This window comes from Carya illinoinensis, chromosome 10 (assembly GCF_018687715.1).
Source record: "Carya illinoinensis cultivar Pawnee chromosome 10, C.illinoinensisPawnee_v1, whole genome shotgun sequence".
NCBI lineage: Eukaryota > Viridiplantae > Streptophyta > Magnoliopsida > Fagales > Juglandaceae > Carya > Carya illinoinensis.
The window spans coordinates 39,112,676-39,398,168 of record NC_056761.1 but is presented as its reverse complement, the minus strand read 5'-3'; the positions used below and the strand labels follow the sequence as shown (position 1 = coordinate 39,398,168).

General features: G+C 36.1%; 19 protein-coding genes and 1 long non-coding RNA gene across 47 annotated transcripts; 13 read left to right on the top strand and 7 right to left on the bottom strand.

Moving 5' to 3' along the window:
* The first annotated feature begins 55,010 nt into the window (after positions 1 to 55,010).
* LOC122279821 (probable inactive receptor kinase At5g58300) lies at positions 55,011 to 59,690 on the top strand. The gene is made up of 3 exons (XM_043090672.1): positions 55,011 to 55,490; positions 56,938 to 58,276; positions 58,807 to 59,690. The coding sequence occupies exons 2-3, from the start codon at positions 56,995 to 56,997 to the stop codon at positions 59,436 to 59,438; spliced, it is 1,914 nt and encodes a 637-aa protein (XP_042946606.1). The 5' UTR covers positions 55,011 to 55,490; positions 56,938 to 56,994; the 3' UTR covers positions 59,439 to 59,690.
* Positions 59,691 to 59,832: 142 nt separating this feature from the next.
* On the bottom strand, positions 59,833 to 71,529 carry LOC122279822 (hyaluronan mediated motility receptor). 22 transcript variants are annotated; one of them, XM_043090678.1, is made up of 16 exons: positions 71,382 to 71,529; positions 70,585 to 70,978; positions 68,325 to 68,375; positions 68,069 to 68,131; positions 67,900 to 67,962; positions 67,589 to 67,651; positions 67,417 to 67,479; positions 63,132 to 63,194; positions 62,960 to 63,022; positions 62,702 to 62,764; positions 62,537 to 62,599; positions 61,852 to 61,914; positions 61,430 to 61,489; positions 60,975 to 61,115; positions 60,746 to 60,841; positions 59,833 to 60,487 (listed from the first exon to the last, which is right to left on the bottom strand). In XM_043090678.1, the coding sequence occupies exons 2-16, from the start codon at positions 70,810 to 70,812 to the stop codon at positions 60,035 to 60,037; spliced, it is 1,596 nt and encodes a 531-aa protein (XP_042946612.1). In that variant the 5' UTR covers positions 70,813 to 70,978; positions 71,382 to 71,529; the 3' UTR covers positions 59,833 to 60,034. The 22 variants fall into 22 exon arrangements, with proteins under 22 accessions (XP_042946612.1, XP_042946607.1, XP_042946611.1 ...); XM_043090673.1 differs by having other exon boundaries at positions 71,323 to 71,481; XM_043090677.1 differs by having other exon boundaries at positions 71,319 to 71,467.
* A 964-nt stretch (positions 71,530 to 72,493) lies between these two features.
* On the top strand, positions 72,494 to 76,746 carry LOC122279993 (thioredoxin H-type-like). Its single transcript, XM_043090929.1, has 6 exons — positions 72,494 to 72,634; positions 73,097 to 73,174; positions 73,265 to 73,340; positions 74,731 to 74,850; positions 75,871 to 75,993; positions 76,318 to 76,746. Exons 3-6 carry the CDS (start codon positions 73,320 to 73,322, stop codon positions 76,468 to 76,470), a joined length of 417 nt encoding a protein of 138 aa, XP_042946863.1. The 5' UTR covers positions 72,494 to 72,634; positions 73,097 to 73,174; positions 73,265 to 73,319; the 3' UTR covers positions 76,471 to 76,746.
* Positions 76,747 to 78,327: 1,581 nt separating this feature from the next.
* On the bottom strand, positions 78,328 to 79,131 carry LOC122278728 (D-2-hydroxyglutarate dehydrogenase, mitochondrial-like). Its single transcript, XM_043088910.1, has 2 exons — positions 78,778 to 79,131; positions 78,328 to 78,630 (listed from the first exon to the last, which is right to left on the bottom strand). Exons 1-2 carry the CDS (start codon positions 79,129 to 79,131, stop codon positions 78,328 to 78,330), a joined length of 657 nt encoding a protein of 218 aa, XP_042944844.1.
* Positions 79,132 to 87,607: 8,476 nt separating this feature from the next.
* Positions 87,608 to 91,125, top strand: LOC122279568 (mannan endo-1,4-beta-mannosidase 6-like). Of its 3 annotated transcripts, none has more exons than XM_043090264.1 (6): positions 87,608 to 87,728; positions 88,564 to 88,843; positions 89,170 to 89,364; positions 89,578 to 89,700; positions 89,800 to 90,011; positions 90,289 to 91,125. In XM_043090264.1, exons 2-6 carry the CDS (start codon positions 88,583 to 88,585, stop codon positions 90,686 to 90,688), a joined length of 1,191 nt encoding a protein of 396 aa, XP_042946198.1. In that variant the 5' UTR covers positions 87,608 to 87,728; positions 88,564 to 88,582; the 3' UTR covers positions 90,689 to 91,125. The 3 variants fall into 3 exon arrangements, with proteins under 3 accessions (XP_042946198.1, XP_042946200.1, XP_042946197.1); XM_043090266.1 differs by lacking the exon at positions 87,608 to 87,728 and adding an exon at positions 87,778 to 88,073; XM_043090263.1 differs by lacking the exon at positions 87,608 to 87,728 and adding an exon at positions 88,136 to 88,402.
* A 1,084-nt stretch (positions 91,126 to 92,209) lies between these two features.
* LOC122279830 lies at positions 92,210 to 97,295 on the top strand. 2 transcript variants are annotated; one of them, XM_043090702.1, is made up of 7 exons: positions 92,210 to 92,839; positions 92,937 to 93,089; positions 93,660 to 93,734; positions 94,537 to 94,581; positions 94,692 to 94,781; positions 96,224 to 96,325; positions 96,858 to 97,295. In XM_043090702.1, exons 1-7 carry the CDS (start codon positions 92,354 to 92,356, stop codon positions 97,035 to 97,037), a joined length of 1,131 nt encoding a protein of 376 aa, XP_042946636.1. In that variant the 5' UTR covers positions 92,210 to 92,353; the 3' UTR covers positions 97,038 to 97,295. The 2 variants fall into 2 exon arrangements, with proteins under 2 accessions (XP_042946636.1, XP_042946637.1); XM_043090703.1 differs by having other exon boundaries at positions 92,213 to 92,839; positions 92,937 to 93,017.
* Positions 97,296 to 100,096: 2,801 nt separating this feature from the next.
* On the top strand, positions 100,097 to 101,156 carry LOC122278824 (high mobility group B protein 6). The gene is made up of 3 exons (XM_043089030.1): positions 100,097 to 100,650; positions 100,738 to 100,806; positions 100,911 to 101,156. Exons 1-3 carry the CDS (start codon positions 100,225 to 100,227, stop codon positions 101,013 to 101,015), a joined length of 600 nt encoding a protein of 199 aa, XP_042944964.1. The 5' UTR covers positions 100,097 to 100,224; the 3' UTR covers positions 101,016 to 101,156.
* Positions 101,157 to 115,322: 14,166 nt separating this feature from the next.
* Positions 115,323 to 123,684, top strand: LOC122278245 (phospholipid-transporting ATPase 1-like). 2 transcript variants are annotated; one of them, XM_043088401.1, is made up of 9 exons: positions 115,323 to 115,772; positions 116,022 to 118,023; positions 119,317 to 119,650; positions 119,768 to 120,560; positions 120,750 to 120,873; positions 121,046 to 121,265; positions 121,968 to 122,426; positions 122,519 to 123,075; positions 123,275 to 123,684. In XM_043088401.1, exons 2-8 carry the CDS (start codon positions 116,322 to 116,324, stop codon positions 122,715 to 122,717), a joined length of 3,831 nt encoding a protein of 1,276 aa, XP_042944335.1. In that variant the 5' UTR covers positions 115,323 to 115,772; positions 116,022 to 116,321; the 3' UTR covers positions 122,718 to 123,075; positions 123,275 to 123,684. The 2 variants fall into 2 exon arrangements, with proteins under 2 accessions (XP_042944335.1, XP_042944336.1); XM_043088402.1 differs by having other exon boundaries at positions 116,005 to 118,023.
* A 2,250-nt stretch (positions 123,685 to 125,934) lies between these two features.
* On the top strand, positions 125,935 to 127,556 carry LOC122278070 (WRKY DNA-binding transcription factor 70-like). Its single transcript, XM_043088153.1, has 3 exons — positions 125,935 to 126,371; positions 126,500 to 126,604; positions 126,788 to 127,556. Exons 1-3 carry the CDS (start codon positions 126,034 to 126,036, stop codon positions 127,236 to 127,238), a joined length of 894 nt encoding a protein of 297 aa, XP_042944087.1. The 5' UTR covers positions 125,935 to 126,033; the 3' UTR covers positions 127,239 to 127,556.
* Positions 127,557 to 135,427: 7,871 nt separating this feature from the next.
* On the top strand, positions 135,428 to 138,201 carry LOC122278727 (protein FAR1-RELATED SEQUENCE 5-like). The gene is made up of 5 exons (XM_043088909.1): positions 135,428 to 136,792; positions 136,892 to 137,731; positions 137,811 to 137,870; positions 137,964 to 138,041; positions 138,127 to 138,201. The coding sequence occupies exons 1-5, from the start codon at positions 135,428 to 135,430 to the stop codon at positions 138,199 to 138,201; spliced, it is 2,418 nt and encodes an 805-aa protein (XP_042944843.1).
* Positions 138,202 to 139,420: 1,219 nt separating this feature from the next.
* LOC122278726 lies at positions 139,421 to 139,959 on the bottom strand. The gene is made up of 2 exons (XM_043088908.1): positions 139,804 to 139,959; positions 139,421 to 139,720 (listed from the first exon to the last, which is right to left on the bottom strand). The coding sequence occupies exons 1-2, from the start codon at positions 139,957 to 139,959 to the stop codon at positions 139,421 to 139,423; spliced, it is 456 nt and encodes a 151-aa protein (XP_042944842.1).
* Positions 139,960 to 144,723: 4,764 nt separating this feature from the next.
* LOC122279230 (vacuolar-sorting receptor 1-like) lies at positions 144,724 to 151,813 on the top strand. The gene is made up of 12 exons (XM_043089684.1): positions 144,724 to 145,423; positions 146,119 to 146,811; positions 147,526 to 147,614; positions 147,738 to 147,807; positions 147,947 to 148,030; positions 148,575 to 148,651; positions 148,781 to 148,862; positions 149,687 to 149,769; positions 149,865 to 149,928; positions 150,513 to 150,641; positions 151,052 to 151,155; positions 151,350 to 151,813. The coding sequence occupies exons 1-12, from the start codon at positions 145,129 to 145,131 to the stop codon at positions 151,437 to 151,439; spliced, it is 1,860 nt and encodes a 619-aa protein (XP_042945618.1). The 5' UTR covers positions 144,724 to 145,128; the 3' UTR covers positions 151,440 to 151,813.
* A 2,405-nt stretch (positions 151,814 to 154,218) lies between these two features.
* On the top strand, positions 154,219 to 158,500 carry LOC122279408 (leucine-rich repeat receptor-like protein kinase PXC2). The gene is made up of 2 exons (XM_043090055.1): positions 154,219 to 156,132; positions 156,868 to 158,500. The coding sequence occupies exons 1-2, from the start codon at positions 154,679 to 154,681 to the stop codon at positions 158,306 to 158,308; spliced, it is 2,895 nt and encodes a 964-aa protein (XP_042945989.1). The 5' UTR covers positions 154,219 to 154,678; the 3' UTR covers positions 158,309 to 158,500.
* A 1,498-nt stretch (positions 158,501 to 159,998) lies between these two features.
* Positions 159,999 to 165,626, bottom strand: LOC122278751. Its single transcript, XR_006229337.1, has 3 exons — positions 165,233 to 165,626; positions 164,821 to 165,141; positions 159,999 to 160,622 (listed from the first exon to the last, which is right to left on the bottom strand). It is a non-coding gene; the product is annotated as an uncharacterized LOC122278751 (long non-coding RNA).
* Positions 165,627 to 185,969: 20,343 nt separating this feature from the next.
* LOC122279293 (pentatricopeptide repeat-containing protein At1g09900-like) lies at positions 185,970 to 187,846 on the top strand. Its single transcript, XM_043089836.1, has one exon. The coding sequence runs from the start codon at positions 186,144 to 186,146 to the stop codon at positions 187,737 to 187,739; it is 1,596 nt and encodes a 531-aa protein (XP_042945770.1). The 5' UTR covers positions 185,970 to 186,143; the 3' UTR covers positions 187,740 to 187,846.
* A 777-nt stretch (positions 187,847 to 188,623) lies between these two features.
* On the bottom strand, positions 188,624 to 193,140 carry LOC122279292 (probable serine/threonine-protein kinase PBL1). Of its 3 annotated transcripts, none has more exons than XM_043089832.1 (5): positions 192,916 to 193,140; positions 191,236 to 191,910; positions 190,385 to 190,642; positions 189,682 to 189,801; positions 188,624 to 189,474 (listed from the first exon to the last, which is right to left on the bottom strand). In XM_043089832.1, exons 1-5 carry the CDS (start codon positions 192,937 to 192,939, stop codon positions 188,836 to 188,838), a joined length of 1,716 nt encoding a protein of 571 aa, XP_042945766.1. In that variant the 5' UTR covers positions 192,940 to 193,140; the 3' UTR covers positions 188,624 to 188,835. The 3 variants fall into 3 exon arrangements, with proteins under 3 accessions (XP_042945766.1, XP_042945767.1, XP_042945769.1); XM_043089833.1 differs by lacking the exon at positions 192,916 to 193,140 and adding an exon at positions 192,703 to 192,867; XM_043089835.1 differs by lacking the exon at positions 189,682 to 189,801.
* A 26,843-nt stretch (positions 193,141 to 219,983) lies between these two features.
* LOC122278724 (protein DETOXIFICATION 53) lies at positions 219,984 to 221,654 on the bottom strand (the record flags this gene model as incomplete). The annotated part of the gene is made up of 1 exon (XM_043088907.1): positions 219,984 to 221,654. A coding segment is annotated over one exon (1,419 nt), but the record flags the coding sequence as incomplete, so codon positions are not given.
* A 25,420-nt stretch (positions 221,655 to 247,074) lies between these two features.
* Positions 247,075 to 248,211, top strand: LOC122278723. Its single transcript, XM_043088906.1, has 3 exons — positions 247,075 to 247,425; positions 247,541 to 247,607; positions 247,679 to 248,211. The coding sequence occupies exons 1-3, from the start codon at positions 247,075 to 247,077 to the stop codon at positions 248,209 to 248,211; spliced, it is 951 nt and encodes a 316-aa protein (XP_042944840.1).
* Positions 248,212 to 251,112: 2,901 nt separating this feature from the next.
* Positions 251,113 to 259,112, top strand: LOC122279249. The gene is made up of 9 exons (XM_043089719.1): positions 251,113 to 251,746; positions 253,080 to 253,265; positions 254,857 to 254,949; positions 255,450 to 255,632; positions 255,708 to 255,810; positions 255,889 to 256,074; positions 256,560 to 257,758; positions 258,121 to 258,533; positions 258,626 to 259,112. The coding sequence occupies exons 1-9, from the start codon at positions 251,492 to 251,494 to the stop codon at positions 258,684 to 258,686; spliced, it is 2,679 nt and encodes an 892-aa protein (XP_042945653.1). The 5' UTR covers positions 251,113 to 251,491; the 3' UTR covers positions 258,687 to 259,112.
* A 16,875-nt stretch (positions 259,113 to 275,987) lies between these two features.
* Positions 275,988 to 277,673, bottom strand: LOC122278272 (transcription repressor OFP1-like). The gene has a single exon (XM_043088437.1). It carries the CDS (start codon positions 277,236 to 277,238, stop codon positions 276,060 to 276,062), a length of 1,179 nt encoding a protein of 392 aa, XP_042944371.1. The 5' UTR covers positions 277,239 to 277,673; the 3' UTR covers positions 275,988 to 276,059.
* Between the last annotated feature and the right edge of the window lie 7,820 nt (positions 277,674 to 285,493).

Sequence of the window (285,493 nt, the reverse complement as noted above, 5' to 3'; positions counted from 1 at the left end):
AGTATCTAAAAAATATTTGTATTTCAATATCTTGACTTCTTTTTTTTTATATGGTTATTGAGCAGGATTGGCCCAAGCATGATATGAGATGATCGTGAGCAAATATTAATTTAATATATATGTCATTGGACTATAAATTAAGAGGCCGAAAGTCAACATGACATGACATACATACATGGATGTTGAAGTAGTGGATGACACGTACGTTATAATAATTAAGGAAATTCTTCCTTATATATAGGATAGAACGTCGAATATATATATATATATATATAGTCTAAATTAAAGTTGAAATATTCCAAATAGTGTAAATATGAGTACCGGAAGATTAGAGAATATAATAATATATTAATATATACTCTCTCTCTAAATCGAAACTTCACGTGCGCGCGGCTCCTTTGGTTGATCGTGAACATAATATAATATAATATATATTATATAGAATATTGAAGCAAGCAAATTCCACAAATGAAGCTAGCAGCCCTACCAGGAAAATGATGACACGTATGATGCCCATTTTCTTTCTTTCATACCCAATTCTTGACCACTAAAGCTGAGCACCATCTCCTGATCACTTTCCCTATTTTATACGAAAATCTCATTATTTAATTACTGCCATGGGAGACAACAATTGACTAATCTCAAAAGTAATTGCAAATGGACTAAAACAATTTCTCCTGACCAATATCATCTCTGAATCTCAGTGTGTTTTTATATTTGGGAGACTAATAATAGATAATGTTCAGAATATTGTCTATGAGCTTATTCATTACCTTAGACAGTAGAAAATGGGAAAGAAAGGATATACTCTTTCCAACTAGATATGAGCAAAGCTTATGATAGGGTAGAGTTAGATTTTTGGAGAAGATTATGCATACACTAGGCTTTGATAAAAAAACTGATCCATTTGATCATGAACTATATATACAGTACTTCCTTTTTAATACTGATTAATGGAGAGCCAAAAGACTATAATTTCAAGCATAGGATTGAGATAAGAGGACCCACTATACCTTTATTTATTCTTACTTTGCACTTAGGGCCTCATAAGCTTTTTTAAAAAAAAAAACAGCTGATAGTGATCATTCTATGATTGGAGTTAAGATCAATAAAATGACCCCTAAAATAAATCATTTGTTGTTTGCAGATGATAGTGTTATTTTTTGTAAGGTAAATGTTGTTACAAAGAGGAAAATACAAATGCTATATTGAATAAATATAAATATGCCTCGGGACAAATTAATAAAGATAAAACTTCCATGATGTTTATTAGAAATGTGACAGATGAGGTAAAAGATGAACTAATTTCTTTATGGGATGGCAACAATGTTTAGCAATATGAGAAGTATCTTGGCCTTTCTCCTGTGGTTGGTAAATCAATATCATAAGTTTTCTCTAAGATCAAACATAGAGTGTGGATATAATTATAGACATAGAAAGAAAAGTTGTTGTCCCAAAGGGGGAGGGAAGCTCTGATAAAAGCTATGGCACTCTCTATTCTCACTTAGGCCATGAGTTATTTTAAATTACCTGGCAGTCTTTGCATTGACTTAATTAGAAAGTATGATGGCACATTTTTAGTGGGTTAAGAAACCAACTAAGAGAGTGATACATTGAATCAGCTGGGAATAAAAATGTGTGAATCTAGTTCAAAGGTGGGTTTGGATTCAAAGACTAGATTTTTAATATGGTCCTCTTAGCTAAACAAGGGTGGAGAATTCTTCAAGAAGAAGGTACTCTATTGCATAGAATCTACAAATCAAAGTATTTTTCAAAAATAAAAAATAAAGATTCTTTGATTCAACTTTGGGTATTAATCTCTTTTATACTTGGAGAGGGATATTGGAAGCTTAAAAACTTATATTCCAAAGATGTCAATGGAGAATAAGAGATGGAAAAACAATGAATATTTGGAAAGATTCATGGATTACAAGACATCAAGTACTCTAGCAGGAATTGAATTTGGTGGAGGATAAAGGGTAGAATACCCTCATTGATAATAATACTCAATGCTGGAATACTAGAAAAATAAGAGCTTTATTCAATCCAAATATAGCTGCTAATATCTTAAAGATCATTATCTGCCCAAGAGTAAAGGAAGACAAGTGGATATGGACCCAAGAGAAGAATGGAAGTGTAAAGAGTGCATATAGCTTATTTAAAGAGAAGTGCAAGAAGAATAAAGGGGAGGAATTCTAGTACAAACAAACATAATTAATCTGAAAAAGTGTCGTGGAAGATGAAAATTTCTAAGAAAGTCAAGACTTTTGCATGGAGAGCTTGTAAAGATTGCCTTCCAACCCAATACAATTTGAGAAGAAAACATGTTGAAGTTGAATATAAGTGCTAGTTCTTGCATAATAAGCTGGAGGATCTCCCACATGCTGTATTCTACTGCCCTACCATTCGAGAACTATGGCTCAGACATCTTCCTATATTGATAAAAATTGAAGAACACAAGAGTATACTAGATCTAGCACTGATGTTGAAGGAGAAGGGAACAATCAATGAGTTGAAAACTTTTTTCTTAATAGCTTGGGGATTTTGGTTTAGAAGAAATAAGATGGTGCATGAAGAAATCTATATTGAACCTAGATATGTGATTGCATACGCTTTGTCTTTGCAGAAATTCCAAAAGAATTTGAAATCTACCCCAAACATAAATTCCAAGGCATTATTTCCTGGAAGCCACCGCCACAAGGCTACCTCAAACTAAATATAGATAGAGCTATGTTCTTCGATCAACATAAAGTGGGTGTTAATCTTAGATATGATAAAGGTGATATTGTCATGGTTGCTAGCAAAGTGGAGAATGAGGTTGTTGACTCTAAAACTATTGAGCTTTTAGCTATATTTCAAGTTTTGCAATTATGTGTACACTAGAGCGTTTCAAATATCAATATGGGAAGTGATTTTTTTATGACGATTGAAGAGCTAAAAATAGATGATAATTCTTTATCACTTCTTGGGAATTTGTTGAAGGAAACACAGAGTTCAATGAAAATTTTCAAAGAATGCAAAATACAACATGTTCATAGGTTGGATCATGAGGCAACTCATAGGCTTCCCATTATGCTTGGAATGTTGTAGATATTGAAATGTGGTGGAGTAATGTCCCAATATCTATATCCCAAGTTGTATGACTTGGTAAGAACTTTGTGTAATCTCTATCAGTTAATGAGATGTGGTTATCCTATCAAAAAAAAAAAAAAAATTATTGCCATGGTAATGGCGTGACCCACTCTCTAAAGCATTCCTTTTAAACCATCCAATTATTTGCACTTGGTTTATCTATAAAATTTATCCAGTTTACTATACCTTAGTTACTACATATATTAATTAATTTATTGGTTACATGACTTCAAACTACTAAAATTTACGGATCAAATGGATAACCAGATTTTATAAAACTAAGTTAAACTTCAAACTATTAAAATTTATAAAAGAAAAATATTTGGATCACAAAAAAAATTTATAAAATTAAACTCACAAACTGATATAGGTTCATGTGGTATGTTAAATTGTAAAACCTATTTTATTGTAAAATAGATTCAACATATCACATTAGAGGCTATTAGATCCACAAAATAATATTACAAAAGTAAACTCACAAACCGATATAGGTTCATGTGGTATGTTAAATTGTAAAACTTTTTTCATTGTAAAATAGATTCAACATATCACATTAGAGTGTATTAGATCCATAAAAAGATATCACAGAAGTAAACTATATTATATAACTTTATGTGCCATGTCAAATTGTAAAGTTTTTTTATGTTTAAATCAATATGCTTCATTAATCACACAATGAATATGCTATACAAGGTCACCTATATATAAGAGGCCAAAGGTTATACAAGAGACTCACTAAAGCAATGTGGGATTCCAAGACTTAACTATTCTAACAACCCCTCAAAGTCAAGGTGGAGCACGCGAGACCAACTTGAGTTTGTTAACAAGATCAATAAACCCCCCCAAAGGATGTGACTTGGTAAAGATATCTTTGAACTGATTACAGGAAGTAATTGAAAGAAGTTACAGTGAGCCCTGAAAGAGATGATGACAGTCAAAATGACAATCAATCTCAATATGTTTTGTCCATTCATGGAAAACGTATTTACGAGCTATTTGAGTAGCGCTCCTATTGTCATAGTATATATGAGTGGCAACGAAGATAATTAAGTATGCTCATATCTTGTAGTAGTCACTACAACCAAAAGACCTCAGATGTGGTGTCAACAAGAGGATATTCTACCTCAATGATAGAACGTGTAAATACAGTTTGTTTCTTACTATGCTAAGAAATAAGAGATGTGTCCAGCAAGGAACAATAACCAGCAGTAGAACGTTGATCTATTAGGTTACCTGCCTAATCAATACTTGTATATAGGCAATCAAGGCAAAGTGATAGTAAGATAAACAAGACTACAAACCAAATTTCAAAACAATGTGGGATCACAAGAAGGTTCGCCATCATTAGGATTGAGACGAGCATTGAGTTTTGTCAATGTGTCAGTAACCTTATAAGCGGTCAGATTAAAATGTGAAAGCAAATCAGATGTGTATTTGGCTTGAGTCGAATAGTAGCCTATAGAAGAAGATGAAATCTCTAGACCAAGAAAATAACTAAGAGGGACAAGATCCTTCATCTCAAAATGTTGGTGAAGATATTGTTTGAGCTTCTGAATGCCGATAAGATCATCTTCAGTAATGATCATGTCATCAACATACAATAGAAGAAAAATGGTGCCTCAATTTGTGCAATGAATAAACAAGGCTGAGTCACATAGGAGTTGATGGAGCAGCCAAGACTAAATACATGGTGATTTTGAATTTGGCAAACCAAGCCTTGAGAGCTTACTTGAGTCCATACATAGCTCGACAAAAACGAAGAAACATGTACGAAGGGTGATAAAATCAGTGAGGTGGCCACATATAATCTTCTTTGTTCAAGTCACCATTAAGGAAGACATTTTTTACATCTATATGAAATAGAGACCAATGACGAGATGTAGGGAAAGCTAGAAGAGTACGAACAATAGAAAGATTGGCAACATAACCAAAAGTCTCTTCATAAAAATATCATATTCTTGAGTGATCTCCTGGCTACAAGTCTAGCCTTGTATCTATCAACAATACCATCTGAGTGAGACCCCATTTGGATGTTGAGTTAAGTTGAGATGAGTTGAATTCTTTATGAATAGTAGTGAGTTGAGATAATAGAATGAGTTTTATGAGACCCACTTAAAATGAGTTGAGATGTATTTAGATATTAATATGAGTTTATATATATTTATAGAAAGTTGAAAAAGTTTACAGGTCTTATGTGTAAAGAAGTGTTGAGTTAAAAACAGTTGTGGATCCTGCATGTAAAGAAATTTTGAGTTGAGTGATATTTAATGATTTGAGAGTTGTGTGTTTGTATGTTGAAATATGTCTAAAACAAAACCCAACTGAGATGAGTTGAGCTCATTTAAGGATCCAAATGAAGCCTGAATCTTAGTTTTGAAGACCCACTTAGACTTAACAAAAAACTTCCTTGGAGGTAAATTAACCAAATTTCAAGTATGATTCTTAGATAATACATCAAATTCATATTTTATTGCAGCTTGTCAAATGGTGTTAGTGGAAGCCTCAAGATAGGAGTGAAGTTTATGCAAGACAACTAAGACTTGAAAACAATGAAAATAAGAAGATGTGACGGTAGAAATCTTACCCTGGTGTAACAACAAAGATCTGAATGTGGATAGTCGATGGGATTCACGTACTAGGTAGAACTTGGGGACTCGACTAGAGCAACGTTAGTACCATCAAATGTGTATGGTTCAAGTGAGCCTAATTCTAGAAAGAGAACATCAGGGGGTTGGAGCAAATGTGTGTGTCTCAATAGGGATGTCAACAAAAAAAAAAAAGTGGTAACGATGGCATTGGGAATTTCTCAACCTCGTGGAACAATCGATTTTTCCAAAAAATCACATGACAAAAGATTCAAGGACAACGTGACATAGGATCATAACACCTATAGCCTTTGTGTTCGATGTCATATCTAAGAAAAAAACACAATTGAGAACCAGTTTCGAGTTTGGTGCTCTCGCGTGGTTGAAGTTAAACAAAGTAAGCTAAACCAAAACTTTGTAGGTGATGGATGATATGCAAGAGCTGGGCCAAATAGCCTCTCATAAGTAGTATCATTATTAGTAATAGGAGAAGGCAACTGATATGAGACATGTTTCACCCTAAAATGGGGTAGGCACGGATTAGGATAGGAGGAGAGAATGAGTGGTGTCTAGAATGTGTCTAAGTTTACGTTCGGCCCTCCCATTTTGTTTCAAGATACTTGGACATGAAAGGTGAAGAATAGTACCATAATACTTGAGGATATCCCTAAAGGCACGTTGTGTATACTCTAAAACATTATTAGAATGAAAGAACTTTAATGCATTTTGATAAATGAATTTCAATCATTTTGGTAAAGTGACGATAAATATCTATTAATTTAGAATGTAATTTCATTAAGAAAATCTAAATATAATAAGAGAGATCATCCACAAAGATTATAAAATATCTTAAGACACTCATACTAGAGAAGGGAAAATGTCTCCAAACATCAGAATAAATTAGATCAAGACAAGGAGATGCCAGACTCACTAGTATGAGAAGGCAATACTGCTTGTTTCCCAAGTTAATAAGAAATGCAATCAAAAGAATTAGAACTAGTAGACATCAAACTTAGTAAAGTTTTAGAAGCCAACAATTGTACTCGGGATACAGATGCATGACCAAGACGGAAACTCCAAAATGAAAGTGAGTATGAAGAAGAGGAGGAAGCGAATATAGCACTGTAAGAGTTAGGAAGGTGGAGAGATGAGAGCTGGAATATTTGCCCACATCTACACCTAGTTTAAAGCATCTGATTGGTCTGAGGATCCTGTATAACAACACCTGAGAAGTCAATCACAATTTTATAACCAAGTTCTCACAATTGGCCCATAGAAAGAAGATGAAATGAAAATTTAGGGACATGAAAAACATTGAGAACAAAAAGATTAGATGTATGGATATTGCCTATATTTTGAACAGTCATAGTGGAGCCTTTAGTTGTGTGTATTGAAAATAAATGTGATGATGGTGCAGACATGGCAAATGTAAATTAGTTGGGTTTCATGTGATTGCAACATACAAAGTCAAAGAGCCAATGAGAAGCTTGGAAAAACTGAGGATAGAGGAAACATAACGAGAACGGTGAGAGTTTGGTTGATTTAGGTTTTTGAAATTAGCTCTTGAGAGGGTGAAAGTAGGCTCAGAAGACTCATTAAAAGGGCCAATGAGAGATGTGGGACTCTCAATATGAGCATTACCTACAGTGGGTTTGGGAGCATTCGGATGACGCCTACAATTCTCAATAGTGTGTCGTGGATGATTGCAATAGCAACAATATGCTTGATTCTTGAAAGGAGGTGATGTAGGCCCGCCTTGTTAAGGTGCTCTAGTTGAGAAGATGATGAACCAAAATATGTGGTTGCCAAGACTAAACTACCATGATAGAAACACAGTGTTTGTAAGCGAGTCTCTTCTTGAAGAAGCTCAAAAATAGCCATGTCCAATGATGAAAGAGGAGTTTGATGCAAAAGTTGTCCACAAATGGACTCAAATTCATCACAGATTCATATAGTACCATAAACATCTGATAAAAATCATCAACTGATGAGTAGCAAGTGGCAAGGATATATCAAGCAAACTGTGAATTATCAAAAGGGCCAAACAAAATACTAGTTTATGGAGTTGTAGGCTTCATCAAACTCAATAAAGCCCTTGGTGGGCTTCGAGATATCTCCAATCATATAGAGTTGAAGTTTATGATCCTTAAGAAAACTAAACATAAATTGAGCCCAAATGGTTTAGATTTTGCTGTCCAAAATAATAAGAATTGGACATGAAATATCATTTTGAGCCACTGCAAGAGGTATTATGAAAAAAATAGACTGTAAATATGAAATTATGGTGAAAAATTAACAAGAAAACACTTGGTCAACCATTGAGTCAACAATAAAGAATCAACGATCAGGCACATGAAGACGTGGCATAAACTTCTTGTGGCATGTGAGAGCACGTGAAGACCCTGGCTGGAGATCTAGAGGCAACTCTTAAGCAGATATTTGTTGAAGTATTCCAATAATATGTTAAAACCTTTGAAAAGATACTAAAAATAGGCCTAAAAGATCATCGGAATGACAAGCAGGATCAAAAGGATTATGAAACAAGGATATTTCTTTTTTACTGGGTGATTTAGAAGTAATTCTTTGATACCATGTTGAAATCAATATGCTTCATTAATCAATAAATGAATATGCCATATAAGGTGACTTATATATAGGAGGCCAAAAGATATACAAGAGAAACTCTCATGCAATGTGGGATTCTAACACTTAACTATTCAACATTTTCACTAAGTCACATTAATTTGCAAACGTACTTTTGTAAAATATTTTTGTGAGCTTAATTGAATATCATGCCTTACTTGTAGTTGAATAACATATAGACAATCTTCTTGAAGTAGTGGAGACTCATCATATTTAGATTAAGGTAACCGCTTGTAGACAACATCTTACCATTCCACCGACAATCTTTTTCTTGACTTTAACTATTAGAGTGTCATAGATAGAACCTGGTATTCTTCCATAAGTAGGCTCCAAGATAAGTGAAAGGAAAAATACACTTCTACAAAACCATTGATGTTGTTGGTATTTTTTAATAAATAGGATTTTTTTTGTAATGCTTTTTATTAATTTCTAATCATAGTGGAATTTAAAATTCATTAGTCATTAAGATTGGGAGTTACGTTGGATTAATTGTTAGACATTGAGTGCTCATCAAGTTGTTTCAATTTTTTTTTTTTAATAAGGACTATGTTTGACGCTCCAAGTCCAAGTGTCATTAACTCTGCCTACTCTTAAGCTACTTAAGTCTATTGCCGTTGTTTTTTCATTCTTGTAAATAAATGTTTTATGTCCGATATTAAAAGCTTATAAATAGAATAGAAAATAGCCACAGCGGGTGTTAAAAATATACAAAATTATTTCAAACATTAGCTTCTTTTTCTTTTTTAAAGAAAAATGCTTATTTTCTCCTTTGAGGTGCTTGAGCCTTTTTGTATTTTTCAATTATATTGTCTTTACAAAAAGATGGGTAATTTGCCTATTTTTACATAGAAGAGATAAGTTTTTTTTAAAAAAAAAAAAACAAAAACAAAAACCAAGTATGTAGATACTCTTGAGAATTTTCTATACAAGAATGAAGTATTTTTTTCTAGTTGAGCTAACCACTTGTGTAGAGTTGGCTCGACTTATATGGCAATTAGTTAGGTTTGAAGTTTGATGCATCGGTTCGTTTGAAATTTGTTTACTGCATAGGGCTTAAATCTCCTTAAAAAGAGTGAGATTTACTTGTCTCAACCAAAATTTGTTTCATTTCAGTTATAATTTTATTATAATTTAAATTTTATTACTATGTATTTCACCACAATCTTAATGAGATTCATATGGAGCCTACAACATTGAAATTCATGAAAAATTTTAGAGATCTCAATAAGACATTTTGTTTAAATGGTGCCCATTTCAAGAGATGGAAGTACAAGGTGTTCTTCTATTTAGCCTTTTAAACGTCTCTTATGTTCTCACTACAAAAAATCCTAACAAAATCACTATCGAGAACATGTCTGAAGCACAAGTGAACGCACAAAAAGAGAATGCTGAAAATACATGAAATACAAGTATAATTGTCGATGTTATCTTTTGAATTATCTTTCAGATCATTTTTATGATTCTACAATACTACTTACTCATCTTCAAAGAAAATTTCGAAATTTTCATAAAGTAAATATGATACGGAAGAAGGCAGTGCAAAGAAATATCCGGCAAGTCACTTCTTTCAATATCAAATGGTACATGGAAAGTCCATTGCGGAGGAAACACAAGATTTTTAAATGATTGTAGCAGAAGTTAGATTTGAAGGCATCAAAATTGGATACAATCTAATTGTTTGTGGTATCATTGACAAGCTTACCACCTTCGTGGAGGGAATTTTAAAAGTTGATGCCCTACAAACAAAAGAAGACATACTTGAAAACATTAATCATACGTATTCGCATAGATGAGGAAACTAGAGGCGAAGAGAGTTTGATGATTCAAAATGGTAAGGAGAATTCCAGGTAAAAAGTAAATTTAATTTTAAAATATAGTAGCTTGCCCAAATATCAGAATTCAAGAAATAGTCATTTGAAGCCACAAAAAGAAAAACTCCAAAAAATTTAGTAGACATTACAAAAAGGGCTTTTCAAGCGACAAGAATAAGAACCAAACACTCCTTTTACAAAATCAAGCTTCTTTTATTTGTAGCATAAGTGGGCACAAACAAAATAATACTCAAGTTAACGTAATTGAAAAGTCACTTGTAGCAAAGACTATAGACATTAACACGGTTCATTTTGTTGAATGGTGGTGGGCAAATTCTAGTGCTAATAGGCGTGTAATCTATGATAAAAATTGGTTAAAAGATTATACTTTCTTTGAAGAAGAGAAAACTATTATAAGTGGTCATTTTAGCAAAACTAAAGTCCTTCAGAGTAGTGAGGTTGAACTGAAATTTGCCTCTGGACATATATTGACGCTCAAAGATGTGTTGTATACACCCTCTATGTGGAAGAATTTGATGTCAAGTTTTTAACTTAACATAGTTGGCTTCAAACAAACTAAGGAATCTAATCAATAAATAATTACAAAAAAGGGAATTTTTGTGGGCAATGGCTATGCTTATAAGGGAATGTTTAAGTTGAATGTTGAGTATAAAGCAATGAATATTTTTGTTTATATTCTTTATTCTTGTTTACGTTTACGTCATATTGATGGTAGAAATGTTGCAATCATGAGTAATTTAGGATTAATTCTCAAAGTGACAAATGATTTTAAAATTGGAAACTTTGTAGTCAAGCAAAAAGTACAAAATGGCCTCATAAAAGTGTTGAAAAAAAAAATCAAATTGCTAGATTTAATTCACAACAGTCTTTGTGAATTTGAAAAAATTTTAATTCGTAGAGGAATAGATATTTTATCACTTTTATTGATGATTATTTAAAATATACTTATTTTATTCATTAAAATATAAAAGTGATGCTTTTGAAAAATTCAAGAAATTCCTTCATGAAGTTGAAAAAATTTTGTAGAAAGATTAAAATATTTAAAAGTGATAAAAGTTGGGAATCGTATTCAAATGAGTTTAATTTATTTGTTCAGTCACTGAAAATTATCCATGAAACTACTATACCATACTCACCTACCTCTAACGGTGTGGCTGAGAGAAAAAATAAAAAATTGATTGAGTTGATGAATGTTATACTTATTGATTCAGGAGCTCCATCAAGTTTTTAGGGTGACACAATTTTGACTTGTTGTCAAGTTTTAAATAAGATGCCTTAAAATTCAAAATCTACACATTTTAAACTGTAGAGAGGGTATAAACCAAATTTGAGATATTTTAAAATTTGGAATTGTTTGGCATTTTTAAGGCTAATGAATCCTAAAAGATCCAAATTGGGTGTTAGAATCACCACTTAGCTTCTTTGTTGGATATGTAAAAAATAACACAACCTTTATTTATTTATTTATTTATTTTTTTAGAATAAAGTGATTTTTGAATCAAGCAATGCAATTTTTATGAAAAACAAAATTTATTTTAAATCCAAAAATAATGAGGGGTTAAGAATCTAGACAAAATATTTTTTCTGAAGCTATTTCTTCTACTTCTGAACAAAATCAAGAAGATTTTGAATTAAGAATGAGTAAGAGAACCAAAATTTAAAAATATTTTAAGCGTGACTATTATTTTTATAATATTGAAGAAAACTCAAATACTTTATACGAAGGTTTAGTTTATTCTTGTTGTTGAACCCAAGGTTTCAAGTTTCATGTGATTATAAATCTACACATGGATTTTGATGATAACAAATGAATTCAAAGAGTAAAGAAGTCTCAAGCTCAAGTTGTCTACACAATGGAGTCAAGCACATTAAGGAAACAAGCATGAGCAAGAAGGGAACAAGTTCACATTAAAATTATAGAGTAATGTTGTAAATCTCTTCAAAATTCGAAATTAGGATTAATGCTCAAAATTAATATTTTATCATAAAGCATTAAAATACATTTTCCACATGTGCATGAATATTTTGAAAATTAAATTTGAAAATTTTGAAAGATGATTGATTGTCATCTTTCACATATGCATACTTTGATTAAAGGGTTGAACTTTGAAAATATTAAAGATGATTGATTGTCATCTTTCACATGTGCATGTTTTATTTGAATATTTTAAAAGTGATTGATGCTTTTTTAGACTTATACAAAAGGTAGATGATTTTGTTTGAAAAATTTGAAAAGTAAAGTGTGCTCATTTTGTCATATACAAAAAGTAAAAGATTAGGTTTGAATTTTTTGAAAAGGAAAGTGTGCTCCTTTTGTCATATGCAAAAAGTAAAAGATTAGGTTTGAATTTTTTGAAAAGGAAAGTGTGTTCATTTTGTCATATGCCAAAAGTAAAATATTAGGTTTAATTTTTTTGAAAAAGGGAATGATATTGTCTTTGACAATTGAAAAAGAAGAACCTTTTATTTGAATTTTTTGAAAAAGTGAATGATGTTGTCTTTGACATGTGAATCTTTTTAAATTTGAATATGAAGTCTCATATGCCTATAAATAGATCATTTGAGAGCTTCACATTCATAACACCAAGAGCATACAACATTCATTCAAAACTTTCATTCTCTCTTCTCTAAGCATTGAGCCTTAATCCTTGTTCATTTTGAGAGATATAGTTTGTGCTGTATTATTCTTATTTCACTCATTGAGGAGTGTTTTCTGATAACCTACCCACTATCAGCTTTTGTATCAGAAAAAGGGTGTGTATAACCCTTATGCGTGTAGAAAGTATTCTACACGGGGAATAGTTGAATCACCACGTGTAAGGTGATTGCAAGTATAGAGAGTGTTCTACACGGATCCTTTGTAGCGGTGTTGTTCAAAGGTGTAATAGGTTTCTATCTCCACCTGAAGGAGATTGAATAGTGGATTTGGGAATCCTCAAGGGGTAGCTTGAGGCGAGGACGTAGGCAGTGGGGCCGAACCTCGTTAACATACTGAGTTTGCTTCTTTCTTACCCTTACTCTTTATATTTATTGTTATTTTATATTTTGTTTATATTTTATATTATATATTTGATTTATAATTGTTATTTTTTTTTAATACAACTCAATTCACCCCCCTCTTGTGTTAATCATCTGAGCAACACTTGTTTTAGAAAGAGGTTGTGAATTATGAGATGTATTCACTAATTTCTAATAAAATTTGAAAATTACTTGAATTACCACCAGATTACAAGACCATAGGTTGTAAATGGGTCCTTAGACATGTCGAAAAAAATTTTAAACAAAAAGCTGACCTTAATTTTTTGTACTCTTTTTCTCCAGTAATAATAATAACATCAATTAGATTATTGATTGCTGTTGTAGCAACCTATAATTCAAAAATTCATCAAATGAATGTAAAAAAAAAAATACTCTTTTAAATGGGAACCTAGATGAATAAATTTATATGAATCTACCCGAAGGCTTTGTATAGCCTGACTAAAAAAGCAAAGGGTGTAAGTTGACAAAATTTCTATATGGTTTAAAATTAGGCACATAAGAAATTTGACTCTTGCATGATTGAGAATGGGCTATAAGCCAAATAAGAGTGATAACTATATTTATTATAAATGTTGGGATAATTCTTATATTATTATTAGCCTATATCTAGATGATTTATTGATATTTAGTTTTAATTTACATGTTATAATTAAAATAAAAAGCATGCTTAGTAACCATTTTGATATGAAATATCTTGGTAGGCTAACTTAATCCTGGGTATGAGAATCACAAAATCTTGTCTTGGTATTTTTCTTGATTAGTCGCACTATATTGATAAAATATTAAAGAAATATAATTATGATGGATGCAAGCATGTAGTTATTCCTTTTGATTTTAGTATTCATTTGTTATTTATTGAAAATGACAATGATGTAATTAATCAAAAGGAATATGTTGCCCAGATGACTAACATAAGAGGAGGGGTGAATTGAGTTAAATTTAAAAAAATAACAATTATAAATCAAATATATAATATAAAATATAAACAAAATATGAAACAACAATAAATATAAAGAGTAAAGGTAAGAAAGAATCAAACTCAGTATATTAACGAGGTTCGGCCCCACTGCCTACTTCCTGACCTCAAGCTACTCATTGAAGATCTCCAAATTCACTATTCAACCTACTTCAGGTAGAGATAGAAACCTATTACACCTTTAAACAATACCGCTATAAAGGATCCGTATAGAACACCCTTTATACTTGCAATTACCTTACACGTGGTGATTTAACTATTCCCTGTGTATAACACTTTCTACATGCACAAGGGTTATACACACCCTTTCACTGATACAAGAGCTTAAAGTGGGTAAGTTATCAAAAAATACTCCTAAATGAGTGAAATAAGAACAATAAAATGCAAATTATATCTCTCAGAATGAACAATGGTTAAGGCTCAATACTTAGAGAAGAGAGAATGAAAGTTTTAAATGAATGTTGTATACTCTTGGTGTTGTAAATGTGAAGCTCTCAAATGATATATTTATAGGCATATTGTGACGCCCCCAAATCCCCACGCACGGACACGGGGAAATCGAGACGTCCGGATGGTGACAACCCGGGTCACCACCCTAACGATGGGTGCCAAGTGTGTGCAAAGGCAACATATTTGCACGAAGAAACACGCAGCGGATAACGAATGTCATATAACTAAATACCAGAATTTTTCTTAACGTAATACAAGCTGTTTAAAACATACATAAATAAAATATTACAAAACACTAATATAGTTTTAAACCAAATATAAAGTATAACATCAGCAACCCGGCGGAGCCGCATCATCGGGCTCAACCTCCTCCTCCTCATCCTCAAAACCTGCACCAAAAGCTACGGAACCAAAAATGGTACCGCAGGTAAGTAAAACCCAAACACCACCAGATAAAAACACATAGAACTCAAACAAAATGCATGAAGCATGCCCAATGCACAAAACCCATAAAACATATTTTTCCACACACGCCAAAAATTCCATTTGGCCCAAAAACACATCTTTTCCAAAAACCACGCCAAAAGTCACATTTGGCCTCTATAACCGTCTCAAACCAAAATCCATTTTTATCCGTATGCGCCATGACCTCCCCTAGGGGTCATCCACACACCCTTGCTCCAGTGCCATACCGCAGAGTACCACCACGCATGTGACACTTAACGAGCGATGCCCAGTTCCATGCCCCGCGTGTTCGTAGCCAAGCATCCTCTAGCCCTCGCCAGCGAAGGGCCACGGAGTCGGTGCGTAGAGCGATGCCTGGTTCCTTGCCCAGCGCGTTCGTAGCCAAGCAACCCCTAGCCCCCGCTCCCGTCATCGCCTAGCGACAACCCATGGGACATCACTCAGTTTATTCCGCTCCCGAGTGACCAGAGGAGCTCCACCGAGATAATACCCCATCCCAGCTTGGGGTCGTGATACACACGCACCCGTAAGTCCACTTACGCCAATAAACAGGCTTTTCTCAATTAAACAAAACACGCGTGCATGCACCATGTAATGCCATATCAATGCACAAAAATAACCAACCAACATATATCAATAAAACAAGCAACTCCGTCCTCCATCCATCCGACCCCCGAACTCCTCGGACTCAGTCCGGAATCAACCAACCAGCAGATAAAAAATAATTGAAAGAGCAATATATATTTAAATCTGAAAATAGGGTTTGGAAAATACTTACGGCGCTATATGGTATTTTTAGAAAGCTTGCGGCGTTGCAAACGGCGGAGAAAAAGCAACGTAACAGTGAAAATTCACTGTGGCCGTGGGTTGTAAAATACCCACTTTTGAACGGGGATAAACCAGGGCTTGGGATTGATAGGGAATGGTCTAGAGATGATTATGAAGCTATTGGAAGTGGTGGTTGGCCGTGGGTGGTGGCAGAAACGGCGGAGAGAGGCCGGATTTCCCAAAAAGGAAAGCTAGCTCGTGGGAGCTGTTCCGGTGACTATTGGAGGCCGAAAATGGGTGGGTTAGGACGACAAGGGACCGGTGATGAAGTGGTGAAGAAATGGTGGCCAGAGGTGGAGCGACGGCGGCGGCGGATCGAGGCAAAAACCGTGGGGGCTTTAAGGGTGTTTTCCGACCAAACGGCTGGCCGGATGGGGCTGAGATTTGGTGGGGGGTTGCGCCGGAGGGAGAGACTTCGACCGGTGGGGGCGGTGTGCCGCACGGTGGCTTGACGGCGGTGAGTCGGGGGTTTGGGTGGTTTACGGCGTGGGTGAGGAGAGAGAGGGAGAGAGCCGATCGGGAGGAGAAGGAGGAAGAAAAAGAAAAGAAAGAAAAAAGAGAAAAAGAAAGAAGAAAAAGAAAAGAGAAAAAGGAAAAAGGAAGAAAGGGAAAAAGATATGTAAGAAAGAAATGAGGTCCAATCCTCACTCCGGGAAAACAAAACAAATCCGCCGAAACGAGATTAAAAACCGAAAACGACTAAAAGAAATAAAACACAACACCAAATAAATAAAAACCAATTTTAAAACGTAATAAATTAAAATAAATAAACTAATATATTAATTAAAATAAAAACAACCCTTCAGCAAAAATACACTCAAAAGCGGGTCATCACATCCTCCCCTCCTTAAAAACAAATTTCGTCCTCGAAATTTACAAAATCAACCACCAACTTAAAACAAGCCACATAAAAACACATAAACCACCTGTGACCAAGATTAAGATACGTACCTTCATTACTCAAACAAGTATGGGTACAGCTCCTTCATGTCCGCTACTCGCTCCCAAGAGAAGTCTTGTGCTGACGGATCTCCCCAAGCCACCTTAACCAAAGGTATCGTCTTGGACCTCAACTGTTGCTCCTTCCAATCCATGATCTGCGACGGAACAACTTCATAAGTGAGATCTGGTTGCAACTGAATACCCGCTGGGTCGACGAAGCGTGGCTCTTGCTATCCAAGGCTCTTCTTCAGGGATGATACATGGAAGACATCATGAATATCCCTAAAATATCCTGGCAAAGCAACTCTATAGGCGACGGACCCTACCTTCTCCAGAATCTGAAAAGGGCTAACATACCTCGGATCCAACTTCCTCTTCTTACCAAAACGCTTAACACCTCTCATGGGAGAGACTTTAAGGTAAACCTAATCACCGACTTCAAAAGATAACTCTCTCCTCCTGGTATCAGCGTAACTTTTCTAACGACTCTGAGCTGTCGCCATTTTATCTCTGATGATCCGGACTTGGCTTTACATCTCTTGAATTATTTTGGGTCCAATTATCCTACTCTCTCCAACTTCATCCCAACACAAGGGCGACCTGCACTTTCTCCCATAAAGAGCTTCATAGGGAGCCATCTGAATGGTCGCATGGAAGCTGTTATTATATGCAAACTCGATGAGCGGCAAATGGTTTTCCCAACTCCCTTGAAATTCCATGACACATGCTCGCAACATGTCTTCAAGGGTCTGAATCGTGCGCTTTGATTGGCCATCTGTCTGCGGGTGGTATGCAGTATTGAACTTCAACTTAGTACCCAAAGCTGCCTGCAAACTCTTCCAGAACTGCGACGTGAACCTCGGGTCTCAATCCGACACTATACTCTTTGGTATGCCGTGCAGCCGCACTATCTCCTTGACATACAAGCGGGTCAACTTACCCAAGGAGTCGGCGTTATTAACAGGCAGGAAATGAGCACTTTTCGTTAACCGGTCAACAATCACCCAAACAAAATTTTTCCCACTAGGCGTTTTAGGCAAACCCACTACAAAGTCCATCGTGATGTCATCCTATTTCCACTCAGGAATAGGGAGGGGTTGGAGCATACCTGCAGGTCTTTGATGCTTCGGCCTTCACTTGACGGCATGTGTGGCATTTCTCAACATAGAAGGCAATATCCTTCTTCATTCCATCCCACCAGTAATTTTTCTTCAAGTCCCGATACATGTTTGTACTACCGGGATGAACTGAATAAGGGGCCGTATGAGCTTCCGCCATGATCCGTTCTTTGAATTCTGAGTCCTTTGGGACCACTCTGCGATCTCGAAACCGAAGTATCCCATCGTTATCCATGCTATAATGCAATGACCCTCGAGATTTTCTGACTCTTTTTCTGATATTCAGCAGCTTCGGATCCTTCGTTTGAAGAGTTTTCAATTCTTCAAAATCAGTTACCCGAATATCAAGAACTGAAGATAAAATCTCTTCTTGCTGCGAACTCTCAATAAGGAGCCTTCTCATCCCACAAAGCAACGAATCCAATTCTGACGGCTCGGCTTCATCTTCCAAGTGTGACTTCCGGCTCAAAGCATCAGCAACTATATTAACCTTCCCCGGATGGTACTTGATCTCACACTGATAGTCACTGATTAGCTCTAGCCATCGCCTCTGCCTCATGTTCAGATTTTTCTGGGAAAACAAATTGTTCAAGCTCTTGTGATCAGTAAATACCTTGCAAGCTTCCCCATACAAGAAGTGCCGCCAGATCTTGAGAGCAAAAACAATCGCAGCCAATTCTAGATCGTGCGTCGGATAATTCTTCTCATGGTCCTTTAGCTGACGAGATGCATAGGCTACAACCTGTCCTTCCTGCATAAGGACACAACCCAAACCAAACTTAGACGCATCACTGAAGACTACGAATGGCTTATGCAGTTCTGGGAGCGCTAACACTGGTGCCGTCGTCAACCTGTTCTTTAATTCTTGGAAGCTGCTCTCACATTTATCTGACCAAACAAATTCTGTATTCTTCTGAGTCAAAGCTGTGAGAGGTCCGGATAGGCGAGCAAAACCCTCTACAAATCTTCGGTAGTATCCGACGAGTCCCAAGAAACTCCGAATCTCGCGCACTGTAGTCGGGCATTGCTATGACAAAATGGTTTCTACCTTACTAGGATCAATGATGAAGCGCTAAAATTGCATTATTAAGTTACTTAAGCGAACAAATTGTTTAATAAAAAATGATTTAAGTACTTAATTATGCAATAGATCACATTACTTGAGTCAATTGATAAATTCTAGTATTTTGGTGCTTAAAAAGATTTATAATGCAATTGTTTCACATGAAAATAAATATTTCAGTTTTATTCCTCTCATAACAGGGATAGTTTGGCCAATACACAACATCATTCAAGTGTGAATGCACACATGCAGACCAAACATTCGGATAGCCAACAGCAGACCATGCAGAAAAACACATGCAGAAAAACACATGCAGAAAAAAAAAAAGATGCAGAAAACGTGGACCTACAAACCAGCACATGCACATGCAGTGCAGGAAGCATTCGGACCACATGACAGCACATGCAGAACAGAAAAATCACATGATCAGCAGAAGAGTATTTGGACTCACACACGATGCAACACAGCACATGCAGAAAAACTCACACATGCAATGAACACGCTGAAGGAAAAGCACATGTACAGCAGCAGAAAAATCCTTCAAAGCAGCAGACAATCACGCTGGAAAAAAATCACATGTACAGCAGCCTTCGGTCAAACATGCAACACACATGGACAGCACTCATACAACATCACACAATGCAGAAAAGCTGGACAGCAAGAAATCACATGGGCTGCCTTTACTTTTCAACTGGGAGTTTTCGGTTTGGAAGAAAAGCAAGGGGGCAAGCAGCTGTTTTTCTTGACTTTTATCTTTCATTTTTTCTGCTTGCTTTCGGTTTGGCAGCAAGAGCTGGAGAGTTTGAGTTTTTCTTCTTTCTTTTTGATTCGGCTAGCAGCAGATTTTCAGGGTTTTCTTTTGGTTTTACATTCGGGCAGCAGAGTAATGTAGAGGTTGGTGTGTAAAGAAAGAGAGGTGCCGTGATTAAAGGGGAGTGAAGAGTGGAAAATCGGTGGTGATTGGAGGAGGGGGTTTGGACTTTGGACGATTAGAAGCAGCTTTATATTTATATATATATATTTTGCTGGACGTAGGTGAGGGGGGGAGAATGGGAGAGAAGAAGGTGTAGAGTGAAAGGGATAGGTGGGGAGTTGAGAGAATTGAAGAGAGGGAGTCGGCTGTAATTATTTCTTTCTTGGAGGAAGTTGAGGTCGGTTGAAGAGAGGGAAAGAGAGACGTGTAGAGAATTTCCAGATTGACTTTGGGGATTAATGTGAAAAGAAGTTTAGGGCTGTACATCGGCCGGCCGGTTTCGGTTTTAGGCCTAAACCGAAACCGACCGGCTCTTAAAAAACCAATACAGCAACCGGCCGAAACCTACCGTGCTGGGGGAAGGAAACCGGCCAGTTCCTTTGCCGGCCGGTTCCGGTCAGTTCCCCCTGTTTGGGCCGTGGGTTTTGGGCCCGATTTGAGGCCCTGTTTTGGCCCTTTTATCCAATATGTTTGGGTTTTTTTTTTTGTTATATATATATATATTTTTCCTGAATTCATCATCCAACATCTTTTTAATTTTTTGTTGTTAACTAATAATTCATCATTTATCATAATTCATATTATAAATAAATAAAAATAATAAATAACCAAAGCATTCATCATATTAACTAACTAATTACTATATTACTTACTACATAATTAAAAATAAATAAAAACAACTTCACTAGATATTTAGTATTACATATTACAAATTTGAAAAACAAACCAAATTGTCTTAAGCATAGCAAAAATACAAGCACAACAAATAACATAAATAAATGAAAAATATTGCTTCAAGTCTTCAATCTTCAATCGTCAATACTTGTCACGTTCGATTGTGTGGTCAACTCTATAAGAATAAATAAGAATAAAATATCAAATGTTAGTGAATTCATATTATGAAAAATATGCAAAATTAAATTACAATGAAAATTTGAAAACATTACCCGATTCTACTACAAAGCTCTCGACATTATCCATCGCCTCTCGGATATCAATGTGTGTTGCGGGATGCCTTAACCAATTTTGAGTGCAAATAAGTGCCTCAACAGTTCTCGGAGCCAACGAACTCCGAAAAGGATCAAGCACACGACCTCCCGTGCTAAATGCTGACTCGGATGCAACTGTGGAAACAGGCATGGCTAATAAGTCTCGTGCAATCCTCGCAAGTATAGGATAGTTAGCCTCATTTATTTTCCACCAAGTCAACAAGTCAAATGATTCGCTGAGTGCCTCACAAGCATTTGATAAATATCGATCCACTTCAGTTTTGGTAATATTAGATCCCATGGTGGAAGATGCCCTATACCACTCCTTGAACCATTTGGTCTCATGTTTGCCATCACTAACATTCATGGATCTAGATATTGGAGGGGGTTGAGAAACTGGAGTACTTGTGGTGGAACCGAATGTAGCATTATACTCTTCATACAAATCTGCTAATACCTGTCTCACATTCGAAACCAACTCCTCAGCACGAAACTCATCATGAATTTTCTTCAAATGAAAAGAAAGAAGTCCTAACTTACTTCGTGGATCAAGCACAACAGCAATTAACATGAACAAGTTCATCCTATCTAATGACCCCCAATACTTATCATATTTGGTTCTCATGTTTATGGCCATACTCTTCAAACAAGTATTAGTACTCTCACTCAGCATAATCAATTCTATTTGGAGATCACAAATCTCTAAAAAATTGGTGTTAGCTGTCACATATAAAGATCTAGAAAATCTCATAGTGGCTTCATAAAACATCTCTAAAAACTTGACAAACACCCGCACTGTCTCCCATTCTGTAGCTTTAGGAGGTCCCATGTGCCCATCATCAAAGTAAGAGAGGAAATTATAATCCTCACTCTCCATCCGCCTGAAAGCCTTCTCAAACTTCTCAGCTGTCTCCAACATCAAATAGGTTGAGTTCCATCGTGTCTGTACATCAAGACACAACATTTTCTTACAATCAATTTTTTCTTTTTCTGCACATCTCTTAAACTTCTCTAATCTTGCTGAGGATGAACGCATATATCTCACTGCATTTCTAACCATTGTAATTGCATCATTGCACTCCTTCAAACCCTCACTCACAATAAGATTCAATATGTGAGCACAACATCTCATGTGCATATACTTACCCCCCAACAAATTTCCTGTCAAAAACTGTTTCAAATAGGAAATTGCAGTATCATTCAAACTTGCATTATCAACAGTTACAGTAAATATTCTATCAATACCCCAATCAAGCAAGCACGACTCAACATATCTTCCAATGGTCTCCCCTTGATGATTAGGGATTAAACAAAAGTTAATTATTTTTTTCTGTAATTTCCAATTCTTATCAATGAAATGTGCAGTCAGACACATATAATTCAAATTCTGTACTGATGTCCATGTATCTGTCGTCAAGGAAATCCTCATGCCACCATCTCTAAACACTTTTTTAAGCTTCCCCTTTTCTACTTCATACAACTTCATACAATCTCTTGCAACTGTGACACGACATGGAACTTTAAACCGGGGTTCAAGAGACCAAGCAAATTTTCTAAATCCCTGTCCTTCAACAACCCTAAATGGCATTTCATCACAAATTACCATTTCTGCAATAGCCAACCTCGCAATCTCTTCACTAAATTTGTGAGTTACAAGAGTCTTTAATGTACTACCATCACTCTCTCCATTCCCCTCCTCAAGTGATGTCTCACCTGTCAATATTTTTTTATACCTATCCAAAGGTCCACGTTTATGGGGATTTTTACGACATGAAGGCAAATGATTTTGCATCGTTGAAGTTCCGTTCCTCTTTGAGTGGCAAGCATACATCTTGCCACAATAATTACATTTAGCTTTTGGATCATCTACAGGACAACCATCCACCTTCGTAAAATGATCCCATACAATCGACTTGTCCGTCCCTTTCCGTTTCTTAGGTAATGGACAAGTACTACTAGTAGGGGCAGTAAGGGGTTTTGAAACATTGGTCTCTCTCACATCTTCCAAATTAATGGTTGGTTGAGTTTCATTTGTATCAACATCAATAGGAGACGAAGAAGAATCCATCTAAATTATAAAACAAAATATAAATGTTATACAACATCACAAATTTGAAAATTGGCAAACATAACACAAAATATCCTAGCAGCTAGTTTGCAGCATGGCAAACATCACAAGTCTAAGACTCTAATCTAAGTTGTTCACTCATCTTCTCTCAATTTATATAAATAATTAATCTCTTATATATAACATTATATATATAACATTATATATATAACAGATTATATACATTATATATATAATCATATATAATCATATTATTATATATAACAGATATATATAATATAACATTATAATTATATATATAAAATACGATTAATATATATACATTATATATATAATATATAACAGATTATAATCATATATAATCATATTATTATATATAACAGATATATATAACATTATAATTATATATATAAAATACGATTAATATATATATACATTATATATATACATTACATATATAATTATATAACTGATTAATATATACGATTTATATAAGTAGATGTGCAAACAGATTTATATATACGATTTATAATATAACAAACAAGAAATTATATCTATATAACAAACAGATTTCGAATAATATATATAACAGAACAAAAAAATTGAAAAATCACAAGAAAACTTACAGAGGCCGGCTTGCGAGGGAGGAAGAGATGGGCTACGGCGGTTCACCGGTTCAGCCTGCGGCGGCGTCCAACTGAGACCGTCACGGAGTGAGAGAATCAGAGAGAGAGAGAGAGAGAGAGAATCGGGGGGGGGGGGGGCGGCAGAACAGAATAGGGAGAGGGAAGAGGGGAAGGGGGGAACGGGAAGGGTAATAACCCTAACCCGTTCCCAACCAAACGACGCCATTTGGTTGAGACCAAACGGCATCGTCCAACTTATGTGGTCTTAAATAAAACGACGCCGTTTCATATGAAACGGCGTCGTTTTTATATAAGATATATATTTAAAAACACATATATATATATATATACGGTCGGTCGGTTTACCGGTTTCCTGTGTGGTCGAACTGGAACCGAACCGACCGACCTCGATTCCTGATTATTTCTACCGCCGGCCGACCGGTTCTTTGCCGGTTCATGCCGGTTCCGGCCGGTTCCGGTCGGTGGAGGTCGGTTGGCCGGTTTCTTGTACACCCCTAAAGAAGTTGATGTGGGGGATGGATGTGTAGGCTGGCTGGAGTAATCTAATTGGATGGGATTTATTTTGGTGGAGAAAGGGACATGATGAGATAGATGCTTGAGTTTAACGTGGAGTTGAAGTGGTTGGAGTTTTATTTTTTTTGCTTCTTCATGTTTTTCGTTTGGCATCTGGTGGGGCTGTAGCTTCTTCTTGATGAATATCTTTTAATTTCAATTTCTGTTTTATTGTGAGCTTTATTCCTCTGTATCAATTGGATTTCAGATTTTGTTGTTTTTAAGTTATTGCTTAGTATTTCTTGTGTTAGTTATTTAATGGAGAATACTTATGTGATTACTATAGTATTTGCAATGAATATGTTTGGCTAAATTTTCATACTAAGGTTAGAGGTGAAGTTTAATGATTTACATATTGTTTCCGAATCCATGTAAAATCTATTTTGCGAGCTTGATTGATTGAAAGATTTTATTTGGATAATTTGATTATCTATATACTCGTCTTGATTCATTGTGATTTTCGAATACAGTGAATGCTTGAGGAATCCCTGTGGTATTCAAATAGATTTGTAAATGTTTTAATCATCAATCATTCACGCTCAATCATAAGCGTCTGTTTTTCTCGATCTTAAATGCTAAATCTACCAATTAAACGGAATCATTATTCTAGTTTAATTGAGGTAAATTGATCGGAAACAATATCATAAATTATTAGACGGATCCTCGAAACCTTAGTCTTTTTCCATTCATTTTATCATTTTAGTTTGATTCATTTTATCAATCTTCATTTGATTGCACGTTTCTTTTAGTAATTTCGTTTCATTGTCTGAATTTATTTTCTTTATCACAAAAGTCAATCCCTGTGGATTCGATCATGTAAGATACTACAACACCTGTATACTTGCAGGTAAAACTGCACGAGATTCTTGATTCATTAATTTGAGTCAAAGTTTAGTCGCAACAATCAACAGCCACTCCGTCTCGGGAAATCACATGCCCAATAAATTTAACTTCTTCCAACCAGAATTCACACTTGCTGAGCTTGGCGTACATCTGGTGTTCTCCCAATTTCCCAAGTACCAGACGGAGATGATACACATGCTCTTCAACATCTCGGGAATAAATCAGAATATCATCAATGAATACTACCACAAAGGAATCCAGATAAGGTCGAAATACTCAATTCATTAAATCCATGAAAGCAGCAGGGGCATTAGCTAACCCAAACGGCATCACCTTAAATTCATAATGCCCATACCTTGACCTGAAAGCAGTTTTAGGCACATCCTTGTCTCTGATCCTCAGCTGGTAGTATCCCGACCTCAGATCAATTTTAGAGAACACGGCTGCTCCTTGAAGCTGATCAAATAAATCATCTATCCGCGGGAGAGGATATTTATTTTTGATGGTTACCTTATTCAATTCCCGATAATCTATGCACATACGGAGGGTTCCATCTTTCTTTTTAACAAACAAAACCGGTGCACTCCATGGTGAAGTACTAGGTTGAATAAATCCCTTCTCTACCAACTCTTGTAACTGAATCTTCAACTCTTTTAATTCAGCCGGTGCCATGCGATAAGGAGCTTTATGCACAGGAGCCGCTCCAGGTTCCAAGTCTATAACAAATTCCATTTCCCGCACAGGGGGTAGTCCGGGCAAGTCATCCACAAACATATCGGGGAATTCTTCCACAACTGGAATGTCTACCAAAGACTTCTTCTCAGACGGCGTAGACACCATCTGAACCAAGAATGCATCCGCTCCCCATGCAATCTCTCTTCTTGCTTGAATCGCCGATATAATTATCGGCTTTTCTTTTAATTTACTCCCCACAAATTCCAGACAATCACCATCTGGAAGCTAAAAGCTAATTATCCGACTTCTGCAATTAATACTAGCAGAATATCGGTATAGCCAATCCATCCCGAGGATGATATCAAAACCAAACAGCTTGAACACCACCAAATCAGCATCCAAGAACCTTCCCTCAAAATTTAACGGGCATCCCAAAGCAACCTTGGAACACCACACCATTTCACCATCAGGTAGAGCCACTACCATAGACTTCAGCAACGGTTCCGTGACCAAATTACACACCCGCGCAAACGTGGAAGATACAAATGACTGCGACGCACCGGAATCAAACAAAGTACAAGCATAAAACTCATACAAACGAACTCTTCCTGAACCCAACACATCAACCCATGAAATCCAAAAAAGCAAAGAAGAAACCAAATACACCAAAAATTAAATCCAACTTAAAATTAAATTAATCCATACCTGTAATTACTCCAGCATCATGGGTCGCTGGCGCCTCATCATCCACCTCTCCGGGTGTGACAGCATAAACCCGGGCTTGCACTGCTTGTCTCTGGTTGGTTCTTCCACCGTGTCTACCTCCACGGCTTCCTTGAACTCTGACGGGGCAATCCCGAGCAATATGTCCCACTTGGCCGCACCGGTAACACTGGGGTCGACTACTCAGCCGACACTCGCCCTCATGAGCTCTATTACAAGCTCCACAAATTGGCACCCGTCCTCCCATACGAACACCTGAGGACGTTTGAGGTCGAGTTCCGGTCCGCTGAACAAATTTCTAGGGCGAACCCGAGCTGCTTCTTTCACCAGAAAAACTCCGCCTCTTATGTCCTGGAGGGGAGCCCATACTCAGATTATTTTCTCGCTCCATTAGGGTGGCCACATCCACTAATTTCTAAAAAGTGGATATCCGATGGCTGACCACCATACGGCGTATGTCATGGCGTAGTCCCTCCTGAAAACGATCAGCTCGCATCTCCTCTGTGGCGATAAGGTGAGGAGCAAATCGCCCAAGTTCTATGAATCTCCGAGCGTACTGTTCCACTGTCGCGCCCCCTTGGACCAAATTTGAGAACTCTCTTGCCTTTTGCTTCCTTACCGATGCGGGAAAGAAGCGGTCATTAAACTCCTTCTTGAAGCGCTGCCAGGTGACCGCAACGAAAGATCCCAATTCTGATTCCAGCATCACTCTCTTGGTATCCCACCAATCAGACGCGGTGCCTTGCAACAGATAGCTGGCGTAGAGTACCTGTTGCGCCTCGGTGCAACCACACACCTCAAATGTTCTTTCCAGATCTTTGATCCATTTTCCAGCTTGAAGTTGATCCTCTTCTCCAGTGAAGTGTGGAGTCCTATGCGCCAGGAAGCGCTCATAGGTGCATCCGGCTTGCACCATGCTACTGGACCCTCCTAGGTACATCCAAGGCCCTCCCTGATGTGGCCAAGGACCTCCTGGTTGTGGCCAAAACCCTCCTTGCTGTGGACAAGGCCCTCCTTGTTGTGGCCAGGGACCCCCTTGTTGTGGCCAAAGTCCTTGTTGTGGCCAAGGCCCTGTCTGTTGTGGCCTAACATTCTGCTGCATAAACTCCATTATCTGCCGTATTGCTTCGGCTATGGAGTCATCCCTTGAGATATTGTCCCGTGGCTCCACCGAGATAATACTCCATCCCGGCTTGGGGTCGTGATACACACGCACCCGTAAGTCCACTTACGCCAATAAACAGGCTTTTCTCAATTAAACAAAAACACGCGTGCATGCACCATGTAATGCCATATCAATGCACAAAAATAACCAACCAACATATATCAATAAAACAAGCAACTCCGTCATCCATCCATCCGACCTCCGAACTCCTCGAACTCAGTCCGGAATCAACCAACCAGCAGATAAAAAATAATTGAAAGAGCAATATATATTTAAATCTGAAAATAGGGTTTGGAAAATACTTACGGCGCTATATGGTATTTTTAGAAAGCTTGCGGCGTTGCAAACGGCGGAGAAAAAGCAACGTAACAGTGAAAATTCACTGTGGCCGTGGGTTGTAAAATACCCACTTTTGAACGGGGACAAACTAGGGCTTGGGATTGATAGGGAATGGTTTAGGGATGATTATGAAGCTATTGGAAGTGGTGGTTGGCCGTGAGTGGTGGCAGAAACGGCGGAGAGAGGCCGGATTTCCCAAAAAGGAAAGCTAGCTCGTGGGAGCTATTCCGGTGACTATTGGAGGCCGAAAATGGGTGGGTTAGGACGGCAAGGGACCGGTGATGAAGTGGTGAAGAAATGGTGGCCGGAGGTGGAGCAACGGCGGAGGATCGAGGCAAAAACCGTGGGTGCTTTAAGGGTGTTTTCCGGCCAAACGGCTAGCCGGATGGGGCTGAGATTTGGTGGGGGGTTGCGCCAGAGAGAGAGGCTTCGACCGGTGGGGGCGGAGTGCCACACGGTGGCCGGACAGCGGTGGGTCGGGGGTTTGGGTGGTTTACGGCGTGGGTGAGGAGAGAGAGGGAGAGAGCCGATCGGGAGGAGAAGGAGGAAGAAAAAGAAAAGAAAGAAAAAAGAGAAAAAGAAAAAGAAAGAAGAAAAAGAAAAGAGAAAAAGAAAAAAGGAAGAAAGGGAAAAAGAGATGTAAGAAAGAAATGAGGTCCAATCCTCACTCCGGAAAAACAAAACAAATCCGCCGAAACGAGATTAAAAACCGAAAACGAGTAAAAGAAATAAAACACAACATCAAATAAATAAAAACCAATTTTAAAACGCAATAAATTAAAATAAATAAACTAATATTTTAATTAAAATAAAAACAACCCTTCAGCGAAAATACACTCAAAAGCGGGTCATCACACATATGAGATTTCGTATTTAAATTTAAAAAGATTCACATGTCAAAGACAACATCATTCACTTTTCAAAAATTTCAAACCTAATCTTTTTACTTTTTGCATATGACAAAAGGAGCACACTTTACTTTTCAAATTTTTCAAACAAAATCATCTACCTTTTGAATAAGTAAAAAAAAAATATCAATTACTTTTAAAAATATTCAAATAAAGTATGTACATGAGAAAGATGACAATCAATCATCTTTAATATTTTCAAAATTCAAATATTTCATCATGTCATGCACATTTGAAAGATGATTGATAAAGATGACAATTAATCATCTTTCAAAATTTTCAAATTTAATTTTCAAAATATTCATGCACATGTGGAAAATGTATTTTAATGTTTTATGATCAAATATTAATTTTGAGCCTTAATCCTAATTTCAAATTTTTAAGAGATTTACAACATTACTCTATGACTTTAATGTGAACTTGTTCCCTTCTTGTCCATACTTGGTTTCTTGATGTGCTTGACTCCATTGTGTAAATAATTTGAATTTGAGATTCCTTTCTTCTTTGAATTCATTTGTTATAATCAAAATCTATGTGTAGATATAAAATTACACAAAACTTGAAATTTTGGGTTCAACAATCTCCCCCTTTTTTATGATGACAAATACTTGATAGAACCTAAAACCTGTATTAATACTTAAGCTCCCCTGAGAATGTGTGTTAGTTTTTCAAGCAAAAGTATAAATATAATTCCAAGTATATATAACAAGTTTAGCAATTCAAACAATGTTAATGTTCTAGTCTAAAAATTCTCCCTCTTTTGGCATCATTAAAAAATGATCCGCAGTAAGTAAATGGACTGAAGAAAACAGTGTGTTAGTAGACAATGTATATAGTTGAAAAAATGGAGCCGTCCGTGACTCGACAAGTGTGGCTGGAGATTTGAACAATCGCATGATATTGTTGACAAATAAGATTGAGGGTTCTGAGTTTCTATAAAAAAAATGATCAGTTTCACCCAACCGATACCCTATAAAATCTGTCTTAAAGTTCATTCAATTCATATCAAATCTTATTTTCATCTTTATAACTCATCTGCATTCCTTCAACATTATTGCTTTAAGCTTTCAATTCTTTTCTCAATGGCTCATTCTTCTAACATTCATCTGGATTCTTCCGTGAGGTATTCTACACCTCAATCTCATGTCCTTTTTGCAGCTACCATTGGTGCCATGTTGTAGCAAGAGAATAATAATTTGGCTAATAAGTTAGATTCCGATGCTATCTACAACTTGGTGAGTCTGGTGACTTGCTAATCCTCCTCTATAGTTGCTTTTTCTCAGCGGCAACAAGTCAGAAACCATGAGGTTGAAAAGCTTAAAGAACAAATTGTTGTACTTCAGCACTTGTTCAAGAGTCTCACACAAGGAAATGAATCATTCAGCAGAAGAATAAACAGTTGAAATCTCTATTAGATTTTTCATTCCGCTTGCCAGTCCCCATGGATAGGGATGGCATGATATTGTATGAAGAGAATGAGCTCCTCAAACATGAGGCTAAGAACTTCAAGTTTATGTAAAAATATTTAAAAAATCTTTCTCTATTTTTATTGACTCTGGTCTATCTTTTAAGAGATATTCATAGCATGCATCATACATATTTCTCTTCTAATCATACATAATCTATCTTCTGGTAAAGGTTTTGTGAAAATATCTACTAATTGATCGTATGTGTTTGTGAACTCTAGTACTATATCGCCTTTCTGTACATGATCTCGAAGAAAATGATATCTTATTTCAATATGTTTAGTTCTAGAATATTGTATTGAGTTTTTTGGAAGATTTATAACATTTGTATTATTACATTTGATTGGAATGTGATTATATATGAGTTTAAAATCATCAAGTTGTTGTTTCATGTAAAGAATTTGAGCACAACAACTACCTGCAACAACATATTCTGCCTCTGCAATAGATAGTGCAACAGAATTTTATTTTTTACTAAACCAGAAAATTAGTGCATGTCCTAAGAAATGACATGCTCCACTAGTACTTTTTTGATCTATTTTACAACTAGTATAATCTGAATCTATGTAGCTGATTAGATTGAAAGATGTGTGTTTAGGGTACCATAACCCTAGGTTAATTGTACCACTAAGATATCTAAGCCCTTAACTGCAATTAAATGTGATTTTTTTGGGAGATGATTGAAAGCGTACACATAAACACAAACTAAACATAATATCTGGTCTACTGGCTGTTAAATATAATTAGTTACCAATCATATTTCGATATACCTTCGAGTCAACTGGCTTACTGGTTTCATCTTTATCAATTTTAGTGTATGGGCTCATTGGTGTTCCAATTTCCTTAGCACCTTTCATCCCAAACTTTTTCAGTAATTCCTTAATATATTTTGATTGATTGATTGATGAATGTCCCACTTTTTGCTTGCTTAATTTGCAATCTGAGAAAGAATGTAAGTTTTCCTATCATGCTCATTTCAAATTCTTCCTGCGTAGTCTTAACAAAAACTTGACACATATTTTCATTAGTAGCACCGAATATTATATCATCAACATAAATCTAAATTAAAAGAATATCATCATTTTCATGTTTAATGAAAAGAGTTGTATTGATTTTTCCTCTTGAAAAACCTTTTTCAATCAAGAAACCACTGAGTCTTTCGTACCAAGCTCTAAGAGCTTGTTTGAGTCCATATAGTGCTTTTGTGAGTTGGAAAATATAATTTGGAGAAATATAATTTTCAAAATCTAGAGGTTGCTCAACATATACCTCTTCATTTATAAAACCATTTAAGAAAGCACTTTTTAACATCCATTTGAAAAAATTTGAAATCTTTATAACAAGCATATGCAAGTAGCATTCGAATAGTTTCTAATCTTGCGACTGGTGCATATGTCTCATCATAATCGATTCCTTCTTCTTTATTAAAACTTTGGGCTACAAGTTGAGCCTTATTGATAGTAATGACTCTAGACTCATCTTTCTTATTTCTAAAAACTCATTTTGTTCTAATAATAGAATAATGTTTGGGTTTAGGAACAAGTGTCCAAACATCATTTCTTTCAAATTGATTCAACTATTCTTGCATAACTAGAATCCAAGATTTATCAAGAAGTGCTTCATCAATATTTTTGAATTCAACCTGAGATAGAAAAGCAGTATAATTGTAAATATTTCTAAGAGATGATCGAGTGCTTACACCTCGTGAAGGTTCTCCCAGAATTTGTTCCACTAGATCATTTTTCACAAATTTCTACTGTTTAGTTGCATCTTGTATTAAATTTTGATGATCTTTCCTTATATTTTCATGTTTAACTTCCTCTATTGTGTTCTCTTTGCTGAGATTAAGACTTTCCGTATTATTTATACCTCATGTTTCTTCATCAATGGATTTCTTGGAGAGTAGAGAATTAGATTTATCAAATACTACATGCATAGATTCTTTTATAGTCAAAGTCTTTTTATTGAATACTCTATAAACTTTACTATTAGTAGAATACCCGAGAAAGATATACTCATAAGATTTTGCATCAAACTTGCCCAAATTATCTCTGTCATTCAAAATAAAACATTTGCATCCAAATACGTGAAAGTAACAAATATTGGACTTTTCTCATTCCAAAGCTCATAGGAGGTTTTATCTAATTTAGACTTTAACATAACTTTATTTATAACATAACATTAGGCCTGTTCATCCGGGTTCCAACCCGAAAATCCGGGTAGACCCAAACCGGAACCCGGATTTCAAATCCGGGCCGGAACCCGGACCGGATTAACCCGGGTCATAAACGGGCCGGAACCCGGATGAATCCGGGTTTTTCAAAATCCGGATTCCGGGTTCCGGATTAAACCCAGTTTTTTTTTAACCCATATAAAAGTCTAAATGTATATACAATATTTTCACATGTAACTCTGATTTTTTTATAAAAATCAAAAGAATAAATTTAATTGTGCACTTTAGAGGTTGAAAAACAAAAGAATAAACATGTAGCTATGCATGTTTCATTTGTTTGATGCAAAACATAGTCAAAGATGACCAAATACAGAGAAAAAAAATACGCATAGAAACATAGTCAAAGCATAATATTTGTGTTCTAAAAATACTAGATGCATCTAAAAAAAAAAAACCCCCAATATTCATCTATGCATGCATCATAATGCAATCCACTACATATTCCATTATTTGCTATATATACATTATAAAATACAAAATTACAATATATAAATTACAAAATCAGATGCATTTGCATCAATTATTTAATCTCCACACCAAATAGCAACTTCAAGTGATTGGACCGAAAGAGATCCTGCAAAAAACAAAAACTTGAGTAAATCCATGGGTAGACTAAGATATGGTTGGCTGAACAAGTATAATTTACGAGTGAAATGAAAAAAAGTTGGCTATTAAAGACTAATATCTATGCTCAGACTTAATTAAACACATTTCTAAGTCATGTAAAACACTATTAAAGACTAATAGAACATCAATTGAAGGTCACAAAGACAAGTTCCCTCTGTACAACCAACATTAAAATTCAAATTGACATCATGAAACAAACCGAGCTACACATCATTCAAAACACTATTTGCATCCAACCTAAACATCATCTATCATGCTAAGAAATCAAGATTTCAAAAAACCCCTTAGAAAAACACATTTTAACTTACTCCAAATCACACTCCAAGATTTCAGAATTCAAGCAAGGTTCTGTTATCTTGCAAACCCACATTTACACATATATGCACACATAAATCCAACCTAAAACCATCATCAACCCAAGTCTTTCGACGATGACATGACTTTCACAAGTGTACCTCAAATAATTTAAGTGAACATCCTTTAAGCCTGATGATGGCCGCTAAAATTTATTTGCGCAAGAGAGTAATAACCTTAAACATATCATTAGTTATTAATATTGTAGTGAAAAATCTTAATTTAATTAAAGATGCTATGTGGGTCAATTGTGAATTAAGCAGATTAATATGAAATTGATTAATTAATTAATCGCTTATACTCAAGTTATTTAGTCTAGCATCATATTCTTATCGAATTTGCAAATTTATTTATTTTTGATAATATCATAGATTTCATTCACAATGACAATGTATACATCCAGGCACATAACACATTACATTCCCTCAAAAAATAAAGAAAATAAAAATAAAAAAACAACTCGAGCCAAGAGAAAATCTAGACATTGATGCCATTGTATAGTATCATCAATAAGTCATGCATGTTAAGCCAATAAATGAGTTGCATCATTCCATTGTCGTCCAACATGAGTCACTTCATAAGCCATAAACCTACGAAGGAAAAGCTAAATCTACCTCGTCAAAGAATTCTGACTTGATAAAGTAGCATCAATTCCTCGAACTGAATCAATAACAACCAAGCAATCTCCTTATAATATCAAATCAGAAAAACTTACACACAAAACCATCTACAAGCCATGAAATGGAGCCATGGCTTCTATTTCATCAACATCAAGCACACAAATTTCCTTACGGCACATAACAAATAAAACCTCTCCTTTATCATTAGGGATAACCACCCCAAGTCCAACATGACCAAAAGATTAAAACGACACACCTTCAAAGTTAAGTTTAACCTTACCTTATATTTGTGGAATCCATAAAAGTATACTTCCTATTTAGTAGCTAATGATGAGATTTACACATATATGCACACATATTGTTCCATCCAAGAACAATGTTTTGTTTCACTAAGGCTATGTCTTTCTTGATCAAGGTACTCCTTTAGATTCAACATCAAAGCATCAATAAATAAAATCAAGCACTAAACACCGGACAAGATTACTCGTTAAAAAAACCAAGTAGTACCAGAGAAACACACAAAATAGCGACCTGAAATATTTTTGATCATTTTTGTTATATTAATATCTCTGTAAAATAAAAATATATTTACAATTAAAAAAGAATCACCATTTTTATATTTTTTCTTCCAGTCCTTTTTCCATATGAGTTATGTCCTTGACTAGGAAAACGAAAGCAGCAGTTCTATAGCATAATAGCAATAAAAGCTACAATTTCTTCAGCTCTTCCACCAAAGATGCCTTTTTTTTTTCTTAATTATAATTAAGCTTGTACAAAAATAGGGTCTTCTAAGCAAAATTCATATGACAATCAACATGAACCGAAACCAATGAATGAAAAAGTTGAAAATGCCCCAATATTTATAAAAGGACTGTCAGATACAATTTCATAACATCTTGGCAGAGATAACGCATCAATGTCACAATCAAAAAAAGGATTTTAACTCACACACAAAAATACAGAGAAGGAGAGTGGGCATACTGCGGAAACAAAAGATGAGGAGAATAATTTTACCTTCCTTGCAATCTTTCTTACAGAGAGAAGAGACGGATCTAAAAGCAACGCTGAAAGAAACCTCTCCGCCAGAGAGAGAGAGGGTCAGAGCCACCGACTGCGTTCAGTATAGTGAATGGTAGAGTATATACTCACAATTTCCCATTGCTGACTCTACTCTAATACCCAATGCACAGAAAGAAAAAAAAAATCAAAATCAACAAACATATTTCTTCCTATATAAGATATACTGACTAAAGGAGTTCTTCCTAGATCTGCGTAGAGTAGTGGAAAACGACCCAAGTTAAAGGAATTAAAAAAAAAAAAAAAAAAAAACAGATTTCAAAAACTTAGACTTACCGAAATGCTCAAAGATGGAGAGAGAGAGAGAGAGAGAGGCTTACTGAGAGGAGAAACGGCGGAACAGACAGAGGGGAGGTTGAGACCATCACAGCGGCGGCAGCTAAGGTTTCGTAGCTAGGGTTGAGAGAGAGAGAGAGAGAGAGAGAGAGAGAGAGAGAGAGAGAGCAGATGAGGGGAGGGGAAGGAGGCGTAGAATCGGGGGGGGGGGGGGGAACTTAGGGTTTTTTTTATTTTGGTCCTTTATATAGAAACCCAGTTAACCGGGTTATGGATATGGAACCCGGATTTTCTATCCGGGTCTGGACCGCATAGGTCCGGGTTTTGCAATCAGGGTTTCGGCCCGGATTTACCGGAATCCGGACCGGGCCGGAATCCTACATAACATGTAGTACTTACCATTTTGGCCCAAAAATAACTAGGCAAATTATTCTCATTGAGCATTGTTCTTGCCATCTCTTGAAGAGATTTACTTTTCCTCTCTACTATATTTTGTTGAGGAGTTCGAGAAGCAGAAAAATTATGCACAAAACTATTTTCATCACAAAATGTTTCAATATTTTTATTAACAAACTCTTTTCCCCTATCACTTCGGATACTTGAAATAGTATAGCCATTTTCATTTTGAATTCTCTTGCATAACTTGGTAAAAGCATTATGTGCCTCATCTTTATGAGTAAGAAAGATGAACCAAGTATATCTAGAGAAATCATCAACAATAACAAATGCATAATATTTTCCTCCTCAACTTGTAACTCTATTTAGTCCAAAAAGATCCATATGTATCAGTTGCAGTGGTCTAGTAGTAGAAATATGTTTTTTGGTTTTAAAAAAAGTTTTTGTTTGTTTACCAAATTGACATGCATCATAAATTTTATTTTTAAGAAAATTTATCTTTGGTAAACCTCTTACAAGATCATTTTTTGAAAGTTTGGAAATAAGTTTCATGTTGGCATGATCTAATCTTCTATGCCATAGCCAACTAGTTTCATTTTGAACTGAAAAACAAATAGCATCTTTTGAGGTAATTTTTTTAAAATCGATTGTATAAACATTATTACTTCTAAAAGCAATAAAACAAATATTACAATCATGATCATTCAAAATAATGCATATATCCATTTTGAAAATAACTGTAAATCTTTTATCACATAATTGACTTATGCTCAAAAGATTATATTTTAGACCTTCAACAAGTAGAACATCTTCAATTATGAGAGAAGATTCATTACCAATTTTACCTATTCTCCCGATCTTCCTTTTCGAGTTGTCTCCAAATGTCACGAGTCCTTCTTCTTTAGATCTAAGATCAAAGAACTTAGTCTTATCTCCTATCATGTATCTTGAATATCCACTATCTAAAACCCATCTGTTTTTGCTTGTGGAGGGCTTCATGCATACATTTAGAAACAATTAAAATGATTTTTCTTAGTACCCATATTCTTTGGGTTATTTATTTATTAGTATTAGAAAAAATAAGATTTTTAAGTACTCATATGACCCTAATAGTCATTATATGCTTTCTTCTAATATGACAAGCATGATAATTATGATCATTTCTATTATAAAAATTGTAAATAACATGTGACATATATGAAGAATTTGAGTGATTATAATAGTATCTTTTTTTTGACAAAATTATTTTTATGAAAAGAATTTTGAATATTGGACTTTGATGTAGAAGGATTATCAAATAAGTTTTTATAAGATTTGTATTTTTGTTTTGACATATATCTCAAGCCTGCCTTGTCAAAAACACATCTTTAACTACCAAGAAGTTTTTCAAAATTTCTTTTTCCATTCGTAAAATTTTCAACAATATTTTCTAAATAAGTTTTTTTATTCTTCAACTCAAGATTTTCATCTTTCAAAACGATACTTTCTTTTCTTAAAATATCAATTTCATTTATTAAAGAAGAATTTTTCTTTTTCAAAGTAATATACTTGATACCCAATTTTTCAAATTCCTCATATACCTCTTCTAAAATATTTTGCAATTCTTCATATGAAAGATTTTTAATATTATCAAAATTTGTTACCTCAATGTCATCTTTAACCTTAAGACAAAGATTTACTGATTCTCCATTGCTTGCTTCACTATCTGAACTACTTGAATCATCATCCCATGTAGTTTTCATTGTTTTCTAGCCTTTATTTCGAACTTTCCTTAGCAGAGGACAATCTGGCTTGATATGACCAGACTTATTACATTTATAACAAATTAAAGTGTCATTTTTACCTGAATCTTTCTTGGAAAACTTTTTGAAGTATTTCCTCGGATGAGTTTTATTTTTCTTTAAGAACCTCTGAATTCTTCTTATTATTATCGTAACTTCTTCATTTTTCTTGTCATTTTCTTCATCTTTATCACTTTCACTTTCATGAGGAACAACTTTAAGCGCCAAACTCATATTTGGCTTTCCTTCTTCTTCTCCTCTTTTCAATGTGTACTCATGGGTGATAAGTTACCCAATGAATTCATTCACTTCGAGCTTCTTGAGGTCTCTAACTTCAAAAATCACTGTCACTTTTGATTCCCAACGTTTTGGTAGAGAGTTGAGAATTTTTCTTACTATCTCTACTTTGGAATAAACTTTACCAAGAGCAGTCAAGCTATTTATAATGTTAGTAAAACGAGTGTGCATACTAGAAATAGATTCATCATCATTCATCTTAAAAATTTTATATTCATGAGTATGAATATAAATTTTTGATTCCTTGACTTGCGAAGTTCTTTCATAAGTTTCTAAGTTATCCCACATTTCTTTTGCGTAGCGCAAGTCATTATTCTATTAAATTCATTTCCATTGAGAGTATTATATGATAAATTCATAGTAGTTAAATTCAAAGTATAAAGTCTATTGTCTTCATGATCAAACTCTTCTTTTTCCTTTTTGACTTTTACAATGTATTCCCAAATTTCTCGACCTTGAGCCTGAAAGAATATTCTCATTCTAACTTTTCAGAATGAGTAATTGTCTCCACAAAAGAGTGGAAGCTGACTGCTAGATTGACTTTCACCAAATGAAACTGCAATGTTAGCCATAAGATCTTAACTCAAAATATAGTTAATCTTATAACAAAACTCTTGCTCTGATATCAATTGTTACTCAGATGACTAACACAATAGGGGGTGAATTGAGTTAGATTTAAAAAACTAATAATTATAAATCAAATATACAATATAAAATATAAATAAAATACAAAACTTTAATAAATATAAAGAGTAAGGGTAAGAGAGAAGAAAACTCAGTATGTTATCGAGGTTCGGCCTCACTACCTACGTCCTCGCCTCAAGCTACCCTTTGAGGATCTCCAAATTCACTATTCAACCTCCTTCAGGTGGGGATAGAAACCAATTACACCTTTGAACAATACCGCTACAGAGGATCCGTGTAGAACAACATCTACACTTGCAATCACCTTACATGTAGTGATTTAACTATTTCCTGTGTAGAACACTTTCTACACGCACAAGGGTTATACACACCTTTTTACTGATAAAAAGAGCTGATTGTGGGTAGGTTATCATAAAATATTCATCAATGGGTAAAATAAGAACAATACAGCGTAAACTATATCTCTCAAAATGAACAAGGATTAAGACTCAATGCTTAGAAAAGAAAGAATGAAAACTTTGAATGAATGTTGTATGTTCTTGGTGTTGTAAATGTAAAACTCTCAAATGATCTATTTATAGGCATATCAGATTTCATATTTAAATTTAAAAAGATTCACATGTCAAACACAACATCATTCACTTTTCAAAAATTTCAAACATAATCTTTTTACTTTTTACATATGACAAAATGAGTATACTTTACTTTTCAAATTTTTCAAACAAAATCATCTACCTTTTGCATAAGTCAAAAAAAACATCAATCACTTTTGAAAATATTCAAATAAAGTATGCACATGAGAAAGATGACAATCAATCATCTTTAATATTTTCAAAGTTCAAACATTTCATCATGTCATGCACATGTGAAAGATGACAATCAATCATCTTTCAAAATTTTCAAATTTAATTTTCAAAATATTCATGCACATGTGGAAAATGTATTTTAATATTTTATGATAAAATATTAATTTTGAGCCTTAATCCTAATTTCAAATTTTTAAGGGATTTACAACATGACTCTATGATTTTAATGTGAAATTGTTTCCTTCTTACTCATGCTTGGTTCCTTGATGTGCGTGACTCCATTGTGTAAACAATTTGAGTTTAAGATTCCTTTATTCTTTGAATTCATTTGTTATCATCAAAATCTATGTGTAGATATATAATTACGCAAAACTTGAAATCTTGGATTCAACAGAATATGCTAGCATGATTGGTAATTTACATTATGCAATTGATTGTAATAGACCTAACATTGCATAAGTATGAGTACTCAATAGATTTACTACCAAGCCTGGAAGCGACCATTGGTATGCAATAGATTGGATATTGAAATATTTATCCAGCTCAAAATATTATGTATTTTTTATAGATGGTATCATGTTGTACTCAAAGGCTTCAGTAATGTTTATTGGAATACATTGCCAGGTGATTATCTTTCTACTAATAGTTATATTTTTGCTCTAGGTGGTAGTGATATATGTTGGAAGTCTTAAAAATAAACAACTATTATTAATTCAACTATGGAAACTAAGCTTATAGCTTTGGCTTTAGCAAGTAGGGATGCAAACTCATTGAGAGATTTATTACATGAAATTCCTTCAGTTCCGCCTATATTAATTCATTATGATAGCACTGCTATTATTGGTAAAGCACGAAATAGCTATTACAATAGTAAATCCATTTAATAAGAATAAAACACAGTATTGTAAGATCTTATTTGAGTAATGGTGTCATTAACATGGATTATGTGAAATTATATAATAATGTAGTAGATTCACTGAGCAAGACTTTAACAAGAGAAAGAGTATTGAATACATCAAGGAGAATGGGATTCAAGTACGTACATACAATCATGAAACACATGAACGTACTTGGTCTAGAATTTAGAGGTCTTGAGAACTGGGTTCAATGCGAATAAAGAATCATTTGGTTGTAGTAAGAAATGCATTATTTAATTTATGTGGTAGTTTTTCCATTCCTATGGTGTAAGTGTATTCATCCTGATCCTGCCATAATTGAGAAGATGATTTATTTAAAAAAAAAGAAAAAAAAACTCTTAAGTGAGGTTTGGATAATAAGTTGAGATAAAAATTGAATAAAATATTTTTTGAATATTAGTTTTTAATATAATTATTATTTTGAGATTTAAAAAATTTGAATTATTTATTATATTTTGTATGAAAATTTGAGAAAGTTATAATGATTAGATGAGTTGAGTTGAGTTCAACTCTCAATCCAAACCAGTTTTTAATGAAAATCTATAGCTTTTATTTGTAGGATGCTAGAATTACAGAGCACCCTTGACAGATTTTGCCGATGTGAGTGTAGGAGTGGGCCCGCTTCCTATAAGAAATGGATTTGTTCTCAAATACATTCATGAAACTAGGATCAATACAATGTCATAATCTGCTGGTTAATAAAGCTCATGCCAACACCTGGAATGTTATGTATTAGTAGCAATTTTTATTTTCCTTTAGAAGTTTTAGTTCAAGTCTGAGACTACTACTAGCTCAGGAGTAAAAATTATTATTTCACTAAGTGAAGGTTCAATGCAGAACATACATTCATGATGCATGATAATCATTTTTTGTCTCAAAGTGTCTATATTATTTATATTATTTAATTATTCAACAATAGTGGGGAATGTTGTTATTTTTTAATAAATAGAATTTTTTGTAACATTTTCTTGTTAAAGTCTAATAATGGTAGAATTTGAAATTCACGTAGTCATTAAGATTGGGAGTTACATTGGGTTAATTGTTGGTCTATTAGTGCTAATTAAGTTGGTTCAATTTTATTTTTTTTTCAAAAAGGACTACTACAAAGGGTAAAAATACCTATAAGGCTTCTAGGCAAACCCAAGGGGGTCCCATCAGGAAGGAAGGGAGAGAGAGAGGGGGGACAAAAGTCAAGGGAAAAGAAAGGAGGTCAAGGGGAATGGGTGACGTGACATAAAGGATGGGGGAAAGGACATAAAGCAAGGGGCAGGGGAAAAGAGACGAATGTATTTTTCTCAGACTTTTCCCACACGGCTCCTAGGCAATCGAGAGAGGAAGAGCTTCTTTAACCTCCAGACGGAAGTAGCGCGGTTGAGCTTCATCTCCAACCGCAGAAGCGTAATCGATTTCACACTCTCGTCCGAGCAGCACAGACTACCTCTATCTCCCACACCCAACGCGGTTGAGTTTTGACTCATGCCAGAGCAGTGCAGTCAAGTTCTATTTCTCGTATCTAGCGTGGTTAAGTCCAGACTCTCGCTGGAGCAACACAATCAAGCTCTGTCTCCCGCTGCTGTAGTGCAATTGAGTTTAGACTCCCATTGAGCGCAGTCAAGCTCTGCCTCTCGCACCTAGTGCGGTTGATTCCATATCCCACCTTGTCCCCAGTAGCATGGTCGAGCTCCATATTGCACTGTAGCGCCGTAATCGAGTTCAAACTCCTATGGGACCAGGGTGGTTGAGCTCCGACTACCACCGCAACAACATGGTATAGTTTAGACTCCCGCCAAAGCAGCACAGTTGAGCCTTGACCCCCGCCGGAGCCACGTGGTCGAGCTCCACCTCCTGTCGAAGTAGCATGGTCGAGCCCCACTATTGAGAGCTGGTCGGAGACAGAGATGATTCTAAATAAAGGAGAGATGAAATTTAACGTAGTTCAACAATTACCTACGTCCACAGCTGCTGTAACTTCACTATGAAATAATTTTTACAAAATTCTCTCTGTAAACTCTCTCTACTCATCCACTCTCACTTACTTCTTTGCACAGCACTACACGCAGCACACACTACCTATTTTCTCTCTACACTTGTCTACACACGCCTCAACTGAGCTCTCTCCTATTTATAGGAGAGAGCAGCCTACAATTTTTTTCGGTGCAATGATTTACGGGAGAAACTGAGGCGTCACTTGCTGCAGACACTGTGCATGTCTATAAGTGGCGCCTAATATGCCAAGAAAAGAAACGGTGCATGACTCACTGTTCACCGTTTTGTCTCTACTCATAACAATCTCCTACTTGGAGACAAATGAGTCTACATATCTTCATAGCAACCATCATAGCAACTTCAAGTCATGCCTTTAAGTACGGAGGCCAACTGAAGCTACACACAGTTTCAGTTTGTTAGCAGTAACTACTTTTGTGAACATGTCTGCTGGGTTCTCTGCTCCTCGAATCTTCTCAAGTATCAGTTGTCCACTATCGAGAAGAGATCGGATAAAATGGTATCGCAACTATCTGTGTTTCGTTCTGAAATGAAAGGCTGGGTTCTTTGCAAGAAAAATAGCACTCTGACTATCACTGTGCAGAATACCTTTTTCATTCTTCTTTCCCAATTCTTCCAAAAATGACTGCAACCAAACCATTTCCTTCCCCGCTTCAGTTATAGCAACGTATTCCACTTCTGTAGTTGAGAGAGCAACAATCTTCTGTAACTTAGAAGCCCATGATACAGCTGTACCACCCAGCGTATACACAAATCCAGTAGTACTTTTTCTGCTGTCAACGTCACCTGCTAAATCAGCATCTACATATCCCTGTAGTTTTAAACCTGCTTTTGTAAAGTATAGTGACGTATTTAAAGAGCCTTGTAGATATCTTAAAATCCACTTGACTGCTTCCCAATGCTGCTTTCCTGGATTACTCATGTACCTGCTCACAGCTCCCACTGCTTGTGCAATATCTGGCCTTGTACAGACCATGGCGTACATAAGACTACCAATAGCAGATGCATAGGGTATTCTGTTCATACATTCTTGCTCTTCCTCCGTCTTTGGCGACTGATCCTTAGCTAGTCTAAAGTGATTAGTTAAGGGTGTGCTCACTGGTTTCGCCTTGTCCATATTAAACCTTCTGAGCACCTTCTTCACATACTACTCTTGCGAGAGTTTAAGAATATCATTAGCCCTGTCTCTAATGATTCTCATACCAAGGATTTGTTTTACAGCACCCAAATCCTTCATCTCAAACCGCTTTGACAACTGCTTCTTCAGCTTATTGATCTCCTCAATGCTTGACCCTGCAACGAGCATATCATCCACATACAACAGTAGGATAATATAAGAGTTGTCAAAATTCTTCATATAGCAACAATGGTCAGCCTGTAGTCTTGTAAATCCATTACTACACATGAAGTTGTCAAACTTTCGGTACCATTGTCGTGGAGCTTGTTTTAGGCCATACAAGCTCTTCTTCAGTTTGCAAACTAGATTCTCTTTTCCCTTCACTGAGAATCCTTGTGGCTGGTGCATATAGATGTCTTCCTCCAAATCACCATGAAGGAATGCAGTCTTCACATCTAACTGCTCAAGATGTAGATTCTCTGCAGCTACAATTGCCAACACTAGCCTGATTGTGGTCAATTTTACAACTGGGGAGAAAATGTCTGTGTAGTTGACACCTTCCTTTTGTTGAAACCCCTTCACGACCATTCTGGATTTGTAGCGCTTGCTACCATTGTGCTCTTCCTTAATTCCGTACACCCATTTATTGTGCAAAGCCTTCTTGCCTTTTGGAAGTTTAGTTAGCTCCCATGTCTGATTTGACATCAGTGACTCCATCTCATCTTGCATGGCTTTCTCTCACTTGATCAAATCTTTAATTCGTAGAGCTTCATCATAACTTTCTGGTTCACCACTATCTGTTAGCAACATGTGGTGTAGAGATGGCGAGAACCGTTGTGGTGGCCTGATTGTCCTTGAAGATCTTCGAATAACAGTGAGTGGTGTACTTTGTTCGATTTGTGTATCAACATTCTCTTGATCCTCGTTCTGATCAGTGTTGACTCGAGTAACATCAAAGTCAACAATCTCAAGTTTCTTTGGCTACTCCTCAAGTTTAGCTTGTGACCTAGCTTTGTACAGAATCTGCTCATTGAATATCACATTTCTACTTCTGATGATTTTGTGATTTTTATCATCCCAAAATCGATAGCCAAATTCTTCATCACCATAACCGATGAAAAAATACTTTCTAGATGTGGCTTCTAACTTGTTACGATCAGTAGAATCTATGTGAATATATGATACACAGCCAAAAACTTTCAAATGGGAAAGATTTACCTTCTTTCCACTCCAGACTTCCTCTGGTAGATCGAATTTTAAGGGAACTGAAGGTCTCTGGTTAATCAAATAGGTTGCAGTGTTAACTGCATCAGCCCAAAAACATTCAGGCAATCCTGAATTCAGCCTCATGCTTTTGGCACATTTGTTGAGAGTTCTGTTCATGAGTTCAGCTACGCCATTCTGCTGTGATGTCCCGGGAATAGTCTTCTGAAATCTAATCCCATTTGCAGCACAGAATTCTTTGAACCCTCCGTCGATGTACTCCCCGCCATTGTCTGACCTCAGACATTTCAACTTCAAGCATGTTTCATTTTCAACCATGGCTCTCCACTTCTTGAAGGTGTCAAATGTGTCAGATTTATTTTTCAAAAAATAAACCCATACTTTCCTGCTTGAGTCATCAATAAAGGAAACATAGTACCGTGATCCTCCAAGAGAAGCGACTGGGGATGGCCCCCACAAATCTGTGTGCACCAACTCCAACTTTGTAGACTTTGGAGTTCAGCCATTTTTCAAGAAACTAACTTTTTTCTGCTTCCCAAAAATGCAACCTTCACACATGTCGAAATCAGTTGATTCCAACTTTGGTAACTTCCCCTTGGATAATAGTACTTTCATTCCTTTCTCACTCATGTGACCAAGCCTTTGATGCCATAGGTTGGCATTTGCGTCAGCAATTGCAACAGTATCTCTAATACTTGAAGTCATGTATAGAGTACCTGTTTTTGTGCCTCGAGCTACTACCATAGCTCCTTTTGTTATCTTCCACGTGCTACCGGTAAATAGTACCAAATGCCCATCAGCATCAAGTTGTCCTACAGAAATTAGGTTCCTCATGAGCTTGGGAACATGTCGTACCTTTTGTAGCAACCATGCACTTCCATTGGGTAGATTGATTCATACATCTCCCATGCCTTCGATTTCCAATGCTTCACCATCTGCTAAGTACACTGTAACAGCCCGCTAGAAATTCAATTAAGGAATTTTTATTGACTTTAGGAACCTCGTGAAAACTCTGTAAGTTTACACGAATCGACTAATCGCATAAATTTTAGCCTGTCAACATAGTTAGTGTTATCACTCACTATGGTGCTAGAAATGCGATTTTAATTATTTGAGATAGTTAAAAGTGTCAGAATACATTATAGTCTACACCAATAGGCTTAATTAAATATTTAGAATTTTTCAGTACTAAGTTTATTACGTTTATTTTTTGAGTGAATAGTAATCTCAGTAAATGTACTGAGCGCAGTGTTTTCAAAATCATAGTGTGAAATGTCCAAATTAGGATAGCAATATTTTATTTGGACACTTGGCAAGATCTTAACCACACATAATGAATAGTATTAGATACTTGGCACAAAGAGAAACCATTAGATGGAATTGTGAAGGAAATCAAGGTGTGAGATCATGAAACCTAAGCAAAATACACATTTGGAAAATATCTTAAGAATAGAGATTTAAAATACACATAGAAAGATTTTAGCCACCTTACTCTTCCAAGTCTACTCCACATTTGGAAAATATATTGAGCTGATTTTTATAGATATTATTGGATAGAATATTTTGAGATAATATTTTATAGATATTTTGGGTAGGAGAAAACCACACTCAACTCTCAACTCCAGCCTTATCATCTCCCTTATCTCTTCCATAAGCATCTCCAGCCATCACCCACGAACTTATCTTCATTTACACGTTTCTTTAAAAGAATATCAAACATTCTCTCTCGGACAGCTTTTAGGAGTTCTTTTGCATGCCCATTTCGAAGCTGTTGTAAGTGTTTTATCATAAAGTCTCCTTCATATAAGTTGTTCCTTTTTTAGTCTAGTTTACATGGATATCTTATTTGCCCCATTTGAAAATCATTTGGTCAGTCAAATATTGTGTAAAATATAGAAAGGTCATTCTGGGAGATAAACTGGAGAATATGTTATAGTTTGGAGTTTTTGACCAAGCTAATGGATAGATATTGGTCCGAAATTTTTATGGAGTATTGTTAACATGTATATATGACTATTGGTTGAGGATTTTTGCATGATTGAAGGTTTTGATGAAATATTTGCTTAGATTTAGAAACTTAGAAACTGAAAGAAGAAAAACAGTTTCTATTTTGAGAAAGTTTAACTCTTTGGTGGTCTAAACCTATTCTAATGACTTTGATAATTTTATTGGAGGATCCTAAGCATCTTATATACATGTTATATTATTATTTTGAAGATATTTGATGTTAGTTTCAAAGATATGAAATTTTATACAAAGAGATATTTAGATAAGCCAAAGTGTGGATGTTCTTGGCTAAATTTATGTTTTGGTTAATTTTTAACCATGTGATCTTGAATTAGAAGCTTATATATGTTTTAGGACATCTTTTTAAACCATGTGATGGTTTGGTTTGAAGATCACATATTTATAAGTCATAGATCAAAAGGTTGATCAAAACAAGTTAGAAACAAAAATCAATAGAAATAGCATATGAGAATTTCGGCCCTATGGAGTTTTAATAGTTGTGATTAGTTTTAAATTTTTCTAAATTGATATTTGAGTTGAGGATAAAATTTACATGAGGCATGTAAATTTTGGTGACTTTTGGAGTTAGTATGCAAAATCCTTAAGTTATGGGTAAAACGGTCATTTTCCTACATGTAGGAAATAAAATGGAAATTTTACTCTTTAAGTTAGTATTTTTCCATATTTCAAATTATTAGTGATTTAGTACTAACTTTTAGAATCACTAATTACAGTTCCTCATGATCGCGCTTGAAGTTTTATAAGAAACGCGGAGATCGAGGTAAGTTAGCTTTTAACTTACTAGCAGTCTACTGTGTATGTGTGCTAAGTAAAAGAATTACAGTGTATGTATGTATGTTATCATATATGTCATGCCATGCCAAGATATCATGTAATTGTCTATTATACAGAATTTATTCTGTCATCAATTTTTATCTGTTACACAATATATTCTGTTATGTATTACTGTACATTACAAGTACGTCATGCTAAGTATGTCATCTATTACATGTAAGTCAAGTCATGTAATATTCACTGTTGCAAGTATGTCATGCTAAATATGTTGTCTGTTATATGTTATGCCATGTTACGAAATGTTTCTATCTCAAGTTGGTCATGTATTCTAAGTTATGTTCAAGTCACGTTATGTTACGTCAGGACTTCAGTCCTTTCGTATTCCAGTCACATTTCATCTTGAGTACATTATGATGTGTAGAATACATGGGGCCACAACAACTGTGGAGTATGTATTTAACTACAAATATGATGCGTAAAATACATGGGGCCACAACAACTGTGGAGTATGTATTTTTCATGTTAAGTCAAGTTTGTGTAGAATACATGGGGCCACAACAATTGTGGAGTATGTATTTTTAAATGTTAAGTCAAGTTGTGTAGAATACATGGGGCCACAACAACTGTGAAGTATGTATTTAACTACAAATATGATGCGTAAAATACATGGGGCCACAACAACTGTGGAGTATGTATTTTTCATGTTGAGTCAAGTTTGTGTAGAATACATGGGGCCACAACAATTGTGGAGTATGTATTTTTAAATGTTAAGTCAAGTTGTGTAGAATACATGGGGCCACAACAACTGTGAAGTATGTATTTAACTACAAATATGATGCGTAAAATACATGGGGCCACAACAACTGTGGAGTATGTATTTTTCATGTTAAGTCAAGTTTGTGTAGAATACATGGGGCCACAACAACTGTGGAGTATGTATTTTTAATGTTAAGTCAAGTTTGTGAAGAATACATGGGGCCACAACAACTGTGGAGTATGTATTTACACGTAGAATACATGGGGCCACAACAACTGTGGAGTATGTATTTTTCATGTTAATTCAAGTTTCAGAGCAAGTTCATGCTAAGTCAAGTTCAGTTCATGATTCAATTTAAGCTATGTCAATTATGCTATGTTGTACGCTAAGTTATGCTTTAATTACTTATGAATTTGATTATGCATTTATGCTTTTACTGTCATACATGTATCATTAGTCTGTATGGAAGTTTTTTGTTAACTTGCTGAGATTTGTAATCAAATCTCACTGTGTAGTCCCAACTACCATTCCCCCCGAATGGTAGATCTTGTTACAGGACCTGAAGGAAGATCAGGAGCTGACCAACTAGACACAGTCGACTGAAGGACGGTGCGTCGTTAATGTTAATATAGTAGTTAAATTACTACTTGAACGATGGAGTTGCATCTCCAGTACTTTGGGATATTTTCAGTTTGGTGCATAGTATTGCTAAAGAAAAAAAAAATTATCCGCTGCGAATATTACATAATGTTAGATGCATGTTAGGATTATTGCATCTTATATGTCATGAACGGGGGCAGGTAACCTTGTTTTGCATGTCTCGACGCTTCAAATGTCCGTCCAATCCCAAACGGAATTTGGAGACGTCACATACACCTTCCCTAAATCACCAGTGACATAATTCTGCATGATTTCTCGGTGTGCTGTAGTGTGGAATGAAGCTCCTGAATCTAACACCCAAGATTCAATTTGGTTGTCGATTGAAAGGAGTAAGGCATCTTGGAGATCTTTTGTTGTGGCATTAGCAGAGTCATGCTCATTCTTCTTCTTTACTTCTTTACAATTATTTCTGAAGTGGCCAATCTTGCCACAATTCCAACACTGTACTTGTTTTCGGGACCTAGATTTACTACTACCTCTTCGGGACTTTGACCTTCCCCGATTTGAACTTCTACTAGCTCCTCTACCTCTCGTCTCGAGGTTTAAGGCAGAACTGGAAGTTGATGCTTCTCCTGTATCTCTTCTGCGAACTTCCTCGCTAAGAATATAGTCCCGAATATCTTGATACTTCATCTTTGTTTTGCCATAAGAATTGCTAATAGCTGTCCTCATGGCCTCCCAGCTTTTTGGAAATTGAGCTAGAGCAATCAATGCACGTACTTCATCATCAAATTCAATCCCCACTGAAGCTAATTAATTGATGATGGTGTTGAACTCATTCAGATGCTGAATAACTGGAGTTCCTTCTTCCATTCTCAAGTAGAATAGCTTGTACATCAAATGCATTTTGTTATTGGCTGATGGCTGCTCGTACATGTCTGATAGAGCTTTCATCAAATCCGTTGTGGTCTTTTCCTTTCCCACATTGTGTGCAACTGATCTTGACAGTGTTAGTCGAATGACTCCCAACACTTGTCTATCAAGAAAACTCCAATCTTCATTACTCATGTCATCTGGCTTTCTTCCTAGGAGTGGAAGATGTAGTTTCTTCCTATAGAGATAATCCTCTATCTAGATTCTCCAGTAGGCAAAATCTGTACCGTCAAATTTCTCAATACCAACACCTTTAGCTTCTTCTCCAGTCATAACTTTACAAATGAGTTCAAATAAATAAACAAAGATCACCGTTGCGTCCGAAACACTCGAATTAGCTTGAAACGAGTCTGGAATCGTCAAAATTGGATCAAAATTGAGTTTAAACAGGCCAAAACAGTTTTGGCCAACCAGAGTGCGACAAGTGGCAGGATGACGTCGGCTCGACTCAGGAACACGGCTCGGCTCGGCTCGGCGAGTGCAGTACACACGCAGGTTCCTCTAGGGCACGTGGGAGCATGGATTTCACGCATCTTCCTCCTCTAGGGCGCGTGGGAGCGTGAGGTTCAATCATCTTCAACCTCGGGTTCGCGTGGGGCGCGTGAGTTGCAGTAAATGCACACGCTGATTTTCTCGGGGCGCGTGTGGGCTCCTCTGACCTCCATTTCTGATTCCGTTTGCGGCAACGGATTCGTCTCGACGCGAGGAACACCTTGGAGTTGTCAAAAATTGATTTCGACCAACTTGAATTTTCAAGCAGCTCGAACCAGAGCTCTGATACCAGTTGTTGAGAGCTGGTCGGAGACAGAGATGATTCTAAATAAATGATAGATGAAATTTAACATGGTTCGGCAATTGCCTACGTCCACAACTGCTGTAACTTCACTATGAAATAATTTTTACAAAATTCTCTCTGTAAACTCTCTCTGCTCATCCAGTCTCACTTACTTCTTTGCACAGCACTACATGTAGCACACACTACCTATTTTCTCTCTACACTTGTCTGCACACACCTCAACTGAGTTCTCTCCTATTTATAGAAGAGAGCAGCTTACAATTTTTTTCGGTGCAGTGATTTACAGAAGAAACTGAGGCGTCACTTGCTGCAGACACTGTGCATGTCTATGAGTGGCGCCTAATATGCCAAGGAAAGAAACGATGCATGACTCACTGTTCACCGTTTTGTCTCCACTCATAACACCCACCTCTCGCCAGAGCAGCATGGTAGAGCTTCGTCTTTCGCCGCCGCAACATGGTTGAGTTCAAACTCTGACTAAAGCAATGTGGTTGAGTTTAAACTCCTACTGGAGCAGCATGGTCGAGCTCTGTTTCCTACCAGGGCAGTGCGGTCAAGTTTAGACTTCCATTAGAGTAGCATAGTCGAGCTCCAGCTCCCATGCCTAGCGCGGTCGATTCCAGATCCCGCCTGGGGTCCAACAACATGGACAAGCTTAGTCTCCCGTAGACCCCAACGACCAATAGGGGAACACCTCTCCCACGTGTCTCAATCCCCACGTGGGCTTTAGTAGGGTGATTGAGTTCTGTCTCTCACCAAACCCGATGACTAATGGGGAATAGTTCTCCCAAGTGCCTCGCTCCCCTCACCTGAACACAATCCAGTCCATCTCCTACTAGAGTCAAAGCCACACTCACACTCAACGACTAGCGAGGGAACACCTCTCCCAAGTGTCACAGTCTCCCATCGCCCTAAACCGATAAGCCACTCCTAAGATCTATGATCAAATGAGTGAACACCTCTCCCCAAGTATCCCAATCCCTCCTCGCCATCCGATGCGGTCAGTTTCAGATCCCGCCTAGTTCTTTAGGTTGATGTTTCACCCTAGAATCTCGATAATCAAAGGAGGGAACACATCTCCCAAGTGTCCCAATCTCTCCTCACCAACCAGCACGATTGATTTCAAATCTCGTAAAGTTCTTGATGCTAATGCTCTACACTCTCGTCTCGGTGTCTAAACAACACTCAACACAGTCAGTTTCATATCCCGCCTGGTTCTTTAGGGCGATGCTCCGCACTCATGCCTCGGTAGCAGCATCTCCTTCAGCAAACATAGAGTGCTTGCACTCATGCCACATTTGTCGCCAATAGGTTACCTCCAGGAATGAGCCTCTAGGCTCCACAACTGCCTCTTGCATATTTCCTTCGGGAACGAGTCAACTAGCTCAGTAACCAACTAAGATGGATCCAAGGGGTTGACAGGCTCGCTGACTCAAAACGTGGGTTACTACCAATACACCAATTGCCAACATTTTGCAAGTAGCTTGATTTGGAGATTCTCAAAGTTCTCTTATGGAGCAAGACAACTTTAAGAATCATGAGATAATTGGAAAAGGTAAAAATACCCATAAGGTATCTAAGCCCAACCCATAGGGGGTCCCATCAGGAAGGAAGGGAGAGAGAGAATGAGGGGGGACAAAAGTCAAGGTCAAAGAAATGAGGTCAGGGGGAAAGGGGTGAAGTGACATAAAGGATGGAGAAATGACATAAAGCAAGGGGCAGAGGAAAAGAAATGGGGGGATTTTTCTCATACTTCTCCCTAACGGTTCCTAGTGATTTTTGAGATAGGAAGAACTTCTTCAACCTCTAGACAAGAATCTCAACCTTATTATTTGTATAGTGAGCTAAGAGAGGCCATGAGAGACTGTAAAATACTCTTATTTATGGTGTTGAACCATATAAATATGTGTGTCTTATTCTCCATTTATGCTTATTGTGCTTATTTCTTATTCATTGCGACTGGCGTACGTATAAGTATCATATTGTCACTCCGAATAGCCATCGAGTGCCTAAACCCAGGTCGATTAAGGCCCAAATCATCACTGTGGGCTAGGAATGACTTCTCCTCCCTCTTCAGCCTATCCCTACAAAACAGGCCTTAACAACTATGTTTGATGCTCCAAGAGTCATTAGCTCTAACTATTCTCAAGTTACTTAAGTCTAATGTCGTTGTCTTTTCAGTCTAGTAAATGAATGTTTTACGTCCGGTATTAAATCCTCATAATTGGAATAGAAAATGGTCATGGTAGGTGTTAAAAGTATAATAATTATTCCATACATTAGTGTCTTTTAAAAACAAAAACAGAAAACTCTTCTTTTCTCCTAGAGGTGTTTGAGCCTCTTTTCATTGTAATTTTTATTTTATTATTATGTTTTTCACCAGCGAATGTTGCCACCACTTATCTTCGAGATCTGAAATTAGATTTATGAACAAGTAATACACTAATCTTCTAACCCAAGGCACTTTCATAAAGAGTAATAAAACCATCAATGCAAATAAGCCCTTCTTAGATTCATTGGTAAAAATTAACAAATCATCCACGTATAAGATATGAAAAATGGCAATACCATCTCTAGGGATTAATTATAGATGAGCCTACCCAATTTGCATCTGTGCCACTAAGATCATCTTGCCTCAAACCTATACTAAAAGAAAAGAATCTAGAATCTATGCCATTAAGAATAACTAAAATTTTGGCCCTATGAAACAAGTTTGTAAAAGAGCTGTGGAAGTTTGATTAAAGCCAAAAGCTGAAAACAATGCTATAAGTAGGACCAATTGAGTATCAAAAGCCTTTGCCATGTTTACCTCCAAAATAAAATTCTTCTAGATTTCTTAGCCAAACCATGAGATCATTCATGGGCTGATACAATACTCTTGAAAATGAGCCTGCTTTATACAAATGCACCTTCTTGTGGAAATATTAATTTCAAAAATGCTATTCGCAACCGGGGTAGGGAACCACGGGGGAACCCTTCCCACTTGACAAAAATGAAACAATGTCGTTTCATTTAGCTTCTCAAAATGATGTGTTTCAAACGTATTGTTTCATTTGTCTTCTCTGACCACGAAGCCCCCATCCCCCACGAAGCCCTCATCCCATGAACACAGAAGTCTTCGTCTTCTCTATGAAGCCACAGACAACCACTCTCCCTTAGTCTTCTCCACGAAGCCGTAAGTGTCTTGTGCATTTCTTTGTCATGTTACCATATTTGCTAAAAAGGAAGTGAAGAGAATACAACCCTCAGGATATGTGTAAAATACTTTTGTTTTGGAAGGTTTTTCTTTGCTTTGGAAACTTTATTTCCTTTCCAAGTCCATTCTTAAGCAAAGTGTAAAGATGTGAGCAAAAAGTATTCCAAAGTTCCTGTATTTTGGCAAAGCAAAGGAATTCTCACTTTCATGGTGATGTGGGCCCGTATTTGGGGAACCTCTGCCCCATCATGCTTGATGGACCTCTAGAGTTCTTAATCCTACTGTAGAATGATAATGGCGGTCACCCGAACACAAAATGTTTAGTCAACCTTTTTTAACAAAGAGGATGATATCGTTTGATTAGACACATGAGATACAGTGATAAAAAATTATATAAATAATGATTAAATAATTTATAAATAGTAATAAAATAATTTAAATTAATATATTTTATAGAGTTTTAAAAATTAAGAAAAAAAATTAAATAAAAATATTATTGTAATATAATTCTTTAATATAATTTTTATTTTAAAATTCATAAAAAGTTCAATTATTTTTGTGTTTTGTTTAAAAGTTTGGATGAATTTTAATAATTAAGTAATAAATAGATAAAAAAGTTAAAAATTAAAAAATATTTATCTTTAAATAATATTAAGATAGGATAAATTGAGAACGCGACTATTCTAAATGGGAGAGGCCAAACCCATTTACTGGACTCTAGCATGCAGCAAGTAATAAGCATGAATGATGCTAAATCCACCGAGAAGTGACCATCCAATATGTATTATTTTTCTTCATACACCTGTCCACATTCTTTGTTTTATGTTCAACCGTCTGGCAGGTTCGCTATCATTAATTGGCACGCACTCCTTTATTCTTAGTCAAACACATATGCCATTCCAAAAATAAATAAATAAATGAATTCACATAAATATGTAGCCAAATAATTGTTCAATTATGCACTTCAACTCAATAAATCCCTACCTAATTGTAATCAATTATGCTTTTTCATGGCTGTCAGTAGTTACCAGATCTAATTAATTGAAATTTTTATTCATAAGTAGAAAATATATGAATTTTGGTTAATAAGAAATTTAAGATCTGGGCATGTGGGGAGTAGGGGTAGAGGAGAGACAGGGGGAGGGGAGCTGTTGGCTGGGGTTCGTAAATGACGCAGCTTTTGAGTTTGGACGCAGCAGTAGTAGTAGTAGTTCTAGTGGTGGTTGGAAAGAATAAGGAAGAGGGGTCGATTATTTATGGAATCCCAAGCTAAAGAAATTACATCGAGATGCTCACTGCGTTTGCTTCACGACGAAGCTTCCATATTTAAGGACTCAGCACAGCCCTAACCGTTGAATCTCTGCTACCCAATCTTGGTGCAACCACCACTACTGCTAGTGCCCGTACTACTTTTATTCCAGCGTCTTCCTCACGATTTTCCGTTAAAGCCTGCAGCCTCCCCTACTAAACCATTCTCTCTCTCTCTCTCTCGGTCGGTTCCACGAGGTCGTTGAGCTCTGCATTTTCGCTTTATGTGAACCTCGAATTCAGATCAACCTACCCACCGCTCATGGACGCTTCGCTCTCGAATGCATAGCATAATAATTCAAGGTTTTCTTCTCGTCTCTCTATTTCTCTTTCTGAAATTTGTGGTTTTTTCCTGGAAACTAGTAATTTGCAAGCTTTCCAATACTTGAGGTTCGACTTTAGATGGTTGAAAATCTAGAATGAAGAAAGCTTCAGGTTTCGGATTAAGTCCTGGTGACTGTAAAGAAAAGCCGATTGCTCACTTATGAGAAATGGGGTCTCTGAATGGGTGCTCATATCTTTTTAACCATATGCTTTAACCCGATTTAAATTCTTACATTTATTTTATCAGTAAACACAAATTGTTGCATTTTTAACTTGTCTTATTTTTAGTATTTAGTTTTTTTTTTTTTTTTTTTTTTTTTTTATAATTTGATCGTGTACATGATTTTCTTTGATTAGTTGTCTTTTGTGTTTTGAATGGTCATATAAACAAAAATTAAATGCTATATTAAAAAATTCTTGTAAAAAATTAATTAACAACTCTGATCTCGCCAACTTAGGTTTTTTTTTTTTTTTTCCTCATATTTCCACCATATATATCACTAAATAGACGAACAAAAGAATCCAATGACTTACTACCTCCCTGTTAACTCTAGAAACTGGAATGTATTTGCTGTTTCTACCATAAACTATTGTCTTGACTTGTCCGGTTCTTGCCTGCTTGACAATTGCAAACTGTCTCATATCACAATGTTGTTTTCAACTTTGGCAAGGTCAAAAGTTGAGCTCATTATCTTTGCTTTTTTTTTTGTTTTTCCCTCATATTTCCACCATATACATCACTAAATAGTCGAACAAAAGAATCCAATGACTTACTACCTCCCTGTCAACTCTAGAACTGGAATGAATTTGCTGTTTCTACCATAAACTATTGTCTTGACTTGTCCGGTTCTTGCCTGCTTGACAATTGCAAACTGTCTCATATCACAATGTTGTTTTCAACTTTGGCAAGGTCAAAAGTTGAGCTCATTATCTTTGCTTTGTTTTTGTCTTTTTTTTTCTTGTTCTTTTTTTTTTTTTTGGGTAGCATGCATAAATTAACAGACTACTTATGCCTTGAAGGAATAAACTGAAAAAGGCAGAAGAAATAAGAGCCTGCATTGTGTTCTTTAATGCTTCTTGCTTTCTCTTTATCGTAAAAGGATTGTGCTTTTGCTTTTTCTTTTGGGTGACTTTTCCATTAGGTTTCATTGCTTTGGTGTTTAACAATTTTCCTTGCTTTGACTTATAATCCAAGAATATATTGAGGCATGGTACCCGAGGCAGCAATAGTGCTTTTGGAAAGTCATGTATCAACTACTCGCTCTTTGGCTTTCTGGATATTTCTTGTTTTACAGCCCTGGTTGCATAGATGGGGTTCTTAAAGATATTGTGTTTTTTTGCTAAATGCTTAACAATTACTGTTCCCTGGTTATAACCAGGGAAAATGTTCATGATCAATGTTCTGAAGGCTTTCTTATTATGCCAGGGAAAGAAGAATTGCTAGTCATAGTCACCTCTTTAAACCTCCCATCAAATACCACCTATGAAACTGCAACCCATTTTTGCAACATTACCGTTCCTCCTGCTTCTTTCTTTTCTCCCTTTAAATTTAGCCAACCTAAATTCAGACAAACAAGCCCTACTTGACTTTGCTTCGATTGTTCCTCATGGCCGCAAAGTCAACTGGAGTCCTGCTACCTCAGTCTGTACTTCTTGGGTTGGCATAATTTGCACCCTGAATGGCTCCCGGGTGGTTGCTGTTCGGCTCCCCGGTGTTGGACTTTCTGGTCCAATTCCAACCAACACCCTTGGAAGGTTGGATGCCCTCGCTATCCTCAGTCTTCGATCAAACCGCCTCAGTGGGAATATTCCAACTGACGTACTTTCCCTCCATTCCCTCCACTACATATACCTTCAAGACAATAACTTCTCGGGTAATATTCCTTCTTCTTTCTCTTCTCAGCTCATCTTTCTTGATCTCTCCTTCAACTCCTTGACAGGAAACATCCCACCAAGTATTAACAACTTAACAAATCTCACTGGCCTGAACCTCCAGAACAACTCCCTGACGGGATCAATTCCTTATCTCAACCTCCCAGGGCTTAAGCATTTCAATTTGAGCTACAACAACCTAAATGGTTCGATTCCTTCAGCCCTACAGAAGTTCCCAGCATCCTCCTTTGCAGGGAATTTGATGTTATGTGGGCCACCACTTAACCAGTGTTCTTCAATTCCCCCTGCACCTTCCCCTTCTCCCACTCATTTACCACCCCCGCCAAAAGTCCCCCCAAAACCAAGTGGTGGTTCCAGAAAGCAGCTGAGTACAGGAACTCTCATTGCCATTTCCATTGGGGGTTCTGCAGTGCTGTTTCTTTTAGTTCTAATGATAGTGATGTGCTGTTTAAAGAAAAAAGACCGTGAGAACAGCAGTGCAGTGAAAGGGAAGGTTGGAAGGAGCGAGAAGCCTAGGGACTTTGGAAGTGGAGTGCAAGACGCTGAGAAGAACAAGTTGGTTTTCTTTGAAGGTTGTTCTTATAATTTTGATCTGGAGGACCTATTGAGAGCTTCGGCTGAAGTTCTTGGGAAGGGGACTTATGGGACAACTTATAAGGCTATTTTGGACGAGGGAGGGACAACAGTGGTTGTGAAGAGGTTGAAAGAAGTGGTAGCGGGGAAAAGAGAGTTTGAACAACAAATGGAAATTGTGCAGAGGGTCGGTCAGCACCCAAATATTGTCCCTCTTCGTGCTTACTACTATTCCAAGGATGAAAAACTCCTGGTTTATGACTACATAACAACTGGCAGCTTTTCCGCATTGTTGCATGGTATGTAATGTCTGTCCTTATCATCTTTCTCTAACTTCTTTGTAATTTCATGAATGATGCATATTCCAATTAGCTACTAAGGCAATTAATTACTCGTAAAAATACACTCTGCAAATCCACAAATCTGACCAACTCATGGTGATACTTTGGCGTCTGAGCATCATTCCAACACATTGTTAAGGTTGTATTTTTTGCTACAATAGCATTGTTTGTTCGCACTTATTTTTTGCTAGAATAAGAAGCATATATAAGCTTGCAGTTAGTTAAATAAAAATAATTTTGACTTGTATGAGTTAAGTTGAGATAAAAGTTGAAAACTGAATAAAATATTGTTAGAATATATTTTTTTAATATTATTATTGTTTTGTGATTTGAAAAAATTGAATTGTTTATTTTATTTTGTGTGGGAATTTAAAAAGGAATTTAGAAAAATTGTAATGATTAGATGAGATTAGATATGTTGCAAAAACAATCAGGCCTCTCCCAGAATCCCTCTTGAGTTTTCAAATTCATTTCTACTTTGATTGCAGGAAACAGGGAAAGCAGACCAACTCCACTAGACTGGGAATCCAGAGTAAAGATTTGTCTTGCAACTGCAAGAGGGATTGCCCATATCCATGCTGCAGCTGGGGGAAAATTTATCCACGGCAACATCAAGTCCTCCAATGTCTTCCTCACACAAGACCTCCATGGCTCCATCTCGGACTTTGGTTTGACAACTTTGATGGTTTTGCCTGCTGTCCCACCTAGAAGTGCAGGTTATCGAGCTCCCGAGACAATTGAATCTCGAAAATGTACTCAAAGATCTGATGTATACAGTTTTGGTGTACTCCTCCTCGAGATGCTGACAGGTAAAGCACCAATCCAATCGCCGGGGCAGGATGAGGTGGTTGATCTTCCAAGGTGGGTCCAGTCCGTTGTGAGAGAGGAATGGACTGCTGAGGTGTTTGATGTTGAGCTAATGAGGGACAAAGACACTGAAGAGGAGCTGGTGCAAATGCTTCAAATAGCAATGGCCTGTGTGGCGAAGGTGCCAGACATGAGACCAACAATGGGTGAAGTTATCAGGATGATTGAGGAAATCAGGCCACCTGATTCTGAGAATAGACCATCACCGTCACCCTCGGCGGGCAAGTCGGGCTCAAATAAAGAAACCCCATAATTCCTCCGCTAGCCCATACCCCATATTCTCAAGTTTCTGCCCTTGAGCTTGAGCTGCAGAAACTATCCATTTGGAGAACTTTTCTAACAGTGGAACATTTCCATTTGCGTCATTCTTTTTAGGGTGTTTAATGTATCAAATTTAAATTGTCTAGCACTTTCTCCCTCTCCTGATTGCTGTGGCAAAAATGTTTCCAGACGATTGTGACCTCTTGACTGTTCTGTACATGTGCTGGTCCTTGCCATTCACACACGTGCGTATGTATTATCTACTTATTTGCATCATAAACATAAAGCTTCCAAATCAGACCCACAGAATCATACCCAAGGAATATTTGAAACACTGCTCTAAGACTGGTTTTAAACCAGTAAGTAAGATAATGGCTTAGAATAAATAAATAAAAAGAGATCTAATTTTATTCGCTTCAGATTAATGGATTCAATCTATTCAAATGAAGATTAAAAAAAAAATGATATCCATACTTGGTCATTATTCTTTACTTATAAAAAAGAATGCTTTGATCATTAAATGACACATTTCTTCCGAGTATGAAAGAATGATAAAGCCAGTCTTACGCTCAGGTTAAGATAAGAAAGCTAATGGCTAGAGTTTTTGTTGACCAAGTCTGCGCCACTAACATATCTAGTAACAAAAGATATTAACCGGAAAGGAGCACCAACCAGGGGAGAGTCCGAAAGTGGCACAGCAGTTTTTTCATCATTATTGGCAGCCTGCAACTCTGTATCCTGGATTTCGTTTTCATCCATTGAAATTTGCACAATTTCTCCAGTTTCTTCAGATGCTAAAGAGGTGGGGATCACAGCAGCATGCTCAAAATCCACATTATCAATCCCAATATTTTCAATCTTCATTGGAACAATCTTGTTTGACTCCAACTCCTTTCCTGCTAGAGACAAATTTTCATTGGATTCCAATATGGGGTCAATGCTGGCAGTTTCAGTGGTCTCAAACATCTGAATAGACCCAGTCGCTGAAGGAAGCCCATCTGTTGTAATTCGTCGATCAAGCTCAACATACAACTTGTTTACCTGAGAGGAAGAAGAAAAGGCCAAACCCCAGTGACTACAAGTCAATTACTTTATACAACAACAACAATTGGTGTCACAATAATGAACCTTTAACCCAAGTCTAAAAGTCCGCGTACAACATGAAATAATTTGGTAGCTACATAACACTATCTAGATCAACATCAACACCCAATTAACGTCAAGCTTTTAGCCAAAAAGATTAATAAAAAATCCTGAGAATTAGCACACTTGTGGCAACCACAGACGTGCCATTTATACCTTCTCAACGAGCTCTGCATTTTCTGTCATCAATTTTTCAACCAGTGCAAGCGCTCCTTCCATCTGGGAGTTCAAGTCCTCGTGCTCAGAACCATGCTAAAACAACAAAGAAAGTAGTCCTATTATTCCTCGCTTTCTACCTTCTTTTTGTTATTTTATATATTTTTTAAGAGCATTTCGTCAGAAATTTCAAGGGATAAGAAATCTTGAAAAGCTAAAAAAAGCAAACCATTTTGAGGTCAACTGATAAGCTGGTAGATGAGGTACTCCTCTCAAGGTTCTGGATTTGTGACTGCAAACCAGATATGATGTCCATCAGTCGTTGGTTTTCTTGGAGGAGATTGCTCCTGAATTCTTCCAACTCCACCACCTGCCAAACTTTTTTTTAATTTCCCCATCAGAAAAAATGTAGAGCTCTGCTATGAAATCATACCTCAGGTAGAATGCACATGCAATAATGAAGTTCCTTTGTTTTTAAGTTTCTTTTTTTCACAATGAGTCAACTAGTTAGAATACACAAGCCATAGCTCAGTCCCTTTCTTGACCAGCAGACAATCAAATTATTAAAATTCTCCAACAGACTCAAGACAAGAAGGTGACCATGTTCACACACAGCCTTGGATTCAATAAGCCAATTAAAATGAGACTTCCACGTGGATAAATTAGGTCAATTATGCCACGTACCTGTGCCTGTAGTTTAGCAGCATCACCATGCAGGTTTGCAAGTGTTTCTTTGGTTGAATTCTGTACGGGAAACATATGTCACTGCCTTTAGTATGTTGCAAACATACTGAGTTGCAGAAAGGCAGGCATGGGATAACATTTTCAATATGGGCGCTCAAATCAATCCAATACCCAAGGCATAAAATGAGATAAATTACTAATTTTCTTAGAAACTAAACCATAAATATAAATATAAATAAATCATGTTTTCCGCTAATTTTTTTTTTTTTTTTTTTTTTTTTAATGAAAACCAACAACTTTACCCTACTTCAGCTTATTGATAAGCCAAACTATTTATTTCCTACAATGTCACTTACAAGATGCTGGAAAAAACCATATCCACATACACTCCAAAAATCAAAAATAAAAATTAAAGTTGTTACCTCCTTTATAATCCAAAAACCTTTCTCCCTCTCTAAGTGTTTGACTTTTTCCTCTAAACTTTCCTGTGGAACATTGGACGAGTAAATTCATCACTGAATTCCAATGTTATTGGAAAGATCTTACAATGATCAACTATATGCATACATTTGAAAAAAGAAAAACAAAAAGCCAAAAGGAATGACATAAAGACAACAAACAAGGTGAAATAATATTATTAGCACTAAAAAGAAGAAGTGAAGAAATACAAAAGTACCCCTTTCAAACCTAAATTTGCCTTTTCCTCTAGTAACTGACTGATTTTGCCCTCCAACACAGCCTATGTGTTGCAAAGGATTAAATTACTTTCTTCTAAATTGCATGTTGACCAGAAATAAATTATTATAAATATTAATAAAAGCAAGCACAATCATGGCACTGCCGATGGGGACAAATTGCAGATAGGCATAAATGATCTTTAGTTGGAATTTTAAGTATTAGAGCTATATATATCACTCAACTCGCCTCTTGTAGTTGTACAATTATCATCTCTAGACCAGCCTGAAATTATAACATTAGATAAACTAGCCCATAAAAAAAAATAAAAAATATAGTTGCGATATGGACAGTGAAGATAAGGAAAATCCATTTAAAAATTCACTAAATCATAGTCAGTCCAGTCTCTCAGTTAAACTTAAATTATTCAACCTCCTTCTGTATGTATGAATGGCATTCGTGTTGTAATTGATTGATTGTCTCTTCTAAGGTAGCCTGTACAAGAAGATAAAATTTAAATACAAAATAAGTTTAGAAGCTCAAAACCCTATAAATTTACCAAAATACCATTCAATGATTAAATTTACATTGTATTACCTTTCTTTTTATATGTGACTGATTTTCGTTTTGTAATAATTTGACAGTCTCTTCCAAGGAAGCCTAAATTTTAACAACAAAATGAAGCATACAATCAAAAGGCTGAAGAATGATGCAATCTGCGCCTGCCATTTCTCGATTAAATTTAAATCAATGTACCTCTCCTACATCCACTTCACAATATGCATAAAACCAAAAGCAGGAAATATTGTAATATAATTGAAAAACAAGAAAACAGGCATGCAGATTAACATCTACCTCTTTCTGTATGAACGAATGATTTTTTTGTTGTAATTTTTTGACTTTCTCTTCTAAGGTAGCCTGTACAAGAAGATCAATTTGAATACAAAAGAAGTTTAGAAGCAAATCCCTACAGACTTTCCAAAATACTCGATAATCTATTCTCTGGATTAAATTTACACTGCATTACCTCTTTTTTTATATAACACTCATTTTCATTCTGTAACACTTTGACTCTCTCTTCCAAGGAAGCCTATATTTAAAAAAAAATAACAAATGAAATGCACAATCAAAAGGCCGAAGAATGAAACAATCTTCGCCTGCCTTTTCTCTACTAAATTTTTTTTTTTTTTTTATAAGTAAGAGAAAAATATTATTAATCAGAAAATAGGCAAAGCCCGTATATACAGGAAGTATACATAATACCTAGGGGCGTTCTCTGTGTGATGAAAAAATTGAAGCGTTTCTCTACTAAATTTTTTTTTGATAAGTGTTAGAATATATTGTCTATAATGTGTTTGTATAAGGGTATATGGGTCTCTTGTATTTAGGGTATATATATACACTTGTACGTACACTGTGAATAATAAGAAAACAGAGTATTTTTTCCTCAAATATCGTCTACATGGTATCACGTCCCCCACGTGCACCCCCACGTGCACCTCTACCACTCCGACCTCCACGCTCAGCAGAAGCAACATAGGAAGCAGTTAAAGCAGATCTCTCATTACTCTGATCAGAAGACAATGTAGCTCGCTGAAGTCGGGAGAATATATCAGGAAATGAGGGAAGCTGTGGACTTGCCAAAATTTGAGAACGCACTGACTCATACTTCGGTTTTAAGCCAACAAGAAAACGAACGATATTAAAATCTTCTCATTGTTTTAGCATACTTGGAACAAGTGATGGGTTGATACATTTGACACTGCTCAAGAGGTGTGGGGGTTTTTGGGTCACACAAGGAACATCGAGGTTTGTTGAGCGGTTTTTGGGTCACACAGGGGTTTCATCTTCCACAGCTACTCTTACCCACTCAGGTATAGCATCCGCATATCTTGTCTCATCCACTCAAGGTCCATGGATCATTGATTCAGGAGCTAATGAACATTTGACCGGTTTGTCTTTTGCCCTGTCTAAGTTAAATACTGTACCATCTGTAAAAAGTGTCACTCTTGCTAATGGTTCTTTTGCTAAAGTTACAGGCATTGGATCCACTAAACTCACTGACTCTATATCCTTGTCATTTGTCCTACATGCTCCGAGTTTTCCTTTTAGTTTGTTGTCTATTAGTAAGATTACTCAAAATCTACAATGTTCAGTGACTTTTTATCCCTCTTCATGTGTTTTTCAGGATCTCAAGATGGAGAACAAGATTGGTACGGGGCATGAAGCTGGTGGTCTGTATTACCTTGATGTTCAACAGTCACCCACTCGAGCTCTTACAACCCCCTCATCATCTGCTTTTGAATGGCACTGTCGCCTAGGTCACCCCTCACTTTCTCTTTTGAAGTGTCAAATTAGGAACTTGGGAAGTGTCTCCATTTTCTTGTGAAGCGTGTCAACTTAGTAAACACCATCATGTGTCTTTTGTTCCTCGTATTGATAAACGAGCGTCGAGTCCTTTTGAATTGGTTCACTCTAATATATGGGGACCAATCAACATTGAATCAAACAAGTTTCAATATTTTGTTACATTTGTTGATGACTACTCTCGTGTGACATGGTTGTTTTTTATGAAGGCCAGATCTGAACTTCTTTCCATATTTTAAATGTTCTGGAAACAAATTAAAACTCAATTTAACAAAAAGGTTCAGATTTTGCGTTCTGATAATGCTAGAGAATATCTATCTAGTGCCTTTGCTGCTTACCTAAGTGACAAATGAATTGTTCATCAAACATCATGTTCATCTACACCCCAACAAAATGGGGTGGCTGAATGCAAAAACCGGCATTTGTTAGATGTAACCCGAGCACTATTGCTACATATGCATGTTCCTAAACGGTTTTGGAGTGATGGTGTTCTTACTGCTTGTCATCTTATTAATCGTATGCCTTCATCAGTTCTTAATGGTTCATCTCCCTTCTCAGTCTTGTTTCCATCATCTTCACCTTTTTCTCTTCCGCCAAAAATCTTTAGATGTGTTTGCTTTGTTCATAACCTTGGTCCAGGCTTTGATAAACTTGACCCCCGTTCTACCAAGTGTCTCTTTGTTGGTTATTCCCGGACTCAAAAAGGATATCGCTGCTATAGTCCTGCTCTTAGACGCTATTTCACGAGTGCTGATGTTACTTTCTTTGAGTCCATACCCTATTTTTCAAATACATCTTCGAGTGTTGAGTGTGATCCTCTACCATTACCTACTCTTACATTATCTCCCTCACACTCACCCAACCTTCCCCAACCTTCCCCAGTTCCTTTACAGGTTTACTCACGTCGCTTGCGGCCGCCGGCTCCCATGCCCCAACCAGTCGTGCCTCCATCTTCAGATCCTGAGTTGCCCAATACTTCGGACTCTCTACCTATTGTTCTTCGCAAAGGTAAACGTTCTTGTGTTACTCAACATCCTATTAGTTAATTTGTTTCATATCATGCCTTATCCCCTTCATTCTCATGTTTTACATCTCAAGTTTCAAAACTCTCTATTCCTAAGACACTTCAGGATGCATTATCTGATCCGGGATGGAGGACAGCTATGGAAAATGAAATGGATGCTCTTCATCATAACGGCACATGGGATCTTGTTCCACTACCACCTAGTAAACAACTTGTTGGTTGTAAATGGGTGGGTATACACTATCAAATTTCATCCTAATGGTTCTGTAGAACGACTGAAAGCCCGCTTGGTTGCAAAGGGCTACACTCAAACCTATGGCATTGACTACGAAGAAACGTTCTCTCTAGTTGCCAAAATCTCTTCTGTTCGAGTGCTAATCTCTCTTGCTGCTAATTTAGACTGGCCCTTATTTCAGCTGGATGTAAAAAATGCATTCCTTCATGGCGACTTGCATGAGGAAGTTTATATGGAGCAACCACCTGGGTTTGTTGCTCAGGGGGAGTATCGAGGTACTGTATGCAGGTTGAAAAAGGCATTATACGGTTTGAAACAATCTCCTCGAGCATGGTTTAGAAGGTTCTCTGATGCTATATTGACATTTGGTCTTCACAAATGCCAAACAGATCACTCGGTATTTCACTTGCATAGTGATGCAGGTCACATTTTGTTGGTTGTATACGTGGATGATATTGTAATTACTGGGAGTGACTCTACTGGAATTATTAGACTAAAGCAATTTTTACATGATCAGTTTCAGACGAAAGACTTGGGCAAGCTTAAATATTTCCTTGGAATTGAAGTCAGTAGATCTAAAGAGGGCATCAACCTATCTCAGAGGAAATATGTACTTGATCTTTTGGAAGAAACCGGCATGTTGGGTGCACGACCTATTGACACTCCTATGGATCCCAATCGTAAATTCTTGAAAGAAGAAGGGGAGTTGTTTAGAGATCTAGGTATGTATCAAAGACTTGTTGGGAAATTGAACTATCTTACCATCACTAGACCAGACATCTCTTATGCAGTGAGTGTACTGAGTCAATTTTTAAAAACACCTAGGATCTCACATTGGGATGCTGTAATTCATATTCTTCGTTATCTCAAGCGAGCACCTGGCCTTGGAATACTATATCGACCAAATGGACATCTTAGAGTTGAAGCATTTTCAGATGCTGATTGGGCAGAATCTCCTTCATATAGAAGATCTACTACGGGATATTGTACTTTTGTATGAGGTAACTTGGTTACATGGAAGAGTAAGAAACAAACAGTAGTAGCTCGTTCTAGTGCAAAAGCTGAATACAGGGCAATGGCACATACTACTAGTGAGCTGACATGGTTACAACACTTTCTTCAAGAGATTGGGTTTCCAGCTCCTATCCCTCTCCAGCTATTTTGTGATAACCAAGTTGCACTGCATATTGCCTCTAACCCTCTAACCCTGTGTTTCATGAGAGGACTAAACATATAGAGATTGATTGTCACTTCATTAGAGATAAGATACTAAGTGGTGACATTGATACACCTTTTGTGAAGTCCGCAGATCAACTCGCAGATGTGTTTACTAAATCCTTGTGTTGGAGTCGATTAAAACCTATTTGTTTCAAGCTAGGTTTATATGATGTATATACCCCAGCTTGAGGGGGAGTGTTAGAATATATTGTCTATAATATGTTTGTATAAGGGTATATGGGTCTCTTGTATTTAGGGTATATATATACACTTGTATGTACACTCTCAATAATAAGAAAACAGAGTATTTTTTCCTCAAATATCGTCTACAATAAGTAATTTCTCTACTAAATTTAAATCAATGTACCTCTCTTAACATCCACTTCACAGTATGCATAAACTCAAAAGCAGGAAATTATGTAATATAATTGAAAAACAAGAAAAGCAGGCATGCAGATTATCATCTACCTCTTTCTGTACGTAAGAATGATTTTTTTGTTGTAATTGTTTGATTGTCTCTTCTAAGGTAGCCTGTACAAGAAGATCAATTTGAATACAAAAGAAGTTTAGAAGCAAATCCCTATAGACTTTCCAAAATACTTGATAGTCTATTCTCTGGATTAAATTTATACTGCATTACCTCTTTTTTTATATGCCACTCATTTTCATTCTGAAACATTTTGACTGTCTCTTCCAAGGAAGCCTATATTTTAAAAAAATAACAAATGAAATGCGCAATCAAGAGGCCAAAGAATGAAACAATCTTCACCTGCCTTTTCTCGACTAAATTTAAATCAATGTACCTCTCTTAACATCCACTTCACAATATGCATAAACTCAAAAGCAGGAAATTATGTAAAATAATTAAAAAACAAGAAAAGCAGGCATGCAGATTATCATCTACCTCTTCCTTTTCTTTTCTTTTCTTTTTTTATAAGTATTATCATCTACCTCTTTCTGTATGTACAAATGATTTTTTTGTTGCAATTGTTTGACTGTCTCTTCTAAGGTAGCCTGTACAAGATCAATTTGAATACAAAAGAAGTTTAGAAGCAAATCCCTATAGACTTTCCAAAATACTCGATAGTCTATTCTCTGGATTAAATTTATACTGCATTACCTCTTTTTTTATATGCCACTCATTTTCATTCTGCAACACTTTGACCGTCTCTTCCAAGGAAGCCTATATATAAAATAAAATAAAATAAATGAAATATGCAATCAAACGGCCCAAGAATGAAACAATCTTCGCCTGCCTTTTCTCAATTAAATTTAAATTGAAGTACCTCTCTTAACATCCACTTCACAATGGAAATCAAACCAAAGCAGGAGATTATGAATTACAAGAAAACAAGTATGCAGATTAACATATCTACCTTTACCGCTCTTTGGAGCCACTGTTGCTTCTCAGCTTCTACTAAAATGAACTACATGCAGACATTTACAAAAGGATTCCTAAGCAGTTAGACACAAAAAGAATCTAGAAGTAAACTAAGAAATGTTGAACGATTTTGAAATCCTTGACAATTGTAAAATGTGTCACTCAATTGTCTCCGCTTTCTTCACATTAAATCAATGCATATTGAAGAAGACATAAATTCTAAACCATAATTATATGAGGCTTACTTACGTGGACTTCACCAGGAAACTCCAACTTCTATCATGTCTAAGTTGTCCTAGGTACAATACATGCACCATCTCAAGAGAGTGGTGCAGTTGCTCTGGTACCTCCAAGTATATATTTATAATACAAATTTTATTCGGTCCATATATAATTTTTCTTTTTAATAAGTAAAAGATAGAAAACACTAAGTTAAGAATGATAAGTCCATACATAATTTACTACACAACAAATTATTTTTAAACAGAGGAGGTCCTAGCAGACAATCCAAAAGTATATACTCATTACAAATTCTTTTTTGTTTTTTTTTATAGGTATATACTCTTTACAAATTTGAGCCTTAGATCTAACCCAATCACATTTAGATCCTTTGACAACTGGCAAGGCCTGAAGACTTAATTCACTAATTTACTCGATACTAAAATTTTGTACCACAAATTAATTGTAATGCCCTAATGGAAAACCCAAACTACATGGTCTATACTCCAAAAGGACTAATCAATGATACAATTGGAGCCCCATTGGAACCTTATAAAGAGGAAAAACTGCTCATTCCCAAGCAATGTGGGATCCCATACACCACCTACCCTTATCCTTATCATATGGGGTATCACATTAATAATTGGTTCTCTGCAACATGTTATACTCACCAGTAAATCAGGACGATATAAATGACTTAAAAAATCTATATTAATGATTGTCTGTCATTTTCATTACCAGTACTAACCATAGAATGTCAATCGTGCTTTATACTAGGATGCCAATCTGGCTTTACAAACCTCATTGCTGGATTCCATTTCACTCACTTCCTACTTTTTCCTAGACTAACGCAATTACACTATCAAAATGGGATTTCCCATTAAAGAGTTGACAAAACATCTAGTTTCATAGTGATTTCACTATCTGTACATAGGTGATAAAATCGTATACTTTTTTTTTCTTTTTTTTATATCCGTGGGTGTCCGGACCAGCTTACGGGCACCTCGACTAATCCCACGGGGCCCTGAACTTAACGGTCAAGTAAATCTCCAGTGGCCTTGAGGGGACTCGAACTGGTGACTATTAGAGAGCAAACTCAAGACCTGACCAACTAAGCTACCCCTCAAGGTTAGTGATAAAATCGTATGCTAATTTAGAAATGCATAAAAAAAAAATTGTTTACATAAGTAGTCTTACGTTTTTCTTATAATGAACTAAAAAGAAGTGTCACAGTTGAGAAATCTACCTAATTACAAAAATCATCCAAGAATAATAGTTAGATTGATAAATTAATGTGTATGCTGAGAAGTGTTGCAGTCGACAAATCGGCATAAATACTTAAATTAGCAAAGAAAAATAGTTAGACCAGATTAAAGTCAGATGGATTGTGCCTGGAAGAGGTGTACATTTTAAGGTGTTGGAAAGGCCTTATGGGCACTGTTCACATTGCTGCTGTGTCAAAAATAATTTCTCATTATATTATGCAGTGCCTGTGGATGGAAAGAAATGGTAGGTGCTTTGAAGACCAGGAGGGCTTCTTGGACGAGTGGAAGAGATTTTTTTTCAACACTCAATATTATTGCTATCATTGTTTGTAATGGGGATAGTCTTCATAATTTGCCTGTATCTATCATTATTGCTTGGTGGTTGCTGAGTATATTCTAATTTCTATGTATACATCCTTTCTACCCTTTTTTTTTTTCATTTCTGTACTTGGGCTATACTTTTTCTATCAATAAAGTTTTACTCTTACTTATCAAAAGTTTAAAAAAATAGTTAGACCGATAAAGTTTCGTTCAACCAACAAACAGTGCAACTGTGCAAAGCATAAACATAAATCTTCCTGGTTTAAGTTTTTTTTTTTTTTTGATAAGTAAGAGACATAAAAGCATAAACTGAGGTCTTCCATGGAGCAAGAAAACGCAGCCATTGGCATTCCTAAGTTCCTACACTAGCATCACGATGCGCGTTAAATGCTAGAAAATTAAACTTCAGATCGAAAAAACAAGTCAGATTGATCAAAATCCAAAACTTACCCCTTCTGTGCCGTTGGGGAGATGACCTTTGGGATCCACATTTATATTTTGCACATGATTATGAGCATCTGCAGTCTCAGAAACTTGACCATTATCATCCTGTCCATTACTCTCATGATTCTGGTCCAAAGAAGCTGTTTCTCCAGCATCAACCGCGATATCTTCCGTGGCTTTGCTCTGCTTCCGTTTCTTTTTCTTGTTTCTCTTCTTCTTCATCTCCTCTTCCATTTTCACAGCCCAAATTTCTGTTTTCCCCCCCTCAAAGTTCAATTCTCAAAGTCACTTTATTGCATAAGCAAAGAGCTATCAGATCCCTACAATATTAAAAACCGAAAAACAAAAAGGAACGGCCTTTGCACTTTCAAAACAACATATTGTATTCCAACTTCTTTACCTGGCATCACACAAAACAACTTTCTAATCAAACAAATTTGTACCAACGACAAAATAAATAAATAAATATATATATATATATATATATATATATATATATTTATAACAGTTTCAATATAGACAAGGCAGTAAAATCCGCCCAAACAATCTGACTTTTACTTAGGGTCACGTTTGCGGAATGCACGGACAGTTCAGTCTGATCTAAGCATTTAGGACATTGCGAATCTCAGGGGTTCAAATGCATAACTTCACGAAACCCTAAGGCTCGAGATACAGCTACAGCTATCGGAATTTAGGGAAAAAAAAAAACACAGATTGGAGGAAATGATTCAGAAACGTACGTACAGGTCTAAACCAAAGCGATGAAAGACAAAAGTTTCGAAAAATTGTTAATTGGAAACGACCTCTTCACTGAAATTGTTAGGGTTTACAGCGCGTTTATTGCTCCGAGAACAAATGCAAATATGCAATAACGATTAGGCGTCCCTGATAGAAGAAATTTATGCAAACGCCATGGTTGTGATTTGCGACTGTTATTTTACTGTACTACACCATCATGCACTGGATCATTTCCTTTCATTTATTTATTCGGGGACACGTTTCGTGCGTTCTATTAATTTTATTATATTTAAATAAAGTCGAGTAATAATTTATATATTAATATTAATTTTTTTATATTTAAAATTTAAATTAATATTATTTTTAATAAAATTTATTTTTTAATTAATTATATTAAATTGATACACAAAATAATATATAATTATATTTATAATTAAATTTTTTTATTCAATATTCACTCTCACAACTCAGCTCTTCTCAAAGTATTATATATTCTTTTATTTTTTAAATAAAATTTAAAAGTTGATGAGTAATGCCCTTAATGAAGTTTTCATTTTATTTTAGATAATTTATTTCAAATACACCCCATATTGGATTAATTTTAGGTTTGTAAAAATTCTATTCTTTACACATAACACAATTAGTATTGTACTTAAATTTGATTTGAAAGATAAAGAATAAAATTTGAAAATTATAAATTAAATCCTACTATTTAAATTATATAGATAGTATTAAAGATAATTAAAATATAAAAAATTATATACATCACTACTATCTCATTTTTATCATGTAAGATATGATACATTTATTATAATTGTATGTTTCTTTATCACTTAACGGTAATGAATATGTCACGTCCTACTTAATAATATAAAAATAAAATAAAAGTGTGGTGTAAAGTATTACTCGAGATATAGTTACGTGATATCAATGTATTTTCATAATATTTATGAAAATGAGTTAAAATGTAAATAACTTTTTATATAGCATTTGATGTATGAAGAAATAAACTTATAAATAATTTATTCAAAAAATAATAATTATAATTTAATTGTTTCATGTCAGTTGCAGCGACCGTTAGTTAACGATAACCAATTAGTCACAGATGTATGTAGTAAGTCCGCATGTGGCGGCCGGGCGTAGGGGTAAAAGGCTTTGCATTTCAGGAGTCAGTTGAGAGATCTGGGTCTCTCTCTCTCTCTCTCTCTCTCTCTCTCTCTCTCTGGTTTCTATTTTATACACAAAGAAATAACGTACAGATAGAACCAGTTTCTCGATCAATTACTTTAGAAATTCAACTCAAATCGCCTAGATTAAGGTAACATGCAGCCATGCAGGCAGGCTTCTCTTTTGTATATATTTCTCTTTTGCTTTTCCGTAATTTAGATTAATTATATATTTAGGTTTTATTTTTATTTTTTCCATGGAATTCTTTTCCATGCCCGCTTTGCTTTGCTTGTATAATGCTGACTTATGTTTTATTTCTAGGATTATTACAAATTACAACACTTGTTTATTTATTTAAATTTTCGTGTAATGCTTGTTGTTACAGCACCTCTTGTCACGATACAAATACATGATGCCAGTTGTGTCAATATGCAAACTCTCTTTTGAAATTGGATCATAATCACAAGTAGACTACCAACCCCATGCATTTCAACTTTTTTTAAATTTTTACAGGGACTGAGCAATTTTTAATTTTTATGCTGCCCTCTTCGACCCTTTGATTTCTCCTTTTCTCTTCTGTTATTTATTTATATATTTATTTTTGCGTGTGCAGTTGAAGTTGGTGGGTGTTAGTCGCCTGCAATTGAATTTGAGTTAATTTATCGGTTAGGGACTTGAAATTTTTTGTAAGGTGATGGACTAGTCTTCTTCAATTGCGATGAACTTTTCGGCTTCTTGTTTGTATATTGTCTTATAAATTAACTGACTGTTCGACTTTCAGGGCACTGCTGGACTTATACCGTTTAAGTTTAGCAGTTTGGACTGTAAACGTTAATATGGGACTTTGCTTGGGTAAGGTAAGTGTTGTGGAAAGCTTCTCTGAAATGAAAAAGAAAGATCTTCTCCTACATTTTGTCTGCTTATGGTATAGTATCACAAGAACTGCATGTTTGCTTTAATGTGCAAATTCAATCTGTGTAATAGTAATCTATCCAAAAAGGCATAATACCTCTTGTAGAATCGAAGTCTCAGCTTGAAACTGATGCATCCAGTTGGTCAAACTTCCTAAAAAAACCAGTCCATAAAATCTGTGGTTTAGGAATTAGTCCATGTTCTGAGAACTTGAAATGTAATTAGTGGGTTAAACTAGTCTCACCAGAATCTCAATTTTATATCTAGGAACTTGTGAAATTAACAAATATCAGCCTAGAATATCCAAGAGCATTATGCATAAGTTACGCATCTTTTCTCTATAGAAGTTTGAGTGAAAATCCAAGAAGAGACTTCTTTGACAGTAAAATTATTTCATGTATGTGATTCTTCCCTTATCATCTACTAAGGGTAGGTTTGGGGCCTCAGATGAGACAAAATTTTCATTTGATCTCATTTCATCTCATAACATCTTATTCCCAAACATAATTCAAACACAAAAATTTCAAACTAATCATTACAATTTTTTCAAACTTTTAAATGAAAAAATGAAAGTCACAAAGGAATTCTAAAGTAATTTCACAAACTGATGTGGCTTGATATGGTTCGTCAGATTGTAAAGTTAATTTTATTGTAAAGTTGATCTAATAGATCAGATGATAACGTCAGTCTGTAGAATTGTTTTATGTAATTCTTTTATGGATGTAGTAGTACTTTATTTTAACTTTATAATATTTTTTATTCAACTTTTTCCCTTTCATTTTCCAAAATCTAAAAAATATTCAATTCAAACTATCTCACTACTAATCACAAACTATCTTTTTACTATTTATAAAATTCTGATCTAATCTCACTCCCCAAACTTGTCCGGCTCTATTTGCAGTTTCACAGCAACATCTAATTATTGCATTTTTCTTCTAGCTGCATCAGAAAACTTGTATGTACTATGTGAGGCCTAGACCAAACAAAACACAACTTATCAAGAACACCGCAATGGGAAAGATTTCAGAAGAAAAATGTAACTCTTGGACCAATTTGTATGATTACCATTGATAGATTAATTCTCTCCCGCATGACTTGGAATTCGACACAGCATTAAAAGAAGACGGTTTATGGCCACTTAAATATTTCTGTGAGATAGCAGGCCATTTTGTTTATCTACTGCCTGGAAGAAAACATTGTTCATAACCATGCCAATAATTATCACACCTCATAGCCTCAAAGTGATGATTGTGTATGGCATATTATTTTCTATGTTCTTCATTGTTCACCTCAAGTTGTTCTGCGAGAAAGTTATGATGTTCATGATGCACGCAGCAAACTGAAGGAGGTGATTCTGAAGAGAATGTCAAGTTTTCTGGTGGGAATGTGCATCTTATCACCTCCAAGGAATCTTGGGATCAAAAATTGGTAGAAGCGAGTGGGGATGGCAAGATTGTAAGTATTCCATCACTTTGCTTTTTGCCAGGAATGGTGAACCATGTGGAATGAATGGAGCTTCATTGTCTTTTTAAGTCATTGTCTCTCCCACTGAATTGATTTTAATATTTCCCCACGAGTTATGTGTTACCTTATTTGTGAATTTGGTAACAATTACTTGATTGTATTCTTAGGTTCTATTGCTTTTGATCCTGATGGCAAAGGGGCAATGGATATCATCTAATAAGTGTTGCACATTCCAAGAAACATATCATGATTCTCAAGGGGGTGCCTACTAATCCTCACATTAGACATAAAATTTGCATAGAATACTTGTTCACCAAACAAATTGAACTCTTCTAGCTCTTGATTATCAAGAAGTCTCCATATTCATTTTTGTTCAGGATACCCTGCCAGTGATTTTTAACACATGATCTTACTAAAATCTTTTTGGGTATTTTTCTCAACCTCTTATCTGGACAGTATGATTAACATCAAAATGGCCTAGCAAATATACGGAACAATACCTCCTCTGTTTGTATCATTATGGAAGAGCTTTTGAAGCCTACCTTCTTAGATAAAATTTTGTGTTCCTAATACAACGTCTTTTGATGGTCTGGATCATCTTGCATAAACTCTGACCAATTTAATCTAAAGTAACATTATGATCTTATTTCTAGAAGTCATTTTGTGGATGCATGAGCTCAAACATGCCCGTGTTCTCCCTACATCTTCTTGCAACTCGAACATTAAAGTAGTGTCCTTGTCAAATCTCTCTCTCTCTCTCTCTCTCTCTCTCTCTCTCTCTCTCTCTCTCTCTCTCTCTCTCTCTCTCTCTCTCTCTCTCTCTGCGTGTGTATGAGTGTGTGTGTGTGTGAGAGAGAGAGAGAGAGAGAATTCCTATATGTGCTTGTACCTTATATTTAGTTCACTTCCTCGCTGCTTTGCCACAAAAGTTTCTATTGATTTGTTTCATTAGCGGTTTTTTTTCAGTTATTTTTTTCAATTTAATTTTAATTGAGGCTTTGTGTTCTACAGGTAATTGCAAACTTCAGTGCAACTTGGTGTGGTCCTTGTAAGACAATGGCACCATTTTACCGCGAATTATCTGAGAAATACCCATCGGTCGTGTTCTTACTGATTGATGTTGAAGAACTAACGGTAATTAACGAACATTTGTTGTACACTTTAGAAAAGATATTTAGTGCTACTTAAGTAGATCTTCCTCCTGGTACAATCACCTTAGTTCTTGTCCCTGGACATAAAAGGTTACCATCCGGCCTACGGCCAAACTATATCAGCTGACAAACATGCCCAACAAAAGTGTTATTAGAAAGGCAGAAAACAAGCATCCAATTAAGAAATAGCGTAAGATGATTTTTTTTTTTTTCATCTGTCTGGTAGATGCTTTTAGTTGGGTATTTTTAGCCTTAGCTTATGCTAAATCTATTGATGGTATAAGTGCCATGCTTGTGGGTGTCACAGGAGCTCAGCACTTCATGGGAGGTCAAAGCCACTCCTACATTCTTCATTCTTAGAGATGGACAGCAAGTTGACAAGCATGTAGGAGCCAACAAGTCAGAGTTGGAGAAGAGGATAACCGCAATTATAGATTCTACTACCCAACGTCAGAATTGACTGCTATGCATGTTTCTATCTAGTGAAAGGCTGCTCAATGTTTTGTATGCATGTCGCTGCGAATATGGATGCTTGGCTGTTGCCTTTATTTTTTGGGCTATTTTTCCTGTCTACTTGGCATGTAAATACCACTGTTAGGTGAATATCGTTCTTTCTTATTTTGGCTTGAAATTCTTGGGCTTTAAAGCTCAGAATTATTTTGAATCTGCTTTTCCCAAAGACCGACTGATCTAAGAAATATAATAATTTTATTCTGCACTACTATTTGGCTGGGTAGCTTTGGTCAACCCCACTTTGTAAATTGGTTTTCTGGAGCTAGAACCAAAATATCGGGTCCTCACGACCCTGCTTTTACTTCTAGAGTCTATGGCGTTGTATGAATACTTATACAAGAAGCTGAATGGGCTTGCATGCCGGCTCTTGCACAGGCCTTTGTTTTATTTTCCTAGGAAAATAAATACGACAAAGGAAGGAGACAAACATCTGGCAAAATAAAGAAAATGACGGAGATTTCAATTTAAGATTTTAATAATTGGAAAATACTAGAGCAATGTGCATATATATAAATGGTTTTTATTTTCTTTAATTTTTTAATCATTTTTTAAATATCCTTAATAAAAAATATATCTAAGTTCACTTATAATCACCTTCTTAACCATAAAAATAAAATAAAAATATATATGAGTAAACACATTTAATGGATATATTTGATGATCATACTTTTATTTTTCTTAACAAATGACACTCTAGGCCGGATGAGTATGAAAATCACACTGGCCAATCAACAAGTGCCACATAGACATTCTAAAAAAAATTGAAATGGACCCTCATACACCCTCCCACATCCCCTAGCTGCTCTCCCCCACCCTCCGTCACTCTCTCTCTCTCTAGAAATTTATTTCAACACAAAATCATGATTTGCAACCACAGGTTCTTCCTACGTTTTCTCTCCATCCCTCCGATTGTTGCTATGTAACTCCCATCTCCCAAAATCGTGATCCAATCTCCCAAAAAGTTTCCAAATATCTCTTCACAATTCATACATAATGGAGCTTTTCCTTAAGATGGGCATAGCAAATTTATTCCTTGAGTAAAGTCAGATGAGAACGAATGTGATCTTTGAGCGTCAAGAGATGTAGCCTAGCTCACATGGGTAGGAAATGAGAATGCATAGAGCAAGAACACAGGAAATGAGAAGAAGAGCAAGAACATGGAAAGGATCCCAAATGGCAAATAGTTCTTGCCTTGTGCTTTCCACCAAGAACCTCGAAGTTTGTCCTCCTCTTCATCCTAGACATCAGCAAACAAGTTTTCAAGATTAAACTAAAATTAAAGCACATCTTGTTGTACCAAATTGGAAGGTTAATTTCAAAATAATACTTCTCACTTGTAATAATGCTTCTGTAATAATGAACCTGATTGGGAATGGGTTGTTTTGTGGATTATGGATGCAGGAATGTAAATAGGAACTCAATGAAATGTAAGAAAATGATTCAGATATAAAGAAGAACAATGTAGTGGAAGTGTTTAATAGAATGATTCATAGACTCATATTCATACGTAATTGATAAGGGAAAACTTCGAGGGTTTTCCAACCTCCATACAGAAATTCAAACTATTCTCAAATTCCAGAATGATCCTACAAATTACCACCTCCCATCTATATACTGGGAGATAGCCCCTCCCATAGTCGTCAATCAGCAAAATAAGGCCATGGGCCAATTTTCTACAAACAATACTAACTAAGGCCATGGGCCAACAAGTTAGCAATTCAAATAAAACACGAGGGAAACAACTCAGCTAGGGGCCCATCAAGCCCGACCCAACTTAATTGGGTTCATTACATTGTCCACCCCTTTAAAGAACATTGTCCTCAAGGTTGAGAGCAAAAGGGGGTAGCACAGGCCATCCATCCAATAATCTAGTTCTTTTTCCTCTATCAAAAGGCCAATGAATTGATACTAGAAGGAGTTGAGTTTTTAGATTCTTACTCTTGAAATTCTCAACAAGCAGGTAAGTATTTGTTTTGAAGTCATCACCACCAATAACAACAAGCCCATCCCAATCAAGCTTTAATGTTATTTCTTCAACTTGTTCAAGCATTTCATCAAACAACTGAGGTGCCCTACCTTCCAAATGATCTAGAACCAGATCCAATGACTGATCATCCAAAAATTCAAATACATATAAAACCTCACCAAATCTCCTCTTCACTTCTAGTAGAAGTTTCTAGCAACTGAAATAGTCTTTACATGCAAAAAAAGCAAGATTCACTGAAGATAGTTTTGGAGGAATAAGAATGGAAACCTTGGTTATAATTCCTAAGGATCCTTCACTTCCTATAAATAAATTCTTTAAATCATACCGTGTATTATTTTTCCTTAGAGTCCCAAGCATGTCAAGCATATCATGATTTGCTAAAACAACCTCAATACCAAGTACATTCCCATGAAGAGATCCGTAAAGAACAAGATGCAAACCACTAGCATTAATTGAAACATTTCCACCAATCTGACAGCTTCCTTTTGCACCTAAGTCCAGTGGCATAATAAATTCCTGGTTGTCTATAAAAGAAATCAGGTTTTCCAAAATGCACCTTGCTTCACAAACCAATATACCACTGACCTCGTCAAAAAATATGACGTTATTCATTGAACCCATTTTCATAATCACTTCCGCCTACAACCTTGGGGTACAACAACCAAGTATTTCCACCTTGGGATACAACAACCAAGTTTTTGGAATTACAGTATTTAAGAACCCGAGAGACCTCCTCAGGGTACCTCGATTGTAGTAGAAGCTTACTAGAGCCGTTGTACTTCTGCATCCAGTCTGTGTTTGCAGAAAAAAGCCAAAAACACCCCACAGGAGTTCATTCCCTTCCTCTATCAAAGGGCCTAAAAACACCGTGCCCAGTGGGCCTAAATAACCATAATTGGTTATTTGGTAGGTTGTGATTGATATGGTTATTTGGTCTAATATCTATCAGGTGAATTATACCAAGGTTATAAAATAGGTGAATATCTACGCTATGTTCAACATCCAGGAACCAATTATGGTTTGTCATATCGTGATGTATTTTGGCATATTGTGAACCTCAAAATTGTGTCCTTATTTATAGGTGTAAAGATTCATATATGATTAACTTATTTGTAATATCATGTTGCGATATTATTTGATTATTTGGCAGGTTGGGATATTATTTGGTTATTTGGTCTAATATCAGGTGAATTATAGAAGGTGAATATTTACGCCATGTTCAACAAATTAGGTGAATATGTACGTCTTGTTCAACATCCAGGAACCATCTATTTTACATATCAAAAGTTTACAACTAACTTCTTCAAAATACAATCGGGCCATGTTCAACATCTAGCAACCCATCCAGTTTACATACCAAAAGTTTACAATCTACTAACACTTGAGATCTCCCTTCACAACAAAAAGAAAAAGACGCTAATATATTTTAATCCGAACTATCCATTTCCGTCTAACTTCGACCAAAATACATTTACGGTCCAAGCCAACCAAAAATTATTACAATCGATAACACCCAATACATACACAAAGATATGCGAATACATCTATTCTGTACGACCTGCTTCACAATTTTCTCCTCTTGCTTGTAAAGAATATCCTCTCTCTCAAGTAGTTTATCTTCCTTTTTCTGAACTTTATACTCACACAGCAATACATCCTCCTCCATTTTTCAAACTGCATTCTCTCTTGTGTAAATTTTGTCCTCTACCAGTTGAAATATATTTGTCCATAAGAAGAATTGGCACTTTGCTTCTTCCTATAGTGCAAAAGGTATATTTGAACCAGGTATGAATATGACACGTTAAAAAACAATACAAAAATATGACAAAAAAAACTATGTTTGACCATGTTGGACTTCAGGCATGCCTAAAATTTTCTTTCAGGATTTTTATTAGTTTTGAAGGTTTTTAATGGGACTTTCAAGCCATACCAACAGGTTGGTGATTCGAAAAAATCATCAACCATACATGATGCTGCGCTCAATGCCATAGGTTATCTATCTCAAACAGTGCACAAAAATGTTAAACTATTTCATGAAAGTAAGTAGAATGACCATAATGTGATTTTCAACAAGCTGTTAAAATGTGATGTTAAATACAACTCCAATCAAACAAATTAATAACTGCCAAATTTATAAGTGATGTTAAAATGTGATGTCAGCCACAACAATATATATATTTTGTAGTTGAGACATGGTTTTCACAAATTTTCTAGACTGGAAAACTCTGTTTTTTGAAAGCTAAAGGATAACTGCTTATAATCATCATCCATCTCATCCTTCCTAATTCATTAGAGAATTACACGTTGAAATTCTTCGATCACATGTTTGACGATTATATATGCTCTCTCTCTCTCTCTCTCTCTCTCTCTCTCTCTCTCTCTCTCTCTCTCTCTCTCTCTCTCTCTCTCTCTCTCTCTCTCTCTCTCTCTCTCTCTCTAACCTACAATATAAAGCTAAATATGGCATGCAATACAAATACTAAATATAGAAGGTTCAAACCTGCTTTTAGTGATCCGTTACAAAATGAGATTAGATTTTGGGGTGCACAGACTTTATCGATTTAAACAACTTTGATCAATGGGATTAGTACGTAGCTGTTAGAGATGGATTTTATAACATGATTTGGTTTTTTATAATGACTGGATTATTTATCTTATGGAAAATGATATAACTAACCAGGGATCCCATCCGTCTTTTGTCTGTGGACAAAGCAGTGCCCTTCCCTAGCTTATTTAGGGAAAACCAATCACGACAAGTGATTTCTATTAGCTCATCATACAACTATACTGCAATCAGACTACCCCAACCATCCTTGGACCCAAATTCAGGCTATTGACTACATTGTTGCTTAAAACCCTTAAAAATGTTGAGTCCCTTAGCATTTGTTTCAGTTGCTATATGTATATTTTTTTTTTCTAGGTATGTGGTGGGAAAGGTGTGACGCTCCCAAATTCCGTTTGGGATTGGACGGACATTTGAAGCGTCGAGACATGCAACACCAGGTTACCTGCCCCCATTCATGACATATAAGATGCAATGTTCCTAACATGCATTTAACATTATGCAATATTCGCAGCGGATAATTTTTTTCTTTAGCAATACTATGCACCAAATTGAAAATATCTCAAATGCTTAAAACATACTTCATACATAAAGATCCATTGAATAACTAAGATCACAGCACTAGTCCAAAATAGTTATAATCCAAAAGTACTGGAGATGCAACTCCATTGTACAAGTAGTAATTTACGTTAACTACTATATTAACATTGACGTCGCACCGTCGCTTAGTCAACTGTGTCTAGTTGATCAGCTCATGATTCTCCTTCAGGTCCTGTAACAAGATCTACCATTCGGGGGGAATGGTAGTTGGGGCTACCAATGTGAGATTTGATTACAAATCTCAGTAAGTTAACAAAAAAAACTTCCACACAAGCTAATGATGCATGCATGACAGTAAAAACATAAATTCATAATCAAATTCATAAGTAATTAAAGCATAACTTGGCGTACAACATAGCATAATTGACATAACTTAAATTGAAACATGAACTGAACTTGACTTGACATGAACTTGATCTGAAACTTGACTTACCATGAAAAATACATACTCCACAGTTGTTGTGACCCCATGTATTCTACGTGTAAATACATACTCCACAGTTGTTGTGGCCCCATGTATTCTACACAAACTTGACTTAACATGAAAAATACATACTCCACAGTTGTTGTGGCCCCATGTATTCTACGTGTAAATACATATTCCACAGTTGTTGTGGCCCCATGTATTTTACGGAAACTTATTCTTTAACTGCTTAAATACATACTCCACAGTTGTTGTGGCCCCATGTATTCTACGTGTCACAATTGTTGTGTCTCACGTAGTGTATGCGTCACAATTGCTGTGACCCCATACATAAGTAATCAAGATGAAATGTGACTGGAATACGAAATGACTGAAGCCCTGACGTAACATAACGTGACTTGAATATAACTTGAAATACATGACCAACTTGTGATAGAAATATTTCGTAACATTGCATAACATATAATAGACAACATATTTAACATGACATACTTGCAACAGTGAATATTACATGACTTGACATACATGTAATAGATGACATACTTAGCATGACGTACTTGTAAGGTACAGTAATATATGACAGAATATATTATGTAACAGATAAAAATTGACGACAGAATAAATTCTGTATAATAGACAATTACGTAATAACTTGGCATGGCATGACATATATGATAACATACATACATACACTGTAATTCCTTTACTTAGCACACATACACAATAGACTGCTAGTAAGTTAAAAGCTAACTTACCTCGATCTTCGCGTTTCTTACAAAACCTTAAGCGCGATCACAAGGAACTGTAATTAGTGATTCTAAAAGTTAGCACTAAATCACTAATAAATTGAAATATGGAAAATACTAACTTAAATAGTAAAATTTCCATTTTACTTTCTACATATGGGAAAATGACCGTTTTACCCATAACTTAAAGATTTTGCATACTAACTCCAAAAGTCACCAAAATTTACATGCCTCATGTAAATTTTATCCTCAATTCAAATATCAATTTAGAAAAATTTAAAACTAATCACAACTATTAAAACTCCATAGGGCCGAAATTCTCATATGCTATTTCTATTGATTTTTTGTTTCCAACTTGTTTTGATCAACCTTTTGATCTATGACTTATAAATATGTGATCTTCAAACCAAACCATCACATGGTTTAAAAAGATGTCCTAAAACATATATAAGCTTCTAATTCAAGATCACATGGTTAAAAATTAACCAAAACATAAATTTAGCCAAGAATATCCACACTTTGGCTTATCTGAATATCTCTTTACATAAAATTTCATATCTTTGAAACTAATATCAAGTATCTTCAAAATAATAATATAACATGTATATAAAATGCTTAGGATCCTCAAATAAAATTATCAAAGTCATTAGAATAAGTTTAGACCACCAAAGAGTTAAACTTTCTCAAAACAGAAACTGTTTTTCCTCTTCCAGTTTCTAAGTTTCTAAATCTAAAAAAATCTTTCATCAAAACCTTTAATCATGCAAAAATCCTCAACCAATAGTCATATATACATGTTAACAATACTTCATAAAAATTTCGGACCAATATCTATCCATTAGCTTGGTCAAAAACTCCAAACTATAACATATTCTCCAGTTTATCTCCCAGAATGACCTTTCTATAGTTTACACAATATTTGACTGACCGAATGATCTTCAAATGGGGCAAATAAGATATCCATGTAAACTAGACTAAAAAAGAAACAACTTATATGAAGGAGACTTTATGATAAAACACTTACAAAAGCTTCGAAATGGGCGTGCAAAAGAACTCCTAAAAGCTGTCCGAGAGAGAGTGTTTGATAATCTTTTATTGGAAGGTGTAATTGAAGATAAGTTCGTGGGTGCTGGCTGGAGACACTTATGGACGAGATAAGGGAGATGATAAGGCTGGAGTTGAGAGTTGAGTGTGGTTTTCTCCTACCCAAAATATCTATAAAAGATTATCTCAAAATATTCTATCCAATAATATCTATAAAAATCAGCTCAATATATTTTCCAAATGTGGAGTAGACTTGGGAGAGTAAGGTTACTAAAATCTTTCCATGTGTCCAAATAAAATTTCGCTAACCTAATTTGGATATTAAACACTGTGATTTTGAAAACACTGTGCTTAGTACGTTTACAGAGGTTACTATTCACTCCAAAAATAAACGTAATGAACTTAGTACTGAAAAATCATAAATATTCAATTAAGCATATTGGTGTAGACTATAATGTATTCTGACATTTCTAACTATCTCAAATAATTAAAATCGCACTTCGGATACCATAGTAAATAATAACACTAACTATGTAGTTAGACTAAAACCTATACGATTAATGGATTCGTGAAAACTTATGGGGTCTTCACGAGGTTCCTAAAGTCAAAAGAAATTCCACAATTGAATTTCTAGCGGGGCTGTTACAAAAGGTGAACAAGAACATTGACAAATTCAATTTGCCAGTAGCACTCAACAGGTATGTCCATCTTTCTTGGTTATTCTGTCATCATTTGTTAATACCACCAAAATGATGACAGAAACCATTTTTCTCTTGTTAATACTACAAGAGACAAATGAAGGATAACTTCAAGAGCAAAAACACAATCTCTGAAACCACAACACGACAAACTCAATGAAAAAATATATGTTTTATTTAATATCAAAACTCTATAAACATTTTTCCCACAACAAATGCAAAATGAGGGGGGTAAAATCCAACTTTCAAGAGTAAAATCACAACCTTAGAAACCATATCTCCAAGCATTAATAAACTAAAAAAAATTAAAACAAAAAAAACCAATCAAAGTGAGAAAGGGATTATCTTACCATTGTGGAGTGGAAGACACGCACCAACGGGGACAAAGGTTTTTTTCAATTCGGGAACTAAGAGAAGCAAAATGGGAAGGGGATTTTTGTGATTCAGAAGTGACTCGGAGCAGAATGGGAAGGGGATTTGTGTGGTTCGGAAGTGACTCAGAGTAGAATGGGAAGGGGATTTTTGTGATTCAGAAGTGACTCGGAGCAGAATGGGAAGGGGATTTGTGTGGTTCGGAAGTGACTCAGAGCAGAATGGGAAGGGGATTTTTGTAATTCAGAAGTGACTCAGAGTAGAATAGATCTTCTCTCTGGGTTTGCGACTGCGATTTATTTTAGGCTTACGAAGGAGATGAAGAGACTATGTGATTCATAAGTGAGCGGAGGAAGGTCTGTATGATCTAGGTTTTCTGTGATTTGAAATTTCCACTAAGATTAGATCCGTTCACCATCGATTCTGTAAGTGGAGAGGAAGCTGAGAGGAATCGTGTTTTTGAGAGGAGCAGAGTGGGTTTGAGGGAGACGAATCGAAGTTGGAGAGAAATCGTGTTGCTCGGTTTCGGGGAGGGGGGGAGGATAGATGGCTTTCAGGCTTCCAACTTCCAAACAGTGTAAGTGGAAACCGTGACATTGCGGTCAGACCGGGTTTGCCATGTCACGGTGTGGGGTGTATGCGCGTGGACTGGCCTTAGACTAGATTTTTCCTTTCTACAAACAATACTAACTAAGGCCATGGGCCAACAAGTTAGCAATTCAAATAAAACACGAGGGAAACAACTCAGCTAGGGGCCCATCAAGCCCAACTTAATTGGGTTCATTACAACTTCCTTCTATAAATATTTTAGAAACCCAAAAGTAATATTTTTTTCGCATGAACAAATATTTCCAAAAATTAAAAAATGGAAGTGTTGAAACTTTAAAACTCACGCAACCTTGTTGCACTGCCAACAGTTTCATCTTGGTCCTAATCACTTTGTATACATAAATGTTTATAATTTCTTGAGGACATTCTTGCACCCAACATTAAGAAACCTCTTCAACTTCCAGAATGGATCGACACAGTACCAATAGATCAAAGCATTTGGATCATCAAAAGCCTTCATGAATGCAATTCCCTCCTTGCTCACCTTTCGAGTGGATTGGGTGCAAATAGGGGAGGGAGAGAAAGAAGGAGAGGGAGAGGTTTCGGGTGTATGAGAGTTCATTTTAAATTTTTTTAGAATGTGGGGCACTTCTTGATTGGCTGGTGTGAAAATAACACCCATCCGATCTGAAGGTTTTTCCTTCCTAAGTGAATTTGTTTCTTTTTTTTTTTTTTACTGAGGTTGTAAAACAAGTCTGAAAAGACTCTATACATACGCATGATCACCAACTCGTCCTTTTTGGGGCTCTTTCATTTGGGATTCGACATTCATAGCAATCTGGAAATGTCTAGCTCTCAGATTAGATATATCAAATATGGTGGTGAGGCTGAAAATATCGATAGTAATTGTTCATCTACAGATCTTATATTCAAAGAAAAAAACTAAACTCAATCGCCTCGCGCAAACACAGGGGAAACGCGACTGATGTGGTAAACTGAAAACGCGCCATTTAGGAGAAAAAATGGAAACGCACCGTTTGACTCCAAACATTTCTCCCAGTCCCTGTTGCATCCATCCAATTTACGCTTGTATCATTGGCAAGGTTGTTTTCGAATGATCCACAATGATTCTTCCATTTCTTTGATTCATGCATTCAAATTAAAAAAGAGCTAGCTTGTGAACGAACTTGGTCGAACAAAGGAGATTTTGGGCGAGACGATGAAGAGATAGGTTTTGAGACAAGGGATTCATCTTGATCATTTACAGCTTGAGTCTTCTTCTTTTGTGTAATTGGAACCAACGAGATAATCGGGTCGTAATCCAATAACCCATCGAAGTATGCAATGTCGCTCATAATCAGATCGTAATCCAATAACCCATCAAAGTATGCAATGTCGCTCAACAAATATCTTGACAAAGTAGGATGATATTTTCTTTTTACCCCAAATTGTTCGTATAATATTAGTTGCCTATAGATCTTCTTCTTTTGATCACTTGTCTTGGATGAGATTTTCATGCATTGATCTCTTGGCTTTGAAGAACAGATTTTCTTGGTCTTTTGGTTATGGAGCTGGTGGTAAGGTTTGAGATTGATGGGTGGAAGCTGAGAAGTGCATGGAATGGAGAGAGCTCTAACGCTTCTTGAATCCTTTATGATGGGGTTATGGTGGTCGAGGGATCTACCGTCGAGTTTAATGGTGGAGGAAGAGGAGCAGGAGGATACTTGCTCCATGCTCAGGCATACATCTAGTTGTTTAGGCTTGGGATGTGCAGAAGATAACTCCTTTTCATCTTCTGGATAATGATACTTGTGGTTTTATTTTTTTAATATCAACTGACGTGGCATTATAGGAATCAACCAACTTCTCACCGCTTGCACCCTTCGAGTGTACATAGAAGAATTGATAATGTAAATATTAAAATTATTAGGTCTAGTTTGATTTTAAAAATTAGATGAGATGAATGATAATTAAAGTTGAAAGTTAAATAAAATATTTTTAAAATATATTATAAATTTAAAAAAATTATTTTTATTTTATGTTACATAAAAAAATTATAATAATTAAATAAAATGAAAAAAAAAATTATAAAATTGAAAGCTTCTTAATTAGCTGCGCAGAGAATGCACCGACTTTTCTTCTCGTTTGAGCAAAGCTCTGAGGTGCCTCTCCTCCTCCATCTCTCCAGATCATTCAGAGTAGCTTCTTGCTAGCTGAAGCAGGTACTACACAAATCTCTCTCTCTCTCTCTCTCTCTCTCTCTCTCTCTCTCTCAGCACAGATCCGGTCGGGATTCCTGTATGAAGTTCCTTCCTGTTCTTATCTTGGTGGGTAGTGCAGTTGTTTACCCCCAAAGTTTGAAACTTTTTCAAAATCCAATGGGTTCAATTGCCTCCAATTCACACTATGTTACTCAATGCCCCCGACTCCAACGTACCTTAGGAGTAATGCATTTACAACTTTACTCCTACTCTTCAATTGTCGGTGTCTCTAGGCCATAGCTGAAAACGAATTTGAAGACAATACATATAGCGAAGGAAACGAAATTGTCTTGGCTTCAAAGCTAGGTACTCGATCTATTCTTCAGCACGTCCCTTCCGTACCGGCGTGCCACTTTTTTAAAGTAGAAACCTTTACAGCTTAGACATCAATACATATAAATGTATCGTCCATGAAATAGGAAAAATGTGGCTTTGTGACCCAACGCCATGGATACCCACATGAAAAATTTTTGGTTGCGCATTATGATCTCTCGGATGATCATTTTTATGATTGTCATTCAAAGTTCAAGTTCCGCTATATTTGGTGCCACTGCCACTGGAGAGGAGCCACTGGATACCATGGTGGAGGGTGCTGAAAATTATTTAGCATTTCATACCAGAAGTAGATCACATGGGTAACCGTTAATTAGACAGCTTTCCTAGCTATTTCGTACAGATGCACTGGCACGCACACACATTAAACATATATTTACGCTTATAGAACCTTTAATTTGATGAACATATGTGCGTGTTTGAGTATGAAATTTATGTGTACGGTTTTAATTCATATGTTTAGGATTGATGAGTGGGGGGCCATGGAAGACAATGCATGGCAAATGGTGGAGAAGAAAGGGAACCAATTTGTGGTTAACGACCGACCTTTCTATGTTAATGGATTCAACACTTACTGGTTGATGGTATTTGCTGCGGATCAATCCACCAGAGGAAAGGTCACCGATGCGTTTAAGCAAGCATCTTCAGTGGGACTAACAGTTTGTAGGACTTGGGCATTTAACGATGGACAATGGCGAGCTCTTCAGAAATCTCCTTCGGTCTACGACGAGCAAGTTTTCAAGGTACTCTCATGCTTTTGAACTTCACTTCCTTTTGCACCGTAACATCAACTGCAAATTTAGCGGGCAGTTTTCACCTTCCACTTAAAGCAGCAGAGCCTGATTGTTGCCTTGAGAGATTGAGCAAAGATTCTCTTTTCCTGGGAGATTGAGCAAAGATTTTATTTCCTTAAAAGTTGTTGCTGATCAGCCTGAATTCATATAGGCCTTTTTGCTTCATTGGTTATAGAATGAATCAATGTCAGATCAACGATATGAATTGTGACTAAAAATTAATAGCAATTGATAGATGTTCATAACTGATATGGATTTCCTGTTTTGAGTTGTAGGCCCTGGATTTTGTGGTGAGTGAAGCAAAGAAATACAAGATCAGGCTCATATTGTCATTAAGTAACAACTGGGATGCATATGGTGGCAAAGCACAGTATGTGAAATGGGGAAAAGCTGCTGGCCTGAATTTAACATCAGACGATGACTTCTTCTCCAATCCTACCCTCCGGGGGTACTACATGGCGCATGTTAAGGCTAGTTCCTCACTACTATAATAATCATATTTGTTCTGTTGAAATTGGATATTAACCAAACTTGAAAAATTAGCAAGTGATAGATGTGCGTTGCATATATCTTCCTCCACAAAATTTGGCCTTGATCCTTATATAGGAAATACATATACATCTTTTGCACATTTCAAACTCATTTTAATTGTGTTGATCTATTTTGATGATTTGATATTATAGACGGTGCTTAATAGAATAAATACACTCACAAATATAACTTACAAGAACGACCCCACTATCTTTGCGTGGGAACTAATGAACGAGCCACGTTGCACCTCGGATCCCTCTGGAGATAAACTACAGGTTTGTTTTACAACTTTGTTTTGTATTCTAGGAAGCCTTTGAGTTAAGATTCTCTTCATTGCCTCATTCTTGAAGTGATTTAATCCCGCTGTTTTCTAGTCATGGATACAAGAAATGGCAGTTTATGTGAAGAGCATTGATCCAAAACACTTGGTGGAGATTGGTTTGGAAGGGTTTTATGGCCCCTCAACACCTAACAAAGTTCAGTTCAACCCAAATAAATATGCTCAGCACGTGGGAACTGACTTCATTAGGAACCATCAGGTTCTTGGTGTTGATTTCGCTTCTGTTCACATTTATGCAGACTCTTGGTGAGTACTCACTACATCAGGATCTCTCTGTTCACATATGAAAGCTCAAGACTATGGCAGTTAAACATCTAACTGTTCCATAGCATACCCGTATACAGTTGCACGGGTACACATATATGCATGTTTGGACGTGATTTGTTATGAAGATGGTTGATTTTTGTCCCAACTATTATGATAAGCTTTCCAGCTTATTTACATTCATTGCTCCACCTTTTTCTTCTTATTACGGAGATAGTTCTGACTACTTCTGATTGAGTATTATACTCAATTGACATAGGATTTCAAAATCAATTTCTGATGCCCATCTGAAATTCACAAAGTCATGGATGGAAGCTCACATTGAAGACGCAGAAAAATATCTTGGGATGCCAGTTGTGTTTGGTGAATTTGGTGTATCTGCAGAGGACCCTGGCTATAATCCGTCATTCCGGGACAACCTTCTCGGCACAGTGTACAAGACCCTATTGAACTCTACGAAGAAGGGAGGGAGTGGAGGCGGGAGTCTCTTGTGGCAGCTATTTCCTGAAGGGACAGACTACATGGATGATGGATATGCAATTGTTTTATCAAAATCTCCTAAAACGTCAAACATCATATCCCTTCATTCCTCAAGACTTGCGGTCGTTAACTCCTTATGTACTTGGAAATGCCGTTGGGGCTGCAGGAAGAAGCAATGAACATGGTTTGGAGACATCCCTCTGGAATGAGGATGTGAAAAAATTAAACATGAGAAAGAAAATGTCCGAATCATCATGTGGTGGGAAAACAAAAGGGTAGTATGATATTTCCAGCATGCTTTGGCGGAATCATAAGCGCGCGCACCAGCATTGCTTTAATCGAAACCTGTCTTTGCCATCTCAGAGCAATGGCATTGGCCTGGCCTGGCTTGAGCTTTGAGCTTAGGCCAGTCACTGTTTATTGACCAAATATTATTTTATTAATTAAACTTATCCCAACAGTTTATTGGAGGGAGCGTTTACGTTGGTCTCTGTTTCATGACTCGGCTGTGTTTCTTTTTCCTTTTTAATCTTTTTGGATTGTTTGTGAATCCATGGCTGTAAATCACACTGGAATGGAAATATTCTTTACTGTCGTATTATGATTGTGTATGAAATTGGACCTTCGTATTGGTTTGGGATGTCTATTCTCCATTGTAGGGTGGTGGTTGTGTGGTTTATTATTTTGCATTTTTGTTTTGATTTTAGTGGCTGCCAGCAAAAATTTTATATGTGATTGTTATGTACGAGAAAGACTAGTAAAATGTGTTTGTTAGATAATTAGACTGAGAAAAAAATAGTTAAAAAGTAATATTTTTTCTCATTAATTAAATTATTAATTAATCTATTAAATGTATTTGTAAAATTTTTTTTAAAATTTTTTTAAATTATTATTAAAATATATAATATTATATTATTATTTTTACTTAAGAATGATTAATTCAATGTATAAAAAAACTCAAGTTTTAGTTAAAATTTAAACTTGACAATATCTAGGTCATTGCGAATGCTCCTAGACCGCAACCAATTAACCATAATTCGAGTTTATTATCCAAGAACTATATTTTATACTTACCAACAGTTCAATTTATTTACAAGCTACTTTTTATTTTGTAAAAATAAATTATTTCTATTATATATTTTTAGCTTTATCTATAAATTTTAACAAATAAATTTTTAGTCTTTTTTATAATATACATTGTATCAATGTCTATATACTTGGTATAAGAAAAAGTCTAGTTGCAAGCACACTTATATATTAATATGTGTACTAATTTATTCTGATTAGTCAAAAATTAGATTTTATTAAAAACAGTGCTAATTTAAATTTTAAGTATGAAAGAATCAGTATTGGTACGCAGATTAGTAAAGTGACTTTGTTTGTATATAGTAAAATTCTTGATATAATATTACTTACATTTATAAATATTGAAGACAGTTTTCCAATAATATAATAAATAGTATTAAATAAATCCAAATCTATCTCGTATTTTTATTTTTAGAGAAATGATATTTAAAATCGTGATTATATAAATGCCGTATAATTTTTTTAAAAAAATGAATTAATACGATACCTACATAAAAAAATTTAATTTTTTAATCATAAATTATATATTTTTTTTAAATAATTATAAGAGGTTTATATACTTTATACTGTATCTATACTGTAGATAGCGTTACTCTTATTTTTAACGGTGCGGAATGTAAGCATCAACTTTTTTTTTTTTGGTAATGCTTTTCGTGGATGAAGCAATCCTTGAACCGCTCGCTCGATCACGTTCGTTGTTTCCAAATTGCCAGTGAAACTCTGTGGAACTCAAAAGCTCCTACGCTTCCACCATCACCATGTGTGACTGTCTTCCCTCGAGCCCACTACCCTTTTCTCTCGCCAAATATCGTAAATCCGGGCTCACTACATCCGCCTGGAGACCACAGCACGAACCGATTAGGTACATCCATGCCTGGAAGTCCCCCAGGCTAGCCATATCCCGTTGTGGAAATCCTAGCAAGGTGTTTGAATCCGAGGATTACGAGTCGTATGACAAATTGGGGTTTAAGGAGAAAGGAGAAAATAACTCCGTTAGCGGTGAAGCTGCTTCGTCGGCTTTCGATTTCCTTGAATTGAAGGGTGCGAAGGGGAATACGAGGAGTGAGGAAAGTGTGGAAGAAAGGGACTTGCTTGAAGTTGGTGAGCAGATCAATGGAAGGGTGGCACCGAGGAAAGGTAGACAAATGGTGCGGAGGTCGAATATGGTGGCAAAGCAAGTGATCAGCATTCGAAGTGCTCTTAGCTTGGGCTTCGTCTCGGAGCTTTGGGTGGACATCACATCTGTAAGCGATGATAGAGTGCATAATAGCAATTTAAGGCTTAAGCTGTATATTTGTGCCAGTACTTTGCTAATCGTTGCTGAGATATTTTTATTTTCAGTGGGTGGTTTTATTTGTACAAGTGAGGCCAAATTTGCTTTCTGGGGAATCAGAAACTTTTCTATTTGAGGATATCAGCCAGGTATATAATCAGTTTTGGGCTCATTCACTTGCTTTCTCTTTATTGCTCGACACAGATAAGTCTTGGCCACAGGTACGCTTGTCTTTTATCATTCTAGATTGTATTTTGTAGGTTTAAATCTAATAGTTTCTCGTGTTATGCCTGTTAGTTACATATTTTCTTCATTTTGATTTCATGGACTCTCTTCTGACTTTGTGGAATAAAATGGTGACTTGGTAAGGACGATGATGAATATAACGAAAAAAAAAATAAATAAAATTGGGACGATGATAAATATATGCCGGTTACTTTTGGATCCTACATGGTTTAAGATCATGGCCTCTTCTTGGTCATTTTCTCAGGCCCTTTCACTTTCTGTCTTCTGCATATCTGGTTTGATATATCAAAAGGTGTGGCATGATGGTATGGTTGCTATTAGGTCTAGTGCCATGTTCCTTTACAGGCATGTGAAGCGTTGTCTTTCACCGTACTGAATAAAGTTCTCTAGTTCTCAGAAAATGGATAAATGTATAGGTCTCCTGTTTGAAGGAACTTGGTACCCTTTAGATCTGCAAACCATCATTTCCTGTTATCTGTCTTTATTGTAGTTATATGGAGATTGTTGGTCATTATGTAGGTTATGTAATCTGTTAGTCTTTTCAGGTTGGTGATGTAATACTTGTCAAGGATGAAAGTGTTATGGAGAATGAGTTTAAAATGATTGGACTGGAAACCCTGGTATGTTCCATTGTTTCTTCTTGTATTCAACCTTACTAAAATAAGCATGTTATTTGACATGATCGTATAAACCTCGTTTTCCTTCTCTTTGGAGGTGGGTGGTACTGGGATCCTTCATCTGGTAGGCTGTTCATTAGAAACAATTGAGGCATGAATGCTTATGGCTGAGCTGTAGAGACCTTTGTGACTTTGTCCAACAAATGCATGGTCATTTGTGGTCCTAGCAAAAAAAAAAAAGAGTAAACAAATAAAAGCAAGTAAGAAAAACTGTCTTAGTCTCCTTCAGATTGTAAGAGATAAATTTCTTAATACAAGGACGTGTATGAGATATGCACAAAAGGTTTGGAAAACTTAATATCGTCTTGTGCCTAAATCAAATCATAGGTGAAACAATTACGTAGAGCCCCTACAGAAGTTTCAGAATTTAAAGGGCTAAGCATTGCCAAAACATGGATGGCTCTTCTTATAAGATCTGGTTGGACATCTTGGTGAACATAACATGTTCCATTGTATTATAGTAATTCGCTCATTAACTCATTTAGTTCTTTTATTTATGCCAGTGGAAAGAAGTCAATTAAATTCTCCTTAGGATCATTACTTGTGACATTCCAATATGTACCTAAGTGGGCTCTTGAGTTGTTTTCTAAATACTGAAGGTTGGGACCATCTACATCGATGGCCTCCTGCAAACCCCAAGTTCTGGGTTTGGCAGCAAGTAACGGAAGTGGTGTTAGCTTCTTCAGAATATTTTATTTTAGAGAAACATCTAATTCTTGATATTTTATTTTGTGATGCTTGCTAGGTAGGGTACAAAGTTGTAACACCTGGTCGTCGGAATATTGGGAAGGTGAGTCTGATTTCTCCATAGCAGTGCCCCCTCACCAATAAATTCCTTGTCTTTGTCAAGGACGCACTAGAAGTACCATTCACCTTATATCTCACATGTTACATTTGTAGGTTCGGGGGTACAGTTTGAACATTAATTCAGGGGCCATTGAATCATTGGAGCTTGATTCATTTGGAATCTCAATTATTCCATCCAGTTTGGTATGTGCAATAAAAAGGCAAATTCATATATTTCAGTGCAGATTGATTTCAATTTACTGTGTACTATTTGGAATGATTTTGAGTTGCATGTTCAGTTTTTCATATCCGGTATACATATCTCATAATCACAATCTAAAAAGCATGGATAATTCAAAAATAGTGAAGTGTTTGTAACCGACATGACATGTATCAGATGTGTATATGGCTGTGTTAATAATTTAAAGCTTATTGCTTCTTGTCATAAAATTGAATTCAAATTATTCCCTGTTCTTTTTAGTTGAACTTTATAGTCCCTGTGATTGTAATATTGATAAAAGCAATTTCCCCATCATAATACCATTTTACAACCGTTAGCAAGTCAACATGGTATGCCATACATAAAAAAAAATAAAAATAAAAAATAATGGTGGTTACAAATTTTAAAAAATGGAAACATAAAAATCCAAGTAATTAATAATATTAAGAAGATCAAAAGATTGAAAAACAAAAAAAGTTTAAAAAAAGAAGAAGTGTTTTTGACAAAAAAGGTCTAGGAGGGGGGGGAGACCCCCTTTCGCAGCCCGCCACTCCATGGTGGCCCAAATCTTTATTTCTTATTTCTTTTATCTTTAGTTTTTGTTAACAAGTTTTTTGCTTTTCTTTTAATTTTTGGGCACATGGCTGATGGAATTATGAAAGATGGATCAATTATCAATCTTACCACCACAGAAAGTAAAAAGTTTAATTTCTGCACGGGGAGCGATTTGACTTTAAGGCAAACTACAAGGACCAATTTTGTACTTAACCTTAACATTAAAAAATGAAAACTAGGAACTCTGATTTTTTGGGAGTTGGGCTCCATTTAATTATATGGTTGGGGTAGTGATAATGCTTTAAAAAAAATTGTGTTCTAAAGTCTATCATCAAATTTCCTCATTGAAAAAAAAAAAAAAAAAGTCTATGGTCAAATGCATCATTGACAATTATTATTTTTAATTAAAAAGAAGTTTTATAAATGCATCATGTTCAAATATTAGAGAAATTGGATCTAAGTTCATAATCTTTGAAAGACAACTTAGCTAATTATTTGTTGTTATCCTAGGTATGTTCTTGAATGGTGTATCTTGAGGATATCTTCGAAAGCTAAATAGCAATGACGTTTATATCATGCACTTATTTCCTGTCTCTTATTGCCAGAATAATAGTTTTACATATGTTTTTTTAAGTCTTGGTGCTTGCCATTTATTTTCAAATAAAAGGTTGATATAACATATTAATAAAAATGTATGTGTATTGATCCATTAATTACCATACGTAGTTTTTCAAGAAGTGTCGTACTAACATATCTTTGTTGTGTCGAATCCATGTCTCGTGTCAGTATTGGTGCTTCTTAGTTGAAAGTGTACCTTCTCTTTGAAAGTTGTTACTGATGAAATGCAAATGCAATTTGCTTGTAATTCCAGGTTAGTACATATGCTCTCTTTGTTGAGGATGTGCTGGAAGTTATGACGGATGCAGTTGTTGTGCATGAAGCTGCAGCCTCACGCATACAGAGACTAACAAAGGTAATTTTTCATGCATAAAAAAGCTGCCAGTCTTGCTCTCTGATATGCTTTATTGTGATCGGATACTTGCAAGATGATTAAAATCTTGCATCCCACCAAAGTGATTGGCATCCTTTCAATCACTGCATACACACATGTAAAGACATGCATTGAAGCACAAAAATTGTCACCTCGTCCATGATCTTGTCACTTAAATTTCCTACTGATCACTGAATATGAATATATTTTTTTTCCTTTTGCCACAATGAGAATCGTGTCTTGTTTCTATGAGCTGCTTGGGAAACTTATGGAGTGCACCTGACCAGCCTAATATGCCTTTGCATGGCCTGTACTTCCCCTTTTTTTCCTTTTGAAATCATTGTAGTAATGATTTAAAGAGAGGATCACGTATTATCTTCTCTAACAAAAAGCTTTTCATGAAGTTCCCCTACCCAGATTATGTGTTTTGGTGGGTGGGGAAGTGAACTTCCCCAGTAGATGTTTATATTTCTGTGTCTAATTTCCGAGAAAATCCTTCTATTTGCCTGAGCAGGGTTTCTTGGGCACCCAAAACGTGGGGACTTCCATAGATGACCTTGGAGAATATCCGTTTGAAAGACCTCCTAGATCTGAAGAAAGTCAGGGAATAAAAAGAAATCATAGTTACCAGAGATTCCAAGAAAAGAATAGAGCAACTCAGGATGATTGGGAGCTTCCGATGGATTTTTTATGATCTTTATGGTTTTGCTGCCAACTCCTATGTAGATACGTACATAGACTATCTTCCTCCTGTCTTTCCTCGAATGGCGTACCATGCATTTTCACTATTCCTGATGGGTTAAGTGTCTCATTTGATTATGCAGTTTAGTTCAGGTGAGATAAGGTGAGATAAGATGTGATGTTTTGTTAAAAGTTGAATAAAATATTGTTACAATATAACTTTTTAATAGTAGTTTTGTTTTAGAATTTAAAAAAGTTGAATTATTTATTATATTTTGTGTGGGAATTTAAAAAAGTTATAATAATTATATGATATGAGATGAGATGTATTACTTCCTAGAGGAGTTTGAAATGAACGGATTGGAAGCTGTTGGGCATTTGAGGGTCATAGTTTAACATGTTTTGTTGAATTAATTTGGTAAACTAGTATTGTATCCACGTGATAGTGTTGTAGTACACGAGATCATTATGTTTCTGGCCCTTTTTTCCTTTTTTTCATGGAGAAATGGGTGTTCATGTTTGATTGTTGGGAGCATCATGCTCTATGACAACGTGTGTGTTTTTAAAATTCCTAACTTTGTTTTCTGGGTATGTTAAAATCCCAACTGTTCTAGGTTCCAAGTTGAATCCAAAATTCTCTATTATTTTTTGTAAGAAAATAAGAAGCCAGGGGAAGAAGATAGCAGAGGGCTTTAATACTTGGCCGCCCATTTTATGGGGAGCATCGTTAGGGATTTGGGGGATTTTCAAGTGATCTGAATTTAAGTAAGGTTTTATTTTCATTTTTTTGAAGAGGAGGACTCCAATTTTATTAGTTATCCTCATCTATAGTAGAAAAGGTCCATCATTTTCTCCGGACGGGACCGAACATCCATAGGGACCAGATCGGTAGCTATCGGTCCGATTTGGCCCAATTATTTTTTATTTTTTCTTCTTTTTTAAATAAGTTAATAAAAAAAGGTTATTTCAATTACTAAATTAAAATTAAATAAATTATTAATGTGGATTATGTAACTAACTCATAAAAAAATTACTATAATTATATTTATTATGCTAATAGTTACTATTTACTAACTTAGACTTTACTATTTAATATGCATAATTATTAATAATGTCATATATTTTATATATGGTTAATGAATATTTGCTTATATATATATTGTACATAGATTATTCATGTTTGCTTATAACTTAGGTATTTAAAAAAAAAATCACCTCCTTATTTTAATTAAGTGTAAATAGTAGAATATGTATTAATGTATGATGTATTAACTATTTACATATAATGACACAAATTATCACATGATTTATGATTTATTATTAATTAATAGTATATATTATTATATATTTTATATGATCAATGATAATAAATTAGATGAGAATTATATCATTAACTTATATAATTACTATATAAAAATAATATTTTAAAAATACATATAGGAGTTTAGTCTGATTCGGTCCAAAATTTATAGACCCCGGGACATGACCAAATTTTTTCGATCCACAATTTGTGGGATCAAGACTGATCAGTTTGGAGTTCGATCTGATCCAGTCCAGATTGAATGCTTCAGTCCGGTCGATTTTTCCAGTCCCAACTAAACTTCTTACACCCGTACATGCTAGCCCTAGGATTTGTAAAATGAGACATTAACCGTTTATTTTCATTGTCCATTTTGAAGGAAACCCTAGGCTTACATGATATTATTCTCATTTCTCTCTCTAAGCTTTGCAACCGTTTAACTCTCAGAGTCTCAATCCATTTCTAAACCTTTGCTTGACACGATTTGCAGTTCTTGAAGCCTTGATTCTTGAAAGCTTGCAGCTGTCAATCCATCAAAACTTGAGAGATTGAGATTGAGATTAAGTCCTGAGAGATTGATACCGACTGTGAGAAACCCTAGACAATGTAGCTGGCGATTGAATTTTTAGGGAGCCGTGACTGCAATCTCAATCACAAAAATGAAATTCGGGCCTCGGCAGATGAGTCATTAAATGCTAACATTTATGAGTTCTAACCAACTGAATCCTTGATTCTCTGGTTTATGGTGCTTTCATTTGTCAACTCGTTTGTCTTTTAGTCGATTAGCCGTTTTTCCCGATTTCTGAGCATTTTGTTGGGAACTTGAGAGATTTGGAATCAACTATTGCCTCTGGTTCTCTCCTAATTCTTTCTAAATTGTACCAAGTTGCATAATTTTTTGTTTTAAAGTATTTTTTGATTCATAATTCCATAATGATGTAATCTAATGTACCATAGCCATAATATATATGAGGCCCTTAAGGCTTGATAATGTAACTTTGTATTTTATTATTAATTCCTTATATTTTAATGTTTGTATTTATTTTATTTTGTTACAATTTATTTTGAAAAAAAAAATTACCCATCTCGAGTTGAGTTGAGCTCACCAAACTTCAAGTCGAGCTCAAGTTTACATCTCAAGTAAATGAGCCAAGCTCAAACAAGATTTTGGACTCGTCCTATAAACCAGCTGAGCCCAAGCTCAATAGTATTTTAAACGAGTTGAGATTGTACATCACATACTCGCTCGAGGACAGCTCGAATACAACCCTATATAGAGGATGATGGGTTCTTTTCTTTTCGATTCTAAAATCTAATAAATATTGGACAGCACAAGGACATCGAAGATGGGTACCGAAATGTGCGCAAGTACTGTGCAGTCATTTTGAAAAAATGTGAGGTTTCCTATTAAAAAATTAATTTTTTTCATGTATATCTCGTACTTATGAGAAATGATTTGTACAAGCCCCAAATAAATAAATCCCATGCAAGCCCTTATAAAAAAGTGGACTTCATCTTAAAAAAGTGTAAAAAACTATTATTTATTATTAAGACCTACTTTTTTATAAATAACTTATACGAGACTTGTCTATTTGAGACTTCTACCTAACATTACTCTATATTTATTTACTTTTTTTGAAACCAGCGCTTGCATATTTATGAATATAACTATCATTTATAAAAATATAAAACTTATAATTTTAACCAAATTTTAAGTTTACTTATAAATATTGCAATACTAATGCTACAACACTCGTTAATAATTATTATAGCCGCCGCTCTCTCTTCTTTTTATTTTAAAATACTAGCCGTTTGCTTTGCGCCTGCCTTCAAATTCAAACCCAGTCCCCTCTTCTACCTCTCCTCACATCTCTCCAACCAACTGCCTCAACCCTCACCAATGCAAACGGCTCGTCTTCTTGTCCCAGTAGATCAGAAGCTCCGGCCAAAATCCGGCCGGAGACCTCTTCAACCCAAGAACTCTCCAGCTAACCCTGTCATTGGCTCCCCACTGTCCAAGCCCAAACACGAACGGATCGAGATCTCGCCGGTCCTCCCAGACAACCGTGCTAGCAAGGAGAATCGTCCGACCTATGCGAAGATCGAATCTCTGGACGGATCGCTTGCGGAGGAGCTCAGCGCGATCAGGAAAAAGCTCGAGAGGCTGAGGTTGGACCGAGAGCGAACGGAGAAGATGCTCAAAGAGAGGGATATGATGTTGGAGCTGAAGGCGAAGGAGCTGGAAGAGCGAGGCGAGATCCAGAAGGAGCTCGAGATCGAGGTTGATAGGCTGTACAGACTGAATCAACTCCAAACTCACTCTATGGTAAAGCAGGAAGCAACGTCTTCCAAATTTGATGTATTCCCTTTTTTAAAAACTAAATATCACTAACTTTGGAGTTATTTGGACCAGCTTGTTACTCCAATGCGATCACTCAGAGAGAAGGAACAAGTGAAGCAGATCAACGCAGGGGAGTCACCGGTAAGTTACTTTCACGAAATCTCATGGTTTTTTGAGAAATTTCTCATCGTTTAGATTTCAGTGATGGAGATAATTTAAAAAAGAAAAATAATTTAATTTTTCAGAAACAAAAATCAGAAGATAGAGGAGAGGAGTCAGAATCGGTTGGTGATAACACGATGCAAAGTCCTGAATTCAGCTTCGTCGGGTCCTCCGAAACAGATAAATGACACCATTGTGCTTGAATATTCGGCCCTCAGCGATGCTCTGATCTGTTTCATTTGAGTAGTGATTTCCCCCATTAATGTAGGGTTTGAATGAAGTTGTTTGGAAAGAGAATAGTATAAATATATAACGCCTCGTTGTTAATCTGTCTTGGCTGGCATTTCAAATTGTCTTGGCTTTTTTTTTTTTTTTAATATTTTTTTTTATTTATTTTGATTGATATCCGGTGGCCGGAGTAAAATCCCGACTATCCACACATTGCTTTATAAAAACTAATGTATGCATACATTATAAATTTTAGTTGTTCAATTTTAATGATAGCTGAGTGGCCAACATATTAGCATTTTTTAAGTTCATATGAATTCAAGGATGATTAAAAAAATCCTAAATAGCATTACAATAGATAATTTTATTGTAAATCGATGAAATAAGACTGATGAAGAGATTATGAATAATTATTAGGTAACGATGAGATGAAAATTTTAAAATTAAAAATATTTATATTTATAGTGTATCGATATAGAAGTAAGATGAGATAGAAACTCTTGCTATCCAAATTATAGTCCTAAATATGTTTTTGTTCTATCTTTTTATAGATCTAACTATTTTTAAGACTTTCTTAACTCTATATTTTCTTTTTCCTGTGCAATTTTGCGTATATCTCAAGTTTGTGAAGCTTTATGGTATATTTGAATTGAAAGTCAGAAAAGACAAATTGTATGTTATTGTGTGGTGTGTAAATGCTAAATAACATTTCTCTTTTCTTAATATTATATTTTGAGGCTTTGCTACTCGTTAGGGGTGCCACCTACCTACACCCTAAAGAGTGGGATAGACCCCTTCTCGCCCCCAACCCCCACAACGAAAGGTGGGGTTTAGTGGGCACAAGGTAAAAATTCTCGAGTTTTGCTATATACAAGTACAATTGCGCACTAATCTGTATACTAATACTAATTTATTCATACTTAAAATTTAAATTAACATTGTTTTTAATAAAATATACTTTTTAACTAATCACATCACATTAGTATATAGATTAGTGCACAATTGTGCTTGCAACTATATTTTTCCAAAATCCCCCCCTAAAGAAAAAAAACACAACAAAAGGCCCACGTGCACAAAATTTACAAAAAATATAATGATACACAATAAATAAATAAATAATTCACAAGAACACAACAATTTCACAATCACTTGCCAAGAAATAATCACATAGAAAGAGAGATCTTAAACTCAGAGAGGGATTAAGAGTGAGGGAGAGAGCCTAAGAAGGAGAGACGGTGTTGAGGGCCACAGCGAGGCTAAGAGCCACTTGGGGGGAAGGGGTTTGGTTGCCCACTTTGCCCAAGCAGGCAAGGCTGGAGGGCCCCCACTCCCACCCTTACTACACATCATTCTATATCATATACTACATATTTTTAATTAATTTATTTATTTTATTTTATTCCTACTAAACTAATTGATTTTTTTTTACTAATCATCCTTACACCTCATACTTGCTAAAGAAAAAAATAAAAAGATAAAAAATCATGTGTGATATGTAATGTATGGATGATAAATAGAATTATTCTAAATTTTAATATTAACATTATGGGTGTGCATATGACCCGAACATCCGACAAATCCGATTATGATGATCTGAACCGACCCAGCTTTTATCGAGTTATTACTTGAACGGGTCTCCAATCGACTAAATAAACGGGTTTGTAAATTGGTGTTAACTCGTTCGACTAAATAACTCAGCCTCAAGCACTCCGGCGACCAACTTCACGTCCTTCTGGCCAACATGGACGCCAATGATATGTAAAGAAAAAATTCACAAAAATGAAAAACAACGAAATAGAAAATAGTGAAAAAAAAAATAACAAAGAGAACCAGATTGTGGCGCACGAAATGCGAACAATTTGACAAATTGGGGTGAGGGGACGTGCTAGGGTGGGTCTAGATACACACGTGTCAGCAGATCTTGAGTCATGGTCCCACGCCGTGGAAGACGACGGAGCACTCCGGCAGCTCCCCCAGATCGGCGTAGAGTGACTCGTCCTCCTCCCTCATCAGGAAAAACTCACCACATCGGCGTCGCCTGAACTCCTCTCCGCAAAAATGGGGCTCTCAAGCGCTATCGAAGACTTTGTCTCCACCGAACCAACTGAACTCGTAAGACGACTCGTCCCCTAGATCCGCAAACTTCTTCTTCGACTTGGGCTTGGTGCTTGCGACGGTTTCGTGCTTTACAGGTTTGTTCTTCGAGTGGTGGTTTCTAAAAGCCGGCCACGGATGGTTGTGCTCGCAAGAGTAGGTCTCTTCGTCTCCCATGGTTTGTGAATAAGTTTCAGTTTATGTGGAAAATGCCCTTGTTTTTAAAGTTGGGTCATACGGGTTTGACTCGGTTTGGTTTTGTTCGGGTCGAGTCATCTCGGGTTAGCGCCTAAAATGAAGTCTTGCGGGTCGGGTCGGGTACAAAACCAGCTTTACAAGGCCGTGTTGCAGGCCTAATTAACATCTCTACCTTCTTTTCTTAATGTGTTCAATTGATAATCAATATATATAGATTCCGATGATATCGGCCATTGCTAACGTGAACCAAGAGCTGAAGTCCAAAATGGGACGAAATTGGTAGAGAACTAATCAGTCGACAGTAGGAAATTGATGAAATTGAGATTGGCCAATGTCGAGGAATAAATCTTACATTGCCTGTAGACAAGATCTTAGGCATGTTTATAAGCAATAAGCATATATATTTTGTTTAATCGGTTTTATGAGATGAGTTAGATTCATGAATTTTTTCATAGTATCAGAGCCTACCACATGACGAATAGGGGTCCACATGACTTATCCCGTGGCAAGAACCATAAAAAATACTGGCATGTGCATGAGAGAGGGCGTTGAGGAATAAATCTCATATTACCTGTAGACAAAGTTTTGGGCATGTTTATAAGCAATGAGTAAACCTCTTTTATTAAATTGGTTTTATGAGATGAGTTAAGTCCATAAATTTTTTCAGCTTTCGGTCCCAGTTTAAAACTGATTCAAACTACCGAATCAGCCGATATAGTATGTATATTTTTGTATATATCTTAAGTAAAATGATGTTGCTTCATTTAAATTATACTAAAATGATGTTGCTTCATTTAAATTATACGTCATCATTTTACACATACTATTTAAGAAAAAAAAATTAAAATGAAACAATTGACCTCATTTGGATATAAGGTTTAATAACCCTCATCCCTCTCTCTTCTACTCTCAATTCTCATTTCTCTTTAACTCTCTCTCCTCTCTCAAGCAGTGCTGTTTGCCACCATGCCGCGCATCTCTTTCTCTCTCTCCCCCCTCTCTTTCTTCTCTCTCACACAACACCATCAATCTCTCTCTCTCTGCAACACAGCACCATTCTCTCTCTTTTCTCTCATTGCATAATCACACTGAAATTGAACATGTCAATTTTCTCATCCTTAATTGGCCAATTCAACCAATTTTAAATATGTATAAAACTAATCAGTTCAATTTCGATTTTGGACATGCATCCGTCGATTTTCATCCCTAATATATATATATATATATATATATGAGTAATACCACCACATCGTCATTTTACTACATAAAATATGATATATTTATTATTATTAAATAATGAGATAAAAATAAAATTACAATATAATTAATTTTAAAATAACAAGATAGAAATATTCCATTTTGAATATATAGAATAAACTCAAAACTTTAGTACAAGTAATGTAATTAGTCAGAACGTACGATCCTATCATTGTGTGATGAGCCATATCGGCATTTGAAAGAGGACCGGAAAAATATAAAAAAGAAATCAATAGTATTTAAGAGGGAACGCAATTTGAGAAAGAAAAATACCAATAGTATTTACGAATTGACACAAAAATCAATGGAAACGAAAATCATTGATTCGGTGATACTTTTTTGTAACGCCGACTACGTACGTGACACGTCTTCGGATTTCGAGCTAATATATATATATATATATTTTCTTTTTGAGTTTTTCGGGCTATGTAACTTCATTCATTAAATAATAAAGTAGAATATTTTTAATAAGACTTTTTATTCCGAACAGTCGGTCTTACTACTAAAAACATAAGATCTCTATGTATATCTTTCCAATCAATCTTAATTGATGATTGATTAATCAGTACCGACTCCATTCCTCATCCTCTCAGCCTAGATTATATTCCCATATCTTTGCTTTGGATTGGATGCCTCTTTAATGGCAGCCTTCGATTTCAGCTATACTTCTTTTTTACAATGTGATTTACAATTTCGAATATAACATTATAGATTTAATATGTCATGACACGGTATCCAAGTTACCACAGTAAAGAAAGAAAGAAAGAAAGCTGCATGTTCACGATGACACCTGGAAATGGAAAAGGAAATGGTGCTTACCCGTCTGTGTCTGACTCTCTTTCTACTGCACACAAATCTCAAACTCAACCATCATCCAGGAGTCAGGACCCCACATCTGATCTCCCCTACATACCCCCGCCCCCGTGTCAGTTCGAGTCTCCAACCTGAATGCACCCATTGTTAATATCAACATTCAAATTGGTTATTCTATCAGAGCCGATTTGGAGCCGTCGGGCACTTTTTCAGTCTATAGCGGCCGCTAATCATATTTTGACACATAGATTATTTCACATTAAGCTAAAACAATGTATCAGACCATTACCCATTACCTTGTCGCCTCAACGTCGGAGCATAACCCATTACCTTCGCGCTTGCATTTATTATTCTTGTCAGTGGCCAAGTCATCTTTGGTGAGAAATTCTATGGTAGCCAAAACTTGACATCATCTAAACTCACATACATCTTGAAAATCCTTTAAAAAAAAGAAAAGAAATAACACAGTCACTTATATGCAACATAGAGGATTGGGGCTTTTGACGGCCTCAATGAGGCGAAAGGAAGGGGGTTCACTTTTGAGTTAAGATTTAATAATCACAAACTCAGGTGAGAGGTTTGCTGGATTTGTTGAAAGTCACCCAAGTGACCATGAGTTGCACATGCACCGTAAGGTGCATTGTTTTGGTAGGCACCGTTCAGTACTTTGTTTTTATTAGGCACCCATCTCATGTTTTCAGCAGCAGAATGTTGCACCATATTTAGCAACTTGTTGAAGAGAACTCCTCCTATTTATAGGAGGAGTTCTGATCTGCAGAGAAGGCAGTGGAGAGGAGAGAAAAAAAAAAGAAAGAGGGACGTGAGAGAATTGAGAATTTGTAGATTTTCATAAATCTTATACAAATTCTATAAAAGAGGCTCCAGTGGATGTAAGCAATTTGCTGAACCACTTTAAAATTGTTTTGTGTGATTTTCGGACAGGTTAGAGGCACAACAAATGGTATTAGAGCTCTGGTTCGAACTGTCTGAAAATTCAAGTTGCTCAAAATCAATTTTTGACAACTCCAGGGTGTTCCTCGCGTCGAGACGAATTCGTTGCCACAAACGGAATCGAAAACGGAGGTCGGACGAGCCCACACGCGCCTCTAGAAGGTCAGCACGTGCATCTGTTGTCATCCACGCGCCCCCACGCGCATCGGAGGAAGAAGACGACTGAGCCACACGCGCTCACGCGCCCCCACGCGCTCCGAAGGTTGAAGACGCGTGACGGACAAGCGCCTCACGCGCCCCCACGTGCCTTATAGAGGTTCGGCGCGTGTACTCCACGCGCCTCACTCTCCCCCACGCGCACAAGGTACTGTAGCGCGTGTAATACACGTGCCTACTCGCTGCCCACTCGCACTGTGCAGCGCGTGCATCCCATGCGTCAGACAGATCAGAACCGTCCATTTTTCAGATCCATTTTCAGCTTGATCTAAGCCATTCGGAACCCGATTTCAGCAATCAAATAGTGCTTTTCTACTATTTGGATCGTTTCGGACTCATCCGTACGGTTAGAATTTTGAAATTTTGAGTCTAAATTTTCTAAATTCAAATGGAAGGATCTGGAAAAGACAGGAGCTCTGAACATGCCAGTAGCTCAGGACGTCGGTCCACTGTGTCAAATGCCAAGTTTGAAGTTGAAAAGTTTGATGGAACAAGCAATTTCGGCATGTGACAGTGTGAAGTCATGGACGTGTTGATCCAACAAGAGTTGGATATTGCGTTGGGAGGAAAGCCAGATGATATGACTGATTAGGGTTGGAAAAAGCTTAATACTCAAGCTTGTAGTACAATCCGATTATGCCTTACCAAAGAACAAAAGTATTTTGTCATGAGAGAGACAAATGCTAAGGTACTTTGGCAGAAATTGGAGGATAAGTTCATGAATAAGAGCATTGAGAGCCGTTTGCACTTGAAGAAGAAGCTCTTCAGATTCCAATTTCGTGAAGGTATTTTAATGTCTGAACATCTGAATAGTTACAACCAAATTCTTGCTGATTTGTTAAACTTAGATGTTGAAATCGAAGATGAAGATAAAGCTTTACTTTTGTTAAATTCCTTGCCCGATACATATGAGCATTTAATTACTATTCTACTGTATGGGAAGGAAAGTATTAGTTTTGACGATGTATCTAGTTCTTTAATTAGCAATGAGTACCGGAAAAAGGATAAGCAGGTACATCAAGATACATCAAGTGAAGCTTTAACAGTAAGAGGGAGACCACAGTCAAGGTATCCCAGAAAGAAGAACGGTTTTCATTCGAAAACCCGGGCCACATCACGTGGTTCATCAGTCGGCAGGAAACTCGCCAGAGACGAGTGTTCCTTTTGTCACAACAAAGGACACTGGAGGAAGGATTGTCCAAACCGGAAGGAACAACAGCAGAATCAACCCTCTACAGCCAATGTCGTGGACAGAGATGATGATTCGGACTTTACAAAGATCGAGGGTGGAGCAGTACTTATGGGCAATGACAGTGCCTGTAAGACACAGGGAATAGGTAGCATTCGGTTAAAGCTACACGATGGCAGCATCAAGACTCTAACAGAAGTTCGGTATGTTCCGAACTTGCGGAAGAATCTCATCTCACTGGGATCTCTGGATTCAAAGGGATTTAGAATCGCCATTGAAGACGGAACTCTCAAAGTACTAATGGGAGTTCAGGTGGCAATGAAGGGGTTAAGACGAGGAAACTTATACTTATTGCAGGGAAGTACTGTTGATGGAAGAGTTTCCACAGGCTGTGAGAAGCTAGATGAGACTGATGCTGACACCATCAGTCTTTGGCATATGCGTATGGGACACGCTGGAGAAAAACCTTTGCAAACACTGGTGAAGCAATGCTTACTCAAAGGTGCCAAGACAGGTAAACTGTCTTTCTGTGAGCACTGTGTAGTGGGGAAGCAGAGGCAGATCAAGTTTGGAACTGTAGTACACAATACACAGGGAATTCTTGAGTATGTGCACTCCGATGTTTGGGGACCTACCCAAAATACATCTTTGAGAGGTAAACATTGGTTTGTAACTTTTGTTGATGATTATTCTCGTCGTGTGTGGGTGTATACGATGAAGAATAAATATGAAGTGCTGAAAATCTTCCTTGATTGGAAGAAAATGGTTGAGACTCAGACCGGCAGGAAGATCAAGCGGCTCAGATCTGATAATGGAGGTGAGTACACTTCAGACCCCTTCATGGAAGTATGCCAGAGAGAGGGAATTGTCAGACACTTCACGGTACGAGGTACACCGCAGCAGAACGGTGTGGCAGAACGAATGAATCGTACTTTATTAGAGAAAGTGCGATGTATGTTGCTGAATGCTGGACTTAGTAAGAAATTTTGGGCTGAAGCTGTGACATATGCCTGCCACCTCATCAACCGACTATCCGCAGCTGCCAATGATGGGAAGACACCCATTGAAATGTGGAGAGGTAAACATGCTACTGATTATGACTTTTTACACATTTTCGGATGTCCTGCTTACTATCATGCTAAAGAAAGTAAGCTTGATCCTAGAGTCAAGAAAGTAAAATTCTTGGGCTTTAGTACCGGTGTAAAAGGGTATAGACTCTGGTGCATAGAGTCCAAAAAGGTAATAATCAGTAGAGATATTACATTCAACGAATCTGAGATGCTTAAGTCACATAAGCATAAAGATTCTAGTGAAGGCAGCAGTGATGACGAAATATCAAATGATTCGCAGAATGTGGAGTTTTTTACTTCAAAGAGGTTGGAAAAGCATGGACAAGATGAGACTGATAATCCAGTCACAGTACCTCCATGTCAACCCGAATCAATAGCAACCAACAGACCGAGACGAGAGAAACATGTACCAACACGTTATGCAAACTATGTGACATATGCATTACCAGCTGAAGGGGGTGAGACCCCAACCACTTACAGAGAAGCCGTACAGTCCAGTGAACAAGTTGAATGGACAAAGGCGATGAATGAAGAGATATATTCTCTTCACCAGAACCAGACTTGGGAGCTTGTGCCGCTTCCAAAAGGAAAGAAGGTAATTGGCTGTAAGTGGATCTTCAATCAGAAAGATGATCAAGCTGCTAAAAATGGAGTGCGATACAAAGCTAGGTTGGTAGCCAAGGGCTATGCTCAGACAGAGGGAATTGACTACAGTGAATTATTCTCTCCTTTTGTGAAGCATTCATCCATTCGGATATTGCTAGCTTTGGTTGCACAATATGATCTTGAGTTAGCACAGCTTGATGTGAAGACAACTTTCTTACATGGTGATCTGGAAGAGGAGATTTATCTGTCTCAACCAGAAGGATTCAAAGAAGCTGGCAAAGAAAATTGGGTATGCAGTCTGAAAAAGTCTCTCTATGGCTTGAAGCAGTCACCTCGGCAATGGTATAAGCGGTTTGACCGCTTTATGATGGATCTGAAATACACTCGTTGCCAATACAATCATTGTGTATATTTCAGAAAACTTGCAGATGGATCTTTCATTTATTTTCTTTTATATGTAGATGATATGTTAATTGCATGTAAAAGTAAGGGGGAGATAGATCGTTTAAAAACTCAGTTAAGTAATGAGTTTGAAATGAAAGATCTAGGAGAAGCATGAAGAATACTGGGGATGGAGATCAGCAGAGACAGGGTGAAAGGTACAGTTCACCTTACTCAGAAGCAGTATCTGAAGAGAATACTGCAACGCTTCAACATCGACTCGAAGACGAAGTCAGTGAGTACTCCTATGGCCTTATATTTCAAGCTCAGTGCATTGCAGTCTCCGAAAACTGATGAAGAGCGAGACTACATGAGGAATGTCCCATATGCAAGTGTTGTTGGAAGCTTAATGTATGCTATGGTGTGTACACGACCTGATATCTCCCAGGCCGTTAGCTTAGTTAGTCACTATATGCATAATCCTGGAAAGGTTCATTGGCATGCGGCTAAGTGGATTCTACGGTATATTGCTGGGACCGTAGATGTTGGTTTGAGGTTCGAGAAGAGTGAAGATAGTCTAGTAACTGGATATGTTGACTCAGACTATGCAGGTGATCTTGACAAACGTCGATCGACAACGGGTTATGTGTTCACTATGGCTGGAGGACCAGTTAGTTGGCGATCAACTTTGCAGTCAACAATTGCACTATCATCAACTGAGGCTGAATACATGGCTATAACAGAAGCCGTGAAAGAAGCTATTTGGTTGCAGGGATTGATAACAGATTTGGGCTTTGAGCAGCAAGAGGTTACCGTTTACTGTGACAGTCAAAGTGCAATCCATTTGGCCAAGAATCAGGTTTATCACTCTCGAACAAAACATATAGATGTCCGATTTCACTTTGTACGTGAAATATTAGAAGAAGATGACATCAAACTTCAGAAGACTGGCACTAAAGATAATCCAGCAGATATGTTGATGAAGTTCGTCACAGGAATCAAGTTCCAACACTGTTTGGACTTGATCAGTATTGTACACTCCTGAGCACCCTCGGGTGCAATGGAGCATATTCGATAGCAGAAGTCTCTCATGTCAAAAAAAGAGGTGCATTCATTTGAAGAATGAATCAATTTGCAAACAGTCTGGTAAGGCACACTTGGGTGGAGGGGTTGATTGTTGAAAGCCACCCAAGTGGCCATGAGTTGCACATGCACCTTACGGTGCATTGTTTTGGTAGGCACCGTTCGGTGCTTTGTTTTTATTAGGCATCCATCCCATGTTTTCAACAATAGAATGCTGCACCGTATTTAGCAACTTGTTGAGGAGAACTCCTCCTATAAATAGGAGAGTTCTGATCTGCAGAGAAGGCAGTGGAGAGGAGAGAAAAGAAAGAGAAAGAGGGACGTGAGAGAATTGAGAATTTGAAGATTTTCATAAATCTTGTACAAATTCTATAAAAGAGGCTCCAGTGGACGTAAGCAATTTGCTGAACTATTTTAAAATTGTTTTATGTGATGTTCGGACAGGTTAGAGGCACAATAGGATTTGCTCCATTAAATGCTTCTGCAACTAGATTCTAGTTGTTGAGTTTCATTAAAGTGTGGTAATTAGAGCATGGTAATGGTTGTGCTTGAGTTTTTTGAACAAGTTGCGGAGAGGAGGGATTTGTTTTTCGTTTGTCTTGCAGTGGGAGAGAAATAAAAATGGAGGGGTTTGCATGCGTTTCTTTCTCCAATAGTGAGCACATGATAGATAAAGTGTTAGGCCTACGTGGAGCTCACACATGGAATGGTTGCTATTTGGAGTAATGGGAGGCATCCAATTTATTGATATAGTTAGCTAAATGGAATGCTCACACAAATCTCTCTTGCAAATGGGAGGCTCACGGGTTTTACATCAAAGTTCTCATTCAGTCATTCCCGTCTGTCGCGATTCTATAGTTAGCTAAATGGAATGCCAATGTGGCATTCGCCCATTGGTGGGCTGTTTTTTTTTTAAAAAAAAAAACAACCCGACCATGTAGAAGATTTCCTCTAATTACAAAACAATTTAATTGGGGTGTTGTTCTCATATTTATTAACAACAGCAATAGCCAATGTGACTGGCAACTGAATCCGACTTTGGAATGGCCTGACTTCTGCCATTTCATTGGTTTTGGTCAGTCTAGCACCATCAGTACCGTGGTGGCTAGCCGCCACCTCATCACCGGAGGTGATGGCTGGACTTGACATAGTTTTTTTTTTAATTTAATTATTTAGACAATTTATACAATTTTAACATTTTGCAGGTGGGTTTATTGTAAGCTTTGATGGAGAGATGGAAAAGCTTGTCATCTAGATACATTCAATGATCCACTGAGTAAACGCATTAGGGAAACTATCGGCCTTGAGAATTCTAGGAATGAAGTCCTTGCGAACTCTATTAAAAGCTTCCATGAGATCCACTTTTAGAGTGCATCAGGGAGAACCTTTGTCTCGGTGGTAATTCATCGAGCTTCTTAGCTAAAAGGATGTTGTCACCTATCTCTTTTATCTTGGATAAAGACACTTTGCTAGAGACCTACAAGGTTAGGAATGACCATTTTTAATCAATTAAACACAATCTTAGCAATACATTGATAAACATTGTTAAAATAAGAAAATAGGCTCTCTGTACAATCATTGGGGGGTCCCGCCTGTACATGGTACGCCTACCTCTCTAAAGAGTCGATCCCAACTTGAGAAGCAGGTCTTGGAGATCAGGAAACAGTTCAACAATACACAAAGAATGGTTGGAGTGCCCAAATGACTCAAGACCAAGCAAAGGGACAATGACCTGTTAAGAGAGTTCATTGCAAGGTAGTGAGTCCCCCTACTTTTGGATGTCCCCATAAGTTTACTCATCAAAAACTTCTTAAGATTTGCATTAACAACTTCAGGCACGACTTGTCAGCGATACTCCTGCCTCAAACCCGAAAAGACCTTCATGGCTACAATAAACAAGTTGCTAGTCGTGTGATCCTTTCACTTGGCTAATACACAAAAAAGCATAGTAATTGTGAAATCAAGGGTTTTTTTTTTTTTTTTTTAATGATAAAAAATAGCTAGTAATGTTTTTTTCTCACCGGAAGGGAAAACTCGGGAGAATCCAAACCCATTTCCAACTCGACAACTAGAGATAGGCAGCGTAGCGTTCAATTTAACTTTATGGGATAGAAATCTCGTCTACTTATGTCACAATTGTGGGTTGAACAAGATCTAGGTTCGGTTTGACATTTAAAAATTTTCATCTCAAATTTAAAATTCTCATCTCATCTCATTATTATAACTTTTTCAAATCTCTATTCGAAATATAATATTTTAATATTTTATTTTAAAATTTAAAATTCTGTATCATTACCAAATCGAACCTTGTGGCTATTAACAAGGAGATGCACCTCTATGTACATATACATGCACCTCCGAGTGCAACTACTTTTATCCCGTCTCGATCACGTCAAAGGAACGAAAGCTACGCATCTATGTTTACGAACTAGCAATTCCAGTGCAGGTCCACAGCTATGACGCAAAAGGGTGCTCCTACCTTAGTTTGTAAGCAATAAAATATGGATTCAAGTAAGCAATAAACCATGAATTGAAAGGAAACGATCCTATCTAATGGTTAAGGAAAAGGATTGGGTGGAATGGGCAGCTAGCTTGGAGATCCAAATACTACAAATTCCACCGTGTTATTTTTCTAAAGTTATTAAATGATGTCATTGAAATACAATCTCCTAAGCAACATGTGTCACCTCAAATCCGGTATTTGTAATAGTTGAAGAAGATATTATTTGCCCGATGGCATAGATCTCGATTGCCAAACAATTCAGCTCTGGTTTGGATATTTAAACTCAAATTATTTTATTTTATTTTTTATTATATAATTTTTATAAATTTTTATATAAAATATAATAAATAATTTAATTTTTTTAAATTTTAAAATAAAATTAATATTATAATAATATTTTATTTAATTTTTAATAAAATATCTTATTTTATCTTATTTAAATTTTATAACCAAACGTGACATAATCAATTATAGTTCTAGCATTGAAAGAGAAATTTATGTCTTAAAGGTGATCTCAAACTAGTTTGTAATCAATTTTGTTTTTGTTTTTTGAAATAAAATAATTTTATTTAAATATTTTTATGCTACATACTATTTATTGGTATAATTTAATTTAAAATATAAATTTTAAAATTTAATTTTATAAAAAATATATATAATCAAATAATAATATTCCTTAAATAACAGCTGTGCGCATCCGTGGCCGACCCCGACAGTTTCGTTCTCATCCACAGAAACACACAAATGAAAGGACAGTACCGGCGAGGACAAGCTTCCAAAGGCATTGACATAATGACGTGTGTTTTCAAAATATTTCGGGAACTCGAATTTGATGTCGTCTTATAATAAACTTTTCTTTATTTATTTATTTTTTATTATTTAAAACTACTTTTGCGCGTACCCTATAGATCTGATCACACCATACGTGTGATCATCTTTATCTATTAACAGCAATTATTTATTTACTTTTTAAATCTCAAACACTATAGTTATATTTGGATATCAAATCTATTTTAATTTATTTTAAATTAATTATTAATGTGATTTATTATTATTTTTTTAAGTTAAACGTATCCTAACTTATTTCATATATTTCAACACAAATTTCAATCTGCTTTATACGTTCATTTAAATATATTTCAAACCCAAATGCAGCCTAAGAATTTAGCAAACTAAACTATTAATTTTTCCAATTTCCACTCACATTCCATTTAACACATTAACTCTTAGTTTATTGGTATAAAATGATTTTTTTTTTCTAAATATACATAGAAGAAAAATTCAATATAATATACTATCATTTTACTATGATAAGATAATATTATCCATCAATTTTGATTTTTTTTTAAAATAATGTAAGAGATGATAAGAATAATAAAAAGTCACACATTTAAAAAAGAAGATAAATATAAAATCACAGTATATTATTATATGAAAAATACTTTATTCATAAATGAATTATATAAAAATAAACTCATAAAATGATGTGACTTGATTTGGTATATCAAATTATAAAATTATTTTTATTATAAAGTAAATTAAATGAATTCTATAAAATTATATTAATTTATATATTTATGTAATATAATGTTTTTTATATATGTAATAATTCTCAATTATGTATTGATGACTATTGCTCATTACTCCTTCTTAAAAGATGAAACATGAGGTTGAAAACTTCGAAATTAACGAAGCTCATTTTGAATTAGAATATTCAAAAGTTAATATTTTTATTTTTCTTCAATAAATTAACAAAACTTCTAAATATAGTTTGTATTTTGTAAAAGGAGTATTAAAGAATCACGTATACTTAATGTTTGATCTTTTGGTTTTTCTTCAATAAAGTTATAAATAATAAAACTGCCCATTAAATTAAAGAAGTTGAAAAGCAAAGATAAGAAGAAAAATAAAAGAAAAATACAGGTAACAAAGAAAGGTGAAGGCCAAAAAGGGACGAGACGATAGTGGAGAGAAGGGGGAGGTGAGTAGAGTGAGGCAGGCAAAAGCCAAAATATTCGTGTGGTTTACCGCCCGTCTCTCCATTTTCTTCCTACGAGTTTCTCGGCTTTCGCGCACCCTTTCGATCTCCCCCTGTTTCAACATAATCACCCCCAGCAGCTTTTCGATTTCTTTCTTTCTTTCTATTTTTCGTGTTTTTATTTTTATATTTTGAATCGAGCCCTAGATCTTTTCATGATAACTCAGGCGAGATGCCCGATCTACGGTCGCTCTCAGGGTCCCTCATAATTTCGAATTCAGTGCATTGAAGGATATCGGATCCGATCCGATCTCGTCAACCAGCTTCGTCTCATCAATTCCTAGACGATAAGGCTCTCTGTTTTCTGATCCTCGGCTGGTACGAGTTCTTGGGCTTTTCCTAGTTTTGCTATCTTTCTCGTTGCTTCCTTCAATTGGTTCCAATCTCTCACATTTCTGTCATACTTTCTGTAGCCTGTCTCTGAAATCAAGTTCTCTCATAATTTTTTAAAAGAAAGAAAAATTGTTGTTAGATTTGCTTTACGGAAAGGCAGTGATTTTCTGATACATCTCAGATTTATGTCGAAGTTTGTCTTACTTGTTTTTTTAAGTTTTGGCATTTGCCCAGGCAACCCTATACACGGGCCACGGCTGCTGCTATTTGCATCAAGAGGAGTTGTCCACGCATTGAATTGAATTGAGCCGTTACTATTTCTTCTGTTAGCTTCTGGTCCCTTTGCGCGTGCGTGTAAGCGTACTGTTATCTCCATCATCATCGCTATTCTTTTTATTCGTTTTTTGTCGTAATTATTCGAGCTTCGTCAAATTACTACGAGATTTGGGGCTTGAGGTCCCACCGGTTTACGCCGGAGATGGATTTGGAATTGATGGAGTCTTGGTGTGTTTGGGGAAGGATTTTTACCTTTTTATGAATTCTGATCGTCATCCGCTCCGTGAAGTCGGCTCCTTTAACTGTCTGTGCGCCGATGGTTCCTTCACTTCTTCGGTTTTCGACGGCTCTCAGTGCAATCTATTAGACGACGTGGTTTCGGTCGAAGAGGATCAGCCACCCCTTGAGGATTATTGCACTTGTTCTCTTCCGCATTTCGAGTCCGCGGAGCCTCCAGATTTCGAGCAGTTTCCATTGGAATGCCTCAGACAGGGTAGGAGGAGACGCCTGGTGTCTGGGGGTGCAATGGAGCTGCATAATCATCACATCAGTAATAATAGCTGCAATTCCAATCCGGTATCGTTTGAAATCTCTGGTAATAAGTCTCAGAGGAGCGTACGCCACAAGAGCGTGCAGTTTGAGGATACTTTCTTGTTGCGTGAAGAGAATCCGAGGTTAATCTATATAAATGATCCGAGGAAGACCAATGACAAGTATGAGTTCTCAGGTAATGAGATTCGAACGAGCAAGTACACAATCATAACTTTCTTGCCCAAGAATCTGTTCATTCAATTCCATCGCCTCGCCTATCTGTATTTCCTGGCCATTGCTGCTCTCAACCAGCTGCCACCTTTGGCGGTGTTTGGAAGAACGGTGTCGCTTTTTCCTCTTCTCTTTGTTCTCTGTGTGACAGCCATCAAAGATGGGTATGAGGATTGGAGAAGACACAGATCAGATAGGAACGAGAACAACCGGGAATCTCTGGTAGAGCAGTCTGGTGGATTCCGATTGAAGAAATGGAAGAAGATACAGGCTGGCGAGGTGTTGAAAATCCTTGCTAACGAGACCATTCCATGTGACATGGTTTTGTTAGGGACGAGTGATCCTAGTGGACTTGCCTACATCCAGACTATGAATTTGGACGGTGAGTCGAACTTGAAGACAAGGTATGCTCGGCAGGAAACAGCTTTGGCAGTATCTGAAGGGGGTAGAATTTCAGGGCTCGTCAGATGCGAGCAGCCAAATAGGAACATTTACGAGTTCACTGCCAACATGGAGTTCAAAGGGCAGAAGTTTTCCCTCAGCCAATCAAATATAGTTCTGCGTGGTTGTCAGCTGAAGAACACGGAGTGGATAATAGGTGTCGTGGTGTATGCCGGACAGGAAACGAAAGCAATGTTGAACAGTGCAGCCTCCCCTTCCAAGAGAAGCAAGTTGGAAAGTTACATGAACAGGGAAACCCTTTGGTTGTCTATTTTTCTCTTTGTAATGTGTCTGGTCGTGGCCCTTGGAATGGGCCTATGGCTCCTACGCCACAATGAAGAGCTTGATACCTTGCCTTATTACAGAAAGCGATACTTCACACATGGGAGGGATGATGGGAAGAGAAACAAATACTATGGGATACCTATGGAGACCTTTTTCTCCTTTCTGAGTTCTATTATAGTGTTTCAGATTATGATTCCGATATCTCTTTATATTACAATGGAGCTGGTGCGTTTGGGCCAGTCATACTTCATGATTGAGGACAAAGATATGTATGACAGTAGTTCTTGCTCAAGGTTCCAGTGCAGGTCATTGAATATAAATGAGGATTTGGGTCAAATACGCTATGTTTTTTCGGACAAAACCGGGACACTCACTGAAAACAAAATGGAATTCCAAAGAGCAAGTGTATGTGGGAAAAATTATGGGGGATCTTTGCTTATGGGGGATTCACTGCAAGAAAAGAACATTGCTGGTAATGACACAGTGCTTAGCTTCTTATAACTTTTTTGCTTGTTTGTGAAAGATCATGCTTCTAGTCTGGTCAATTTTTTATTCTTGAAAAGAATGCTGCTTGAAATTGTTGTAATGAAGTACTTATCAAAAAAAAAATTGTTGTAATGAAGTTTATTTCTTTGTTTCTATGTCATAGGTTGGATGTTTCACTGTTATTTGTTTATGAAATCTGAGATTCAAAACTTTTATTTCTTCATGCTAGTTTTTGCTGTCGTCTCAAAGACTTATCTCAACTTGAATGGATACTTCTTATGCAACCAGGGGTCATTGACACAAGAATTCTTCATCACAAGTTTACTGTGTTGGGCCATATTTGTTGCTCTTCCCAACATTTTTTGCTTTTCCAGTTGCCAAGTCTTTCCTTTTGAGCATGTAGTTAAATAACCTAAATCATACCTACTTATAAAAAAAAAAAAAAAAAAAAATCCTAAATCATACCTTTTCCCTAATTTGATATTAGACATCTATTATTCTATATCATGCTGCCTCTTGTCTGTACTCCACATGGTTGATGTGGCAGTTCACTTTCTACTAGCTCTAAGTTGCTTGGAATGACCAGGTTTAGTTTGTTTGAAATGTTGTTGGTTAAGTACTAAAACAGTCCTTGGGTCTTACATGTTTATTTGTTCACTCTTTGATTCAATTTTAGTAAATTGCTTCTTGGGTTTGTCCATTTTCTCAAATTATGACCTCCATCATATTATTTTTTCATTTTATTTCAAAAAATGAAACAATACAGAATTTGATAAAAAATGAAAACAGAAAAAACTAAATTCTTAAATGCTAGATGATAACATCATTTCCTTTTTCAATTGGTGAGGTTACATGTTCTTGTGCATAGAGATGTATGTTCTCCATATAATCTAGAAGCTTCAGTGGCATCTGACTGTTTTTTTAATTGAAACGGGAATATATGTATTTACCACCAGGGGAAACTTGTGTCAGTTTTTAGTGAGGTTTCGTCTGAGTCTTCCAATCAAGTTATGCCACATGACATTTTGAATAGAAAGACATGAATATGAACAGTTGTTCTATTGAATATTGATAGATCAAATTGATTAGATATTTTGACTAGTTTGAACATTTTAATTTATTGGTATTTGGTACCATCATTTTTATCATGATGATAAGCTAGATCAAACTAGTGTAATAGATTTGATATTTTGAAAGTGCTGTAAATTGTCTATTTTAGTGGATTTGGGAGATTCATGCATGATCTTTCATCTTGTGAGTGTGTGTAATTTTTTTGCAGTAACCCAGAGGAGATGGAAACTTAAATCTGAAGTTTCTGTTGATTCTGCACTTATGGCATTGTTGCACAAAGATGTAGTAGGAGATGAAAGGATTGCTGCACACGAGTTTTTTCTCACGTTGGCTGCATGTAATACCGTGATTCCCATTCTTACCCATGGTACATCTTCCAGTTGCATAAATGGTGAATTTCATGAAGATGTAGAGGCTATTGATTATCAGGGGGAATCTCCTGATGAGCAAGCACTGGTTTCTGCAGCCTCTGCTTATGGATACACCCTTTTTGAGCGCACATCTGGGCATATTGTGGTTGATGTCAATGGTGAGAAACTAAGGTAGAAAGCCTCCCACTGATGACATGCTTGCATTCTAGCTTCAAAGCTTTTTTTTTCTAAACAAATCTTGTATAGTTCTTGAGCAGTCACTTCACTAAATATTGTTTTGCAATCTAGGTTGGATGTGCTGGGGCTCCATGAATTTGACAGTGTACGCAAAAGAATGTCTGTTGTTATCAGATTTCCTAATGGTGCGGTGAAGGTGTTGGTGAAAGGGGCTGATACTTCTATGTTTAGCATTTTAGCTAATGGCACCGAGATGGATGATCATATAACAAATGCCACTCAAAGCCATCTGAGTGAATATTCATCGCAAGGTTTACGCACACTTGTAGTGGCTGCCAGGGACCTTACAGAAACAGAGCTCGAGACTTGGCAATGCAGGTATGAGGATGCTAGCACTTCATTGACTGACAGAGTGGTGAAACTACGTCAAACAGCAGCTCTTATAGAAAGCAACCTAAAACTTCTTGGGGCTACTGCAATTGAGGACAAGCTACAAGATGGTGTTCCGGAAGCCATTGAGGCTCTCCGGCAAGCTGGAATCAAGGTCTGGGTTCTGACAGGAGATAAGCAAGAAACAGCAATTTCAATTGGTCTTTCTTGCAAACTCCTGACCTCAGATATGCAGCAAATTATTATAAATGGCAATTCTGAAGATGAGTGCAGAAATCTTTTGGCTGATGCTAAATCCAAATATGGTGTGAAATCATCGAATGGAAGAAATCAGAATTTGAAATGTAACAAGAATGCTGAAACAGGGAATCTTAAGGTACCAGTCAATACAAAATCATCCAATGTGCCACAATGGTATGCAGGTAAGGAAGATGGAGTCCCAAGCGTGCCACTAGCACTCATAATTGATGGAAACAGTTTGGTTTATATTTTGGAAAAGGATCTGGAATCTGAGGTAAGAACACTTTGTTTCCCCCTTCATAAAGGATTTTGTAGCCTCGTGATATGTATTTTTTAGCTGTTTCTGCTTGTCCTTATCATTTGGATACAACTTTACTTTCATACAAGAATTTCTTTAAGCACTTACAATCCTGTTTGCTTGCATCTATGAGTTTTACTAAAATTTACTTCCATCTCCCTACAGCTTTTCGACCTTGCTACTTCGTGTAGGGTTGTGCTATGCTGTCGTGTTGCACCCTTGCAAAAAGCTGGAATAGTTGATATGATCAAGAGTCGCACTGACGATATGACGCTGGCTATTGGTGATGGTGAGTTGTTATAACAATAATTTCTAATTTATTTTTTCAATTGAGTAATTAAGTTTATTATACATACTCTTTTCAACAAGTTTTTGTGGCTGCTACATAGTGTGTGTAAAATCAAGAAATTTTCAGTTTGTGTTATTCTTCTTTCATTTTTCTGACTGATGACATTTGTTAGGGGCCAATGATGTTTCAATGATCCAAATGGCGGATGTTGGTGTTGGAATATGCGGTCAGGAAGGCCGTCAAGCAGTGATGGCATCAGATTTTGCTATGGGACAGTTTCGGTTTTTGAAGAGATTACTTTTAGTGCATGGACATTGGAATTATCAGCGTGTTGGTTACTTGGTTCTGTACAACTTTTACCGCAATGCTGTCTTTGTATTGATGCTATTCTGGTATGCACGGTTTCTTTTTGTTACCAGTGGATTGCTTTGTATATACTTCATACTTGGGGGGAAAACCCTTTATCTGCCAAATCTTATCAGTTTTTATCTCTATCCCCTCTCCCCTGACATAGCATTGAATAAAAATTAAATAAATAAAATATGGATAATAAATTTCCAAGATCCAAGTGATTGGGCACAATTAGGCAAAATCATCTTTCCATTCCCCACTATAATAGAGAACAAAGATTCCCTTTAAAAAAAAACAGGACTTGAGCACTTCAATGTGGGCTTTGGTTCCTTGGCTACTGAAGCCCTCTGATTCTAATAAAGGATAGATCTAGATTTTTGTTTTTGTTTTTTTTTTTTTTACTTTGGAAAGCATAGAACTTAGAAAAGATTGAATCTAGATTTTAGAAACCTTTGCAAATTCTTTATCACTTTGTTGTTTAACAACAATAAAAGATAAAAATGAAACAATTATGGAAGGGTTTGTAAATATCAGAATTGGATGATGTGAGGTTTCATCTATTTTTGCCCAATTTGGTTACCAGGAAAGGATTAGTAAATCTGAAATAAATAACTTTTTCCCCAAAATGGTCGTTATACTCTTAAGGTTCCATGTTAGGGGTTGGTCATAGGGGTAGTACTCCAATATTGTAGCTTAGATATCGCTTCTCTTGAAATTAATATGATTTTCTTTTGCATTTGTAGGTATATACTATGTACAGCTTTTTCAACAACTTCTGCATTAACAGATTGGAGCAGTGTATTTTATTCGGTTATTTACACTTCTATTCCTACTATTGTTGTTGGCATGCTGGACAAAGACTTAAGCCATAAGACACTATTACGGTATCCAAAACTCTATGGTGCTGGGCATAGACAGGAAGCTTACAATTTGCGTCTCTTTTGGATCACAATGGTTGACACACTGTGGCAGAGTCTTGTTCTCTTCTACATACCCTTGTTCACCTATAAGGAAAGCTCAATAGACATATGGAGCATGGGCAGTTTGTGGACCATTGCAGTTGTTGTTCTTGTGAATATACACTTGGCAATGGACATTCGTCGCTGGGAAGTGTTTACTCATGTTGCAGTATGGGGATCAATAATCATCACATATGCCTGTATGGTGGTATTGGATTCTATACCAGTCTTTCCCAATTACTGGTTAGTTTTAGCATCTATCATTACACTTTTAAGTGATCTTATTTTTCAAAGCTTTCTAGAACAGAGCTAATATTCTTCCGAATCATTGGCAGGACAATTTATCATCTGGCAAAGATGCCCTCGTATTGGCTCACCATTTTGCTTATCATAGTTATAGCAATCCTCCCTCGCTTTCTTTTCAAAGTTGTACATCAGATTTTTTGGCCTTCAGATATCCAGATAGCTAGAGAAGCTGAGATCCTAAGACGACATAATTATTTGGGGTTAAAGCAAGATCACAGTTCCAGTTAAACGCTTCGAACCTCAAACAGATGAGGCTCATTTTGGAGGGCTTCCATTGGGGTGATCCGTCAAATGGCTTTCTAGCAGAGATTGGTTGTTAAATTTAACGATAATGTGTTTTAACTTTTCTGATGTTTTCCCCATAGTCCATGCAATTGCTTATGGTTGTAAAATCCCAACTGAACCATTTGCCTGGGGCATAACTAGTTCTAATAGTAAGTAATAATAGTATAAAAGAATTTAGGAGACATAGATTTATCTTCTCTGCAAAGACTATCAAGTTGGGCTTGTAGCGGAACTGGAACCTTGCTTGGGTTTGGTGACAGAAGAGTACAAATGGATGAGTTCATATCTATTGCTGGCCCCGGTATGAATTTAATGTTGTGTTTTACAAGTTTTATTAGATGTTACAGGATTGGCATATAGGGTTGTTTGATAAAAAAAGACTGCCAAATGTGCAAATGATATGTTGCCAATTTTTGTGTTTTGACTTGCTCATTACTTCATGCTTACCAGTACTATATAATTATATGACTTGTCAATGTTTTCTGCTTCTCATTCTCCAGATGGGTTGTGGAAACCAACCGCAGGCATGGAAAACGGACAATCGGAGTTGGGCAACGAGTGGATTAACCAGTAGAGGATAGAAAACAGATTTGATGCCAAGAAGAGTCTGTGGTGGTTGAAGAATTAGAAGGACGCCGGTAAGGGAGGAAAAATATGTTGTAAAAGTAGGCGAGAGAGCCCTTGAAGATGGACCTTAAGCAATATGGTCGGCTTATACAGGGGCAGATGTTGGCGGTAATAAAATTGCAGGGTGGTGATTCGAAGTTTATCATGATGTTAATGGTCCTCCAAAAAATAGGGATTTTTTTTTTTTAAATGATCAAAACAAAACAGGAGGGGGACATTATGGTTGTGTAAAGATTACGATTGACTTTAACTGCTTTAGAATGAATGAGAAAGTGTGCAAGAAGTGTGGCCTTAGAATTCCCCAGTTAGAGAGCCACTAGTATGGCGTAAATCCCCCATTACAGGCTGCCACGTAAGGATTATGGTCAGCCATTTCTGGATCCATCGATCATGCTCTTCAGGAGACCAAGTCAAGTCTATCTAGCCCTTCGACTTTTGCGCGCGTGATTGTTTTTTAAATTCGTAGATACATTAATTTGATTCAATGATATAAGAAAAGGGGGTTGGAGACCCATCACATATAGCTTGTGAAATTAAAGCAAAAAAGAAAATGTTAACGGCTAATTTTTATTTTTATTTATTTATTTTTTAAGCAAACGGATAAATTGGTTTAAGGGGCTGTGTAAAGGCCCAGAAATTGGTTGTTGTGTTGAATTGGATAGAGTTTTTGACTTCTTTCTCCTCTAGATCGTCAGTAGTAGAAATTGGGAACTTAAAAAAATATGATATAGATAGGATGGGTCCAATGGCTTTGGAGGCAAATGTGGACAAAATACACGGCCATAGAGACGCATGGGCTCATGTGCTGATGATGGTAGTGGAGGGTTGAGGATGGACGGATTCGATATGGAGCACAGGGTCATGAAAATGCACTAGGCTCATGCGCCTCGCGGATGGAGGCGGAAGTGGAGATTGACAGCCTTAGGAGCAGTTTTGATGTAGAAGAGTACAATTTTTATTACATTAACCGGTCAATATTCCCACCTTCCAATGTGCTGGTTCTGTATGTGGCATGGACTACGTTTCTGTCTTATAAAATCCGATAGAATATTTATTATCAGTTGGACAGGGTGCAATAACATACCATAAAAATGTTACCCCGTTCAGACTGGCCCTTTCTTCCAATTTTTTTTTTTTGCCCCAAAGATACTTAGCCACCCGGGAAGGATTGCTTGATATGCATATATATATATATATATATATATATATATTGTTACTGGTGATGAATTTGATATGCATCCCATAACCCCTGCTTCTCACCCATGTTATCTGACTCTTTCTCCCTCCCACTGGGGAAGTAATATAAACACAATAAATCTTTTTTGAGTTCTTTCTATTTACTTATTATTTCTATCCAGGAGTAGGAGGAGGTCCGTCCATGAAGGGTGATTCCATCACGACACACAATCACTCCCCAGTCCACTAAGGGCCCCTTTGAGATTGTGGTAGAAGTAATCAAAATGTTTAAACAATTTTAAAAGCTCTTTAACAAAAAAAATTAAGTTATTTAAATATTATATATTAAAATATTTTTAATCTCGAATAAGTTAAAAAATATATTTAATTTTTTTTAAATATATTTTTTTGAATAATACAAAATATTATTTAAATTTTAAAAAGACTGTTAGTAAACGAAAATATTTATATAACTTTAAGATAGTTATAGCTTTTTAAGTTTAAAAGATATGATTATAATTTTATTTAAAAATTTAAATAATCGACATTTTTACTTCATAAAATATTTTTTTAATTTATTCTTAAACAAATGTAATATATTTAAAAATAATTTAAATATATGATAATTAAATAATAAATAATTTTTTCATAATTGAAATATTTCTATTTTTTTAAGTTATAAACTATTAATCTAAATTATATTTGCTTATGTAATTCAAACACGTACGGAATGCTTATCCAATTTCAGGAGAGGAGTCAAGACCGACACCCGCATCCACACTACTACTTTCCAACTTCTCTTTAAAGCATCAATTGTTTTTGTCCTATTGACCACAATCACCCCCCCTTCTCCCGAACGGAGGTATCCTCGTCAACCAGCCACGCTTTCAAGGTCACAACCGTCTTTTCGTTTGTAGAGTTTTAATAAATAAAAAATTTATGTATAATTATTTTTGCATAAATTATACAAATAAATGATAAGGAAATGTCGGGGAAGCACTTGCACTTGTGGTGTGGGGCGGCAAATATATATATATATATATATAATTTGCAACTAATAAAAGTACGTGGCTGGCCGATGACGACAACCCCGTGATATCATTCCATGACATCGTTGAAAATTCGCAGAGAGCCAAAACCACATTACCTACGGCCTCTAGGTTGCACGCGCCTACCACTCTTTTGGATCAAACACAGACAGTGAACAAAATTGCTCTAAATTGGGAGTTGGGTCTGAATTCAAAATCAAAACGTGAGGAATTTTCCCAACAACTTTCCTCTGAATTTCTTTGCGCCTGACTCTGTCTCTTTCCCTCTCTCTCTCTCTTCCTTTACACCCCATTTAATTATCGTCATCCTCTCCCAACCCCCAAATCACACGGCAGGCACAATATTATCACCCTCACTCCTGAGTTCTCTCTCTCTCTCTCTCTCTCTCACACACAGCGACGCAGAAATGGAGTGCTGTTCTTTGACGGAGAGCTTACCCTCCAAACCCGAAAGAGCCATTGAAGAACTAACTCAAGGCCGTCAATTTGCCACTCAGCTACGTTCTCTCCTCAATACCTCACTCCGACTAGATGTCTCCACCGCCGCCGCCAATGATCTTCTCGCCAAAATCCTCAATTCCTTCCATAATAGCCTTCTCATTTTGAATTCCGACGACGAGGTTTCTCTGCTTCTTCCCGATTATAACCCTGCCCCGGCCCCCTTGTCCACCGAATCTTCCGAAGGTAGCTGTAGGAGTAGTACTCTCTCTAGCCTTAAGGATCGCAGGGGATGCTATAAGAGAAGGTCACACAATTCCCATCATCTATTATTTGATTCTCCAAAATTAAATTTTCTAACCGTCTATCTGATTTTCCTATAAATATATATTTAAGTTTTCTGACAAATAAATGCAATTTCTTACGCTGCTGCAGGAAGGATTCACAGTCGTGGACAAAAGACACTCCTACTCTGTTGGATGACGGCCTTGCTTGGAGAAAATACGGACAAAAAGTGATCCTCAATGCCAAATTCCCAAGGTATTATTTCATTAATTATCCAGCTCCAATTATAGAAATCTGTCTCTATGTCGCTGTTTCTGCTAATTCTGGGAAATAATTTGCTTAATGTTGAACAAAAATCACTTCTTGTCGTTTTATAATCTCATTGTCTGTAGTAATCTTTGTACCAAATGTTCTAATCTTAGCACAATTTGTTGGCAGGAACTACTACAGATGTACTCACAAATATGAACAGGGATGCCAAGCAACCAAACATGTGCAAAAAATCCAAGAGGAACCCCCAAAGTACCGGACCACATATATTGGGAATCACACATGTACAACCTTACGCAAAGCTCCAGAATTGATATTGGATCCCTCTCCCTATCTGCTGAGTTTTGACAGCACCGTCACCAACATACACGACAGCCCCTTTTTCTCAACCGTCCAACCAATCAAGCAGGAGCACAGGGAAGACAAACCCCGCAACGATGATGATATCACCTACAACCATTCATTCTCGTCAGATTTTCTCGTGTCCCCCGATCGGACGGCGTTTGATTCATTAGGCGACATCACGGCCCTGTCGGAGTCCGATAACGGGGATGTGATGTCTAGGTTTATGGTGGAGCCGGTTGACTTTGACGACGATGTTTTGCTCTATGAGTTTTGAGCTGTGCGTTTTCCTTGAAAGTTCCAAGTATTTGCAGAAAGAAAATGCATTCCTACATCCAAAATGTCAAAAAAAAAAGAAACAAAAAGACTTGGCTTTGGTTATTAAATAGATGTAGGTAGCCCTATGACAAAATAAAGGGGCTAGCTCTCCCTCCCTTCACGTACAAAATATGTATGTAAACCTTTCCTTAATGTAACATTTTTGTATGCTTTTTTATTTTTTTTATTTTTCTAAGCATTTTGTATGTCTTTTATTTTATTTTATATTGTAACCTTTGTCCTTTTTCTTAATCTACATGTGGTGTTTTTTTTGTTAGTATTTAATTAAGAATGTCATATAATACAATAAAGCGATTTTATGAAGTGTTGATGAAACAGAAAATGGAATAAGAATTATGCAAAGAAAAGATAGGAACAGAGAGTTTCTAAACAGAGAAGCATTTAACTTGACTGGATTATGAGGCATTTGATTTACACGACGATGTTCATACTGATTGCTCAGCTTATTTGAAAGGAAGGACATCTTTCCTTAATAATGGTTTAGAAGTTAAGGAAAGATGCATGCTTTTGGTCACACGCTGGCATCCTGAATCTTTTATTTTCGGTGAAATTCCGAATCTTCAAAGTAAAAGTACTACAGGACTGACTATAATTGGAACCAGGTTAATAGGTTTAGTGAATATATATATATATATATATATAAAATAGAGCATCCTGATGATGGTGGGTCCTTATCCTTGAAACGTCGTCCGTAGATGCCAATGGATAAATGTAGATGGATGCTTCGCAACAATCTTGTGTCGTTTAGAAAGCGGAAAGTGCATGTTTGAATGTGAGATGTGAAAGGCAAAATGTTGAATATTCGGTGCGACTTTAGTGCGAAATCTGGGCGGACCCAAACAAACACTCATTTCGAACCCAAAAATTGGATTGGTAATTGTAGGATGTAGACCCTTTTCACATTACATGGTGTTTTGGTATCATGCAGTGAAAAGTGAGCGTTGCTTTACAGAGAGAGAGAGAGAGAGAGAGAGAGAGAGAGAGAGAGAGAGAGAGAGAGAGAGAGAGAGAGAACAAACTATTCATTTCACCATCAAATCCTTTGAAAGCTATTTTGTTTGTTAACAGTGGCGGCATGGCACCCAACCCCTGGTGCTGGTGAAAAAGACGACTTGAGAAGATGATGGATCCGGCCTCTCGGCCTAAATTCATCCCCAAAATCATACAAATAAAAATAAAAACATATATGAAGAAATAACTCAGACATTGCTCCATTGTAGGATAAATAAATTCATGGGTCAAACTCATTTTTTAAAACTGATTCAAAGATATAGATTTGCTTAAACATTATAAACATGACCAAGATTTTGTCTACATGCAATGTGAAATTTATTTTTCAACATCTTCCATCACGTGCAGGCTATTATTTTTTTCTAGTTTTTGTTACGAGATAAGTAGTGTGAACCCATTTGTCCTGTGACAGGTTCTGATACTGTAAAGAAATTCATAAGCCTAACTCATATCTTAAAACTGGTTCAAAGATAGAGATTTGCTCCAATCTTATAAACATGCTCAAAACCTTATCTACGTAGAATTTATTAGTTTTGTTACGTACAAGCAAATTCGCGTATTAATCAGCATACTAATATTGACTAATTCATGTTCAAAATTTAAATTAGCATTATTTTTAATAAAATTTATTTTTTAACTAATCACATTATATTGGTATACATATTAGTGTACAATTATACTTGCAATTAGATTTTTTTAAAATTTATTACTCAACAAAGCATTACAACTTTGCCTCTTTTATACATGATCTGGTTAGTTTTTTTGTCTAATTTTTGCCATAAGATACTAGAAGCTACCTAAAGATTCCAGAAGCTATCAGAATAAGATGATGTAATTTCAGCACGTTTATTCACTTTCGCTTGCCACCCTGTTCAGTTCATCACTTGTATATAAAGGCTACACATGTATTCTTAGATTGACCATTTTTCACATCATCAATACAACAAAAGTTTCTCTATCAATTGCGTGTTTATATTTATTTCCTCTGCTCTCTTTGTTTCTACTCTCTAGTTTTTGGACTAAGCTACAGTGGTTGTCCAAGTTTTATCATGGTATCAAAACGGCATCTTTTGCGGATGATAATTTTGTAAATTCCTCTCTTTCCTATTCCTTCATATGGTGACTTCTTCTCTTTCTTTTGTGTATATAGTCACTATTTCCTTCACTATGGAGAAAATCACGGACAAAGCTTGTTTTGCAATAGCTTCCTAGAGAGAATTTTCACGCATGGAAGCACTCGATGTCCATAGCCCTCAATGCCAAGAACAAAATCACGTTAGTAGCAGGGACTTTAAGAAAGCCAGATGCTAATGATATCTTGGTGCATGCTTGGATAAGGTGCAACGGCATGGTACTGTCTTGGCCTACAAATTCTCTTTCTAAAGAGATAGCTTCCAATATTTTTTATATGATAACTGCAACTGATGTGTGGAAAGATTTGCATGAGAGATTTCCCCAAAGTAATCTCCTTAGGTTTTTCAACTTGGAAAAGCTCTTTCCGCACACAATCAAGAAAAAACTGTCATTGATTATTGCGGCTTTGGGATGAATTATTGAGTTTTAAGCCATTGTCATAATGTGGATGTGCATCTATGAAGACTTAGTAGAAGATCATGAAGAATAGTATGTAATGCAATTTTTGATGGGTCTTAATGACACTTACTCACCAAATCTTATTACTGGATCATTTTCCCTACATTAATAATGTGCTCTCATTGATTCTACAAGAAGAAAAACAAAGAAGTTTCTTTAATTGGTAACACACAACATATGAACATAGCCACTGCTATGGTTTCTAGAACCAGAATTGGTAGTTCCAATGTAAAGGGCACTGGGAGGCCATAAAACCAAATTGAAAGTACAAAGTGATCTGTAGTCAATGTGGATACACAGGTCATGCTATTGATAAATGTTATAATAAAATCTATGGCTACATGTTTGGTTGGAAATCCAACAAGATCAAATCTCTTGTGACTGGTATACTGAATCACGTGAGTGTTGATCAGCGTACTCAAGGAGCACTTGATTCTTCTCAAATTTTAGACATACAAGAATAATGTCGGCACCTACTAGTTTTATTCCAATTTTCATTAGATTCTAAAGCTGTGGCTAACCAAGCAGCTTTGTTGCAAACATGAGCAAACCAAGCTAGGATAGGCACGAAAAGTGGGTAGTAAAGTGATATAAAGCTGAAATTTTCATCAACCACTGATAGAGTCCAATAAAAGGGATCGGATCGGCTTAGATAAGAGGACTGGGGGATGACTTAATGCGAGAGTTTCTTCAACCTCTGGACAGAAACTTTAGTCTTATTTATTTTCTCCAGGTAATCGGGGTCATCAATCCCATTTGTACGTTGAGTTATGAGAGACTGTAAAATACTTCTATTTATAATGGATTTACCTTCAAATGATTTGTGGACATACGCTCTGTGTCGAATCATATAAATCAGTGTCTTATTCTCCATTTATATTTGTTGTATTTATTTCCTATTTATCGAGATAAACATACGTAAGGACACCAGATCACCGTTCCAGACCATGGTTGTGGACTTCAAACGACATCGACCGAGATCGACATACTTCTGGAGTCTTCTTGGGAAATGGAGGTCACGGGCTCTTTTGTAAACCAACTAGATTAGCCACCAGCTAATCTAGTTGCTTCCTAGGGGGAAGAAGGGAAGAAGCTGGTTCATCTAATCTTGTCTGACCCTTTCCATATCATGATGTTGATCATCCTCTCGGACAAGCTACTGATTATCGCCTTGGTAAGCTATTGTCTCACCAACTAGTTAATTAGACGTGAGCCCCTCCTCAAGCAGATTCCTCCTTTTGCTTCTTAGCCTATGGGGTGTTAGCAGTTGAGGGATGCTGGAAATCAGACACTTCCTCGGCCCAGCATGTTGAGACTAGAGCGTGACTAGGGAGCAAGTTCTTAAAAACTCCCGACATGAAAACACTCGATCCATTCTGACCTCGATATGTGGAATCATCTTGCACCATATGTACTGAGATTGTTTAGCAGACATGGTCTAGACTAAGGAATGAAGGGAAGACCCCCCTTTGAATTCATTTTTTGGTACATTCACCCCCTACAACTTGTTTTTTAGTATATGCCATAGCTAGGCGGAGGAGTGAGAGACGCGACACCCATCCTATAATATTTGATTATCCACGTACTCTCGCTATGGGATTCCATACCAACGTAAGCTCAGTCGCAACTGAGGCAAACCAATAAAATAGCCAATACCTACTACCACAAATTAGTTTGAAGTCAAACCCTCTTAAATTAAAAAGAAGGGAAGGGAGTGCGATCACTATATCTTTTTTTTTTCTTTATCTCTCCTCTATAGAAAGAGGGGGAGATACGTGGTGCTGTATACCTGATTGTTTGTTCAAGGAGACGTACGTAAGTTGGCATCACATCTTTGAAGTCATCTAGCACTTGGAGCACTTGTGGAGGGGCAGAGCTGTGATCTTTATCATTAGACTCAACCCATAATGTGGTCAAGTAGGTTAACTCCCCTTTTCGAAGGCCCTTCTTAAGCTGAAGAGTTGAGAGAATCTTGCCCTTGTACTTTTGTCATTTTGAATCGGAACAGGTACAACTCAGTTCATCTGATTACTACAGTGATGAACCCTTTTCAGCCCCCTAACCTTTCTATTATATTATTAAAGTGCTAGCGCGCCCCTTTCTCTAAAGGGGCGTAAGCACTTCACTCGCTAGGGATGTGATTCATTCACTTGCATTCCTACTAGTACTAGACAAGAACGATGAGATGAGTAACTGCTTTCTAAATCCTTATTAATTTGAGTCACAGAGCTCTATATATTTCATAGGCAACCCACTAAACCTTGTTAGTTATTATGGAGTGCCTTCTTTCATTCATATTAAGGCAGCTCTTTCCTTCTGATCTAGGCCTAGCCTTGTGTATTCTTCTACCTAGGAGAGATCAACAGTAGCAATCTATCTTCACCAACCTTTTCATTCTCTTTGATAGTTCCTGAAGGGCTCTCTTACGCATTTAAACTAGCCTTTTTATATCCTTTTCCATGTGATGCCAGCCTGACTAACAACGATGTTATTGGATTTCTAAGCCATAAGAGAAGGAATGCATTAGTAGAATCGGGGGATCAAGCTAACTCCCTTAGGAAGCCTGGAAGCGCGGGTAAGAATATTCAATCAAAACTGGGCTACTGACCTATAGGTAGAGATTCTGCAAGAAAGGAGATGCACTAGCTACTTTACTTGGTTTTATTTAAAAAGATAATACAGATTTTCCAAATGGCACTCTAACTAGGCGAGATGGTGGGGAAGCTGCTTCTGGGATCGTACGAACTAGAAGGAATGATGCTTGCATAGTTGGGGCTCTACTTCTACATGTGGTGCTACATTCTCTGCTTTCACATTTTAGTGTTGGTTTACTACCCTACTCGACTCCTCAACTCGTGCCATCCACAATGACTTCAAAATATGAAAAGCTAGGGAGAAGGGTCGGTACAGCTTTTCAGCACTAAAGGATTGACCTCAAAATCACTCTTTCGTTGTAGCATGACCAAGAACTGATGCAGGGGATCAACAAAGCTTATATCTCATATAATCGATTGGATTTGTATGTAACCCATGTCGGGGACGCTTCCCTAGTTGAGCAGTGGTAAGTAAGGAAAGGGGCAAAGCCGGACAGAAAATTGGAACTGACCCCCAAAAAAGTAGTCGAGGTGAAGACGGGAGATTGCTGTTAAGGAGATATGGCATAAGTTGCTATATACCCTGTTGGTTGAGGCATGCCACATATCACCCATTTTTCTATAGAGGAGAGATAAAGAAAGAGAAAAGATATAGTGATCGAGCTGTAAGACCTTGGCCCTTTTACTTGACTAAGTAGTATTCCACTCGTGCAGTGGTTGTATGAGCTAGGAACATGAAACCATTCTGTTTCAACATAGGTACAAGAAAGGGTTGGAGGCAATGAAGCAGGTGAAGTGGTTGGGTTTTGCAATTTGTTCCTCTTTTTCTTGGGAGGAAGAGGCATGCCCATAACTTCTTTAGTAAAGGGTGGATCGAAGGGGAGATGTACTTTATATTGAACTTCAGCTCCATTCACTTATCTCAGGTGGCATTGCAGGAACTTGTTGGTTTGTGCTATGAGCATATGGTTTGGAGTAGAAGCTTCTCCTGCCTCTATCTCGAAGAATGCTTGTTGAAAAGTATGCTCGGTTGTAGGCTGTAGTGACGATAAAGGATCCGGCATATGCAATCTTTAGAGAATAGACGTGTCAGACATTGTGGTGCCACGTATCTATCAGCCAACCCGGTCTTTCATGTTTGCACTAAGCATATATAAATGGATTTTCACTTTGTTTAACCAAAAAGGAAGAAGGTAAGGATGATTCGAGACTAAGAACAACGGCACCGATTACGATCACAGTAAGAGTTCAACTAATCTTATTTATATACACGATTTTGTGCATTCAGCCAAATGTGAAAATTCCTTCTCATCTCATCTGTCGAGCCAAAAGGAATTTCTTGAGATGAATCCCGGCTTGAATTCGAAGAAGGAAGAGAGAGGCCTATCCACAAGCTTGATGTTTAAAAGCCCAAGATCAGAGTCTTTCACCCTAGAACTTGTAACTCTATTTTCATTGGTCGCTCCTTGATTAGAGCATGGCAATTCGATTAAGATTTGGCAATCAATTAAGAAGGAGCTACCTGAGCTCAAGAGACAACTTTTAATCTCTCCCCCAGGTTCTGAGAAGAGCGGCTAGCTCGCAAAGAGAAGTTGAATCATAAAGATCAAGATTGCAACCTACGCCTATCCATTCCTTTCAAGCTGCCCTTAGACTAGTTACACTGTTTGCATTCTATTTGGTCGGAACCTGGTTCGAGAGCCTTCTCTCATAGATTCCCTTCACCAAGTCATCGCCAACAATCCACTCTGGGGGGAGAATCGATCACAATTCTTGAAATCGGGGAAAAGTCTCCTACAAGTGTGATATGAAAGATTTAAAGTTTTTAATGCCCATGATAATCTCTTAACAGTAGGGTAGTTGATTGATTAAATTTTCAAATATAACCCAAAAATCTGACTAAATATTAGCTGACTACATATTTGCTATATTTAGTCATGAGCAAGTATTCATATTTTCGGATGACTAAATATAAATTTAACCATGTGGCTCCAAGTCTCTTTACTATATCTAATGATGCTTTTATTGGTTGATATGTATTGATATCTCTCAAGAGCAAGTCTTCATGTCTAAAACAAAACAATCAGTCCACTACAGAAATTGCTTTATGAATTAAAATAGAACATGCCAATATTTATTTAGATATCAATTCCGAGGGTGAGTAGGATAGATATTTAGAGATCAAATATCTAAAGAGGGAAAAAAATTGACAAGACAAATTGAATGTTTGCTAGAAGAAGATTTTGTCAACTTGGAAAACCATACTTAGAATGGTTTGAGTAGGTACCAAATCTATGTCAATGTTCTCTAGATTTGCAAATTTATAGTCAATGATAACTTTGTTGGTTTTATATATTCCAAGTGATTGGTTGGAAAGCATTTGCAATACATTGTTTCCTTCCTAGTAATGTTGATGTTTTGGATTTTTTGTAGATATACATATCTTTGATCATGTTTTATATATTAGTTTATAGATTTTAATGTGGTGTAAGTTATATAATACTACTATTGACAATTCATTTGCCTCCCTCTTAGAATGGGAAACGGAAAAGAAGACCCATTTTTTTTGCGGCCATCTAGCTCAAATCCCCCACCCGCGGTATGTTATATTATTTAATATATTGAAAACATTATTTGTTTATTAGTATTTATTTTCAATACACATCAATAACTTATTACAAAACATTTTAGGACATATCATCAACTTCTCCAAACATCTCAAATTACATGCACGGTTACTATGGACCAATGCCTGCGTGGTCACCGGGTTTTTAGCATATCCTAGTGCCAACCAATATCCAATGCACTTACAGGTAGTGATGTCATATTGAGTTAGATGTTATTATAATTCAACCTGGTTTTTTAAAGGAGTTTAATTGCATTGTTTTTTTCTTTTTGCCAGAATGGTAGTTACCCCTTTCAACATGGCATGGAAGGGCCGGTATCTCGTATTAGTACAGGCTCCATTACGAGCAAATTCCAAGGTAACGAGGATAATAGAACCGATGGTTGGGAAACCGAATCGCCATGTACATCCTCTAGAGTTGATGAATGTTTTGCTAATGGACCACGCGCACAAGATAATAGACCCGATGGTGGGGAAACTGAAACCCCCATATCCAGTGCCGGAGAATCTGAGAAAGTGCAAGTGGATGGTGATGATGTGCCAAAGTCCAAGATGGAGTTTAATTTCTTAGAAGATTTAATGAGTTACTATAAGGAATATGGGAAGAAATACGGGTTTGGGGTGATGACAAAAAGAAGTGAGAGGGGAGAGGATGAGACTGTTAGATATGTTACGCTTGCCTGTGCCCGTGGTGGGAAGGCCCAGAATAGAATTTTGAATGTCTCCAACCCTCGTCCGACAGGAAAGACTGAATGTAAGGCAAAGATTAATGCCTCAAAAACTCCTGATGGAAAGTTTCAGCTGAATTCCGTTCACAATATCCATAACCACAACCTTAGCCCAAAGAAATCACGCTTCTTTCGATGTAATAGAGAAGTAAGTGAATCCGTAAAAAGGGTCCTTGATACAAATGATATGGCTGGCATCCGAATGAATAAGAGTTTCGGATCTCTTGTTGTTGGCACGGGTGGATTTGAGAACCTCCCGTTTCTGGAAAATGATTGTCGTAACTACATCGACAAGGCACGACATCTACGACTGGGCGCAGGTGGTGCTGGGGCGCTTCGAGACTACTTTTTACGGATGCAGTACAAAAATCTGGGGTTCTTTGCATTAATGGACCTGGATGATGACGGGAGGTTAAAGAATATATTCTGGGCGGACCCCCGTAGTAGAGCAGCCTACCAATATTTCGATGATGTGGTCACATTCGACACCACATACCTGATGAACCGATATGGGATGCCCTTTGCACCATTTGTTGGTGTAAACCACCATGGGCAATCAATTTTGTTGGGAGCTGGCTTGATTTTCTCAGAGGATACGGAGACATTCGTGTGGTTATTTCAGACTTGGTTGCAGTGTATGGATAGTATAGCCCCTAAGGCTATTATCACTGATCAAGACAGTGCGATGAAAAATGCTATTTCAATTGTTTTCCCTGAGAGCCGGCATCGATTCTGCCTTTGGCATATACTTAGGAAAGTACACGAAAAGCTTGGGAGCTATGCTTCCTACAAGACTGGAATGAAAACTGCACTAATGAGATGTGTGTATGACAGCCAAAGTCGGGAAGATTTTGAGAAATGTTGGGATCAGTTCATCACCATGTACAACTTGCATGAGAATGCATGGCTGCAGAGTTTATACACTGAGCGTGAGTACTGGGTACCGGCCTTCTTGAGAGAGGTTTTTTGGGCTGGAATGAGTACAACTCAGCGGAGCGAGAGCATGAATGCATTTTTTGACGGCTATGTTCATGCGAAGACAAACTTGAAAGAGTTTGTCGATCAATATGATAATGCCTTGAAAAAGAAAATTAAGAATGAAAATGTAGCGGATTTCCACTCATTTAATGTCACTATTCCCTGCATCTCAAGATCTCCCATTGAAAAGAGATATCAAGATTTGTACACGAATGGAAAGTTTAGGGAAGTTCAGCAACAACTTGCCCGCGTTATCGACTTGGACCCAGTTTTACTGAAAGTGGATGGTACTATAAAGACCTATGGTGTGGAGGATGAAGTTTGTCTCGAAGAGTTCACTAAATTGGTTACACATTCAGTGGTCTTTAGTTCGGAAGATACAGCTGCCAAGTGTTCTTGTGGGTTGTTTGAAATGAGGGGGATAGTGTGCAGGCACATCTTCGCTGTGTTCAAATGTAATGGGATTAAATCATTGCCTGATACCTGCATTTTGGATCGGTGGAGGAAGGACATCAAAAGAAGATACATGTTAATCCACAGCAGCTACGACACAGTACAGCAATGGGAGGATTCTATAGCTTATTCAAGTCTTTTGAACATATGTTATAAGATGATTACTCATACTGCGGGTTCGAGAGAACATACTTTGGATGCAACTAATAAGTTGCATGCAATGATTGAGCTGTATTCTGGCAATCAAGATCCCCCATGTTGTCCCAATGTTGATGGTACGATAAATGTTTCGGCTACTATTGGTTCTTCAAAACAAGTACTCAGTCCACATGTTGTGAGAGGGAAAGGGAGACCTCCATCTCTGAGGAGAGCATCCAGGATGGAGAGAGACCTACGAAAAGTAAAGGAGAAGACGAAGCGAGCTCAGGGAAAGGGAAAACGCAAACAGGTCCTTATATTAATTCTTTTTGTTTATCCCTTGTTGATGCTAAAGGTTATACATGACATATTTGATATATTATTTTCAGCGAGATGGAGAAGATACACCAGTCGTAGACGTGTGCAAGAATTTATTTGGCTTTGAGCAAGTAATAATGTTGATTTTTACATTTGTTTGATTCACAAGATTATAAAATTATAGTTATATTTGATTTTGAATCATTGCTCTCATTTTGAATCAGGCTGTTCGAGAATCTATACCAGCTCCCTACATAACTGAAGCCCAGCCCCAAGAAACATTTGTGCAAAGTCAAGAAAGTGTAAGGGGATCCCAACTTGTGGTTCATCGGTATTTATAAGAGTAATATATTTCGGCTGTGATATAATCCTTCTCTTGGTCTACAGATGCTTGTTGGGTTGGATGGATCACAACCGCTTCCGGCTGTATTGGATGGTTCACAACCAGCCAAAATGCAATGATTGTCATGAGTACAAAAAGTGCATGCAGGGCACGAGATTTAGATGGTATTATGGTTTGTGTAATGCATGTTGGTAACTAGTTATGATTTGGCATGCCATTGATATAGCTCTCATATTGTGTGTAGGTTGATGCGGTTTGGCTGGAAATACTAGTTACCACGAGAGCATGTTAAAAATATAATATTGTTATTTGAGAACTGTTGGTGAAATGAAATTTGGCATAGTGAACATCTTCAATAAATATGGCTTTGAGCAAGTTTAATGATTTTGGGTTGATTTTGTACAAGAGCAACCAGAAAAGCAAAGGTTTGGGTTGATTTTTTATGTAATGAATGGTTTGTGTTGATTTTGTATAGGTGTTATGAAATGGATTGGATACACACTCATTGAGATGGAATACATGTCCTTATATTGAATTTGCTTGGCAGTTATGTTTTGGATTGGTTACACATGAGATTTTAAATGTTTTGGACTGGTTTTTGGGTTTATAGTTGTATTTGGCTGGAAAAATGTAAAGGGATTGGTTATAGTGCATGTAGTTGGCATAGCTTTCTGGGTTGTATGTGATGAGGGGGGTTATAGTGCATGCAGTTGGCAATATGAAGAAATGGAGTAGTGTTGGATGAGGATGTTTCGGATGAAGATACTTGCGTGGTAATCAAAGGGTGTATAGGTGATGAAGATAGTGCTCACTAATCGAAGAGCTTATCTGCGTGGGTAAGGTAAGATAGTGCATGTGTTGTAGTGCATCCGGTGCATGTACTACTAGGTATGAGTACAAATGAGTATGGTTTTGCACGAGATTTTGAAGGTTATGATACCTGTTTGTATACAGGTTATGCATGGTTTGAGTAGTCTACGAAAAGTATTTGATTGATTTCTGGAAACAAAAAATACAACCCAACTTCTAATGAATGTGTCTTATATTGAAACAAAGTATTTGATTTATAAAGACCTGCATTGATCCCTCTGAATTCAGGTTTAACAAGAAATATAAGACCCAATCTCATTACAATAAGATTGGTTACTACATTAGTCAGGAATAAATAATGCTCAGTGCATTACATACTCCAACAAAATGGGGCAAGTTACAGATGATTACTCAGTGCATTTAGATACAAAAACAAAACCACCAAAAGACCTAGAAAAGTTTCTCCCAAAAATGGGGCTACGAAATCTACTAATGACAACACTGGGCTGGAATTCAGTACCCTCTCCTCTAATACAAGAGCATCAAACGTCCAATACAAATTAATACTACCACTAATGCAAAACCACTAAAAAGTGTAGAACTCAGTTTCCGCTCCCTCTGAATATCTCCATCTTCTGTGTGACGCACCAACTCATTCTCAAGCTGATCCACTATCTTCCACAGGTCGATCTCCCTTTTCTCGAGAAGATGGACTATTTTCTCCAGATCTTTCTCCCTCTGTAACAAGAGCATGATTCTTTCTTGGAGCTGGAGCTCAGTCACTTGATTACTATCTGCCCACTGGAAAAACTTGCAGAAGGGTAATCCCTGACCATTGTTACACAAAGATGTTAGACAACACATAAAGAAATGGAGTTGGGAAACAAAGGATATGATACAGATGTAATTACCTCTATGTTGTACTTTGGACACCCTAAGAATGGCCGGCCAGGGTATTTTGTCGTAGTTGAGTATTTAAGTGTGGCTTTGACCCCACAGCAGCACAATGGTTGAGCCGTGGTACGTGTGACAAAAGATGAATAAGACATTGATGAGGATGATGACATTTCTAAGATGAAACAAAGGAGAGAAAGGAAAGACTAATTTCCCAAAATTAGTTGGTAAGTAATATATATTTTCCACAATAAAAAGATATATAACACAGTTCAAACATATTGGATACAGAAAGTACCACAATATAACCAAAACCAAGTGGCTATATGGCCTACTGTTCAATCATATTGGATACAGAGTACCAAAATATAACCAAAACCAAGTGGCTGTATGGCCAACTATTCAATCATATTAGATACAGAGTACCAAAATATAACCAAAACCAAGTCGCATGATTGCCAACTGTTCAATCATATTAGATACAGAGTACCAAAATATAACCAAGACCAAGTGGCTGTATGGCCAACTGTTCAATCATATTAGATACAGAGTACCAAAATATAACCAAAACCAAGTCGCATGATTGCCAACTGTTCAATCATATTAGATACAGAGTACCAAAATATAACCAAAACCAAGTGGCTGTATGGCCAACTGTTCAATCATATTGGATACAGAGTACCAAAATATAACCAAAACCAAGTGGCATGATTGCCAACTGTTCAATCATATTAGATACAAAGTACCAAAATATAACCAAAACCAAGTGGCTGTATGGCCAACTGTTCAATCATATTTAGGATGTTGGAAACTAAAACCAAAACAAAAAGCTCAAGTCACCGAAACCTAACAATGGAATCCCAAACCAAGTCTTCAAATTTAACAATTTTATTATAAAAAGAACTAGAAAAGCAAATAACAATTAAACACTTCACAAGAACACTGTTAAATATTAACAATCACACATGACCACAAAGCTATACTCTAGAATGTTGGAAACTAAAACCAAAACAACAAGCTCAAGTCACCGAAACCTAACAATGGAATCCCAAACCAAGTCTTCAAATTTAACAGTTTTATTATAAAAAGAACTAGAAAAGAAAATAACAATTAAACACTTCACAAGAACACTGTTAAATATTAACAATCACACATGACCACAAAGCTATACTCTAGAATGTTGGAAACTAAAACCAAAACAACAAGCTCAAGTCACCAAAACCTAACAATGGAATCCCAAACCAAGTCTTCAAATTTAACAGTTTTATTATAAAAAGAACTAGAAAAGCAAATAACAATTAAACACTTCACAAGAACACTGTTAAATATTAACAATCACACATGACCACAAAGCTATACTCTAGAATGTTGGAAACTAAAACCAAAACAACAAGCTCAAGTCACCAAAACCTAACAATGGAATCCCAAACCATGTCTTCAAATTTAACAGTTTTATTATAAAAAGAACTAGAAAAGCAAATAACAATTAAACACTTCACAAGAACACTGTTAAATATTAACAATCACACATGACCACAAAGCTATACTCTAGAATGTTGGAAACTAAAACCAAAACAACAAGCTCAAGTCACCGAAACCTAACAATGGAATCCCAAACCAAGTCTTCAAATTTAACAGTTTTATTATAAAAAGAACTAGAAAAGCAAATAACAATTAAACACTTCACAAGAACACTGTTAAATATTAACAATCACACATGACCACAAAGCTATACTCTAGAATGTTGGAAACTAAAACCAAAACAACAAGCTCAAGTTACCGAAACCTAACCTGCTTCAAGACAGAGCGATGTTAGGGTTAGGGTTTCAGTCGGTGTTAGGGTTAGGGTTTCTGTCGGGGCTTATTTCAGATCTGGTGGAGTGGAGACCAAAAATCGACTCTGTGGTTCGTGGGTCACAAATCGACTCTGTGGTTCGTGGGCTCTTCGGCACGAAGCCGAAGACCAATGGCCTACAGGGGCTGCTCTGTGAGTTAGAGATCAAATATCTGCTGAAGAAGATGAAAGGGGTACATATTTGTGGGTCTACCGAGAAGAAGATACACAAGAAAGCGCCGACGACGATGGAAGGAAGGACGAAGACAACTGATAGGGTGGAAGACAACACGGGGAGGACGATGGGAAGAGGGAAGGGGGAGGGGGAGGGAGGGGAAGGGTCTCGGACCTTTGAGAGGTAATCTGAAAAACCAAGGAAGGGTGGATGGAGGGGAAGGGGGGAAAGGGTCTCGAACAATCGAGAGGGGAAATGAAAAACCAAGGAAGGGGGGAGGGAGGGAAATTGAGAACGAATACTAATCGATACGACGCCGTTTCGGGAACGTGCCACGTAGGACAACGATGACGCCGGTTCCCTAAAACCGGTTGCAACCAGACTTTTTCTTCTTTATATTTTCCTCTCTGCTTCTTGGACTAAGCTACAATTATCAAATTACGAGGAGTTCAATCTTTTTAATTAACAAATGTTTTATGTTCGGAAAATGATAATATAACTATTAAATATATCTATTAAATATATTTATTTGTATATTTTTATTTTTTTAATAATTAAGAATGTGACTATTAGTGAATTTATATATTTTTAATTTTTTTCTTAATAATTAAAGATATTTCAAAAGTATTTAAAAATAAATAAAAAAACTCATTTGTATTAGGAAGAGCATATTTATAGACATCCTAACATTGTCCTTTGATGTCCACTTGGAAACAATGCTAAAACTTTGTTTATGCATGTCCTTATCAATGATACATATACAGTCAGTTTCTTTGTGCATGTGCGAATACATCTCACTCTCTCTATCTCACAACTTCACTCTCTTCGGACAACTTGTCGAGAGCTTTGTTATTACGCCCACAAGTGTTCCTAAGAATAACATGAGGAATAAAAATAGCTTTAAAGCCACTGAATTATTGTATTCTCTCCCTCACTCTCTCTGATGTCTTCTTAAATTACAAAAGGAAACTTCCCTAGCTAGACGTTGCTGATCATCATCGCCATAACCACCACGCGGCCTTGGGTACGAGAATTAATATAAAGGTTTGAGTATCGATTATGGTAAATCATATTCTTAATTTGATCGTTTTATTATTTATAGACGTCGACGTTGAAGCAGGCTAGGAAGTGAAGAATCTTCAAGGCCATGGGTGTGGGTAATCATCCGCATCCTCATCAGTATGCTCACGTCCATCATCATCATCATCATCCTCATGGAGAAGATTATCCTGAAGCGCGTTGTTGTTTCCGAGTCTCTTCCAATGCCAATTTCTTATTCAGTTGTAATATTGGAAGATGGTTGTTGGCAATTTGTTACACAGTCATGGGTTGCTTTGGATGTGCGGATGATGATGAGCATGGGACAGTCTAGTACGTACTACCGCAGATCTTAATTAATCAATATTGTAATATTAATATTGATGCAATTAATTAAGGTGGTGGTGGGGTTTGTTTTTTAACTCACAACAACAACTTCTAAACTTAATATTTATATTCTTCGTTTATTTAATTTTTAATATGAATGCTTCAAAGTTAATTTGCATGCAATTAGTTCAATTCCATTTTATTTTTTCAAATTTTTCTTTTGCGTTTCTTTTTATAGTTTTTTTACGTTTTTATTTCTTGTTCATATTTTTGCTTTCGAACAAGAGATTTTTTTTTTTTTTTTTCACGTACCATTAATCAATCCATTACTCTTTGCATAATTATAAAAATGTTTGAAATTTTAGAATTTTTTTTTTATTTTTTTAATACAAGGTTGTCTATCTGAAAAACTGGATTATATGTTATCAGTCTATCAAGCTTTTGGCAAAATTTTAAAATGTTTAATATGACTAACAAATATTTAAAATAGCCTATGGATGGTGGGCAGCCAAGCACATCTTTCTTTCGTATTTTTTTTTAAAGAATAATTTAACTATTTTTTTTTATAAATATAAAACATTATATAAAATCATACTAAATATCATTTTGGGAGAGAAAATTTTATACACTATATTATTATTATTTTATTTATATTTCATTAAATAAGATGTGACACATTTATCACAATTAAATAATTATTTAATGTATATTTTTTTATTATTAATTATGATAAATACGCTATATCATATATAATAGAATATAAATAAGATAATTGTATAGTGTATAATATTACGTATGGATGTCAACATCAACGTGGACAGCCTTTTGCTTTAAATTTCGTGTCACTGAATTGCTGGCCGTTAAAGTGTTTTACTTTTCAATTGCGTCCCTTCCCTTCCGCCTCTTACGGCACAAGCATCGCACAACATGCTTTATCTATTTTTTTTTTTTTAAATTTTTTGAAAAAAGTGTGCATAGGTATAAATCATTTTTTATGATAAAAAGAATTCATGAAATAAGCTTTTATTTTGATGTATAATAATATTAGCTTCGATATATAAATTAAAATGGACATAAAAATTAAAAAAAAAAAGCCCATATCGAAAATAAAACTTGTGCAAACATGACTACTGATATATAGGCTTTCGGGAATTTTGATTTAATTAGAACTCCTCAATTTATCCAATAGAAGAGTTTCATTAGAAGACTTGGTAGAAGTGACCAAAGTGTGTTGCTTCTTCAAAAGCCCAAATTGACACCTGTGTTGCATTCAATCACGTATCGATTTTCTCTCAAATCTTAGAAAATAAAAATAAAAACATCTTTTAAAAAAAAAACCATCGCATAAAAGGCAACTATTTTTTTTTTTAACTTAGTGATTAAGAATTAAGAAAATAATTTTAAATGTATATTTTTTTTACTTAATTATTAAGAAAGTGATAAAAATATATATAAAAAAAAAAAAAAAAAAAAAAAAAAAAACCACAGGACGTATGAATGGGGGCGGCATATAGTCGGATCCTTACTCAATTAAAGGCGGTTTGGTCTTTGACTCACAAAATGTTTCTAGAGAAGAGGGTGTAATTTAATTTATATATGCCGAGAGGATTGAAATTACAATTGAGCATAATTGACACGTCTTTCAATTCCGACCCTCCTCCTCGTAGTCGATTCTCCCCCTCAAGATACTTTTTTCTCCCAACACGCACAAACGAACATCCCCCTTTGTACGCTTCTTTCCAGTTTCAGCTCAAGACCCGGATAGCTTTCACCGTAAATAGTAGTCGATTCTGATCTGGGTTCTAAAAAAATCGAAACGTTAATAGAAAAAAGAGCTTTAGTTTATCAGATTTGGTTTCATTCACTTTAATCGAGTTTTCGTTTTGTGGGATTTTTGATGTAAGCGCAGTAAGTTGGATTTCTTGATCTGGGTTTTTCTCTCTTAGTTGATTGGTCGAGGGTGACAAGATGGGGGAAAAGCTAGGGCTTTTGGCGTTTTTTTGGTTCATGTTGTGCGGTTTTGGTGTGGCAAGGTTTGTGGTGGAGAAGAACAGCTTAAGAGTTTCTTCACCGAACTCGTTGAAGGGTGTATATGAATGTGCAATTGGAAATTTTGGAGTTCCTCAGTATGGAGGAACCATGGTTGGCATTGTGACGTACCCCAAAGCCAATCAAAAGGCATGCAAGAGTTTTGATGACGTAGATATCTCCTTCAAGTCCAAGCCCGGAGCTCTGCCTACCTTTCTACTCGTCGATAGAGGAGGTCAGCCTTTTTTTCTTTCTAAAGTTCCTTATAAGAGATTATGTGCTTTGAATTTGTTTGTAAGGTATTATTTTTTTCTTCCCTTTGAATGTTGAGTTACCCAGAATGAAAGATTGCCAATTGGGGTTAAACTTTCCGTTTTTGGTGATGGTTAATTCTGTGAACCAATTTATCTTATCGAGGTAATGACGTAGGTATTTGAATTGCATCTCGATATGACTGTTAGGATGCTAATTATGGCATGACAGATCGGATGCTGTCTATGTATTGTATAATCTTGTCACTCACACATTTATCTTGTAAATATATTAAGTTGACAACTGGAGCTTAGTTTCTCTTCATCAAGGTTCTTATAAGGAAGTTTTTCCCCCATTGATTTTAATCTTTCCGTCTAGTTGACTGAAGTCCGGGGTGCAAAGTTTTGAAATTTGTCTTGGGTCTATTTGTTTCTGTTTTTTGGATTGAATGTATTACTAAACTGTCATCTTATATGCATGCAAATGAATATCTTGCTTATCCATCAGTGTTATTTTATGGCATAAGATCTTTAAATCTTACCCTATTTCTTATGTTGATTTTCCTAGGGCTGTGACTAAATTGAACGGCTGCTTACATATTTTTGGAATTCGTTTTTTTTTTTTTGGTTGAATTCTTTTGAATGGAAGTTTTCATCCATAACTTGGATGTGCTTGCAGATTGTTTCTTCACCTTGAAGGCATGGAACGCACAAAAAGGTGGAGCAGCAGCTATTCTTGTTGCGGATGACAGGATTGAACCATTAATTACCATGGACACTCCTGAAGAAGAGAACGCTGATGCTGATTATCTACAGAACATCACCATTCCTTCAGCACTTATTAGCAAGTCTTTGGGGGATAGCATTAAAAAAGTTATATCTAAAGGAGAGATGGTTAACATAAATCTTGATTGGTCTGAGGCTCTTCCACATCCTGATGAGCGGGTTGAGTACGAGTTTTGGACAAATAGCAATGACGAATGTGGGCCAAAGTGTGACAGTCAGATTGAATTTTTAAAGAGCTTCAAAGGAGCAGCTCAGATACTTGAGAAGAATGGGTACACACAGTTCACCCCGCATTATATAACTTGGTACTGCCCAGAAGCTTTTATTTTGAGCAAACAGTGCAAGTCTCAGTGTATCAATCATGGGAGGTACTGTGCTCCAGATCCTGAGCAGGATTTCAGCAGAGGGTATGATGGAAAGGATGTTGTGGTTCAAAATCTACGTGAAGTTTGCTTTTTTAAGGTTGCAAATGAAAGTGGAAAGCCATGGCTTTGGTGGGACTACGTGGCAGATTTTGCAATCCGTTGCCCAATGAAAGAGAAGAAGTACACTGAAGACTGCTCAAATCAAGTTATCCAGTCACTTGGTATGTTGAAGACTTAATATAGATGCTTGCATTTCAAAATATCAATGTATGTTTCCTTGGCAATCTATGTACAAGGATGTCACTCATTAAGATCATTATAATGTTTTCATGTTTGTTACTTCTCCTCAATCACTCTATTTAGTTCTGATTTTTCTTTTATGAAATTTGTCAAATTATGCTAGATTTTTGGTTCAGAGTATATTGTCACCATGAACCATCTGTAATCAAGGTGTTTTCCAGTGACATCTTCGATGAGTGATATATGAGCTTTTCTGTGAATTGAATTGTTCAACATATTTTGCTAACATTCTAGTGACTAATGCTGGCGTTATTCATTACCTTAATTGTTCATTCTGTGTTGAATTTAAGTTACAACACCTTATTGAAATCAATGTTGGCCTTTGTTTTAGCTATGACACTATCTTTTTGCTTCTTATTTTGTGTGCTTTTGTCAATTTATGAACTCCATTAATTTGGATATTTCTGCTTGCACACAATGCCTCAGAATGTCATGTTATATTTAATTTTATAGGGCTCTTGGAGATGCATTTACTTCTCATTGTGATTGGTTTTTGACACTCTTAATTTATTAGGTAGTAGGTACTAGTAGATGAGAGCAAGCTTATATTCCATATTTAAAGACTTACTTATTGCATATACCTAAAGAATTGAAAGCTAATGTCATTAACATTTTCCTGTGATTTAATTTAACAGGGGCTGATCTCAAGGAGATAAAAAAATGCGTTGGAGACACTACTGCAGATGTGGACAACCCACTTCTTAAAGCTGAACAGGATGCACAGGTAAACACTTAGAAATTTAGAAGGTTAACAGTTCACAATGCACTGATGGCTTTCTCTCTTCAATATCTAATTTTTCCATACTATGTTTCACTCATCTTGCTTTTTTACAATTCTGGTTTTCAGATTGGCAAGGGTTCCCGTGGAGATGTTACAATATTACCAACTCTTGTTATAAATAACAGACAGTATAGAGGTTTGACGCCTTGTTCTGGATCTTGTTAGCTATTTACTGCATGGATGCTTTGTAATCTTTGGTTTTTTCATATAGTTTTTATTTTTTCTTTGTTATTTTTTATTTTTATTTTTAATTTTGATTGTAATAATGGCTTCAGGGAAGTTGGACAAAGTAGCAGTTCTCAAGGCCATCTGTGCAGGTTTTGAAGAGACCACAGAGCCTGCCATTTGTTTAAGTGAAGGTCTTCATCTACCCTTGTGGGTTTTGTGGGTGTGTGTTGCCTTTCAACAAAAGAGTGGTTGTTGTGGCATCTATGTACCATACAAAAGGCAAAACAAATTAATTTGGTTTCACTTTTCTGAAACCTTCTTTGTTCCATTGCACGTATGTGGGTGTAGGTGTGTGTGTAGCCTTTTAATGAAGGAGTTGTTACTGTGGCTTCTATTTACCATACAAAAGGCAAAACAAACATCTTGGTTTCATTTTTCTGAACCCTCTTGGTCTCATTTCTATAATGAGTTGATAAGTAGGATGCCTATCAAACATTTTATTCCCCCACATCTCCTATTCAAAAGCTATTATCAGAAGTATAGAGCTCCCTGAGATAATATTTATATAGAGAAGCAAATCAGCTAGATGTGTGGGTAGGCTGTATTTTATAGGTTGGTTTGGGAATCCTCAAGGATGTTCTGCTTATTCTGTAATCTCAGTTCTCAACTATTCCATTGAAAATGGGCTAGTTTCAACATGTTATTTATTTGGATTTTACAAATTGTTTCTCTCAGATATAGAAACAAATGAATGTTTGAGCAACAATGGTGGTTGCTGGCAGGACAAGGCCACTAATATAACTGCATGCAAGGTATTTTCATTTTCTCAAACGTTTGTGGGGGTGTTTTGTGGCTTTATATATATATATATATATATATATATGAACTTTGATGGGTTCACTTGTTTCTTGGTCCTTATTTGAGTCTCCCTATGCTTCTAGGACACTTTCCGAGGAAGAGTATGTGAATGCCCTGTTGTCCAAGGTGTAAAGTTTGTTGGTGATGGTTATACTCATTGTGAAGGTAAATTTTCCCCCTGATAGAGTGCTAGTTTAGTTTTGAAATAGACCTGATAGATCAAATGCAAGCAATCTGCAATGAAGCTATTTGTTTGTTAATGATGGAAATAGGTTCCAGTAACTATAATTCAAGTCTCTATGGTTTTTGAGGACTCTGGAGCTAGGAGCTTATTTTGAGTGGGCTACCAACTTGCTTCTTACCTGTCTCTTCTTGAATTGACCATTTTGCATGCATAGATGACCCGTTTAGGTGGCACATTCATTCAAGGCTTACACTAAAAAGCTATTGGCTAGCTTCAACAAACTTTTTCCATGCTCATCTTTAAAATTTCTGGACAATGATTCTTTTGTTGCCTTGAACTCACATGGCTGGCACTCCCAGAAATTTAAAGATGACGTCAAAAAGTTATGACCCAAATAAGTGTATGGATGGCGCTGGTAATGACAGAACTCTTAAACTGTAGCACAATTTGCTCCCTGGTAAATGTGGCATTGTGGTTTCTTCCCCTTTTGTGGCAGGGGTGGGATTAGTAGGGTTATATTTACATGACTCTTACTTATAGGGAATGGAAGAACTTATCAGAGAAAAAAAACTTATATAGGGAGTGGAAATATCTAGAGGCTGATGTGCACGCAAGCTGGCCCGGATACCCATGGATATTAAATATATATATATATATATATATCTAGAGACTGATGTGGGGGCATTTTCAGAATTTTTGTGTTGGCTTTAATTGGGTTGTTTCGGTCTATGAGAAAACTGCTGTTTTTCTCTTTTACCTATCTATTTCATTTCTACTTATGCTGTGATTTTGCTTGGCTTAACAGCTTCGGGAGCTCTACATTGTGAAATCAATAATGGAGGTTGTTGGAAGAAAACTCAGGAAGGCCGGACTTACTCTGCTTGTGTTGTAAGTTATCCAGCTTTAGATAAATAGGGATTTATAACTTCATATTGTCCTGTCCTCTTGTTTCTTATCTAATTGAATCTCCAATGATTAAACAGGATGACTCAAAAGGTTGCAAGTGTCCACCAGGATTCAAGGGTGATGGAGTTAATACCTGCGAAGGTATTTTTGCCCTTGATCTCTACAATTAATAAAATCCATTATGAAATTCATGGTTGATTTGATGAAGTTGTAGGTTTGGTTGATTTGATGAAGTTGTAGGTTACTGAAAATCCTCAAATTACTTTGAGGCTCCTCTGGTCACTTGTCATGAAATTTCCTTTTTTTTTTTTTAACGGCAAATAAGATTTTATTGATCGTAGGAATAGGCAACAGCCCAAGTACACAGGCACTTGTCATGAAATTTCCTTATAAAATTAAGGTCCAGTCACTGCCATACATACATAGTTACAATACTAAAGAATTATAATAGAATGTACTTTTGAAAGCATATTTATGATAGAACCACAGACAAAGCAAATTTAGGACGACTTAGGTTTTTAGGTTTCAATAGCAATTCAGTAATTCCACTTTGGATATTTGTGTGTTCTATCTATGGGATCTAGGGCCCACTGTTAATGGTCTCTGATGGGCAGGGGAAATGGGTGGTTACCTGCAAGATAGTCATAGGTTTGCCATTGCCACTGGATCAACTAGGATTTTTTATGCTGATTCACTAATATTTCTTTGCTGTTTCCTTGGTCCAGATGTTGATGAGTGCAAAGAGAAATTGGCTTGCCAGTGCCCATCTTGCAAATGCAAGAATACGTGGGGCAGTCATGAATGCAGCTGTAGTGGCGGTCTACTTTACATGCAAGAAAATGACATATGTATAAGTAAGTATCTTTAAGTGCTTTATTTGTTTTTTTAGGAGATTCACAAGGCTGGAAATTCATCTTTATGTCACTATCCCCTGATACTCTTTAAGCTATGTTTACCGAAAAATATTTGCATGTAGCCACAGTACGTTTGCATGTAGCTACAGTACGTTTGCATGTAGACGGTTGTGAATTGCATTAATAAATCATGATTGAAAATGCACGTTTGTTTCTAAAGTTTTCATTTGTTTGATTTTGTTGTGTTGGTACGATATTGCTGTAGGATTCAAAATTAACTTGATATTCAAGTGATTTATTTTCTGATTCTTGACAAATCGTTTGTCATTTGTTATGGAACAGTTGATTTCTGATTTCTCTTTAATTTGCCATTTGTCTTCCTCTGGCTTCTTATCTGTTGGAAAATCCAGGTAAAGATAATACCACGGTCAGCTGGAGTTTTGTTTGGATTATTATTCTTGGCTTGGCTGCTACTGGGGTTGGGGGATATGCAGTTTACAAGTACAGGATCCGGGTATGTATGCTGTTTCATATAACCTATGCACATTCTGGAGTTCCTTTGAGTAGTCCTTGATTTAGAATGAGGTTAAATTAAAACATGGGAATGTCCCTTTGTCGGTGGCCAGATTCAGATCACATGATTGAATTTATCAAGGGGCGTACCTTTCCTAGTGATTCTAATTTCCAGCGTTAAATGAATTTCTGCAGAGATACATGGATTCCGAGATACGGGCAATCATGGCACAGTACATGCCCTTGGATAATCAAGGAGAGGTGCCTATTCATGGGAATGTCTGAAAACGGAGAGATGTTGAAAGTTGCAACTGAGACACGATGAGAAGATTCTAGTCACCCAATACTAAAGTTGCATATACGCATTCCCCATGATCAATCGATTGTTGGGGGATTGCAATGTTACCAACCTTGTGACTAGCACCAGCTTTTGTGTTCATCATTTCTCTGTTTTTCTTCGTCAATGTAACCTATACAGATTTTTTTTAAGAACCTCTTAGAAATATTCCTCGTTATCATGGAGGCGAGTATAATGTATTTTTTAGTCTTGGCTTAAATAGACACGATGCACTTGTTCCAAACCCGACATTGCTTGTGACGGTTGAACTCAACATCTTAACGAAAATTTAGTTGGAAGCAGATGCGAGCTTGTGTACCAATCAAACGTCTAAATTCTGTTGTTGAGTGTATATTCATGGAATAAGTAGAGCAACATATCATGGTAGCATCGCACCTTTTAAAGCCCGTTGGTAATGATTTTGTTGCATTTTGAATGAGTATATTGGGGTACACTTCCACGTTTATTCAGTCATGTACAAAGCATGAGTTATTAAGGAGACAATTTGATACTACAGGATGTCATATCATAACCTGATACGCATAGAATGCTACCACCACCCTGCTGCACAGAAAAAGCAATCACAAAACCAAATCTACTCGATCTACCATTATCAACTTAGCCGTATTAAACTCATATTGCAAAATAACCTACATCACTCAGCTTGCATTCTTTTAATACATCTCTAAACACAGCCATTTGTCTTTTACTTCCTGTAGCACCCCAAAACTTCTCACTATGATATACATAATCTCGTTAAAATCACCAATACATAACCACATACTTGATTTCTGTTGATTGAGACATCTAAGCATATTTCACCCTTCCATTCTTTTCTCCACCTCCAGGTGTCCATAGTCCATAGAAACAAGCTAGCATCCGTCCTTCCCTCCCCTCTCTATCATGTATCCAAGATTTAATGTGTCTCATGGGAAAATTTTGGATCTCTAAGATAACTTGGGTTTTCCACAAGAGAGCTAATCCATCACCTTTGCCCAAACCATCTACACAAGAAATTGAGTCAAAACCCAATTTGTATTTAAGCTTCTAAACACTAGTAGTTTGCTTTTTTGTTTTTATTAAGAGCAAAGAAGCTAGGCTTCATTTCCTTAACCAGATGGCCAAGGTCGTAAAATGTCACTTGTCTCTTCATTAAGAAGCATGTCATGCTCAAGAGACATGTCAATTTTTTTAATCCAGTTTGGAGGAAAACTCGTCTTGTTCTTTCTTAAGATGTTAATAATTTGTACTTGGTAATTTTCAAGTTTTAACTTGTAAAAAGGTATTTTCGGGCATTCGGCTACTAAAAGAGAGGGTAAGTGTATCAAAATGCATAGAGGAGGTAGAGGCAGTCAAGTTTCTGTTAAAAGGCATTTTTTGGGGGAGGGCGTTGTGTGATCTGAAGACTGCCCAAACATTTAACCCAAATATACACATGTAGATTGAAGATGGGACAAAATATATGGAGGCAGATCCAAAATGGGTTCGGGCCCTGATTTCATGTGCGGCCTAGATTTGATTCCCTTGAGGTTCCTGCTTTAGGAGTCCGGAATCTGAATGAAGAAGACTACTGAGTATGTCTACTTTTGAGCCATAATGTTGTCTACCTACTACTACTACTAATTTAAACTTGTTTTACACCCAAATTCTGCTGTCAATCCGCATCTGCCTCTGCCTCTTTTGAATTGTTATCTCATATATTGACATTTTAAAAAGAGTAATCGACTCAAACTCGTCCTTTCAAATAATGTAAAAGCTAAGAAACTTGACTTGAAAGACAATAATATGGGCACGCGCATTTACTCCCCATATGATATCATTATATATATATATATATATTAATTAAAGTGACTATAATTAGATTTTATAACGTAGCTTAAACGAATGCTAAAGGTAAATGCACCCATATATACTCATACATGTTGTTGTTGTTGTTATTCACACCCACCACCCCCACCAAATCAATTACCATAATTTCTTTTTTATAAATTAATATTAATTTATTTAATTATTATAAAATTTTTTAAAAATATTTTCTCTTATTAAATACGTTTATACTTTATTAAAAGTCCAACAATTGTTATTAGATAAAATTAATGAAGCGCCAGTTACGCCGCTCAAAGCCTGTCTGCGACAACCCCCGAGAAAACGCATTCAAAGCAAAAGGACTGAGTGAGTGTGGTGTGAGGAGTGGACATACATTATTTTCTACGAAACATCGGTAACATAACTGAGGCGTGGAAGGTGCTCTCATAGCCATTAAAAGTTCTTTTATTTATTTATTTTTATTTTATTCACTCACTGTAAACAAGGTCAATGAGATTGTCGACCACAATTCTTGCTCTCATATCCAACCATGTTAAAATAATAAAATATACATTTGAACATGTTGATGATATATATATATAGATTATGCAAGTATGTATTTTTTTAAAAAATATATTAAAAATAAATAAATATCTTGGATTCTAGTTAAGAACATAGATAGATAAATGGACTATTTTTTAAAAAATTATTAATGTGTTTAATGGGTAAATAAACGATTTTATTTATTTATTTATTTTTTTGTTGAAAAAATCGTAGTTAATGAAATGTGCTGTGGCCAATAGGAGAGAGTAAAGTTAATGCTAAGTGCCAGCGTGGAGGATGCTGGTTTGACCGAAATGAGTGCCACGGCGTGCCACAGTAGAGAAAAGAAAAGAGGAAAAAATTAACGATGGCAGCGGAAGACCCTCCACTCTCTTCAGCTTTTTTAAATGCTTTTGCTTTTAATGCCCTCTCTCACCCTCTCTACCCTCCTCAGATCGTATGAGAAGAGACTTTACGCCCGCACTCAACTTTCATACGGCTCCTTCGCTCCCAATTCTCTAGCTCCCTCTCCCCCTCTGACCAAGCTTCTCCAATCCAGCCACATGTGCCAGCTTCCGGCACCATTTCCGGCGCCTCATCAGTGACTTCCAGACACCAACTTAGTGTTCGATTCTTCGCCCAGATTATATATTTTTAAATTTTTCCTGATTGGTCTTTCTGTTTTTAAGGTCTTCCCCATTAGTATGAGTTGTTTATACAATGAATTTGCAGTTGTTCCTTTCTTTTTGCCTTCTCTCATTGCATTGAGCTTCATTGTGGTCTCTGTACCGACAGTAACCTTCCTAAGTCAGTGAGTGAGATTGAGTTCATTTGAGAAATGCTCCACGAAGCGGTCCTTTTACTTCTGTTTGCTGCTGCTCTCGTGCGTTCTCTAGACCCGGTTTTCAACGACGATGTTCTGGGCTTGATTGTATTCAAGGCCGGTCTTAAAGACCCAAAGGGCAAGCTTGTTACATGGAACGAAGACGACGACAGTCCCTGCGACTGGGTCGGAGTCAAATGCGATCCCAGAACCAACCGGGTCTCCGAGCTCGCCCTGGACGGGTTCTCTCTTTCTGGGCACATCGATCGGGGCCTCCTGAGGTTGCAATTCCTTCGAAATCTTTCTCTTTCCAAGAACAACTTCACAGGGACTATAAACCCTGATCTTGCTCGCCTTGGGAGGTTGCAAGTTGTTGACTTGAGCGAGAACGAACTCTCTGGGTCGATTCCAGAGGGCCTATTTCAACAATGTGGGTCGTTGAGGGCGGTTTCTTTTGCTAGGAACAATCTCACGGGAACTATTCCCGAGTCTTTGAGCTCGTGCTCGACGTTGGGGTTGGTTAACTTCTCTTCTAATCAGCTTTCTGGGAAATTGCCCACCGGAATGTGGTTTCCGAGAAGGCTTCAGTCGCTTGATTTGTCAGATAATTTGCTGGAGGGAGGGGTTCCTGAAGGAATTGGAAAGTTGTATGATTTGAGGGCAATAAATTTAAGCAAGAACCGTTTGTCCGGGAAGCTTCCCTGGGATATTGGACGTTGTTTTATTTTGAAGTTGGTTGATTTCAGTGAGAACTTCCTTTCAGGGAGCCTCCCAGAGTCAATGCAGAGACTTGGTAAATGTGCTTTTATGAGTTTGCGGGGAAATTCATTTAGCGGAGAGGTTCCAGAATGGTTTGGCGAGTTGAGGCGCCTGGAGACTTTGGATCTTTCGGCAAATACATTTTCGGGTCGGGTTCCCATTTCGATAGGAAATCTTCAATTATTGAAGAATTTGAATTTATCCATGAACCAGTTTACAGGGAGCTTTCCAGAGTCTATGAAAAATTGCATTAACCTTATGGCCATGGATGTTAGCTATAATCAGTTGGCAGGCAATCTTCCTTCCTGGATTTTTAAGCTGAGTGTACAAAGCTTTCCGAGTTTTGGTAACAGAGGCAGTGGAAATCTGCAATATTCTTCGCTCGCATCAAGAGCTGCAACTTATCAAGGTCTTCGGGCTTTGGATTTATCTTCGAATGCATTTTCCGGTGAAATTCCAGCTCAGATTGGTGTGCTTAGTACCTTGCGATTCTTGAATGTTTCCAGGAATCATCTTTTAGGTTCTATTCCGGCCCGCATAGGAGAATTGAAATCTTTATATGTTCTTGATCTAAGCGACAATTGGCTAAGTGGAAGCATTCCTTCTGAAATTGGAGAAGCAGTTTCGCTCAAGGACCTGAGGCTCCAGAAGAACTTCTTAACCGGGAAAATCCCTACGCAAGTTGAGAACTGCTCATCTCTAACATCGTTGTAAGGCCTCTCTTGCTATCCTATTTTATGTTTGGCTTCTTCTGTCGTTAAGCTGATTGAGAATCTCTGGACCTATGTGATAAGGAGACAATGCACTACAAAATTTATGGTCTGAAAAAAAAATACACCTGTCTACAATTTTCTCTTTATCATTGCTTAGGTAGCATATCTGATTTGTGGGAAGACAAAAATAAAAAAATAAAAAAAGTTAATCAAAGCAGTTTTCTGTCTTGTACCTGATTCTTCCAAAGGTTCTGCCTGCCCGCCCCAATAATGCGTATACTGACGTTCTCCCTATGCACTGCTGAAAAAAAGTCAATTCTTGTAGTAGCCCTAATTAGAACTGTTGGTAAATAGCAAGCTAGAAGTGGATGCAGTAGACTTCATTCGGACGGGCAGGTTTGATTGCCTCATGTAAGTTTGTTTAGATATGCATATAATGGGGCTATTATTACTACCATATACAGAATCTCTCCATATTTGGGAAACCGTGAAGAATTTTAACTGTAAATGAGAAATATGGTCATAGTTTTGGTGATCTTAATTTTCTATGCATCTTATTATTTTTTGTGGCGACATTAAGGTTGTTTTGTACGTTTTCACTTGTTAAAAAAAAAAAAAATCATTTTGTAATTCCAAATTGTAAGGTAAGGAGCACACATTATTTACTAAAATAAAAGGTAAGGAACCCTCATTGTTCTAATATATTCCCTTCTTGTTCTATTTGGTATACAGGATCCTATCTCAGAACAACCTCACTGGCCCAATCCCTGCAGGCATTGCAAACCTCACTGATCTTCAATATGTAGACTTATCTTCAAATGAACTCTCTGGAAGCTTACCCAAAGAGCTAACAAATCTTACCCACCTGGTTTCTTTTAATGTCTCCCACAACCACCTCCAAGGTGAGTTACCAGTGGGGGGCTTCTTCAACACTCTCTCTCCCTCATCTGTCTCTGGTAATCCATCCCTATGTGGTTCTATTGTCAACCGCTCCTGCCCTGCTGTCCATCCTAAACCTATTGTCCTCAACCCCAATTCTTCCAACTCTCCTACTGGTTCTTCCTCTCCAAATCATCACAAAATTATCCTCAGCATCTCTGCCCTCATTGCCATTGGTGCAGCTGCATTTATTGCCCTGGGTGTAATAGCGGTTACTGTCATGAATATCCATGTGCGATCTTCGATGTCACATTCTGCTGCTCCACTCACATTAACTGGGGGTGAAGATTTCAGTTGCTCCCCCACTAATGATCCAAACTATGGCAAGCTTGTCATGTTTTCTGGTGATGCTGACTTTGTCACTGGGGCTCATGCACTACTGAACAAGGACTGTGAACTTGGTCGTGGTGGATTTGGAGTTGTTTACCGAACAGTCCTTCGAGATGGACGTTCTGTTGCAATCAAGAAGCTAACCATCTCAGGTTTAATCAAGGCCCAAGAAGATTTTGAGAGTGAAGTGAAGAAGCTTGGAAAGATCAGGCACCATAATCTCGTGGCCCTTGAAGGCTATTATTGGACTCCATCTTTGCAACTCCTTATTTATGAATACATCTCTGGTGGGAGTTTGTACAAGCATCTCCATGATGGACCTGACGGAGACTGCCTCTCTTGGCGACAGAGGTTCAACATTGTTCTGGGTATGGCAAAAGGTTTGGCCCATTTGCACCGAATGAAAATTATTCACTACAACCTGAAATCAACAAATGTTCTGGTAGACAGCTCTGGTGAGCCAAAAGTAGGAGATTTTGGCCTAGCGAGGCTGTTGCCACAGTTAGATCATTGTGTGTTGAGCAGCAAAATCCAGAGTGCTCTTGGCTACATGGCTCCTGAATTTGCATGTCGAACCGTGAAAATCACCGAGAAATGTGATGTGTATGGATTTGGGGTCTTGGTTTTGGAGGTGGTGACAGGAAAAAGACCTGTGGAATATATGGAGGATGATGTGGTGGTGCTATGTGACATGGTGAGGGAGGCATTAGAGGAAGGGAAGGTGGAGGATTGTGTTGATGGGAGACTGGGACATAATTTTCCAGCAGAGGAGGCAATTCCAGTTATAAAGCTTGGTTTAATATGTGCCTCTCAGGTTCCATCAAACAGACCAGACATGAGTGAGGTGGTCAATATTTTAGAGCTCATCCAGTGCCCTTCCGAAGGCCAGGAGGAATTAGAGTGAATGTAAGTTGCAAAGATTAAGAAAAGGTGACATATAGTTCATTTTCTGGTGAAAATGAATCCAGTTTGTTTGTTTGTTTGAAGCAATAGAAGAAAAAGAAATGGATTGTAGAAGGTCTATTTCTTCAAAATCTTTTGGTTGTATTTTTATTATTATTATTATTATTATTATTATTGAATTTGTTCGATGGTATTACCGGATTCCTTCTCACCAGTTTGATATGGAAGTGGCACCCATTAAATATTATGAAGATCATACTTAGTTTTAATCACCTGTCATTATATTGATTGAATTTGCATTCTGTTTTTGGAATGTTCAAGTGATTTTTAACCTACTTGTGCAGTTGTATGAACAGGGTCTTTTTCGATCATTAATTGTAATAAATTAAACAGAAAACCATTGTCTTCCCCTTTTAGAAGCAAAAATAATTTGTCTTCTTTTCTTTCTGACATTCAATTCAAAATCAGCTGCAAAATAGGATAATCTAGAGAAGGAATTAAGTAAAGAGCGGAAGAGTAAAAATAAATAAAAGTTAAATAAACGACAAAATAACAAGTGGGGTATGCATTGCATGATATATCATGTCATGCGGCTGAAGCAGAAAAGCACCATAGTCATTTTATCTCTGCTTTATTTTATTTGTTAATCTAAGCATCCGCAATTCTCTTGCTTTCTACGTATCTCCTGCACCCTCAGGCAAGACCGTGTCACAGGATTTGTTGCAGAGTTTATGATGGCATCATGCTCATTTCTCACGTATCCACTACCCATTTGATGCTAATTATATATGTATCATCTAGCAAAGAAAAAATGCATGGTTTGAAGTAAGATCGTACTGGGTTTCTGCAGGCAGGATTAATATTAATAATAATAATAATAATTAATGCTTAGATGTGAAGCTTTATCAAACAGTGTTGGAACCCGAGGAAAAGGAAGCTAATGAAGTGGGTTTGGACATCATTAAAGAACATCACATGGGGGTCCTCAGAAGCACTCATAAGCTTTTTGAATGGTAAATTTATATCATCTAGTGCTCTGCTGGACAATCATGCCATTGCCATGCCAATGCTCCCCCCCTCAACTTTTCATGTTCTTGATTGATCATGTCTGGTCTGGTGGAAAGTAAAAGAAAACACTAAGTCCGATACATTAGAATAGAATGTTTGGTGCGGTGGTGGTTGGATTTAAAGTCGCGTTATATATAACATTTTTGATCAGGTTTTAAATATATCGAGTTTCAAGAGAGTCAAAAAACAGGTGGAAAGTTCTAAAATGATTGAATGTCGATATGTTCCATACCATTATGAACGTTGCAAATATATACATACATTTATTTATATGTGAGAAGCTAAATCGGTAAAAAAGTTAAAAAAAGAGACTGAAGTAATGGCTCCAAAATGATCAAAGAACAGACATTAACATTGTCATCCACCACGGTTCATACCATTACCATGGATGGAAGAATACGGCATCTTCAAGGATTCGATAAAGGTCCTTTTTTTCCTTTTAATGAATATTTGATCCAATCACTTACGTACATTGTCAGAGACACGGACTCAAGTTGTAGTGCGTCCTCTTTTTTCCCTACTTTTTTATTTATTGCTATTATTTTAGATTATCTTGGAATTCCATCTCAAAGTCTAATTACAAGACACATTTGAAAATGAGATCAAGTACTATGTAATCAAGATAAGAAAAGCAGGAACGTATTTCATTTCCGTTTTACAGCCTTCATTTTGGGTTCCAAGTATGACATGACAAGGTAAATAAAGTTTTATATTTGTTGTACATCTGAGTTTTTTAATATCTTGTTCATCCTCTGCTATCTTGCCTACCTTTAGCCAAAAAAATTCTTCTGTCCGTCAACTAACTAATCGTTCCAGTCATCTTCCCATCCATCTCTATTTGAAGATCTAGAAGTTAGGCCATTCGCAGAAATGCTTCCTGCATGACGTTCTTCTGGTGACCTCACCGCATTATCTTCATCCCAGTCATCGTCCCAACCCTGATCCCAACCTTCTGCTGTTTCCACATTGATAGTTGAAACAGACTCTCTGGTAAACCCATTTCAAGCTCTTGATATGGGACTCCACCATGGTGTCTCCTCTTCCTAAGTTTAAAGCAAGCCCACGTCCCTCCAAAATCTAGCACAGTAAGAATCAACAAGTATGCAGCATTTACTGGTGTCAACAGTTTATCAAAAGAAGGAAAACGCATGTAAACGTTTGCCTACAAGAGGGCGCACGTCAAGCTCGCAGTCACCATTTCCAGCATTTAATAAGAGTTTGGAGCTTTTGCCATTAGTTAGAGTGATCTACAAAACAAAGAAGCAAAAGTACGGGTTTTTTAGTCAACCATGAAAAGAACTCGAGTCTAATCCATTAAAAACATTTGAACAGATGACAACAAGATCTAGAACCCAATAACAAGCGTTTGCTCATCTGGCCAAATGAGAGCACTATCTTCCATTGCAGCCTTCGGTCAAAAACTACCGGAAAAGAACTATTTCCCTATTCATCCTAACTTTTCCATCTCCTTTCCCCAAATCTTAGGCAATAAATTAAGGTAAAATCTTGAAAGAAGGAACATATTTCTGGTAGGCATACATTAGTTACTCAGACACGTAAATTCATCAGACAAATAGGTTTATTTCAGATCATTCAGGGAAAAAGATAGAAGAGAAGAACATATTCCCAATTGATGCAGCTTACAGCCCAATATGGCCTTCAAATTGAAATCTTACGCACAAACAAAGAATTTTCATTACGTTTTGTGAAGATCGGAGGAAATAACAACATAATCAGGGTAATCAAGAAGAGAACAAGAGATTGGCAGAGAAGGATCCATATGTTTTTAGTTTGATGTTTGGGTATTTCCAGATTCTTACTAATGCTTTCCCAGAAAGATTCACTTTCAAAGTACTCTCTCCTTTGTTTTGGACTAGAACAACTACTTCTTTGGACCCTGCTACACGTTAGAGGGAGAAAATTAAATTAATTTTCGTCTCTTCAACAAATATGTGGAGATAGAATTGTGTTGAGCAACATACAGCTCTGAATTTACAATGCCAATAAACATAATGCAAAAAAAGACGTTTTGATAGGTAAATAAGCAGCATAGAAAACTGAGCAGTAGATTTCTTTGACTGGGCATAGCTGAATAAATTGCTTTTTTAAAGTAATCTCTAAGATTTTATTAAAAAATGCAAAAGGCCTAGCCTAATTACACAAGAAGTATACAAGAGAAAGATCTAACTAGAAATAGAAAAGGAAACAAGAAAATCATGAGAACTCATCCCCTTAGAATCTATAAAGGCTGCCCAAAAGAACAAGGTATTGAAAAAGAGAGTTGTGTTGACAGGGTAAGACAACGGCGGCCATCCCACTGGTTTCAGGGAACAAGTTTTATCTTGTTCTGTAAGTATAAGGACTTGGAATGAGAAACTCTTTGGTGTGGACCATCAGAAGAAGTCTCTCTTGTAGGAGTTACAAGGTTTGGATGGTGTGAAAGCCGGTAGAGCATTATCTAAAGTAGAGAAACTAAGAAAAAACCAAGTGATCAATCATTGATCAAGAAAGAGTCACTTTAACGGAGGAGCTGTTGTTTTAAAACTTCCTTTGCCTTTTATTTTTTTAATCTTCTGATCCCCTTCTTTTCCTCCTATGTTTCATTTGTTGCAGAGCACAAGCAGTGGAAGTTAATGGAGTTTTTCATTCCGCCATTGTGTTGACAAGGTAAGACAACGGCGGCCATCCCACTAGTTTCAAGGAACAAGTTTTATCTTGTCCTGTAAACTAAAGGCTTTGAAGGATAGTATAAGGACTTGGAATGAGAAACTCTTTGGTGTGGACCATCAGAAGAAGTCTCTCTTGGAGGAGTTACAAGGTTTGGATGGTGTGAAAGACAGTAGAGCATTATCTGAAGCAGAGAAACTTAGAAAAAACCAAGTGATCAATCATTGATCAAGAAAGAGTCACTTTAACGGAGGAGCTGTTGTTTTAAAACTTCCTTTGCCTTTTATTTTTTTAATCTTCTGATCCCCTTCTTTTCCTCCTATGTTTCATTTGTTGCAGAGCACAAGCAGTGGAAGTTAATAGATTTGAAAAAATCCATTTCTTACAAAAGATATTATGGCGTGATGAGTTGTCCTATTTGAAAACATGTAGAGCATATCTGTCAGAAAATGGCTTTCCAGAAGATATTGGAAAAATGGCACTTTTAAACACTCCAAATGACCCATAAAAGGGGGAAAAACTCAAAATGATGCAGAGGCTATGATCAACAAGTCACTGGACGTGAAAACACCCAAAAATATAGGCATGAAGATTTTTCCGCAAGTAATTTCACAGAGATAAGCCATGCATAATGCCATATATGTGACCCTCATGTCTTCTGCCCGTTAAGTGACAAACACATGTGATACCAAGCTGTTACCAATAAAAGGTTGACTACGGCTGCTCCTAAATTTTATTATCTAGTGAGCCAAAGCTTAGTAAGAGAGCGTGGGTTTGAAGTTTTAAAAGGGCGGAAGAAAAAATGTATGGTTTCTCATTCAAAACCAGATAAGCCTTAATTTTGATAGCAGTTAATGGTGCATGATTTTATGTGCAGTTTAAAAAGTACATTTGACGCTTTCTCAATTCATTGAATGGTAAAGGTGTGGATAGATATAGTTTAATGTTTATCGATACTGTGACATACAAAAAACAAAAAACTGATGCAATAGCTACTTATAACACCTATATAGACAAACAATAAAGTTATACCCTTCCCCTTTTTATAAATAAGTAAAGCTATATTGGGGACAAAGAAGAAGAAGATGTAATCTAAGTGCATGGGTAGGATACAGGATGTGCACCTAACCATAGATAGGGAAGAGTAGTAAAAATCAATATAATTAGAATTAGAAAAACAAGATTGGGCATATCCCTGGTTTTTGTGGGCATCTTCTCACAATCCTCAAAAGTCCAGTCATTTCTTTCCTTCTAAATATACCACATAACACAAGATGGGATTAGCTTCCATAAGTAGCCATCTCAGAACTATAAAAAATGCATCTCCAACATGCCAAGGGGTCTACCGCTATAATACAGGATACGACAATCAAGCCCAAATAACCCAAAAATAATGTTCCATGACACACTGGCTACCTCGCATTGAAGCAAACAATGGTTAATAGTCTCCCCATTCCTTACGTGTAAAACACCAATCCACCATACAATGTGCCTCTTTTTCAAAATTATCAAACAAAAGATAAATAAATATTCTTGATGGCCTATCAAAAAAAGATATCAAAAGAAAGGATCTTCCCTATAGTCACTACCCAAACAAAGAATGTCACCCTCAATGTAGCATTTTTTTAAAGAAGTCAGAGATCTTTATTACTAAGCACAATGTGCAACCAAGTACACAGGTAGTATACAAGAGATATACCTAACAGGGCCTCATTCCTCCAATTTGCTTCCAAGGGAAAGATGATATGCTCTGAGGAGATGATGCTAACATCAAACTTCCCTTGCTTATAGACTGATTCCAACAAAGCCTATCCACCCGTTCCCTTCACAATCATGTGGAGTACAAGGCATCTTAAAAAGAAGTAATAATCCCCACGTCCTAATCATGTTCCTCTCAAATAAACTCAACATCCCATTAGTAAGTACCGTTGGACAAGATTAAATGATCCCCCACTGAAGCTGCCTTAAGCTGAGCTACACTAAAAAATTCCAGAAAAACCAACTTTAGAGCATTGTCCCACACCACGCATCAGACCAGAACCCTATCTTAGAATCATCCCCCCACCTAGTGAGCCAAGAAAACTCCTCCAACCCCTCTGAATGATTTTCTAGAGACCGATACCATATGAACTATTACTTGCAAAATAACACCATCCACACCACTCACACCCATCTTTCGCATCCAACACCATTTTCTAGGAACTCTCAGGTTTTGAAGTATAATGCCATAACCACTTTCACAACAAAGCGTGGTCAGAGTGACATGTTTCTGCAAAAACTATAGCCTTGAAGGATACAATGAAGCCCAAAATTGAATTCAAACCATATTTACGGATTTCTTTGGTTTTTAAACTTACTTTTTTCTTGATTCTCTTGTATCCTACGTCAATCTCTATGATGGGAAAACCCACGAAAGGGAAGACAACCTTATAACCGGTTCCAGCTCGATATATTTTGGATTAGAGCATTTCTCAGTAGAGTTATACAATTTGAATCAAAGCCTCCTCTGCTATGATAAAAATATTTAGTCAAGAAGGCATTACTTCAGTACCTAACGTATGGTTAACTTTTAACCATGAATGTTTGTTGAACATCATAGTATTCATAATAAATACAAAATCAAGTTTATACTTGTATCTTGTGCAATGCCATGAGATCGAAGGATGCGTTTATTATTCCAAGCAGACAGAACATAATGTTTGAATACTTTCGTAATCCAAACTCAGAAGAAACACAATTGACTATATTAAATATAACGAAGGGCTATGGATTTACCACCTGGAATGCTTTGGATGCAGGCCGTCATAGCCTCTCGGTTGCATCTCTAAGCGACCGACCCATCACAATTCTCATTGCTCTCTATTTGCAAAGGATCGGTCTTCTCCTCATCTTTCCTGTTTTAATCTGTTCCACTGTTCTTCCCCGTGTTATTGTCACTACTAGTATTATTGCTACTACTCAAATCCTTGGGACGACCTTTGGGATCCACCTGGGTTGACTTGTCAAGTACCAGAGGCTCCGGTCCTTTATTCTCTGACCCATCGGTTGGCTAGTACCCGATTTCTTGTCACTAGGAAAAGGACCCGGCGACGGAGAACTCTTTAAAAGAGAAACCGTTTCTCAACTATTATCGTGAGTTTGTAACCCCAAAAACAAAGCATATAGAAAGAGATGAAGAGAATTTGCTTACTCGAATGGTTGTGGCGTTAGCATCTTTAGGCGCGGCACCCACCAGCTTTCTGAAACTCGAGAGCAAGGAAGCATCGACAACGATCAGAAGGAAGAAAAAAACTGAAAGAAACGCATTTTTTCCCATTTACAACACAATTTGGACCCGCTTTCCCGGATCAGGAAAAAACATTTCGGTTCGAGCAAAGCTAATCACTGCACCCGACAATAAAAATATAGGAAAGGGAAAAAAGATTTACGTTTCACAAAATATACAGAGATAACTATCTAAAAGCTCATGATTTTGTTGACACTGGGTGTTGATGTCGTGTTTCGCTGTCCAAACAACTCCACCGTTCTCCGATCGTCATGCAAGAGATGGGGCTTGGGGGTGGTGAGGGTCATGCTTAAGTCAGTGCAAGTCTTGAGCATTTGAATAATTCAAAATTTTCAATATATTTTATTATTATTTATTATTTTATTATTATTATTTTATATTTTTTATTACTATTTAATATTTTATTATTATTTTCAACTTATCTTTTTGATAAAATTTTTGGAAGAACTTGTATTAAACCCATCAAGAACTCACACAAAATGTATTAAAAATTCAATCACATAAAAGAACAACCAAATGGAATGGCAAGATTCAATAGCTATGCAGAGAATCTTCGAGAGATCCTCAATCTCCAGAACTAAAATTCACAAAATGTTTGATACAATCAACCAGTGCACTCCTGCTTATATACTACAATTGTGAGCACTTAGCCAATAATTGTTTCTTCACTCAAAATGCAGACTAAAAAGAATAAAATGCCACTAAGAATTACAAGACTACTAAACATCCGGTTTCATTAATTCCATGTCAAACACTAAATGACTTCTTTTCTTTTAAACACATCGTTTCACTATAGCTTCCCTTTAGTTAAAACCGTTACTGCAACTTAGCCATTCTCACTGCACTTTCCTTGAACTGCCTCACCTCAACTCCTCTTCCAGCCTTCCCACAAAGCACCCGTGATAATTTCCACCTCTTCAAGGCCTTCTAGGTCGTGACAATCATAAAACAATGCCCACCAAATGAGGGTACAAGGACCTTAGCTTGTATAAGGATTCCCATGAGTTATCATCCAGTTCTACTCCAACCCACTTCGCTAATACCTTAGTAGCTACACGATTGTCATCCTTCTTCATTCTTCTTTCAATAATCATTTCAGGTTTAGGTTGGATACTACCTTCATCATCAACTGGAGGAAGAGTGGCCAAAGGTGTAATATGATCTCCTAATTTTTTCTTGAGACAAGAGATGAAAAACTGGATAAATTTTCAATGTAGAAGGCAAATTTAACTTGTAAGCTACTAAACCACTCTTTTAAGCAACTTGGAAGGGTTCATAAAATCGGGGGCCAAGTTTCATATTATGCCTCATAGTTACTAATTTTTGTCTATAAGGCTGAAGTCTAAAAAAAACCCAATCTCCTTGCTCAAAAAATCTTTTTGGCCTCTTCCTATCAGCAAAGACTTTCTTCAGTCCTGAGCCTTCTGTAAGTTGTCTTTTAAAAAAGAAAAAATCTATTCTTTAGTCTTTAAGTGGTCATCTACTATAGCATTAATAGTAGTACCTGCTACATAAGAGAGTGATCTAGGTGGTGGCATCCCATATAAGGCCTGAAATGGAGAAACTCCTATGGAGGAGTGCACAGATGTATTAGAATGCCACTCAACCATTGGTAACCAAGTACTCCAGCTCCTTGGTTTATAACTAGTATAGGCTCTCAGATAAGCTTCCACAACTTTATTTACTACCTCAGCTTGACCATCAATTTGAGGATGGTAAGTTGAGCTCATATTCAAGATGGTACTATGCATTTTAAAGAGTTATTGCCAAAACAAGCTTGTAAAATTCACATCACGATCTAAAACAATGGTTCAAGGTAATCAATGAAGTTTGAAAACTCACAAAAAAAAAAAATACTTCTACCACCTTAGCTGCTATGTATGGATTTGTTATAGGAAAGAAATGAGCAAACTTGGTCAGCCTATCCACCACAGTTAGTGTAACTCTCATACCATTAGAACTAGGAAGACCTATAATGAAATTCATAGCAATATCCAACCAAGGACTTCGGGGAATAGGCAAGGATTGAAGTAACCCTGTAGGAAGCACATTTTCAGATTTATTTACTTGACGGGTCTGACATTCTTTTACCACTTTCCTGATGTCTTTCCTCATACCAAGCCAATAAAAATCGAGCTTAGCCTTATGTAGTGTCTTATGATACCCACAGTGACCAGCTTCTGGATTGTAATGTATATGCTGCAATATTCTTTTATGGAACAAAGAACCAAGAACTATAACCAATCTTCCCTTTTTCAAAAGCAGGCCTTGTTGCAAAGTAAAATCTTTAGGAACCTATCCCCCTTACTGTAATTCATCAATCAAATGAGTCAATTCAAAAGATTCCAAATAATTTTTCTTAAGATCATCTATCCACATAGGAGTTGGAAATGAAATCAAAGCCAATGTAACTGAATCCTCTTCCATCTTTCTAGAAAGTGCATCAGCCACTTTATTGTCTCTTCCCCTCTTGTACTCAACTTTAAAATCATACTCCTTGAGCTTTGAAATCTATTTATGTTGTGCTTCTGTAGCTAATTTCTGTTCTAACAAATGCTTTAAAGCTTGCTAGTCAATTTTAATTTTAAAGGAGTGACCCAACAAGTATGGTATCCATTTCCCCATTGCATTCACAAGTGCCAAGAATTCTTTCTCATAGGTTGATAAGAGTAAAGCTTTACCCTTAAGAGCCTTACTAAAGAAAGCTATAGGCTGGTTGTTCTGCATCAACACAGCCCTTAATCCCACTCTTGATGCATCACATTCGATTGTAAACTCCTATGAAAAATCTAGCGCTTCAAAACAGGAGGGTGTGCTACAACATTCTTGAGTTGTAAGAAAGCTTTTCAGCTTCCTTAGACCAAGAAAAACAATTCTTTTTCAACAACATGGTTAATGGGGTAGCTATTGACTCATAATTCTTGATAAACTTCCTATAGTTACCAGTTAAGCCAAGAAATCCTCTTAAAGCCTTAACTGTTTTAGGAAGAGGCCATTCCATCATGGCTGAAATCTTGGTAGGATCAGCTTTTACACATTCTCCATATATAATATGGCCTAAGTAGTCCACTTCCATGACCCCAAATATGCATTTAGACCTTTTTGCAAACAAAGAATGTTGTTGCAAAACAGATAAAACTGTCTTTAATTGCACCAATTGTTGAGTTAAATATTGACTGTAAACCAAGATATCATCGAAAAACACCAACACAAATTTTCGAATGAAAGGTTTAAAGACATGATTCATTAATCCTTGAAAAGTGGCAGAGCATTAGTAAGCCCAAAAGACATTACTAAGAATTCATAATGGCTTTCATGAGTTCTAAATGTTGTCTTATGTATATCTTCTTCTTTCACCCTTATCTGATCATAATCTGACCTCAAATCAAGTTTAGAGAAATACCGTGCTCCATATAACTCATCAAGGAGCTCATCAATCACAGAAATTAAAAATTTGTCCTTCACAGTTTCCTGATTGATAGCTTTATAGTCCATGTACATCCTCCATGTGACATCAGCTTTCTTCACAAGGAGGATATGTGAGGAAAATGGACTTTGATTTGGTCTAATCACACCATTAGTCAACAAGTCTTGGACAATCTTTTCTATTTCTATTTTTTGGTAGTGTGGATACCTATAGGGCCTTACAGAAATTGGAGCAATGACTTCTTTCAAGAAAATTTGATGATCAAAAGGTTGAGGTGGGGCAACCCAACTGGTTCCTCAAAAATAGATTTGAACTGCTGCAAAACCTCTTCAACTTCTGGTAAGGACTACCCCTTCTCTACAACATTCTGAGTTGCTGTAAGAACCAATCTTACTGTCCAATAAAAGAAGATTTCATCATATGAACCCCAGCATCTACATCCACCTTCCCTAACAACAACCCTTGCAAGAGCAGCTGCTTCCCACTCATTTGAAACTGCATGGACATATTTGTAAAATCCCATTGAATAGGACCCAATGTTTTGAGCCATTGCACGCCCAAAACAATGTCACATCCCCCAAGAATCAAAATATAAAAAGGAACCAAAAATTAGTTCCTTGAACACTTATCATTTCCTTACGTGTACCTTGACTAACTATGGTAGTCCCATTAGCCACTTTCACTTGAAGACCTCCATCTTCAACCACTCTCAAATTGGCTGCTTCCACCACCAAAGGATCCAATAAATTGTGAATACTTCTCGAATCGACAAGAATCTCACAAGAAAAAGACCCAATCTTGCCCAACAACTTCATTGCATTGCTGTTAACACCCCCAGAGATGACATAAATTGAAACCTCAAGTACCTCGGACTCTTTTTTCAACAATTCTATCGACTCTTGTAGCAATTGTGGCTCAACTTCCTACACCATGTCTACCACCTCCTGGTCATCCACAGTTTCCCCATGTTAGAAATACACCTTAGGATTTTTACACACATGATTGGAATTCCACTTCTCATCACAGTAAAAATACAATCCATTCTTCCTCTTCTTGTCCATCAAAGAACCATTAACCCTTCTCAAAGTAAACATATTCTTGGGACCCTTGTTAGCCAACTCAACAGGACCCAAGTTATCCACACCCTTTTCAGAATAATGGCCATTCTATCTCCTAGACCTCCTACAAGATAAGACATATTCTTCTTTCAACTTTGCTAGTCCAAAAGCAATCCCAAGTTTCAATGGATTAAACATTTTAACATGTATCATTATCTCATCTTTTAATCCATTGATAAAAAAAAAAAATCATCTTATGCCTCTTGAATAAACCTTTCAACCTATTTGATAAGGACTTAAATTGTGATATATACAAACTAACAAAAGTAGTTTGTCTCAGTTTAGTTAAAGCCTTCATTGGATCATCAAATGTTGATGGCCCAAACCTTTCTTGTAAAGCCACTATCAATGACTCCCACAAATTAAATTGCCCAAATTCTAACCCATTTTGATACCACACCAATGCCTCTCTTTTCATAAAGTGCGATGCCACCATCAACTTCTAGTGGAAGGGTACTTGAAAACAATCAAAATACTGGTTGGATCTTCAAAATACTGATTGGCTTTAAAGATCCAACTAGCAGGATCAATTCTACTAAAATGTAGTGTTGAACCCAAGGTTTCAAGTTTTGTGTAATTATATATCTACACATGGATTTTGATGATAACAAATAAATTCAAAGAATAAAGAAGTCTCAAGTTCAAGTTGTCTACACAATGGAGTCAAGCACATCAAGGAAACAATCATGAGTAAAAAGGGAACAAATTCACATTAAAATTATAAAGTAATGTTGTAAATCTATTAAAAATTCAAAATTAGGATTAAAGTTCAAAATTAATATTTTATCATAAAGCATTAAAATACATTTTCCATATGTGCATGAATATTTTTGAAAATTTTGAAAGATAATTGATTGTCATCTTTTACATGTGTATGCCTTGATTAAAGGGTTGAACTTTGAAAATATTAAAGATGATTGATTATCATCTTTCACATGTGCATGTTTTATTTGAATATTTTCAAAAGTGATTGATGTTTTTTTGACTTATACAAAAGGTAGATGATTTTGTTTGAAATATTTAAAAAGTAAAGTGTGCTCCTTTTGTCATGCAAAAAGTAAAAGATTAGGTTTGAATTTTTTAAAAAGTAAAGTGTGCTCCTTTTGTCATATGCAAAAAGTAAAAAATTAGATTTGATTTGTTTGAAAAGAAAAATGTGCTCCTTTTGTCATATGCCAAAAGTAAAAAATTAGGTTTGAAGTTTTTGAAAAATGAATGATATTGTCTTTGACAATTGAAAAATAAGAACCTTTTATTTGAATTTTTTGAAAAAGTGAATGATGTTGTCTTTGATATGTGAATCTTTTTTAATTTGAATATGAAGTCTCATATGCCTATAAATAGATCATTTGAGAGCTTCACATTTACAACATCCAGAGCATACAATATTCATTCAAAATTTTCATTCTCTCTTCTCTAAATATTGAGGATTAATCCTTATTCATTTTGAGAGATATAGTTTGCGCTGTATTGTTCTTATTTCACTCATTAAGGAGTGTTTTCTGATAACCTACCCACTATCAGCTCTTGTATCAGAAAAAGGGTGTGTATAACCCTTGTGCGTGTAGAAAGTATTCTACACGGGGAATAGTTGAATCACCACGTGTAAGATGATTGCAAGTGTAGAGGGTGTTCTACACGGATCCTTTATAGTGGTGTTGTTCAAAGGTGTAATAGGTTTCTATCACCACCTGAATGAGGTTGAATAGTGAATTTGAAAATCCTCAAGGGGTAGCTTGAGGCGATGACGTAGGCAGTGGGGCCGAACCTCGTTAACATACTGAATTTGCTTTTCTCTTACCCTTACTCTTTATATTTATTGTTATTTTATATTTTGTTTATATTTTATATTATATATTTGATTTATAATTGTTATTTTTTTAATACAACTCAATTCACCCCCCTCTTGTGTTAGTCATCTGGTCAACAATTGGTATCAGAGTTAAGAGCTCTATTATAAGATTAACTATCTTTTGAGTTAAGATCTTATGGCTAACATTTCAGCTTCATTTGGTGAAGATCAATCTAGCAGTTGGATTCCACTCTTTTGTGGAGATAATTACTCATTTTGGAAAGTTAGAATGAGAATATTCCTTCAGGCTCAAGGTCGAGAAATCTAGAAATGCATTATAAATGGACTTTATATTCCAACAAAAGTGGTTGATGGAGTAAAGGTCAAAAAGGAAGAAGAAGAGTTTGATCGTGAAGACGATAGACTTTATACTTTGAATTTAACTGCTATGAATTTATTATTTAAAACTCTCAATGGAAATGAGTTTAATAGAATTATGACTTGTTCTACGACAAAAGAAATTTGGGATAACTTGGAAGTTACTTATGAAAGAATTTCACAAGTCAAGGAATCAAAAATTTATATTCTTACTCATGAATATGAAATGTTTAAGATGGATGATGATGAATCTATTTCTAATATGCATACTCGTTTTACTAACATCATAAACAACTTGACAGCTCTTGGTAAAGTTTATTCCAAGGTGGATATAGTAAGAAAAATTCTCAACTCTCTACCAAAACGTTGGGAATAAAAAGTGACAGCGATTCTTGAAGCTAGAGACCTCAAGAAACTCGAAGTGAATGAACTCATCGGGTCACTTATCACCCATGAGTACACATTGAAAAGAGGAGAAGAAGAAGGAAAGCCAAAGAAGAGCTTGGCACTTAAAGCTATTCCTCATGAAAGTGAAAGTGATGAAGATAAGGAAAATGAAGATAAAGATGAAGAAGTTGCGATGATAACAAGAAGAATTCAGAGGTTCTTAAAGAAAAATAAACTCCTCCGAGAAAATCTTTCAAAAAGTTTTCCAAGAAAGATTCAGGTAAAAATGACACTTTAATTTATTATAAATGCAATAAGCCTGGTCATATCAAACCAGATTATCCTCCGCTAAAGAAAGATCGAAACAAGGGCAAGAAAGCAATGAAAGCTATATGGAATGATGATTCAAGTAGTTCAGATAGTGAAGCAAGCAATGGAGAATCAGTAAATCTTTGTTTTATGGCTAAAGATGACATTGAGGTAACAAATCTTGATAATATTGAAAATCCTTCATATGAAGAATTGCAAAATATTTTAGAAGAGGTATATGAGGAATTTGAAAAATTGGGTATCAAGTATACTGTTTTGAAAAAGAAAAATTCTTTTTTAACAAACGAAATTGATATTTTAAGAAAAGAAAGTATCATTTTGAAAGATGAAAATCTTGAATTGAATAAGAAGAAAACCAATTTAGAAAATATTGTTGAAAACTTTACGAATGGAAAAAGAAATTTTGAAAAACTTCTTAGTAGTCAAAGATGTGTTTTTGACAAGACATGTTTGGAATATATGCCAAAACAAAAATACAAATATTATAAAAATTTCTTTGATAATCCTTCTACATCAAATACAAATATCCAAAATTCTTTTCATAAAAATAATTTTGTCAAAAAAAGATATTATTATAATCATTCAAGTTTTTCATATATGTCACATGCTATTTGCAATTTTTGTAATAGAAATTGTCATAATTATCATACTTGTCCTATTAGAAGAAATCATACAATGACTATTAAGGCCATATGGGTATCTAAAAATCTTGTTTCCTCTAATACTAATAAATAAAAGACCCAAAGAATTTAGGTATCAAGAAAAATCATTTTAATTGTTTTTATAAGTATGTATGAAGTCATCCACAAGAAAAAACAAGTGGTTTTTATATAGTGGATGTTCAAGACACATAACGGGAGACAAGACTAAGTTCTTTGATCTTAGATCTAAAGAAGAAGGACACGTGACATTTGGAAACAACTTGAAAGGGAAGATCGTGGGAATAGGTAAAATTGGTAATGAATCTTCTCTCATAATTGAAAATGTTCTATTTGTTGAAGGTCTAAAATATAATCTTTTGAATATAAGTCAATTATGTGATAAATGATTTACAGTTACTTTCAAAATGGATAAGTGCATTATTTTGAATGATCATGATTGTAATATTTGTTTTATTACTTTTAGAAACAATAATGTTTATACAATCGATTTTGAAGAAATTATCTCACAAGATGCTATTTGCTTTTCAGCTCAAAATGAAACTAGTTAGCTATGGCATAGAAGATTAGGTCATGCCAACATGGAACTTATTTCCAAACTTTCAAAAAATGATCTTGTGAGAGGTTTACCAAAAACAAATTTTCTTAAAGATAAAATTTGTAATGCATGCCAATTTGGTAAACAAACAAAAACTTCTTTGAAAACTAAAAAACATATTTCCACTACTAGACCATTGCAATTGATACACATGGATCTTTTTGGACCAAATAGAGTTGTAAGTCTAGGAGGAAAATATTATGCATTTATTATTGTTGATGATTTCTCTAAATATACTTGGGTCATCTTTCTTGCTCATAAAGATGAGGCACATAATGCTTTTACCAAGTTATACAAGAGAATTCAAAATGAAAATAGTTATACTATTTCAAGTATCCGAAGTGATAGGGGAAAAGAGTTTGTTAATAAAAATATTGAAACATTTTGTGATGAAAATGGTTTTGTGCAAAATTTTTCTGCTCCTCGAACTCCTCAACAAAATGGGGTAGTAGAGAGGAAAAATAGATCTCTTCAAGAGATGGTAAGAACAATGCTCAATAAGAACAACTTGCCTAGTTATTTTTGGGCCGAAGCGGTAAGTACTGCATGTTATGTTATAAATAGAGTTATGCTAAGGTCCAAATTAGATAAAACCCCCTATGAGCTTTGGAATGAGAAAAAGCCCAACATTGGTTACTTTCATGTATTTGAATGCAAATGTTTTATTTTGAATGACAGGGATAATTTAGGCAAGTTTGATGCAAAATCTGATGAAGGTATTTTTCTCGGGTATTCTACTAATAGTAAAGCTTATAGAGTATTCAATAAAAAGACTTTAACTGTACAAGAATCTATGCATGTAGTATTTGATGAATCTAATTCTCCACTCTCCAAAAAATCTATTGATGAAGAAACAGGAGGCATAAATAACACGGAAAGTCTCAATCTCAACAAAGAGAACACAATAGAAGAAGTTCAACATGGAACCATCAGGAAAGATCATCAAAATTTAATACAAGATACAACCAAATAGTGAAAATTTGTGAAAGATCATCCAGTGGAACAAATTTTGGGAGAACCTTCACGATGTGTAAGTACTCGATCATCTCTTAAAAATATTTGCAATCATACTGCTTTTCTATCTCAGATTGAACTCAAAAATATTGATGACGCACTTCTTGATGAATCTTGGATTCTAACTATGCAAGAAGAGTTGAATCAATTTGAAAGAAATAATGTTTGGACACTTGTTCCTAGACCCAAAAATCATACTATTATTGGAACAAAATGGATTTTTAGAAATAAGAAAGATGAGTCCGGAGTCAAGAAGAAGGAATCGATTATGATGAGACATATGCACCAGTCGCAAGATTAGAAGCTATTCAAATGCTACTTACATATGCTTGTTATAAAGATTTCAAACTTTTTCAAATGTATGTTAAAAGTGCTTTCTTAAATGGTTTTATAAATGAAGAGGTATATGTTGAGCAACCTCCAAGTTTTGAAAACCATATTTCCCCAAATCATGTTTTCAAACTCACAAAAACACTATATGGACTCAAACAAGCTCCTAGAGCTTGGTACGAGAGACTCGGTAGTTTCTTAATTGAAAAAGGTTTTTCAAGAGGAAAAATCGATACAACTCTTTTCATTAAATATGAAAATGATGATATTCTTTTGATTCAGATTTATGTTGATGATATAATATTCGGTGCTACTAATGAAAATATGTGCCAAGTTTTTGCTAAGACTATGCAGGAAGAATTTGAAATGAGCATGATGGGAGAACTTACATTCTTTCTCGGATTGCAAATTAAGCAAGTAAAAAGTGGGATATTTATCAATCAATCAAAATATATTAAGGAATTACTAAAGAAGTTTGGGATGGAAGGTGCTAAGAAAATTGGAACACCAATGAGCCCGTCAACTAAACTTGATAAAGATGAAACCGGTAAATCAATTCACTCGAAGGTATATCGAGGTATGATTGGTAGCTTATTATATTTAACAGCCAGTAGACCAGATATTATGTTTAGTATGTGCTTATGTGCACGCTTTCAATTATATCCAAAAGAATCACATTTAATTGCAGTTAAGAGCATTCTTAGATATCTTAGTGGTACAATTAATCTAGGGTTATGGTACCCTAAGCACACATCTTTCGATCTAACCAGCTACACAGATGCAGATTATGCTGGCTGTAAAATAGATCGAAAAAGTACTAGTGGAGCATGTCATTTCTTAGGTCATCCACTAGTTTCCTGGTTTAGTAAAAAACAAAATTTTATTGCACTATCTACTACTGAGGCAGAATATGTTACTGCTGGTAGTTGTTGTGCTCAAATTCTCTACATGAAGCAACAACTTGAAGATTTTAAACTCATGTATAATCACATTCCATCAAATGTGATAATACAAGTGTTATAAATCTTTCAAAGAACCCAATACAACATTCTAGAACTAAGCATATTGAAATAAGATATCATTTTCTTCGAGATCATGTGTAGAAAGGCGATATAATACTAGAGTTCACAAACACACACGATCAGTTAGCAGATATTTTCACAAGATAACATAAAGAACAAGACAAATTATCATCCAAGTCAAAGAGCAATGTGATTTTTTTTTTTTACCGATTGGTGAAAATGACATTTTTTTAAAAATTCGGAGCCTTCAATCTCGTTTGTCAATAACATCAGGTGATTTTTTTAAATCTCCAGCTACACTTGTCAGGTCACAGACGAATCTAATTTTTTTTCAACTATCTACAGTGTTTACTAACACACCATTTTCTTCAGTCCATTTACTTGTTGCGGATCCTTTTCTAATGATGCCAAAAGGGGGAGAAGTGTTAGACTAAAATATTAACATTATTTGAATTGCTAAACTTGTTATATATGCTTGGAATTATATTTATACTTTTGCTTGAAAAACTAACTCACATTCTCAGGGGGAGCTTAAGGATTAATACAGGTTTCAGATTCTATCAAGTATTTGTCATCATAAAAAATGGGGAGATTGTTGAACCCAAAGTTTCAAATTTTGTGTAATTATATATCTACACATGGATTTTGATGATAACAAATAAATTCAAAGAATAAAGAAATCTCAAACTCAAGTTGTCTACACAATGGAGTCAAGCACATCAAGGAAACAAGCATGAGTAAAAAGAGAACAAATTCACATTAAAATTATAGAGTAATGTTTAAATCTCTTAAAAATTCGAAATTAGGATTAAAGCTCAAAATTAATATTTTATCATAAAGTATTAAAATACATTTTCCATATGTGCATGAATATTTTTGAAAATTAAATTTAAAAATTTTGAAAGATAATTGATTGTCATCTTTTACATGTGCATACCTTGATTAAAAGGTTGAACTTTGAAAATATTAAAGATGATTGATTGTCATCTTTCACATGTGCATGTTTTATTTGAATATTTTCAAAAGTGATTGATGTTTTTTTTGACTTATGCAAAAGGTAAATGATTTTGTTTGAAATATTTGAAAAGTATGCTATGCTCCTTTTGTCATATGCAAAAAGTAAAAGATTAGGTTTGAATTTTTTGAAAAGTAAAGTGTGCTCCTTTTGTCATATGCAAAAAGTAAAAAATTAGGTTTGATTTGTCTGAAAAGAAAAGTGTGCTCCTTTTGTCATATGCCAAAAGTAAAAAATTAGGTTTGAAGTTTTTGAAAAATGAATGATGTTGTCTTTGATAATTGAAAAAGAAGAACCTTTTATTTGAATTTTTTGAAAAAGTGAATGATGTTATCTTTGACATGTGAATTTTTTTTTAATTTGAACATGAAGTCTCATATGCCTATAAATAGATCATTTGAGAGCTTCACATTTACAACATCCAGAGCATACAACATTCATTCAAAACTTTCATTCTCTCTTCTCTAAGCATTAAGCCTTAACCCTTGTTCATTTTGAGAGATATAGTTTGCGCTGTATTGTTCTTATTTCACTCATTGAGGAATGTTTTCTGATAACCTACCCACTATCAGCTCTTGCATCAGAAAAAGGGTGTGTATAACCCTTGTGCGTGTAAAAAGTATTCTACACGGGGAATAGTTGAATCACCACGTGTAAGGTAATTGTAAGTGTAGAGGGTGTTCTATATGGATCCTTTGTAGCAGTGTTGTTCAAATGTGTAATAGGTTTCTATCTCTACCTGAAGGAGGTTGAATAGTGAATTTGAGAATTCTCAAGGGGTAGCTTGAGGCGAGAACGTAGGCAGTGGGGCCGAACCTCGTTAACATACTGAGTTTGTTTCTCTCTTATCCTTACTCTTTATATTTATTATTATTTCATATTTTGTTTATATTTTATATTATATATTTGATTTATAATTTTTATTTTTTTAATACAACTCAATTCACCCCCCTGTTGTGTTAGTCATCTAGGCAACATGTAGAAGTTCCAGTCTAATACATTTTTGAAAAACAACCCTTTCTCCATGATTACTAGGCTCTCCAGACACCTATCTTTCTCTAAGAGAATTGAAGTTCATAGATTCAACTAAAGAACTCAATACATCTGAAACTTGATCTAACCTTTATGTTATACCTGAAATTGCTGGTTGATGACCTTCCAATTGTTTCTGAACCAATTCTTGTTGTCTCAAGGATCCTTCTTGTTGACCCTTCAATGCTCCTCGTGTACCTTCTGTCATTAGAACCTTGTTTCCAAGAATCGCCCACTGCTAATACCACTTGTAAGGTTCCTGCAAGAACCTATACTGAACCTACCAAGAACTCACACAGAATGTATTAAGAATTCACTCACACACAAGAACACTCATGGTGAATCTTGTAGAGAATCTTCGAGGGATCCTTAACCTCCAAGAACTAGAATTCACAAAATTTTCAATACAATCAACTAGTGCACTCTTGCTTATATACTGCAGTCATGAACACTTAGCCAATAATTGTTTCTTCAATCAAAATGTAGACTACAAAGAATAAAACACCACTAAGAATCATAAGACTACTAAACGCCCCGTTTCATTAATTCAAAACACAGCCTGTCAAATACTAAACAATTTTTTCTCTTTTAAACACATCTTTTCACTACAGCTTCCCTTCAGTTAAAACAGTTATTGCAACTCAACCCTTCTTACTGCACTTCCCCTGAACTGCCTCACCTCAACTCCTCTTCTAGCCTTCCCACAAAGCACTAGTGACATTTTCACTATTATTCACAACATACCTCAATACTTCTCAACATCCAAACACAACCTAAATCAATGCAAGTCTTAAAGATTAACCCGTGAGGAAGGACATAAGAGGTAAAGAAAAATAATATTAGAGAGCTAGCCAAGAGGAGAGATTATATTATATATATATATATATATATATATATATATACACATACACGTGGTTGTGGTGGTCCCCAATAACTGTATGTGGTAGAGTGTTGGTGCATTGGGTGAGGCCTTGGTGGCTAGCGATCTCTTGCCAAGCCGATGCTGGTCATGCTCCCTCATACTTGGGTTGTACTGTCTTCCTGCCATCTGACAGGATGGCCATGTCGAATCATGGCAATTATGACTAACTTGGGTCCATAGTAGTTGTGAATGAAGGCGCAAATGGCATCCAAGAGGGTCTTTGCCTATGAAACATTAAAACAATTGAGAACAGGAAGGGTTCAATAGAGTGATTGATCTCATCCTTGGAGAATTGAAAAAATATTTCACCATCCATGAACTTTGGCGCATGAGGAGCAATTGTAATATCTGGGATAGGTTGCGGCACCGCAATAATAAGATCAGCAAAGGTCTGCCAACCCACAGCATAGCCGTCAGTGGGCTGTCTTGTAGCTTCATGTAAACTAGAAACGGCCAAGCAAGTACCCCTAGCAGGAGCGTAAGGAAACCCTAGTTGAGGTTTGATATGCAAGTACTACTAGTCGACCATATATCTCCATGGATTTTTTTTTGTAAAAATGATGGAGATTCAACAATTACCTTGTAATGGGATGGTCTAACAATTAGCTTTCATTTTGAACATGTTACACATGGATAATCACTTGGTAAAAGAATCTTCTGATTCTTTAAGGGATGTCCATAAGACTTTTCAATTATTCAACGCATCACGATTGATCCCGAATGACCAAGACAATCACGTCAAAGTATAAAGATTTTTGGATTAGAGCACTTCTAGTGCATTACAAAATGTTATTAAATTGTTTTCAATATTGTATAATATAAACCAGAAGAGAAAGCTGACAATTTTTCTAATATGAGCTTCTGGCTCAAATTTATTGCTCTAATGTAAAGATATTCCTCAGTGTCTTCATTGGTGGTTTCAACATAATAACCATTATGAAGAATATATTTAAAACTCGGTAAATTTCTTCTAGATTTTGATGAATACCGAGCATCATTGATATAAAATTTTGTTCCTTTTGACAACATGATGTCGACTCTTCTAGAGCCATTAATTAGGTTCGATGACCTAGATATTGTATTGATGTTGGCTCTATATAATGTCAAATATTGAAAATATTTCTTATCCTAAAGAATTGTGTGTTGTACAACTGTTTACCGAACACATCTTCATCAATCATCTTCGAATTGGTCAATGTATCAATAGAATTCATATCTCCTTATTAAGGGTGAACATGAACCTGTCAGACAGACCGCTGCAAACTGAAATTGGTGGAGAACCGATAGGCCGGTGGCAGAAATTACTTCAAACCGACGTCGACCGGTTTAGTCCTAGTTTGAACAGGGAAAAACTGCCAAATCGGTCGACCCTGTATGCTGTATATATATATATATATATATATTTATCCTTGCACAAAATGATGTCATTTCAAATGAAACGATGTTGTTTTGCATTATAACATTTCAGAAGAAAAAAAAAATAATAGAAAGACACCGTCTGGTTGAGACCAAACGGCGTCATTTAGAACTCCCTCTGGGTTAAGGTTACCCCCCTTCCTTTCTTCTTCTCCAGTCCGCCGACCTTGCATCCACGACCCACCTTCTAACCCTCAAGACTCTCAGACCTCCTCAGTGCCTTATTGCTCACAGTGACTCCATCTCATACCTCCTGAAAGGTGTGATGTCAATGCCTTTGTGAAGCCGTCCCTCCTATTCAATCTCAGCCACCAAAGAACACTCAACGGCTGTAACACCTTCATCTATCCCATTCGGATTTTCTCCGTGACTCCATCCACTCCATCTCTGAGCATTTTCGTCTCTTTCCCTCTCATCTCAAATTCTCAATTATAAATTACATATATAATTATAAAGAGCATCTAATTTGAATTTGTAAATTTATATGTATGTAAATTTCAATTTATATATACGTAAAATGTAAATTTGTATAAACTATTATGATTTTGTGAATTTGTGCATCTGTGAATGTTTGGAATCTTGATTGTGAATTTGTGATGCATTGATGGCCCATGAGGTTTAAGTGAATTTGTGATGCATTGATGGCCAATGTAATGTGATGCCCTGATGGCCAGTGAGGTTTCAGTGAATTTGTGATGCACTGATGGCCCATGTACAATGTATGCTATTGGTTGGTTTGTGCTGTGAGTATGTGTAAGGCAGTATGGTATTGGTTAGTTTGTGTTGTGAGTATGTGTATGGTAGTATGGTATTGGTTGGTTGATATAAATTGAGAGAAGATGAGTAAGCTAAAACTTATATTAGAGTTTTAGACTTATGATATTTGTCATGTTGTAAACTAGCTGCTGTGTAATTATAATTTGTGTTATGCACTATGTATAAACATGTAACATTTATATTTTGTTTTATAAATTAGATGGATTCTTAATCGTCTTCGATTGATATTGATTCAAATAAACTTCAACCAACAATTAACTTGGGAGATGAATTGAGGGAGTCCCAAACATCATAACCCCTCGTATTTCTACTAGTAGTACCTGTCCATTACCTAAGAAATGGAAAGGAAATGATGTATTGATTGTATGAGATCATTTTATGAAGGTGGATGGTTGTCCTGTAGATGATCCAAATGCTAAATATAATTATTGTGGCAAGACGTACGCTTGTCACTTAAAGAGGAACGAAACTTCAACAATGCAAAATCATTTGCCTTCATGTTCTAAAAATTCCCATAAACTTGGCCTTTGGATAGGTACCAAAAAACATTGACAGTTGAGGCAATACTTGAGGAGGGAGTTGGAGAGAGTGCTGGTAGTACATTAATGAATCTTGTAATCCACAAATATAATAAAGAGACTGTGATGTTGGTTATTGCAGAAATGGTAATTATTGATGAGATGCCATTTAGGATTGTTAAGGACAAGGATTTAGAAAAGTGTGTTGGTCTCTTGAACATTAATTTAAAGTGTCATGTCGTGTTACAATTGCAAGAGATTATATGAAGTTGTAAGTAATATAGTTATTAGTTACTAGTTAGTAACTTAGTAGTTACTAAATATGATGAATTGATGAATTCACAATATCATGGATGATGAATTGGATGATTAGTTGAGAACAAATAGGGGTGGCAATATGTTACACGACCTGTTAACACAACATGAACACGATACGATAATAGCGGGTTAGGGCTTAGTTTTAACGAATTCGGATAAAAAATGGTTGAACTGTTAAGACCTGATTGCTTAACGTGTTTATAACGGGTCAACCTATTTTGACTCGTTATAACCTGTTATGATACGTTAAGAAATTTAAAATTACAATTACACCCTTATACAAAAAAATAAAATTGTTAGAATTTCAATTTCGATATTTTTATTGTTTGGATTGTAATTTTGGACTTGTAATTAGTTTAATAATTTTTATAGATATTGTGATGTTAATATTTATATAAAATTATGCTAAATTTAATTAGGTTAAATGGGTTAATTTTGGGCCTATTCAACCAATTTACATAAATAGTTTGAAACGGGTCGTATTGTATCGTATTAACATATTTCATAATATTCACTAATGGATCAAAACGGGTTGACACAACACGACCCGTTCTATTAATGGGTTATGTTAGGGTTTGAGATTTTGACACGATACGCTTAACGGGTCGGGTTAAGGTTGACCTATATAGTATAATATACATGTTTCGACATAACATAAATACGACTCGTTAACATAACTTGAGACCCCTAACCAAAAAAAATCTTGAATGATGAATTGAGAAAAAAAAAAATCTCAATAATATAATGACTTGGGTAATAAAAAAAATACCCAAAAAAGGGCCCAAACCGGCCCAAACTAATAAACTGATTGTGAATTGGCCGACAACCGATTTGGCCAGTTTTCCCCCCTTACACGGTCGATTTCGACCGGTTTCTAACCCCAATTTTGTTTGCTTGGTTAGTTCTAGCTTTTGCACAAAATCGAACTGAATAGGTCGATTTTCAAGCCTACTCCTTATAAGCAAAAAATATCTATAAAACTTCATTAATGTAAAATAAAGTTTAACATAATGTATTAAAAGATAACGACTTAAACATAATGTAATTATAATAAAGAAATGAAATTAATTGTTATGGTCATATGCATTACTAATTAAAATATTATTATCTCTGTTTGAATCTTATAAAGAAATCATAAATATTGAGATGAGTTAGTACTATCATGTTTGGATTATTAAAATAAGTTAAATGATCTTTTGGATTCTTGTGGTAGGCAAAATTTATTTCGACCAATTTTTCTTTTTCCTTCATAAATGCTTAATATAAGTCCACCAAATATTTGGATGTACGACATGTACGTGATCAATGCCCTTTCATACCACACATTTATCTTTATATTTCTTTACGAACTTATTCTACAAGTCTTTATTTTCATCTTGTTTTATTATGGTGTGGTTTTACTTCTAATCGTATGCAGTATTTTTCTTTGAGAAACTTTTAGTACGATTCCCTTGATCCCAATAGTTTTTTTTTTCTACTACATTCACGTTCGTTACCACGATTTCCTTTATTATGATTAAATGATATTCCATTCGCTTCAGGGAATTGAGTAGAACTAGTTGGACGAGACTGGTGACTTTCATTAATGACTCGTTGTTTTGTTCAGTCACTAGTAAACAAGATATTAGTTCAAAATACTTAGTGAACATTTGCACTTGATATTGTTGCCGCAGGAGCATATTTGAGGTGTGAATATGTTATATGTTTCAAACGTATAATAATGATTTTTCTCTCTATCCAATTTCAATTGTATAACTTCAAGTGTATTTAATCATAATGAGCTTTTGGGTGGATCATAGTTTTTTGGCACACGTATTACTACTCCCTTAAACTATCCCATAGAATCAATGAATATTTTATTATGAGGTACTCAATCTTCAATAAAATTATTGTTTTAGAGCGATCATTCAAGAATTTTTCATTTCTTTCCTAAATATTATTGAATGTGAAAGAAATATTTGAAATCGAATTAACATATAAAAGATAAGAATATTTATCCATTGATTTGATAACATTATACTCTATATAATATCACATAAACCATATCAAGATTTATAAAATGATTTATATTGTAATAAGTAAATATCAATATTTATGGAAGGCAGACTTATAGAGGTTCAAGAAATATAACGCAAATATCTTGTCAAAGATCAAAAGAATATTATGGTTAACTAGAGTCACATGCTGGTAACGTGTTATAAAATTAAATAAAAGTAACAAGAGAATTGAAGGATCACAATATATAAAACTAATTCTTCATAAACTCAATATTATTTTTCTCAACTTTCTTATTGTGTGTCTTTTACAAATGTTTCTCAATACTTCCTTTTATAAGCATGGAAGGATACATGATATTAAATAGATATATGAACTTAAGAAATAACAATATATGAATCAAGAAGATACCTAATAATAAAAAAGCTTGCCCTCCCCCCTTGTTTTTAGAACCTCTAGCTTCTTTCTAGAAACCCAACAAAACCAGTAACCAGATCGGGTGGGGGGATGGGGGCCTCAGCTCCATCCTCCCTTCCTTCCTTCCTTCCCCTTCCTCTCCTTTTAAATGGCGTTTAGTTTAGTTTTGGTTTAAAAATCTTGTTTGGTTTCGAATAAGCTCTCGGTAAAGGTCTGAAGGTGGAGCTGTATCGTCGTGACTCAGTGCCATGGCCAAGCCTTCGATTCGCCCCAAAACCTTCTCTCCGATTGTAAATGGCGACCTGTGGCAGAGAATTCACGATGGTTGGTTGGCCTCTGGTCTTTTGGGGTGAGTGGCCGAGCGGTGGCTCTGGTCTTTAGGGGTGGTATTTCGCGGACGTGCAACCCGTTACGAAGGTGGTTAGCAGCTGCTCTATTTTCCGGGAATAAGGGTGGCGTGGGCTGGGTTTGTAGCACAGAGGGTTGCTCCCGTGGTGGTCAACCGCTGGAGTGGTTCTGGTGCTGCAGGATCGAGGGGGAGGTACATGAGAGGTGCGGAAGCGAGGGCCGACCGGAACATAGGGGCGAGATTGCAGAAAATCTTTAAGGTGTGGCATGGAGGATGCAGCGTGGGCTGGCCTGAAAACCTACTAGGGTGAGAGCAGTGGTTTTCGGTGCTTTTGGATGATTTCCAGCGCAGAGTGAGAAGGCATGGGGGCGAGGGCCGGGGCGAACCTTCAGTGATGAAGATGGTAGCGGCAGTAGAAGAAAGATATGAACCCTAATGGGTTGGGCCCCCACGCGCAAGTTGGGCTTTGACTTAGGCTGGGCCTTTTGTTTTTACAGTTGAGTAGTTTTGACTAATAATTTAGATTTTCTTGTATTAAGTAGTCACAGATGTAACTTTAGTTTCAATGAATGAAATTAAAATCTATTTAAAAAAAAGATACCTAATAATTAAAGGTAAAAATACATGAATAGATAAGAATTATACCAGTCATGCATTAAATACATAGATATTTGGAGCCTTCTACAGCCATCGTTGGAGCTCCTGCTAGGCTAAAAAGCTTTTTATTTTATATCATTTTTTTATACTTTTCAACATTTTTAAAAAAATAAAAAATTCATAATAATATTAAAGAAATTTTTCTTAAATATTAAGAAAATAAAAGTAAAAATAAAAAACACTGAAGCGGGATCCCAGCGGGGGATGTAGCATTTTCCTAGATATTTTACTACATTCACGTGTTTAAAAGATAAAAAGCGATCACATAGTCTTCTTCAACGAATTCACTTCTGGTTTCTTTGTATTTGTACTCTCCCTCTCTCTCTTCTCTATCTCTCTCTGTAATGATGGCTGCTCTGTGTCCTTCACCCTCCGGACTTCTTCAGTCACCCGTTCAATCCGCTTTACCTAATTGCCCTTTCTTTTTCGGCATTTGCAGAAGCCACAATCAGAAAGCACCCCAAGGTAACTTCATTGTTGCTGCGCTTTCCCTTTCTTCCTCTAACCCAGCAGAGCTCCCTCGCCTACATACTATCCACCTCCTCCACGATCATTATCGATTTCTCCCGAGGAAACTCTCCCACTTGATTTATGTTAATAGGAATCACTTGGTCGATCCCAGAACTAGGAGCTTTCAGGTCCCAGATTTCGTAGGCACAACCAGATCACTACCCACTAAGGAAAGGACTGAGTTTCTGACTGCCTATATCAAAGACACTGAGTTTCGTACCATATCCGATTTCAATGATCTGCTCATGGCTTTATTTACAGCTGAAGAGCCTGACCTTGCCTTGGAACTGTTCTCTGGTTTATCATCTTATGCGTCAATAGAGCCAGATTCTTGGACATTTTCTATCGTCAGCAGATGCTACTGCAAGAAAAACCATCTGGATGAGGCCCAGCGAGTGTTAAACCATATGGTAGAAGAAAGGGGTTTTCACCCGGACGTAGCAACAATCACCATGCTCATTAATGGGTTCTGCAAAAGAGGTAAATTGCAGAGAGCTTTTGAGCTCCTTCATTTCATGGGCCGAATCGGTTGCGAACCCACTGTTCGTACGTACAATTGCTTGTTAAAGGGGATGTGTTATGTGGGAAGGGTGGAGGAGGCATTTGAGATGCTGATAAAAATCAAGGAGAGCATGAAGCCAGACATTTATACGTACACAGCTGTTATGGATGGTTTTTGTAAAGTGGGTCGGTCAGATGAGGCAATGGAACTGCTTGACGAAGCCGAAGAGATGGGGTTGACACCAAATGTGGTCTCTTACAACACACTATTCCAAGGGTATTGCAAGGAGGGGAGGCCATTGGAGGGTATAGGTGTTTTGAAGCAAATGAAGCAGAGAAATTGCATGCCTGATTACATCAGTTATAGCACTTTGTTGCATGGGTTGTTGAAATGGGGTAAGATTCGGTCTGCCTTACGAACGTACAAGGAGATGGTGGGGGATGGTTTCGAAGTGGATGAGAGGATGATGAATACTTTCCTGAGAAGGTTATGCAGGAGATCCTGGAAAGAAAAAGAAATGCTAGAAGATGCCTATCAAGTGTTTGAGAAAATGAAGAAGAGGTTTTATGTAATAGATCTTAGCACCTATAGCCTAATGATCCAAGCTCTATGTACGGGAGAGAAGATTGAGCAGGCTTTGGACAACTTGCATGATATGATAAGAATGGGGCATTCTCCACCTACACTTACGTTTAACAGTATAATTCGAGCACTTTGTGCTGGAGGCAGGGTAGATGAGGCCTTGTTAGTTCTGTCTCTCATGGATGAAGGAAGAAGAATGCCTAACAGAATTTCTTATAACCTTCTAATTGAGGAGTTGAATAGACGAAAATGGTTGTTGGGCGCTTGTAAAATCTACGGCATGGCGTTGAAGCGAGGTGTGATTCCCAATAGGAAACCACAGACGAGGAGAAATGTGTCCATGTAATTCTGAGCCATTGAAGGATGGCAAAAACGTCTGACATAAGTGCTATATTTATTAACAATGGGACATTAACCAGAACGCCCGCGTCTAGTGTCGCTGGCTTTGATCAACCTGCCAACAAGATTTCATTTCTCCAATCATTAGCTAGTGAAAAGAAATGAAAGCAGAGAGATACAAGGAAAAAAGGGCCACCATGATTAAACAACTACTCTTGAAAATAAGAGAAAGGAAAGCATGGGGTATAGACGAGACCCATCCAAATACATTGTAGGTTGGTGTTTGCAAAAGGGCGAACCAAAATTTTCACCCACTTTTTGTATTTATTTAAGAGATCTTCACTTTTGAAATCTACAGAAGAATCCATTCAGAGGATTATTAAGGTTACATAGTGATCAGTCCTGGGGAGTACAACTAACTTAACTGATTAGCAACTGATCATGCAACTTCCAATATAGGAATGACACGTGGATAGAGGGTGCTACTAATGATTTTGGTACACAATAAAAGGACAGGTCATTAGTTGATTGGGATTATATCAAAGAAAATAAATAATGTAATTCAGTATTAACCTTAATTTTCAGTATAATTACATGTTTCCCGTTTTGACTTGTAACAATTTTGTAGGATTCAAGTTTGACAGAAAGAACCGTAAAAGTCCGCCCAACGCGAACTATTTAATAATATATACAAATATGAGAATAGATGCGGTCCGACTCTTCTCCCGCATGTAGACGTCAAGCTTTGAAGTAATCTTTCCCCCATACATGCATTTTCAATGAAGGCAAAATTCTATCTAGGCATTGCCTGTTACATTGCATTGATTTTACACAACATACATTGAATAACAGAGTAAGAGTAGAAAATGAGGGGAAAAAAAAATGGAGGGGTGGTAAAAGGAACATTCAATTTCCTATAATATATAATTGATCGAACCCAGTGAGAGTGGGCTTGCGCTATCTACAAAAGAGCATATCCTCTCTTTCATCACCTCCAGGGATGGAAACGTGGAAACAACAGCAGTATGTTTATCTTCTATATATTATGTTAAATCATGAAAAAGCACCAAAAAATTTAAGAAAAAAAATGCCACTATATACAATCAAAACCCTTCGACGCTACCTCTACGAAGAGTTGATGATGATGATGATGCTTTCCTGCTTTCCTGCCGCTCAAGCTCCACCAAAGAGAGGGTCGAGGAACAAGCACGAGGAGGAAGTGACAAAGGCAGGGCAGCTCGCCTAGTAGGAGAAACAGATGGTTGGGCTCTTGATGGTGGTGATGGCGAGAAACTTAACCTTGGAGCTGGGGTAATGATTCCATTTAGACTTGGTGACCTAGACATCTGTTTTCCAGCAATGCTCGCTGGTTCTTGCAGAGGAAAACGACAGGAATACTTCATGTCTTGTATCATTTTGAGATGCTCAACAATGGTTCTCATCGTGGGTCTTTCTGAGGGGTCCTTCTGAAGACATTTTTGTGCAATGTCAGCAACTGTCCTGGCTGCTTTGGATGGGAAGCGGCGTTTTAAATGGGGATCCATGATCAGAGATAGTCGACCATCATCAGCCAGGAAAGGCCAGCTCCATTTAACTAAATTCCTCTCTTCCTTCGGATGACGGCTATCAAGATTCTTACGGCCAGTAAGTAGCTCTAGAAGAACAATTCCAAAGCTCCAAACGTTGCTTTTTGGAGTGAGCATTCCTTTCTCCAGCGTCTCCACAGAAAGGTTTGCCACTGCCTGTATACATGAGCGAAATGAAGGTTGCTTTTTCAAAATTTGAATATGCCAAAGTCAAAGCAACAGTTAACAAAATTTTTATAAAAATATTTTATTATGTGGTTGTACACTCATTATGTCCCCACAATGTTTTGTTAAAAATAACATATACATGATCAACTAAGCTGGAAAAAGAACACCATCACTAAGCAAAGTAAAAGAACTTACTACTGAATTATTAGAGATCTCTAACTCAGGAATGTGGCCAACACAGCCATATCCTGAAAGCTTTGCACTAAAATCTTTGTCAATTTGAATGTTGGCAGTTGAAAATTCGTTGTACATTGCCTGTAAATACATGGAGAGCTTCCAGTAAACACACAAGTAATATACTTCAAATTCTCTTTTGAGGAACAAAAGACTGGAATAGTAATTATTGATCAATTAGAGTGGGTAGGTTATCAAGGTAGTCATGGGTGCCAAGTCCTACATTGGCTACTTGGTCAAACTGGGCTTTATAAGCAATTCAAAGGAAGCTTCAAATTGACAAGTCTTTCTGGGGTTATAGTGCAGAAATGATTAGCACTTTCTCCGCGTCGTTACATCTCTATCCAATTTTCTTGTCCATATAATCATATAAAACAGAGATAACAAACTAGGGTAAGCATTTCCTTACACCAAAAAGGGTTAACCATCAATCAGCAAGTGGATATTATCTTCTTCCTAATTATAAAAACCAATAGCGAGCCACTATAAACCCAATTCCAACGCCACACCTGGCTGCTTGAGCCAGCCAAAGGGATTAACAAACAGGCAATATTGTCCATATGGAAGAGAAAATTAAACAGTAAGTGTGACTACACAAAGCAGCCGCATAACAGCAGCCAATTTCATTAACTATAAAATGGTAGTGCAGACAACTTCTGATTACCTGAAAAGGTCCTTCCTCGTGCAAGAAAGTAAGACCTTGTGCAGCACATAAAGCAATTTTCATTCTTGTATTCCAGTCAATGGGAGGCCCATCTGATCTCCCATACAGAAGTCGGTCTAAGCTTCCATGAAAGAGCCTCTCATATATTAACATTCTAGGTTCTGAGACTTCACGTGCATGGTATCCAAGCAATTTACAGAGGTTTGGATGATGCAAGGATGCAATTGTGCTTACCTCATTTATAAATTCTTTCAAACCCTGGAGAAACATGAACACAGTGACAATATTACAAACCGGTGAAGCATTTCCAATATTTATGATGCAAAATGATTGAAGGCTCATCGAGTTCTAGAACATACATGACCTATCAAAGTTCTATAGCATAAGTGAAACCACAAGTTTTATCTCACTGTGCTCTTGTCACCTAAAGAGGGGAACTGGCATTATACAATCAGAAACACTACAAGCACATGAAGAGGCTAACTTAGTTAAACTGCCTCTCAACCCAATTGCAAGATTCCAAGAGTTGTCTCAGAACTAAGGCGTTTCTTTTATTCATAGCTATGTTAACTATAAGAACAGCTATGTTTATTTTTTTTTTATAAGTAAGAACAGCTATGTTTCTAGAGACGAGGAGAATTAAAAGGGGGATGAGGGACAAAAACGTGAACAATTTTGTGTGCTCAGTGAAACAACTTGGTTAAAATAAGAGTACGAAGGCAGGCTAGAAGTCATTTACTACTAATAAATCCATCTATATTTAAGTGAGCCATTCTCATGCAGGAGGTTACCAAGTAAATGAAGAAAAAAAAGTCTTGAGCATTCTAATAATCCTTATATGCATGCATTACCTGAGTGGATGGGTGAAGGCGAGTAACAGTTGCTTCAAACTTCTTTGAACTAGAAGCATCTTCTCCAAACGAACCCTTATATATAACGGAAGAAAGACCTTCCGAAACACATCGATCTGAAGAGAAATTGTAGCAAGCAGCAGCAACCTCATCATATGAAAAGTTCCGAAGTGTCCCAGTACGAGGCAAAGGCAGTGGTCCAGAAGCATAGAGAGGCCCGCTGGAAGTTCCTGACTTCAAGCTTCCTGTAGCCTTCAATGCTGCAGAATTCTGAGGGGATGGCAAAGGAAGAGGTTGTGGACTTGGGCATCGTAGTTCCTTTATTGATCCATTTTGGTACCTCAACTCTTCCTGCTCGTCATATTCAACTGATGTAAGAGCATCTTGCTCCGCAGCATCAAGAGATGATGGAGCAGATAATGCCCGCGTTCTATTGTTGATGACTTTGTTAACTGGTGGAATGGGTTTCACTCTAGTCCTAAAACTTGGGGGTGCAGACTGTAGTGACCGGGTTTGAATTGGGGGTTCTGGAAGCACAGCAGGTGAATGATCCTTAGGTTTAGCACGTGTGATGTAAACAGTCTGCTCAGACTTTTTCTTCTTACACTTCAAAACCGTGAAACACCCCATCTTATTGTATAAATATTTGAAAATGTTACGCAGCCTTCTATCTTTCTGCAAAAAAAAAAAAAAAAGAGCATATCAATCAGTGGAAGCCTTAAATTTAGTAAGGTCTTAGGACTTCATCAATTTCAAAAGTTGAATTAAAAAGAAACCTTTGGCGACAATTTCACGTAGTCAGTCACCCTAAGAATTTATGCAATTTGCCGCATGAACAACTACGACTATATTACAATAGTAAGCATTTCCAAATTCCAACACCCTTTATAGAAAGTTTTACACAGATGCATCCTGCATGATTCTCCACAAGTGTTGCTGTCAAAATATGTATCTTGGCAAACCATGTAAGCAGTGCCAATCACAATTCCCATCGTAACAATACCACCTAAAATTTGGGTGGGTCACGATCCACCTTTTCATAACTTGCTTGGGTGATATCCCACCTAAAATTTGATAATTCATTTCTATACAATGAATCTTACTGCAACTAAAATGTTAATCGGTGAGTGAAAGACCACCATCCAAGTCTCTCCCACATCATCTAATACGCAAATCACTATCTAAATATGACAACTTGGCGATAATGCTCTAGGAATAGTAGTATTAAGTAGCAGCACCTAAAGAATTAGAACGAAAACTTCAATATCCATCCGAGCTTCTTTCATAGAAAATACAAGAACCCCGTGAATCATTATCCACTCAACTTGACCAAAAAGCAACCCAGATCCATGATACCGCATTTTTCTTAAAAGTATAAAGAATATCCCCATTATTTGAAACCTAGGAAAAAAAAGATTAGCCAATAGAAGAAGGAACAAAATTACAGGATAATTCGATGTAGCTGACCTGAGATTACTACAATTAGACATACCCATTTACGCCCAACACGGCAAACCAAGCAACAAACTTTTTTAACAAATCCATCGAAAACGAAATCATGACCACCAATATCTCGAGAAAATCTCTAGCAGAAATAAAATTCACGACAAACATGAAAGCCCAAAACTTTACCAGGAATTCCAATCCGGAAAAAAAAAAAAACAAAGAATCCAGTCAAACCTGGAAAATAGCAGCATAGCACATGGAATCCTCCCGACGAGATAGAGAGAGCCACAAATGGTGGGATTTCAAAGCTGTGGTCTTGATTTGGTGAAGGAAAAAGCCCAGACAAGACGAAGAAACAGACGACAGAGGCCAAGAAGTGAAAAAGATTTTTGAGAGAGAAAGAGAGAGAGAGAGAGAGAGAGAGGGGAAGCGGAGGCCAATGAGCAGCGGTCAAACCTACCGAAATGCAGATTTAAATTAACCATTTAAATATATATAAATAGCAGAAATTAAGATTTTATTTTCTTTTGTTTTTACTTTTATGCCCTCGACAGCTCGCAACTCTCACTACTATTTTTTTCTGTTTTCTAAACAGTCTTTGAAATCCGTTCCACCTAGACCTAAGACCTGCAATCCGCTAAGTCACAATCGGGTTTGCTCCTGACCCGATCCGAGCCATCCGAGAAAAATAAAATCGAGTCGAACCTTATGAGCCAACCTGGGTTATTTTTTGTATATATATTTATTTATTTTTTAGAATATTTAAAAAAAATTGAAAATCCTGCAGTCTATTGCCAATACCATCTCAAATACTGATACCTCTACTACCATTAGGGGTGGGCAAAATTTTCGAGCTCCGAATTTCAGCTGAATTCTGATAAGATTCCGACTTCATTGAAATTTTTGAAAATCAGAGTCAGAGTCGGAGTTCATATTAGTTCCGAATTCCACACTTAGAATTAATATATTTAATATTGTAACATGAGTAACAGGTAATTGAGTGGCCTAATGGTGCAATGCAGTATTTTGCCAACTAACTGACCCACGTTTGAGCCTTCCCTTGTATGAGATGATGTATTTTGCCAAGTTTTTCTTTTTTTAAAAACCCTCAAAAGTTCAAAACGACGTCGTTTCCGCCTCCTATATATTTTTCTATTCAGAAATCAGGTCCAAAACCCTATGCCGTTTCTCTCATCTTCCATCATTTTCTTAGAACTGAAAATCTCTCTCTTTTCTCTCTTGCCATTATTTCTCTCTTCCTCCTTCGTTTTCTCACAAATTCACTTTTATATACGCAACTTTCTTTCATCCTTATTTTCTCTGGAAGTTGAGTTCCCTTAGTCAATTAAAGTCTTCACTTCAGTTTTGAATCTGCTCAAGTTCCATTGCACGTGGGTAGGGTTTCATCCCTAACCTCTTCCCGCCGCTTCTCACCATCAACAACCCCCCTCTTCTCCATCGCATTAAGGAGCTTCCAGGGTGGACTTGTTACACTGCACTTGTCTTCCTTTGTAGTCTGTTGTAATCCAAAACCCTAAGATGCAAAAATCTTTGTGAATTTGTTTGTTATAGTTTGAAGTTTCTGTTATTTGTTATAATTTATATTATTTTTTATTTGTTAGTATGCAAAAATCTTCTGTTAATTTGACAATCTGTTATCTATTCTTTGTGAAAGGTTCTTTGTTGGGAGATTCTGATATTGTGTTGCAAGAGAGAAAATAAGTTGTGAATTGTGGAATGTTCTTTGTTGAGATTTTCTTTTGTTCCGTTCTATTTTTTTTTAGTCTTTCATTCAACTCTACTTAGAGCTCCGACCCTCTACTCTGGTTCTGACAACTCTCATCGGAGTCGGAATCTGTTCTGATTCGGATTCGAAGTTGGAGCCCAACTTGGTCTCCAACTTTGGTAGGAGTCGGAGGTCGGAGTCCAGCCCTAGCTACCATCTCCATCTCCAACCTCGAAAAACTTCAAATCCCTGGCCATGGTAATGGTGGGGTTCAAGCCCGCGTGAATGACCTTGAGGGCATAGAGATTGTAAGTGCGTTTGTGGTGAACCTTGTAGACTATCTCTTGCAATGCTTATATTGTCTCTTGTAAGAGAAAGATCATCTTAAGGTATTGTAGCAACAATAAAAGTTCTGCCTTGAAAAATAGGCCCTTTGTTATTACTTGACCTCTTGAGCAGTATAAAGATGTCTGTACCTTCTAAAAAGTCAAACTTCAAATTTGGATACTCATTATAGTGATGCAATTGGTGACCTCCAATTTCATTATCAGCTATGCTATAACCAACAGTTGATTGGCACCCCTCTTGCTCATTGGCATCCCTATACTTAGCTTCTTCCATCAACAACTTTGCATATTCTTGAGAGTAGTTCTGTTGTTGCTCACTTTGGGGAGTCTGACCTTGCTCAACATTCTCGTCACCATACGAAACATTTGGTTCACCCACATGAGCAATGTGTTCAAATTCAGGTATAATAATTTGGGCTCCATCTCATCTGAAGGTTTTTCTTCTGCAGAAATATTCATATATATCAATGGTGACTTTCTTTGAGCCCAAGCTTGCCGACGTCTCTACTAGCTGAGTGAGCGAAGAAGGCTAAGTGGGCAGCAATTGGCTAAGGTTTGAGGACTGAGTATGCTTTTATACTCTCGAATAGGTTGACACCAATTATACAAACCTGTTATTAGTCGGGTTGGAGACCCGCTCAAATAATAACCTGATAAAATCTGAGTCATTTCAGTTCATCCTAATCAAATCCAGTAGGTGTTCGGGTCACATGCACACCCCTAGTTCCACTGTTCTGGTTGAGATACTGAAACAGAATATTTTGGTGCTAGTGTATTTCGACATACTATTTTGGGATAGACATTAAATAGATAAATTACATATATATATATATATATATATAAACTGTATTCCAAAATAACATCAATACAAGTCTTAAAAACATACATTACTGAGAAACTCAGAAATTCAAAACACAAAGCTAAATGGAATTTAATAAAGTGCAAAGTTTGTTAACCAGAACACAAAGTTGCTATTGCTTCCCAATCTAATATCAGAACATTAGAATATAATGTTATATATAACAAAATGTCAGAAATTTGCATGAAAGAAAAAAAAAATTGCACAAATGTTAAAGAGAACAAATAAAAAACATAAAAGAGAGGCATGCTTGCATTGCTTTTATGGTTTTAGCATTTTTGGGATTTCTGGAAGGAGATTTCACACGGTAAAGGGGAGAAAATGGGGTAGTCGACTTGGGCATAAAAATAACATTTTGTTCCATATTTTTTTAGTTGATTTACAAAAAGACCATTGATTCAACTTCATTTAGACGTTCATATTAATTTTGGACCAAAATCACCATTTCAGCTGAAATACCAGAATCCAGCTAGAATGGACCAAAACCAGCCAAAATAGCCAAAAGTTGACCTTGTACGGAATAGTGACTACCTCATATCGGTTACTATTTTGGTGGGAAAAATTCTAGCTGTTCTAGCCAAACGTATTTCAAAACTTTGCTTGAAATGCACTTGTACACTCATATTTTGGACATGGTCACGTGAGGTTTTGATATAATTTTAGCTTATTAGGCTATTATATTATCATTTCACTCTTATTTCATTGCGATGGAATTATTTGCAAATATTTAAATGGTTTTTTTAAAATAAAAGATAATCCAAAACTAATAGAAAGTATTACATTTACAAAGTGGAATGAAAACAAAATAGTGACATTTAGCATTAATCAATCTTAAATGGTGCATCTTGATCTGCATTTTTCTATATATATAAATACCATCATTATAAAAATAGGTAATAGGTGCACAATTTCATTTTGAACAGAATTATGGTGGTATGAAGTGAGATATAAGTAATATTGTAGGTTCACCTTTTTTTAGTGCAAGTACCAACGCTTTTGATGAATTGTCAGCTTTGAGAATTGGTTTAACTTCGTTATGATTTGAGCATTTTTGACTTAATTGTTGAGACAAATTCTCTTATTCTTGTTAATTGGCTTAGTAAAAACGCTACCCCTTAGAATTACACCGATATTTGGGTGATATTGTACATTTCAAAAACCTTTTCACTTTTAGTATCAATAACGTATACAGAGAAGGTTATGCACTTGTAGACAACCTAGTCAATTACGGCGCAATGGGATACACGGTAAGTTTTTCTTATTTTCTTCAACTCCCTAAACATATGATTGCTTTGTTCTCTATGGATTGTGCAGATCTTCCACCAATTTTGCACTAATTTCCTAGATTACTTCCTAGTTTTGTTATACTTTTCCTTTATGTTTCTCATTTCCTTTTAGAAACTTAGTTTCATGGCTTTATCTTTTCTATTCTTATAACTTCTAAGTTTATCCTTTTTGTAAAAGGTATTCATTCTTTATAAAAAAAGACAATCAATTATAAAATTGGAGTATCATCATCTTTCTTAAAAACCAAAGTATGTAACATCTACATTCTAGTTCAAATGTGTAAGTAATTAATCATTGGGAAGTTATTCATTATCTACTACATAATCACCTTAAAACGTCTAATGTGATGTAATATATTATATCAAATTTTAACTTTTTTTTCTTAAAATTCTAAAGTAGATATGAGAAAGAGTACTACTACTATGCGTAACTAGCTATTCTAGAATGAGTATTTCCGACGATATTAGTGTCGCCAGAAATAAAAATAGCCCAATCTGCTTTATTTTATTTTATTTTTTGTTGTGCTAGTTATGTCACTCATTTTCCATTAACGTAGCATCACCACATGGTGCCACAAGGTTTATTAAAAATAAAAATATATATTTAAAACAAAATAACGTCCAAAAAATTAAAAGATGAAGACTGAAACCATAGGTTCTCTCTACCTTTTTTATGTTTGTATTTTTATATATTTTTATTTATTTTAATGAACCATGTGATATATGGTTGTACCACGTCAATGAGATAAAATGAAAGGTATAACTGAGACGACATAATAGTATTTCTCTTTTAAAAAATATAGTCCATGGGATCTACGTGCTCAATTGGAAAAGGTGTAACAAAGAATGTAGCAAAGTTTGTATAACATGTTAAAAGATTAAGTAAAAGTTCATATACTTACAAGTTGATATTTAAATAAATTTATTATAATATAATAAAAATTAAAACTCTAACACTATATTATATTTTGTATAAATTAATGTAACATGCTTTAATATATTAAACATGTATATAAATAAATTTTTTAATTTAATTAATGCCATGTTATTTCCATTTTATTTTTTATTTTTAACCGGGGAGGTCAGATTCGGAGGGATATTTTGGATATTATTTAGGATATTGAGGACTAATTAAAAGGCCTTGATATTTCAACAAAGAGCAACTTGATTAAAAATGACAATCTCATCTCCCCGGCCGTTTCCCAGTCAATGTTTTGAAATTTGCAAGAAATTTAAAACAAACAGAATTGATGTTCCCGGCGTACGGTCAAAGACACACCTTAAAAGATAGTTCTTCGACTATCAATATGACACGTCCGATTCGTTTCTTGGCAGAAAGATAGACGGCCAGCACGTTGCCATTTCAACCCCCTGTGGGACCTACTTAAGTCAACATTTTTACGTCACGCCCCATGTACGCTTGGAAAGGAATTCCCATTATCAGCCGCAAAAGCAAAGCACCACAAACGCACCGGAAAAATGTTTTACCCGTCGGAGTCATTCCGAATACAAGTGTTGTGTTTGTTATTTAGATTTGCATGATTCGGATTCTCAATTAGCTAATTCTAACCTAATAGAAAGCTTTACACTACACGGATTATTTCTAATATGCGTTATGAGATTTGTTATTTTTATTATTTTGTTTAAACACATATATTTAAGTATTAAGATAGAAAAACAAAAATGACATATTACATATTAGTTAAGTAGAGCTGTGTGGTGTAAAGTTTCATTGTAGAGTTTCTCAATCTTAAATAGGAAAAAGAGTTATTTGCAAGCCTCAGTTTTAGAAAAATTCTACCCATCATTCTCACACCACATATTATACAAGATTTTTGTAATTTTTTTTCCTTACCAAATATGTGGTGTATGATTGATGAGTAAATGAACTCAATTAATTTAGGAGAAATAAAATAAAAATAAATAAATAAATATGGTGTGTATGTGTGAAATGATAAGTAACAAAACTCTTTTAAGTGTGTTAATCGATCTGCTTCAATTACACATTTTTTTATAACTCTTAATAATTTTACCCATTTTTTAAATAGATCCGCTTCAATTATATCATTATTTTTTTTTCATGAAATATATCTTAATTTGTAATGTTCTTTTTGTTTTTTTTTTTTCTTGAAAATCCAAAGAAACATTTCCATTAATAATATTAGTCATTATAAAGCTTTTCTTTCATTACAGAATTAAGAAGTATAACTAGTTCTTCTTCCATCCATATCTGCTTAGCATCATTTGAAAGAGCTAATTTTACTAGCTTGATGAGCTACCTCATTTGCTTCTCTATACATATATTGGACTCTCCAGTGTGGTCTTCTTTCTACTAGCCTTATATTATCCTCTATTAACTGTCCATGATATGTCCAGATCTCTTCTCTACTATTGGTTGCTTTGTTAATAGCTTGAGAATCTCCTTCGAATACTACACTTGTAAAGCCTAGCTCTTAGCAAAATCCCATTGCCCTTCTTAGTGCCAGAGCTTCAGCTATAGTGGGTTGCATAATATACTTAATATTTGCATATAGAGATGCCAAGATCTCTCCAACTAAGTCTCTCAAAATGACTCCAAGTTCCACTCTCCTTGAATGAGCATTAAGTTCCACTCTCAAAATGACTCCAACTAAGTCACTTCATTTTCCCTAGATTTTTTTCCATTTGACTAATTCCCTTGCAATCCCAATTGAGTTTTGCTGTTCCTTTTGGTTACTCTGAGCTTGGTGAAATTCCTCTAAACCTTTTATAGTTGTTTGAACTACCATTCTCGAACATTTAAATTGATTTTCATAGATAAGTGCATTTATTTTGAACCAAATCCTTCTCAATATTATAGCCACCACCTCTAGATCCTCAATTTGTAGCTTCATTATCAATTTCTCCCACAACTCCAAAAGATCTTCCTCTGATCTCGAACATTTTTGTACAAGACTATTTGAATTTGCAACACATCACTTGCTGCTAGGCAACTTCATAGAGATCCACTAACTTACTCCATATCTTTTTCACGAGAAAGATGAGTATCTATGATTTGCCTCTTGAAAAGGTTTTGTCTGGTTTGTAGTATATCATGGCCTACTTTCCAAACAAAGTGTTTTACACTACCCAGGACTTTAATCCTCTTATTTGTTGCATACCTATTTCTGTGGCAGAATGCTTTGAAGTTTCTCCTCTCATTATTCTTTTTCTAGTATGTTCTATAGGGTAGACATATTTGACACAATAAATCCCATTTTTTATATAACCCCATATCATTTTGTCTTTAGCTTCCATTCTGCTAATCGGTATACTGCAAATCACTTCATCCTCTTCTTTTCTGAAAATTTCTTCTATGATATTTTCATTCCCTCTTCCTTTGTCCTTTCAATGAGTTCTTTAACTTTGGATTCTCTATCTAAGATCTTAAGAGGAGACCATACTCTATATGAAGAAGGGTTTGGTACCCACTTATCAGTCCATATTTTTATCTTTTGACCATTCCTCACCCTCTATATTAATCATTCTTTAAGCAAATCCATATAGGACCACAAGCTTCTCCATATTAGAGGGGGCCCATGTCCTAGTTTTGCTTAAAAAAATTGCTCATATTTAAAGTACTTCTCTTTCATAATCTTTGTAGCCATGGAAGATTAGTTATTCAACATACTCCAATACTGTTTTGCCAACATGGCTTTATTGAAACATTCTATATCTATGAAGTCCAACCCCACCCCCCTTCTTTATTATCCCTATCTATGACTGACTTTTCTAATGAATTCTCTTGTTATTTTGCTTGTGACCCCACCATAATCTAGACACCATAGAGGACATCTCTTTGCATAGCTTTCTCGACAATTTGAACACACTTATAGAAAAAGGTTGAATTGCTTGGATGATTGCATTGAGAAGTATCTCCTTATCCACTTGAGATAGAAAATTATTCTTCCAGTTATTGATCTTTTGCCTCATTCTACTTTATACTCCTAACGGTGTTGTATTTTGATTTATCCACCATTGTTGGCAATCTCAAATACTTTTCATAGCTTAACACTGTTGGGAATTTGGACCTCCAAATTCACCCCCCCTAGGATCTACCCTTTGCAGGAATAACAAGAAAAAATAGAGAAATAATAACAACACAAGAAATTTACGTGGAAACTCCAAAACAGGAGAAAAACCACCAGACCCAGAGAAGAAAATATACTATGTGAAAAATTATTACAATCACATAATTTCTCTTCTCACCCCAAACACACCCACAAAGCTTTCCCCACTAGAAAAATTTTAACTCACACCTCTTCCCATTTTACAAAAATGGACAACAGAGGAATTTAACTAGAGTCAAAAGTTACTAGTTAAGCATTTGACTGGTGCACTTAAACTAAGAGGCTAAACCTCTTATTTATAAGCCTTGAGAGCTTGTTCCTTCCCATTTCCCACCCATGTGGGACTAACCAAAGGAGCAAAAAGTCTAACAATCTCTACCTTGCGATTTTGACTGGTCCCACAATCAAGCTCCACCTCAATGAAGATCTTCATAGTTTTCGCTATCATGCTTCACCATAAAATCATACCCACTTAGAATAAACCAATTCCAAACATTTCACTTCGGCCCATGTCGAAAAACAATCTTGCTGAAAATTATGGTGTAACTTCCACGTTTGGCTCTCCTGGAAGTTCATCAGCCATCGACATGAATTTCCACCACACACCCTGCATTAATGCCAAACCAATGCTCGTGTGCAAACTTGTGGACCTGCTAATATTAACACATCCTCTATCATGGCAACTTTGAGAATTAGCAACATGCCATAAGGATGTACATGTCTCCTTTTTCATGGAGAGAGACACAACATTAGCATCAATACCAGTATCTCCATTTACTGACTTGGAGCCACTTGCCGAATCCGCTCCTTGTACTAGCCGTTTCACCAATCGCTAGAATCACTGCTGACTTCAGGGGTTGATCTGCCCTTCCACACCTTGTGTAAACCAATTTCTCCACTTCAAATCTGACAAGATTTGAAGCCCTACTTCTTGATATTGCTTTGATGAATTTACCGTAGAAATGAATAGTACCTCACTAAGTCAGTTCCCAGGAAAGATTGGAGGGTCACAATGGACACACTTAAAATTTCCAATCTCCTAGACAGAACCTCCTTAGACTGTACGTATCCACACTACCACACCAAAACTTCACCCCACAAAAAGAACCTAGTGGCTCTGATACCAATTGTTGGGAATTTGGACCTCCAAATTCACCCCCCTAGGATTTACCATTTGCAGGAATAATAAGAAAAAATAGAGAAATAATAACAATACAAGAAATTTACGTGGAAACTCCAAAACAGGAGAAAAACCACCAGACTCAGAGAAGAAAATACACTATGTGAAAAATTATTACAATCACATAATTTCTCTCCTCACCCCAAACACACCCACAAAGCTTTCCCCACTAGAAAAACTTTAACTCACACCTCTTCCCATTTTACAAAAATGGACAACAGAGGAATTTAACTAGAGTCAAAAGTTACTAGTTAAGCATTTGACTGGTGCAGTTAAACTAAGAGGCTAAACCTTTTATTTATAAGCCTTGAGAGCTTGCTCCTTCCCATTTCCCACCCATGTGGGACTAACCAAAGAAGCAAAAAGTCCAACAAGCACTAGGTGAAGCTCCAGCCGCTTGTAAAATTTGTTTCTTAATTGTTGATATGATGCCCCCAGACCCTACTTGAGATTTGATGGAGATTGAAGTGCATGTCTAGACATGTAATACAACGCTACATACCCCTTGTTCATGATAGTTAACATGTAATGCACCTACCATATTGCTAGTAATATGCAATAATAGCAGTAGAAAAAGTTCATTTCTAAATAAAGTTTGAGAAATTTAAATATGGTATCAAAATGAAATATCTCTAAATCCCAAAATAACTGTCCAAAAGATCTCTAAATACATAATGTAGGTTTTAAACCACAAACCATATTGCCAAAGTTATCATCAAAATGAAATATCCTTCCCTAAGACATGGGACCCGTGAAGTTGACTCAAAACTTTGCATGACTTTCTAAGCTTCCGATACAAACTCACATGCCTTAATTACATAGTCATTCACATAATCAAAACGACTTTCTAGAATAAGAGCTTCTTCAAGCTCAAGAATCTATTGCAATTTATATTCTCCATTTAGAATATCCTAAATTTCCATGAGAAACCACGAGGTGGCTTCCAAATAAGAAATAGCTATATGGTAATGAGCTTCTACAGTGAACTCATCCTTAATCAAATCAAGCAGTTAATCTATCCTACGTATTATCTTTTAATCTTATTACAACTTCTACCATTCTGAGGAGAATGGTAGTAGAAACTATCTTAATAAGATCTTAGCAAGTTAACCAAAAATATTTACAAAGATAACATAAGCATGTATAAGGTAAACTATTAGTATGCATGCATGTGCACGAACATGTACTTGTCCAAAACCACACTTTTGTCCCATATGCAATCTTTTTAAAAAATCATTGATCTTATAACCACGTGTCATAAGTAACAATGTAAACATGTAACAAAATATCATCTTTCCGTTCATTTTAAAAACTTTAACAAACTTATTCCATATAACAATGTGGGTGGACACCTCACAGCTACCCCTAGGGGCCGTGAGCTCCATGTTAGTTACCGCATCATATTGTCGCTCTTCTTGACCAGGTGTGGGTACGCAAAGTCTATATGATACGGCGCAAGTTGCCTTCACAATATTTTACAATGTGTTGCATCCACTAGCATTAGGTGCGGCTACTTCACTCTAGAATCCTTTAAAAAGAATCTATTTGAAGTTCATTGACTGTACTTCATCAATCTAGGGTTACCACTCCAATTTAAACACTTTAGAATGGACAGATGAGTTTTATTAGGATATGCTCTCATCCTAGCATTGTGGTCGTAACAAAACCATTTTTTCTTTAATATATAACCTAAGAACATGTGACATGTGACCAAGTATGTAATATCCCGTTTTTACGTTTATTTTTAATGAAAGATTATTTAAATTGTTATAAATAATAGTTCTCTTGTTTTAAATTTAATGTGTTAATCATTGGATTTATTTTTTATTTTTAAGATGTGAAATTTATTTTTATGTGCTTACTTGCTATTAATGATTTCTTTGCATTTAAATTACTCTCTAGCTTAAATTATTTTATTGTTGGGTTTTAAATATTTTATTTTATTAATATTTAGTTGTAGTGTTTTTATTTGGCTTTTATTTATTTTATTGTGTTAGAATTCTATTTCAGATTGGGCTCTTCTTTTTATTTTTTTTCCCTTTGTTTTGGGCCCAGCCTGTTTGGAATTGTAAGCCCAGCCCACTTGCTTGCATTTCAGCTCTTCCTTTCTCTCTAAACATCACCATTTGGCTTAAGCTTTTAGGGCTTTTCTTTTTCTTCTTCATCTGCTACGCCGCCACTTCCTTCTTTTCTTCTTCATTTCAATTGGTTTCTTCTCCTGCTACGCAGCTCCATTTTCTTCTTCTTCTTCTTCTTCTTTTCGGTTTCTTCTTCTTCTTCTTCCCTGTTGTGCCATGCCGGTGCCTCCTTCCTCTTCATTTCCATTTCCGGATCTTCCTTTGGAGAAACAATGTTTACCACAGCTTCTTTTCCATTTTTCGTCTAGTATTGGTTGCTTTTTTCATCAAGTTTCAGTTTTCCCTCTTGCTGTAAACCAAACCATCTTTCCCCGATCTTGCTTTTATTTCATTTCATTTGTTTTTCTCTCTATTTCTACATGTAAGATCGTGAGTCATGCTCTGTTTTGTTGGCCATTTTTTAGCTCGATTTTCCTCTTTTCTTTCTCTAGTATTTTCGTGTGCTAGACTGTGGGGAAACCCTTGCATATTTTCGGGTTTTTTGGCCTCAAAACCAAGCCTTATTTTAGCTCCATTTTTAGTGCCCTGTTTAGCCCAAACCGTGAGCTTCACTTTGGGTTTTTCTTGGTTATTTTTCTCTATCGTAAACCTTATCTTCCAGCCATTTTCTTTTATTTGATTTCAGTAAAATCAGCCATTTTTTTCCCAAAAATATTACTCAAAATCATCTTGTTTTCGAAACTCACTTTAGTCCCAACAATTGTAAATTTTGGTGATTTATTTTTTATCTAGCTTTTGGCATTAAATCAGGTGTTCGTGCGCTTCTACTTTTAGATTTTATTGCCTTTAAAGTGCTGTAAGTATTTTTTGAATAAATTTTGAGATTTAGATATATTTTGCTTTAACAAATATGTTGTGAAATTGGTTAGTTGTGTTAGACTGAGTACGAGGAGTTGGGGGTCAGTTGGAATGGTGAATTGAGTTTGTGTAATTGATTGATATTGGGATTTATTGGTTGTTGGTCATTATTGTGTCGTGTTATTATATTGCATAATTGAATGCATGTTCATGAGCATAAATGAAAACTGGATTTTTATATATAAAGTGGATTTTTTGGTGCGTGTGTATCATGACCCCAAGTTGAGATGGGGTATTATTTTGGTGAAACTCTTCTAGTCATTCGGGAGCGGAATATATTGAGGGACATCCCCTGGATTGTCACTGGGCGACAATGAGATTGAACGAGATGGTAACGCTCTCGTGCTGACTCCATGGCCCCTTAGCTGGCGGGGGTTAGATGATATTTGGCTACAAACGCACTGAGTGCAAAATTGGGCATCGCTCGTTATGAATTCACATTTATGGTCGTTACCCATGGTGTAGCAAAGGGAGCCAGGGTATGCGGATGATCCCTAGGGGAGATCATGGTGCATAAGGTTCAAATTGGATATGTGAGCTATTTTTCGAAAAAAATTGCTAGATTTGATAAATGGATTTTATGTTGGGCTATTTTCTAGGAAAATGGCAGAGACGTTTTAATGGATTAGATTTTTGGGTCAAATGAGATTTTTGGCAGGCGTGAAAAATTATTTATTTTCAGGGAAAATAAATTTTGTGTCTCATGCATATGGCATCATGTTCATGCATTTTATTATTTCATGAATATATTTTTTATCTCGTGGTTTGTTTGAATTATTACTTACCTGCGGTACCGTTTGTTAGTACCGTAGCTTTTGATGTAGATGACCAGGAGGTTGATATGATAAATGATCACTATGAGTTAGACTCCATAGAATTTGATCAATCCTTTTTTCTGTCGTTAAGGTGGAGAACTGAACCAAGAATTCTCTTTCTTTATCATCAATCGAATTACTGTTCGAGAAATACGAGACATCTAAGTCATACAAGTAAAGAGAAGAGTAAATTGGTGGCTTTTGCTTGCTTTTATCAGGAATTAATTCCCTACTTTTTAATTATGTATTTTGTTTTTTATGATGTTACTAGTGGATATTTGTAACATTTTTGATACGCTTGTGTTTAAGCGAACTTGTATTTTAAAAATTCAGGTAATTTGTTAACTAACTTTAATTATTCGCTGCGTTGTCTTGTTGTACATGTGTTGCATGTATACACACTTGGCACTTGGCGATGGAATGCATGACCCGTGTTGTCATCATCCCGATGTCTCGATTTTCATGTTTCCATACTTGGAAGTTGGAGGTGTCACAAAATAACTTTCATGCAACAATGTCATGTACTTATTTCATATACAGAAAGTGCATCATGTATATAGTTTGAAAGAATTAGAACATGTCGAAACATATACTTGTGTACAACATATGAAAGCTCAACATAGCATATACAATTTCTCAAAGCTCCAAAGATGTCATTTGAACCAACAAATTTAACAAGCAACATTTGAGCATATCATGCACATATAAGATACAAATCATAACATGTAACAAGTAGCAATTCCATAATCCAATTTGAACAACTAAAATGCAAAGTTTACATGGAAACTTAAAGGCTAATTTACAAAGCTTCAAAAAGTATTTCCCCCCCCCCCCCCCCCCCCCACATCATCGTGTTTTTTGGAAACTTAAAAGACTCACCTTGCATGGAAGACAAGTGGCGCCTCCTTTGGAGTGACCGAAACTCTATGCCTCCCTTTACCCAATTCTAGTCTAGACATAATGAACCATAAGGGAAAGACATGGATGGCTACCAAGTGGCATGAGGTTGGCGTGTGGCTCTTACAATAACCAAATCCCTTCTTGTCTTCATTCATAGATTCTTCTAGAAATGCCATAGACCTATGTATGAGTGAGAAGTGGTCATGTGAAAGTTGGCTTCTATGGGAATGGGCATGCACTCTAGTAAACCGAACCCTAAGCTCTTCTTCTTTCATGTAACTTCTTCTAGAAGCCATCTTGCATACTTGCCAAGTGGCACATCTCTTGTAAACCGAATCTCCTATTCATATGGATCTAATGATTATGTTTTAGAGAAATTAAAGGGCCTTTCTTCTAAGTGGTGCCTCTCACCTTTTTCCCAAATCCAAATTGGGTTTCCAAGCCCTAAATTCCTCTAGGCCCGAAATTTACCTAGGTGTTAAGCCTCTCCTTGAGCTTGGGCACGTATTGCACCATTACAAGACATAGTCTATACGAATCTCACACTTCTAACCTTTTCAACCCATTGGGCTTAAGTCCATCTAGATAAAAAATAGAAATGGAAACTAAACTGTAAGGAACTAGCTTAGACTGGGATGTCCCATCCTCCCGCTTTAAGAAAAGATTTCGTTATCGAAATCAGAACTGAATTGAACAAATGAAAAAATTAAACTAAAGGGGTATTAATTTACTTGAAGGACAACGTCCACTAGCTGCAATTGAATCCTCAAATGAAGAAGGTAGTGGCATTTCCTTCTTTTCTTCTGCGACTGAGTCTTGGGATAGATAAAGTATTGCATCCACATCAGGGTCATAATACATAATAGTACTTAACTCATTCAACTTGTGTTTTACAGTGGCCTCATCATCCTCCAAAGGTTGACATTTCTCACAAACATGAAGGCGATCAAATGAAGAATCATATGTTTTGAATGCTAGGTGCCCTCTAGCTTGAGTCTCAGCAACATGACTTGATTCTACCTCCTGGTTAAGGCCTAACACTGATGTGGAGGTTGTCACTCTTTGTATTGCAATGCTCGTTGTATAAAGATATTTCCTCTAAAGTTTTCATCCATTACATGAGTGCGATGATGCTAGAAATTCTCCATGTGTTTCCAATGCGTCGTAGTCATTTGAAATCTCCTTTCTTGCCTGGTCTTTTGCCTACGTTCTCGCATACTCCTAATCCTGACTACGGAGAACATAGACATACATGCGATTGCGCTAGTCCATGCCATGTCTTGTTATCAAAGATGTGGTTGCCATGTAGTAAAAACATTAATCAAAAGTTGCAATCAGCCAAACATTTTCATTACTAAGCCATCCAAGAGTACAATCAAAACCAACTAATTTCTTAACTATGATACAAACAGGTGAGGGTATCTAGCCTTCATCGAATCTTCCATTTCCCTGAGTAGCTTATTAGAAATCTGGATTGTTCCAAGGCACCTTGACCAAAGGTATCTTTCAATTTCTCAACTCCTAATCCTTTCGATCAACAATTTGTATTGGCCATTCTTTATGAGGTTGAAGCTGAATATAACTTGGTTCCATTACTACCTATCATCGATCTTGAAAACTTTTCTTCATAAAAGATACATGAAATATATCATGTATTCCTTGAATTTCTATAGGAAAGTTCAATCAATAGGCTATCGGCCCAAGTCTCTCCATGAACTTATAAGGTCTTATATATCGTGGACTCAACTTCCATCTTTTGCCAAAACGGACAACCCCTTTCATGAGTGATACCTTAACATACATCCAATGGCCTACTGAGAATTCTAGATTTCTCATTCTTCTGTTGGCATAGCTCTTTTGCCTAATTTAAGCTGTCGGCATCTGTTCTCTAATCAACTGAACTTGTTCCCTAATTTCTTGCAAGCATTCGAGACCTAGTATTTTTCTTTCTCCAACATCATCCCAGTACAATGAGGATCTACATTTTCTTCTGTATAATGTTTTGTACAGTAACATCTGGATTGTGGTTTGGAAACTATTATTATAGGAAAACTCTACCAAAGGCAAGTGCCTTTCCTACTTTCCCAAACTCTACTAGAAACATGATGTGACACGAGTATCTCTATTCGACACGATCGATTTTGGACTTCGTGTAACCAAACTATCTCATTAACATATAACTTAGACTACTTGTCCATAGAGTCATTGTTGGCAATCGGCAAAAAGTACTCACTTTTTGCCAATCTATCAACAATAACCTATATAAAGTTATTTTGTATCGATATCTTTGGCAATCCGATTACGAAATCCATGGAGATGTCTTCCTATTTCCACTTTGGGACTGGTAATGGTTGCAGTTCTCCTGTCAGACTCTGATATTCTGTTTTTACCAATTGACACACATAACATTTATTCATATCATCTGTCACGTCTTTCTTCATTTTGTCCCATAAAAAATGTCCTTTCAAGTCTTGGTACATTTTAATACTTCTGGGATGCGCAGTGTAGGGCATGTCATTCCTTCAGTATCATTTCTTTCATCTTTAGATCTGCAGGGATAACCTTTCTTTCCTTGTAGAGTAACATTGCATCGTCACGAACTTTGAAATGTAGGGGCCCTTTCGACTTAAGTGCCTTCTATCATAATCTTCTAAGTCCATCCTCCTTCTACTGATGTTCTTGGATTTCTTCGTCCTTCAAAGGCACAATCTCTTGTACTATTGCCAATGCCTCATTTTTTCAAGAATTGCCAATTAATAGACTTCTCATGTTGCTTAACAGGGTCTCATCTTTGCAGCTTGCGCCTTATCACTCAATGCATCTGCTACTTCATTAGCTTTTCCAGCATGGTATTTTATCTTATACTAATAGTAATTGATTGTCTCGATCCATCTTCTTTCGCTTCATATTCAAGTTTTTTTAGATAAAAAGATCAATGAAAACCTCACACTTTTTTTTTTTTTTATTCCATATAGGTAATGCCTTCAAATCTTCAGTACAAACACCAAAGTGGCCAATTCAAAGTCATGAGTAGAGTAATTATGCTCATAATCCTTCAATTGCCGAGAGACATAAGCAACTACTCTCCATTCTTATATTAACACACATAGCCTAGACCCAAAATTACGGCTATAGTCAATATATGCTTTAACTCCTAGAAGTTCCTCTCACAATTCTCACTCTAAGTGAATTTCAAGTTCTTCTTGGTTAATGTGGCAAGGGGTCTTGAAAGTTTAAAGAAACCTAAACAAATCTCCTATCGTATCTAGCCAAACAGAGGAAACTACAAATTTTATGAAAACTAGTTGGTCTATGCCAATCCGTTACCGCTTCTATCTTACTAGGGTCAACTATTACACCATTGCTAGAGATTACATGTCCCAAAAATTTTACTTCTGGCAGCTAAAACTCACACTTGCTGAGTTTTGCATATAGTTGGTGCTTTTGTAATCTCTCTAATACCGAATCTAAATGTTTTTTATGCTCTTCATCACTTTAGGAATAGACCAAAATGTCATCTGTAAATACTGCCATGAAGCTATCCAAGTAGGGTCTAAAGATCCAATTCATCAGATCCATAAATGAGACACCCCTAGCTCTCACGTACTGATAAGTGGAAATTGAGGCGTCGGGATAATGACAATACGAGTCACATATCCCATCGCCAAGTGCCAAGTGTGTGTACAAGCAACACGTATACAACAAAAATAACGCAGCAGAATAATAAAGTTAGTCGACTAAATACCATATTTTGTTTAAATACAAACTCGCTTAAAAACAAGCGTACTAAAAATATTACAAGTTCCAATATCATCATAAAACCAAAATAAATAATTTAAAGACAAAGAAATCATTTTTCAACAAATAACCAAAAGCACCAAATCAATCCTCCGGCGAAACCGCCTCCTCATCATTTGTATCCAAATCTACGATACCAAAGACGGTACCGCAGGTTAATAACAATCCAAACAAACTTCAAGATAAAAGCACATTCATGCAATATAGCCCAAAAATCCAATCTATTAAAACAACTGATATTTTCCCAGAAAATGGCCCACATATCCAAGTCTCACCATTTTTCTAGAAAATGACTCAATAACCAACCATTAGAGTACTATAGGAGGGAATTACATGCGGGACTCTACGACCATTCCTTCTTACCACCATCCTTACGCGTGCACCATAGGCGAGAATCATAGGCGGGACTCTACCACCGTCTCTGCTTACACCATCTCTACATTGATTTTATCCAATCATTCAATCAGTTCATTTAAAAAAATAGCCAAAAATTATTTTTCGCATAAAAACCCACTTTTCAATATCCAACACATGTACATGCATGCACCATGCAATGCAAATGACATGACACCAAATACCCAACAATCCAAATTATCCAAATATAAGTAATTTTATCCTCAAATCTATCTGACCCCCGACTTTTTGGACTTAGTTTGGCACAATCAATCAATCACAAATTATTGTTAAAGTAAAAATATATTTAAATCTTAAAGGAAGTTTAGAAAATACTTAAAGCACTATAAAATATTTTTTGAAGGATCACAGAAGTGCAAAAAGAGACGGCAAAACAACGTAACAGTGCAAAATACACTGTGATTGTGGGTCACAAAATACACACTTTTGAATAGAAACAAATTAAGACTTGGAATTGATAGGGAATGACTTAGAGGTGTTAGCGGAAGTGGTGGTTGGTCGTGGATGGCGGCAAAAATGGTGGTGGAAGACAAAATGGCTCAAACAGATTTTAGCTCGTGGTGGTTGCTTCGGCGATGGATCGGAGTTGGAAATAGATGGGTTAGGTCGGCAAGAGGTCGGTGGTGAAGTGGTGAAGAAATGGTGGCCGAAGTGGAGCGACAGCGGTGGAACGGATCAAAAGTAGTGCGGCTTAGAGGAGCTCACGGCGGCTAACGGTGGCACTAGGTGATCTGAAAATGAAGGGGAGAAGAATGAGAGAGGTGGTGTGGCTCATGGAGGCGCAAGCGACGGTGCTGGGCAAGGAGAAGCAAATGGATGAAGGAAGACAGGGAAACGAGTCACGCGGCTGGGGAGAAATAAAGAGGAAAAAAAAAAGAAATAAGAAAAAGAAAGAATAAAAAGAGAAAAGAAAAAGAAGATAAAAAGAAAAAGAGAATGAAGGAAATGATGTTTAACCCTCACAAATTGGATCGAAACTGATCAAACGAAAATTATTTTCAAAACAATAAGTTAAATAAAATAATTCAAATGCAGTGATTAAATAAAATAAAATAATAAAATCTAAAAATACAATAATTCTAAAGTCTAAAAATAACTAATTTAATTTAAAAATAATTTAAATACACAACAATAATAAATAGCAAGAAAGCATGTTAAAATAATTTCACGACTTAAAAATTATAAAATAATACTTCAAAAATCATATTTAATTTAAAATAAGAAAACCATTAATTATAATAATTTAAATAAAATTACTCAATAAAAATACACGTAAAATGGAAATATCACAATAAATGTTGCCGGAGCATTGGTCAGTCAACTTCCTTCAGCAGTTAGCACTTAGCAATGCTGCACCAGTGTATGATTTCTAACTTCCTTCAGTTTGACACAACAGTGGACATCGCAGGTGAGGGGAAGACGACATGGTGTCCCTAGCCTCCTCCCGCTGCTGACGTCCACCTCTATTCATGGTTGTCCTTTTTTTTTATTTTTTTATTTTTTATTTTTATCATAATCACTGTCGCAACCACTAGGCTTTAAAGCCCTTTGCTCAGTCATAGAGGCGTCGTGGAAAAGGTTCTCAGCCTCCTCCCATTGCCAAAGACCCCTCCTGTTTTTGTAGTAACCAAATCGAGGAAAATCACTAACGAGCAGCACCCATTCGGGGCTCCACAGCCCCTTACGCCACCCTCTTTATGCCACTGTATGTGTCGAGTTATCAGCACGGTGACACCGGCCACCTTATGCCACACACTGTTGACCCACATGGCGGCCTCTATCTGAACTCCATCTTCAACCAAGAATAGACACAATACAACAAAAGGGAGAAAATAAGAAAAACTCAAAACCGAAACACATACTTGAATATCACTGTGTACTTCTTCAAATTAGAACACAAAATAGTTACTTAAAAAACACCATTGTAAATTTATTTTTTAGACTAAAAGGACATAGTGTCTTCAGTCGACCACAACAATATAATAAAATTCGAGAAAGGCACACTGAGGAACATATAAAATCAAATAGTTATTTTATTTAGCGTATATTTTATCGAGATCATAAAATATCTGTAACATGGCTCTGATACCACATGTTAGATATTTTAACATGAACATTAATAATTGGATATTCGATTTTTTATGATCCACGATAATAAGACAATAATAGTTAAAAGACGTACATTTTTTCATCTCAGTTCGATGAAGATTTTGACCTAATTATGAGAGAATGATCTCCCTAGTAAGTTAGGCTTCAAGTGTCTCCCAATTGCTAGAGGTACAATTATGTTGTATGTAAGAACTATTGACCCCTTGGTACTATTTATAGACTTCTGGTCATTAAAAAATCAAGAGACTTTTTGTCTTACTGTGATTAGATATAGATGTATTCTAATCTTACTTTGGCTCATTAAATTAAGTGATAATATTTGAGCTATTTTAAACCTATTATGATATGGGTATGTGGGACATGATTGAGTTTAAATAAAAATCTTAAAATGTTATCCCTTTTGTGGATCGAGTGATCTCCCACCCTTGCGATGAGTCATGTCTTTTTAATTTGTTTATTCTATAATATTTTTTTTTAGATTTTGATTTTGATTTAATTAGATTTTGTTAGCTTATTACGAGGTGTTGACATTGATAAGGATAAGACCAATTCAAATTCAAAACTTCAAATGACAGCAGCAGCTTCGAGTTCAATTTCATCCCAACGTCTTCGGATACCGTCGTCCCAAGCCCAAGTTTATAGGAGATAGCGTTATCACTCTTTGAATATTTAAACTCTGTAACTAAGTCTATCTTGTAAACAATTTACTATATATATATAACCTCTCGGCAACCATTCAAGGCAGAGAGTACAACCCAAAAATCCATCCTCTGTTTTATGGTATCAAGAGCCAACGTGACTCATGTCAATGGCATCCTCTTCCGTTTTTTCTGTCACCCATTACTCCTCCTAGCATTCAAAGCTTGGTCACTATCAAGCTTAGCAGTGAAAACTACCTATTGTGGAGAGCTTAAATAATGCCATACCTTAGAGGCCAATGTCTTTTTGGCTACGTCGATGGGAGTTGTCTTCAAGCCTCCCAACATATCCCAAACCCAGAGGCTGATAAGTCAACTACAGCTCCTCGTCTGCTTCTAAATCCAGAATTTTCTCACTGGTTTGATCAAGACCAGATTGTCTTGAGTATTCTCATGTCATCTTTATCCGAAAGCATTCTTGCCAAAATAATTGGAGTTACTATGTCTCGGGAGGTTTGGTTTGCACTTGAAAAAATGTATTCCTCTCACTCTCGAGCCCGCCTCTCAACAACTCGGCGTCAACTTTCTACTGTCACAAAGGGTGGCATGTCCATCTCAGATTATTTCCAGACGGTGAAGTCTCTTGCTGACACTCTTGCAGCCATCGGACATCCACTTCCTGACACGGAGATTGTCTCTTATCTGCTTGGTGGTCTAGACTCTTCCTATGATCCCATTGTTACGTCCATTCAAACAAGAGAGGATCCAATGGAACTTGAAGATATATTTGGGCATCTTCTCAATTTTGAGTTGCGTTTACAGCAACATACTCAAGTTGTTGAAGCTACTATCGGCTCTACTAATGTTGCAACCCGCACTGATCACTCTCGTGGTCCTCATGGTAAGACTTAATACTCAAATCGTGCTTCATCTTACTCAGGTTCACGTGGTCGTGGTAGGGGCCGAGGCGGTCGTCATGGTTCTTCTGGTGGTAATCGTCCCATGTGCCAAATCTGCGGCAAAGCTGGCCATCTCGCCATCAAGTGTTTCCACCGCTTTGATCAAGCCTATCAAACCATGCCAAACAACATGTCTGCGTTTTTTACATCCCAACAAGCTCCAGCTGATACCAATTGGTATCCCGATACCGGTTCCACCAATCATCTTACTAATGATCTTCAGAACTTGAATCTTCATGCCAAGACTTATGCTGGTTCGGATCAAATTCAAGTGGGCGACGGGGCAGGTTTAGCTATTGCTCACATTGGTTCATCTGAAATTAAATCCTCACAATCTGCTTTTAACCTTCGCAATATTTTACATGTCCCACAAATTAAAAAGAACCTCATTTCTGTTAGCCAATTTACCAAAGACAATAATGTATTTGTTGAATTTCACTCATCTCATTTTTTTGTGAAGGACGAGGTCACGAAGAAGGTTCTTCTACAAGGCACGCCTAAAGATGGACTCTATCAATTTCCCTCCTCCATCTCGACTTCATCACCATCTCAATCTTTTTTCAGTCAGTGTGTCTCTTTGGAAGTCTGGCATCGTCATTTGGGACATCCCACCTATCAAACAGTAAAGCATCTTGTTTCTAAATTTTCGCTTCCAGTCTCTTCAAATAAAATACCAAGTGTTTGTTCAACATGTCAACAAGGGAAAAGTCATCGTCTTCCCTTCTCAGTTTCCCAGTCTATTTCAAATTATCCCCTAGAATTAATTTTTCTGATGTATGGGGTCCATCTCCTATTTTATCTACCAAAGGCAATAAATATTATGTTTCTTTTGTTGATCATTTCAGCAAATTTATTTGGCTCTATCCCCTTGCTAATAAATCCAACGTCTTAACTATTTTTACTCAATTTCAAAAGATGGTTGAACGTCAATTTAGTCGCCAAATAAAATGTGTCCAAACAGACTGGGGTGGTGAATTTCAAACACTTAATCGGTATTTTCGCCAAGTGGGAATCCTACGTCGTGTTTCTTGTCCTCACACCTCTCAACAAAATGGCTCTGTTGAGCGAAAACATCGCCATATTGTTGAAATGAGTTTATCTTTATTATCCCAAAGTTCTACTCCTCATTGTTTTTGGGATGATGCTTTCCTTATGGCAACTTATCTCATTAATCGTCTCCCAACTACTCCTCTCGGCATCTCCCCATTTGAAAAATTATTTAACAAAGCACCCGATTTTTCTACCATGAAGATTTTCGGCTGTGCTTGTTATCCTTACCTTCGACCCTTTAACAAACACAAGTTGGATTTTAGGTCCAAAAAATGTGTCTTCATAGGCATTAGTAATCTCCACAAAGGTTACAAATGCCTTGATCCTGAGTCTGGCAGAGTGTTTGTGTCTCGACATGTCATTTTTGATGAATCGGTGTTTCCGTTTTCATCACCAACGTCTTCCTCTATTCATGCCGAAACTCCTTCTATAGCGTCGTCTACACTACTGCCTTTTTTTACTCCCCTCAAACGACAGTTCTACTACTGCCGTTGTCCCTCATTCATCCCCCCACGTTATGGCATCACATAGGGAACCGACAACTACGTTAGCATCTTCCTTATCTTTTTCTCCTACTGCGTCAACTACATCTTCTCCCCTGTTTTCGTCATCTCCATCACCGATAATCTCTCCAGCAGTTCCTGATCCATCCGACGCTGCCTTGCCGTATGAACCTCTTCCATCTCATTCTCACCCGATGACCACCCGCTCCCAGAACAATATTGTGAAGCCCAAGCAATTTTTTGATGGCACTACCCGGTATCCTCTGCCCACTGCTCTCCTTGTTATTTCCACCATTCCCACTGATCCCACGTGTTACTCTGAAGCTCAAAAATTCTTAGAATGGCGTGAGGCCATGGATGCAGAATTTTCTGCTCTCATGAAGCAAGGTACGTGGTCTTTAGTCCCTTATAAAGCTGGCATGAACCTGGTTGGCAACAAATGGGTTTACAAAACAAAACTCACCTCTGATGGTACTCCTGAACGATGGAAGGCCCGTCTAGTGGCAAAGGGCTATCATCAACAGCAAGGGTTAGACTATGATGACACTTTCAATCCAGTCATTAAGCCTACAACCATTCGACTTGTTCTCAGTCACGCTGTATCCAACAAATGGCCTGTTCGTCAGATTGACATCAGTAATGCTTTTCTCCATGGTTTTCTCTCTGAAGTTGTACATATGCAACAACCAGTAGGTTATGTTCATCCTAAATATCCTACTCACGTTTGTAAGCTGCACAGGCCTTATACGGATTAAAACAGGCCCCACGGGCGTGGTTCTCACGTCTTAGTGATAAACTAGTGGATCTCGGCTTCATTAATTCTCAGTCCGATAATTCTCTATTTGTCTATGTCTCGGCCTCCCTTACAATGTATGTACTGGTGTATGTCGATGATATTTTAATCATAGGTTCAAATGAAGATGCCATCACTCATCTTCTTGCGCAACTCAATTGTGACTTTGCAGTAAAAGACTTGGGGCCACTAAATTATTTTTTGGGTGCGGAGGTCATCTCTGTTTCAGGAGGCCTTTTGCTTTCTCAGAGACAATATATTCTTAATCTCTTGAAACACACCAACATGATAGAAGCTAAGCCAGTGTCCTCTCCAATGTCCTCCTCCCAGCAGTTATCACTTTTTGATGGCAACCCTTGTTCTGACGAGACCTTATTCCGTAGCGTGGTAGGAGCTCTTCAGTACCTATCTCTCACTCGCCCAGATATCTCCTTTGCAGTGAACAAAGTGTGCCAGTTCATGCACAACCCAACGGATCTCCACTAGACTGCTGTTAAACGGATACTAAGGTACCTTAAATTTTCCATTAATTTTGGTTTACTCATCAAACCGAGTCTCTCCACACAACTCTCAGTCTATTCCGATGCGGACTGGGCTGGCTCACCTGATGATCGTAAATCGACCTCTGGCTACTGCATCTACTATGGTCACAATCTCATTTCATGGAGCTCTAAAAAGCAGCCCACCGTGGCTCGATCAAGCACCGAGGCAGAATATCGTGCTGTTGCTCACACTACTGTCGAGACTTTATGGCTATTATCCTTGCTTCGTGAACTTCAGATTTTTATTCCCTCTCGTCCGATCTTGTGGTGTGACAACATAGGAGCAACTTATTTGGCGGCTAATCCAGTATTTCATGCTCGTACAAAGCACGTGGAAATAGATTACCATTTTGTCTGGGAAAAAGTTCACAATAAATCACTGGATGTTCGGTTCCTATCTAGTAAAGATCAAATTGCAGATGTACTCACTAAACCACTAGTTTCTATTCGTTTCTCTCATCTGCGAGACAAGCTCAACGTGAGATCTCCCCCGTTGAACTTGCAGGGGCGTGATAAGGATAAGACCAATTCAAATTCAAAACTTCAAATGACAGTAGCTTCGAGTTCAACTTCATCCCAACGTCTTCGGATACCGTCATCCCAAACCCAAATTTATAGGAGATAGCGTTATCACTCTTTGAATATTTAAACTCTGTAACTAAGTCTATCTTGTAAACAATTTACTATATATATATATATATATAACCTCTCGGGAGCCATTCAAGGCAGAGAGTACAACCCAGAAATTCATCCTCTGTTTTAGACAAGACGATGACAAACCAAACATGGACTAGTGTATGTATGTATATATATATATATATTAAAAGTTGGTTATATGGCACAATTAACGACGTATCAGCGCAAAATGAGATGATCGGTACGTACGTAATCAGAGTCATGCAAAACTAGAAATCTTGATTTGAAGAAATTAGTTGATTTTATAGAGTCTATCTTATAAAAAAATATTAAAGAATTTAATATTTGTTCAGTTTTAAAAAGTTTACCAAAAGGGTAACCTAGTTGATCTGCTCCGGCCATGCATGCAGCAATTGGTAACAGTAATAGTCAAACGCAAGGAGATTTGTTTTTCAAACATGTAAAACCCATGAGCCAATTTAATATTTAACTAAAAATACTTAAAGATAAAAACATAATCAAGAAGGCCGATAAATCTAAACCATCCTAAAAAGCTAGAACTATCTATTAATACCTTAATTTGCACAACAAACCGGAAGAGAGGAAATAATCATCCCAACCCACGATAATGATTCAATAGTTTTGATACAAGGTTCTTTACGTTCATCTATAAAATACATAATAAATAAGGGAATAAAAGTAAATAAAAAGAAATACAAGGATTTATATAGTTCAGCATGATATATAAATCCACGGGTTGTTTGGGAGTGAAATCCACTATAAATAGTGATTTTACATTCTCTCATAGTCTCGCATATCTCCTAATATAATGGAGGAATTATACTAGGCATGGAGAAGTCGTGGTGAGTCTGTGTATAGGGAGCTTATGTGGAGAGAACTTGTGTAGAGAATTTGTAAATAGTCTCTACATTATTAGAGGTCTATTTTTTTAGAGTGATTGGGTTCAACTTGCCTTAGGAAGCATTTTTCTTTTAAAAGTCTAAAACTCTTTTATTTTAGGAGTCTAAGTTAACTTGTCCTATTTTTTCTTAGTTTTATCACTTAGCTTGATTTTCGGTCTTATCTCTTAACTAAATTATAGGTTGCTAATTTGAACCCTACACCATCTATCCCATGCATATTTTGATCACATTCACTAGTTTTTATTTTAGGAAAAATATAGTTGCAAGTACAATTGTATACTAATCTGTGCACTAATGTGATGCGATTGGTCAAAAAGTAGATTTTATTGAAAACAATGTTAATTTAAATTTTAAGTATGAATGAATCAGTATTCGTACACAGATTAGTACGTGACTGTACTTATATATAACAAAACTCTTTATTTTATTGTTGGCATACGTACATATGCAACATAAAATTAACACTACCCATACTAGGGCCAGCTCGCACGAATGCCCAAGGCAATTCCATATATAAGTTCAACTGCATTGTTCAACGTTAATAACGCCTCCTACTTCCCTTTTCTAGATTCTTCCCATGACCGATGATATATACCAGATGAGCAAATTATAGCCAGGATTAGATAAACAGATTTTTCAATCGACTAAATAGCAAAATATAATAGATCGAAGGAAAGAAATCGTACAAGGTATGTCATATGTGCCTGCCTGCATGTGAGTTTGTGTGTTTCTATGAATTGAAGCAATTAAAGAATATACTCCTAGTCGACGGACATGCACCGAACTGATTAAAAATGCATTTGATGATCATGATCCACCAGCTCATGATCAGATGGCCCAATTTTTAACTTTCTCACTTCTGTTCCACCTCAAGTTAAGATCATTAATGCATGTAACGATGAGTTTCGTCATTTATAATCCTTCGCGTGTACTCTTGCCAAGAATTAATGTCTTCATGTAGTACGGACGGACTTAAAACTGGTTTTTATAACTCAGAGATCAGTGGTAATTAGTAGGACGCTTTCCAAATCATCCCTCTCTGGCGCCTCTTGATCTGCAGCAAGAGTCAGCTCCTCAGCTCTTTTAGTTTGGTGCCTCCAATCTGTACGGATCAATGCGTATCCCATCATAAACAAACAAGAAAACTGTGCTGACAGTAGCCCCAACCATAGACCTAGAAACCCAACCTTGCACACGAAACAAGTCAGAATAACCATTGGCAATCCAACGACGTAAAATGCAAACAAGTTTATCCGGGCGCCCAGCTTAGGACGTGCTGTACCGGTTAAGACCCCACACGCAGCGGTTTGTGGTGAGTTGCCGAGTTCGCATAAACCCAATATTGGAAGTGCAATTGAAACCAGATCAAGAATCTGAGACTCATCTGTGAACAACTTTCCCCACACAGATCTCACTGCATTCATGAAAATGAGGGCCGAGAGTCCAAAAGCAAAGGCCACGATAAGTCCAATAATGGCTGCCCATTGGGCCAGGGATGGTTGACCAGCCCCCAAAGCGTGGCCGACGCGTGTTGCTATGCCACTGCTTAAAGAGATTGGAACCACATATAGCAAGCCTGTTGTTTGAATGAGGATGCCCATTGCAGCTAAACTTGCCTGTGGATCGCTCAATAATCCACACAGAAACAGCATTATTTCATACCACCACCACTCCAAGCACACTGAAGCAGCGCTAGGAAGTGCTAAACTTAGCAATGGCCCCCAGCCTCGAAAGGCAGAGGTAAATGTAGCTCCATTCCAAGGTTTTAGTGGTCTTTTGGAGACCATAAGATAGATAATCAAGCCCAAGTTTAAGTTGAGAGTATTAAAAGCAACAGCCAGTGCAATACCCTTGACACCTAATTTCAAATATGTAGTGAGGAAGTAGTTAATAGGAAGGTGAAGGAGGGCTGCAAAAGTGGCTGCTATTGTTAGTGGGGTGGTTAAGCCCTGGGTTCTTAAGAAGATCCTTAATGGGTGGAGGTGAGCTTGAGCTAGCAATTCAGGAATGGAGAAAACCAAGTAAACCTTAGCAACCTTTGTGATGTTTGGGTCCTGACCCAACCAACGAAAGATGGGGTCAGCGTTAAGCCATATGATTGAGATGGATATGGAAACGAGTAGGAGGAGACATAGTGTTTTCTGAAAGGTTTGGCTGAGAACTGAGTATCTTTTGGCTCCATAGGCTTGGCAACAGATGGGGTCCATCCCCATGGATAGGCCCCTGAGGATTGAATTGCCTGTGATATTCAAAAAACCAATCGCCAGTGTTCCCCCAGCTAGTTCTGTTGTTCCGAGACGGCCCAAGAACAGCATGGAAATAACGGATCTCGAGTATATAAGCAAGGTTGTCATCCCGATGGGCCCTGCAATCTTCCACAATGCTTGAACCTCTTCCCCCACCTGCAAGGATTGACAATATTGTTAACCTACAATGATAATTACAAATCATTCTGAAGTTTTAAACAAGCCTGAACTATTTTGGTAGGATGCCCGACTTTTTTTGTTTTTTTTTGTTTTCCTACTAGGAATCGAGTAGTACATGAGAACGCGTGGCTTTATTACACACATGATCGATATATAGACACAAGTACTCTACGAGTTAGCTATGTAGAGATCAGAGTGCAGGATTATGCATATAGTTCAGGCTTGTTCCTATTCATTTTTGTCAGTCACCATCTCGAATTAAAAACACGATCGAGCACAAAAACTGCAACTTATAAACTCCTAATATTTGTAAAATAGTTTTTTGTGATTTTTCTCCAATTAAAAACATATATGATAGACCACAAAAGCTGCAAATGGATATAATTACTAATTGTTGTTATAGTAATTTAAATGCAAGCGATATATAAGACGGTTATATCTTATAAGGAATAATGAGCATATCTAATCCGGCCAATCGCACAAGGACTTAATTCTAATTCGATCATAACACATGGGGTGTACAAACTATCAGATTTTCATTATATGATGAAAAAGGTCTAAATAGATTATCTCACCCGAAATCAGATGCCCTAATCAAAATTAACAAACTTTGATCAATTAAATACACTCTTAAGGCCGTAAATTATTACAGTTAGAGGAGCTCATCAATATCATGTATTGATCTCGTTTGAATTTTTTCTTATGATATCTTAAGTACTCGAGGATCTTTACGTACAGTGGAAAACATGACTTGCTTGATAATTTTAAACTAAAATATTTTAAAATGTCCTGAATAAAAGTAACATTACATGGTAGAAAACCTTTCTAATTCATTGTAAAAATTGGATGTTCATGAATTATAAAAGAAATAGAGAAATCATTAAATGCATGCCTATGTAGAATTTATCCTTCTTTGTGATCATTTTATTCCTATAATTTGCATGCATTTAGTTAATTAATCTAATATGTTCACTTTATCCAGGCGATCTTCACATGTTGAACGTTAATATTAATTAAATGATGAAGATCATGTGTCTGCATATTATGTCCATAACTACTCTTTAATTAAATGATCTGGTTTGAAAAAAAGTAAAGAAAAGATTTAAAAGTCATGAGTTACAGCTAGCATTTTCAGCTCTCTTGAAAAACATAACCCGGCCAGTAGTAGTGTTACAACCAATAAAAGAAGAAAAATAAAAGAAGCCAAGCTCGTGCTCTAAATGATCCCCATATTGTTGGATCGATGTGTCATATTGTTGGCTTTCTAATACCCTACCGGCCTCCTCTCACTGGCTTTGCACCCAGCTGCTCTCTCTGTGCCTAGTTTTCAATCGTTTTTAGAGCGGCTGTGGGAGCTGGATTCAGTTATTCTACTTCGTAGAATGTATTAAAATATCTACTCATCCTTTTCTTTCGCTGCCTTTTGTTTGTTCGCTTGTGAAACTAGAAGAGGAACATCACGAGCAGAATGATAGTGGGCTTTGACGAGGTTGACTTGCATTAAGAAAGTGGAGGCCGGAAAAAGAAACAGAGAGTTGGAAATGATTTAGGTACCAAGGAACTGGACACACACGTAAGACACTTGATGTGCTGGAAGAACTGGATGTATATCATAAAAGAGTGGCTGAAGTTGAAGGATCTGAAGTTTCAACTCTGATGATCGTAAATAATTAAACAGACCAATGGCAGCATGAAGAAGACTGCTGAAATGAGGTGGCGGCATGGGTTGCGACCAAAAAGATGGAGGAATTACTCAGGTAAGGCCAGCTGAAGAAGCTGTTGCGTACCCTTGCGCACTGATCGTCAAGGCCATTTCAAGCAATGGGATCGTCGGAGTTAATGAAGATCAATCTTCTTTTGTCCCCAAAGTTCAAAAAGAGCACAAATGAAAACTGAGATTTTATTTGAGAAACGTTATAAGGTACGTACGTACATATATCCGTTGATTTTGAAAAGATTTTAGAAATACATCAGTAACTATATATCATTAAAGATGGTAGAAAGTAGTTTTATTCTTTTTAAAAGTTAAACGCGTACGTACGGCACCAAACTAGAAGTTATCCTCACTTTAAAATGAACAGAAAAAATGGGATGTATATATATATATACACACACACACATATATGCTAGCTCCTATTTATCAATCTCGGAATATAACAAAGGAGGAATAAAAATAGTTTATGTATCCGTATGTTAGGGAGACAGAGAGAGTTACCTCTGTGAGCGGCAGTGTTAGGAATGGGCCACTGGCCTGTAGAAGACGTCGGAGAATGCCATTGAAGAATCTGCCTAATTCGCTTCTACTTGATCTCATACTGTCTTCATTGCAGCACTCATCCTTGGATTCCAAAGGGTCGCCACTTGTAATTCCTCGAGATTCAGTACAAGTGCACATGTTTTTTTCACCAGGGTTTGCGCGCAAAGTGGCGGGTTGAGAAACCAACCCTAAAAAATTACAAAGACCGGACCAGTTCCAGAGAAGGTTTTCCCAATATTGGTGCCGATCGAGTTTAATTAAACAACTGATCATTACAAAGAAAACACATGACAAGAAAGTATCAGTCACGAAATTCGAGCTCCTCCTAATCAATTGATATATATATAACTTATAAAATCACATATATCTATAGTACTATATATGATGTGTATATATAATTACGTACGTACGTATAACGAGAGATTTTCATTTTAGACATTCGTGCCTAAAGATTTGATCATTGAAAGTAGAAGATATATATATATATATAATCCAAACCTTAAATTTTACAAAGCACAAAAACCGTATGCTGTCATGACCGTGCATGGGAAGTCGTTGGCCGCACGTTTTTAACTATCTCCTCCGCCCGTGGCATTGGAAGTGTTATTGCTGAAAGGAAGGAATAAGATCAGGAAATATTTGGTGCATTGGGACAAAGAGGTCACAATTGGAACGGACAGCTAGCTAGAACGTCTGATCACAATTCTCCAGGCCGGCCTCGACTGCTTTATATATAGTACTCGTGTTGGTGTTCTAGCTGCTTATATAAATTGTAATAGTTTTTAAGTACTCATGTACGGCCGACTACTGCATGCGTCCACTTAATTTTTTGGCTCAACCCAACAACTTTATGAACGTACGTGTCAAATTGTCATGAATCACCCAAAAGAAATGATCATCCTAAATTAATGCAGATAGGGAAATCAGAAATGTAAATCCTTTTTTTCCTTCTTATTAGTTCGGGAGGTTTTATGGGGGGAGTGGCCGCAAATAAGATACCAAAGGCGCTGGCTTCATGGCAATTAAGAAGTAGAAGATCAAATGGCCGGCAGAAGGACCACACAGCGTACTATGTGGAATATGACTTGTATATATATGTATATATACACTTGTCTAAGTCACGGACGTTAATTTATACTATGGGAGTTGTTGATCCTTTGTGTCAACTGATGATCCCATGTGCATGTCTTGAAAAACCAGGTTACTGTTTTATATATAAGCACGTATATATATATATTGATTGTAAGTTAATTCAATTTGTATTAGGGAATTTAATTAACTCCACAGTACTTGATCTGTTACGGGATGCAGTACTAGTGCAAGCTAGCTAGCACCAGCCTGTAAAGTTTTCATACCTCCTTAATTTATGTATGTTTTCATGTATTTTCATCTAATTTTAGATGTTTTTCTTTCCTGCAAATCTTGAACGCCACAGTTAAATATTTGTAAGAATACATGCATTAGATAATCGAATATTACACGCACAGTATATTAAAAAAAATTAACACTACTCATGCGTGATCCTGGCCTATAATTGGATGATGATCATGATCATATATATATATATATATATATAATATAGTTCCCAAAAATTGAAATTGCTATCTTATAATATATATCAAAGTTTGCGAAAATTGGTTGTAATAAGTACCTAATTCACCACTTTCGGCGCATTTGGTACTACTGATCAAGTCTAATTGGTAGCTAGCTAACTTCATGAGACGTTCACGGGAAACCATTAATGCAAATCATGATCAATGGCCTTACATCATTTAACAATGTTAGTATTAATTAAAGTTAATTAGCATGCATATATATATTTTCGTTCTGTATATATAGGATCATTAACTACGACTGTGTAGGCCAGACTCTCCATATGAGACACCCTACACAAAAAATAATTAACAGATCGATCATTCAATAATAAACGACTACATGCATGCATGCATGCATGTGATCATGATTAATTAAACTTGATCTTATTGCAACTCTGATCCAATTAATTAAAGAGAAGTCGGAATACTCGAATTAAGATATATATATATATATTAATACACACTATAACAGTTTTACAATGAGTAAACTATTTGCCCTTTCCATAACACTGGTGAAGGCTTTATATATTTATAGATAAGAATTATGTACAAAGATGACAATACATAACACTGGTGAAGCAGATAGAGTTTATCACATTATTATCCCAACTGAATATTGTTGTTGTTATCTTCATCTTGAATTTGAGTGTGATCTATTGATCAATGTTGTTGACTTGGTCTTGGATTTATTAGTTGCTGAAACAGAGTTATCACTCACACATACATATATTACATATATATATATATAGTTCTATGCCCGATATATATTATCGATCCAACAGTGTGTATATATATATATATGATCTCTCGTAGTAGTAGTAGTCGCAGAGCATGATGGTACATGATGATCTTATATTTATAGGTTGGAGCGACTGCAAGTTGAAAGAGAAAGCAAGGCAAATCACGTGGTTTCTCCACATAGGAGGATACTTAAGTACTACTCTTCGATCTCCATTTTGGGGTTCTTTAATTTAATTAATTTGCTTAATTATGCTGGCTAGCTAGCCTGTTTCTTAATTACTTAATCCACCATCGACCACGAAAAAACCAAATTCCCTAATTATATTAAACAAATCATAGCCTTATATATATATATAAGGTGGTTGGAATCAAAGGTACAGTCTTGGCCGATGAGAATGATTCTCCCACACAAGCAGTACAAGAAAGCTGGGAAGAGTTACTTTGACCTTTTCCACCAGACCATCATGTGAACATTTTATTTTTTTAAGATAAAGAATTCACAAAAAGGTATAAATATTATTATACGTAATTAAGATCATAATTAAGCAGTACGTAGTACTAATATTTACTCTATATATAATATATATATATAGTACTTATCTTACAAACACACAAAAAATTGGCTATATATATATCAGACTATCATTATTGTGTATATATATATTTATATATAAAGTAATTAGGAACTTTAAAAAAAAAAAAATTCCTCCATTGCAATTAATTAGCAAAGTTAATTATGATTAATTGGTAATTAGGACAGGCTAATTTCCGCCCTGGCCCATCCTTGTCACTTGATTCGATCCTTGGATTATACGCTAGCTTGTTAATGTGCCCGTGCTCATTCTTTTTTCATTTTTCCCCATCTCTCTCCCTTTTTAAGATCTCTTTTTTCTTTGTCCCTCAGAGGTTGCTCGTGGTCATGAGACACTTTCCAAGGTAGCTTTGCACTGCATCGTAGGTTTGGAATCCCATTCATTTGATAGGTTCCAGCTAGCTGTACATGATCGGCAAAGTACGATATATAAAATGTCTGGAGTTGAGTGTACCCGATTGACTAAGCAGACCAGAACTAGAAAAAGGAATATGTCTATTTTCTTCAATCTTTGTCTTCTGAACGCATGGTTTTTCTTAAAGTTTGCTAACACATGATAATTAAAAAAAAAAGTTTATGTTGAGTGGAGAACTATCATAATGATCGTGGACATTTTGACAGAAGCGAAACCTTTACTAATATGTTTTTAATTAGTTAAATTAAGTTCAAATCATGTGATTGGTCTTTAAACTTGTAATTTAATGAACAAGCATCATGTCCATGATGCCCCACTTGGGTACTTTACACCTTGAACTTTGGGATCTAAATAGACGAGCCATTGATCATTCATTATGTTGACAGGGCTTTTCCAGGCAGGCAGACCGCCGGTTAGCTAGCTAGCTGATTAATTAATTAGAATTGTGTTCATGTGTGCGCGTGTTATATGAAAGCTATAAACAATTAAATCAAAGTTATGGGAGCAAATAAGAATTTCCTTGTTTCATCTTTTTTCTTGCCCACCCACCATTTTTAATGGCTTTCACAGCTTCGATTATTCGTGGAAAAACAAACCGATTCATGATGGTCTTGCTTCATGTCCCCTCCTCCCCAAACAGCTTCCTGATAGTGTATTGAATGTCTTGAAAGAGATCATAAGGTTCATTAAATTTGTCATTTGGTCTAGCTTCCATATTGCATGTAGGCAACGACATCATGGTCGGGAAAGATCGACTCTCGATTTATCAACTACTTACCGTCCAATAAGAAGTTCATAATCATCATCATCATGCTGCAGCTAATTAATTATATGTGGTGTCAAAAGCATATATATATATATATATAGCATTTAGGACTTTTTATATATATATAGGTACTGCATCATCATTGAGTCACATTGTTATTAATGCAGGACCCATTATTTATATTTATCTACTAATTGGTCTTTTTCATATATGTGTCTTAAGCTATGATCATTGGATTCTTTCAAAATATTCCTTTTGTTGTAGGCCGATATATGAGTAAATCTGATCATGATCGTGAGAAGTATTGATGCCTAATGCTTAACAGAATTATCTTCTAAGGACATCGGTCTAACGTTGATGAAGGGACAATTTAATCATGATTTTCCTCCATTATGAATGAAGTTTATTAACAAAAATTGAGTACCGTCTTCTTTTTTTTTAAAAAAATTAATTAAAAAAAATGACAATTTAACTTAACATGAAGGAGATCATGTCCAGGAGCTAGCTAGCAAACCATGTTGGGAATTAAAGACCAACCCAGTTAAGTACTTTGGACGGATTATGGATTTCATTCCAAAATTTAGCAAAAGAATCCCGCAAGTCCTCCCTGCATGCAATGTAGTGGGCCAATGGCCTACTTCCAAGAGAAATATGCCATACCTTCTTGGTCTCAAGTGGCTCACATTAACCCATATCCCATTGGACTCGTGGCTAATTTCAGCTCAATCTAGACATATGTATAATTAATTAAGCAGCCTCACATGCTGAATCAAGTTTGATGGAAATAACTTGTGCTGGAAGATGAAAAGCAGCGGAAGAGGGAGATGAAATAGCCATAGGACCAAATGAAGCGTGAGCTTGAAAGGTCTCTGGTATCATGAAAGAATGGGAAAAGGTTCTGGTTTTACATAACAGAAACCGTGTATTCATTATCATATTTATACGTAAAACTGTCACAAACGTATTAAAGGATTAACATGTTTGTTACAAGAGATAAAATAAGCTGCCAACAGATTTGTAACCAACGTACAGATAAGAGTTCTTACAGAAATCAAATATAACCAAGCCGTGATAAACTAAAGGTTTGGAGAGGCTTAAACTTTATCCAACTTTATCCTGCTTGAGCTTATCATTATTCTTAACACAATGATCTATGCAAATATTATTATAAGATGGTTTAATTTTATAAAAATTTCCATACATTATATGAATATTATAATATTTAATTAATGCATGCTACTTATATGAAATTTTCATTACTCAGTTTTATCAAAGATTTTTGTTACTTATAGGCAAATTTGCATACCGATCTACGTATTAATGTTGCTGCCTTTATATTTAAAATTTAAATTGACATCATTTTCATTAAAATCTAACTTTCTGACCAATTACGTTGGATATATGCGTGTAGTGGTATGCAAAATCGCTTACAACTAGATTTTTCCTTCAAATAATTAGAAAGATCTCAAATATCCAGATGCATCCTAACTGGAATGTCAATAAGATTAGTGTTTTTTGTTTGATGGTTGGCAACGCCAGTAAAATCATATCTAAGTACTTTACAAACCTCGGATTAATTCTATGTTATTGTCACGTTATATCTTTTTGAGAGAAGAAAGTTTTAATTGGATTATATATGCTTAATTATATATGATGATGGGTACTCAATGAAACTAATTGTCTAAGTACTTGTATGGATATATATAGTACTCGGACTAATTAATTAAATTGGCCGCCATACATGATCATCTATGTAATCAAGAAATTAAACCATGCATGCATGCATGTAGATCGAGGTGTTGGCTTTCATAACGGCGCCTTTCATATCATCCAACTCTCTCTCTCTGGTGTTGGCGTTCATAGTTTACAAACTAGATCTATCAATCTAGTCAAGGTTGAAGCAGTAGTCATGGATTCATCAACTCTCTGATCATATATATATGGTGTAAGAATAACAATGGAAGCAAAAGGGAACGAGTGAAAACATGATGCCATGTTGCTCTAATATATGGCGCTGTCCCAGAAGTCTGTCCTTGCGATCATGATGATCAGGCCGATCGAGAACGTACCCGATGGCTGATGATCAGAGAGCAAAAGCATTACTTGGAGTTAGGAAAGGTCAAGTACTATATATAATACGAAGAAGATTTTTTTATTTTTTATTTTTTACTTAATGGTTAGAGAAGTATTTTTTAATAATGTTATAATTTTTTGATTTCTTTTTTAAATATTTATGATGATTAAAAAATTGCATGAAAAAATAAATAAATAAAAAAGTGAAATGTACATGTCTGGACACTTTCTCGGAATACTTCTTCAGTAACTATAGAAATACTCATTTCAGCATTACTCCGTACTGTGTACGTACATATAACTTAGTAGTTTGTACAAAGACATCAATATTATTTGAATATTATTTCAGTCGTTTGTACGTAGTACGTGCTTAATTGATCATTAATTTTCTAGTTTACGAAAGAGGCCTTGTTCCCGCTTTTTTTTGGTTCTGTTATATACAATCATTTTTATATATTTTTATGTATTTTACTAATGTATTTAGTTAAAATAATTATTTAATATTTCAAAAAAAATAATGCAACTGATCATATTATTGTTAAAATATATAAAAGTGACAGCATATAAAATTTTTATTTTTTATGCCATGAGTTGAAGTTCTACGTTATGAATTAAACCCGAGTATATATGATCTTCTAATTTAATGTGTACAAAAAGTTTTATGAAAAGACCAATTTTTTTAATCCAATTGCTAATTTGGCGTAGGAAATTCCTAGAAATCTAAGCAATATTCAAATGAGCAATAATACGTACAATCCTTAAATAAAGACTACAACGTAGATATAAGTAATTTTATTTTTAAAATTTTTTAAAATTACAAAAATATCCTTTTTAAAATGTTTCTTTTTCTCATTTAATAGATGACATGCACATACATTCTTTATTTGAGGACTATAAATAGAATTTCTCTATTCAAATTCTATTCTGCTCTATATATACACCGCGCACTGACGTAATATTAGGGTTAATAATATCATTATCCATCATTATTCAATAAACATATATAAAAATTAAAATAATAACTAAACCGCATCAATAGATCAATAAATTAATGACGGTATATATATAAATATATGATTGTGATTTAGTCTCTAACATTTATATTACATCCAAATCAAGGAATATCTTATAACTTTTACTTCTTGTAGATCTGGATTAGTATATAATTAATGCCATTCTTACTAGTAATGATAGATTATTATTCTTATACGACTATAAAATGCATTACTATCATTGAACAAAATACTTTTTTCACTTTAATTCAATCACATGATCATCATCTTGCAAATGGACGGTTCAACAGTACTGAAAAAATTATTTTTTAATAAACAAATCTATTTATAAATCTTATTTTTTATTTGTCTAACAAATTGCTGATGTCCACATGATCAGCTATGCTAAAAAATTATTGGTCTTTTAGTTTTTTTTTAATAGTACGCATGATCATTAATTTAGCGAATTTGTCCACATATTATTAGGAAAATCCTACTCCTTCATTTTCATTATATATAGAGTCGCATTAGGAAAATTCCATATCTTCTACACCTTACCAAAAGAAAACTCTATTGGAAAAATTCACTTCCGTCAGAAGAATCCCATGAGTATAACTTCGACACCTTCAAAGATATATTCATTAAAAAAAAAATAAAAAATTCTAACTAATATGCACAATTCTTCGATTTTGCATCAGATTTTGCTGCCCTTACTAAACCTTTAGAAATGAGGATCTTTGTTTGTTGTTTCGATTTTTTGTAGGTCGAATGAAATTGTTAGATTCTAAGTTGATAATGTTGGATTACTTTGAAATGATAGATAAGTATAGAAAATCATTATAGGAAACACTTAAGTTTCCTTATATTCAAGGAATGTCACGCATATGACAACATTTTGACAATAACTTTTGTTACAAGTTTAGAATCAAACATAAGACCATAATTTAAAAAAATTAAATAAAATCAATGCTCACGTTGTGGTCGCCAGGCCCTACCTAATGGTTCACATTAATGTGGATTCTAAAAATCACGTCCCCATTCTTTCTTTGTTGGAAATAACATATTGGGTTCTTATCCATTATTAATCAACCATAATATGATTTTCCCAGTGACAAGAGATATCTTTAGGACAATCTTCCATCCACACGACTTCAGACTTCAAAGTCAAAGCTTTTTTTGCGAGCCTATGTGCAGCCTCATTTGCTAGTCTTCTAACATGTTGTACTATCCATTCTTGCCTTCTGAGTTCTAGCTTAATATCTTTGATAAGTTAGCCATAGTTAATATGAAATTACTACTTGTCTTAAAAGTTTAAGTTAATAGAAAAAGGTAGATTTAATTATTTGTATTATATTTTTAATACTCTTCCTCACGTCATGTGAGCCAAACTCCTCTTTAATGAGTGAATCCAATAAGTAAAATATTTAATTAAATAGGTAGAGTGTAGAGTTAGAATTCGAACTCATGACCTCTGCTCTTATTATATGTAAAATCACCAATTGTCTCAAAAGTTTATGCTAATGAGAATAAATAGACTTAATTATTTGTATTATATTTTTAACAGCTAATTCTTGATTCTTCTCAGCTTCCATAACCATGAGAGAGTCCCACTCCAAGCAACATTTGAGATCTCAATCATTTTACAAAATTTTATAGTCTTCCTGAGAGCAACTACTTAATTACACCACGTTGAGTCAGTGGTGTTTTGGATTGGAACACTCATTGCGGCTAGGACTTCTCCATTTGGAATTCTAACAACAGAAATAATGTCTATTTTCCTATAATTAGCCTGGGTTGAGGCATCTCAATTAACTTTCAACGTGTTAGAGTTTTGTTTTTCCCACTTCAATGTATCTTTAGTTCTGTGAGTTTGTTCTGGTCCAGGATCTTCACTACGAAGGTTTGGAAATCCTTTACTACCATCCCTAGTGAGGTGAATATTTTGTTGGAAGTAAAGTCATTTCTTGAGAACTGGCCATATTCTTCTCATTACGATCGACCACCATCAATGATATGATCTATATTTAAGCTTGACATCATTTCTCCGTCATATCAAGGAATTCCTCGGCTTGATCACTACACTTTTTTAACACAACTCTCTTTTCTGCTCATACATCCCTTGATGATTCATAGTTCCATAATATATGTACTTTTAATTCATATTCTGAGGAGATGAGAAGAATATTTTTGGCTATGGTCATACCTGTCCTTTTAACCCTTATCTTCGCAACTTTGCTTTATGTGACATCAAATGATTGCTAGACAAATAAAATATAACAAGGAGTCTTTCACTTATTTAATATCATATCAAGAGAAAGTAATTAATAAAAAAAAATAATGAGTAACATTACTCACTAATTAATAATCCCAAAAGTAGGGTTGAGCATCAACTGGATTGAAGTCAAAATAGTCAACTTCCGACTCCGACTTTAATCTATATTTGGCCCACCTTTAAAAAAAAAAAAATTATGTGGGCTTTCAAATTTTAATTTTTTCAAAAATTACAATCTAAACTAAATAATTCACTTTTGATTATAACAAAAAATAAAACTAACTAAAAACAAGTAACAAGTAACATACTAACTGCATGCTCATGCAGTCAAAAGCTAAAAATAAAAAATAAACATTCAACTAACCACTAGATTCACTACAATAAATATCCACATCCATCACAATATATTAATAATATTTACTTACCACTACTACAACAAACATTTACTAAGTTCCCAACAACAAAAGAAATCCAACATTTTCTAAGTACTAAGTGCCAACCAAATTAAATATTTCCAACAAGTTCAACAACAAATTACAAACTTAAAAATGCACGAAAATAAGTTAAATTACAAACTTCCAAATTAGAAACTGAATGCTTAACAAATGTTCTCAACAACAATAAAGTAAATGTAACAAATTTCCAAACAGCCATACTTCCAAGTTTGTGCCTGGAAAAAAAAAATGAAAAGATTAGTAAGGAAAACCTATAGGAGCATATGCTATAATTGTCAGTGTAAGAGAAAACATTGTTATTGTGATTCAATAATACTTTTTTATTCAGCCATAGATTTCTTAGGAGAATGGCATCTTGTGGGCTATTCTTCATCCAAGAGTGTGTACTTCACAACAAATAGAAACATAGAAAAATAAAACTGATTAATTTCAAATAGAAAGGATCCTCAGTCAATAAACTACCATTCACTATATACTAATTACTTCATAAGAGAAAACACCACCAAGGTTGGCATTTAATTAGATGCTTGGCATTTCACCCTCACCTCGGATCAACTACTTGGCATTCAATTAAAGTATTATTCCTATCTATTTTGAACTGAATCCATCAACATCTATTTCCATAGTATGAAAAAGAAAGCAGTAATGGGAAAGTCGAGAAGTGACTATTAGTGAGATAAAAGAGATTTATATGAAAATTAGTATCTTCCATATCACCCACTTCTAGTCTTTACAAATTACACCTTTCCCAAATAATTCTCACTCCTAAAGACTCAACCATAGAGTTACTTTAAAAAAATAACTCTGTAAATCATTAGTTTTAGAGACTATGAGCATTAATTTTAGAGCTTCATAAATCATTAATGCATGGATTTACTGTAAGGATTAAATGGAAAGTAAATCTTAGACTCTATTTTAAGATCATAGGAGTTTCTTAATTGTATATCCCATCATTGGGATGACAAGTAACTTCTTTGACTATGAGAAAAAAAATCTCTCTTTTTTATTTTGGATTTCCTCCTTGGGTTCCACAATTATAATTTCAAATACAACATGTAAATTCATATTTTATTTTTATTTATTTGTACAAATGGTAGAGTCCATTATAATTATATTTGGAAAGAAAATTTTCCTTAATCATTCTGCAGGGACTTCATTTTCCCTTTCAATCTACCAGACTACCAACTCAATTATGAAAGACAATGAAAGCTGAGAAGTGAAGATAAAAACAAAAGAAAATATCCACGACCATATTACCTTTGATCAAACAAAGGGAGAAGAGAGAGATATGGCTTCCAGAAGAGAGAGAAAAGTCATGCAATGGGAGGGGGAAGCAACAACGACAACATGAGAGTGAGAGGGTAGGAAGCGATGGTGTCACGGTGTGAGTGAGTGGGGGGCGACGGCACAGATGGGTTTGAGGGAGGCTAGGGTTTTTTTGGAAAATTAAAAATGGAAATATGGGATTCGGGAACTGAGGGGTGAGGGAGGAAATGAGATTTTGGGAATACTTTTAGTAAACGGCAATGTTTTCCTTTACATTGTTAGTAATTTAGTATAATAATAATTATCATTCTATTTATGATTCTATTTATGGTTTTTATAATTATAATTTTTTCCATCACTCAATAGTTAATTTAATTGTTAGTATTGAATAATGAAAATTATTAATCTTGTAGTTGTATTATGGTATTGATTATTGACAATTACATATTATTATACTATAATAGTCCATGTTATAATCTATAGACTTATACCATCATGATTAATTACATATTATAGTCTATAGACTTGTACTATGGTTTTTTATAAACGTTATCATCCCCTTTTGTAATAATTATTAACAATTATTATTTAACTAGTTTCAAATAATAATTTACAATGTTATTATACTATAGTATTATACGTTATTAACTCAATATAATAATTAACCCATGGGGCATGCTAATATATTATTAAGTTTAACTAACTATATAAGATATAAAATAATACTTTTGTAAAAAGTTTAATTTTTCAAGTCTCCTCTCTGGTCTAGATTTTAGTCGACCCCAGAGGTGGTGAATAAGTGGTTTATCCATAGGAATCACCTAAGGTCTATCGGAATAGAAGGAAGGGCCGAGAATGGAAGGTCTTGAGGATATGTGGGGGCACCTTAGCCTCACGGAGGAAGAGGAAGTGATTCTAGATGTTGACAATGGAAGTGGAGAAGAGATTCAAAGGAAGGGTGAGAGAAGTCTGATTGGGAAGGTGTGCTCGGAACGTTATGTAGGGAAAGATGTTATTGGAAATAATATGGCTAGGATTTGGAGGATCAGTAAAAGGACTGCATTTCAAGAAGTTGAGAGAAATATCTTTGTGGTTACCTTCGCCACACATGCTGATAAGGAAAGAGTCCTTGAAGGCAAACCGTGGCTGTTTGATAACGTCTTGTTTATCCTAGTGCCTTATGATGGGATCATGCAACCAGGGCGGATTGCCTTTGATCATGAAGCGTTTTGGATACAGATTCATAAACTGCCTCTTGTTTCATGTCGATGGAATGGGGGAAACAGATAGGAGACTCAGTAGGGAGATGCATTGAAGTTGATGTGGAGAGTGATGGAGTAGGGTGGGGGAAATGTTTGAGAGTGAAGGTAGAAATGCCGCTGTGCAAAGCTATTGCAAGAGGAAGATTCATTAACGTCCAGGGAGATAAAGTATGGATCCATTTTTGCTATGAGAAGTTACCAAAAATATGCTTCACATGTGGGTGGATTATACATGGGGAGGAATGATGTTTTATTCAAAAAGATGACAATGGGGGTGATGGTCCCAAAGGAATGCAGTTTGGGTTATGGCTCCATGCTGAGAATACTGGTCTTTGGCACTAGTCCTCGTCGAGTAATGGTTACACCAGCGAAGGAGAGTAGAAGAAGGGTCTTGAAATGGGAAGTGATGACGGTGATAGGGAGGCAGAGGCATCCGGAAGTAATATGACACGAAGGTAGCCAGAGCAAGGTTTTGTTAAAGGGTAGTTTAGACAAATTGCACCTCATGTAACAGAATTTAAGGCTGCAACAGAAAAGGTAATGGGTGCAGGAAGGGGAGTGGGAAAGGACCCACGGAACAAGAGAAATGCCATGCGGGGGAATTTGACAATGGGGACCATGAGTTTGTTAAGGAGACCCCCTACAGATGTAACAGAAACAAATGGCACGAAGGGGTCGTCACAACTAATGGGACAATGAGAAACCAATGCATGGAGGATAGTAATGAAAATGGGCCTGATGGGACTGAAGAACAAATATACGAGTCTGAGGGTGGGCCTGGTGAACCTCAGGGATATGAACATGATGGTGGGACTGGAGGGTAGAGGCATGAACCTGATGGTGGGGCTGAGGGGTATGAGCGTGGGCCTTTTTGTCTACATGAATCCTCTCTTGTCTGCATGCATGAGGTAGAAGTAGTTGAGGCCTCGATACTTACCTTGAGTCTGAAGGAGAAGGGAGTGGGGAGTAGGTGGAAATGTAGATCTCGGGTCAAGAGTGGAGACTCCCCTATAACAAGGAGATCATCTAGCAACAAGAGAAAGGTCGAGGTAAGTGATGATGACATATGTTTCTTGACAAAAGCTAGAAAGGTAGTTAATGGAGATATACAGGAAAATAGTGTACTATCACAGAAAATGTTGGAGACTACTAATCAGCCCCATCAAGTATTATGAAAACACTGAGCTTCAATTCCCCATGGGCTTGGATCATGTGGAATTTGAAACCTTCGTGACCTTGTTATGAAGGAAGATCTCGACATTTTGTTCATTCAGGAAACTAGACTAAGAGTTTCTGACATGGACAAGTGTAAGCTTCGGATGGGCTTTGTAAACTGTTTAGCAGTTACTTGTGAGGGAAGAAGGGGAGGGCTGGCTTTATTTTGGAAAACAGAAGTAGACCTCACTATTTTACGATACTAAAAAAATCATATACATGTTGTAGTTGTTGAAAAAGAACAAGAGGGAAGAAGGTGGTTCTTAACAGGTATCTATGGCTTCCCTGAAGTGGCCAATAGATACTTGACATGGGCTCTTATGCAATCACTGAAGTGTGTTGATAACTTGGGGTGGTTATTGATTGGTGATTTTAATAAAATCATACACCAATCTAAGAAGTCGGGGGAAGTAGATAGACCAGAATGGCAAATGAAAAATTTTAGAGAAGCTATAGACGATTGTGGTGTTAAGTATTTGGGATACCAAGGAAGTCCATACATGTGGTCTAATAGAAGAGGAGATTCTGAGTGCATACGTGCTCGACTGGACAGGACTCTAGCTAATGAAGCTTGGTGTTCAAATAACCCTATGACAAGTGTGGTACATGGTTCAGTAGCCTACTCTGACCATATTCCTTTGTGGGTGGATACAACTAGACCTCAAACAAGTAGGAGGGGATCCAAACCTTTCAGATTTGAATCAATGTGGTTAGGGGAGGAAGGCTGCTCCAAACTCATTAAAGATTCATGGAGGGATAGGAGTAAAGAAGAAGGTATAAAGTCTTTGATGAAGTGGACTTAAAAGGTGGGGGAGGAACTGAAAGGGTGGAACAAAAAAAAAGTTTGGCAATGTACAAGTTAAAATTGCCGAGGCAAAAGAAAAATTAAGTTTGTTACAAGAAAATGATCTTGCAAGTTTGAACATTCAATAAAATATAAGTGCCAGGGAAGAAGTGAATAAATAGTTAGGAACCGAAGAGGAAATGTGGCATTAGAGATCTAATGTGAAACTCGTTCAGAATAGCAATGTCTGGCATTTTCAATTTAGAGAAGGAATTAGTGCTATTGGCTAGTGAGCTAACCTCGTACCGAACACATCTCCATAGCTGGTTAGCACTTTGATGCATTCCTTCCATTCTCACTTTGCATCTCTGATTCCATAGGCACTAGGTGATTAGACACGATATCAATCCAATTCAAATGACTTTGATAGACGATTTATGAGTATAGTGAAACCAGTTTGCCATTTTGTTTTTCTATGAGAGAGACTACTGGAAAGGGATCCCCAAAACCACACTAGCTCGATGCCAAACTTCCAAAACAACCTCGCCTAAAGAGAAAATGTGGTCAATTGTTTCCTGGCTTCTCTACACGCAACAATCACATGCTGAAGCCATCGATATTTCTTTAGCCTGAATTCCATCATCGATTGCCAAACATCTAAACCAAACTTTCCATAAACATATAGAAATTTTTTTGGGCATTAAAGCGAGCCAAAAACATTTATTCCACACAAAATTATTATTTTGCTCCTCACTACCTCCATGTTGTTATAGTGGAGAAGCTACCATCAAGGGCAGGCTTCCAGATGAATATATCCCGACCACTTCTACCAGTTGGAATATTGTTCAAAATTTCCATAGTTCTATCAGCACAACCAGATCCGGTAATAAATCAAAGTTCTAGTTGTTGTTCAGCCAGCCATCTTTGATACACAACTTATTGTTCAAAATATCCTCACTCCACACAGCTAAGGGACTTGATGCAAGCCACCTATCGAACCAAAAGGAAGAGTTCCCACCTCTCACCAAAATTTTTACATTATCCATAACTTTCGGGATGATGGCCATCATTGATCTCCAAAACCGAGAGTCATTTGGTCTACCCTTTCTTACCAACAAATGTTCTTTTTTGCACTATTTGGCCCTGAAAAAAATTTGACCATAGATTGGTAGAAGTGATCAATCTAAAAGCGAATTTCATGGGAAGAGATTTTTGAATCTCCTTAAGGTCTCTCAAACCCATGCCCCCTTCCAAGGTAGGTTTACAAATATTACCCCAAGCGCACCAATGAATCTTCCTTTTACCTTCCACTTCTCCCCATAAAAAATTAGTAAGAAGAGAATTTATACGAGAAATAGTGACTAGTGGCATATTTATAGCAAACATCAAGTGTATAGGCAAGCTAGACAGCACATGTCTTAAAAGAATCAATCTACCACCTTGCGAGAGCAACTTAAATTTTCATTCCGCAATTTTCTTTCTGATCTTTTCCACACGAGGCTCCACTATCCTGAAGGTCAATTTACCAGACACCAACGGCACACCCAAATACATAACTAGAAAGTTGCCTTCTATGAAACACGTAATTCTCAATAAATTACGTTTTCGAGCAAGAGTAATGTATTTGGACATAACTAGAGTTGACTTAGCCTTACTGATACATTGACCCAACCACTTCTCATACATCTCTAAAGTGCAAACCAGATTTTTGATAGACCTCTTCCCTCCATTAGCAAAAATAAGAATATCGTCCACATAAAGTAAATGCGAACCAAAGGAGCCCCAATAGGATGGTGGAATTTTCCAACACGAACTGTCTCATAATTATTTCTGAGCAATCTTGTCAAAACCTCCTTCATTATGATGAATAAATAAGGAGAAAGGAAGTCTCCTTGACGTAAGCCTCTCGAAGATTGAAAAAACCCTTTAAAGGTTCCATTCATCATAACGGAAAACCATGGGGACTCCACACAATTTTTAATAAGTATGCAAAAATTCTGAGAAAAGCCAAAAGCCTTAAGAACCTCCAGAAGAAAATTTTAGTTCATTATGTCGTAAGCCTTAGCCATATCCAGGTTGACCATCACATTGTCGCCAACCATTTTATTGTATAAAGAATGGACAATTTCCTGTGCTAGAGTAATATTCTCAAAAATACTATGCCCAAGAATAAAAGCACCTTATTCATGCGAGACCAACTTCTCAACAACATTAGTTAGTCTGAAAACAATAATCTTGGAGAAAATTTTATAAGCTACAGAGCATAAACTGATAGACCACATCCATGACATCTTCCTTTATAATGTCCCAAGAAGACATAAAAAATTCAGAACCAAATTTGTCTGGTCCTGAGCTATTGTCTTTGGTGATCGAGAACACCACTTTTTGAACTTCATCTTCTATCGGTTTGGAGCAGAGAAAACTATATCCTCATCTGAAACTTGACTTTGTATTAGCTCGGAGAGATCACAAGGTTCAATCACGGAAGACTCTAAAAGAACATTCTAGAAGAAAGCAGCAACTTCATTATGTATAACTTCCGCACCATCTAAAATCCTCCCATCGGTTAGAACCATGCGGTCTATACGACCCTTGTTCCGTCTCTGATTGATAAATGAATGGAAGAATTTAGTGTTTTGATCCCCCTCCATCAACCTTTTTTTTTTTTCCAATTTGACCCAAGCGGGATACTTCTCACTTCTCCCACGCCTGAAACTCCAACTTCATAGCCAAGTAATTGTCTTCAACCTTCTTAGAAAAACCAGATTGCAGCTGATATTCTAGTAATTCCATCCTTTCCTCTAGAGCTTGTAGCTTTTCTCCCACTCTCCCGACAACATTTTTATTCCAAGCACCTCAAACAACTTTAGTTCTCTTTAGATAGATAGCCAATTTCAAAAGACCGGAGGCCGAGTCATTTCGTATCCATGCATCTTTAACGCATGACAAAAAAAAATCATGTGTGCTCCACATGTTGATAAATCAAAAAGGTGTAGGGCCATACACAGAGAACGGTGAGCTAGTATAAACCACCACAGGACTGTGATCAGAAGACTTCCGACTCAGATATTTGAAATGAGCCGAACCAAAAAGGTTCAAGAAAGCATTATTAATAAGAGCACGATCCAGCTTAGCCCAGCTACGAGCCACTCCTACATGGCCATTTCACGAAGACATTCGTTGGCCTGAGTTCAATAAATCAACAAGATCACACTGATGTAAACATTCTTTAAACTCCATCATAGGTAAAAGAGGTATTGGATTTCCACCAATTCTTTCATAGTCCATTCGAATAACATTAAAATCTCTCATGACCAACTACTGGAAATCCGAAACTTGGCTCTCTTCCAACTGCCACCATAAATCTCTTCTCTCAATATATGAGCATTTGGCATAGACAAAACTCACCAAAATTCTTTGACCATCCTTAGTGAACCACTCGGAAATCATCTGAGTGTTGATAGAAATTACCTCAAACGCATTCATGTCCTTCCAAAAAAGCCATAGTTTACCACCCTGATTTTCATTATAAATAGAGTTGTGATAATTCAAAAAACTTTCCAGCATAGTCATCCAATCATCAGCTGCAAAAGGTTCTGAAATAGCAAACAAACCAACATTAAACTTATTAAGAAAATTCTTCAGCTTGCTTCTCGACCTACCTAACCCTCTAATATTCCAAAAAATTCTTGTTATCCTTGTTCTTTTTGCTTTCTGTCGTTCCTTCTTTTCTCTCCCATCCTACACACAATTGAGGTATGTCCTTGTCGGCAACAATTGGAGCAAAAAAAAAAACCATCTTTTCATATTTGGACTCTTACCACAGACATTGAGTTGGTGATAAAACAAGAGAAAATCCCTTTACCAGTTCCATAGATAGGTCAACCTCCACACAAATACGTGCCCCCGAGGCTCTCGTACGGTTGATTGTCGCACTATCAGTTCCAAGATAATGACAAAAATGAGTCGCTATAATTTGCAGAAAATCCATTCAATAGAGATGCATTGGTAACCCAGGCAAGAAAATCCATTGAGTAGCCAATGGAGATTCTTTATTCACATCAAAATCCTTTGTCCACTTGAACAACCGAATATAATTGCCTTCCATAGTTCTACCTTCCCTTGCCCAGCCATGCACAAAATCACATTTGTTTTTCATGTGAATTAACACATGATAATCATCCATAACACTGATCGTTGGAATTTTCGTCAATCCCCATGTTCTCACAACTGATAGTTTGATTTTATCAATAGATGGCCGATATCTCATGAACTTCATCACTAACGCAAAATGGAACTCTTCCTCTACCTTAGTCATCTATGCTTTAGAGAAGATAAATCCCAATTCACCATTGATATCAACTGGAAATCTCATAGGTATTTTGAACGCAGGTGCATCCACTTTTTTATTCATAGCTTGCACATACGTCTGTAACCTAGAACCAACTTGGCTTGCAATCTCCGCCGATGGTGAGTGTAACAGCCCGCTAGAAATTCAATTGTGAAATTTCTATTAACTTTAGGAACCTCGTGAAAACCCCATAAGTTTTCACGAATCCATTAATCGTATAGGTTTTTGTTTAACTACATAGTTAGTGTTATTATTTACTATGGTATCAGAAGTGTGTTTTTGATTATTGGAGATAGTTAGAAGTGTCAAAATGTATTATGGTTTGTGCCATTAGACTCGGAGGGTTATTTAAAGTCTTATGGCGCAATAACATTTTTTCATATTTTCGGACAAAACGTCTGTTCAAAACTGTAGATATTATTGGATAAAAAGAAATATCTTGAGGTAATTTTCATGAATATTATTGGGTAAAAATATTTTGAGTTGATTTTTATAGATATTATTAGATAAAAATATCTTAAGTTGATTTTTTGTAGATACTATTGGATAGAATATTATGAGATAATCTTTTATGGATATTTTGGGTAGGAGAAAACTACACTCAACTCTCAACTTCAGCCTCATCTCTTCCATATCTCATCCATAAGTATCTCCAGCCACCTCTCCCCACGAAATTATCTTCATTTACACTTTCCATTGAAAGAATATCAAACACTCTCTCTCGGACAGCTTTTAGGAGGTCTTTTGAACACCCATTTCGAAGCTTTTGTAAGTGTTTTATCATAAAATCTCCTTCATATAAGTTGTTCCTTTTTTAGTCTAGTTTACATGGATATCTTATTTGCACCATTTGAAGATCATTTGGTTAGTCAAATATTGTGTAAACTATAAAAAGGTCATTCTGAGAGATAAACTGTAGAATATGTTATAGTTTGGAGTTTTTGACCAAGCTAATAGATAGATATTGGTCCGAAATTTTTATGGAGTATTGTTAACATGTATATGTGACTATTAGTTGAGGATTTTTGCATGATTAAAGGTTTTGATGAAAGATTTTCTTAGATTTAGAAACTTAGAAACTGGAAGAAGAAAAACAGTTTCTGTTTTGAGAAAGTTTAACTCTTTGGTGGTCTAAACCTATTCTAATGACTTTAATAATTTTATTGAAGGATCCTAAGTATCTTATATACATGTTATATTATTATTTTGAAGATATTTGATGTTAGTTTCAAAGATATGAAATTTTATGCAAAGAGATATTCAAATAAGCCAAAGTGTGGATATTCTTGGCTAAATTTATGTTTTGGTTAATTTCTAACCATGTGATCTTGAATTAGAAGCTTATATATGTTTTAAGACATCTTTTTAAACCATGTGATGGTTTGGTTTGAAGATCATATATTTATAAGTCATAGATCAAGAGATTTATCAAAATTAGTTGAGGAAAAAGTTTCTGTTTTTGGACTAAGTGTAAAACCAAAAACTCCAAATATTATTTTGTGAATTTGGTGACTTTAGTTCGATGATTTAAAACATGGTTGATATTAGGATGATATTATGAATATGTTAGAAGTAAGATTTGATTTTTGAAATTCTTGGAGATGTTTTGATTTAAGGTTAAAACTTGTGATTCAAGTGCTTGGATCTTTTTACAAAAAAGTTTGGTGTTAATTATTAGCTTTTTCTAAATGAATGTTTTAAGTATGGTTTTGAACTTAGGATTGGAAGATATTTGTTGCAAAATTTTGGTTTAAGCATGATTTAGAAGTTGGAAGGAATTGCAACAAAAATCAAGGGAAATGGCCTATGGATGTTTCGGCCATAGTGTGTTCTTCATAGTTGTGTTTTGTTTTAAAGTTTTCTGAGTTGATATTTAAGTTTAGGACAAAATTTACATGAGAAATGTAAATTTTGGAAACTTTTGGAGTTAGTATGCAAAATCCTTAAGTTATGGGTAAAACGGTCATTTTCTCACATGTAGAGAGTAAAATGAAAATTTTACTCTTTAAGTTAGTATTTTCCATATTTCAAATTATTAGTGATTTAGTTATAACTTTTAGAATCACTAATTACAGTTCCTCGTGGTCGCACTTGAAGTTTTATAAGAAACGCGGAAATCGAGGTAAGTTAGCTTTTAACTTAGTAGCAGTCTATTGTGTATGTGTGCTAAGTAAAGGAACTACAGTGTATGTATGTATGTATGTTATCATATATGTCTTGCCATGCCAAGTTATCACGTAATTGTCTATTATACAGAATTTATTCTGTCATCAATTTTTTATCTGTTACATAATATATTCTGTCATGTATTACTGTACATTACAAGTACGTCATGCTAAGTATGACATCTATTACATATATGTCAAGTCATGTAATATTCACTGTTGTAAGTATGTCATGTTAAATATGTTGTCTATTATATGTTATGTCATGTTACGAAATATTTCTATCTCAAGTTGGTCATGTATTTCAAGTTATGTTCAAGTCACGTTATGTTACGTCAGGGCTTCAGTCATTTCGTATTCCAGTCACGTTTCATCTTGATTACTTATGTATGGGGTCACAGCAATTGTGGCGCATACACTACGTGAGACACAACAATTGTGACACGCAGAATACATGGGGCTACAACAACTGTGGAGTATGTATTTAAGCAGTTAAAGAATAGGTTTCCGTAGAATACATGGGGCCACAACAACTGTGAAGTATGTATTTACACGTAGAATACATGAGGCCACAATAACTGTGGAGTATGTATTTTTCATGTTAAGTCAAGTTTGTGTAGAATACATGGGGCCACAACAACTGTGGAGTATGTATTTACACGTAGAATACATGGGGCCACAACAACTGTGGAGTATGTATTTTTCATGTTAATTCAAGTTTCAAAGCAAGTTCATGCTAAGTCAAGTTTCAGATCAAGTTCATGTCAAGTCAAGTTCAGTTCATGTTTCAATTTAAGTTATGTCAATTATGCTATATTGTACGCCAAGTTATGCTTTAATTACTTATGAATTTGATTATGCATTTATGTTTTTACTGTCATCCATGCATCATTAGCTTGTGTGGAAGTTTTTTGTTAACTTACTGAGATTTGTAATCAAATCTCACTTTGGTAGTCCCAACTACCATTCCTCCCGAATGGTAGATCTTGTTACAGGACCTGAAGGAGAATCAGGAGCTGATCAACTAGACACAGTTGACTAAGCGACGGTGCGACGTCAATGTTAATATAGTAGTTAACGTAAATTACTACTTGTACAATGGAGTTGCATCTTTAGTACTTTTTGGATCATAACCATTTTGGACTAGTGTTGTGATCTATTTAATGGGTCTTTATGTATGAAGTATGTTTTAAGCATTTGGGATATTTTCAATTTGGTGCATAGTATTGCTAAAGAAAAAAATTATCCGCTGCGAATATTGCATAATGTTAGATGCATGTTAGGAACATTGCATCTTATATGTCATGAACGGGGGCAGGTAACCTTGTGTTGCATGTCTCGACGCTTCAAATGTTTGTCCGATCCCAAACGGAATTTGGGGGCGTCACAGTGAGGCCATCGGAGGGCCAGAAGATGGCATCCCAACAACCCTAGGCAGTTGAGAACCCAAGCAAATGAAAGTAAAAAGGAAAGCCCACAAAATCAGGACCATCCAAAATAGGAAGCAAAAAGTCTCCCAAAATCGCAAATCTGTTGGGAATATGCTGGGGGAATTTAATTTTCCTGATGTTGGAAGGCTTTCTAAAGAGTGGAAGAGGTATTTTGGCCAGAAGATTTAATTGGTGGGGAACAAACAATCTCAGACTTGAATTTGCAGCTGGCTTTGGTGGATAAAGACTGTATTGGTGGTGAGGGGGCTGCGCTAACTCTGTTATGCACCCTTCCGCCAAGTTTTAATAACAAGCGAGTTCCTTCTAACTAGGTATTCAAAAAAGTGAAGGAGATACAAGCTGTTATTGGGATTTCGTTTGGAGGCGATGAACAAAAATTTAGGGATCTTCTTATGGCAATTGAGGATAGGCATATGATGTCAGCCACAAAACAGGATAGGGAATTGAAAAGGCTTACTTGCTCAATAACTATGATGCAAAGGAAGGAAGTAGCAGTAGGGATAGAATGAAAGGGAGGGGAAATCTAAGTTTACATGCAGCCTAAGATTATCTCTTGAAATGTGCGAGGCTTAATGATTGCAATAAATGCCTTTGTATCAAAAATTGATTGTGGATGTGGAAGGGTGATGTGGTTTATTTTCAAGAAACTAAGTTAGGTTTATCAACAGAAAAATAGTGCGAAGTTTATGGGGATGTGCATATGTGGGCTGGTCTTACTTGGGCTCTCTAGGAGCATCAGGTAGAGTGTTATTAATGTGGGACAAAAGAGTGGTTGAGGTGACTGAGGAGTGTATCAGGGATTACTCGGTATCATTGCGATTCAAGAACGTTGCTAACGGATGGGAATGGGCATTTGTAGGAACATATGGGCCCAATGTGGACAAGGAGCGGAGAAGGTTATGGGAAGAGTTGGTAGGTGTATACTCTTTTTGGGATGTACCGTGGTGCATGGAAGAAGACTTCAACATTACTCGCTTCCCTTGTGAGAGGTCAGGACATCTTCGGAACTCAACGGCTATGGAGGAGTTCTCCAAGTTCATCTTTGAGTTGGACCTTATGGACCTCCCTTTGGTAGGAGGCAAATACACTTGGTCTAATGGTCGGGTATGGTCGAAATTGGACAGATTCCTTGTCTCTCCTTCATGGGAAGCCCACTATCCGGAAGTATGTTAGAAACGTCTACAGGGAGTTGACTCAGATCATTTTCCTATTTTACTAGATTGTGGGGGCATTCATAGTAGTTGCTGTTATTTCAAGTTTGAAAACATGTGGCTTACCGCGAACGGGTTTGTGGAGATGGTATGTAATTGGTGGTCTGCTTATCAGTTCACAGGTACTCCAAGTTTTATTCTTGCAGGTAAGCTGAAGGCTCTGAAACAAGACTTGAAAAAGTGGAACGTGGGAGTCTTTGGCCACATTGACAACCAGAAAACTACCCTTATGGAGGAATTGCAGGAGTTAGAGGGAAGGGAATTATCGGAAAATCCCTCAGAGGAGATGATAGTGAGGAAGGGTACAGTCTTGGCAAGTTTGGAGAGGGTGTTGTTGTTAAAGGAGACCTCTTGGCGTCAAAAATCCAAAGCCCTTTTGTTGAAAGAAGGTGATAAGTGTACGAAGTATTTTCATAAAATGGCAAATTCACATCAGCGTAATAAAGCTATAGAGTCGCTACACTCAGGTAATCAAGTGTTATCTTCTCCCTCGGACTTAGAAAATCATATTGTGGATTATTATGAGACCCTTCTCACAGAACTGACTGAGTGGAGGCCGAAGCTTGATGCTTTATCTTTTGACGCTATTGACTTTCAAAACGCAAGCGTTTTGGAGAGACCTTTCGATGACGATGAGATCTACAAGGTCATTGTTGGGATGACCAAGGATAAAGCGTAGAGGGTTTTTCTATGGGGTTCTTTCAAACCTGCTGGGACATTGTCAAAGGGGATGTTTCGGATGTCTTTAGTGAATTTCATTCTTTTCAAAACTTTGAAAAATCCCTCAATGCAACTTTAATTGCGCTCATTCCTAAGAGACATGGGGCTTTGATTATTGAGGACTTCTGTCTTATAAGCTTGATCAGTGGAGTGTATAAGATTATCTCAAAGGTTCTTGCTAACCGGTTAAGCCCGATGTTGAAACATATTATTTCCAAGCCCCAGAATGCTTTTATTCGTGGAAGAAAAATTCTTGACTCAGTGCTCATCGCAAATGAATGCCTAGACCATAGATTGAGGGAGGGAGGCTCAAGCATCCTATGTAAGCTTGACATGGAGAAGGCGTATGATAATGTGAGTTGGGAAATCCTATTATACCTACTCAGGAGGTGTGGTTTTGGTAATAGGTGGATTGCATAGATGAGTCATTGCATTTCAACTGCTCGATTCTCAGTTTTAGTTAATGGTACACCTGCTGGATTTTTTGATAGTTTTCGGGGTTTGCGACAAGGAGACCCCTTATCCCCCTTTTTGTTTGTTATAGTCATTGAGGCCCTTAAACGGATGGTGCAGGCCGCAGTTGGTGGAGGTATTTTATCTGGTTTTTAGGTAGGTAATGGTTCTGGTGGCTCAATTACTATCTCTCATATTTTATTTGCAGACGATACTTTACTTTTCTGTAAAGTAGATAACAACCAGATCCAAACTCTACGTGCACTATTACTTTGCTTTGAAGCAGTGTCGGGACTCAAGGTGAACCTTGGCAAATCTAAGATGGTTCCAGTGGGTGTGGTATCAAATATATGCAGTCTAGCAAGTTTATTGGATTGTCAAGTGTCCTCTTTGCCTTTGAAATATCTGGGACTTGCATTGGGTGCAACTTTTAAGGCTAGAAAAATATGGGATGGGGTGGTGGAGAAGATAGAGAAAAGGTTGGCTGGTTGAAAACAAATTTATTTGTCAAAAGGGGGCCGGCTTACTCTTATTAAGAGTATCCTTTCAAACCTTCCTATATATTTCTTATCTTTGTTTCCTTTACCGGTAGGGGTGGGGAACAAGATTGAGAAAATCATAAGGACTTTCTTATGGGGGGCTTGAAGGAGGAGAAAAATTCCATCTAGTCAATTGGAAGACAGTCTGTGCTCTAGTTACACAAGGGGGGTTGGGAGTGCGCGAATTGAGAACTTTTAATAAAGCCTTACTGGGAAGTGGTTATGCAGATATCACTCGGATGGGGGGTCTTTGTGGAAAGAAATTATTGATGCAAGATATGGAACTGCTGGAGGTGGTTGGTACTCCAACGAAGTAAGAGGGGGGCATGGTGTGGGTTTATGGAAATTTATAAGGAGCGGGTGGTCTTGTTTTGAGAGACATGTTTGCTTTACAGTTGGAGATGGTACTCGCATCAGCTTCTAGCAGGATGTTTGGTGTGGAGACCAGGCATTGGAAAGAGTTTATCCAACTGTTTTACGTATTGCTGCTAATAGGGAGGCTTCAGTGGCAGAAGTGCAATTGTTTTTTCAAGGTGCTCAACAGTGGAATGTTCTTTTCATCAGGGACTTCCATGATTGGGAATTACCTATGGTTTCAGATTTCCTTAGCTTAATATACTTCATGAGGATTCCTATGGTACAGTGTGACTGCTTGAAGTGGAGGGCTAGTAATAAGAAGAAATTAACAGTAAAGGCGTACTATAACCTCTTATCATCACAAGACCACACTTCATTTCCTTGGAAGAGCATTTGGAAGGCTCATGTGCCTTCTAAAGTAGCCTTTTTTGTATGGAATGTAGCCGTTGGAAAGATCTTGACCACAGATAACCTGAGAAAGATGGGGTATGTAGTGATGGATTGATGTTATTTGTGTAAAAAGAATGAAGAATTTGTTAATCATCTCCTATTACACTGTGAGGTTATAAGGGAATTGTGGGATGAGATTTTCCAAATGGTTGATGTTGCATGGGTTATGCCCTCAAAAGTGGTAGAGTTGTTGGGTTGTTGGAGGAAGATGCAATGATGTCATCAAGTGGCAGCGGTATAGAAGATGATCCCACTGTGTATGACGTGATGTATTTGGTTAGAAAGAAATACGCGCTGCTTTGAAGACAAGGAACGCTATGTGGCAGAGTTGAAGAACTTTTTTCTACACACTTTATTGCTTTGGTTTTCCACTATTGTACTAAATGGGAACAATGTTCATGAGTTCCTGTTTTTAATTCATCGCACATAGAACGTTCCTAGGTGTTATGTATACTTCCTGTATAAACAGGCTGTATATTTTTTTTCTGATTAATAATATTTTTCTCTTACTTATTAAAAAAAATTAATCCCTTTAATTAATCCAATGCAGTAGTTTTGATGTGAAATGAGGCATATTTTTGTTTTCACATGCATTTGACGTCAATATCAATGCTCTAAACAGAAACTAAAGGCAAATGGATATAGATCATGGTCGGGAGCCGTGAAGGACTACACTAGAGGCAATAAAAGGGATAGAAGGATAGAAAACAATTACAAAATAGATAATTCATGAATTATTTTCTATTTTGTAACGTGACATTAAATCATTAAATTTGTCACCTAGCACTATAATTCCAAAGATAAATTCAATGAAATATTGTCATTAAATATGATATATATTCATGTAAAATATTAGAGGATGCATGCAACATTGATTTTAAAGATTGAATATTAATAGAGTGTAAATTTTCCCTATCAACTATTACTTAATCGTTACATGCTTGCATAAACCCTAAATATATGTGGATAGAAGTTTGGTATTTTTGGTATTTATTTATCTTATGCTCTACTCGTTTTAATGTTTGAGCAAATCAACATATATATATATATATATATACACAATCGAGAAAACATATATACCATCGACAAACATAAATTCCCACTCTTTTTAACTTCTCTACACCACTTTCGATTTTCTTTTCCCCGACCATCGCCAGCGCCCTTATCAAATTCTTGCTCCTCCCTCCCGTCGTTTTATTCCAATTCCTCGGTCGTTTCGTCACTTTCCTTCGCACCCGCCTGATCGCCCAAGATCAAGTCTCATCTCAGATTAACAACGACGATTTGCGTTTGATTTCTCCGTGAATTTCAACCGCCTCGATGGTTGCACCGTCGATTCGTGCGCCGTCGGGTTCCGTAACAGTTGTCGGGGTGCCGTGTCTCTAAAGGTTTAATTTCGCTATTGTTTGGTAAATTTTTTGCGGAATTTTTGGTAATTTCATGGGCGACATTAGCGTTTGGTCGCCTGAACCAAACGGCGCCGTTTTGGAGGAGATGCCGTCATCATCGTCTTCATCACAGTCGTCGTTCTTACCTTCGAATCAAACGGAAATTGGTGCCGAGTACTGGCAAAGAGCCGAAGACGCGACGCAGGGTGTCATAGCCCAGGTTCAGCCCACTATCCTCTCTGAAAACAGGAGGAAAGCGGTTATTGATTACGTGCAGAGGCTCATTAAAGGTTTTCTTGGCTGTGAGGTGAGCTACCGATATATACATGTATATGTGTGTGCATATATTGATCCGTATATATGTTTAATCTTGTAAATATATGCGTAGATGTTTACCATAAGTAATGGGTAATTGTTCAAATTTGATACTTTAAATATTCAACTAAGATTTACTTATGGATATTTTTTGCTGCAACCACTTTTGATGACAGATTTCCTGATCCCAATCCGAGCGTGTTTCAGTTAGCATGCAAAAGAAAATTAATTTTACAGCGGGTTTTGAGTTTTTTTTTTCGGGTACAATGAGTTTGAGTAGTGATCACTGTTTGAATAAAGTATTATCAGGCTGCACGGCCTTTTTAGATAGCAAGATCAAAATAAAAAATTTGCCGCACAGCTGTAGGGGTTGGAGACTTGGAATGTGCGTCTAATAATTAAGAGCCTGCTAATTAGATCAACACCTAGATCAGACACCTCTCTATTTATGTGCGAAGAAAATATATAAAGATACTGTCTGAGAGAAATTAGCGGAACGGCAAGGCGTATCTCTTCAATCAGAAAACAACTGTTATAAACTACTACCGTATGTTGAAGCAAGTATTTCTGCCGTTCAAAAGGCCAGAAGAGATGATTGAGAAGTTTATTTATGTGTCTATGGTTTGGGTATTTGGGTCATATGTTTAATTTTTGCCGAACTATAGACGAATCTTGGCAACCATGATTTCTATTTAACTGATTTTTTAACGAGGATTGGCATCAATTGGGAACTACAGATCACCCTTCATATGATTATTGTGTAATGGGTGGTTGCTAGGGTAACGTGATGTGGCTGTCATTTGCAATAATTTTCCGTTTTGTTTGGAGATAATATGACATTAATTTCCTAGATATTGGTGTTACATGGGGGAACCAATTGTGAGCATGATAAGTTAACAATGTCATTTGCGATAATTTTCCTTTTTATTTGGAGGTATATGATATTAATGGAATGGGTTCAATTCCTTATGTTAACTTCCTGGATGTGGGGTTTTTAAGTGGGAACCAATTATAATTATGATAAGTCGTACGAGTTTTACATTGTGCTTATTTGACATAGAGCCTAGAGGTTGGGAGGGGTTGTACGGTCCACCTTCTTCCCCGGGGTCTGTTCATGAGTGGGAGGGCCTAGGGATGTTCAATTCAGCAAATTGTTTGCTTCTAAATTTATCCATCCAAAATTTTTTCTACCTTTCATTTTTCCCCAGTTTCCATTTATTGTAGCTTCTATATCCTTTTAGAGACTAAAATTCGTGTTATGGACTTTGATCTGAGTGAGACCTATTCTGAAATGTAGATTCCTTTCTAAATCATCTTTGTTTCAGGTATTTCCCTTTGGGTCTGTGCCACTAAGGACCTATCTGCCTGATGGAGATATTGATTTGACTGCCTTTGGTGGTATAAATGTTGAGGACAATTTGGCCAACGAAGTTTTTTCTGTTCTGGAACGAGAAGAACAGAACAGGGCTGCGGAGTTTGTAGTAAAGGATGTCCAGTTAATTCGCGCTGAGGTTTCTAACTTAAGTCCATATTTTTACTAGATATCTTTGCTGGTCTATAATTTCACTCTTGTTGATTGAGTCGGACTAAGTTGAGATTCATTTGCTTTGAACTAATCGATGTGCAAAATTTCTGTCAAGTGTTTTTTTCCTCTTTTCATAATTGTCTAGTTTAGCTTGTATGTATCTAGGAAGTAGCATTTTTAATTGTTAACTAATATTAAGTAAAATAACTTTTATATTTCTCACGTATTCCCCCTTCCTCCAAAGTAAAAGCGAAGATTGTGAAATCTTTGCACTATTGAACTCCATGCCATGGTATCCCTAGGTTCATTTTCTAATGTAAAGGTTTTTCCTCATAAAGGCATGGTTTGATTGTAGAATTTGCTCACCTTGTCGTTTGACATTTATCAATGTGGTTTTGTGATCATTTTGTCATTAGACTCGGATTGTAGTAGCTGTAGGATAGATTTTCTTGCATCAGCATCTGCATATGTGCAAAGGTTGGATAAAAAATTGTAATCCTGCCTGTCATGGTTGGTTTTATAATGCAGGTAATGTTGAAGAGTGAGGCACTAGCATTTTAGTAGCTTTAGCCTATTTTATTCTTGGATATGGAAAGTTAATATCCATTACCACCATAATTGGTGTTCCCCCCCTCTACCCCCTTTCCCTCCCCCTAAAACTCTGATGACTTTACACAGCAAGATGGATCTACAAGTATCAAACCCTGAGTCCTCTATTTGTCAAAATGCTTATTGCTGATTGTTGCTGGGAGGGAGTCCTTAAGTTTATTGCCTGGCACGCCTATAAACTTGTATAACTTTATGCTTCTCTGCATGGTCATCAGGTTACTGTTCGGTGTAGATCTTTTGCTTTGGCTACTTTATACACCATAGCATTGGCCTAAATTTGCACTTAAAGCCAATTTTTGACAGCATGGCATGAGCTTTACTATATCAAATTGAGTACCGCTTATTGCCTCGTTTGGTTACACATTTTAGATGAGATAAGATGAGATGGGATGTTTTGTTGAAAGTTGAATAAAATATTGTTATAATATAATTTTTTAATATTAGTTTTGTTTTGGGATTTGAAAAAGTTGAATTGTTTATTATATTTTATGTAGGAATTTGAGAAAGTTGCAATGATTTTATGATATGAGATGAGATAGTTTGGTTTTGTATAACCAATCTCTTATTGCATTTATGTACCTATGCTTTTCGAGTAAAGTCACGGCTGCCCTGTTGGCAGGTCATGGGCATGCTGAGGCAAGTTCAAATTCCAAGGGTTCCTGTGTACAAATTCATGTATTTCATTTAACCATTTCCTTCTGGAAGTCCTTTTCACATCTAAGGGACTTGCCCTTGCTGAACTATACTATTATTTCCCTCACATTGTGTCTTGTAAAGCTGATAACTGCACCATGGCATGATGCTTCACCATCCACGATGATTGCATGCTTGCATACCTTTCACATCTATAATTTGCTCATTTTATAAGATAGGCAGCGTTTCAAATTACGCATTGTGTTTCTTCTAGTTGGTTACATCTTGCATCATATGAGGTTAAGAAATCTGAGTTTTGGATCTTTTGTTGGCAGGTTAAGCTTGTAAAATGTCTTGTACAGAACATTGTGGTTGATATTTCCTTCAATCAGTTAGGAGGGCTCTGTACCCTATGTTTTCTTGAGCAGGTAGCCTTTTCTGTAAATTTTAATATAAATGCTTGCACAGTAATCAGATTCTTGACTATATAGAGCTAACCAGTTGTATTCAAAGAACTTAACAAGGTATTGATTACAGAGCCGGTTCATTGCAGGGAAATAAATGTTTCTAAATAACACCTTTTTGTTTTATTAGATTGATTAATTTTTTAATGCAAAGTTGAGTCTGTATGTTTAAGGTTTTATAATGTTGTTTTTTATCAATGATTTTCTTTGGCTTTCCTTTTCTTTAGGTACAGTTTTGCTAGTAATTTTGGGTAGCCTCGTATCCTTTTTGTAATAGTTTGCAATTTCCATGCTCATTTAGATGTGACAACTCACTAACACATGCAGGATGGTTTACAAAGTTGTAATAAAAAGTGTCTGCCCTAATCATGTGTGTCACTTCTATGGCTGCCTTTAGTCATCTTGAGTTTGTAGGGTTATGTTGCTTTTGGATTTTAACGTTCATGGTGCTGCTTAATGTACAGGTTGATCGTCTGATTGGTAAAGATCATCTATTTAAACGCAGTATTATCCTGATTAAAGCTTGGTGCTACTATGAGAGCCGCATTCTTGGCGCTCATCATGGCTTGATTTCCACATATGCTTTGGAGACATTGGTTCTATATATTTTCCATCATTTCCATACATCCTTAAATGGTCCTCTAGCGGTGAGTTGTTGCAGGAGTTAGCACTGGTATGCAACTCAAATGTATGATATGAGCTTAACTGTACCTTCTCTTTAGGTTTTATATAAATTCTTGGACTACTTTAGCAACTTTGACTGGGACAGCTACTGCATCAGCTTGAATGGACCAGTTCGCATATCATCATTGCCAGAACTCGTGGGTGAGCAACATGTTTTTGCATGGGTAGCACACTTATTGGTTTAGATATCTTTTAGTCATTGTTTGGTTCTTTTTGCAGCTGAGACACCTGAAAATGATGGCAGTGATCTATTGCACAGTAACAATTTTCTTAAGTGGTGTTTGGAGATGTTCTCAGTTTCCTCGAGGGGGTACGAGAGTAATTCAAGGACATTTCCCCCAAAGCATCTTAACATAGTTGATCCACTAAAAGAAAATAACAATCTTGGCCGCAGTGTCAGCAAAGGTATAAGTCCTTTTCCATTACTTGGGTGGGAGCGCTATGGCCTCTTCCTATCTCACATTCAATGTGAACAAAATATTTGAGGTTTGCGTTGTGCACTAATGATGGAAACTCAGTGAATTCCTTTGAGATTTTACAAATTGCTCAGAACTTTAAAGGTGGATAAGCCAATTTTTTTTTGTTTATTTTTTCGGGGAAGAATTTTATATCAACCAGGTTTTGTTTAGGATATCGCGTGACAAAGCAGAGATTAACCATTTGAAAATTCTTAAAAACATGAAGATGAAGTGTGTGTAGGTTGCGTGTGTTTTGGGTTGTGGTGGTATTGATTTACATGTAGAGTGACATATAAGCTCAAAATCTTGGATGCTTTTCTTTTCCTGTTTTCTTTTTGGCATTTTCATAAAACAATTGACATTTCGAAGTCTCAAACAATGCTGGTTGCTGCTAGTTTGTTGATTGATGATTATGTGGAATGACTTCTGCAGGAAACTTTTACCGAATAAAAAGTGCTTTTACATATGGTGCTCGGAAGCTTAGGCGCATCCTCTTTCAGCCAGAAGAAAACATTGATGATGGAATCCGTCAGTTTTTTTCTAACACATTGGATAGGCATGGAACCTGGCAGAGGCCTGATGTTCAAGATGCTGTCCCGATGTCTGGACATGATATATTTGGCACCACATCATTATATTCAGGTACAGATTCTCTAGAAGATCAGACAAATCCTGAATTTGAGCAGGCCTGTATAAATGGCATGACAGTGGAATTTAGGTTGGGTTATGAGGTACCAATTCATAGTGGGGTCACTAATATCGAGACATCTGGGACCAGTATGAGCTTTGGCAGAGCCATGAGTGAACTTAAAAGAACCTCTACAAACGGGATTACAGTTTCAGAACACCGTCTTTGTGGGGATGCCGAAGACCTTGCTACATCCAGAATACAAGACCTGACAATTTCAAATGATGCAACTAAATCTCCCCCCGCAAGTTGTGAGAACACTAGATCGCCTTTGGGTAAAGCACATCATGCACCCCATCTGTATTTCTCTCATACATTCGTGGGCAATAATGAAGAGGGAAATATGGATGAGAAACGTCCAGGGAATTTGGGTTATACTGATAACAAAGATTTGTCTGAGCTTCAGCGAGTGCCTCCTGAGGAGAAGGCCTTTATTGCTCATGGCGACCAGGATGAAAACCAATTGGGGAGTGATAGGCAGTGTCTGTCACCTGTTGGATCAAAGCCCAACTCTTCACATTTGAGCTCAATTAATAGGTCCTCAGAAGATCCTTATCCTAATTGTTTTGGTTACTGGATGCTTAATGGCACTATTGAAAATCCTGAAGCTTTGAAGTCTTTGTCAGATCTCAGTGGGGACTATGACAATCACCTAAATAATTTGCACTTTGGTAGGTGGTGCAATGAGTATGCCGCAAGTTCATCTGTTACTCCTGTGTCCCCACCATTGGTTCCGCAGTTCCATGGCAAGAAACAATGGGATTTAGTACGACGGTCTTTGCAGATAAATACGAATGTGTTTCCCCAGATGAACACCAATGGTGGTGTTGTCTCGAGGTCAGTTTTATACCCCATGAATCCACCAATATTACCTGGGGGCACAATATTTGGTATGGATGAGATGCCAAAGCCACGAGGAACAGGGACATATTTTCCCAACACGGTAAACTCACACTAAGCCTCTCTATAATCTCTCTTTTTTTTTTTAATAAAAATAATATATATATATATATATTTTGATAGGTAATCAAAAAGTTTTATAGGTAATCAAGAAGTTGTATTAATAGAAGGAGGCGAACCCCAAGTACAGAGGAAGTATATATGAGATTAACCTAATTAGAGTTTACAATCGAAAAAATAATATATATATATATATTAGTATTCGAACGTCATTTGGAAACCTTGAGATTTTTGTGGGGCCATGGCTTTGTTGATCTTGGTGTCTGTACATAGCTTTGTTTTTCATTTAGTTTTTAGCGGCTGGTCCAACTATGGTAAAGTGCTTTTATGCTACATGTTTTGTAGAACAATTACCGGGACAGGCCCTTGACAGCAAGAGGAAGAAACCAAGCACCAGCAAGATCTCCTCGGAACAATGGGCGTGCCATGTCAACCCCCGAGTTAAATTCGTCTGAGAGAAGCAGTCATGAGTTGGCACAAGCCCAATATCCTGTTCATGGTAGCGGAAAGTCTGGGTCTGTAGATCACAACTCTGGTTCCCCCGGCAGGAAGGTATACTCTGATGCAAATGGTTCATTGCATCCGTCTGAGAGAGTTGCTGAAGTTGGGTCAAATGGGCAGCTGCCAGTTGAGGGATCTTTGCTAGAAAAAAGCTGGCAACAGAACCCAGTCTCAGCGCTTGCTCACAACTCAAGTGGAAATCTTCCGTCACCAGGAATGCAAAGCCCAAAACCTGTAGTGGGTATGACTCAAGATAGGTATGGGAATATTGCCATCATGTTAATTTTCTTTTCTGCACTAGTCGACATGTATGGGACTTTCTTATAGTCTTCTTGTTTTCTACATGTAGGATTGGTGCACAATCATACCGTTTGAAAGATGAAGATGATTTTCCACCTTTATCCGTCTGATTTCAGTTGATGATGGATGATGGGTTCTGTATGGTTAGAGCCTAGAGGTTGTATGAATAGAACAGTAAATGCTAACAAAGCACAGCTGAAGCCTGAGCTTCGAACATGAGTGGCTGCAAATCCTCCTCTCTCTCCCCACCACCCCTCTTCCTCTTCCTCCTCAAAAAATGGTGGTTTGAAGGGATTTTTTGTACATTCTCTTTTTCTCTCTCTTCAATCTTGGTAGCTGTGCTTCAGACATATTCGAATATAGGATGTTTGAGATAATAGTTTTGCCCAGTTTTTGTTTTCTTGGCCATCCTTGTAGGTAAAGTAGTACAAACACCAAAAGAACAAAAAAAAAAAAATTTGTTGTTGCTGATGTCTGATGTAACTCTTATAGAAGTTGTTTTATGCAGCTTTAATTGATTAACTTTTTGGCCATTATACCATTGGAGGGGCTACAGCCTAATTTCATCTTTGTGCCTCCATTTTCTTTCATGTGGTGTCTTGTCTTTTCAAGTGCGATGAAGATAAATTTTGCTAGTGGCCTCATTGTTGCATCTCAATGTTTTTTGCCATTGTAAATTGCAGAGTGAACATAAATCTCGGCAGACTATATTGAATACTATTGGTCAGCTTAATGTGGAAAAGATTAAGCATTTCTTGTGCGGTAAACTGGTTTTTTTTTTTTTTTTGGGTGGTGAGGGGACGCGGGACGAGATGGTGATGGGCAGAATTTCAATAGCTTGCCGTAATTAGTGAATACCGCCACCATCATCATCACTATTTGTTTAAGATGCCTTCATTACCAACATTCTCATTAGTTTGGTCAAAGTTTAAAGATGGCTAACATGTGGTTAACAATTGTGCCTACCAAAGATAGGCACAGAATTGTGCCTGTATGCGAACTGCTACGTCAGCAATTATATTAAAAAAAAAAACAAAAAACAAAAGAGATGGAAAGGAAAATGTAGCGGAAAGAAAATACCATTCAAGCTTGGAAGAAAAAAATGCAGAACTCATACATCCTCTCTCATATATCTTCATCTCTCAGGTCTCATAGATATTTTCTCACTTCTCTTCCTCGGCGTCGTAGAGTTCTCTACATAATCTGATCGATGTGGTTCAAGAGGTAGAGAGGAGTGAGGAGCGAAGCATCAAGTGACAAAGGATTAACCCAAAGGTAAACTGGTTCGTAGATGTCTTCTTAGATCTTATACATGTCTTCAAGTGGAAGTGAAACCTTTAATCGATCATAATTTTTTTAAAAAAAAATTGAAAAATAACATTATCTGTAGTGAAAAATACTGTCAACCCTTCTGTCTTTGAGGTCTATGTAGAATATCTATAATATATGCTAGGATACCCAAACTAAACAAAAGTGATTAGGCAAACTGATTGAAATCAAGAACAGATGAAAGGAAAGCCAGCAAAAGACAAAGAAAAAAGAAAGTTTCAATTTTTGAAAAAAGAAAGCTTCAATCACATTAAATTTCATTTAAGGTGATTAGTATGAGTTTATGAGTTAATGTGATTAGTATGAGTTTGATACTGCTCCATCTGTCCAAGTCAAAAAAGTAAATCCATAAACCTGTAATATAGTCCTATTAAATATTTTGACTAATTATTACTTAAACACAAATGCAATCAATCCAAGGTGGGTTATTGGAAAGTTCATTTAACTCAAATACCTACTTTGTTATTTTTTTATCGGTAAACAAATTTTTATTGATTAAAAGAAAGCAAAAGCCCAAGTATAGGGACATACAAGAGCAGGGCCTAGGCTTGCTAATTTAGAGATATAAGGAAATCATAAAAAGACATGTCCTGGAAATTAATTACAATCGACCAATGAAGCAAGGTATTGAAAAAACAAATTTCTAAGCTCTTCCATTGATCGCTCTTGATCTGCAAAACTTCTTGCATTCTGCTCCCTCCAAATGCACTACCATAAACATATAAATATCATTTTCCATATGGATACAATTTGAGAGTTACTCCAAATACCTCTCCAAGAGGCTAGAAAGTTGCATACCCTTTTCAACATCCCCCAAGCTAAACTCAATCGGGCAATAACTTCATTCCACAAGGTCATGGAAATCTTACAGTGCAATAATAGATGATTAGTGGACTCGCTAGTCTTCTTGCACATATAACACCGGTCCATAACTATGATGCCACGTTTCCTTAAGTTGTCTAGAGTTAGAATCTTTCCCAAAGAGATTGTCCAAACAAAAAAGGCTGCCTTTAGAGGTGCCTTCATCCTCCATATGCTCTTCCATGGGGGAATAAAAAATTAAAAAAAAAAAATCTGAGTTGTGTGTAGTCAAAGGGTGGTAGAAAGAACGGGCTATGAAAACTCCCTTCATTGAAGGGCGCCAATAAATCTTGTCTTCTCCTACCCCTGACACATGAGTGGAGTATACTTGGTCAAAGAATACCGAAAATTCATCAATTTTCCAGTCTTGTGCATCTCTAAGGAAAGAAATGTTCTATTGAGGATGGCCATTGGATATGATAACTACATCCGCTATTGATGCCTCTTTCCTTCTAGCTAAACCATAGACGTGAGAAAAACTTCCTTGAGGGCCCAATCATCATACCATAAATCATGCTAAAATTTTACCTTTATTTCATTTCCGACTTTGAAACAAGTATGTTCTGCATATGTGTCCCAACCTCTTCTAATATGTTTCCAAAGCCCAACTCCATGAGGCCCCCTTATCTCATTGGAGTACCACCCTCCCCATGCTTCTCTGTGATTCAAAGCAATGATTGTTTGCCACAAGGTCTCTCGTTCTTGGTGATATCTCCATAATCATTTGCCCATCAAGGTGTTATTGAAAGATTTCAAATTCCGAATTCACAAACCTCATACTTTGTTAATAAGCTGTGGAACATTAAAGAACAACAAAGTCACGAGATTGAAGATCACTAATTACAAATAAAGTCTCAAGTACATAATTTCGAAGTCTCAACTTACAAATGCTAAGTTATTATCAAATACAAATACAAAGTCTTCATCACTTTGAGCATATCAAATACAAGTAAATAATTATGGATATTAGCCATTACCTACGAAGTAGTGTGCGTGCATGCCGCATGTCTACTTCTTGCCTACAAAGATGGGCTTCATCATTGTGGAGTGACAACTCCCTCTTCCTAATCTCTTCTTCTCTCTTTTAAAGTTCTTCTTCTTTCCTTAATATTTCTGCTTTTTTTTTTACAAGGGCTTGCTCTTTCACAAAAAGCCATATTTGTTTTTAGAGCATGGACTATAACAATTTATTCTTTCAGACTCTGAAGAGAACCCAAAACTTGATTCATTCAAGTAATAGTAGCTAAACATAATGTCCTTGGATTCTCTCTGAGTAGAACCTTACCTAATCATTTGCAACAATGCCACGCATTTGATATTGGGTTGTATAAAGATAACTCAGCGTATTAGCAGGGTTACTTCATTGGTGATTTGCCTACTTCCAAATTTAAGCTCAAAACTATTGGCATAAACTCAAGGAGAACCTAAATGAATTACTAGCAGATACTAGCAGATGCAATATTTTTTCTTTGGGAAGATTGTTGCACTAGGTCAACACCGGCTATAGATAATGGGTGCCATGGACTTTTCCACAAGCACACAAAAACAAAACTTAAGAAAAGAAATAGCATTGATTGTTTTCTTTTTTGGGGGAAAGGGGGTTAGGGGATGTAGGAACCCAAACAGAGTGGAGAATTTTTGTCCACTTAAATGAGGAGCTTATATAGACTTCTAGGCACTTAAATCCACTTCCTAAAAAAGAAGGAAACAGAGACAGTTGAAAATTTATATTAATCTAATGAAATTAAAAAGTTGTTCAGCTGTTTGTCATACTCCAAAATAATAAAAACCTCCACTAGCTATATCATCCTAAAAAAGACTGCCAACATCTTTCTTTATGCTGCAAAACAACGGGGATTGACCTTAATTCAAACCTATAATTATGCTAGCCAAACATTAGCATTACAAGCAATGCTACGTGGAAATTTAATCAAAACATGGGTTTTCTATAGCATTTCAACATACAAGATTGCAGCCGACATCATAAACAAAATAGCCACAATATAATAAAGAAGATGCATGAATATTCATTCTATTGCCACTGTCCCTAATTATAAAAGCTCTTTAAGATGCTTTCACATCAAATCTCTCATTGGAAAAAGCAAATAGATCCTCCTCGCTTTTGAACTTGAAACAAAAGCAACCTACTCTTTACTCAAGTTTCAAATTAAGATCGAGCAACATTTCATTAATTCATTCTTTTTTTTTTCCTTTATTTTAGATTGAGTTTATATTTTTTTTCTGAAATCTTTATTCAACTATAAATTACGACATAAAATTAAAAAAAAAATGTAAAATTCTTGAGTAGTCTACATTTGTGCTCCCGACTTTCCCGCTACAATCTTCGGTGGATGGCTCCCTATCTCTTAAAGCTTCTATGCGACCTATGTAGCTATTTATTGGTGCCTTTGCTTTCTGGCAGAAGGCGAGGAGCTTGCGATGCCTTACATAATAAGGGGCTTAAAGAAAGAAAGAACTCATTATAAAGCAAGCTACCTTAAGGACTATATTAAGTTGTAAGACAGCGGGAAGGCAAAGAAAGGTTTAAGAATTCTACAGTATTGACTGATAGGATATATTATTCAAAAAATTTAGATTTCGTATAGAAAGAATAAAGTCTTTCTTTTATTCTCATATTGAAGTGCGGATTCGGTGTCAAAGATTAGCATCCCATTCTCGACAACAAGATAAGTGAGAGCATTTGTTGCATCTATTAAGTCAAAACCAAGAGACAATTTGGGTTTATACGAGACCTTTTGAGATGATCCCAGCTACTATCTACATGAAGAAGTTGCCGATAAATGGATAGTCGGACCTTTGAGATCAAAACAAGTTGAGAAATCAATACCAAGTTAATGCAGAAATCCTACAATACAATAATAATATTCACATTTATTATGACATTTAGTCGTCCCCAACAGATAAAAGTGTATTTATTCTTGTTTAAAATTCTGCCAACGCATTTAAAAATCATATCATATCATCAGCACTTTAACAACCTCATGAGCAACAAAGGAAAGTCCCAAAAAAAAAAATTACTTTTTAGGAGACAACAGAGCCTACTCAATTACATGCAGAACATGCAAATTCAGTATCTTTGCAAATATTGATCAAACCTTTGAAACAATCAAACTGAATCCTATCAACTTACTCAAATAGTGCAAACAAACAACAATTATCTGTGGGAGAGAGAGAGAGAGAGAGAGAGAGAGAGAGAGAGAGAGAGAGAGACTAGGTTCATTATAGTCGTACAAAAGCAAAATGTTGAAAATTAGACAAATTTGCAATATATATGGTGTGCTTGAAGAATGAAAAAAAAAAAAAAAAGGATGAAACTCAATTCTATTTTGGTAGGATCAAAGAAAAGGTTTCAAACCTCTACATCCCTTTGGTTCTTGGAAAAAAAAAACACACACACACAAGCAAACTGAATGTTTCCAAGTAAAACCACCACCAGTACTTTATCATCCAACATCATTGTTTTGTCATGATTACCAGTAAATGAACAAAAGCCTGTCTTCTAAGTAATGTATAAATCGGCATTGAGAATGGTCAGTCCTGAAGGATCAAAAGGGCAAGATCTTTTCAAAGGGCAAGATCGTGACACGAAGACTTTATAGTATATTACTCTCCACAACACAGACACTTTTTGACTTCCACTTACCATTGGGACTCAAGATAATGAAATTGGAGTTAGCACCTTTTGGCCACCGTTTAGGATTAGGGTTGGGAATAAGATCGCAAGAGAGAGGGAAGGGGAGGGAGAGCATGGGGAGAGAAACAAAAGAGAGGGAAAGCACAGGGAGAGAAACACACCGTTTCGTGTGGGTCTTTACATGTATATTAACTTCAATTAAACACGCCTTTTTATTTACTCCAAAATGGTATGTTTGAATTCACATTGGATATTGTTTGTGGGGAGGCCCCCCGTATGCATGCATTTAGACATTTTTTTTTTGGTTAATACATGCTAAAAAAAAAAAAAAACCCACATTAGATTGGGCATTGCTAAAAGAATTTGGATGTTAGCTATAGTCATTCACTAAATATGGAAGACTACAGTAACTTCAATAAACATTAAAATAATACTTTCTCACTCTAAGCAAATAAATAAAATTAATTATAATATAATTAACATTGTACATTTAGAATATAATTATTATTAACATTTAATAATACTTTTTCAATATTAATTTAATTAGAATATAATTATTATTAATATTTAATTGGTAGAACTACAAAATGTGATAAAAACAAATTAAATAAAAAAATTATAAATTAATATTATTTTATCATTATATAGAGAGTACATGGATTATCCAATGTGAGAACTGAATTTAAAAAAATAGGCAAATGCAAATTCATGTGATGTTAGTTACAATTTGAATATGTATTTGGCCAATCCAATGAGAATGCTTAAGATATTAGGATGTGAGTTTTTAATTATTGAGAGTTTCTAGAGTTTGGTTCATCAATTGACAAATTCATGAGATTTACAACTTTATGAGCATCTCAAAGAAAATATGAAAATTTTAACTTTCATCTTTTTAAGAACTATAATGTTTAATTACTTTTTAAATTCTTTTCAAAAACACTTTCAATTTTATTAATAGCCCTTACTTTCATTTTACTGATAATCCTAGAAATACCGTATACAAACAAAAGCATTAGATTACAAAAATTCCAAAGCAATGTTACATTTCTAGGATTACTAACAATGAGTACGGATCTATTCAATGAATGAGTTTACAAATCTTGTAATTCTATAAGAGTATATGGCTAACTTGTTTTAATGAAAATTACTAATATGATACATGATTTTTTTTTTCAGAATAAAATTATAAATATTTAACAATAGAAATATACTTCCACATATTTAACCGAAAATATGTTTATCAATGCATAAAGATATTATTTTACAATGAAATTTATTTTAGCATTTCAAGGATTAGAATAGGTCAATAAAGTAAAATGAAATGATGAGTTGCTTAACAAAATATAAAGAATATGTTTTAGAAATTGTATAGGTCATAGATTGTAGAAAATAAATAAGACCAAAATTAAACAAAGCCTCATGTTAAATAATTTTTAATATGTGCAAGGCCTCTTGTTACTAAATTTCATACTTAATACAAAAAGACTATACTTAATATAATAATTCATTTACTTTTTTAGATAAGATCTCTAAAAACTTTACTAAATTGAAGTCTAAGACAAAATTCAAAATGACGCCTCATTTTAAGTTATTATATTAAATATAACATTTAAAAAGTTTATCTAAACTATAAATAAAGCCTCATTTTATTTAAGAATCTAAATAATATTGAATATAGTAATTTATATTTTATTTTATTATAAGTAAAAATGCCACAATTTAAATTTTACCTAACTCAAACAACGAAAGGAATGAAAACTAAATAAAAATAAAAAGAGTCAAATAACAGTCACAATGGATAATGATGAATAATTTTGCATGAAGTCTTAATTTGAAAACTGCATGCGCACATCCAAAAATGAATCATTTCAACAATTACTTAGAGAAAAGAAAGTCCGACTTCATTCCCCCTTTCTAAAACCCATTCTCAACCCCTTTGAAACCCATTCGCTGAAACCCATTCCCTCTCCCTACTAATTAAGCTTCGGCCATCATAGTCCAATTAATCGTCGAGCTTGCAGCCAATGTTTGCTGTTGAGTTCTGTTCGTCCCTTCCTCTTGAGCCTTTCATACGAGAGCCTGAGACACCCCTTTTAAGATCTCTCAAATCTAAAACCCCTTCCTTCCAAATTCGTCTGTCCCCTAACTACATACCCTTCGTGCGAACTCCTTTCGTTTGAGCCATAAGCAAGTCTCCATTTTACCAAAGGTTTTTAGATTGGTTTAACGCAGCATGCGTGGGGTTGGTTTTGCTTCTAGTACTTACTGATATTTCTTTGTGTTCTTGATTGATAGTTGTAGTTGAGAGTTTTGCTCCAGGGTTTTATACTCATTGTTGTTGATTTTGATACAATTTCTTCATAATAATCTTTAGTTTATGTTTTTGGATGTTGATAGCTGTAATTGATGTTGTTAATTTATTTAAGAGCTTCCTCTTAATATTTCAAAGCTTCCTATGAATATTTCAGAGTTGGATGTTGTTAAATTATTTCAAAACTATATGTTACTAATTTATGTAAGGGTTGTATGTTGATAATTTAATTAGGGATTGTTAACTTATAGCTTCCTGTTAAGCTTTTGTTCAATTTAGTTATTCTGACAATACACATGAGGTGATTTTTATTGATAGCCTCAATGCATTTTGTGGTTACTCTTCTGCATGCTAGTAAGACATCCCGATGCTGTATCTATTTCCTAGCCCTCATTTGAAGCTACAGTGTGTAGGACATTAATTTCCTAACAACAACTCGAATGTTGTGCGCTTGATAAGATGAAGCTTGTTTGTCTGATTTATCTAACATCTCAGATGTTGGGTACTTGATGAGATGAAACTTATTTGTCTGGCATTATTTTGAGTAGAATATTTGTAACATATGTTTACTCACCCAATTTGTTAGTTGCCAAATGGTCTTTCTATACCAATGAGGATAGTGTTCATAATGGAACTTGGTTCTTTTTGAAATTCTCTGAGTTGGAGAGTTACTAGGTAGTAGATAAGATAGTTTTGAGGGAAGGACTTATGCTTACCATTACTTGTTTGGAGCATGTGTGTGTTGCCAACTTGCAATGTTTTCATCGCAATCACATTTATTATCTTCTTTGGTTGATTGTTGTTCGAAAAATGTTCCAAAATATTTATAAGGGTTGATAGCACGTCTCAAATTTGTGAATACCTTAGGAAATTCAGGACTATTTTTTTTTTTTTTAAGTACAATAAGGAAGCTATTACATGTCTCAATTTCCTACAATGACTTTTACAAGCTGTTTGCTGTAGGAAAGTAATACTACCACTACTTTTTATGGGCATATTTTGAAGAATACAATGAAATTCTAGTTATCAATGAAAGAGAACTCCAACAGAGAGGGAAAATAACTCTATCAAAGAGAGGAATAACTCCAAAAGAGAATAAAAACTCCAACATACAGAGAAAGAGATCCAGAAAAGAGAGTAGGACATCCAAAAAAGAGTGTTGGTTCTTCTTAATGATAGAGAAGAGTTTAAAAGTCAAATTAATGAAACTATCCATGCACTCATTCTAATCTCCATGTATTGGAAACTTTCAATTTTAATCTCATGTTGGTTGCTAGGATCAAGATCAGATGAACATTAATGTTATGTTAGAGACTTCTTTGTATGTTGTTGATAGGGCCTCAACTTGGTTAAGTTTGTTAGCATTTCAGTGTAGTTAGACTAGTCACTTGTAAGGTTGCTATTATAATATGCAATGTTGTCGACATGTAAGATACAATTTAACAAATGTACCAGACTTATGATCATTCAATATAACATATTATTCAACAAATTTTCTGCTTTTCTTATTTATATAACATTACATCTATTTAATAAAAAATAGCAGTGAACCATCTCCATTAATTTGTTTAAAAAAAAAAAAAAAAACTGCCAATAATAAGACTATGCAAAACGTAAAACAACGATTATGTAAAAAATAAATTCACATTCTTCATTAAAAAGCTGAACTTCACATTATAGTCATAAAATTTATCCATTCATCTGAAAAGACATCATTAAATGCATCATCGTAGCAAATACACCATTTGAAAATAAATCGAGTGCCAACGGCATACATTTAGTTATATAATCAACCAAACTCCAATATCTCAGCAACCATAATGCACCAAACTCCAAACGATCAACGATCCCAACACCTCAAGAACTGAGTAAGCTTGACTCTTGTATAGCAGCAACAGCAAGATCATCTCCAATTGCTTGTGCAACAAGACATTTTTAAGTATTTTTTGCCAATATCAACAGCAAGCTCGTCTATAAGAGAGTTGAATCGAAGATAATCGCTGGAGAGAAGGAAATATGGATTCAGGGGCATTTATGCCATTTAACGATTGATGCATCCACCGTATTGATTGCTTTGAAATGTTTAATGAGAACAAATGTCTGCTTCAAACAAAGGAGAGAAAAAATGAATATCCCTTAAGAGGAAGAGAAAACAAAAGTCTATGATCAATGCATTTTTCTCTACTAACACATTACTTCATTAGCAATTGACTCTCAGTTTTTACCCACCGGAAGATCGAGCTTATAAAAGAGAAAGAGTTCAATTCTTCACAAGTTAATGGCGTCAACATTAAAAAAAAGATCTAAATGAAAGGAAACTGTTATATTTAGACAAAAAATGATGGCATATTGGTAATGCTCTCTGAATCTTTTTGTTAGTAAAATCCATGTATGTATAATATTATCAAAATAGAGTAATACTACTTATCATTCTTTTCACTATTATATTCTCATCAACCCATGAAATGGTATTAAATATTTAGAAATTATTTATTATATTTTTATTTGCGATCTTATCATTTAATACCACGTAAAGAAATATTGAGAGAATGATGATAAAAATAATAATAAATAGATTTTTATTTTTTATTATTTTTTTTTTGTAATTTACGGTTACTATGGGCTTTACTCGGTGCGTCCCAGAGGCTCAAAGGGATTCAGCCTAATATTCACCTAAAAATTACGTCAATTTCACGAAAATTGGAGTCTGGAATGATGGCCCACCATGAGAGCCTAGGCCCAAGGCTTCCCACGGCCACCCTGTCTTTGCTCAGCCCATTTTCTATATACATCTAAGGAAATAGAAAAAAGAAAAAGTAATAAAATAAAAGGAAAGACATTTTTCTTCTCCTTAAAAAAGGATGAATTAATTTTGCCCCATCATGATGAACTTGAGAATATATAACATTAGATGGCAAGCACCCTTACTAGGATATGGGCAGTTTTTTTTGTCAGATAAATGTAAATATAGGATAATGTAATCTTATCTAAATACATTTGAATCTGAGTTATCTAAATCTCAACAGAATAAATTCAAATATATGTTATCTTCATTCTTATCATTAGTTATATATAGAGCCTTATCTTGTTGGCAGTGGTGCTGTCGTGAGTAGTTTAGTTTGACTCGAGTACTCTGCTCTTCAACATATACAATAAAATTTACGGTTTAATATGATATATATAAATTTTTTTTATTATAAAATATTCTTGTAAAACATTTTTAATTACAGTACCTGACATTTCTCTTTTTCATATTAATATTCTCGATTAAAATATAAATTCCCGACAGCACAACAGTGCTTGTTACAAACTTGATTAGTCGTATACTGTTATTGCGTCACTCCTACTGAACTGCAACCACCTAGCCTGGAGGGAAATGAATTTGAATATTGCAACGGTGGGCTTGAGTTTCACTCTTGGTTTTAGTTAGAAATAATATTTATATAGTTATAAAATATAAATATTTTACTTAAATTTTTTTTAAAATGTGACTAAATATAAGAATTTTTTGAAAAAAAATTAATTTTTAATAATAAATTTTATTCTTTTTTAAAACAATTATATAATAATTTTATTATATTATTATTATCATCATCATCATTATTATTATTATTAAAGGGCTATATATAATAATTGGTAGGCTACAGCCACAATTATATATTATTTTCTGTCATTATCATTTACCGACATGAAAGCAACAAATAATATTATAGGACATATTCTTAATTTGTACATGATATATATCCAACTTCTCGATCTGTTCGTGAACCAAAGCAAGCAATTAATACCACTTTCATTTATATATATATATATATATATTACACTAAACATCAAATAAACATATATATAACAACAACATTGCAAGAATACATTTCTTTCTTTAATCAGTCCATTTCTTTTTCTTTCTATTTTTTTCCTGAAATAAAGCGATCGATAGATATAATACATGACTGCATGCATGCATGTAGAACGTATGCACATACCTACCTACACATTAAAATCTAAAACTGATATGGAAAGGGCACCTAGCTAGCATGCATGCATTTCGGTGAGGATCGAGTTAAGATTTATGTAGTAGTACTAGTAAAGTGATCGTGGCGACGAAGCAAAGGACGCGCGGTTTTGTTTTGATTTTTGGCGAAGTTTGGTAGTACTGTCGGCGAGCCGCAAGGAGATGAAACAGAGACAAAAGGCGGGGACAAAGACTCAGAAGAGTCAAGCTAAAGGACATTAAGCATATATAAAAGGCCGGAGATTCTGTCCTGTCGCCGTTGTCATCTACCTCGCTCCCAAAAAGAAATTTCCACGAGGCAGCTAGCTGTTTTAGTTTTAATAATAATAATAATAATAATGTTACCCGAGTAATTAGTCCGATCCCTACTTAGCTAGCTGATCTATATATATATAATTGACATCATGACCAGTACTCCCCTTCTTCTAGCAGCTAGTTGCACGCCCACTCCTAGGCCTTAGCTTTACAATATAATTGGCATCATGATCATGATCATGCAGCCATCAATCTCTGACTGTTATGAAGTACAGATTATAAATAGAGAACGCGTTACGGCCAGCAAGGATAAATACGCTTATTGCCATAAAATACTCATAAACGATCACGAGAAATTTCCAGCAAGAGTTAAATTCGTGATGTGATATCCCCCAACATGACTGAGAAGGGGGCCCGGGCGGAAGAAGTGAAGGCAGGGGGGAGAGCGTACGTGCGCACGTGTGGCAGACAAACAATATATTTGGAAATCTTAAATTTTGTCCATAATTTGGCCACATACGCCATGAAACCTAACCTAGCTAGCTAGCTAGCTATGGAGAACAAGACATGCATATATGAAAACGGGTTGCTGAGCCTCAACTGTCTCTTGTGGTATCAATATTTGTTGTGAACTTGTGATGTGAGCTCTCACCAATAGCATACGAGCAGATAATTAACTTCCACATGGTTTATTTGAGAAAACGAGCATAATATTGCATAGGATCGACGTACGTTCCAATCCCTTGTCCGCCTAGGCGGGCTCCACTTCTTTGGCCAGGTGCCAAAGGTCGCCTTCTATTGGTGGATCAAAAGCTTCTACACCACTTTGCTTGCAGTTGTAGAAGATCAAATTTAAAAATATAATATATCATCCTAAAATTAGGAATTGTAATTTATGTTTGTTGATCGAGTTCATCTCACATCAAATTATAGATATTCAATTATATAAATCAACTCGAATTTGATCTATTAAGTTAAACATGTCAAACATACTCTTAAATTTAATTCGATACATTTAAATAAATGTTCGTATCTTATTATTTGTTTTGATTTTATTAATAATTAATTAAAAATAAATCAATACGACGTGACTATTTTATGTAAATAAAATGAACTAATATTTAATTCATTTGACCTGATTAATTTATTTCACATAAATGATAACATTATCTTACAACTAGGGTTGCTACCTGCCTACAAGTTTAAGGTGGGTAGCTCCGTCACCGATCATTTACCTCCATTTAAGTGGGTTTGACTCTATTTGTCAGTTGGAGAGGCAGGTGGCATAATGTGCTGCCAGCCATTCTTAAATTTATCATATTAACATAAATCACTTTTAAATCAAATAATATTTTTAGTCTCTATAAAAATAAAAAAAATATATAAAAATAAATTTATAAATTGACATAATTTTATAAAAATCGTTAAATTTATTTTATAATAAAATTAAAAAAAATTATTTACAATCGGCGAACTGCAGTTGCTATGCACTAACTGACGTGGATATCCAAGTCAAGTTAGTGAAGCAGAGTCTTTAGTGCTCTGGTATGGATAAAATGGAGTAGTACGTTTGTACAGGAAAAGAAAAAAAAAAAAAAAAGCTGAGTATGTCCAAAGAGTTCGAGTCTTCTCTTCCTCGTATTTTTTATAGTCACCAAACATAACAAAGTTTTCTTTGTAAGACAAACCTTCTACCTCCCAAATTTTCATGGTAAGATTAACATATGAGATCTCACTTGCCTCATGTAAAGTTAAAAAGAAAGCTAAAAATCCATTCGACAAGGTTGCACCAGCAGGTTCTCATACTTTTCCTAACTCACCCGTTTGCTCTATTTCACGAGATGTCTCCTTTATGCCTCATTCTGTGCTTCTTTTTTCTTTCTTATTTATTCTCTGCTTTTTTGTTCCTCTCTAAAAACTTTTATTAGTTGGCTTAGAGTTTTCTCATTCATGAATAGTTGGATTTTAAGGAAAAAAATTTAACTTTTAAAACAAAAATCAAGTTTGTGTGAAATCATCACTTGTCACAAAAACTTAAATTGATAGAAATAGGTAGATTTTATTCTTTATTTTATTTCTTAACGCTCCTCTCATATGTGGGCCAAACTTTTCATCAATATGTGGTCCAATACATGAAATATTTAATTAAATAAGATCTAGTGTAGAGTCATGGTTCAAACTCAGGACCTCTACTCTGATACTATATGAAATCAATATTTATTTCAAAAGTTTAAATTAAAGGGATTAAACTTTTAAAAAAATATAAATTTTATTATTTATTTTATATTTTAACAGTTTGTACTAAAAATGTTGCATAAAATAAATACAAATATCTAAAATCCTTATTTCAAAACAAACATTAGACTTTCACACATTTTCTCGCCAACTAAATGCCCAAAATGTTTAAACCCATACCTGAAAAGGTCTTGCTCAGTGTAGAATCTATGCCGCTTTGGTGCTTAGAGATGACGACAGTGATTCCTTCTTAGAAACTGATGGGAGATTGTTATCCAAAAATGATTCCTACAATCAAAGAGAGGGAGACAGAAAGAGGCAAAAGAGGGGAGAGAGAGAGAGAGGCGAGTATCATTTCTTCTTTCTCTCATTTTTTTTTTTTTTCTCCTATCTGACATGGGATCTAGCTGGCCATGTCAAACATTAGTGTACAGCAACTGCAATAGTTGATTGTACCTAGCATAATTGATAAAAGTAATTTTATAATATATCTCATCAAGTTATATTAATTTGTACATTTACTTTTATATAATGAGTAATGTTAAATACAATCCTAGAGCGTGTAGCCTCCACTTACTCCATTTAAAAAAGTGGAGGCCAGTATTAAAAAAAAAAAAAAAATCATGTGGATTAAAGATTTACCCATTTTTTTCAAATAAATTGTGCAATGACTGCACACTCTAAGACTGTAAATATTATTTTTCTTTAAATAATTATTGGATTTCTTTAGACTAATTTGGAGATGACAATATCATGAGGATTTTTTTTATTAGGAAAGTGAATGACCTATATATATATGATACATGATACAAATTAAAGTGATCATCAATATTCAATTTATCACTTTAAGCCTTAGAAGTGGCATCTTAATAATATCGTTATTGTCATTTTGCCAGTAATAAAGAGTACGTAGAAGAAGACAATCGGTGGTTACCTTCCTACCACTATAATAATGCTAGTACCACCCCAGCATTCTAATAACATGAATTTCGGTTTGCCAATAATACACCTTGAATCATCAGTATATTTTAATACAGTACTCACTACAAGAAAAATAGACTGGTTGCTAATAGTCTTTTCGTTGCTATAAATTGATCGCAATTGTCCGTTTTTCTTGTAGTGACTCTAGTTGCTAGTTACTGCTGCAACCTTAATTATAGGGATCACAGTAGGGATTTGCCTCCTTTTCCCGCGAAACAAGCCACCGTGATTTGTACGTCTTATTTTTGGAGGAAAGGACTTGATTTGTACATCTTAAATCTCATTAGAAGTGTGAAAAATATAACAAGGTTTTTATCGTTAGATCTTCTTGTGGGGACTCAACTGTGACATCTCAACCGAATAAATCACATCTGTTTTCTCGTACCTGCATGGGCACTAATTAGATGAAACTCATGTAAAGCTGTAAGGTCACGAGTTTCCATTGAAATTAAGCTGCATTCACCTTCCTTAATGCCACTAACCATGCATCTGAAAATTTGGATAAATTAAAAAAAGAAATATCACTTTTACTTTATTATCAAATGCACGGAACAACTCATCTCAAAACAAAGTGCGATCGAGTAGGCTCATTCATATTAATTAATGGTAGGTGTGACGAGCCTGAGCCTCTCCTTGTTCCGCAAAGAGACGACACTAGATTCGATGTTTTCTTGTTGGGGATTGCCTGAGACTTTTTACTCATGTTGCTGGATATATGGTATAATTTGTATTGAAGGGTAGGCAGGCATGTAACATGATCATCCATCTTCCGAGTCAGTCCAGTCCATTTTAAATGCTTTTAGTCCGTGTTCTGTGGTTTGGAAGTTTGGAGTACTACTGCTTTTGAAATCTTCGAAGCAACTTTAATGTCAAATTTCAACTTTAGACGACAAAGCTAGAAATTTTGAAAGCACTTTTTCTTGCGGTTTCACACTGTTTGCAGAGATTCAAATTTACCTTTTCGATGTTTAATTTAACTATTTTTCACCTTTGAAGATTTTGAATTCTTCACAGCTTTTCCTCTCTCTCTCTCTCTCTAGTGGTGGGGAAGGGAGAGTACTGCATATACTACTCGGAAAAACATCTTGGTTTCTGAAATGAAAACTGCTTCTTGTCCTGAAAGGGTCTCGTCTTTTGGCCAAGAATACATATATATATATATATATATATATATTTTGATCGAAGGCACTGCCAAGCGTCGTAAGTGAGGGTCCCTTGACCTTGTTTTGCCCTATAAAAGCTTGACGAGTATTTCCCGAGTAGCCTTAATGCAAGCAAGTACTGAAATCCAGGGACCAAAAAAATTTCTCCTTGTTTTTCCTTCTTTTCCTAGGCTAGGAAGGGGACGAAGAGCTAAACAACAAACGAAAGAATACATAACCCATAAAGGCCAACTTCAGTTATGAGACTTTGAAAAAACAGAATATGGACAAAATTCGTTCCATATATTTGCACGAGAAATACTTTAGATAAGGGATGGTACAACTAAACTTCCAAAATATGACTTGACCTGGTACGTTAGCTTAGAAAATTAAACCACATAAATTTTATTTTTATGTAATTTTTTTTTTATATGCAGCTGCTCTCTTTGCACAAATCAAAGGAACCCCATATCTTCAAAAGTGAGATGCCAATATATACTTTGATCCACTTTCACCATATTAGTAACTGTTAACCTATGATCTCCATGTTCAATCCAATATTCGATATTAGACTATTCGTAGTTTAATTTGATGTGAAATTCATGGGTTTATGCCACAGAAAATCAGAACTTCAGCAATAACTAAAAGGGTTTTATTAGAACATATGTAATATGTAACAGAAACGGTTTTAGACAGAGATTATTACTTGGGTTTGACGTCGGTCAGATCAAACCAGATTTGCTTGAACACCTTGATAATGAGGTCATGGTATTCATCTGAATTTAAAGAAAGATAACAGGCAAGAAGATCTTCGAGGTCCTTTGACGCCTTGATGTTGTTCTCCACAATCATCTCCACCATAGAATCCCTGAAATCCCTCTGAGGATCAAACGACGACTTCACTACTGCAAAACTATCCGAAAGGCTCCTCCGCGAGCTTGAACTCGAAGCACTGGACGAGACGCTTCTACGATTTTGTGTCTGAATCTTTCTACTTGCAATTCTCGGGGAATGGATTCTGAGCCTGACTCCTGGAGAGGTGATGGAAAATCTTTTTGCAGAACTTGTAGTCCTCTGCTCATCCATACCAATTCTCTCTTCCTTCACAACCTTGACCGATAGAGACCCATGAGCATTTCTCTCCTCAAATCTGGCTGAGCTCCTTCTCCTGTACTTGGTTGGCTCTTTTGTTGCCGTCTTTTTCAGATCATTGAATTCAGCTGGCTTGGTTATAATAGGAGGAAGTTGATCAAGCTCTGATAAGGAATCAAACCCATCTAGTTTCTCATACTTGCCAGAAAAAGGCTTATTATCCACGTCGATAACAATGTCAGCAGCATTGGACATAGCTTTGCAGCCACAAGTGGTCGACCACGGAACCATTCCATCAAAAGATTCAGTAGCGAGTATACGGTCAGACCTGAATTCGGGCTCCGGTGAGCTAATAGGAGAGGATGAGTACTCGGGTGGGGAATCAGATTTGGTCCAGACTGAGTCAGGCGTGGCACGGCAGCTACAACGAGCTGAAACAGAGGAGGTGACAAACTTGGGTGAAGACCTCAAGGTTCTTTTCTTGACTCTTTGTTTGGAGGATTTTCTTGGTGGGTCAGGAAAATGGTTGTCTGAGACTTCTGGGTTTATAGGAGAATTATGGTAGGTATGACTTGGGATAATCTCCCTAGTGAAGTGGTACGATTTTCTTGGATGATATAGGTGGGGTTGCTTTGGTTTGTATGGCTTCGTTTCTGAACCTGATGATGACTGTTTTTTCTTCTTGGAGGAGGGTGTGTTGTGGTGGGTTCTGACTCTGCCCATATCCTTGAGCTTGTAAAACCAGGCATTGGGGATCATGTCTGATAACCTGAACCTGTAGTTACCCATGAAAACACCTCATGCACACGCGCACACAACGATGTGTATGGAAGTTCTAAGCTACTAGAGTCCCCTGTGATTCTCTCTCAGGTGTGAACAATGACATGAAGAGGATAACTCCAACACCATGTCTGCTTTGGGACGGAGAGAGTGTAATATGTATAGATAGATAAATTGAGAGCAAAGGCTTTTGGAATTTGAGGTCATGTTGGGGTCCACAAAGGACGAAAAAGTTTATATAAAAGAAAAAGCAGTGGGCCACGTAGGGTCAGGCACAAAATAGCTTTCCTCTCTGTGTCTCTACTAATTCATTTTTTCGGGGGAGAGGGAATGGTTTCTTTTCCATGCTTAATTTACCCACCCGAACAGAAATTAGGTGTCTAATCAGGATTAACTTTTGTATACTTCTTAACGCATCTTTACCTGCAAACGATTCTCCTATTGGAAAATTTCTTTTTTTGGCCTCGCTCTTCTATTCAAGTTTGCTTTCCACTGGCCGTAGATACTTTTAATACGTATTAATTACTGCTAATGCAAGTCTTCCATGCTCCAAACCGTTTACTTAACATGGCTTATATGCATTGCTGCTGGACACTCATTTAAGGGGCCTCTCTGCATTTCTTGCAAGAGTAGTAGTACTCTTCCATGTCAATGGGGCTTTCTTGGGACACCACATATTGCCAGAGTCGTAGCTAGATAGAAGCATCATGTGTTATTACGCGCAATTGCGTCAGTTCATTCCAAGCATTCTTGTTGTTCTTGTTTGGGGATACAGAATAGCATAAAAATGTACAAAAGAAGAAGTAAAAAAAGACACATAACGAAAGCTACTTTGGGAATGCAAGTTCGTGACTCAGCAATATGCAAAGTCCAACACATTTTTAAGAAATAAATTCTGTTTTGATGTCAGTAATCTCGCTGTAATAATGTGTCATCAGCCTATGGATGACAAGGGACTGTTCACTGTTGTCTCTGAAGACTCGGACCCAATACTCATGAGTCATATGCACACGAACTAAATGGAGAGAGACATTCTCTGATGGTAAAATCTGCAAAAGGCCCCCTACTCAACTGGTCCCCCTACTCTGCCCTTGCAAAACCAACACTACAGCCAAATGCCACTTACTACCTTCAATCTTTGCTGAGTTTTACAGTGGGGACCGACTTACAAATTACAGGTTCTGTTTTTTCTTATAACCGAGTTGCATTAATTAAAGACAGATAGAAAAGAAAGGGGTGAAGTTCCTAGCAAATAACTAATTACACCAAATCCATTTGGTATAGTTCGTCTTATGGATATGATTGGAGAACGTGGCAAGTTGGATACAACAGAGTAGGAAGACTTTGAGCTGTAGGGAAAGAAACTAGGTACAACCAGTAGCACCCAAAGCAATGATATCAAACCAAATATTATCAATTACCTGCAAAGACGTTCAGAATGCTGCAAAAACCAATTCACCACCAACATAGAGTCTTGTTCTACTTCCATCTCAAAAGTACCCAAACTATAACATAAACACAAGTTATTCTTCAGAGCTTAAAGTTCTACTCAAGTGTTAGTACGTGCCAATTCCAAGATACAAAGAAAAACCAAACAAAAGGATCCACCACAACGTTCCACTCGAGGATTACCTCTAGAAACGTCAACAACATTAAGCTTCAAGACACCTATGAGAGGATGCAAGCACTTGACATGAATAGGTATCCTTACTTTAAGTTGAATAGGACCGATATGAAAGAAGTTTCAAGAGTTTTCTCCATTCGGGAAGAAAAAAAGGGCTTTTAGCTTAATCTGAAATTTATAACCCAGAGCCACCAATAGACCTGCCTCATGATACCAGAACCCTTTACAAAGAGTACCCTCAAATCCAGCTCTATTCCTTGCAAGTCATATTCAGTGATTTTTCTTTCTTCAAAGTAGACTCACTGATTAAGAAAAATTAGTTTGCGCATAAGAGAAGCCAACCGAGAGACACTGCTGTAATGAGGGAATGTTTGCATGCATCAATTAACAAATACACTTAGAGAATACCTAAAACTTCCTCCATCAAAAACCAACTGCAATAATATCCCAACATATTGTGTAAAAGGAACCTGAGAAGCCAAAAGAGATGAATCAATATTCTTGAATGCGTATTTATTCCATGTCTTGAATGTTTGCTTCAAGCTTTTCAATTTAGAAGTCATACGACTGAGATCAGATAAAGAAGTTAGAACAATCAGCTTCCCAGACTTCTATAACAAATCTGTAAGAACCTGGATGAGAAACAACCCACATTCTCTGGAATTTAGAGGAACCTTGTTTACTGCTTTGAGAATTTGGAAAAAAGAGAAGAGGATGATCTAGAGTGTGCCCCTTCAAAATGTATAAGGAAAATGTTTGGAAACCAAAAATTCCAAACTGTTTTATTAGGGTTCTGTCCAGCCTCTCCCACAACCTTTGTCTTCCTTTCACGTGACACAAGGTGAATTTGGAGCCTACGAAACACAGCTCATTTAAAGCATCACTACCAATAAAATTTGAAATTCCATAAAAGAAATCACAGCGGATACTTATCGGATCAAGTCATCAACTAGGCCGCCTCAAACAAATCCAGACTCCACACAGTTCATCATTTTCCCATAAGAATGACCTGCCATCAATTTCGTTCAATAAATCAAATAATAAACCCCCTATCACTTACGGTGAGAGTAAAAATCAGAATCTTTTTTGCCAAAACCTTCCTAAACACTATACACACCCAATTGCAAAATGGTTTCCTAAAAAAAATAATGGGCTAGTTGAGGCTGTTCCCGAGTCCCGATTAAGCATAGATCTTACCATTAAATCCCTTTAAATAAGGTAGCTAGGCCTTCATAAACTGCAATTTGATGCCCATTAGTAATTATTGAATTGGGTTGTTGAAGGCTGAATTAGCGGCCCATCAATAATACTGTGTGGCAAATTGCTTCGTACTGAGACAGATAGACTTGTAACAGATGATGATGGATGATATACAAGTAGTCCCGAATGTTTATGGAAGTTAACATGAGATCTAGAATTACTTGACTGTATCTGAGCCTAATTGCTACTCATATATGTGAAATTATCATTTGTCTCAAAAGTTAAAACTGATAGCAAAATCTAGATTTTATTATTTATTTTATATTTTAACATTCTCAATCATGTGTGGGCCAGTCTGCTCTTTAATGGATGGCCTAATACGTGAAATATTTAATTAAATATAGTATAGTATAGAGTCAGGGTTCAAATTTAGAATTTTTACTTTGATACCATGTAAAATTATCACTTGTCTCAAAAATTTAAACTAATGAAAAAATGTATATTCTATTATTTATTTTATATCTTAATAATCGAGACTTCATTACATAATTGAAATCCATTGAAATCATTATAAATAGTTAGAACAGCTTGTCCTTGACCCCAAACAATATGAGATCTCATTTCAATAATTTATTATATACCATCCGAAGTATTACACCAATAGAGAAATATAAAAAGAATTGGTATTCAAATTCCGATTCAGGCACACTATTATTAGAAAAACAAAATAAAACAAAACAAAATTGTAGTTGATCCAATTACATTAACACATTATATATATATATATATATATATATATATTAAAAAGATGACGATAATTCAATTTTATTAATAACCTTCATTTATGATGAAAGAATACCATGATTATAATCAAAATACTTAAGGATTACATATAATCATAAAATCCAAAATCGGGTATAAAAATATTATCATAATCACTCTAATTACTATACAAAGAGTTGAACTATCGATATTAATGAAAGAATAAGAAAAATCGACAAACATACCTGCATAAAATTCAAAACAAATTATATTCAATTAGCTACTTGACCTCAGTTCACATCAACAATATGCCAGGTACTGATCGGACCAAGCTAAGATTTCTTTAACTAAACACTTGTTACAACTAAAAAAAGATCAACATAATCTGTTGAGTCTATAACATCAATAAAACTTTATGTACAAGGGTGGGATATATCCATGTATAAATGTCAATTTGGACCACCCAATGTACGATATAAATTGCATTTGTTGTTGTGCCATATCATGTATTTTTCATGCATGGGTTCTCGAATCTCCACATGCACAAAAAAAATGAAAAAATGAGGCCAAGTTCTGCCGCCCACATGTATAACAATGTGAATTGCCGCCCACACGACAATCATGACTGTCGTGGTTCCCTTTCGACTGTGCATGCAGCGCCCGAAACTAATTCCAATTAATGAGCTATAGCTGTGTGGTAATTGATTGCATGCATGCATGCATTAATGGTCCGTATAAGTTAATTGTTTGAACTACCGTTGGATCTGTCACTCTACCGTTACGTACCTAACGTTCTCTACCAAATAAATCTTCCATCCCATGACTTGATTATATATGTAACTTCTTAATAAAGGGTCTAAATTAAATAATTTATATTTTAAAAAGACTAGTTAATAATATAATTAGAATCTTATTAAATTTTATAAAAAGTAAGAGCTTTTTCTTTTCTAATAATGTAAGATTTCATTCATCACTTATCATTATCATTATCATGTGAGGTATTACAATTTCTTTCCTTTAAATTATTGACGTCTTCGTTAGGCTTATCCGTTGTAAGTGGTACAACTCAAGTCTCACATTTCTAGTTGGAAACTGATTCCGATACCATTTGTAACACCTTAATAGAAGGTTCAAACCACATAGTTTATACTCTAAATGGACTGGTCGATGATATAATTAGAGCTCCATTGAAATATTATAAAGAGTAAGTACTTCTCATTCCCAAGCAATATAAGATCACATGCACCACCTACCCTTATCTTTATCATATTAGGTATTATAATATATGTCTCAACTTATCTTAATATTTAAATACTATTTAAATAAAAATACTTTTTAACTTTTCATAAATTTTTTTATTTAATTATTATAATTTTCTCAAATTTTTAAACAATTAAACACAAAAGGCAATTCAATATTTTCAAATATAAAAAAAAACAAAAATATTAAAAAATTATATTATAACATTATCTTAACTTTATAATATTTTTATTCAACTTTAAAATATCTTAACTATAAAATATTTTAATTCAAATTATTTCACTAGTACTATGAATAAATTATCTCACTACTATTTATAGATTTTTCATTTCATCTTATCTATATAACCAAATGAGAACTAAAATTCTAAAACCCAATAGGTAGGCAGGTAAGTAGGTGTTTTATAAGTATATAAAAATTGAATTATTAAAAGTAGGCAGATGCCGGAGCAAGTGGAGTGAAATGGTATCTACCTTTCGGGATTGATACATTGTTTGGGATGCTGATTAGGCTGGGGGTGCGGGGACAATGCCGCCGCAATATGGTACTAAGGATATTTTTGTAATTTTTTTAAATACCTCCATACATCTAGAGTTAGTATAAAAACATATTATGTAACTCTAATTAACTGATCGATAGTGAATTTCGCGTCACTTGCTCTTGTAGATGTAGACACATCGTTGAACCACGTTAAATTTCTCTATCGATTTCTATTTTTCTCTTTTGATTATTTTGTACAATTCATTAAACCCCTTTGATTTTAATTCTACCGCTCCAAAACGATCAAGCATGATCAATTCCATGAAGGTTAGGCTAACTACAACCCATGCATGCATGTCTATAAGGGTTTAATTTACTTACTCGACTGAGAATATTATATTTAATTCAATTAATTAATTAATAACGCTGGCTGATAAGTACATGACGAAGAAGCCTCTATAATTTAATTGAAGTTTACGTATCAAAATTAGGAGGGATATTCCATTAATGGGACTCCCGGCCTTTTTGAATGCATCGAAGATCAATACAACCTTTTGAATGGTTTAATGGAAATGGAAGTGGAAATAGATCAAAAGGAAATGGAAATTGACCTGGCTACCTTAATTATATACAACTTTAAATTCCTGATCAGGCCTACTCCTAGCTAATTTCTTTATAATAACTAGCTAGCTATAGGTTATAGATACATATTAGAGATGAATGTCAATCAAACTGTTTCTCAAATATTTTTAGACTATTTTAATATTATTATTTATAAATTATTTCATAATTATTTACAAATCATCTAAAATATTCTATATAACAAAATCTCAATTAATTATACGAAAATATGCATACTAATACCCGTACCAAAACTAAACCCATTCTCTGGTATGAGAGAGCATGAGTTCCAACTGTTGTATACTTTTATTCAGTCATGGACATTGTACAAGTCAAAAGGACATAATTTGGTGGCATCACCAATACTTGTGCAAAGACAATCCATCGATATTATCCAAACAAAATAAAACAAGTAGAATTAATGGTCATGATCATCTTGTTTTATTAATTATGCTAATTATAATTATGAATATGTATATATATATATATATTTATATATCTGACATAAACAATGATGCCGGCACCCCTTACAAAAGAAAAAGAAAAGCAAAACGTACCCAATTAATTTTGCAGCTGTCTGCACTCTGCATGTTTGATGATGGGTTCCATTTGGTTTTTGTGGCCCACTTTGTTAACTTTGCATGATTATTTGTCATATATGGAATTTAGTTTGGAATTTAAGACTTGAATTTGTTTGCATTTTCGTGGCATGTGGACGTTGGACAAGTTCTGGATAGCTATACGCATGCAAGCAAACTCCTCCACATGGTTCTCTAATTTCTTGAACGTGGACATTTATGAGCAAGCAATAGTGGACGGGATCGATCGTGAAACAATTAATGACGCATTAAATACATTATATATTGATATGCAAGTAGAAGGGATATTCGGTATCCACGTCCTAATAGGCGCACCAGTCAAGGATGGACTTTGTGGATATATATATATATATATACATTGTGAATAATTCACAATGAATAATGTTTCTGACTGGTCAAGAAGGTGATCGCTTTAATTATTATGAAAGTTCTTCGAAATATATTTTGAAGATTAGCGCGATTACTATCGCCACGTCTCTATAAATAACACGTAAAGGTAATATATTGATATTCATTTATATATTTATATTGAGATCATTTTTTTAACTTAGACATCAAAGTTCCACTTAACACACATGCTACTCTATCATTTTGTTGTCGGTATCCGTACAATTAGTACTATGAAACAAGTCCCTAACAGAAAATATATATTACATTGAAAGTAGTATAATATATATCTTTTTTAATTTTTTTATATATAATTAAACTCAATTTAAAATAATTAATATAGAAGATATATATAAGCTTTAACTTATGATCTCATGTAGACTTATCGATTAAGTTATTAACGTCTTATCTACTCCAATCCACATATGGACGTTGGCGGCCAAGTTCTTCCTGACGCTATATATATTATATGCAAGAAAAGTACTCCACTATCGATCATCACATGGTTTTCTTTTTTGGATGTGAATATACTTGAGCAAGCAATTAATGGAGGGGACCAATTTTGAAACAATGACTATTTTTCGGGATTTTGCGACTAGCCAGATAAATTCTTGTAATGATGCATATATATATATATATATGTGTGTGTGTGTGTGTGTGTGTGTTAGCATGTATATATACACTTGGTGTATGCCGGCTAAAATGAGGGCATTGGGCCAACAATATTTGTCTTAAGAGAAACTCTATATGGAAGCCTTACATTGTACACCTCCACCTCATCAACATGTAATTGTCCTTTTTATCATTCTATCTTAATATGTAAATTCGTGTGTTTAAATATAAGAATCATAAAAATGAAAAATTAATCAATTAAGGAGAGGTGTGTGATATAAGGCTTCCTTGTAGCATTTCTCTACCTATCATCAAATGGTAATGGGAGGACATCGCCATTATTAATTGCCATTTAGATCAAAATTAATTGTCAATTATTAATTAACTCAATATATATATATAATTTAAATAGGTTATAAACCTCCTTAGCATTGCACAATTATTGATCATGAAATGACTAATCACGCCAAAGATAATGTGAATGTTCTGTAAAAACCACCGTAAAACGTTTGGGTGGTGTGCGTTTATATTTATAAAGGTATTTACACGTATATGTTGCTAAGTCCAAATCAAATATAAATTACATCCGTTGCCTATAAAGAAGGGATTTTATCTTGAGCTTGATCTTTATCTTGATCTTGATCTTGATACGTAACCGTAATAGATAAGATGATCGGTAAGTCATGAAACGTCTGATCATCGATAATTGACATTGAAAT

Coding starts and splice junctions, on each gene's coding strand:
- LOC122279821 (XM_043090672.1), top strand. CDS start 56,995: ATGAAACTGCAACCCATTTTTGCAACATTACCGTTCCTCCTGCTTCTT. Junction 58,277..58,806: donor CTTTTCCGCATTGTTGCATG/GTATGTAATGTC, acceptor CTTTGATTGCAG/GAAACAGGGAAAGCAGACCA.
- LOC122279822 (XM_043090678.1), bottom strand. CDS start 70,812: ATGGAAGAGGAGATGAAGAAGAAGAGAAACAAGAAAAAGAAACGGAAG. Junction 68,376..70,584: donor TCCCCAACGGCACAGAAGGG/GTAAGTTTTGGA, acceptor GTCTGCATGTAG/TTCATTTTAGTAGAAGCTGA. Junction 62,600..62,701: donor AGTCACATATAAAAAGAAAG/GTAATACAATGT, acceptor CTTCTTGTACAG/GCTACCTTAGAAGAGACAAT.
- LOC122279993 (XM_043090929.1), top strand. CDS start 73,320: ATGGGACTTTGCTTGGGTAAG. Junction 73,341..74,730: donor TGGGACTTTGCTTGGGTAAG/GTAAGTGTTGTG, acceptor TGATGCACGCAG/CAAACTGAAGGAGGTGATTC. Junction 74,851..75,870: donor CGAGTGGGGATGGCAAGATT/GTAAGTATTCCA, acceptor TGTGTTCTACAG/GTAATTGCAAACTTCAGTGC.
- LOC122278728 (XM_043088910.1), bottom strand. CDS start 79,131: ATGGGTTCAATGAATAACGTCATATTTTTTGACGAGGTCAGTGGTATA. Junction 78,631..78,777: donor CCTTAGGAATTATAACCAAG/GTTTCCATTCTT, acceptor TTGGATGATCAG/TCATTGGATCTGGTTCTAGA.
- LOC122279568 (XM_043090263.1), top strand. CDS start 88,215: ATGGATACCCACATGAAAAATTTTTGGTTGCGCATTATGATCTCTCGG. Junction 89,365..89,577: donor ACTACATGGCGCATGTTAAG/GCTAGTTCCTCA, acceptor TTGATATTATAG/ACGGTGCTTAATAGAATAAA. Junction 90,012..90,288: donor CACATTTATGCAGACTCTTG/GTGAGTACTCAC, acceptor CAATTGACATAG/GATTTCAAAATCAATTTCTG.
- LOC122279830 (XM_043090702.1), top strand. CDS start 92,354: ATGTGTGACTGTCTTCCCTCGAGCCCACTACCCTTTTCTCTCGCCAAA. Junction 93,735..94,536: donor TGATTGGACTGGAAACCCTG/GTATGTTCCATT, acceptor GATGCTTGCTAG/GTAGGGTACAAAGTTGTAAC. Junction 96,326..96,857: donor GCATACAGAGACTAACAAAG/GTAATTTTTCAT, acceptor TTGCCTGAGCAG/GGTTTCTTGGGCACCCAAAA.
- LOC122278824 (XM_043089030.1), top strand. CDS start 100,225: ATGCAAACGGCTCGTCTTCTTGTCCCAGTAGATCAGAAGCTCCGGCCA. Junction 100,651..100,737: donor AACTCCAAACTCACTCTATG/GTAAAGCAGGAA, acceptor TATTTGGACCAG/CTTGTTACTCCAATGCGATC. Junction 100,807..100,910: donor TCAACGCAGGGGAGTCACCG/GTAAGTTACTTT, acceptor TTAATTTTTCAG/AAACAAAAATCAGAAGATAG.
- LOC122278245 (XM_043088401.1), top strand. CDS start 116,322: ATGAATTCTGATCGTCATCCGCTCCGTGAAGTCGGCTCCTTTAACTGT. Junction 118,024..119,316: donor GCAAGAAAAGAACATTGCTG/GTAATGACACAG, acceptor ATTTTTTTGCAG/TAACCCAGAGGAGATGGAAA. Junction 120,561..120,749: donor AAAAGGATCTGGAATCTGAG/GTAAGAACACTT, acceptor ATCTCCCTACAG/CTTTTCGACCTTGCTACTTC.
- LOC122278070 (XM_043088153.1), top strand. CDS start 126,034: ATGGAGTGCTGTTCTTTGACGGAGAGCTTACCCTCCAAACCCGAAAGA. Junction 126,372..126,499: donor AGGGGATGCTATAAGAGAAG/GTCACACAATTC, acceptor ACGCTGCTGCAG/GAAGGATTCACAGTCGTGGA. Junction 126,605..126,787: donor CTCAATGCCAAATTCCCAAG/GTATTATTTCAT, acceptor ATTTGTTGGCAG/GAACTACTACAGATGTACTC.
- LOC122278727 (XM_043088909.1), top strand. CDS start 135,428: ATGGAAGGGCCGGTATCTCGTATTAGTACAGGCTCCATTACGAGCAAA. Junction 137,732..137,810: donor GAAAGGGAAAACGCAAACAG/GTCCTTATATTA, acceptor TATTATTTTCAG/CGAGATGGAGAAGATACACC. Junction 137,871..137,963: donor ATTTATTTGGCTTTGAGCAA/GTAATAATGTTG, acceptor ATTTTGAATCAG/GCTGTTCGAGAATCTATACC.
- LOC122278726 (XM_043088908.1), bottom strand. CDS start 139,959: ATGTCATCATCCTCATCAATGTCTTATTCATCTTTTGTCACACGTACC. Junction 139,721..139,803: donor GTCCAAAGTACAACATAGAG/GTAATTACATCT, acceptor AACAATGGTCAG/GGATTACCCTTCTGCAAGTT.
- LOC122279230 (XM_043089684.1), top strand. CDS start 145,129: ATGGGGGAAAAGCTAGGGCTTTTGGCGTTTTTTTGGTTCATGTTGTGC. Junction 147,615..147,737: donor AAGCTGAACAGGATGCACAG/GTAAACACTTAG, acceptor TCTGGTTTTCAG/ATTGGCAAGGGTTCCCGTGG. Junction 148,863..149,686: donor TGGTTATACTCATTGTGAAG/GTAAATTTTCCC, acceptor TTGGCTTAACAG/CTTCGGGAGCTCTACATTGT.
- LOC122279408 (XM_043090055.1), top strand. CDS start 154,679: ATGCTCCACGAAGCGGTCCTTTTACTTCTGTTTGCTGCTGCTCTCGTG. Junction 156,133..156,867: donor TGCTCATCTCTAACATCGTT/GTAAGGCCTCTC, acceptor TTTGGTATACAG/GATCCTATCTCAGAACAACC.
- LOC122279293 (XM_043089836.1), top strand. CDS start 186,144: ATGATGGCTGCTCTGTGTCCTTCACCCTCCGGACTTCTTCAGTCACCC.
- LOC122279292 (XM_043089832.1), bottom strand. CDS start 192,939: ATGTGCTATGCTGCTATTTTCCAG. Junction 191,911..192,915: donor GCTATGCTGCTATTTTCCAG/GTTTGACTGGAT, acceptor TTTTTTTTGCAG/AAAGATAGAAGGCTGCGTAA. Junction 189,475..189,681: donor AGATCTCTAATAATTCAGTA/GTAAGTTCTTTT, acceptor TCATGTATACAG/GCAGTGGCAAACCTTTCTGT.
- LOC122278723 (XM_043088906.1), top strand. CDS start 247,075: ATGTGGGACAAAAGAGTGGTTGAGGTGACTGAGGAGTGTATCAGGGAT. Junction 247,426..247,540: donor ACACTTGGTCTAATGGTCGG/GTATGGTCGAAA, acceptor CTATTTTACTAG/ATTGTGGGGGCATTCATAGT. Junction 247,608..247,678: donor ATGTGGCTTACCGCGAACGG/GTTTGTGGAGAT, acceptor TTATTCTTGCAG/GTAAGCTGAAGGCTCTGAAA.
- LOC122279249 (XM_043089719.1), top strand. CDS start 251,492: ATGGGCGACATTAGCGTTTGGTCGCCTGAACCAAACGGCGCCGTTTTG. Junction 253,266..254,856: donor TCCAGTTAATTCGCGCTGAG/GTTTCTAACTTA, acceptor TTTTGTTGGCAG/GTTAAGCTTGTAAAATGTCT. Junction 258,534..258,625: donor GTGGGTATGACTCAAGATAG/GTATGGGAATAT, acceptor TTCTACATGTAG/GATTGGTGCACAATCATACC.
- LOC122278272 (XM_043088437.1), bottom strand. CDS start 277,238: ATGGGTAACTACAGGTTCAGGTTATCAGACATGATCCCCAATGCCTGG.